This window comes from Mustela nigripes, chromosome 5 (genome assembly GCF_022355385.1).
Source record: "Mustela nigripes isolate SB6536 chromosome 5, MUSNIG.SB6536, whole genome shotgun sequence".
Classification (NCBI taxonomy): domain Eukaryota; kingdom Metazoa; phylum Chordata; class Mammalia; order Carnivora; family Mustelidae; genus Mustela; species Mustela nigripes.
In genome coordinates this window covers 140,787,285-141,040,465 of record NC_081561.1, presented here as the reverse complement: position 1 = coordinate 141,040,465, position 253,181 = coordinate 140,787,285, and the positions used below count along the sequence as shown (strand labels likewise).

General features: G+C 44.0%; 1 protein-coding gene across 3 annotated transcripts; it reads right to left on the bottom strand.

Annotated features, from left to right (window-relative positions):
* Positions 1-10,224: 10,224 nt before the first annotated feature.
* Positions 10,225-235,092, bottom strand: TULP4 (TUB like protein 4). 3 transcript variants are annotated; one of them, XM_059401351.1, is made up of 15 exons: positions 235,003-235,092; positions 173,916-176,079; positions 87,856-87,984; positions 74,524-74,685; positions 48,144-48,324; positions 45,593-45,727; positions 38,520-38,686; positions 30,877-31,101; positions 29,720-29,954; positions 26,712-26,856; positions 23,503-23,647; positions 22,134-22,227; positions 19,035-19,178; positions 13,913-16,428; positions 10,225-12,310 (listed from the first exon to the last, which is right to left on the bottom strand). In XM_059401351.1, exons 2-15 carry the CDS (start codon positions 174,165-174,167, stop codon positions 12,194-12,196), a joined length of 4,647 nt encoding a protein of 1,548 aa, XP_059257334.1. In that variant the 5' UTR covers positions 174,168-176,079; positions 235,003-235,092; the 3' UTR covers positions 10,225-12,193. The 3 variants fall into 3 exon arrangements, with proteins under 3 accessions (XP_059257334.1, XP_059257335.1, XP_059257336.1); XM_059401352.1 differs by lacking the exon at positions 235,003-235,092 and having other exon boundaries at positions 173,916-175,422; positions 175,532-176,079; XM_059401353.1 differs by lacking the exon at positions 235,003-235,092 and having other exon boundaries at positions 173,916-175,422; positions 175,537-176,079.
* Positions 235,093-253,181: the final 18,089 nt, after the last annotated feature.

Below are 253,181 nucleotides of genomic sequence, written 5' to 3'. Positions count from 1 at the left end.
GGGGGGGAGTGTGATTTCCCTCGGCTGAGCTCTACCGGTGAAGAAAATCGTTGTTCCAACTCTGCTACAGAAATTTTTGAAGCTTCCAAGAACCCACCGAGAGCACTGCGGGCAGTTTTTGTGTTTCTTGGAGGCGAACGCAGGCAGGAAAATTAAAATGGGGTTTGTGATAAAATGTTAATGTAGCTGGAGTACGGTCTACAGAGGCTTTCCTCATTATCTTTCCTACAGTATCCCTGGCGGTTCCTCCCTGGTTTCCCCTTACTGGTGTAGTTCACGGTGCCTTTTCCATGTCTGCAAACTCAAATGGTGCCAGATGCACCATTTCTGGGCAGCATGGGCTACTCTCTGTGTATTCAGAAGTAGAATTATGCCGTAAGCCATTCTTACTAATGTTGATTAATTCATTGTTCATTAGGTGTAGGTTCGTTTCATTCTTAGGACGATAAAATTCAAGAAAATTAGAAACAGAGAGACTGAATAGGTAAATGGACAATGGCCAGACCATATATAAAAACTTACTTGCAACCTACGGAAACCATCCCAGGAGGCCAGCTTGCTTGGACTCAGACTGCTGCCCCGGCAATGACTCAGGATACAAACAATAACCTCTGTAACAATTGGCTCCAGAGGGTCAGGACTTGAGTCACAATGAACAGCTCTAACATTTATCCCTACTTCCAGTTTAGGAGCAACGAGGAAAAGCCAGAAATGCCCCCGGAAGCCATCACACGGAGCCTCCAGCTGCCCCGTGCCCACAGTCTCCTGCAGCGCTCGCCTGAAGCCGCTCCCTTCTTTCCTAAGAAGTCTTCCGGCCTGTCTTTGAGTCTCTGCCAAGGCAGCAGGCTCCCCGCGACAGCGAGTGTGGAATCACTAGCCTTCGCTTGTCCTCATATGGTTGATCTTTATTTCCACAAAAGTGAAAAAACCACCTCCAGATCATCGTGAGACCACCCTGACCCCCGGGGCTGTCTCCTCGGTGCCGAGGCGCACACTGTGATATCTCTCTGGTGGCATTTTTTGGGCCCCTCAGCACCAGGCCTGTCCCAGGGGGGCCCTCACCAGGGCTTGAGAGCCTCCCAGGAAAACACAGGGAGGCCCCTTCCATGTAGGCAGTCTCCTAGCTGGCTGCCAGCTTTAGGGACTCCCCGGGGACCTCATTTGCTATCTGACTTTAAGGTCAGATGAATATTCTCAGCCCTTGGATCTCCTTATTTCTGGCAACTAAAATGACAAGAAGCCTTTTTGGGGGGGGGGGGGGCGGACCAAGACGTCAGAAGAGACAGTTACTTTTGTAAATCACCTACCCAACCAGTTGTTTTATTTACGGCATTTCTGTATGTGAACTGACTGCTGGAGGGCCCAGACCTCAGCACGGTGCCCAGCGCAATCCACTGTCTTTAACCCAGATGAATGTCTGGGGGCCGTAAATGGTCCTTTTGTCTAAACTGAGTGAAAGATGCTTAGGACCACCAATTAAATGGGAAGCAGAACCTCAAAGTATTAGTTAGGAACATAAAATATGCTAGGTCAGAGTGAGTCTGGTGTCCCTGTCTATTGTTTTAAGAAGACTGTATTTACAGAAGTTAGAACTACAAATCGAACAAGATAAATGTTTACATTTTGGTTGGTTGTGGTGGATGAGAGTTCATTTGTGTTCAGTTAGCTTGGCTTGGGGAGAAAGTACACTGTGAAAACAAAACACAATTCTACACCTTTGCAATTCAGCAAACATAACTTCAGACTCAAGCAAGGGTCTTGTTACTCTTACCTACTTGAGCAGAAGCAGCAAAGTAGCTCTTTTATTCTAACAGAGGACGGAGGAAAGAAATCTGCTTTAAGTTTTCCATAAAATTCACAGACACACAGAATTCTGACGTTGGGAAGAATTTGGAGAGCATAGTCCAATTTCACAAAGCCTGTTTCCTCCTTGGGCCACTGGTCCTCTAAGATGCTCCTTTAACATAGGATTCCCAGGGCAGAAAAGTTTGGGAAGCAGTGCACTGCATTTTTTCCCCTTGGTGGTCATTACGCACAGCACATCGGCACGTGGAAGTAAAGGAAGCCTGTTCTACTTCATCAGTGTGCGCGATGACTGCGGAAACGTGGACTATGCCTTGGGAATTATTTATTTAGTCCAATCTCATTTTTTAGTTAAGCAAAGTGAAGTCCAGAGCTGAGTGGCCCGCCAAGGTTGCACACTCTTGGTGACGGACTCTGGACATGCTCCCTGACCTCCTGGCTTTCTTCATACCCCAACCTGCCTCTCCGTGCTCCCTGGGCCCTTGACTCGCCCATCCATCAAGGTACTCTCACCGATCTAAAGTCCCTTTCACATGGTTCGAGGAGTGTTACCATTACTCAACGCAAGTGAGACCTCTGACGCAGCCTTTCCCATGGGCTTTCCATTCAAGCCTTGTCTCGGTTCGAACGCTCCCCTCCAAGGGCACACAATAGGCAGATTGTGTGTACAGCACTGTTCGTTAAGGAGATAAATACTTCGGAAGTTTTCAATAAAATTGAAACCATTTCCAGTCCTGCTGGTTTGCCCCTAATTCTTTACTGGTAACCGAGGCACTGGGGCTGAGGGGGTCAGAAGAATTTGGGAGGCCAGTGCCCCCCACCCCTCGGCAGACTTTTACCACTCCCGTGGGGAGCGGGAGCAGGAGGAGGAAGTCTGGCCAACTCACAGCAGAGCGGCCTCCAGGAGACCCCCGTGCAGGATTGGGGTCTGTCCCCTCTCTCTGGCAGCTCTCTGCTCTGCCCCTGGGGGAGGTTCGACGAAACTCTCTCCTTCCCTCAGGAGCGTGGCTGGTGTGGAAAATTCTGAGAATACTGTTCCTCCTAGTTCTGCTCTTCGACCAGATCCCTTTTCACCCACTCTGTCGATGACCCTCCTGTCCCCTATGTCATTTTCCTCTAAGTTCCGGCAGGTGTTTCTTGCTGGCACCTCAGGTTCCCTGAGGAAAAAGTCAGCTTAACTGGAGAGTTGGCCTCTCTTCTTTTAACTTTGACCTAGTTTCTCTTTGCTTCCTCTCCGATGACCTGATATGCAAGCCAGGGGTCTGGCCAAGAACATGTTTGGATCACCATATCCCTCCCAGAAGACGGACCTCAAAGGATGAAGGTTGCTGAAGGCAGCCATCCTGGACAACGTGCAGCCCTGCCCTGGGCGGGAACAGCATCTGTTTTCCTGGAAGGGCAGGTTTCCACACCAGACACTGGCTTCCACTCACCGCGACTCAGTATGTTCTGTCCTCTATAAAAGCTCACAGGAGGCCTTTCCAAGAGGAGCTGTGGTTTGACTGCTTCTGAGTTTTGCTCCTGGCTCTCTTTCAATCCTGCCTGGCTTCAAGCATTTTCTACCTGGGATTTCCCCACCTCTTAACTGGGACCAAACCCACCCACAAAGGGTTGAAGAAGAGGGAATTATGACATCACAAGGGTGTACTTTATCACTGTGGCTTGCAGAACTTGTTAAAGCGGAGTTGGGTTGTTGGTGTCGTTTTTACCTTTGCTTTATTTTGGGTCACGTGTAGCCACGCGTTCTGGTGTTGTGCCGTGTAGCTAGAAGACTTCAGCTGATTCAATTATTTTCAGTGTACCGAAAACATAAAAAAAGTACCAGACTCCCTATAATAGTGTCTTGGGGTGCCTGGGTGGCTCAGTGGGTTAAAGCCTCTGCCTTCGGCTCAGTTCATGATCCCAGGGTCCTGGGATAGAGTCCCGCATCAGGCTCTCTGCTCAGTGGGGAGCCTGCTTCCAGTCCTCTCTCTCTGCCTGCCTTTCTGCCTGCTTGTGATCTCTGTCTTTCAAATAAATAAATTTTAAAAAAAGAAAAAAGAAAAAAATAGTCTTGGGATAGATGTGCTCACCTGTGCTAATCCGGCTGGTTTTTAGAAGTTCAGTTTTTGAATAGAAGCTTACTGGTTCTTTATTCCAGAATGATGAATCGCATGTTTCAAGCACAGTCTTGAGAGATCCGCACCGTGAAAACTACAATACTCAGACCCGAGATTGTTGGGATAGTGGCGCCAGCACCCTGTGTTGCTGTCTCTGCCCTCGAGGGAGGCAGGGTGGCCGCGGAGTTTCGCCTTCACTGGTCCGGCCATTGACAGGCAAAATCCACCAAGTGAGCCACACAGGAACTGAGCAGGTTGTTGGAATATGGTCTGGTCCAGTGGTTTCCTGGGGACAGTCTGGGAATGGTTTTTTGGAGAAATTTGGCAGATCCCTTCCAAAGTCTGTTGCACCCAGTTCTCCTCAGTCTCCCAGGAGTTCAGCACCTGCCGGGAAGTGGGGGTTGGAAAACAGGGGTTTCTGATCTCATCCCCTGGGTGGGAAGCCCTGAAAGCAGTGGTGAGACCCACTGGGGTGTCGCTGATGAAACAGAAAGAAGGCTAACCCCACATGGCCTAAGAGGGGACAGAGACCCCAAGAGCTCAGTCAATTGAACGCTGGGCAACTCTTAGAACAAACTCCCTTCCTAGCTGGCTTGGGCTTGAGGGTCAGCAAATGAACCAAGCGGTGCCAGAAAGCCTTCCATGCTGCTGGACGTGAAGACGTGGTCGGGGTTGGTCATTCCGGTGGGATGGGTGGAGACGGTCTCTTCCTGTTAGAGGAACGTTTTCAAAAATCTCAAGATTTGAAGAAGTTAAACCTCATACCAGTAAGAAACCCCAATCCTGTTGTAGTCTCACAGGTACTCGAGGGAAGCAGGGCTCCAAGGAGGCTCAAGCCCAGAAAGAAATGAGTTCCCAACGACTATCCTTCCCTTACAGGAGTCCGTCACACGTTCTCATCTCAAGTACAGTGATGTCTGGACTGCTAGCCTTTTTGCTGGCAAAAGAAAACGTAATATTGGCAGAGTCCTGGTTCCGTGATACCAGGCATGGAAAGAACAGAGATGAAAGGATTTCTCCCTTTAATGACAGGGACTGTACCCCTACTGGGTGAGGTACAAGATGTTGACAGGTGGCTCAGAGAAGACCCTCACGATGACACCGGGGGAGGAAGGAGATGCTGAGTTAATTTGTGAGAGATGAGAAACCACAGACCATTTGAATGAGTTGGAGGCCAAACCTAAAGGAGACATGGTGACCCTCGGTTCCCTGCACATGGTGGGAAATGGAGTCAGCACTAGCCATCCTCTATTTTGGAGAAAAGTGGAAAGAGAAAGTATGGGGTTCTCTCCACATCCTTGTGGTTGGAGTGGCTGCCGCGCCTGAGAAGGCAAGCTCAGCAGTAGTTTGAGATACTGTACGGGGTCAGGCTTCATGATCCAAGCTCCCCCAATCCTGTCTGGGGGTGAAGAGTTGCGGTCATGCACACACGGAAAACGCTGCACAGCCACTGTGCTCAGAAACGGTCCGGAACAGGGCAGAAGCCAAGTGGCAAATAGGACATCTGAAATGCTGATTCCATCCCTTTGGGAAAAAGAATGTATTTCGTACGGCAGGAAGTGCTTCTCAAAGTATTTGCACAGCACCCTAAGTGGTCGAAGTTTAACAGATTCATTAAGTTGGGAATACGTTTTGAAATGGCACTGATGGCTCTTGTGAGTCGAGGCAGGTGGCTTAGACGCCCCATAAAGCACAGAGAACTGACTCCTGCCAGAGTGAGGGGATGGAAAAGCTGGAGATCCAGAAAGAGGAAATAGAAGGGATGAGTCCTGCTTTGACCCCGAGCACTCTCTATTATTCGAAGCTACCAATCGAACAGGAGCTTCATATGAAACGACCCTGTTCTTCACGTGGATGGTGGTTTCATATCCTTTAGTGCACTGAGCAGAATGTTTCCAAGATAGCATAGGAGCAAATCCACACAGACCTGCTCCTTTGTGACCACAACCCCCACCCCCCAACTCACCCCGTGAGCGGTGAGAGCCTAGAGCTATATGTGCGACATTGACAGCTCAGAAAAGAGCTTTCGCTTCTGGCTGCTGGGAGGATGAGCTCACGGCCTGATGGGTGAGGGCAGCCCCCTGAGCTGCCTGCTTCTGCAGAAGACTGTGTTGGCAGCTCACAGCTCATCACAGGCAAATTAGCATAAAACACCAGAGCGGAAGCAGGGCATAAACTAGGTCTGTTCATTAATGTGACCCAGAAATCTTAGATTCTATTTCATAATTGATTTTGTCTATGGAATCCAGAAGTCATTTCAGGTTTTGAACGTTTCTACTTTCTTCTGAAAGGAAGGCAGAAGACATCCACTTCGGAATGGAATTTAGGGACTTAGCTCGGTGTTCTTGGAACAGTGGGATGCGATCTCTAGGAGGCAGTCCTTTCTTTGCAATGAGTTTTTGGGGCTTGGGTAGGAGAGCTAAGCCAATCCCCTCTTTCGAGATTTTTTAAGATCCCCGTTCTTTTAATGGTGCCAGGAATAGGACACTGAATGTGGGGATAAACAAAGAATGTATATTTTCCAAAATAAGTTGAAGGGATTTACTACATTTTCTTACCAGAGCTTTAAAAGTCAATCACTCTGGAGACATTGATTCACTCTGAATGGCCCCAAAGCTGACACGGGGCTGCTGGAGAAGGCAATCCTACATGTGCGTCTTTAGCACTGACCCAGGTACAGCCTGGCTGTCAGGGTTTGGGTCCCTTGTTTTTGTGAAGGGAGGGAAAGAGGGAGTTCATTTTTATTATTTTTTTATTTTTTAAGATTTTATTGATTTATTTGACAGACAGAGATCACAAGTAGGCAGAGAGGGGGGGGGCGGGAACAGGCTCCCTGCTGAGCAGAGAGCCCGATGCGGGGCTCTATCCCAGGATCCTGGGATTGTGACCCGAACCAAAGGCAGAGGCTTTAACCCACTGAGCCACCCAGGTGCCCCGAGAGAGTTCATTTTTTTTCAGGTCTCCCTGCTACCTGAGTTAAGTAATGAAGGCAGAATGAGTATTAATTTGAAGCTCACAAACTTTCATAATACTATTGGAAAACTATTTTGGTTCTTAGATAGTTCCTTAGATAGTGCATTACCGTTGTAGGACTCCTGCTATGTAAATCGCAAATTTATAGTCCTATTTTAAAACTTCACACATAGGAATTGACCATGGTTTTGGTTGTCTCCTAAAGCCTGGGCGATCGCATCTACTTCTATCTCTGAAAAAACCCGAAGGGGTGCTGTGGAAATGTGCATGGGAACACTTGCACACATAGGTGCACTAGCACCCTATGGCCAGAGGTCATATGATCAGAGAGGTCAGAGGGAACTCCAGGGCAGAGCAAAGAAGTGCACTAAGACTCATCAGTAAAAACAACAATTAACAGTTACAAATTAGAATGGAGAGCAGGGTTGCTCAAAATCTGGTTTTACTGTTTCCTATGAAGTAACAAAGAAGGTGTCAGGTTATCTAACGTCTCTGGTCTTGTAGGTGCGAAGGCAGATGCATCCTGAATTGGGTCCTCTTAGGGAAACAAGACAAAGAACTCATCAGAAAGACAGCACAAGCTCTGACCTCTCAAAAACAGAACAATGGTAAGGATCTCAGGGTGTCCAGGTAGTGCGCGGGCAGTAACCCAGGGACTGGAGACACAGCTGGGAGCATGGCAGGCCATGCCAGTGCACATTGGGACACCTTCTCAGAGGACTCAAGACCCACCCCGGAATGCTGCACACAAGTAATTTTTTTTTTGATCTGGAAAATTTTATTAAGCAATAGCTGGACAACTTTTACAACTTCAAATCATCAATAAAAAAAAAAAAGAAGAGATTAATCCATCTCAATAATAAAGACAGAAAATAATTTGGATCAACCACGTCATTTTGAATGCAAACCATGAATGCCTTCTAGAATACCTCCCACACAATCTAATACACAAAGTACATCAGCAGAGAGCCAAATAAGGGTGAGCTCATTAGAGTGCAAGTGGGACTCTCAGCAGATCTTGCTTGGAAAGTCAAACAAAGCAGGATGCTGGAATTGAGAAACAAAGTAACACGAGTGGGACTGAGGCGCACACAGCAGCCCGCTATCCCCAAGGTTTGGCTAAGAACATGCTGGTGGTCTGGTTTGGTCAGGGACCTGTGCACCTGCACCGTGCACTTACAGTTTAAAAAAAAAAAAGAAAAGAAAAGAAAAAGAAAAAGGAAATGCCAGTAGTAATAAACTCGGAAATTATGTTCAAACTTACAGTACCAAAATAATGCATTTATAAACAAATGCGAAAACAATACCCCTTTGGTAAATAATACAGTGCCTTTTTCAGTCAAACGCATAACCCCATGCTTCTCTACAACATGAAAAAAAATTTATCTACAACAAACAACAGGATCTTAGAAACCTACCCCCTCCCCTTTAAAAGAACTTGTAAACAGGAAATATTGGTACAAGTTACAAGAAAATTGCACAAAGCCAAAGAAATGAAAATAAAATTAGCCACAACTTTTCAGAGTTTCCATCAACCGGAGTGAAGGGAATACACAGATGGTGATGAGATCGGAGTCCTGTGTGATGATGAAATCCCAGGAACTCAAAGAACAGTTTTGACACATTTTGTCTCAACTAACTTTGTTCACAACTACTGACCTGGCCAAGGGATAGATGGCCCACACAGGGACATGATGGGTTCCTTTCAAAAAATCTTTTCAACTTGCAGATAGCGAACACTGCAGAAGTAACTCGAGGATTCACACCTGCCTGGGCACAGCCCCCTTGGTTCTTTTCTCAACCCGCTCTACTGTTTGCGGGGGTATATGGGGACTTATTCGGGGGCCGTTTTCCAGGGAATCCACTGAGCAGGGCACACACATGTGGGGGCTCCTGTGTCTTACCTGACTGAAACCGGTGCTTTTGTGTGATTTTTAGGAGAACAATCACCATTCCAAAAGCATCTGTTTCTAGAGATGAACCTGCTAAGGCTTATTTTAAATGCACGGGTTCATACTCACAGGAGAGCTCATTAATGCTGGAAAAGCAATGTTCCTCTGTAAAAAGGCAATGATTTTGAAACATACCTTCCAAGTTCGTACAGTGGCATGAGGAGACGGTCCCACTTTGAGCCCTCAGGCTGTTAGAGCTGGACAGGAATGGAGAATTTTGTCCAGGCCAGGTTGTCCCCGTCATGTTACAGATGGACAAATGGAAGCCCGAAGTCACCCTCCAACTTGGTGGCAGAGCGGGCTTGACCCCAGGTTCAAGAGGATTACAAGATGAAAGTACAGGTTTTTGCCTGTCCTTATGGGACACTCCACCGGGGAGCGACGGACACGGGGGAAAAAGACTAACCTGCAAAGTCCCGACTTCCGCTGCCCTCAGAGCCTTGGCATTTTCCTGCTTCCGTGGCATCGGTTTTTCTTAGGATATGCATTCAGTGGATACGCCGTCCACAAATCTGCGCCTTTGGTTTGATGAGGTTAGAGTTGAAACAAACTTAAAATCGGTTTTTATGTTTGTTAATACACAGCTTTCTTCAAAAAGGTAAGGATTCTTTAAGTAGTTGATGGGGCTGATGGTTTTAAATTTAGAGATTCAATGAGGTATCTCAATATTCATAAGTTGCTATTAATAAACATGAAGTATGTAGAATTCTGCTGTTTAAAGTACTACTTTAGTAGTATTTAATAAATTGAGACTGAATAAAGATGACTTTTAAAGTAAGTGAAGCCATCGCCATCAACTTGAAAGATACCATATCACGAGTGCGCAGACCCGTGGAAGTATGAGGCGCGTGGGCCCGTTTTCCTCCTTTGGGCCAGAGCACAGGGCTGGGCAGCCGCTGCCCCTCAGGTATGCAGACCTCCCGGACCAGGCCTCTGCCTCCACGTATGGAAGAGGCCTTTTGGGGAATGAGCTCAGAATTTAGAAAGTTGAATTATTTGCTACAAATACTCACTTTCTTTTCACAGTTTTTATTCCAAGGATTTCCCCCTCTACTTGCTCTTAGTAATAAGAAAAACTCTAAAACGTATTTTTTCATGGTCTCTGTATCTTAAGAACCAATCTGAGAATCTGGAAAGCGGACACTTACTGACAATAGTGCCTTCCTTTGCTGCTCTCATTCCTCTTTACATTTCGTAGCACCTTTTATTTTTAACTAAAAATAAAATGTTCAAAAGAGGGGGCACTATTATTTTAGGATGTGTGGTCTCAAAGGAATCGACTCTTCTGTATATAATCAATACCAAAGAATGCAAAAAAAAAAAAAAATTGCCTTTAAAGGATTAATAGGAATTTTTTCCCAATTAGAAAAGTTACAATTTGTCCAGCAGAAAAAACCTTCTATCATATCCTCTTTATTTCTCGCAGCAAAATACGCTGCTACCAAATAACTCATTACAAACACACTATTTTTCTAAATAAATAAAATGGGCATAACTCACCAGTACATAGTAACAAAAGAATTCCTAAGAACACTATTAAAGCAAGATAAATAATCTCTTGGACAACAAAACAGGGGAACTGCATTTAAATTATTTTAGAAATAGGTCATAACCATTATTGCACAACTAATAAGCATTGAAACATCTTACCAAGCTACAGAAACTCCTATAAAAGAATTATATAATTCTGAATACACTGCTAAATTCTTTCTCAAAGAATTGACCCACAAAAAATCAGGTTCAATATTTTAAAATACAAGCTGGAAAACTCGGACGTTAGCTGGGAGCTGTCCTCATGTGTGTTTCTTCAGGGTTTGGAGAGAATGGTGAGTGATGCTGTCTTGCTGTGGGGAAGGAATGGGCCGGTGCCTTTTCTAGTTTTTAAACCAAAACAAGGAATGTAAAAATACATACTTTCAAAAGACTTCTCTACAGTGTCTCTCATTTGTCTGCTCCAAACCAAATGCACACGGAGGACTCCCTGCAAGTAGACAGTCCCATGCTCCTGCCCTAAACACATGACATGTTGGAGTAAGTGACAACTGTGAACCGGGTTTGTTACCGGGGCTCAGTGCTGCCCGCGGCGTCCCCTAAGGAGGAGGTGGAGGGAAAAGATCATCTCAGATTTTTCTTTCTTTTTTGTAATTAACCAGCTGTCTTAAGTACTATAATTTTAATAATGTGTTCCCAGTGGTTCATCTCCTCAGTAAACAGTCTGTACAATTAATAAAGAACTTTTTTTTTCCCTCCCAGTACAACTGTGAGACTTGTCTCAAAGAGATTACTATATCTCTTTAAACACCCTGGCAAATGCCTACGGTTTTGTTACATTTCTAACCGATCAGGAAACATCTCTAGTCAACTGGGTTTTAACGTGGCTGAGAAGAAAGGCGCACTTTCAGACCAATGTCTCAGCATCTCCAGAAAGAGAAAGCGCAGCAGCTTATCTAGTGGGAAGGAGAACGTCTCCGGCCACACTTTCCAGACTAAACAACAGAGGGGTGGAGGGGACTAAGGTGGCTTTTCAGCAGGTGAGTACCTAGTGGTCGCCCAAGGTGCTAGATGACCAGGCAGCTACCCCACGACACGCCAGGACCGATCCGTTTTGTCCCTCCCTTCTCCGGAAGGCAAACCTCCCTGAACCAGTGGGATGCTGCCACGCTCTAAGATGACACGGGTGGGGTCTCTCATGTGAACAGCCTCTGAGAGGAGCCGAGCCTGAGTACCATTCCCGGCGCCTCCGGCTGGGCCCCTCGCGGACGCCCCCTCCGCGCTTACCCCTGCTAAGGGCAGCGCCGCACAGCCCACTCCTGGGAGCCCCACCGCACGGCCTCCGTAACCCCCAACAGCCACCAAGTCGCCCCTGGGGAAGTAACAGGACGGGTGTGGATTCAACGCCCCCTCCAAGAACCTGGACCCCCAGGCTTTTGGTTCTTTTTACAAAGCATTTTGTTTCCAGACAAGTGGTTATGGTACGAAGGCGTCACAAAGCGAGACGCGTGGAGCGCGGAGATCCGCGGGCGGGCGGGGTCCCTTCCTCCCGGGGCCCCCCTGCCCCGGCGGCGCGGACAGAAGCAAAGGCAGCAGGACATCCCCACAGCAACTGTGTTTCCTAAAGACACCAGGTGCCTCACCCCCTCTGCTTGCAAATCCCACTCTTCCTGTATTCTTTTTGTTTGAAAAGAAAGAGAAACAATAAAGGATTATAAAAGGCCAAACAAACGACAACAATGAAAGGTCAGTCCCTTCTCCTGGGCCTGACAGATTCTTCCAGTTTTGCTCGTCTTCTGGTCCCAGACACCGGGGCCCCGGGCGACATCTCGGGCGCCTCGAGGAGGCCTCTCCGTCTGCCCCACACCAGTGTCCTTACTTCAGGCGCTGAGTCACATTGGCCAGGGCCACGGCGAAGGCCTGCACAGCGGAGAAGGGGTACTGGAAGTCCAGAATGTACGCGTTGCCGTCAATCCTTCCAAACTGCATCACCTGGAGTCGGGTGGAGAGGGCAGAGAAGCAGAGACATGAAGAGAGCACGAGGCCGCTCCCGAGGGAAGGGGACGGCCAGGCTGGGAGGCCGGTGTGCCGACCGGAGACGCTGACCAAGCTTCTCGATCTCACTGCGAGTTTGTCAGAAATAAAGCGGGCGAGGGAACATGTCAAACGTGCAAGTGGGAAGATAATGAGAAAAATTCGGAGCGTGGAAAGCTCCACAGCTCAAAGAGCGGTTTCCTCACCAAGGAAGCAGAAAGGAGAACGGACAAGTTGAGGGAAGAATCTATAGGCTAGTAAAGGGTTAAGAGACACATCCACTGCTCAGAGAGGGATAAAACAGTCCCCTCCCTCCCCTGGTGCTCCTCTCTCCTTTGTCCTTTCAGTGCTTACGGAGCCTATGGTCTTTCTTCCACTAGGCTCCACTCCAGGAGCACAGGGACTTTCCGTTTTCCCCAGGGCTCTAGCTTCAGCGCCTGGAGCAAGCCCAGAAAGCTCTCTGTGAAGGGCTCATGATGAGGGTTTTAGGCTTTGTGGGTCACAGGGTCTTTGCCACAGCTCTAACCCTGCCGCAGGACGAAAACAGCCTCAGCCAATGTTCAGCGGACGCCCACGGCTGCGTTCCAATAAAACTTTATTTAAAAAGGCAGCAGGATGGACTGGTCTGTGGGCCCCCAATTGCTGACTCCTGGCTCAGAGGACTACCAGGCAGACGCTCACTAAATATTTGTTGAGTGAATTAATGAACATGAGATTTAAACATGCAGGGTGACGGCAACTGCCAGGACGGTAAGAAGGTGTGTGTGCAGAACGACAGCGACACGGCACAGTGAGTGCTACCGTTTCAGGCTGCAGCAGGAACCAGTGACAAGTCACCCCGTGTGTCATGTACCTTACGCCAGAGAATCAGGGAAGGACTCAGTCATAAATACACTGGAAGAGGCAAACCCACACTGGCTAATTATTATGTCTAGGGAAAGAAAAACTGTACAGGAAAAAGGAAATATAAATAAGCCATCATCTGTGGCTCAGCTGTAAATCGTGTATGCGGGCATAATGAACACCCAGTGAGTACACTGAGTAAGAACAGGGGAAGTTCATGTGTGCGTATAAGGCAGTGGGGTGATCCAAACCAACCCTCCTACCCCTCAGGAACAAGTCGATACATGATGTGAAAAACTGAAAAATCAATAAACACAAGTGGGAACATGTTGTCAACTACCAGAAGCAATGGAGCTGGAGGAATGTGTGTCCCGGAGGAGAGCGGCGTTTGGGAGGGGGCCGTGCACTGGGCAGGGAGGGGCCTGCTAGTTTTCCTCCTGGTTCTGGCAGAATCATCTGACTTTGAAAAATCAGTACATGTGCTGCTTTGACAATAAGTTAAAAAAAAAAAAAAAAAAAAAGCCAGCAATGGCACCGGGTAAAGTACAACCACGATCGGCCCCACTTGAGAGCCACAGTTGTATTCTGCATTTCTCCCGGGGCTCCTGCAGGCGGAAGCAGGGCCATCCTTCAGCAGGTTTTCAGCCCCCGCCTCACCCGACTGGTCAAGACCAGAATGCAGTGGAACCGGCCATGGCCCAAGACACGTTTGCTTACCTGCCGCCCCTCCAGCTCGATCTGGAAGTTCTTGGCCGACTCTTGGGTCACCCGTCCCCCGAAGTCCAGCTGGTACACCTGTGTGGCTTCGTTCCACAGAGGCTGCTTGTTGGCCATGACATACACGAAGCCCTGGCTGCCCAGCCGCCCGTCCTCCTTCTCGCTGGCTTTCCGGCACTTGAACTCTTCCAGCTCGCTGGCCGTCCTCAGGCTCCGCTTGCTTTTCCAGCCCTTCTTGCTGCCCTGGCTTTGGTTCATCAGCTCATCCCCGCTGATGAACAGCTCGGGCTCGCTCTCTGAGCTGTCCTGGAACTCATTCGTCTTGTTCAACTTCTTGGACTTCAGTTGGTCTTTCTGACTCTTCACTTTCTTCTTTTCCCTCCCCAGGCGGGGGCTGGAGATGAGGGAATTAAAGTCACTCAGAGCCCGCGCCTCCTTCTTCACTTTGCCCTCCGTGATGGCCTGAACGTTTCCTTCCTCCGCTCGGCTGTCCAGGCGCTTCCGGTTCTTCTTCCCGAATTTCTCTGTCCGCTGGGGCACCGGGCTCTCTGTCAGGGAGAGGACTTCTTGGAAGTTGTCTGTGGTCTCTACCATCACCTCGGTACCCAAGTGGCTTTGGAGGTCAGTGGGCGGTGGGGACACGAGGGGCTTCTCTATCACCAGGTGTGCCTTGGGGGGCAGAGTGCCCTGGGGGTTTTGCACAGGCGGGCAAGGGCTATAGGAACTCCAGGGGTGCAAGGCGATAGGTGGCAGCTGTAAACTCGAGCAGGTGCTGCTTCCCGGATACATGGGGGGCAGGGTGCAGTAGGAGAGGCTGGGTGGGTAGGTGGGTTGCAGAACCACTGCCGACTCCTGTGGTGCGAACGGCGTGGGGGACAGGGCATCTTTTGGGGAGCAGGGAGTCTGCACCCCCGGCAAAGGGGGTGTGTTATAGCTTCCTGGATACGGCATTCCCATCCCATAGCCTGTGTGGAAAGTGGCAGTAGGACTGGCGGGAGACTTGGGGGAGACAAAGGGCACTCGGGACACATCCAGGTGCTGGCTCTGACCTACAATCAGTGGGGGCAGTTTCAGGGGGTTGGGCACTGCAGTCTGTGCTGTCCTTTCCTGAGGAACCCAAATGTCCTCCCCCAGCACAGGGTCCCACTGGTAAGGTGGTGGCCGTTTTACGGCCACAGCAGCTTCGGGCAGCGCGGGGTGCCTCAGGGGCTTCTCCACCTGACAGTGCTGGGCCAGCGCCTCGTCCTCAGTGAAGGCCGAGTTAACATAGTCGGCGCGGTCGCGGGCCCCGTCTGGCGGGCTCAGGAGGCTGTAGGACGACTGGGAGGTCAGCGGGGAGGTGCTGGCGGCGTGTGCCAGGCCCGATCCCGGCTGCGCGCCCCCTGCACCCCCAGCGCCCGGCTCCGGCCGCCCAGCCGCACCCCCGCCGCTGCACTGGCTGCAGGTGTACAGGGCGGGCGGGGGCCTCGCCGGAAACTGCACGGCGCCCTTGGGCTTGGGCGGGTGCTGCGGTGGGGCCCTCGGGGGCTCGGCCAGCTGCGCCGCCTTGAGCGCCACCTCGCGGTTGTTCCTGCGCAGCGTGGCGTGGATGAGACTGTCGGGCCTCTGGGCAGCGCCCCTGCCGGGCAGGGGGCCGGCGATTTCGGGGTACGGGGGTGGGTCTCCGGTCGGGATGGAGTAGCGGGGGACCGTCAGGCGGTTCAGGGTCGCACTGGTGCAGGGCTGGGGGACCTTCTTCTCCGTGGCGGTGAGCCTCAGGGTGGCCGAGCTGCCCGGGCCGGGGAGGGTGTAGGTGTTCTGGGAGCAGAGCATCCGCGTCCGCGGCCGGCATACCTCTTCCACGTTGCCGCTGCTGTCGAAGGTGGTGATCCTCTCGTAGCCCAGGGGCGTCTGGTAATGGGCTGCTGTGGGGTACAGGGAGAAGTCGCCCTTCTTCAGGCACGTGTCCACCGGGGGCTGCGGGGGTGGCAGCGGGGGCGGCGGTGCTGCGGTGGTGGGGGCTGCGGGGATGGTTCCGGGGTAGGGGGGTGGTGGGTTCATCTTCGCCACCTGGACCTCCTGTGGGGCACTGAACACCACTGCGTCCCCTTCCGCGGCCAGCTGCGCCACAGGCCGCAGGGCCTTGGCGGACTTCTGCAGGTGGTCATGATCTCGGTCTCCATGGTCCACCACCGACAGCTGGATGGCTCCCTGGGTGGGCGGCGGCAGGGACAGCTGAGCAGGGCTGGGGATGATGCGGCCCATCTCCACACCTCCAAAGATCACCTGTCCGGGGCTGGAGTAGCGGTTGGAGACAGGGTACTGGGTGGCACTGTCACTTCCGTGCTCAGATGTCCCCACTGCCGTGGTCTGATTGGTCAGGACGTCCAGCTGCACATTCTGATTGGCCAGCAGGGACTGCACCAAGCCTATGCTCTGAGTAGGGGACATAGCCTGTGCCGAGCTGTGAATGGGCGCAATAGGGATGTTCACCGTGCAAGGCGGGTTGCTCTCGGGCACACCAGACGCTCCTGTCACTGGGAGGAAAAGCGAACAAATGAACTGCTTACAAAACAGTGCTGTGAAACTGGATCAGAATAAGTAATACAACAACTAATCAACTCATCCAGTCCTTCTGCATACAAAATACAATTGCTACGGACGGAGAGAAGTTTGCTTGGGGAAAAGCTAGACCTTTCACACAAGTTCTACAGTTTCTCTAAGGTTTCTGGAAGGACACACGCAAAGATTTCCAATGAATATACTTTTGAACCTTCTGAATTTGGTACCTAAATGGTACTAGGGCACATACTTAACTTTTTAAAAAATTTTATTTTATTTTTTAATACTTAACTGTTCAAAAAGATGCTTTTTACTCATGAATTCATAAAATGGCCCATTCTTTTATGCAAGAAGAGAATTATGATATGTAGCATGACACTCCACGGGGCACTTATACTGCCTAGGGTCCTGGGTAGGTTTATCCACAATTACAGACTGGTTAATATGGGAAAGTGTTAAGAGCAGATGTAATGTGAAATTTGTACACAAATTAAGTTTCTGTAAATAGAACCATGTAAAAGGCAGTAGAGATACCAAAGAAAAGAATCTTCTAGCAAATAAGCATTATTTGGGGAGGATCATTTCCTAATTTATGTGCTGTTCAGCATTTCTAACAGTGTGTAAGGTACAGCCCCCCTTTGTAAAACCCTGTAACTATAGTCTCTTTGTACAGATAGGGAACTTAACAAAGCACAAATTTGAGCGATGCCCTACACACCACAGGCGGGGGCTCAGAACCACCGTTTAGACTGCCCTGCTTAAAGTACCATCAGGCACTGGCAAGTTTGCTTATTTGGGCCTTTAAGTTCTACGTGGCAACTAGTGTATGCGCAGCAAGCAAGATTTGACTAGCCAGCTGTAAAGGCTGTCTGACCTTTTACCACAGCTACAGAATGAGGGCAGCTAGCTCATCGAAAGCTAAGCCGGGGGCACCGGGGTGGCTCAGTTGGTTAAGCGTCTGCCTTCGGCTCAGGTCATGATCTCGGGGTCCTGGGATCGAACCTCACATTGGGCTCTCTGCTCAGTGGGGAGTCTGCTTCTCCCTCTCCCTCTGCCTGCTGCTCCCTACTCACGTTTTTTCTATCTCTCTAATAGATAAATAAATCTTAAAAAGAAAAAAAAAAAAAGCTAAGCCCACCCTTGGTTCCAATCAGATTCCCCCTTCCCTGGGGCCCACTAGTGAGATGCAACTATCTCCTGGCTGCGTGAGTCTGGGTCCGTCTCATTTTTTATTAATCCTGTTCAGACCCTCCTCCAGATGTTCACCCATCTGCACTGAGCGCCGGGCTCTTCCCTGATACAAAGAAGAGTCTCTCTGTCGTCAGCATTAAGTACGAGGCCTGAGAGAGAATGCTGCCCCGAATGGGAAGCCCAGACGGGAACAGCAGCAGGTGAGCGCGGAGCACTGGGGAGCAGCACCCGGGAGCCCCGGGAGGGCGTTATTCAGAAGGTGTGTCTGATGCTGCTTCAGATTCTGAAATGGCAGGGGACGTGCTGTATACGAAGCTCACGTGTGAGGCTTCACCAAACCGCAGATTGATGGGGCTGCAAAACCGTGCCCATTAGAACTTGGATGGTCTAGAACGCCTACTGCCCCTCTGAGGAGAGCTACAACCATGGGAAAACCAAAGTCGGCTCCTCTCCGAAAGTACTGTACGAATAATTTTACAGATAAAAACCTGTGAAAAAGGTAAACAACAACCCCCCCAAGTTCAGAGCCTGAGCTGGCCTGCGCGTCCTTCCCTGTTCCACGGCGAGAACCACAGCCCCTCTGTTCCAAACCCACCAGACACAGAAGTCAGTAGCCCGGGTAGGATTCCTCTGGCTCAAAAACCAGAGACATTCAGAACCTGCTTGGTTCTAAGTAGAGAAGTCCTCATATTTATAAAATTACAGGTAGGTATTTTTTTGAAACCACTTACATGGAAATAACTGGCAGATAACCTAGAAATCATTCTACTCTGTTAATCAAAATAGGATCCACACCCCCTAGAAAACCCTTAATTCAAGTGCTATAGATATTTGAAAACTTGTAAACTGGGATTTTAAAAGCTTGTGCCAGAATTCACCTTTAACTGAGCCCAGGCTTCTGTCCGCTGAGATGTGCGCTGCACAGCGGGAGAGAGTGGTCTGCAGGTAAAGGCTTTCTGTCCTGGAGACAGGGTGCGTTCGAGACCCTGGGCTCTGCGGGAGTCATGGGACCAGGGGAGTGACACTGCTCTCTAAGCGGGGGCTGACAAGAGGAAGGCTAGCCTAGGGCCGAGAGCCGGTTTCAGTTCTGATTTTGTGGAATTCTCATCAGTCCTGTTAACCTCTCTGACTGCGTGCATGACTGAGCACCTCTGTGAAGATGAAGCAAGACGGCAGAATATTCTGTGGAAATGAGGCGTCATGGTCACCCTCATCGTCCTTGCTCTAGTAGCTCCCCATCTCCCCAAAGCAGCCACAGTACAACCTTCAGCACACCCACCAACTGAGGAAGTTACACCTCTTCCAAACCAGGGCGGTGGGCACGGGTGGACATGCTGTAATCCTCTACTACTTAGCGCTCTGCCCCCATCATGATCCCCTACGAACACACCTGGTAAATCATCTTCATCCTCACTGAAAACATTCGGGTTGAAGACAGGCAAATTAACATAGTCCATGGAAATCTTCCGAACCTCTGGGAGATAGATGGTCATCTGCCGCGGCTGGAGGTGCAGGAGGCTGGTTTTATAGATTACTGCAGGGGTCGGGGTGGGGGGAAGGAGGAAAGCGCTGTTAACAGAGACGTGCACGAGGACAGCCAAGCACCGGCAGAGTCACGGGAAGAGAAATGGGACTGTGGAGTCCCTGCCATGAGAAAGCAGGGGAGAGTCCGAGAGCGGGTCTTTGTCTTCCTCCCACACGCCACTGGCCACCCAGCTGCGCCTTAGATTCCCTTACAGCAACTCCTCTGTCTAGCCCAGTCACTTTGCCAAGTGGTCTGTCTAGGGAACCCCACATTGCAAATGTCAAAAACATGTCCTAGACTTAAATGCTTTTCTGGAATGAGTTGGGATAGGACAAATACAATTTTTTAAAGCCTCACTTGAGATCGGAATTCTAATTTAATAAAAATAGTTGTGATAAGCAGAGTGCCAAGCTCAGGGGATCTCATGCAACCCAGGAGACGGGGTGACACGGGTCAGGTTGGAACTAAACACTGCCCTTACTCAGGACTGGATTCTCATCTTCCTGACTTTCAACTTCAACCTCATGATCAAGACAGAGATTTAGTGAACTTCCACACTGTTTCTTTCTTTCACAGGAGGTTAAAGTCAGGATCAACTTTCCTTTATGTTTAATACTCTTTCCTGTCAGGTAAGTACAAGTTCTTGAATTATTACTGTGATTCTCGTTTTGTTAGACCCAGCTCTGGCCCCACAGCTGCCCGCTAGCACCTGGTGGCTGACTGGCTCACATTCCTACAGCCCAGCAGGACCTCATTGATGAAAGGCCTCTATGAGGCTGACACTTGCACTGCTGTGGGCTAGGACGATTTTCCAGTAAGACACAGGCCTTATTCGTGTGTTCGTCTCTCTCACCCACAGAAGACAATTTTGGCTTAAAAATTCTGGACAATTCTCTACAGCTTAAAAATTAATGATGTAAAGGACTATTCTTTGTTGTTTAGATTGATAAAAGAAATAAAATTGTAAAATCTCAGGAGGGATTAGAAAAAAAGTTGCTTCCAAGGGGGAAAAGACTAAGTGGCTGGAGATAAAGACGAGATGGAGTTTTACTGAATACCACTTCAAATCTCTTGAATTTGGAATTTATTCTATATTTTTTAAATTGAGAAAGCAAAAAATCAGAAATAAAATTTCACGGGCCAGATAATTCAACTGAAGCAAACAAATTATCCAATATAAAATATATCCAACAGTACTCTACGTTTTGACATTAGAGTGCCAAAAATTATTTAAGAGGGTGCCACATGTAACTTACACATCTTTTAGAACCCAAGAGACAGAATCAAGTGGAAAATTTGCTTAGCTTGACAAATGAATAGTAATAGCTAAAATGCTCTTTTAAAAATGGTATGTGATCAGGACAGTGATTTCACAGTAGTCCTACAGGAAGTTCAATCCTGGGCACTTGAGTTCCTCACACTGGAGTACCGTGTACAGTAAGGGCACTAAGTGAGGGCACTTAGAGGTTCTCCCATATCAAGGTCCTTGACTTATGTGTGGATCTATTCAACATCCAGAAGGGAAAGATGCACTAAGACTCCATTTCTCTTTCCAGTGTATACGTACGGTAGGCAGATGGCTCAGTTCCCAGCTCATGGATGGGGACAACAGGACACTCACACTGTGGTGACAAGCATCGCCATGTGCACCAGTGGGGCATGGCTGCGTTACTGAAGAACATGCTTCCGTGGTTATCAGAGCCTTTCCTTTCTTGGCATTATGTGCAGGAACAGCCTATTGTTATTTTCTAAGTCCGTTTTATGTCTTACTTTTATTCCTCTTTTTCTTTGAGCTGAGAAGCCGCAAAAGGAAAAATCCGCATGCAGCACAATTTAGTCTCTTACCATGCATACATGGCACAGCTCTACTTAACACCTGCTTTGCAAAAATTATTTAATTGAAAGGATCTGTGTCTGAAACAAATCCAAAAGGCAGATTCAGAATTTTTCAAAAACCATTTTTAGCAGTAGGTTACACAGAGCCATTCAAGATGGGACCACCAGGGGCGCCTGGTGGCTCAGTGGGTTAAAGCCCCTGCCTTCGGCTCAGGTCATGTTCTCAGGGTCCTGGGATCGAGCCCCACATCAGGCTCTCTGCTCAGCAGGGAGCCTGCTTCCCCCCTCTCTCTCTGCCTGCCTCTCTGGTCTACTTGTGATCTCTGTCAAATAAATAAATAAAATCTTTAAAAAAAAAAAAAAAAAAAAAGATGGGCCCACCATCCATTGGCAAGCTTGGCCTTCCAGAGAGAGCTGTGTTTGCCAAATGATGAGGCAATCTAGCAAGGCTGTGGTGGAGGGGCGACAGCATGTGTCCGCAGCCCACCCAGGGATGTGCCTATTGGCACGAGGCTGCTTTGAAAAGGACCTTCTGTCATTTCATTCCTTCTCTGTCCCCAAGTAAACATGACACATTAGTACTACTCATTAGAGAAGAGTACAGAAAGAACGCAAATGTCAGGTTCTAGCCCAGCTTTTACTCCCATTCTTTTGTTTTCCTCAGTGTCTCAAACTTCTCATGGAGAGGGCACTTATCTGGGACTTCTAGGTGCCAGCTCTAAGGGTTTACCACACAGAAATGTATTAACAGTCCGCTTCTTATGGTCTTTAATGCCTTCTGAACCTCAACTGTCTTCTGACTCGAGAACCTAAAGATACTGGTACCTAAACCTGCCCATAATGAAAGGCCAGAAATCAGATAACCAGAACCCTATCAAACCTCTGTTAGACACTGCAGCTGGTTCTGTCTTTTCATAAGTCAGGATTACACAAAAAAATGAAAGCACGGCTGGTAAAAAGCAATGGAGTAATAATTCTAATTTTTGTGAAATCACAGTGGGTAGTGGCAAAGTTTGAAGGTGAATAAAGTACATGCTAATGTTTTGGTGCGATAAGAACTCATTTGAATGGTCTTTTTAGTCTCAGTTTCAACTGACAGAACGGGAAGAGAAGAGACATGGTTTTTACCTGCACCGAGGTTGGTTGGCAGGAAAGCAGCCAAGCCCACAATCTTAAACTTGGTTCCCCAGATATTAGACGTGACCTGAGCAAGATAGTTGTGCTGTAGGAAGAGGGGGGAAAGGAAAAAAAAAAATCACAATCTGTTTTCATATTTTCTATTGATGACTTAGGAACTACGAATGTTAACGTTTTTGCTTAGAAAGTCACAGAAAATGGTGGGCACTGCTGGAAATACTCATTCTCTTTATCATTCTACCCTTTTTAAGACCAGACGCTAACGAGAACATGTCAGGCACGTGTTTCTGAGCGGTGGCTCACGGAGCTGAGAGTCGCAGCTGGGGAGTGAGGGGATGTGTCCCAGTGTGTCCACACGTGCGCAGGTTAAAAAGTCCACAAGGGTGCTCTGGGCACATTTTTCTTCACCTTTTCTTTTCCTCCAGTCACTGAACTAGAGAGGGTATACCCAGCTCTGAGTCCATTTGTCCTAAAAATACCAGTTGCACTGAAAGCAGTATGTCCACAAACCAGCCAATTATCTGTTTCCTCATTCAATTAAGAAAGTTTTTAAAAATGATCAGTATGCTTCGGCCACGTGTGTATAATATGTGCGAAGAGTGATAACAGAGATGAATAAACTGTAGCTCCTCAAAGGGCTGATAACCCAGTGCAGGATGCAGGCTTAGAATTATGTGCAGACAAGGCAGGCACTGAGAAATGGTGTCAGGGAGGTACAGCAAGGTGCTTGGGGACTGCTGCGGCTGAGCCAGGGACGGACGCCTTTGTGACGGTTCTGCGTGGAAGCATGCCGGCAGAAGCAAGAAGGGAAGACAGAAGGGGGAGCCAGGGCACCCTGGTGACCCAGGCACATCGAAGGCACAAACGCAGAAGGCAGCCAGTCAACAGTGAGGCTGTGGCACCTGGAGGGCATTGAGGGGAACCAGGACGGAGGGACAGACAGCACCAGATGGGGGGGCCGCCAGCAGGGACTGGCTCCTGTGGACACCAAGAGTCACCGAAGGGTCAGACGTGGCTTGAGGGAGCAGAGGGGAGGAGTGTGGCTAGGTCTCAACCAGAGCTATCTGTGAAAAGACTCACATGGCAACAGAGGGGTGTCTGAGGTGGGAAGGAGGTCCTGGGGGACGTGAAGGTACTGGGGCCTGCCCGAGGGCAGGGGAGTAAGGAAGGCAAACAGGGCTCTGGTTCTCTATGCCCCGTGTCTGGAATGGCAGTGACAGGCACGGAGGCTGGGGTGGCGAGTGCAGGTGTGACGAGGGCCTGTGCCGAGGGCTCAGCCCCCATCAGGCACACACTGAGGACGGCAAGAAGAGCAGGAGAGCATCAGACACACGGAACCGCCCTGGAGCCCAGGAGCTACCTGAGTGATGTCTTCAAAGGGAAACTCTCTTCGTGTCAGGCTGGGCGAGCCAATGGAGGGCTTGCGCATCGGCAACCGGGGAGACCTGGACATCTCCTGAGCAGCCCGGGACAGCTTGGGAGACTTCCGGGCCTCAATGTTGATCCTGTGGAGACAAGGCCAGGAGGGTCAGGTCCCACAGGTGGGGGAGGCGCCCACTGCCATGGCCCTCTCCTCCGTGCTCTGGTGGCCACCATGGGTGCCATGTTCCAGGGGCCAGGTCCCTTTATCCAAGCCTTTCCCACCTGCTTTTGTTTCGTGAATGTGAAGAAAGAACAGAATTGCATACCATGTAATATATATTTGAAAATATGGTGAGATTAGGGAGTGCCTGGGTGGCTCAGTGGGTTAAGCGGCTGCCTTCGGCTCAAGTCATGATCTCAGGGTCCTAGATCAAGCCCCACAAAGGGCTCCCTGCTCAGCGGAGAGCCTGCTTCTCCTTCTCTCTGCTTGTGCTCTCTGTCATTATTTTTTTCTCTCAAATAAATAAATCTTAAAAAAATTTACGGTGAGATTAGACCAAGTGATTCATTTGTAAGGAACCTCAGAGAATTAAATGTAGTTGACTTCCTACTGACTAATAATTAAGTTTAGAAACGTCCACATGCCTTCTGCATGTGGGAAACTACCAAGTGGGAAGAGCCATTTTTCACCTTAAGGCCACAACGATTTTATAATTCCTACTACAATGTTAGGATTTCGACAGACTGATCTAGCCTTTCACCAGCTGTCATATTTTAAATCAAATCTGTGGGTCTACTTTTCCCTGCTGCCTTTTGATCCTACATTCTATCTCTGGTCTTCAGTTCTGTTTGTCACCGAGGGACACGGGTATTAATGCCAGTCTACCCACAGAGAGTGCTATAAAAATGAGTATGTTAAGGTCGACTGCAGTCAATGAGAGAAAAGCACTGAGCCTCATGAGTGTTGCTTGAGAGCTTGCTATGATAGCGGGGGCTCCCAAAGTTTGGGGAGACACAGGGACTGAGCTTGTGAAAACTCTGTGTGAGGACGGTTAGTCCGGCTGTGGCATGCAGGATGATTCAACACAGGGAAAGACAGAAGGAACGAGGACCAGCGCCAGAGACCGCCACATCCAGGAACTTTAAAAGGACATTTACAAGGTGAGGAGTTTGGTTGCTTATATGTTAAATGTTCTCCCTTAATTAATGGGAAAAGCTGAAACACTACAAAAGTGTAGGAAAGTTCATAATTTTATTTGTAATTTCAATATGCTTAGAATAAAGATGAAAAAAAATCAATCAAATTATCTGAGCAATTGGTATATACATGGAAAAACTCACACCATACACAAAAAGTAATCTGAGACTGAAGTATGAAAGCTAAAACTACAAAGTTTCTGGACAAGAACAGAAAAATGTCTTTATGACCAAAGAGTAGACGAAGATTTCTTAAATAGGACATGAAAAGCACTAATCATAAGAGAAGAAATTCATATTGTGTTAGACCACGTATGTGACACTGCGTATCTCCGCCCAAAGACTCAAAACTAGAATACATGAAGATTGACAACTTGATGTGAGAAAAACAACTCAGTAAAAAGTGGGCAAAAGGGGGCGCCTGGGTGGCTCGGTGGGTTAAGCCTCTGCCTTCGGCTCAAGTCATGATCCCAGGGGCCTGGGATCGAGTCCTGCGTTGGGCTCTCTGCTCAGCAGGGAGCCTGCTTCTCCTCATCTCTCCCTCTGTCTGTCTCTCTGCCTATTTGTGATCTCTCTCTCTGTCAAATAAATAAATAAAATCTTAAAAAAAAAAAAAAGTGGGCAAAAGACCCAACAGAGATCCAAATGGTCACTAAGCATATGAAAAACTGGCGATCACCAGAGACTGCCGACGCCCCCACCTGCCCAGCAGAAGGGATAAAACCATCTGCTCACAGTGACAGTGCAAACATGGGTGGGGACAGAAGCCTCAGAGGCCGCTGACAGGAACTCAGAACAGCGGGGCACCCTGGGATACTGGCTGGCAGTTTCTAATAAAGTTACAGGTGTGCCAGAACCCGGCAAGTCTCCTGCTAAGTGTATACCCGAGATAAATGAGTGCATGTGCCCCCAAGAAGTCTTGTGTAAGGATGCCTACAATGGGCTGATTCTTAACAGCCCCAAATTGGAAACTACCTAAGATCAACCTACTGGTGAAAGGAATAAACAAAGTGTAGAAACCACAGAGCAAAGAAAAAAAACCACTGACACATACCACACGAATGAGTCTTAGTCATTATGTTGAGCAAAAAATGTCAAATAAAAAAGGAGTATATATTGTTGATGCCATTTATATGAAATTCAAGAATAAGTCAAACTCATCTGTAGTGACAGAACTTAGAAGAGTGATTACCCTGGGGAGTGGGTATCGAATGAGAAGGGACATAAAGAACTTTACAGGATGATGGAAATGTTACCTTCAACTGGGTGATAAATATTCTGCTTTATCACCTGTACAGGAAATTAGGTCTTTGAGATCTGGGCAGGTATGTATCTGCACATAAATTAGATCTTAATTTTGCACAGCATCACAGAATTTCAGAGTTAAAGAGAGCTTAGTGAGGATCTGGCCCACCCTTTCCCTTCCACAGGTAAGGACACTGGCATCCGGGTCAGGGGTTCATTCAGGGTGACACCCTGAGCTCATACAGCCTTTGGGAGTGGAGCCAGGAGCGGACGGGGCTCTTACCTAGGACACAACAGGCCCTTCTACCTAATCTAAGCTTTTGGCCACTCTTTAGGACAAACCTTTGGCATATGAAATTTTTTTAGTATATGATTTATTTCCAATAACAGCATTATAAGGTATTAAACTGGGCATTCCGTTCAACACAGTACATTATACTTCCTGTAAAACCTTCTTCTTACTTTTCTCAAACTGGAAGAACAAATAAGTGAGCAGGGAGCTCTAGCCGCCCTGTGCCCCCACCATCAGTACTAACCCTGAGGAGTTCAGAGGCTCACAAACTTCCCGTGGATGGCTTTTTCTACCCAAAGGAGAGAAGAAAGGAAACCTATAATTATCGCTGGCAGACCCTCCTGATGAAAGGCAGGGATGCCCTCTTGCAGGGGCCCTTCCACTGTCGGCTTCAATGGGACACTGTTGCAGACAGGACACAGACATCCCCAGAGGTCCTAACAAGGGAGACCAGCCCTGGGGAGCGAGCTTACCTTGGGAGTTTGGGTGACTTGCTAGCTCGGGAGATTTTGGGGGATTTCTTGGCAGCCCAGTCGTCACTCAGTTCCACATCACTGGAGTCCGAGCAGTTGCAGCTGTCCAGCATGGCGGAGATCAGGCCATTTCCGTAGACTTCATCTGGTGAGACACAACCCACAGATGCCAAAAAGTGCGATCAGTTAGGCCCTAGTGAAGATGGTTAGCACAGGAAACTACAGGACATACCGACTCTTTGGGCCAGCAATCTAAGTTCAGAGTTGAAAGAGAAAGGACCAGAGTATGGCTTCCCTTTTCCGTTTTTATGCTGTAACATTTCCTAAGCAAAAGGAGGTAGTAACTTCTACTGTTATCAAAATGGGCCTGAATTTCAGCATCACTTGAAAGTACAAAATCGTCTGGCCGCGTTTACTGTGCCAAAAGCGGGAACCTCCCAGCACAACAAGCATCCGTCTGGGTTCATACGGGCTTGCAGGAACTGGAGGAGCCAGGCCAAGCAAGGGGCTTGCTTACTCACAGATGCCCCCAAGATCCTGCTTCTGAGCAGGGGCCTGCCAAGGCCCCTGTGGGTTCCAAGCCTGCTCTGGACTAGTGACCTGACAAGGTTGGGGCCGTGGCAGGGACTCCCAAACGTTTATGCTTTGAGCGATGGCTGGAATGCAGGCCTGGGCACCTGCATCATCGCCATCCTGGCCGTGCTGGGCTCTGCGGGGGTGCCTGAACAGAAGCTGCTGGAGTGTCACCGCTGGTCACCAGGCAGGAGGTTTGAGGGCCTGCGGCGGAGGACAGTGCCATCACGAAACTGTACTGCAGAGGAAGGTTGTGTCTGACCCCTCCTCGAAATCCCTTCTCCCACCCCTCACATCCCTTCAACTTCCCAACCCCGCTCTGCCCTCATGGTAGGAAGCCCATCTTCCAAATCACTTTTTTTTTTTTTTTTAAAGATTTTATTTATTTATCTGACAAGCAGAGATCACAAGTAGGCAGAGAGGCAGGCAGAGAGAGAGAAGAGGAAGCAGACTCCCTGCTGAGCAAAGAGCCCCATGTGGGACTCGATCACAGGACCCTGAGATCATGACCTGAGCCGAAGGCAGAGGCTTAACCCACTGAGTCACCCAGGTGCCCTCGAATCACTTTGTTTTGCTGACAAAAGCCTCATTCCTTCAAGGCTCCAAGAACCTTGCCAATTTATAAAAAAGCTGAACTGTTCAACTGCAATGAAACCATTTATGGAATTTAAGTGACTTTATCATTCAAAAGAGATGTTTATGTTTGAAAGGAGGAATTTGCTAAGGTAAACTCTAGTGTTTCTGAACATATGGAGGGGACATCTGTGAACAGGGACCTGTCTGAGGGCCCTGGAGGCCGAGAAGCTCCTGGGAAGCAGGCCAGCTGAGGCCCACATCACCCTCTTCTTAAACAACTTCCTTATCAGGAGGCGCGACCCATGAGGACAGTAAGCTGGGGTGATGAGCACCTGCGTTCGATCAAGTAAGAAGGTTTAATTCACATGCCCTGAGCGGCACTTTACATCACGTAACTGAGGAGTCACGTGGGGCAACGAGGCTTGGCCATGAATCACGCCAGCTGTGTGAACGCACAGAAAGCTTCTGTGGGCTTGTGAGCCCAGAGCCAGCTCACAGCCTGAGGAAACTCAGTACTGTGCTGTCCGCTCAGCTCCCGGCCAGTCTGCTAACCCAGGAATTCACAACTGCTCTAGGTCACACCATTTGCTTCTGTCTTTGACTCATGTCTTAATCCAGCTGGGCGGCTCTAACAAAATGCCACAGACTGGGTGGCTTCTGAGCAACAGAAACTTCCCTTTCAGCCCTGGAGGCTGGAGTCCGGGATCAGGTTCTGGCGATGACTCTCTTCCTGGCCAGCAGTCGACCCCTCTCCCTGGGTGCTCCCGGGCCCTCGCCTTAGTGGGTATGCAGAGACAGAGCCCTCCCGCTTTTCTGGCAAGGCCACCAATCCTACTGTCAAGTCAGGACTCTACCTGGACAGCCTCATTTCACCTGAATCACTCCCTAAAAGCCTGATCTCCAAATGCGGTAACACGGGAGGTGAGAGCTTTGATGCGCCAATGTCTGGGGGACACAGTTCCACTCACAGTAATAAGCTCTGACAAAGACTCCTCTTAAAAATTGGTGGGTTTTTACTTAACAAAACACGCTCTCATGTATGTTCTCGACTATAAAAAAACATACCGGTCATTCGGAGGAGGGGCATGGGGGCCTCAGCAGTCCCTGGCTTAGGAGACTGGGCAAGCACCAAGGGGCAAAGACAAAGAGCCAAGTCCCTTTGCTCAGGAGGCTCCCGGTCTTGGATGGCAGAGGCGAGCGAGAAGCGCGCACCCTGAGGTCAGGTGAGTAACGAAGACCGGTGTGGGAAAGAGTTCTTAGAAGGGCAGATTGAGTCATCATGCCAGATCTTTATGGATGAGCAAGGAATTTTCCTTGGTAATCAGCTAAAAAGCAACTCACGGTGGATTAGGGAGGAACAGAAGTAAGATTCTAGCAGGAGGCTGAGGAGTAGGCTGAAGCTCTGAGAATTTTAATTCTATCCCTCACTCTGGGAGGGCAGAGATGCACCTCACTGTGGTTTTCAGCTGGTCTCAACAGTGCAGTAAGGCCCTTGATGACACCTGATAAGTAACTGAAAGAAGACTCTACCATTCCCAGAAAGCCCACGCCCGCTTCCCCCGACAGAGAGCTGACATTTGCTCTATCCACCGCCCAGCCCCACAAAGCCTTGCAGATGGCTGTTAAAAACCCATCAGAAACAAACAAACAAACAAACAAAAACCCATCAGAAAGGACATTTTAAGAATCATTAACTTCAATACAATGTTGGAAGCGGGGTGTCTTCGAGGACCTTCCACGCTAGCCACAACACAGGCTCACGTTTCATACGTGGCATTGTCCTCGCATGGGCTGTCAGGAAACCTATTCCTCAACCTCCCTTGAGAATGAGGTCTCAGTGTCTCTGGCGTGGAGCCCACCTGATTTGCCATCCGTCCGGGGGTCCATGATGACGAACTCTGGCCGCAGCTTACTGACGCGCCGCCCCTTGAGGATGGGCACGAGCCCGCCCAGGTACTCCAGGTAGAGGGTGTAGCACGGACCGCCCACCTCCGGGTCGTCCTCCGTGCGCTTCATGGTACAGTGCAGGCGCTCGTTGCCGGCGGAGGGGTAGCTGACAAAGTCTCGCATGTTGTTGGGATCCGGAATTGGGGGCTAGAGGCAGGACATGGACAGAAAGGAGTACAGATGTCACCGAGAACTACAACAGAGCACTGGCTGCTAGTTCAGGGAGGCTTAACAACGTGATGTTGGACAGAGGTTCTCAACTCGGGGTGCATGGAAGAATCCTGTGGGACCTTTAAAAAAATACCTAGCTACGATCCCACCTCTAACAATGAAATCAGAGTCTCTGTGTATTTTCTAAAAACTCCCCATGGGTTTTAATATGTTGCCAGGGCGGAGAATCCCTGTACACAACCAAGACGGTAAAGCAGCTTGAAAAAGATCACAAGATTCTAAACTGATGTTTTAAGAAAAAAAGTCACCTTGAACAAGTGTACCTGACACGGGGAAGCAGAGACAGAACACAAAACAGAGAGCACAGGCAAGAATGTAAGGTGCGGAGGCCCCGGGGTTGGGGGGGGGGGCGGACACCTGACTGCACGTGAAGAGCCTCACCAAAACCGGACAAGTGTCGAGCCACAGTCCACATAAAGGCCAAGTGACAGCGAGTGCAGGGTGGGGGACACCCCAGGACGGTTCAGTCTGACTGCTCCCAGAACTAGCAGTGGAGCATGCTACTCCAACTTCTAGGAACAGGTTTCCCACTCTTCTGAAGCATCTGCCCGGCAGTGAGGGTTGAACACGGCAGAACGCTCTTCAGGAATCAGCCTCTCCCACTGCCTTTGCCAATAGGAAGCTCAGGCCCCTCACACAAGGCGAGTCTCTGGCACGACAGTGGGGCCAGGGACAGACAGCACTCCGAGGCGGTCATCGGCAGAATCCTCCCGTCGAGGAGCAGACACGACTTCTGCTCGCCTGCTCTGGGATGCCTGTTGGCCTTCTCGGACCCTGCCCTCCTCGGGCCAGCTGTCTGGGCAGGGGAGCCAGCAGGGAGAGGGTGGAGAGGTCTTACCTTGATGGTGGGGGTGAAGGCGGTGGAGAGGTAGGAGCAGAGGCGAGGGGGCAGGGTGAGCTTGCTGACGTCCTTGTCTTCCCGCAGGGCGCTGGCGATGGCCTCCTGGCACAGCAGCTGCAGGCTGGACACACGGTGCTCCACGCGCACCACGTACAGGGCTGGCCCCGAAGCCATCAGCAGCCGTGAGTCCCGGTGTCCCCAGCAGATGGAGACGATGGGGCGCTGCCGGGAAGTGAGGGAGGGGACACTTAGGCTCTACTCTTGTGGTAAAGCACAGATCATGCATGCGTGTGTCAAGCAAAACAAAGTGACCTAATAGTTTCCGAGAATATTGGTTTTAAAAAGTATAACACACCATGAAATACTACATCACAGAAATTCAATATTTTCATTGGGAAACAGATGCTCAGGCCAGAATGCAAAGCACGGGAATGGTTTTGTATAGTTTTTTAAATGTGTATTATCTCATTTGATCTGGTGCCATAAACCCTAACTTAGCTCTGTATGATGATGTTTCTACTGGAAAACGCTTTTAGCCTGGGGTACAGTAATCCACACCCCTTACTGAGCTCTGGCTATCTGGATCCCCGAGAAACCAGTGGCTGTTCCTGTGGCTTGGGGAGGTGGTGTGGAGGTGTGGAGGTAGACCAGACAGCCGGTCCCTTCAGTCGTAACAAGTTGCATTTTAGAGTGACATCGACACTGGTCTGGAGTCACATGCCGTGTGACCTAGGGACTACTCTACAGCCCTGGGATGTCTCCCATGTTCTCAGGAGTAGAATGGGAGCTGTGGGCATAAAAGGGAAGGGAAGATATCAAAGGTACTTCTGAGGTCTACCATAGGCTACAGCCCACAGACACTGCACTGCAGTCCTCCTTGGCCACCCCTTAGCTATGGACAGAGGAAGAAAGCAGAAAGCTCTCCAGGAAGAGGACAGTGGTGAGGGGACATAAAGCTCCTGTGGGGACTGCTCAAGGGGGCTGTGCCACCACTGCCTTGAAAAGGCAGGCCAAATCTAAATAGGCAAGTCAGAAACTAGCTGCCCGGACAAGACACCAAGGCTTGGGGGCGCTGGCTAAGAGAGATCCACACCAAGGAAGACAGGAGGAGGCAGAGGGATGTGACAGGGAAGCCGCAGAACTGGTTCCTTCCGGTCCAGCTGGATGGGGCTCTAATTTAGGGAGGTCTTAATGGGCTGCAAAGATCAGAAGTGGGGTGTCGAATCAATTATAGGAGTGACAGGAGCAGAATTTTCATAGCACTTTAGTAACAAACAACAAGATAAAAGGAACAGATGAAGACACTTGCTTAAAATAGCCTCCAGGGTCAGCTAATCCTGGTTTCAACTTCGAAACAAATGCCAGGCTGAAGATACTCCATCTTGTCTTTCCATCTCTGTGAGCCCCGGCAGTGCGGGTTGGGACCCGGGCACGACCTCTCGGAGGAGGACCACGGAGCGGGAACTCAAGTGTGTGGGCCTCCAGATGGGCCTCCTTACAAGAGGGTCCCACCAGTGGGGCAGATCCCCCAGAGTAAGCCATACTCATGACTGGAGACAAGGCAGATAACACACACAAAATACACGGAACACTCCTTTGCTGTCATCAACCCCCATAAGTGCAGGTCACATATTTATCCTCCTGTCCCCTCTGTCCTTCTGCTTTTCATAGTAACAGTTAAAATGTTTTGGGAGGATCTTACATAAAGTTATCATTCACAACCAATTACAGCGGCCCACCGAACCCTCTCAGTTCTGCCATGGGGAAGCACGATTCTCACTGACCTCACCAGGAGCCCGGGAACCTGTCGCTCAGAGAGGCTAAGAACAGCGAACACCTTAGGAAGCCACAGTTTTCACCGGCTTCCCTTCAACCCCACTGCTTGTGCTCCTTCCGCAGGGGCTCCCTCCTCTCCTGTCCGGACACCACACAACCGCCTGAAGAGGGCAGAATGTCCCATGAACCAACTGAACGGCCAGTCACAAGCAGAGTAAGAGGCCCCAATTGCCCCCTTAGTCCATTCGATCAAGGCACTTTCATTCAGAAACAAACTGGACATGTCTGCAGGAGAGGCAAACAGGAGGAGAAACAGGCTGCGTCATTAGCAAATGGACAATGACCAGAACGACTCTTTACAGCAGAAAAGAATCTGCAGGTCACGTGGGCACAAAAGCAGAAACAAATTAGCCCCGAAATACTATTAGGTGCACCAGAAAGCAAGAGGACAGTCCTGTCTGGAACGGGAGGGAGGATCGTGCTCCTGCTGGGTGCATGGCATCCACGAGGAAACAGACTTCTCCGCAGCGAGGGCGGAGAGGGTTGGAAAGAGTGAAAACCAGAACCCAGGACCCTCCTGAGGGTGGGAGGTATGCAGTAGCCTGAGGACATGATAGCCTGCGGGGTTCAGAGCAAGATTGCCAGCAAGTACTGAGAATACCACCAGGGATTGATAACCAGTGTTGGGGGTGAGCATCACCTACTTGTCTACGTCAGTGACAGTCTGTTTTAGTAAAGGGGGGAACACATGCTCATGTAAGTTATTTCTGCAGCACATACTCCATGTAAGATGATAAAGTAGCAGGGGCGCCTGGGTGGCTCAGTGGGTTGAGCCTCCGCCTTCGGCTCAGGTCATGATCTCAGGGTCTTGGGATCGAGTCCCATATTGGGCTCTGCTCAGCAGAAAGCCTGTTTCCCTCTCTCTCTGCCTGCCTCTGCCTACTTGTGATCTCTGTCAAATAAATAAATAAAATGTTAAAAAAAAAAAGATGACAAAGTAGCAAAACAAATACTGGTACCTTTCTATACTAAATTTTAAGGCTGTATCAGAGAAGCAAAGAAGAATTTACAGATAGTGAGAGCTGATGCTCTTGTCTGAAGGTTCTGTCTTCTCCCTGCCGTGGGGAAATTGATCACTGTTAATTCCCATTGAGTGGAGGAGGGCGGCAGTGGGGCCCTGACCTCAGGGTACCTTTAAATCCTGTAAGCCTGCAGAAAAGCTGTACCATGTATTTGAAAGTTGTTAAGAGAATGTATCTTAAATGTTTTTCCCACAAAAAAAGAAACGGCAATTATGTGTTGTGACGGAGGTGTTTGTGAACCTTATGATGCAATCCTACCGCAGTACATAAAGGCATCAAATCCATACTCGCATACTTGAAATTTACACAACCTTCATGTCAACGCAGCAGAGCTGGAAATAAATAAGAAACCACACAAGAAATCCTTTTATACCTTTCTAAATACTTTTATACTGTTTTTATATGTCATCTTACTTTTTTAAAGTCTCATTTCCTTTTGGTGCTGAGTTTCCTGTGCTGTTTATGGGTACTTAAGCCTACAAAGCCCTCCCTACAAATGTCCTGTTTTGGAATGAACCAGATTCAAAGTGGAGGTAAGCGCACATGCCTGCAGATATGAGGCGTGGGGTGTCTCAAGTCCGCTACCTCCCAATCCATGATTTCTGCCCTCCGTCCCCCAGGATCTGTGATGCGGGGAGAGCACGAAGCCACGGTCTGCCCGCCCACAGCCCTCACCCACAGAGCGCCATCCTCCCTAAGAACTGCCCGCCTGCCAGGCCTCGCTGCAGCAGGAGAGAAATGTACCGAATGTTTAATTCCAGTAAACCTGGAACAGATAAGGGTGCACACTAACGTAGCTCCCACAGATTAATGCTTTTGTTTGAACAGCTGCTGTCTGCTAGGGGAAAAACTCAGCTGTAAATCTGTGGGCTTACTCTCTCTCTCGAATCACACAAAATGACTATTTTTAGAACTGATGGCTAGAGCTGTGAAGTTGGTAACATTCAAATCTTAATTTGTGTAGGGAAGTTCACATACTTTGCATGTCTAAATCCAAGGCAAAAGGACAAGAAAATGAGCTACATTTCAGGGAGCGTTAGTGTGGAAGAAATCTAGTGCTTTGATGAGTCTGATGGAACAAGGAGAGGTATTAATCAGCTGGGGAGATGCTATTTGTATGAAGGTCTGGCGAGTGGTTGTCCCCTCAAGGACCTCCCGTCCCTCCGTCTGATGCTGAGCCATGTGAAGGAAGCAGGAAAGTCTGCTCCTCAGACTTCCTCGGCTACAGGGCACAGATCTATCAGTAAATGGCCAGTTTCAGCTCCTCTGGCACGTGGAGACACGCCACATCCCTCCCAGCCTCACCTCCTGCCGCTGGACAGTGTACCCCACACACTCAGCCAGTCACACGTCCAGGTAACTGTCTGGGAAATGCACACAGTGGGGAAGGGGAAGACACATCCTGAGTGTTGGGGACCGATACTGAGAGAAATTAATTCCCTGTCTTCACGGAATTGACACCCTGAGGTGGGAAAGGGAGAGAGATGCGGATCTTAGTCCCTCTGACCGGGACTACCGGACTACGTCAGGTGGTGAAGAAGGGCAGGACAAGGGGCTTGAGAAAGAAGGAGGACGTCGTTCGGACCGAGGGGAGCAGAGAAGGCTGTCCCAATGAGGGAGTTTCAACAGAGGCCTGACCGAGATGGGGGAGTTTGTTTATTTTAAAACATTCAAAGTTTCCTCACCGTATTGCTATATTTGCATCCGCAGTGAGTTGCATGGAGTCCTCTAAAAATTCAAGAGGAATAAAAAACAGTATGTTCTTTCCATATTAAAGATAAGCTGCTCAAGCAAAATAAAAGACAACAGACAAGAAAAGGGTCAAAGCCAGCTGTCCCAAAAGAAGGACTACGAGGCTGTCTGAACCCAGTTTCTGGCCGACGAGGGCCCTGGGCTGAGGACAGAGGATGTAGCCCACGGAGGTGTCCGGTCCTCTGGGTGTCGGGGGCCCCCTGGGCCTCCCAGGCTCTGCAGCTCCCCTAAGAAGGTGGCAAGATTCTGTCTTAGAGTTGAAATACACTTCAAACGTCTAATACTTGAAGGGGATGTCTAATGTTGGTACGAGTGTGTACAAAGGGAATGTCTACTGTTTGTACAAGTGTGTACAAAGAAGGAAAGCCTTCCAGAACAGTTCACTTTTAAAACAGACCAAGTTCAGGGGCACCCAACTGTGTCGGCCGGAGCCGTGGACAGCTCTGAATGTTACGCTCTGATGATTCGGCCACTGGGGCGCGGCGGGAAAAGCCAGCGCAGCATCTAGGCGCCCACCTCTCAGTTTTAAAAGGACACACCGTTCTCGCATTCTGAAGCAGACAAGCTCAGCAAGTACCTTCTCATCTATTTAGAGCAAACGGAGGAAAAAGCACTCCCGCGGCAGCTTCGTCAGCGCATGTACAGTGAGTCCTCAGTGAAGAGGCGGTGACACAGACCTCAGCTAATGGGACTCCTGGAGTACAGAGTTGATGACCACAGATGCAATCTCTCATTTCACTTTCTGTTTCCACACCACCTACCCCCTCTCCCTTCTCTCTTAATTTTTTATCCAGATATCTTATATTGACTACTGAACCTTACAGAATACACGTCGACTCCTCCAATATGCCTCTTAGGCAAAAAACATTCACGAAGCTAAGACAAAACCAACCAACCAACCAAAACCCCAGGCCCAAATAACTGCAGCTCATGGCGTCAGTGGGTAGAACTAACTCTAAGAACCGTCGTCAGAGTAGTAATCACATATAGCTGGTCACAGAAACAGCTAATGAGGTAAAATGCAGAATTTTACAACAGGTAGAAAGGAAAATAAATTGCAGTATATTTTCTTGTAAGAGCTTTAGCCATTAGCCTTGTTGTTATGAGTAAATCAGGAGAATCAATTTTAAAGCCAAGGCCACCACAAGTTAGTGCCCAGCAACGGCTTTGTACGCAATAGCCTACAATCTAATTAACTTAGAAATAAATTATCCAATCTAAATTGTATTTAGTTCTTTCTATAAACAGCCCAATAAATTTCCCAACTTCCTTCCTGCTATAAAAATGTCCCTGCCTTTGGACAATCTGAATAGCATAGCACAGATAACATGTGATTTTAGAATCATTACAGAAAAAGTTAGGTTGGTGCTACCTGTAATTAATGTTGTACTTGATTTTTAATAGCATCATTATTTAACTTTATGTTATTGAGGAAATTTTGTCAATGGTTCAAACAGATCCTCAAATGAAAAAAAAGAGTAATTTATTAAAATGCTGAGATACTATGTGATCATTTTTCCCCAAAGGAAGATCAGCTAAGCTCTCTTTTTATCCTTCAGGTCCAAACTGAAAAATTCAAGACCTATGTTAGTTTCACATTATAGTTGATGAAAACATCTGCAATGGTTGAGGCCACTGAGCCTCTACCATATTCTAGGCACAATGACAATCAGAGAAATGAAGAAAATGTGGTGTTGACTGAGAAGATAAGACAAGTAGACAGAAACGTATAGTAAGTATGAGAAATGTCAAACACCCCAAGGGGATGCTTCACAGAGAAGAGGGGTCACAATCATTGGCAGATTTACAAAAGGATGTGGCTGTGTTGGCATTAAGGATGATGGATTTCCCCAGGCTGAGATGGCAGGGAAGGACATTCCTCATAGAAGGAACAGAATGCCAGCAAGGAGGGGTGCCCTGAGTCAGAAAGAAGAGTGGACAATGCTGAATCTAGCTGGAGTGGGTTTTGGCACTCCAATTCACAAATATTCTAATAAATGCAGAAGCCTTATTAATTCAGGAAGAACTAGAAATTCCCGTCCTCTCCTACTCATCTTTCAGTTAGCTAGGAACAGAAAGTTAGCATGATATCTGACTGAGAAGTCACACAGCTTAATGGTTCAAACTATCAACAGAGAGATTTAAAGAAGCATATGTTGACAACTGTCTGCCCATCAGTCACACAAGCAAATATTTACTGAGCACCTACTATGTTCAAGACAATGCACTGGCAGTTTCAGTTCTGTAAGATGAAAAAAGTCTGGAGATTGATCAAATAATAATGTAATACAGTTCATGCTACTGAAATGTACACTTAAAAATGATTTAAAATGGTAAATTTTATGTCGTATATTTTTCCACAAATAAAAAAAGATATATTTAAATAATGAATGTTCTCATCTAATTACAAATTTCCCCAAATCTGGTATACCTACCTCTTAGAGCTGAATAAGGTTAGGATGTGAGTCTCTAATGTGTTATCACCCCTGTCAATCCTCAACTCCCTGTCAGACCTGTCTCCACTACACCCCACTGAGACTCTAGTCCCCCATGACAGTGATCCAGACCTGAAGTGAACTGGTCTAAAGATCTCTGGGAAATAAAACCAAACAGGAAAGGGCTACCTGTGCATGCTCCCCTAAAGATCTTTACGCTTTCTTACCTAATGTTTAATTATAATTTAGTTCAGGTATAAAAGTACATTATAGGCATTTAAAAAAAAATCAGAGCGAATCAATGAAGATGCAGCACACGCATCTTTAAGTTCCTAACTTCTGCCTGGGACTCACGATAAACACCAGTTCACTCTGCTCACTCACCGTCCACTCCGTTGAGTGGGGAAGGTAATGAAGTATTCTGGTTAAAGGCAAAAACTTGTTCCTCCCTGATTTTTTCTGGTTTATAATTTAATTAAGGTCAACTAGAGATTAAAATTTGTTGACGATAATTACAGTAAGCACAACCAAGTCTCGGTATCTCACAGAGCCCGGGAGCCTACTAACACAGTGAAGAGCTGACACACATCCTTACTTGCACAAGCGTGTCCAGAGTGAAGATGTGCTCCCCGCGGACATTGTAGAACTTGACCATGGCACTCTTCAGAAGAGGGCCGTTGGGGAGCTCACCAAGCTGGGTCTGCCGTTCCATCCCAGCGACGGCCAGGAGGTCTCCCTGGGTGCACCACTGGGCCACCACCTCTGAAATCACAAAGATGATGGTCAGCATGATAACATGACCCTCCCTGAACTTTCAGTGTTTAGAAAATAAAGCTGCTGAGCAAATACAAGGTGGCTCTTCTCCTTTTTCTCATGAAGACAACAGCTACCCACCTGTCTGAAGATAATAGACTCTATTTCAACAGGGGTCTGTTGCCTGGATGGGGAGTGCGGCTCCTCTGAGACACAACTCTGCCAGGTAAGAGCACAGCCGCCAAAGCCAGCACACTAAGTATCGAACCCTGAAACCAGCACGACTAAGAGCACAGGTAAGATGACCCAACCAAGGACTGTCCATCCATGGCTTGTGTCCCTGACCCCAGCAGTGACTCTAGAGTTTACAGATGCAGAAAGTAGGTCAAGAGCAAAGTCCAGATTTATATTCATTTGATTTCTGTGCACTAATGGGCAGATAAAGTTCAGATAAAGGATATTAACTGCCTACAAGGCCCCAATCTTCCACATTGGATGTTGTGGGGGCTTAGAAAGTAGATAAACACTTCTGTTGTATGGGAGAATTATTGGAAATTTTCACCCTGGAGATGTGACGCCTACCTATAAGCCGTTCTGTACCTCTGAGAAATGGCTGTGAAATGGTTTGTCTAATCCCAACATGAGCAATTTACTCACTCTGACCGCTCCAACAAGCTACTCGCACTAATAAGACTTACAGCACAGCTCTTCCCCCTCAAGACCCGAGGACCCCATCTGGCTCACACAGAGATGACTGAAATCCAGAGCTCAGAGGCCTCTCTGAGCAAGGATGGCTGGAGCCTACAGGAGCCCGGTCGTGACAGGACACGTGGCAGAGCCAGGTCTAGAAGCCAGCAGTGCCGGGCCTCCGGCAGGTCACACATGACCCTTCTCTTAGTCACATCACCTTCTGAGGTCACCAGGGCTGCCTGACTTCCTCAGAAGCCCGGACAGTGGTCCCCAGCACAAGGTGGCTCTCTGGACCCAGGGAAGCGAAAGCCTGCACAGCCAGAGAGCCGCCGCAGGAGCCGAGGCCGAGGGAGCAGAGGGCTGCGAGAAGGCATCTGCACACAACCGCGGAGCGCAACGACTCTGCCATCAGACAGAGGGAAAGCACCAATAAAGAGTTGTTTCCTTTTTCTTGCAAAAGGACACGAAGAAGGTTAAAGTACAAACCAGGAAATGAAAAGTCATGTCAAAGAATCAACTAAATATCCCGGTGAGGAAGATGGAAAACATGACGAGAGGAGGAAGCTGGAGGAAGTGAGCTTGGGAAGCCCACGGGGGCTCGGGGCTCTGCTGAAAAGACCTTCTCCGGGGGACAGGTTTCGGCAGCCCAAGAAGTCAACGAGAGCAGCAGCTTATGCTGACAGGTACAGACGACTGCGGCCCAGAGGCTGCCGTGGCTCAGGACCAAGCCGCACCGTGGCTCTGCGCAGCTGAAGAGGCCAGGCTCCCACTCTCGAGGCTCCTCTGCCAGGAGGCAGGGGGCAGTGACAGCCCTGTGACAGCTCTGCAGCACCCCTCTTGCTAATTACTTAGTTTAGTAAGATTCTTTGAATTTTGCCACTCTGTGGTTTTTCCCAACAGAAAAGTGGGCTGCTGCCCCTGCAGGCCTGGCCCAGACATGCAGTCCACTCAGAAACTGCTCGAAGAGCAAAGGCTCTGCCCCCTACGCCGGCACCCTCAGTCCCCGCTAAGCCTGAGTCCACATGTCCCCACGGAGTGCAGTTATCAAGTTCTAGGGAGACAGCAGGGGTCCCCACAGGCAAGCCGTTCTTCAAAAGAGCACAAATTCCACAGGAACAACTCCACTTCTTGTTCTGCTGACAACACAACCGTACCATCAAGGGCTGCGGCCCGTGACATGCAGCGTAAGCCAGTCCTGCTGCACACGAAGGGCACATGGTCACCAGGGGAAATAGGTTTACTTAGAAAACCCTGACACAAGGAACTCAGGAGTGGGCACTAGGATGCACCCCTGCAGACCGGTCAGTGTCAAGCAGGAGTGTGCGAGTACTTCCACGGGGGCTCAACTCCGACGGCAGGAGTTCCAAATCCTTATCAATTACTACAGAGTGAAAGGGAAATTGCATATTTATTCACTATCTATATTTTCCTAGGATAAAGAAATAAGAACATAGAAACGCAGATGTGGTCAGGACAGACCTTTCCTATCCTAGAAAGTTTTTGTAAGCTATAACCATCTTAGGTTAGACTAGAAAATAACCCAAATACCTTCGCCCAATCTTTTGGTAATAATTTTATAATTTTAAAACCTTTAAAAACTTGTTTTAAAATATAAGCCAGAAAAATGGGGCACCTGGGTGGCTCAGTCAGTTAAACGTCTGCCCTCAGCTCCAGTCATGATCCCAGGGTCCTGGGATTAAGTCCTGTGTCGTGTCGGGCTCCCTGCTCAGTGGGGAGCCTGCTTCTCCCTCTGCCTGCCACCCCTCCTGCTTGTGCTCCCTCTGTCATATAAATAAATAAAATCTTAGAAAAAAATTTAAGCCAGAAATAAAGAACTAATGCTTTATTTAGTAATGCTTTTTTTCACGTTTCCTGAAGTTTTTAGCACAGCATCTCTAGGGATATAGGGAGTTCCAAGGCACAAAAGAGGTCCATCCTCCTAAAGTACCCATTTTTTGGTGATTCTTTTTTTAAGGTAATCTCTACTCCCAACGTCATGGGGCTCAAACTCACACTTCCAAAGTCAAGAGTCACATCCTCGACACATTAAGCCAGCCAGGAGCCCCTTTCTTAATGACTTTGAGGTGTTTGTGGGATTTTGGTCTCTCAAACATTGCACACACACGAAAAGTAACACAGTCCCACTGTTCTACTTTAGCCAGATAACCTTATGGATCTTTTTGATAAAAGCCTGGAGGATCAAAATTTTACATGTATTAAGCAATGAGAAAATTCGGGGCTTTTGTGTAGTAACAAGAGCCCCTCAGGTGCTGTTAGTGCTGGGTCCAAAAGAGGCAGCCAAGGATTAGTGGAGAAAGAACAGTGCTCTGACCAAACACCACATGTACTTGAGCTGCTGGCTAGAAGTCTGAAGTTCACAGAGGCCTCCATCCCTTGGATGTCCATGTTGATGGTTTATCATTTTACTAAACGTTAGACATTGTGTACTTGCATTTGTGTACATGGAGTTTGGGTTGAGAGGGAGAAGGTAAGCACATGCACAAAGTAGGAAACTGTGTGATGGTAAAATAACACGTACTTTTTTTCTTTAATAACAGTGCTTCCGGTGAACATATTAAGGACAGAATATCAGCGTGTACTCAGGCTGATGGCTACAATGTCTACCAGCCTGAACTACAGGTGTAGACAGGACTGCTGACCAAAACCCCTCTACCTCAAAATCAAAACTCCCCTCTTGACCTTCTCAGTGTGTTCTATGAAGTGACAAAAAGAGGAAATTCTGTAAAACAAAGAAACAAAGCCTAGGGGTTTCAATTCTTTGATCTTAAGACACATATCGGATGAAATGAACAGTGCCTTTGAGAGCTTGCTTTACCACAAGAAAGGAACTGGTTAGGCCAGAGAATTTCTGAGTACATCACTCAACTGTTTTTCCTTGAAGGGTAGGAGAAAAGGACACTTCAAAATATGCCACACTGGGATAAAAACTATTTTGAGCTAAAGGCAACTGAGAAGCAGCAGATACAAAGAAAGTTCTCTCCGTCCTCCCTATCCGCCAAAATGCAGGATATAAATTTGGGAGGGCCCCACCTCCCACTGCACCCCCTGACCATAAAGGATAGAAGTTAATCACAGAGGACATCTCCAGACCCTTATCAGCCCACAGAGAGAATCAGGAGAATCTACATGACGAACTTCAGGAAGGAGCCCTTTCTCCCACCAGATTCCCATATGCTTACCTTCCCACAGTCTGCTGCCCTAGAAACGTTAAGCCTTTCCCTTTGTCTTGTCACTTCTCCAAAAAACACATTATTCTTTTGTTAACATGCTATAACAGCCCAAGTTCTACCCACCCCTTTGAGTTACTCATCTCTGAACACTTCCACAGGTAAATGTAATGCACGTGTTAATATACTTGTTTCTTTTTCTCTCGTCAATCTGTCTTTTGTCAGTCTAACTTCTAGGGCCCCAGTCAGAGAACCCAAGATTTCTAGAGGGAAAAGTCTTTCCTCCCCTACATTGTCAAGGAAGAGTATAGTAACAAAGGGCAACAATCCCCAACAAAGTGAACTAATTTATGGTTCAGTATGTGATAAACAGAAGTCCCCAAAGTTGGGATACTCTGCAGATTTTTCCTCAAGGCAGAATTTCCTCAGCAAATATCTGCAAAGCAAAACTACCCACCACCCTATGAATCTGCAAGGAAAAGTTTGACAGTTGTGGAGAAGAGGCTGGTCATGGGGACTGTGAGCTATTTGCCATTCTGTTATTTTGCAATGACATAAATTAAAGCATTGGTGATACATTAGAAAATATCATGAGTAATGTTAATTCACTAGAAAAGTTCTCTGATATTTCTTTTGAAATAGTAACAGACAAAGACTAGACCCTTTCAGTCCACTTTATATGACAAGCAACTGACTTGTCCATAATAGGATAGAATCCAGTGGATGGAGAAAGTTGCCACGGGGCCTCTTGGCAGCTTTCTGGCTACCTCTTCCCTGTATTTAGTAACATAACCCACAAAGTAGTGAACAAAAAAACAAATGAGTTAAAAAAAAATACTGCTGTTGATACTACAAGTAAGACCAAGTCCTTATAACATTCTGAAACCAAGACAAAGAGAAACTGCCTATACCCAGGCCCTATCACATGACATCGACTCACTTAAATTTCATCTAACTTCTTACAGTGAAGACTGGCCAAAAGCATGTCACTCATGAAAGTGTAAGGTTGAAAATATTTTCATGTTAAATTTAGATTTCTAGTCAGGCAATGAAAAGAATGCTAAATTTGACTGTTTTTAGGATAAAACTCAAGTCAAAAACTTGCACATTTGGGAAGGTCACCCCAGGTCACCTTCATAAGCCACCTCATATGTGTGAATCATCCAGTGCACACTTGGTGGGGGTGTGTTAAAAGTACTACTCTAATACAACTTAGTTTGAAAGACAGAAAACTAATGTGGCCAAGAAAGAAAAAAAAAGTTTCCATAAGGCAAGTAGGATAGCAAAGAATTGGAAAAATTTGCTATATAAAGAATACAGTGGAACTGAGTGGTAAATATGCTATTTTCAGTCCTGATCAGATACTCAGTAGGGAAAAAGGTCAGGACTCCAGATTAGAGACACGTTCTGATGAAATTAATCAACTTGGTTAAAGGTTTAAAAATAGTTTCTTTTTTTGTTTGTTTTTCAAGATTTTATTTATTTGAGAGAAGAGGGGCAGAGGGAGATGGAGAAGCAGGGAGCCCAACACAGGGCTGGATCCCAGGACCCCAAGATCACGACCTGAGCTGAAGGCAGACACTTAACTGACTGAGCCCCCCAGGCACCCCTGAAAACAGAATTTCTGATGAAGAAAAGAAGAGCTTGGATTACAAAATATATGTGAGAATTTCTGATGACCATCCCTGCATTTTAGCTCCACAAAGGTCACAACTTTCAGAAAAGAACACAGAAAAGAGCAAGGAATTTAAGATCATCATCATCACATGCAAAAAATACTTACTCAGCTTCTAAAGGAGCCCATTTGTGGAATAAAGAGGGACTTCTACATAGTTCATGTCCCTCAGGAGTTTATAGGGTAAATAATTCCTTATAATTACAGTTTTGAAACAGCTCCCATAAAAGGGAGCAGAACTTCTAAAAATATTCTATAGTTCTGAGGCGGCTGGGTGGCTCAGTTGGTTAAGTGTCTGCCTTTGGCTCAGGTCATGATCCCAAAGTCTTGGATTGAGCCCCACATTTGGCTCTCCCTCTGCCCCTCCTCCAACTCATGTTCTCTCTCTCTCTCTCTCTAATAAATAAAATCTTTTAAAAAATTCTATACTTTTAAAATAGAATTATTAAGTGCTTGGGTGTGTACGGACATGTATGATGCATTCCAGGCAATCAATAGTTAAGTATACGGACTTGAGTCTCCCTATCCCTGTGATTCATGAATAATTCAGACAAGAAGCACCTGACAGGTCTCTCTGGTCTGACGGCCAGTTCTGAATAACGGCAGGAAGCTGAACTGCAGGTTCTGGTTTGCCCTTTACCTCTCATTCAGATTAGAGTAGGCCCCTTTATTTTGAGACCAGAGGCAGTCCAGAAATTTCTACATTGCACCATTTAATCCTGAAGACAGAAAAACGTTTTCCCAAAGAACTCATCAGGGTCACAAAATGAGTAAATATTCTCAAGCTGCAAAATTTGGCAAACACCAAATGCCCGCAGACAGCGATTTTTCTCACGAGATAATAGATTTCATAACATCTGTCAGGAAAGTGTCAGTACTTGGTGGCTGATGTTTTACATCAGTGTCTCAGTCTGGCAAGTGTGGAAGCTCCAGTCTGCTGAGGTAACTTTACCACGCAACCACCAGATCCTTAATAAGCCTCAAAATAACAGCGGCCTCTGCAAAGCTGTGCTGCACATGGGCTGCCGCCTCAGGAACTGCAGGTGCTGAGGCCTGATGCTGTCCAGACAGAGAACATCAGCCAGAGGCAAACACCACACACCTGAGAAAGACCACTCTTGTCAGAGCAGGGAAAGAACAGAAAGCCAAAGACGAATCCCTCCTTGCAATAAGCCTGGGTATGGCCTTAGCAGGTAGGCAGAGGAGGTAAGAAAATGGCCTTCATTCACGGACTCCACGAAGCCTGGGAGAGGTCACTGCAGAGGGACGGGAATGGATAAGGACGAGACGTAGGACCCCCACTGGAAGGCAAAGGCACACAGGGCTGAGTGTGGGTCTGGGTTCCCATGCGGCCTTCTGTACCTTTCAGCCCTGAGCGAATGACAGTAGGAGACAAGTCATCGTAGTTGTTCATTAAGCTGATGTCCCCCGAGGTGAAGCTGACGGTGAGCAGTGGCTTGATGTTCTGCACCGGGATGGGATACGCTGCTGGTCCATCTGCCGGGACAAAAGTGCCGAGTGAAGAGGCGGCAGGCGCACAGGACCCCCATCTGGGCGCGGCTGCAGTCCTGCACACGACCTGCCACTGCAAACTGGACTCTGGGCCAGGCGGTCACCGAAGACGGCCGTGTTCTAGATCACTCAGAACCTACACAAGACCGTCAGAGGGCCGCTTGCCAGAGAAGTCTGGAATGAGAAGAAGGATGGTGACAGCTAGCCCTGGAGGCAGCAAGGGGGGTACCCTGGGCTCTGTTTTATGGTGGCAAGAATATGTGTGAAAAGATTATTAACTTGTGTGTTAATGTGTCATGTTTCTAATGATGTGTAAACACCAATTATTGTAATGTCATATAATGTGGAAGGATGGTCAAAGAGGGATGAAAATGATCTCTTAATTCTGGCCCAATGAATAAAGAAAAGTTGCTTTTCAACACCAATGTTCTTTCACTGAACATTTTAGGAAATGAGGAACCATAGCAGTCACTCTGAGTCCTTTATTCAGTTTTTATCATAACAGACCCCAAATGTGGAGAAAGGCCAGGGCTGGATGTGGCTCATAACGAATTCTGCTACATCTGCAGTGCACAGCCAGTATAAAGAAAATACAGCCTTGGAAGTTCGAGGAGTACTCATGGATGTTAAGGAAATGCCGTGATGGGTCATGTTCTGGATTTTTTCACGTTATTTCAAAAGTAAAAGTTAGTCCCTCCCACAGGCCAGAATAAATCATGGTTCCTGGAGGCCTCACACCCATGCTGGGTTCACCCCCCACAGCCATCCATCCAGAGTGGAAGGGCCTGACATCCCCAGGTTCGCCCCCAACTCAGCCCCGCCTGTGGATGACCCTCAGTTGTTACTTTCCTTTGCTTCACTTTAAGATGCTGTAGGTACCCACCTCTAAGCTCAAATTCCCTGGGCCACCAAGAAAAACTATTCTCTAGGTGAAAGGCAAACCCTAGCCACTTCCAAACATGGCTCGTGTTAGAGTAGCAGCCAGGGACTAAATTCTATTCTTGGACTTATTCTGAACCTGCTTCACAAACTTGGCCTCTGGTTCTTGTTTCTTCCCATAATACATGTAACTGAGTAAACCTGCTTTCCCTCTAGTGAAGTTCTGTTTTAAAAGTATGCTGAAAAGTATCCAATGTTGTAAGACACTAGCTTTATTAATAGGAGGCTGGAGAAATGATCAACACTTCCCCCAGGGTTATGGTCCTAGTAGGAAAGGGTATGATGACTTCTCAAACGGAAGTCCTCTTTCTCTGCCCCCCCCCAGTCCCACTCATCCTGAAACAGCACCCCCATCTACAGTTTCTCTCCTGTACAAACATCGTCTTCTCTCTACACGATTGACTGAACAAGCATGTGTCTGTCTCTGGGAAGTATCACGTACTGGGTCACATCTGGGATAGGAGACAAAATGGGAGCACTCCAAGTACCAATGGAGGCAGATGCTGTTGGGGGACAAAATAAAGCATAGTCTCGAGACCAGCCCCTCACAGGATGAATATGCCCCCGGTCACAGGAAAGGGAGAAACTGTCCCGGCCATCATGGGCGCTCAGCAAGCAGCGTGGACGCGGCTGTCCAGGCTGAGGGTGAAGTCCTGGAGGAGTCTGGCCACGTCTAGTCTGCCACAATTCATAATATATTTTACCTTAAAAAAAGAGGGCGGAGTCCTGGGGAAGAGCCAAATCTGCAAGTAGGCCAGTGCTGAATGCTACTGTAGATGATGGCCAGCCTGGACGCTAACAGCTTCTTCTGCTTTTGTGTGGATGTGTGTGTTGGCGTGTGTTGGGGGGAGCTCTTACACATTTGAGGGATAAAAGACACTGCAAAGGCGAAGGAGGCTGGATTCTGAAATTACCCCAAAGGCCTAAAACGTTTCCCTGCCGCTCCAGATTAAAAAACTGGATGCCAATGGGTCCGGTCTAACTCCACTGTGAGGTTTATGAGGGGAAGACAAGTTCTTCCAAGCTGAGAAAAGGAAGTTTCCCCCAAAATAAAAAAGACGGGACACAGAGAGCAGCCCAGCATCCTGGTCTGCATCCCGGCAGAACTAATCCTTCCTTGCACAGCTGAAGCTGTGGGCTTTAAGGACACTGGGACGTGGGACACCACAGACAAAGCTGCAGTAACAGCACAGCAGTTCTCATCCCAGCTCTCTGGCGTCCCGCTGAGCAGCAAAGCCGCACAACACCCTAGGGACAGGGGCAGGGTCACGGCACGTCTAGTGAAACCTAAGCCCATGGAGTCTCCTCAGCCTGCGCAGAGACTCGGGGGAAAAGGGAAGGCAGAGGGGAGGCCGCCAAGTCAAGGCCCAGATGCTCCCCACATGTGCTGCGCGACCCCAGAGCCCTTCCCAGAGGTGAGGGTGCTGTGCGTGTGCTCCCCCGCCCCGGCCCCCGCGGCTACCTTGGGGCGGGGAGTAGTCGTCCGAGTCGGTGTCGCTCTCGCTGCTGTCCTCCACCAGGAAGGCGGGGTAGTTCCAGGACATGCTGAGGATGCCGTCAGACTCGTGCAGGAGGACGTGGGCCAGCATCCTGCCATGGCAGTCCATGACGATCACCTGCCCGTCAGCCGTGCCGAACAGCACCTGCAAGCAAGGACCGGCACCCCTGACGGACGCGCAGATGGGCTGCGGTCCTGGCAAACCTCGTCACCCCAACTTGTTCAGAAGGACAAAATGTATTTGGGACTGAGATAACCGAGCAGTTCACCAGAAACTTAGCTGGTTATTATTGCAAGAATTTTAGTCTTCTAGCACTTTAATGTGACTGATGGCAAAAGAAACACATCTGTCATACTGTGGGGACATGTACAAACAAAAGCAGCAAAATCACTGCCTCACTGCTTGTGGGTTGTTTTTGTTTGCATGCTTGGGTTTTCTGGTTGGAGAACAAGGGTTAAGAAGATGGTATTTATTTTTCTTGGGGAAAAAAAAAAAAGCAGCAGCAAAGGTTCGGAAAGGATTTCCCAAATTTAGAAGAAACACTTCAGCTTTCAGTCTGACAAAAGAGAAAATAAATTTGGTTACATAAGCAGCTGATCTAACCACACTTGGAAAGATGATACTCCTGAAATCGTTTGTCTAATGTTCTATTTAACTAAGAATAATATCAGTTTTAATGTATTAATTAGTAATTAATGTTATAATGTACTAACAGTATTAACGCAGTCACTGAGTGTTCACTTCATGCTTAGCACTACACTAAGGGCTTTACCTTGTGTATTGTCAAAACAGTTCTGGGAGTTAAGTTCTAGCACTGTCGATATGGAGCTCAGCTAGGCTGACACCTCAGTGTGCGGAGTGCTGCCACCCAGAATTCCCCTCACTTCACCTGGCCCTGGAGCACATGCTCAGAAACATGCCGTGGCCAGAGTTAAAGCAGAGGCAGGGCCAAGAAAGGGTTACCCCCAGCCCCCCATCAGGTCAGCAGAGGAGCGCCTCACAGCTTCTAGAAGCCCCCGACAGGAGTTGTGTCCTCTTGCTGGTTCATGCACGGATGACATTAACGGGATGAACCAAGGGGAACCTTGGCAACATGGCAAGCAGGATCTTGTAGAGAATACACCATGTTCTCTTCTGCCTTGGGTGGTGGGCTCTGTAGCTTCTGTACCCGTTGGCATTTAAAACGTTACATCTTTTGTGTTTCCTGAGATCTGCGCATCTGTCAGCAATGACTGTCAAAGGCATGCAAATCCTCTCCATTTTACAGATGCAGAAACAGCCTGAGCAGTCAGGGCAGCTGACAAGGCCGTTAAGTGGGCTATCCTACTGCAAAGACCAGGATTTACACACAGGGAAAGGGGCTTGTTAGGTCCCTGCCCCTTTTTGCTGTTAACATTTTGTCACTAAGCTCTTTGGAGGCAAAGACTGTCTACGGCTGTCCCCCTGGTACCTAACAGCTTTGGACACAGAGACCACTTAACAGTACTTCTTGTTAAATGAAGTAAAGTCAGTGACCATCAAAAGGCATTTTTTTAGGACATAAATCCTGATGATTAAGACAGATCAACTGCAACGGAAGTTATATTTAAGTAGTAAAAAGCTCACAGAATTCACTGAACTGTTTTAGAATACACTGTCCATCAAATATTTCTTTAAACAGGTCTACATTTCAATGACTGAAAACTAAAAAAACAAAAACAAAAAAGACTAAATCCGTTTTCTGCAGAGGCAGTGAGGAATCTGTTACTACACTCATCTTAAAGAAACACACAAACCACAAACTACTAGGAACACAATGGAACCTTTTAGAAGACGATCAATCTCTGGCTGCCAGTGGAGAAAGGAAGCAATGGCCAGCATGTCACAGAGACCTCCCAAGGCACTGACACAGAGGGACGGGGCACCGGGGCTGCGGGTCCGGTGTGCTAAAGCAGGAGGTGGCGCTGAATGAGCTCACCAGGAGGTTTTCACTGGGGATAAAAACGGGCCAGGACTTCTCGTAACTTCAACCAAAATGTACAATGTATACATTTTTTTTTTAAAGATATTATTTATTTATTTGAGAGGTGGCAGGGCGGAGAGCAGCATCCCGGCTGAGCAGGGAGCCCGATGCGGGACTCAGTCCCAGGACCCTGAGATCATGCCCTGAGCCAAAGGCCGACGCTTCACTGACTGAGGCCCCCAGGTGCCCCTAATTTATACATTTCAGAAGGAAAAGACATGTGGCAGCCTCTCTCTAAGGCCAGTGTCACGGGTGATGTCCCCAGGAAGCAGGCTGTTTCTGTCCCTCTTCCCACATTCTCCCTCATTGCTCAAGTGTGTTTTGAAGAGCAGTCATGTACCTTCGTGCTGGGTGAAGGGGTTATTTTATCATTTACAATGGCCATTTCCTATAAAGACAGCACACGAGCAGGCCACAGCCGACAGTTACTCTTCCCAAGTACTCCGGATTGATGGTATGTATCAATCCCAAACCACTTCCAACCCCTCCTGCTACAGGGCCACACTACTCTACAGTCTTCCACCGGTGCGATCCCCACCGTTCTCGTACTTCACTGTGCCATCATTTGGTTTCTGTCTGACTTCTCCGCTAGCCTGTAACCTTTTTGGGACATGGCCTATACATGGCCTATGTGCGCTCCGCTCACTACTACCTCCCCGGGGCCTATCCCAGTCGATGGCACGTGGCGGTAACAATCTATGAAGGGAGGGAAGAAATGCTTCTGTATGGAACTATCTGTTGAGTAACGCTCATATTTTTCCATTTTAGAGAAGAACGGATACCAGACAATAGAACAGACAGCTAATTTCTGGATAAAGGATGGGTGATTTAGTGAGGCATCAGGGTTCAACATTACACGAAAGCCAGCCCCCAAATTCTCCACCATGAATCAATCCCAGCTACAGCTCTCCTGGGAAGATAATGCATTATTAAGATCAGGAGGAAGGAAAAAAGCAGCACCAGCAGTCTAGCTGTCAAGCAATGATGGAGGAAGTTACTCTGTTTGGGAACAAGTATGTCACAGATAACTGAAGTACACTGATACAACATGAAATCAGATTTAAAAAAATCTCCTCTGTTCCAAGTTCTTTTCCTGCCTAATCACTTCCAATGAGACAAAGCCTATGCACACAAAGGACTTTAAGAGAACAAGAAAGAAAAGTCTAATAATAATGATACACAAATAGGCACATGCATCAATCTCTGCTTCTACTCCCGCATTCTGGAGCTCCCGAAGGGCTGGTGCCGGCTCCTCCTTCCCAGCTCTGTCTCTTCTAAGCTTGGCCCTCGGCTGTCTCTCTGCTCAGGTCTCTTCCCTACGCTCCAGACTCCCACATCGGATATTTCTTACCTGTCATCTACCCCTGGATGTGCCAAAGGCCCTTCAGAATCAACATGTTCCCAGATGAAACTCAGGACTTTATCGTTTCCCCAGCAACACCCCCCACCCCCCTCCCTGCCCACACACAGAACCAGGTCTTCTTACAGCAAAGCAAAACTGTGCCTTGTGTTTTATCTCCAATGTCCAGTACGGTGTCTGGTACAGAAAGGGGCTCAGACATCATGCATGAAGGCTTTGGGGACCCACCATACAGAATTATCCTCACATTTTTGGGGGGGGGGATTATTCTCACTTTAACCTGAGCTCCTCGCTACTCTCAACTTTGCTGTGTTTTCACACACCTATCTTTCCCATTAATCTGCGAGCTTCTCAAGGGCAGGCCTGCACCCCAAGTTGTCACATGCTGCCTGTCACAAGCAGATCCTTAGGGACTACTAGTAAATGTATTTGTGCCCAAACTTCAGCCTTTGTCCTAAGTCTTCCTGCAAATGAAGCAAAAGCTTCTTTCTTTTTTAAACTATAAACCAATGTCCAAATCTTCCTATAAAACTGGCCTCCAAAATACTTCCAATAATGGATGAAGTAAATTTCTGTCTCCTATTTTTCCTGCTGTCTTCTCTATTGGATTGCAGGCTTCACATGGGGCTGAGACAACACGCCCTCTGTCCTGCATACACTGAGAACCAAACAGGCTGGTGGAAAGCTGCGGGCCCTCAGGCCACCCATTCAATGACTGTCCCTCATTGCAGGCAGCGTTCAATATCAGTGTACTCCATTCTAAACAATTTTTAGATGTAATTATTTAAAAATGTAACAGAATTAATACCAGTAATTTAAAATGAGCCAAACCATGAGCCAAAGGTGGTATAAGAAGAAAATGTAAAATCGTTCAGAACATTTACGTTTGGAACCAGTGATAGTATCTCACCAGTACTTTTATTTTTGAAGACTAGTATTCATCTACATTTTTGAATACAGACAGACCATATTGGGAAATTCCAACTATAAAAATACATGCTTCTATAAATCTTCACCTTTTTTGTAGTAGAGTTTAACTATCAGCCATGGGGACTAGTTCCAGAAGGAGCTAACGTTTTTGTCTATGTATTTTGCTTTTGTCTTTTCAGCTAGGGGAGCAGATAACAAAGTGATTATATGCTCCTCCTAGTAACCTCAGCCCCACTGCTGGCAAATGTCTAAAGATGCCATGATGTAGAGAGGAACAAACATACCATGATGTCCCTTTGCTCTCTAGAAGGATCTTCTGTTCAGAGATGCCAATGAAGTAGAACTTTATTTTTGAAAGACCTCTCTGTTGGGAGTTTCAGAGCACTAGTTTTCAAATGCTTTAAAGGCTAGATTTGAATATTTTTAAACTAAAGACACACAGAGTCACTGAAATCAAACTGTTGTAAATGACAGAATTCATCAACCGGTTAACAGAGTATTTCCTGGTTTAAATAAAAAGGATGAAATGTAATTTCACAGCTGACTATAGCAATCATTTTTTTTTTAAAGGGGGAAGTGGGAGAGAGTTGGTGGGGAGGGGCAAAGAGAGAGGGAGAGTAAGAATCTTAAGCAGATTCTATGCCCAACACAGGGCTGGACACCAGGCTTGATTCCACAACCCTGAGCTCATGACCCAAGCCAGAATCAGGAGTGGGACGCTAAACCAACTGAGCCACCCAGGCGCCCCAGTCATCATTTGTAAAACACACTTATTCTGATAAACATGGGAAAGAAATCTCACCAAAAATATCTACAATAAAAAATTTGTATCCTTGCGCTAAACATGTAATTTTGGTTATTTCATGGTTTCACTGGAGAATAACCACTTACAAATTACCTCATAAAGATGACACACTATCCTGTTTAAAGAGTTTCAGAGAAGGAAATACTTGGTCTCAGGGATCAATTTTAATGTTAAATAACTCTTGTTGCTAGAACATTCTTCCCCATTATCTTTCAGACTCCCTTTTTAAGTTTATTCACTCTTCTAAGATGCCCACACGTGGTTTCTGGTGGTGGAAGGGAACAGTCTGAGTGTAAGACTAATTAAAACACACGTTTAACTAGGATATCTCCAGAGGGATACATAGTAAATAGAGAAGCCAGTACCTCTGGGGAACAGAACTGGGTGGCCTGGGGATAGTAGAGGAAAGGGGATTTTCATCAGATAACCTTTTGAACATTTATAACTTTCAACTACGTGAATATACTATTAAAATATATTTCTAAGGGATGCCTGGGTGGCTCAGTTGGTTAAGTGTCTGCCTTCAGCTCGGGTTATGAGCCCAGGGTCCTTGGGTTGAGCCCTGCATTAGGCTCCATGCTCAGCGGAGAGCCTGCTTCTCCCTCTGCCCCTCACCCCTCTTGTGCTCTATCTCTCTTAAGCAAATAAATAAAATCTTAAATATATGTATATATATAGGGGCGCCTGGGTGGCTCAGTGGGTTAAAGCCTCTGCCTTCGGCTCAGGTCATGATCCCAGGGTCCTGGGATCGAGTCCCGCATCAGGCTCTCTGCTCAGCAGGGGGCCTGCTTCCTCCTCTCTCTCTCTGCCTGCCTCTCTGCCTACTTGTGATCTCTGCCTGTCAAATAAACAAATAAAATCTTTAAAAAAAAAAAAAAAATATATATATATATATATATTTAAGTATGCACTGAATGAGGTAGAAAAAATGTTCCAGGAATACAGCTCTATAGCAGATCTTTAGAGTAGGTGAAAATGCCTACTGCAGGCACTCACCATCACACGGTCCTTGGCGGGTAAATATGTACCTTTAATTTGGGAAGGAGATGCTAAGTGACACTGGTATCTGCTTAGCCCTGTTTGGTTAGACAGTCTGACTCTGTTGGGGGAAACATGCTTTCATTTGCAAAGGACTCAGTACTGGGAGTCAGCTGGCCAGGTATCTGGTTTTATTTTCATCCCGAACTACTTATGTAACTTTGAATTCATCATTTACCTCCCTGAATGCTGGTTTCCTCTGTCAGCTAAAAAAGTTTTATTAAATGGGCTCTCAGATCCTTTCCTGTTTTAAAATGTTCCAAGCTTAAAAAAAAAAAAAAAAACCCTAAATATATTTCTTAGTACATGAAAACAGTAATTTCTTCCCGTGGCTACTAATAAACTTCTTCAACAGGAGAGCTAAGATGAAGTGACTTCTGAAATGACTCTGAGGAGAGTAAGTGTCTCTGGCTCACCCGTAGCCGCTTGGGGTACACGGTGACAGGAGCTGACCTAACAGCGCCTGTTACTGGTGTCAAAGCTAAACAAAACTAGAAACTAAGGAGGTAAGAACAGATTTTAACCAGTAGGAACTACTGCCATAAGGAAGAGAGTCCATCGTGAACTGAACTCAACTTCTATCAAGACAGGGGTGACGGCATTTTAAAGCAAGAATGAGGGCCGGCAGGGGGTGCTGTTGAGCGGAATCAGAAGCAGAAACAGAGACGTGGAAGGAGGGGTTGGTTTGTCAGTGTGACTGGGCCACCTGGGCTCGCTACCTGGTGCTTCCTGAAGTTAGGGTCCTACACACCCACAGAGTCTGGGTTATAGGGGCACTAGTGTCAGGTGCTATCTGGAACAAACAGGAGATTCTTTTTAACGGGGCTGGAGTTGTCGTCTTCAGTGACATAGTTTGTGTTGACAGAAACTATGCTAGTGTTTGTTCAAGTCCCTTAGACTGTGTGTGTGCATGTGTGTGTGTATGAAATAATTTGTGATGAGAATCCAGTTTCACAGGCCAAGGTTGAGGCCTAGTTAAGGAGAGGGCTCAGTGGGGCCTGCCTAGAATGTAATCAGGAGAACACCACTGCTAACGGCACACACATCACCTCTCCTCAACATGACAGAAGGATATACTCAATGCCAAGGGTAGGGTTGTCCGGAGCCGCAATGGATTTGTGGTTCAGGAGTGCTACAGGGAACCCTGGGAAGCTTAATTCTGAAGTTCAGCCATCTGAACAGACACTGGCATTCATACAGGGGCTCTGCATCAAACCACAGCCACCAACGGGCTATGGTATTAATAAGGGCTTATGAAGAAGTTATAACAGTACATGAACAAGAAACTGACTTGAAAATAAATTTAGACCCTCAATATATTACAGTGGTAAGAAAACTTAACATGAGATGTATACCATTAACTTTTTAAGTTTACAATACAGTATTGTTAAGTACAGGCTCAATGTTACCCCGCAAACCTCTAGAACTTGATCACCTTGCGTAACTAAAACTTTACACCCACTGAACAGCAACTTCCTGTTTTCCCCTCCCCCGCCAGCCCTAGGCAACCATCATTCTACTCCTGCTTCTTTGAGTCTATTTTAGATACCTCATTTAAGTGAGGTCATGAGGTATTTGCCCTTCAGTGACTGGAATATTCACTTTGCATAATGACCTCAAGGTTTATCCAAGTATTATTCAGCCCTTCTTTTAACGGATGAATAATATTCCATTGTCTGTATATATGTGTATGTATACATATATGTGCATGTGTGTGTGTCAAACACATTTTCTTTATCCTTTCATTCACTGATGGACATTTAGGCTGTTTCCCCATTTTGGCTACTCTGAATAATGCTTCCCAATAAAGTTTCCCAATGCTTTCTTCTAGGAGTTTTACAGTTTCAGATCTTGAGTTTAAATCTTTATCCATTCTGAGTTTTGTATATGCTTTAAGACAAGGATTCAATTTCATTCTTTTGCATATGAATATAGTCATTCTAGAGCCATATGTTGACAACTATCATTTCCTTATTGTATATTCTTGGCAGCCTTGATGGAACACAGTTGACAATATATGCATTGGTTCATCTCTGGGTTCTTTATTCTGTTCCACTGGTCTCAATGCTTGTATTTATGCCAATACCACACAGTTTTGTTCATGTAGGTCCATACTGTATTTTGAAATTGGGAAGTGTGACTACTCCAGCCTTGGTCTTCTCAAAACTCTTTTGGCTATTCCAGGTTCCTTTTGGTTCCTTTTGAATTTTAGGATTGTTTTTTCTATCTCTGTAAAAAATTCCACTGGGATTTTTGTATGCACTGAATCTGTGGATCGTTTCATGTAGTATAGACATTTTAACAATATTAAGTCTTCAGTCCATGAACATGGTATGTTTCCCATTTATTTGTGTCTTCTTTAATTTCTTTCATTAGTGTTTAGTTTTCACTATACAAGCCTTTCACCTCCTTGGTTAGATTTATTCATTTATTCTTCTAATGCTATTGCACATAGGGATTGTTTTCCTCATTTTATTTTCAAACAGTTCATTGCCAGTATATAAAAATGCAACTGATTTCTGTGTATTGATTTTGATCTTGCAACTTTATTGCGTTTATTATTTTTTTAAGATTTTGTTTATTTATTTTGACAGAGAGAAAGGCAGCAAGAGAGGGAACACAAGCGGGGAGAGTGGGAGAGGGAGAAGCAGGCTTCCTGCTGAGCAGGGAGCCCGATGTGGGGCTTGATCCCCGGACCCTGAGATCATGACCTGAGCCAAAGGCAGATGCTTGAGCAACCCAGGTGCCCATATTGAATTTGTTTATTCTAATGGGTTGTGTGTGGGTGGGTGTGTACTCTTCAAGGGTTTCTATCTATAAGATTGTATTATCTGTAAAGAGTTTTACTTTTTCCTTTCCTATTTAAATGTCTTTTATTTCTTCTTCTTGCCCAATTGCTCTAAAATTCCTAGTACTATGCTGAATAGAGATGGAGAGTGGTCATCCTTGTCTTGTTCTTGATCCCAGAGCTAAAACTGGTATTAACTGTGGGACCTTCATATATGCCTTTATTATGTTAAAGTAGTTTCCTTCTATTCCTAGTTTGTTTAGGTTTTTTTCTTTACACAAGGCGTTAAATTTTGTCAAATGTTTTTTTCTGCATCTTTGAGGGGGATCATATGATTCTTATCCTATGTTCTGTTATTATGGTGTATCACATTAGTTGGTTTTCATATGTTGATCATGCTTGCCTACCAGGAATAAATCCCACTTGATTAGTGCATATGATCCTTTTAACTTGCTGCTTAATTCAGTTTACTAGTATTCTGTTGAGGATTTTTGCATCTACATTCATCAGGGATATTGGTCTGTAATTTTCTTTTCTTATGGTGTCTTTGTCAAGCTTTGGTATCAGGGTAATGCTAGCCACTTAAAATAAGTTTGGAAGTGTTCCCTGCTCTTCAAGTTTTTGGAAGAGAGAGAAAGAATGGTGTTAATTCTTTAAATGTTTGGCAGAATTCACCAATTAAGCCATCTGGTCCTGGCATTTTCTTTCTTGTGAGATTTTTGATTACTGATTCAATCTTATTGCTAGTTAGAAGTCTGCTCAGATTTTCTATTTCTTCATGATTCAGTCTTGATAAGTTGTATGTTTCCAGGAATTTATACATCTCTTCTAGGTTATCCAATTTGTTGGCATGGAATTGTTCTTAGTAGTCCCTAACGATCCTTTTTTATTTCTGTGACATTATTTGCAACATCTCCTCTTTCTTCTTCCTTTTGTAAAGTTTTCGTTTTTAAGGAATCTCTATACCTAATGTGTGGCTCGAACTTAAAACCCAGAGATCAAGGGTCGTATGTTCTACTGACTGACCCAGCCAAATAATTTCTGATTTTACTTGAGTCATCTTTTTTTTTTTTTACTTAATTTTGTCAATTTTGTTGGTCTTCAAAAAAAGAAATCAACTCTTAGTTTCATTTTTTCTATTGCTTTTCTATTTTCCATTTCATTTTATCTTTGCTCTAAATCTTAGTATCCCTTTCCTTCTGCTAACTTGAGCTAAGTTTGTTCTCCTTTTTCTAGTTCCTTGAGGTATAAAGTTAGATTGTTTGAGATCTTCCTTCTTAGTCAATATTTATTACTATAAACTATTTGTTTCTATAAACTTCCCTCTTTGTACAACTTTTGCTACATCCTGCAAGTTCTGGCATGTTGTGTTTTTATTTTCATTAGTTTCAAGGTATTTTCTAATTTCCCTTTTGATTTCTTCATTGGCTCATTTGGTTAATCAAGGGTGTATTCTTTTTTTTTTTTTTAATTTTTTTAAAGATTTTATTTATCAGAGAGAGAGAGAGGGAGAGAGCGAGCACCGGCAGACAGAATGGCAGGCAGAGGCAAAGGGAGAAGCAGGCTCCCAGCCGAGCAAGGAGCCCGATGTGGGACTCGATCCTAGGATGCTGGGATCATGACCTGAGCCCAAGGCAGCTGCTTAACCAACTGAGCCACCCAGGTGTCCCTCAAGGGTGTATTCTTAAATTTTCACTTATTTGTGAATTTTCCAGGATTACTTCTATTCATTTCTAGTTTCATTCCACTGTGACTTGAAAGGATACTTGATGCAATTTCAGTTTTCTTAAATTTGTTAAGACTCATTTTGTGATCTGACCCCTGAACTATCCTGGAGAATGTTTCTTGTGTTCTTCAGAAGAAAGTATATTCTGCTTCTATGGGGTAATATGTTCTATGTAGATATTAGGCCCACTTGGTTTATAGTGTTGTTGAAGTCCACTGCTTCTTTACAGATTTTCTGTCTGGATATACTAACTGGTACTACAAGTGGAATAGTGAAGTCTCCTACCATTACTATGTATATTGCAGTTCATTTCTCTTTTCACAGTTCTATCAATGTTTGCTTTACATATTCAGGGTTTTATGTATTTAGGTTTTCTGATTTGACATGCACATATATTTATAATTGTTCTATCTTCCAGGCAAACTGACCTTTTTCCCATTATATAATGTCTTTCTTTGTCCCTTGTGACAGTTTCTGACTTAAAGTCCATTTTGTGTGCTATAAATACGGTCACCCCTGCTCTCTTTTGGCTAACATTTGCATGGAGTTATCTTTTTCCATCCTTTTACTTTTAGCATACATCTGACCTTAAATCTAAAGAGCATCCTGTAGGCAACATAGGGTTGGACCTTGTTTTTTTGTTAATCCATTCAACTACTTCTACTTCATGTCCTTTTACTGGGGAGTTTAATCCATTTACATTTAAAGTAATTATTGATAGGAAAGAATTTATTATTGTAATCTTGTTAATTGTATTATGCCAGTATCATAGTCCTTTTGTCTTTATTTTCCTCTCTTGTTCACTCTGCACTGGATGAGGGGGAGGGACTCTTGTGAGTACTGCCTCACTAATTCAAATCACTATCTTAGTTCTCAGTGGCCCCCACGCATCCTGTTAGCCCTCTGAGGTGGGTGAGACAGAAGCCAGTGCTTCAGCCATGCCCAGAAAAAAATCACAATGTTAGACATATGATTCAGTTCTTTCCTTTTCTTCCTGGGGAGAAGCTGGGGGCTGGGGGTTATCTTCCGATCAAATTGCATTTTGCCAGGGGTAGTGATTATGGCAAGATGGTATTTTGAATTTTCCTACCAGCTTTGCCGTGGCTGGTTTCACACTCACCTTGGGGGCGCAGGAGCCTTTCAACTAGTTTTTGGATTTCTCACAAAGGGAATTGGTTGGTGTATTCTTGATTTGTTGTGTCTGTTTGGGGAAGGAGGGTCCAGGGCTGCTATTCAAACCCATTACTGATGTTGCTCCTGCCCAACATACTCTTTCAGAAGACACACTTAATAATCCATGTATATGAATAATTGCTTCCCATCTTTCACTTTTTTTTTTAAGATTTTATTTATTTGTTGGAGAGAGAGTGCACAAGCAGGGGAAATGGCAGGCAAAGGGACAAACAGGCTCCCTGCTAAGCAGGGAGCCCAATGCCGGACTTGATCTCAGGACCCCAGGATCATGACCTGAGCTGAAGTCAGACACTTTACTGACTGAGCCACCCAGACATCCCTCCATCTTTCATTCTTAAACTAAACTGTTCAATGTAAATTTCAAGAAAAATTTTATTTAATGTATTTTATAATTTGTCTATACTGAGTATTCTATATAGCGATTCATCAATGATCCAAGCCTAGAGATAATAAAGAACAATTTAATTGTTAAGCAGCTTAATTACCGTTGTCAAATAAAACAGCATTGACAAAAAAAGTATAAACATAGTATCTGCACCTGTTTTTGATAAAGAAAGATTTCTCTATTTTCTCCTATGAAGAGCTCAACAGAACTTCCAGCATAAGAAAAAAGAAACATCTAAAAAAAACTAAACAGTGTCAACAGTGAGTTGCATTAAGATAGCCACAAAGGGTGGGAGGCTGTCTCCTGACTTCTCTTCTTAAGTATGTTTCTATTATTTTCTTTGTTGTTCACATCCTCCCTGCCTATTTTGGCAAAAACCATTCCTATATATGTTCCGTTTAAGGCTTAAAATAAAATGGGCTTCCCTTTTGCAGTACACACACTACCGAAAAGTCATGAGAAAATCTAATGGGGAAGCAAGGAAGAAAATCACTTTTTCCAACGGTTTCATCTAAATCTGACTTCAAAGTTGTTCCCACAAACTGCTAGATAGGAGCTCTATTCCACAGGTCCTTTAACCTACTTACAGTTCTCTCATGACTGTGGGTCTTTAGCATTGGAATGGATCACTGAGGGGTCATTCTAGTGAGTTGGTGGATATTAAAAATGATGAATAATTTGAGTAAAAGAGCTTATGTGAGAAAGCTCTGCACATTTCTTTTTTGTTGGGCTGTGTTGAGCACAATGGCTTTCAAGTCTTTCCAGTGAAGCTAAAACTGATAGCGGCACTTATAATTACTATATATTACTTATGATACCATATATTATTTATAATTACATGATACTATAATATATAGTATATGATATACTACATATAGTAATATATGTAAGAGAGAGAGATATATATACAGTAATGTAATGTAATACTACTATATGTTTAGTAATACTATATATTACTTAGAATTACTTATACTTACCACCTTAAAAGACCAGACTAAAAACCAGGGGGCAGTCAGTCAGAGGAGTCACTCCAAACACCAGCACTTGATGAGCCAGCAAAGGTAAATATTTTCTCAAGTGAATAAAAAACTCCTTGTAAAGAGTATACTGTGATTCTTTTAAATTTGGTTTTGCTAGGTTTTATTCTGTCAAAGAGTTGCCCTCATCTATGAGGTAGTCATTACATGTTTTGTCAAATATCAGCCATTTACTTTTTATTTAAAAAAACTGTGGTGGCAACACTACTTTTTCAGCTGAGAAACAAAGATTTACATGACTTTGGAAAGTTTCCTCTGTAAGCTGTTTCCGTGTTACAGTGTAAGATGAAGAAAAGCTTCAGAACAAACTCCATCTCCTCGGATGCAGCAGATGTCCTCCTCTACAGCCAAGGGCTAATCTAAGTACCAGACAAGTTATTTGCTTCAATCTGACAAGAGCCTTCTTTGAAGTAAACAGGCGGTGTCAGCACAGCCTGTAGAGTTATGAAAGGAAATGCCACGTTCCGAAGAGGTTTATAATGAAATAAGCCATGCTACTGGGGATTTACTTTACGTATAGCAAATTTAAACAAAGAATAAAAGGCTAAAAAGGCAAATGTGGCAATTTGGGTTGGTTCCTTATTTATTTTTATGGGTTCCTTATTTATTTTTTAAGGGGATATTTTGTGGGTTCCTTATTTATTTTTGATGTGCTACTGATCTTTTAATAATCACAGTTTAAAAATTATCTAATTAAAAAACCCTCCAGAATTATTTATCACTTAAATACTTCTGGAGAGTTAGCAAATCTCCTTGAGTTCTAGGCTGATACTTCAATCATAACCTTATACTTAAACAGTAAATCAATAATTACTTTTTGTAACTGATTAATGTGTTCAAGCTTTAGATGTATATTAGTATCTAAGATAGTCTCTTTTTCAGCAATAGCTCTGAAAAGATGTGTAGAAACGATGTAAAATTTTTAGTTTTTAAATTATTTGAACTAAGTAAATTAAAAAGACTGCACTGGAATCTCCCTTCTAATGACTCTGCTCCTAAACACTCAAGTCCTGACTTGACTCCACTCCAAATGGGAAATACACGTTCTATTTTTTGCAAGGTATGTACATAAAGCCAGCTTTCCTTTCATAGATGCCGCAAAGGTGTGACAGGTATTTGCAGTGATTTTTCTCACTGCTGTCCCTGTCCCGGCACCAGCAGGATTTAAAGGTGGCGCACAAACACTGCGGGACTCAGGGTCATTGGTCACAGCAGCGGATGCCACATGTCAGCTAAGGAGGGACTACGCTTTGTGAAAAACCTCCTTCCTGCTGCAGAGAAGAGCCTCGGGACCTACACTTTGAGCCCCAAAGGAAAAAGAGTACACCTTCCCTCTTCCTAGGTCAAAGAACACAAAAACAACAAAGCAGTAACACAGCAGAACAGAGGCTGGAGGAGAAGATGTCGCCCCACTTATACCTGTAGGTGCTAAACTGGAAAAACGGAAACTCTTACCTTGGGCTTGTTTAAGATGCACTGACCCAGACTTCTACTTAATTTGAAATCATGGTTTAAAGTGCCTCAGGAAGTATTAGGTCTATTTAATTACTTAAGACCTTTTTTTTTTTTTTTAAAGATTTATTTGAGAGCGAGCGGTATCATGAGCCCGAGCTCGGGGAGGGGCAGAGGGACAGAATCTCCAGCAGACTGCCTGCCAAGTGTGGGGCCTGACGTGGAGCTCATCTCATGACCTCGAGATCATGACTGGAACCAAAATGAAGAGTCGGAAGCTTAGCTGGTTGTGCCACCCAGGTACCCCAAGACCTCCTTCTTTTAAAAAGTTTTAGTGTTTATAAACAAATATTACCTCTAGTCCTGGAAAACTAAGTCTGGACATTTAGCAAAAAAACCATACTAGGTGAAGAATTCTCATTTCTCACCAAACAGCCACCTGTTTTTTTTTTATTATTAAAGATTTTTATTTATTAATTCATTCGGCAGAGAGATCACAAGCAGGCAGAGAGGCAGGTGGAGAGAGAGAGGAGGAAGCAGGCTCCCTGCCAAGCAGAGAGCCCGATGTGGAGCTCGATCCCAGGACCCTGAGATCATAACCTGAGCCAAAGGCAGAGGCTTAACCCACTGAGCCACTCAGGTGCCCCCCAAACAACAGCCTTCTAAGCAAGGAGAATTTCTACTGAACAGTCTTTAAACTTTTTTTTTTTTTTTTTTTTAGATTTTATTTATTTGCGAAAGAGAGAGCACAAGCAGGGGGAGTAGCAGAGGGAGGAGAAGCAGGCTCCTCGCTGAGCAGGGTGCCAGAAGCCAGGCTCATCCCAGGACTCTGGAATTATGACCTGAGCCGAAGGCAGATGCTTAACCCACTGAGCCAACCAGGAACCTCCTGAATATTCTTTTAAATAGGGAAGATTCCTTGACATGGATATTAAAATATAATCATAATTCCAAAAATTCTGTTCACTTACATCTTAGAATCTACTACATAAGGTATACAGGAGTATACCTGTATTTCATTAGGACTAAGAACACCTGCAGCAAATACTTAAAATATTCCAACCATGTGATGAATATCTTTTTCCTAACAGAACATTCCGAAGGAGAAACTGCTGGTTCTTTATTGTAACTGAAGGTCAGGTATAGTATGTATCTGTTGAAATCATAGTTTTCCCTTATAGATTGTGCCTTACTGATCTTCCTTGACTTATGATGGGGTTAGATCTCCATGAACCCATCATAAGTTGAAAATACCCTAACCTGGAAATGCCTACGATACACTTAAGCTACTGACTGTCACAGCTCAGCCCATGATGGTCTGCCCCTACAGCTGAGCAAAATCATCCAACACAAAGCTTAATTTACAATGAAGTGTTGAATCTCTCCTGAAATTTATTCAATGCTGTACTGAAAGGGAAAACCAGACTGGTTGTCTGAGGCCAGAAGGATACTGGCTGCTCACCCCCATGACTGCACAGAGGACTGGGAGCTGCAGCTTCTGCCCAGCACCACAAGAGTGCCACGCTAGCCGGGGAGGAGATTCAAATTCAAAATTCAAAATGTGAAGGATGGTTTCTACTTAAATGCATTCCGCCTTTGCACCAGCATAATGTCAAAGTATCATAAGTCAAACCACTGTTAAGAGGGGGCCATCTACATAGTGGGGGAAGAAAATGTATTTTTAAAAGTCTAGTTCTCTTTCCTTTACTGTATGAGATTGTGTTCTTGATATCTTTTCTAAGTTCATAATCATCAGACAACATCTCTGCTGTATAATTTCATCACGGCATGCATCTCTCATCATCTGGATAAACTCTGTGAAGTAATTATCAGTACTTCCAAAGCTGATGAACAATAAGCATTCGCCTTTATGATTTTTTAAAAAATACTGACTTGTGTCCTCATTAAAGGAAGTGAGGCTTAAAGTTTCCTTCTTGGGTAAATCCAGGATGTTCATCATGAATCTGTGTCACAGGCACACTGGATAAAGAGTAGCATTTCACAATCGTAACGCGAAAAAGTCTGTTGGCTCAGGATAAATAAAAATTGTCATTTCTATAGAGTAAAGAACTGTTGGAGAGAGGTAAAGAGAGGACAGATATGACGCAGGAAGAACAGGTGAAAACAAGTCTTAGGGTAGGTGGTCTGTGAAGATGTCATCAATTCTATCCTGCTGTCCTCAGGCAGCACTGCAGGGGCCCTGTGCCAAGAAACAGGAACATGTCATCTTGCAAAGGCTTTCATCCAAGGAGCTCACGTGTATTTTCTTGGCAGGGTATCCTAATATCTAATAATTCTCACTGAGCTGGATTTTCTATACCATGGGTTAGGGTTAAACTGACAATGATTCACATTCAGAAACTGCTTTTGGATTTGAGCAGGAAGAATTCAGACATTAGGATCCCCATTCAAACTGCCTTCTAAAGGAGCAATAACCATATAGTCTGAAAAATGAAAACAAAACAAAAAGTACCTGAATCTAATCAGTCACAACTAATGAAATCTCCATACCGATACTAGCAGATATGGAAAACTCCCCAAATTTAGATTTTTCTGCATTAAATAGTATTTTCTGTATAAAACAGAATGAATGAAAATCTAACGCTGGGTTCTCCCAGGACAGGGTATGCAGAGTAAACCAGGCATCTCTCTTATGTACGTGTGTGTGTGCGTGTGTGCGTGTGGTACTTGGGGATGGGTAGGGAATATGGCAATTCCTGAGGCGAGGCCATGGACTTGGTCTCCAGGCACGGAGAGGAGGGAAGCTGGCCCTTCCAAGGAAAGCATTCTTCCTTCACTCACTGCATGCCTACACTACTGCCCCAAGGAGTCCCAGCTACAGGGAGGAATGAGGCGTGGTGCCTGCCCTCACATATGGGAAGAAAGAAAACACACAGCCACAGTTACAACACAATGTGGAAAATGTTACGAAATGTGTTCGTGGTACCCAGGAGGCGCTCCTGGAACACCAGTACCAGAGAGCCAGACTCACTGTAACTCTGCCCGGGTGTGGAGATGGGAGGGCAGCAGACTGTACAGAGGTGACGTTTGGGTTGAGTCTTTAAGGACAGGTGGAACTTCCCTGGTCAGACAATGGACAAGGGCAGGAGGAATAGCATGTGCAAAGGTAGGAGAGAAATATGGATATAGGAAACAAGGCAGTCCACTGTGGCTAGTGTGTAGGAGAGCGGAAGAGAGAGCAGGAAGAATTCTTCTTCCCCTTCCGCTCTCTTCCACTCTCCTACACACTACACTCTCTCTTCCCAGAGAAGAGGCTAGAAAGTGATGGAGAGTCACTAGAAAGTGATAGCCTGGACACCTTCCCAAACTCTCAGTTAACAGTAATGTGCAGGAAACTCTAACAGAGACCTGGAGAGAGGAAGCCAGCAGACAGAGAAGCCAACATCTGGAAACTGGAAAGCAATAGATGCATGGTAAGTGGCCAAACAGACCCGAGCAAACTGAAGCCCAAACCTACAGCAAGGAGGAAGACAGGGAGTATGTTGATGTCTGCCACAAAAGCCAAAGACCTTTCTAAAGTGGACGTGAGGGTGGGGAGAAGACAGGAGGATTGGGTGGAAGTCCTGAAAATGAACAGGCAAACCCCCATACATCCTCTCCTGTGCACGCGGACAGGTGTGCATCTGTCTGACCTGCTCGAGTTGCTGAACAGAAGCCCAGGACGGGGGACGGACACAGACACAGCTCAGGGGTCTATGGGGAAAGCTTGGCAACTGGGTGCCGGAAACGAGCCCACCTCAGTCACCAGATGAGGGACATGTGGAAGGACAGGTCCAGTGGCCGCCCTACAGCGAAGCCCCATCCGTTAAGAATGCCACCACCGGGGGCGCCTGGGTGGCTCAGTGGGTTAAGCCTCTGCCTTCGGCTCAGGTCATGATCTCAGGTTTCTGGGATCGAGCCCTACATCGGGCTCTCTGCTCAGCAGGGAGCCTGCTTCCTTCTCTCTCTCTCTGACTGCCTCTCTGCCTACTTTGATCTCTCTCTGTCAAATAAATAAAATCTTAAAAAAAAAAAAGAATGCCACCACTGCCCAGTGTCCAGGTCATTTTTTGGTCTCCATCTCTTAAATATGAGCAGATGACCAGTGCCCACAAGACAGCTGATAAAAGCATCTAATATGAAGAAAAGAAGCCAAAACAAAGCCAGAAAGAATCTGAAGGAAAAAGACAATGAAAAATACAGAAAGATACTACAAAAATTCCAATTAATATCTTCATGTTGTTTCATCCTCCACAAATAATGTTGTTTTTTTTAAAGCACAATCAGAAAACAAAAAAGAGTTCTTAAAAATTAAAAATAGTGCTAATTTTTAAAGTCAAAGAATTTGGAAGATATAGCTTAGAATATTGCCCAGAAAATAGGATAAGCAAGCAAAGCAAAGAAACTGGGAGAGAAAGGATATTAAAATCAGATCATCAATCTAGAAGGGCAACATCTAAGTAATAAGATTTTCAGAAAGAGAAAAGAAAATACCAAAGAGCTGAAAGCACAGGTTGCAAAGGGGTTGCGGTGTCCCAGCTAAAAATACAACCATCTTGAAATTTCCAACACCTGGAAGAAATGTTCCACCATGATAAGAGTTCCACCAGACCACAAAATCAAGGTGATTGCAGAAATCGGGGAGGATTCCACACCAGGGGAAAGAAGGGAACCAAGGCACAGGGAGTCAGCATGGCTGGGGCAGGGAGCCAAGGGCCCTGGGAAAACCAGTGCCAGAAAATCACCTCCCAAGTGATGAAACTCATTCAGAGGAGATTTCTAATATTTTTCTGTGGGGGGGGGGGTAGGAATTAACCTGTGATCGATATACAGACAATTAAGCAACAGGTAAGGCAACATTACTAACTGTGGCCAAAGCCAACAGTGCACGAAGCAGGTAATGCAACCCTATCTAGTGTGTCTGTCCGTCATCTGTGAATCACACTTTGAGCACAGAATGACCAGCTGTGCAGCCAGGAGCACGCTGAGGGGCTCGTATAGAAAGGGGCATTCCAAGAGAGCCAGCTTCTCGTTTTCCAGGTAGGAAGTTAGTAGAGAATACTGGAGTCCAAAAAATCGAGATCTGACCAAACAAGCCCATCATTCAAAATATGGAGAGGAACGCAGAGAATTAAAAGTGGTTGCTACAGAAAGCAGGAATCAGGGAGTGGGAGGGATGGTACCAGGAATGAAAGGTGTCTATGTTTTGTTTGCTTTGTAAATTTTTCATCATAAGCCTAGTAGTAGTAGTACTATTGGACTTTTAAGAACTATTGTTTTAAAACTTAATAAACAGGAAACATAACCAGACTCATGTCTCTGTTATAGATTTTCCCTCAAAAACAAAATGCAAGACATATTCCAATTTCCTACCTAAAACAGAAGTGGAGGTGCCTGGGGCTCTGGTCGGGTGCTCCTGGCCCCTCCTCCCCGCAGCTCCCTCCATTGCCTGCCCTACGAAGGCAGCTCCACGGAACTCTGCGAGGAGCAGTTTGCAGGCTGTGGCAGCAGGCAAAGGGAGATCTTGAAATAACTTCAAAGATTTGAAAAGTCACTCATTCCCTCACTGCTCAGGAAGCAAGAAAGGGGCAGCTCACGGAGCCAGAAGCAGCCACTGACAAAGAGCAGGAACCAGCCAGGGAACCACGCTGCAGCGGAGGAGCGACAAGGAGAAGCTGCCGGTCCCGCAGCCCTGTTACAGGATGCAAGGGGCGTGAGAGCAGACGCCCTTTCATTCAAGCTGGGCTACACGTAACCATCTTGAGCCTTTGAACATAAATAAATAATCCCTGACACACAAAGATTTAAGAAGTGGAATCCCTAGGCCCTAGTGACTAAGCGGAAGGTGAAGACCAGGAAGAGGGCAAGGTCAGGGGCACCCCCCCCCCCCCCCGCTGGGTGCAAGTGACCAGCAACAGAGAGGCCGGGACAGGGCGGGGGACTGACGAGCTGAGCTGGGACCGAGCTGGATCTGAGCAGGGTCCGGGTATGGAGTGCTTAGCAGGAGGGACAAGAGGGACAGATGGCTCACAAAGCTCGCAGCCTGGGCAGCCTGCACGCTCAGGTGGGGGCTGGCGAGCGGTGGCAGTGGGAGAAATCACCCCGAGGACAGAAGAAAGGGGAAACGCCCACCACTGGCCAGCTAGGGAAGTGGACCAGGTACGAACGAGGGGCGAGTGCCGGAGCCGCGCAGGCTGGGTCAGCAAAGCCGGCGGCCGGGAGGGTTTCCAGGAGCGGGCTGTGCGGGGCAGTACTGGGAAAAGGAAAGACAAGGACGGAAAGACATGACCGGACTTGGCCATCGAGGCCTCGCTGCCGGCTGGGAGAGCAGTGTCCGGAAAGCAGGAGGCCTGGATACGCAGCCTGGGATCACAGAGAACGCAGTCGGCCTGTTCGGGGGGCTGGGCAGTGCAGGGGGGACGACGTGAAGCCCGGGCTGCCTGGAGAACGGGCGTCACATGAGGAAAGAGCTCCGCAGCTCTGGGAGCCTCAGGAGAGAGGTCTGCCCGAGGAGAACACAGGATCAGCTGCAAAGCAAGGCCAACAGGCGAGGACTGAGATCCCTGTAAAGGACCCGAGTCAGGGAGGAAGTGGTGAGGCCGGGTTGAACCACATGACGTCTGTGTGTCACCCCTGCGCACAGGCCAAGCTAATCTCTGTATTATTCCAACTGTAGTGAAGGTGCTGTTGAAGCGAGCGCCGGAGGAGCCGCCTGGCTTCTGACCTGGGGCTGCGCTGTGTGTGACAACAGCTGTTGCTACCTCCCTGAAGTGTACACAGCTTTGGCGCCTCCAGATCCCCATAAAATTAATTCAAGCAGTTCAGGCACCCAAACTCCGCATGTGCCGCCCTCCAGGAGCATGGTAGATGAGGGCACCGGGAAGAGGAGACAAAGCACCAGCCGGAGAAGCAGTTCTTGGCAGAACTCCTGTGCCCAGGGCAGAAGGGGCTTCCTGGGAGCCTGCTTCTTGCAAGGTGTTCTCCCAAGAAGGGCGGGACTGGGATTTTCTTCCTGCACGGGTGCAGGTGCACTCCTTCTTCCTCTTCTGACCTCAGTTCCTCAGATGTGAGTCAGGCTTTTTCCTTCTGTCCTATCTTCCCGGGACACAGGTCCACCAGCCAGTGGCTGTTCTAGGAGAGTCACGGTGGTGTCTACACATGTGACTTATGCGCTGGCCTCTCTGACTTCCTGATGGAAACGCATCTCACGTTCTCAGCAACCTTCTCTGGTTCAAAGGCTCTCAGAGGGAGCGATGCTCACATAAGACTCGGAGAACGCTAGATGGTCATGTGTAAATGCAGGCGTCTCAGAGCACTTTCCTGTAGCCAGAGGCATGGTGTTCTCCCAGAGCCCTGGAGACCGTAGAGGGAACTCTGCATTCTCCCCCTACATACTGTGCTATGACGCTGGGTGTTTCCTAGAAATGGCAAAAGCTTCACTGCTGCATGACTCCTGATCAACTTGGGACCTACAGAAATTTTTTCCCCAGTCATATTTGTATTTATTTCTGACATTTTCTATTTATATCATTTGTTTTTTCTTCCAAGCCCTACAAAGACTGTTCCATTTATAATACATCTCAAGTTTATCAAGCTAAATTTATATAAGTGTCTTCTCTGAGAATTTTCTATTCTTCAAAATATTTCTTGAAGACTCATATTTTTTACAAGGCTGTTATGGACTGGATGTTTGTATCCCCCTCAAAATTTATACACTGTAGCCCTAAGCCCTAATGTGACTGTACTTGGAGATGGAGCCTATAAAGAGGTAATGAAGGTTAGATGAGATTGAAAGGATAGGGCCCGAAACCAACAGAATTGGTGTCCTTATATGAAAAAGAAGCTATACTGGGGATGAGCTCACAGAGGAAAGGCCATGTGAGGACACAGGAAGATGGGGGCCACCTGCCAGCCAAGGAGAGAGGCTTCAAGAGCAACCAAGCCTGCCAATGCCTGATCCTGGGCTTCCATCCTCCAGACCTGTGAGAGATAAATGCCTGATGTCTAAGGCCTCCAGCCTGTAGAATTCTCTACGGCAGCCCAAGGACATTAAGTCACATTCCCTTCTTGCAATTTAATGGAAGACAAGTTTTAACCTGACTTAAAACACATCGCTTGAAAAAATCCGCTATATGTACAGATGAAATTAGTAAGTTTTGAAAAGTAGTTTTGCTTTTACGAAGGTTCCATCAGACTCTCCTCTCCTCTTGTGATCCTCATAGTGGGATCACAAGACATTATACGCCTTTTAATGTGGCTCCGTGTGAATGACCATCCTCACCCGAACTGTTTAGTCCAAACCTGATCTCAGCCTAACTTCCAGATGATAAAAAATAGAGGCTAGTAGAAGTTAAGTAATACTATGGATAAACAATGGTACAAGCCTAGACTGCGGACTATTCTACAAAGTTACTGCATTACACTTGTGAGAAAGGTAATGTCAAAAAATAAACAAAAAGTTAATTTTTCTAGACAGAAGATATAATAAACAGTTGCTGTACATAACCTGGATCCCAGTTCTAAATAACAAAAAAAAAAAAAAAAAAAAGAAAGAAAGAAAAGCTTACAAAACACATTCTTGTAACAATTAGGGAGCTACGAGCAAACAGTGCTAATTTCTTGGGGGCGATAATGTAGGAGAAGAATTTTATTCTTACAACAAACATGTTGAAATATTTCAAAGTGATGCACACGATGTCCACAACTTATTTCCAAAAATAATCCTGCAAAAATGTGTGCGTGTATGAAAGGAAAGAGAAGGAGAAGCGGGGCAGGAAGGGGAGAGGAGGAGGGCGGGAGGGCGCGCACAAATACAGGAAACAATTAGGTGGTGGATTTAAGGCATGTACATTCTTTCAGCTTTTCTGCAATGTTTGAATACATGCGTACCAGAAAGTTGCGGAAGATGACCCCAAGTATCACTCTAGACTGTCTAGATCAGGAATCTGAAGGGGGAGTGTTCGTGCATGGAATCCTACGGGCTCCCAGCATCCTGTGCGAAGTGATGGATACAAACATGTATGTACGTGTGCACATTTTTCCAGGAAAAGGGTTCCCAATTTCCACCCGATACTTAAAGTAGTCTACAATCCCCCAAAGGGTACAGAAAACACCACTCTAAACTGAAGAAAATATATGACAAATAGGAAAAGAGCTAGACTCTCAAACTCACTTGTAAAATAGTACTGCTTACATTTTAAAAAGTTAGGAAACAACCTGAAGTCCTGTAGGATCAGGAGTATCTCAAGATGGGAAGCGGCGGCTTCATCTGAATGACGGTTTACTCTGCCAAGTGCAGGGGATCCTCCGGGGCAAGGGAAGAGGAGGAGGTACAGCTTTGAACATCAGCTCCCATTGTAAAGAGCTCAGGGCATTACATTTTGAATTGTCTTCATACTTTTTTCTCATTAATCATTTTCGAACCAAGCAAGAGGTATGAAAGAGTGACAGACAAGGAGGAAGGACTATTGTTTTTCCATGTCTCGGTTCAAGTATGACTGATGGGAGTATCCTGTCCATCCCTTCTCTACGTTAAATTCTTGGAAGGACCCTCATTGCTTCAGGGGTCTGCAACCTTTCTTAAAGGCAGTGAGTGCAGCACCTTCCCTGAATGACACCCTAGCTGCTAGCCCCAAATACAGAACCAGTAAAAGCAGTCTTTTAGACAGAGTTTGTGGGCCAGGAGACCAACAACCAGCCAGGATCACTCTCTGATCCTGCAGACAGGTCTACAGAGCCAAGCCCAAGTGCCTCTGCCTGGCTTTAAAGCTGTAGCCCATCTGCACTCCCTCGTGCCCACCACTCCACGGTGTCTGCTACCGCAGCAACGTTGCCGGATGCAGTGAGGGACGTTTGTGGTCCCCCAGCACAACAAAGGCAGGTGCCAAGTCTTGCCCACTGTGCCCCTGGCATGTCTGGGTCCTGTGCCTGTCACTCTTCAAGTATGTCCAGCAGGCGTAGCTTATCAGGACACTGGGACATGAGCCTCCCACGTTCCATCCCTCGAGGCAAGGGAAGAATGTGAAGCCAAGACTTCCACTTCCACATGTGTAAGTGCTTTCACATCTGTTCGCTCATCTGATTACAAAAGCCAGGGGGAAAGAGCAGGAAATAATTCACACCCCCACCACAGAGAAGGAAACGTGCAGAGAGGTGTGTGGGCAAGGCCACTGAATGGGCCGCAGCTGACTTCTCAGAGCGACTCTAGGGGCAGTAAACACCTGAAAACACACATATGCGTGGGGTACCTAGGAGCCTCGGAGCCGTGGAAGAAACTTGGACTTGCAACTGTTTCTTTGCAGCTCTCATAGTAGTAATTTTGAGAAGAAAGAGAAAAAATACTGACCACTTGTATTTGAAAAAAAAAAAAAAGAAGAATTAAAAGAAAAAAGATTAAAAAATGAAAGTTATGGTTCCCTTTATATGGCTTGCTTTTACCAATAATGAACTAAAATCTCTGCTATGAAATGTCCTGGCATTTTATGGATTTTGTTGTGCTTGGAAAACACAAGCTTCATATTTATAAAGGTTTTACCTGGCCAACCTTTTTATTTAAAAAATGAATTATCAATATGTAATTTTATTAGGCTATATATTATTTTATCATGAAAGTAAAATAGATAAAGAATATTTTAAAATTGGGTTTTAGAAAATGACCCAAAAGCTCATCACTGTAAAACAACCTACCTGTGGCATTTTGTCTCCTTCCAGGTCTTTCCAGCTCGTGGATAGGTTTCTTTTGGTTGCAGTTCGACATGGTAATCATACCACATACACTGTCTCATATTCCTGATTTTTTTGGTCAACATTATACCATAAGAGCTCTTCCAGATTATTATACCGCCTTCATAAACACAACTCACAACTTTCTGAACTACTTATTATATAATTCTTTCCATGGTAATACCACAGTTACTTAACCACTCTATTTTTAGACAAGTTAGGCTGCTGCTGAATTTTTACTATCCTAAGTAATGCTTTAATAACTATAACTTTTATTTTCTTCCTTTTTATTTCATTTAGATACATTCTTAAAGTATATTAACAGGTCAAAGTGAACAACAATTTTTAAGACTTTTGACATATTCTGCCCAAACTGCTTCCCCATACGTTCAGTACACATTATTACCAGCAATGAGTAAGAATCCTTTGATTGAACCTTATCATTAACGAGTATATCATCTGTATCATTTTATTTTCTTTGCTAATAAGTGAAACCATATCCTATGTGATTTTGTATCTGTCTCCTGAAAATGCATACTTTTCTACCATATGAATACTGACTAGCTGAACTTCCTTGGTGAAACATTATGGCCATTATCCATTTATCAACTATTTATGAAGATTAAAAAGTATATTTGCATGAATATTTTCTAAAATGCCAACCCAGTGTTTCCCATACTGATGGGAAATACTATTTCTCCACTCTATGGTTCACTTAAAAGTTTTGTTTCAATTTTTACCTGGACATAGTTGTTGTTCTGCACTTTTAAGATTCATTTAGAGGCTTCTGAGCCGCCTTCCCCCTCCCTTACCCCTTCCCCTTCCCTGTGTGACTGTATGCAATTCACTTCCTCTTCAGCTCAGATGGTTTTAACATTACACACCTGTATTCAAGAGGCTTTACCTGTTGGTCATCAGGAGTCCATATGCCACATGTGATTTGACTTTCCAAGTTGATCTCGGATGACCAGTGTCTTTGTCCGCTGACAGAACCAACCAGGACAAACCCGTCTCGATATGAAATGAGTGCTTGAGTCCCATCATGGCTCCACGTGAAATCACTCACCTTTGAGACACACATAGACAAAAGGTGTCAATTGTAATTAGAAAGGGAAAGCACTTTTATCAAAGGCTACAGTCATTAACTTAGTCTTTGGCTAAGAGTCAGATGGCCTTAAAGAGAACATTATGTAAAATATATGTATTATAACACCAATATATAATATAAAAGATTAAAAAAATAATATAAAAGATATCATTTGAAAAGCAAGTGTCAGTGCAGTGCTAAGTGCTTCACATATGTTAATTCTTTAAGCCTTGTTCAAGGGAGGTGTTATCATGTCCATTTTATGGAGAAAAAAGACACGGGGTAGGGGGGTGGTGGTGGTAAGTAACTTATTCACACACGTCTGGTGAACGGCCTCACCAAAAACCATTCAGTGTCCCTGCTTTCTGCCTCCCACCCACAGTAATAGATTCTCCATTAGTGTCTCTGGGTCACTTATCAAAATAGGAAAGTTCTCAGTCTCTTATTACATGACTTTCCCAATCTTGCTAACAATATTCCCTTAATCAAAATGAAAAAAAAAATGTAACTGGAAAATCACACAAACTTATCAAATGAACTTATTGCATTTATTCAATAACCACATTTTTAAAATCTTTTATTCTATTAGTGTAGTCAATTACTTCTACAGATTTCCTCAAATTATACTACCCTTGCATGCCTAGAAGCAGCCCAGCTTGGAGGTGAAGTACTGTCTTTTATAGATACAGCTGAAGTTGGTATACTAATGAATTTAGAACTTCTACAGCTGTATTCATGAGTAAAATAAACTTCTGATTTCCTTTATTGTAATGCGTTTGTCTGGATTTCTCAAGGTTATGTTGACCTCTCAGAATGAGCCGGACAGTTCTTCCTCTTGTTCCACTGCCTGGAAGAATCTGTATAAACTGGGATACCTATTGCTTGAAAGTTTGATGTAACGTGCCTATAAAACTATCTGGCTCTAAATTATTTTGTAGAAATAATTTTAACCACTGCTTTAATTTACTTAATAGTTTTAGTACTAATGAAACTTTATAGCTTTTTCTTCTTGTTGAGTCAGTTTTATTGAATTATTTAAAAATTCTTCCAGTTTATGTACGTTTTCCAAACTGCTGGCAAGTAGTTGCTTATAGTATTTATCTTTTTAAAAATCAATTTTACTGAGGTATAATTTATATACAATAAAATAAAGTTCCCCCTCAGAAGTCAATTCCCTACCCTCACCCTTGGTCCAAGGCAAGAGTGATCTAATTTCTCTCACGGGCTGCTTATTCTTGAATTGCACACGAATGGAACCGTGTATCTAATATGCTCACTTTGTGTATGGCTGCTTTTACTCACTACTATGGTTTGGGAGTATTCTAAATTCGTGTGTGCGTCAGCAGTTCATTCCTCTTCACGGATGAGTAGTATTCCGTTGTATCAATAGACCACAGTTTATTTATCCACCCAAATTGCCAGGCTTTTAGGTTATTTTCACTGTTTGGCTATTATAAAATTGCTATCAACATTCATGTGCAAAACTCTTTGTAGACACATAGTTTCATTTCCCTTAAGTAAATAAATACCTAAGAGTAGAATTAATTGCTGGACCGTATGGTAAGTGTTAAGTTTAACTGCATATGAAATTACCAAACTATTTTCCGAAGTGGTTAGGCCATGCTATACTCCCAGCAGTGCGTGAGAGTACCAGCACGTCCAAGTCTCACTGACACTTGGTACTTCAGTCTCTTTCGTGTTAGCTGTTCCAGTACGTACGTGGTAACAGAACACTGTGCTCTTAATTTGCATTTCTCCAATGCAGCCACACTGAACATTTCACATACCTCCTGATCATTTGCACATCATCTCTTGGGACATGTCTGTTCAAATCCCTTGCTATAGGTATCTATTCATTTATTCATATATATGTGTTATGTGTATGAATATTCATACAGATGTATATATTATGTCTGTGTATATATGAATATATGAGTTTTCCACCTTATTGTATTATAAAAATCCCAGATATAATCCTTTGTCAGATATGTATGCTGCAAATAATTTCTCTTACTCTGTGGCTTGCCTTTGCATTTTCTTAGTGGTATCTTTCAAAAAGCCTTAAATTTTGATGCAGTCCAGTATCAGTTCTTTTTCTTTTATGGTTCATGCTTTTTATGTCCAATCCCACTGAATGTTTACCTAATCCAAGGTTGCAAACTCAGGGTTTCCAGAATAGTTTAGTTTTTACATTTACATCCGCGATTTATTTTGAATTAATTTTTGTACAGAGGATAATGTCAGAATCAAGGCTTGTTGTTTTTTAAATATTTATTTATTTGAAAGACAGAGTGAGCACAAGTAGGGAGCTCCCCCACCCCCCACCATGGGTCACTGAGATCATGACCTGAGCTGAAGGCAGGTGCTTAGCTGACTGAGCCACCCAGGTGCCCCAAGGGCTTTTTTGTTTTTAAATATAGACATTCAGTTGTTTCAGCACCATGTCAAAAAATTCCTTGGATGTTACCTAGAGTTATTATGGTGATCCTTTTATGATACGGTTGACCTCTGAACAACACAGGGCATTGGAGGGCTGAACCCTATGCAGCTGAAAATCCACATGAACTTTTGACTCCCCCCCAAACTACTATTAATAGCCTGCTGTTGACCTGAAGCCTTATGAAGAGCAAAAAACCAGTCAATTAATATATATTTTGTATATTATAGCTATTATATACTGTATTCTTACACTCTCCTGAGCTAGAGAAAAGAAAATGTTATTAAGCAAATCATAAGGAAAATACATTTACAGTATTAATCTGTATTTTTAAGTTATTTAAATTCTAGTTAGTTAACACAATGTAATATTAGTTTCAGGTGTAGAATTTAGTGAGTCATCAGTCAGATACAACACCCAGTGCTCATCACAAGTGCCTTCCTTCCTGCCCACCTCCCCTCCAGCAACCCTCAGTTTGTTCTCTATGGTTAAGTCTGTTTTCTGGCTTGTTACTTTTTTTTTTTTTTTTAATTTTCTTCTATTTCATCTGTTTTATTTCTTAAATTCCACGAGTGAAATCGTACAGTATTTTTCTTTCTCTGACTGACTTATTTTGCATAGCATAATACTCTCTAGCTCCACCTATATCATCACAAATGGCAAGATTTCATTCTTTTTTGCTGGCTGAGTAGTATTCCACTGTGTGTGTGTAATGCATATCACATCTTCTTTATCCATTCATCAGTCGAGGGCTACTGTTGATAATGTTGCTATAAACATCGGGGTGCATGTATCCCTTCAAATCAATATTTTTGTATCCTTCGGGTAAATACCTAGTAGTGCAACTGCTAGATTGTAGGGTGGCTCTATTTCTAACTTTTTGAGGAAACTCCATACTGTTTTCCAGGGGTCTGTATCAGTTTGCTTTCCTGCCATCTTTGCAAAAGGTTTCCCCTTTCTGTCTCCCCGCCAACATCTGTTGTTTCCTGTGTTAACTGTAGCCATTTTGACAGGTGTGGGGTGATATCTCATTGTAGTTTTGATTTGTATTTCCCTGATGATGAGTGATGTTGAGCATCTTTTCATGTGTCTGTCAGCTATCTGTATGTCTTCTTCGGGAAAGTATTCATATCTTCTGTCTCTTTTAAAACTAAATTATTTGGTTTTGGGGTGTTGAGTTTTATAAGTTCTTTATAGATTCTGGATACTAACATTTTATCAGATATATCATTGGCAAATTATCTTCTCCCATTCTGAAGGATGCCTTTTGGTTTTGTTGTTTCCTTTGCTGTGCAGAAGTCTTTTATCTTGATGAAGTTCCAACAGTTCATTTTTGCTTTTGTTTCCCTTGCCTCAACAGATAGATAACAAGTTTCTGTGGCCAGTGTCATAGAAGTCACTGCTTATATTCTCCTCTAGGATTTGGAAGGTTTCCTGTCTCACATTTAGGTCTCTCATCCATTTTAAATTTATTTTGGTGTGTGGTGTAAGACAGTGGTACAGTTTCATTCTTTTGCATGTAGCTGTCCAGTTTTCCCAACACCATTTGTCAAAGAGATTGTCTTTTTTTCCACTGGATATTCTTTCCTGCTTCATCAAAGATTAGTTAACCATATAGTTGTGGGTTCATTTCTGGGATTTTTATTCTGTTCCACTGATCTACATGTCTGTTTTTGTGCTAGTGCCATACTGTCTTAAGCTTTATGATATAACTTGAAGTGCTACCTCCAGCTTTGCTCTTCTTTTTCAACATTGCTTTGGCTGTTCAGGGTCTTCTGTGGTTCCATATAAATTTCAGGATTGTTTGTTCTAGCTCTGTGGAAAAATGCTGGTGGTATTTTGATAGGGATTGCATTAAATGTGTAGATTGCTCTGGGTAATATAGACATTTTAACAATACTTATTCTTCTGATCCATGAGCATGGAATGTTTTCCATTTCTTTGTGTCATCTTCACTTTCTTTCATTGGTGTTTTATAATTTTCAGAGGACAGACCTTTTACCTCTTTGGTTAACTTTATTCCCAGGTATGTTATGGTTTTTGGTGCAATTATAAATGGGATTGATTCCTTGACTTCTCTTTCTGCTGATTCATTACTAGAGTATAGAAACGCACCAGGTTTCCATATGTTGATTTTGTATCCTGTGGCTTTACTGAATTCAGTTATCAGTTCTAACAATTTTTTGGTGGAGTCCTTCAGGTTTTCTATATAGAGTAGCATGTTGTTTGCAACTAGTGAAGGCTTAACTTCCTCCTTGCCAGTTTGGATGTCTTTTATTGCTTTTTGTTATCTGATTACTGCAGCTAGGACTTCCATACTCTGTGAAATAACTGGAGAGAGTGGACATCCCTCTCTTGACTGCAGAGGAAATGCTCTGTTTCTCCTCACTGAGGAAGATATTAGCTGTAGGTTTTTTGTACATGGCCTTCATGAGATTGAGGTATGTTCCCTCGATCCCTACTTTGTTGAGGGTTTGTTCTTATGAATGGGTATTGTACTTTGCCTAATGCTTTTTCTACATTTCTTGAGAGGATCCTAAGGTCCTTATTCTTTCTTTTGTTGATGTGGTATATCACGTTGTTTGATTTGCAAGCACTGAACCACCCTTGCAGCCTAGGAATAAATTCTACTTGATTTTGATGAAATAACTCTTTAAGTGTATACCTTTTGATTCAATTTGCTAGTAATTTGCTAGAATTTTTGCATTGTGTTCATTAGGGATAAGGGCTTGTGGTTCATGTTTTTAGTGGTTTGGTTTTAGAATCAGGGTAATACTGGCCTCACAGAAGGAGTTTGGGAGTTTTCCTTCTGTTTCTATTTTCTGAAATAGTTTGAGAAGAATAGGTATTAACACTTCTTTAAATGTTTGGTACAATTCCCCTGTGATGCCATCTGGCCCTGGACTTTAGTTTGTTGAGAGGTTTTTGATTACAGATTCTATTTCTTTGCTGGTTATCAGTCTGTTTAAGTTTCCTATTTTTCTTCCTGTTTCAGTTTTGGTAGTTTATATGTTTCTGGAAATTCATCCATTTCTTCCAAACTGTCCAATTTATTGGCATATAATTTTTCTTAATCTTCTCTTATAGTTGTATTTCTGTGGTGTTAGTTTTTATTTGTCTTCTCTCATTTGTCATTTGATTTATTTGGGTCCTTTCTCTTTTCTTTTTGAGAAGTCTGACTAGTGGTTTATCAATTTCATTAATTTTTTTCAAAGAGTAAGCTCCTGGTTTCATTGCTTTATTCCACAGTTTTCTGATACCATTTATTTGGTATCATTTATTTCTGCTCTGATCTTCATTATTTCCTTTCTGATGGCTTTAGGCTTCATTTGTTCTTTTTCTTGCTCCTTTAGGTGTAAGGTTAGGTTGTTTATTTGAAAAATTTCTTGCTTCTTGAGGTAGGACTATCTTGCTATACAGTTCCCTTTTAGGACTGCTTTTGCTGTAGCCCAGAGGTTTTGAACCACCATGTTTTCATTTGTTTCTATGTATTTTTTAAATTTCTTCTTTAATTTCCTGGTTGACTGATTTATTCTTTAGTAGCATGTTGTTCAACCCCCATGTATTTGTGATCTTTCCAAAGTTTTTCTTGTGGCTGACTTCAAATTTCATAGCATTGTAGTCAGAAAATATGCCTGGTATGTTTTCAATCCTTTTGTACCTGCTGAGGCCTGATCTACACTGGAGGATATCCCATGTACACTTGAAAAGAATGTATATTCTGCTGCTTTAGGATGAAATGTTCTGAAAATATCTGTTAAGCCCATCTCATCCAGTGTGTCATTCCAAGTCATTGCTTCTTTGTTTTTCTGCTTAGATGATCTGTCCATTGATAGGTTGTTAAAGTCTCCTACTATTATTGTATTATTATCGGTGAGTTCCTTCATGTTTGTTACTGTTTTATGTTTTGGATGCTTCCAAGGTGGGGGCATAAATTTATAAATTTATTGCATAACACTTGCAATAAATATTTGCAAGTGTTAGATCTTCTTGTTGGATAGTCCCTTTTATTGTGATATAGTGCCCTTCTTCATCTCTTTTTACAGTCTTTGGTTTAAAATCTATTTGTCTGATAGAAGTATTGCTACTCTGGCTTTGACTCCTATTTGCATGATAAGTATATCCCCATCCCCTCACTTTCAACCTCCAAGTATCTTTAGGTCTAAAATGAATCTCTTGTAGGCAGCATATAGATGGGTCTTACTTTTTTATGCACTATGACACCCTATGCCTTTGGATTGGAGCATTTAGTCCACTTACAATCAGCATAATTATCAACAGATATGTATTTAGTGCTATTTTATTACCTGTTTTGTGGTTGTTTCTAAGATTTTTCTCTGGTCCTTTCTAGTCTTTGTCACTTATGGTCTTTCTTTCCCACTAAGAGATCTGGTGCTAAACTTATGGGCCTTTCCTTGACAGTTAGGGACTTCTTTTGTCTTGCTGCTTTTAGGATTTTTTTTCTTTATCACTATATTTTGCAAATTTAACTACAATACGTCTGGTGTTGGCCTGTTTTTATCGATTTTGATGGGAGTTCTCTATGCCTCCTGGATTTGGACATCTGTTTCCTTCTCCAGATTAAGTTTTCAGCTATGATTTCCTCAAATAAACATTCTGCACCCTTTTCTCTCTCTTCTTCTTCTTCAGGACTCAGGGACTATGACATCAATGTTATTAGGTTAGATGGAATCACTATGTTTCCAGCCTACTCTTACACTCCATAATTTTTCTTTTGTTCAGCTTCATTATTTTCCATAATTCTACCTTCTGGATCACTTAATTGTTCCTCTACTTTTTCTATCTTTGTGGTCATGACATCCAGTTGGTTTAGAATCTCAGATCCTGCATTTTTCATTTCTGTTTTTTAGCTCTTTTATCTCTGTGGTAAGGGTCTCCCTGAGGTCTTTTCTCAAGCCCAGTGAGCACCTTTATGACTGTTGCTTTAAATTCTGCACATTACTTAAATCTGTTTTGATTAGATCTCTGGCCATGACATTTTCTTATTCTTTCTTTTGAGATGAATTCCTTCGTCCTGGCATTTTGTCTGGGTCTCTGTCTTCTTCTCTGTGTTAGAAAATCCTGTCATATTTCCAACTCCTGAGAGTAATGGATTTATGAAGAAGAGGTCATGTAATGTCCAGGGCCTGCTGCTTCAGGAAATGCCCCTGGTGTGTGCTGTATGCACTCTGCTGCTGTGTTTTGGCTGCTCTATCCCTCAGATCAGTCATTTACAGAGGCTCTTCCTTGTCTGCAATGGACAGTGTTTAGACCCTGGCCAGCGTGTGGTGAGTTTTAAGTAGGTGTACTTTGGTCTGCTTGTTAAATGAGACCAGATGCGACTTCCACTAGAAAAGAAGCCTTGCAGAACTCTCTGGTTGACAGAAATGGTGTATATGTGTGGGCGGGGAGGGTTCCGATGGTCTTCTGGTGAAGGAACCCACTGAGCTGTCATTAGGCACACCTGGGAGAGACAACCAGAACCAGCAGAGCACAGGGGGGCAGGGCTTGGCGTCTGCAGGTTAGCCAGCCAGGGTCTGCGCTGTACTGTTTACTGAGGTTGGTTTATGCAGAGGGGCAGGGGAGGGGAATGGCACCAGCCAGCTCCTTTGTCCTGGGAGCGTGGAGCCCGTGCTTGCTGCTCTCAGGGAAGCCCTCCCAGAAGAGCAATTAATTTTCCTTCATGCGTCCATGTGTTTTTCATATCGCTGTTCTGACACTGTCTCTGGGTTGCTTGTCTGCCGGGAGCAGCGCAGTGCACTTTGGGCGCGATCCCAGCCAAGCTGGCTGACTTTCAAAACTCCAAACTTTAGGGACCTGATGTGATGGGGACCCGCACTGGTCTTCTGGTAGAGGGTCTCACTGTGCTGGGATGATCCAAGTTTGACCCAGAAAGGGTGTCACGCCAGAGCAGAGGGGCATGGGATCTGGAGCAAGGCAGGCCAAAGAGCCAGTGTCCACATTAGCCTCCTTTAGCAGGTGTCCCTTAGCCTATGCTGAGGGCAGGGGACGGAAATGGCAACGACCGGCTCTTCTGTCCCGAGAGGCGACGCCGCCTCTCACAGAGGCGCGCTAGGAAAGAGGAACAGTCTCTCTCTGTGACTTAGGTCAGCCTCAGATTCTGCCATCTGCCTCAGACTCCCTGTCTGCCTTCTCTCCAGGAGTAGGGCAGTGCCCTCAAGGCTCTATCCCAGCCTTGCCAAGACCTCTATGACTCCAGTCTTTGAGGCCCACTGGTTGCACAAAATCATGAAAATCAGCCTCTCTCATTTCCCCAACCAGTGGCTTTGGGGAAGTGTTCTCCTTGGATGACCCCACGCACTCTTCTCTCTCCCACCGTTCTTCAACCAGGGCTCCCTCTCCTCCGCAGGACCTGCGATCAGTTTCTCCTGTAAACCACATCTCTACACTCCCTGCCTTCCTTGGTGTGGCCTCTTTTCTCCCTCTAGCTGTACAGTTTGTCCTGTCAGCAATCAGATTGATTTCTTGGGTATTCAGAATTATTTGATTGATAATTATTTAGTTGTGTTCAAGGGACGAGGCAAGCCTAGGGTCCTCCTACTACGCCACCATCTTAGCTTGACCCCCTCCCCCCAATCTGTACTATGTTTGTCGGAAAAAACCTACATGTAATGGACCTATGCCATTCAAACTGCAGTTGTTCAAGGGTCAACTGTATGTACAAATATCAAATTGTTATGCTGTATACCTGAAACTAATATAACGTTATATGTCAATTACATCTCAAGAGAAAAAAAATAAAGACTATTGTTTCCCCTACTGAATTACCTTTTAATTGCCTTTGATTACCTGGTAATCTCTATAGTTATGCCTACCTTTCATTCATAAAACTGTTCCTGGGAAATGTATAACTTCCTTTAAAATTGGTGACATTACTGGATATATCACATTTTAGATAAAATATACTAAACGGACACCAAAAAAACATGAACACTTGCTATTTTCCCAGCAGGGGTTACAGGTTACAGTGGTTAGCGTGTCCACACTGTGACAATGGATGGGTTTGTGAAACAGCCCTTCAACAGCTGGTGTGAGGTTACTGAAAAAAGTTGTTTCCTTAGTAGGGTAAACTCAAAACCTTGGTTTCACTGATCCTATGTTTTAGCTAACCACACTATTTCGTTTTTTCTTAAGAAAAATAAAAATATATTTTAGAGATAATTTAAAGGCTTTTCGTTTTGCAAAAGCAATGCTACTTATTTATATGGATTCTAACTCATTTACCTTGGTAGAGATTTGTACTAAAAAGAAAAACATCCTACTAGGGGGTGGAAGGGGATGGCCAGTGAAAAGAAGGTTCCCCAAGACTCCACCAGTCATGCAGTCGGAGAAAATGATAAGAAAGGATGTCTCCATGAACTCACTGGGTTTACTAAATTAGGTCAGCATAGAGTGACAGGAATATACCACGAATGGAAAAACAAGAAGAAGGGAACTGATACCCAGTGCTGTGAAGAAAATAAGCAGGAAGCCCCCCTCCTTCTGGCTGCCCAGTGAGCATGGCATCCGACGTGGATTAGCTGTGTCTGAGCACGAGCCTTGTCAGACCTCGGCCCGAGGCAGCTTTCATCACAACGGCCCATGCCTGTGCAGGGCACAGCCATCCTTGGTGACTAATCCTACACAACAATGCATGCACTGCTCTAAACCTGCTGCTGAAATAAAGGACTCATAATCGTTTCCTGAAAAAGAAACCATTAAGGCATCACTTAGCTTTGCCCAAGTGTTTCATTCCTTCGGGACAGTGCAAGTCACACTGTGGAACACGGATCCCCTGTCACTTCCTCTAAAATGAATTATTTTCCTCTGAGCAGATTTCAAGGATCCTTTTCCTCCAAGCACAGAACTGTCCTTCTTCCCAGCAGGTGCCATTTCAGGGGCACAGACAGCCACTGTTTCTTCAACCAGTGAGTCATCAGCCCCAGGGCGTGATGTTTCTTTACTCAGGTAAGTTCTGATGCCGACTCAATTTAAAGCAACCAAAACTTCCTGGGCAGTAAGTGTTCACTGCTGACAACTGTTCAGTGGGTTTCGAGGTTTGCAGAATCAGGATTCCAAACAAGAAAAATTCTATAAAAATCCGGATCAGGTCACAGATGCAGCGGGTACGCTCCGCGCGTGGCACGGACAGGTATCCATGAGAGTCCGGGGGCTTCCGGCTCCTCTACGGTCCGTGTAAGTTCATTCACCTCCAGCTCTGAATTCATCCTCCCTTTCTCATTTCTGAAGCACTTTTTTTGTGCCAGATTCTCAATGAAAAGAAAAGCTGAGGGATGTGGTGGTAGTGGAAACCACACAGCTGCTCTACGGGGATGACAGAAGGTCCCATCCTTCGAGAGACTGCCGCCAGGATAAAACAGTGTGGCACCAGCAATGCTTGGTGGAGGGGCTGGACTCTCGACGGTAGTGAAGTCTGAGCTCTTTCAGATACTGTGAATACATGCATTTCTGCTAAAAGAGAAAAAAGCGTCTTGCCTGGGAGGAAGACAGTGTGACAGAGTGTTCTGGACTCAGACCTGGCCTCAGATTCTGCTTTACCACCCAAGAAGTTCCCCAGGCAGCTTACTCAACCTCCCTGACCAGGGTTTGTTCCTTCCATTAACTGAAAATGGCATCTGCCCAGGAGGAGTCCTGTGGAGACCGAGAGACAACACGTGAAAACGACGAGCAGTCGGAGTCTGTCCTAGCTTCTCTTTGTGGCTTTTCTCAGAGCAATGCGTTAGAGACCTTTAGTTGTCCAAAGTCTGAAGGCACGTCAGACTCGACCACTGGACCTAAGGAAAAGAGTTCACGCTCTGGTGGGTGGGGGAATGAGAGTGTTTTAGAGACCCTTACACATGAAGTCAGAGACGTCTCCTCTTCACAGAAAGCCACAAAGTGCTGCTGCCTCAAGGCCTGAAGACAGTCTTGGTGATGACAGTATGACTATTTTTTTTTCAAGATTTTAATTTATTTATCTATCTATTTGAGAGAGAGAGAGAGAGCGAGCGCGCATGCGCGTGCGAGTTGGGGGAAGAGCAGAGAGAGAGAATCTCTCAAAGAACCCTCATGAGCACAGAGCCCAGTGCGTGACCCAGCTTCCCGACCCCAAGATCATGACCTGAGCCAAAACCAAGGGTCAGAGGCTCAACCAACTGAGCCACCCAGGCGCCCCCGACATTTTGGCTGCTATTTAAGGGCAGGTACCTTCTGCGGTCAGGGGTACGAGGTCGCAGTGCCTCCTAATACTATAGGCACTAGAGCAGTAAGCAGTGACAACTGTCATGTACAGTGCCCAAAGTACTTTCTACATTTCATCTTACTTAATCCTTCTAGCGATCCTCTGAGGCAGGTAGCATTAGAGTCGCTATGCTACAGATGAGAAGACTGAGGCACCGAGAAGAAGTATCCCCTACTGAGAAATCACAGAGTGAGACTCTTGGTCTTGCTGTCTGACTCCAGAGCCCACCTCCTTGACCACAATGTCTACTGTCTGGGTGGCATGAACTTCTCATGGCCACAGAGATTTCCACATCTGTGGCTCTATTTCACAGTGGCTGGTTAGCAGTCACAGGGCAGGTTCTGTGTCTTTCTTTTTTCACTCCATGGAGGTACACAGGAGACTGGTGCAGCCTTTTGAGTCAGTCAAAATGGTCACATTTACACATTTACAAATACATGAATTCACTCAAAAAGAATGTTCTCTTTTACCTAAGGGTAGATTTGTCTTCCGTGATGACAACTTACATTGTTAGAACATTAGCAACTGCTAATGGATCTTTGCTCCTTGCAATTTTGCGTCACCTCATTAGTCGTATCTTTAAACGTGGGGAGCTCGTAGCTTATTTAAGCAACAGATGGGAGAAAAGAGGGTGAGAATCCACTTCCTCAGAAATGTAAAGAAAGGCAGTCCCAGGGAAACCATCCCCGGATCAGGAAAAACAGTCTAAGACAGCCCTCATGGAGAAAGGTTCCTTGAGGACTGGATTCTGAAGCCAGAGTTCTGTCAAATCCCGGGGATGAGACCTGTGTCCCTAAGAACACAAGACAAGACGCGGAGCTCCATACGGCCCATCCTCACAGGGGGAAGAGGGAAGAGCCAGATCTGTACCAGAAACCAGAAGAATCTCTGGAGCAGGTTTAAAAATAGCATCACTCAGCAGGGAGTCCCTAGAGTGCCTGTTTTCCTCAGAGCAGAGACAAATTTGTATCAGAAAGGAAGAGCTGAGGGGTGACAACAGGTGGCCACGCTAATTGAAACCTGACAGAAGAGAGTGTTAAAAACTCAGCTTGACGAGGAGGTTGTGAGAACAGTTCCGTGTGGAGCTCCCTGCAAGAAAACTATGAAGATTACAACACAGGGAAAGTACCTTTCAAAGGGAGCAGAAAAGTGATATGCCATAAGCACTTCAGAGGATCCAAATTTAACATGTAATCACAACAATGAATGGTAAAAAATGATTTCACAGATTTAATTAAAGCTTAAAACTTGGAGAGTTCTCACAACAACAGAATAGTTGAATAGAGAAGAATGATCGTTCTCTTTTTATCAAGTGATACACTTGAGAGGAATGAAAAGCAGGATTCTACTATTAACTTCTATTTACTTCTACTCCACCTATTTCTGGAAGGAGCTCCCATTTGCCCTGGAATACGTGCTCTGCATTCTCTCTCCAGCAATGTCTCACTGGAAGAGACTCCTGCCCACTCACCTGAGCCCCTCGATCGTTGACCAATTCCACAGACCACCTCCCTTCATACTGAATCCACACAAATATCCCTCCATCTGCGTCACACGTGGCCAGCTTCTGGTATGGCTCATTCCATCTCACCAGCACAACCTAGAAAATAACCAAGAAGGTATTTACCACAGGGAATGAAGCGGTGGGCCAGGAGCAGGTCTCTAAAGAGAGGAGACCAGAACTGAAGAGAAGGCATCGTCAAAGGTAATGAATGGCTGAGGGAAGCTGTGGGGATCAGCAGGGGTACAGGGCACAGCCACAGGAGGCAGAATCACAGGGAACTAGACGCCCATGACAAGGCTTCCTGACAAACGACAGACACCTGGGCAAACAATAAGCTGTGGCACAAAACTGCCCATTGCCAGAAAACAGAGAGGAAGCCCTGCCTCTGACAAGTGCAAGAACAGTTCAGAATTGAAACAACTTAGAAAAAAATACAGTTGGCATGTCTAAGTATTTCATACTTACCAGAGAGGAAATACAAAGAATTAAAAGCTTCAAAACCTATGAGTTATAACAACTTAATTTTTTAATTTGAAAAATTCTGATCCTGGAAAAATCACTCTCATCTTCCTCAACTATCACTCCTTCATCCCAAAGGTGGCCTCTCTGGTGGGTGGTCTGTGTGATCAGGGGAATGCCCAAGGAGTCTGAGGGCAGGGCTCACAGAGCCCAGTAAAACCCGTCAGTACACATGGCTATGAGGTGGGCCCGGGAGCCCACGAACTACAAAACAATACCCTGCCTTCACTGTGGGAAACGTTTCCCAGGTGTCACCCCACTGGCCTATGCTGGTGATCGTGAGGATCCCATTCGTTCAGTCAGACGTCTGGTCTGCACTTACTACGTTCACAATGTGTGACGCTATGTGACCAATGCCCCGACAGAGAGCACCCGGCCCCACACACGAAGGTAAAAGTCCATCTGAGAGTCAGGACATCCACGGATGCACAGACATACACGAATGTGTGTCTGTCACACGAGCACTGTCGTTAACCAGCCCGAGCACAGCCACTGCTCATAAGAAAAGATCTGAACCCCATCTCCCCCCAGGACCTCACTTCATGACCCTGAGGAACAGGCAGCACCAGTGTAAATGATCTCCAATTGTAAAACAGCAAACAAGTAAGGCCAAGGACAGGCTGTCAGGGACCTCTGTAATGGCCTGACCCCTCCTCAACCCCCCAGCCCCCACTGCGTCCAAACCAGACTCACACGAAAGTCCTGTTGCTTCTCAAACCTGTGCCAAGGGCACACCTGATTTTAGGTCTTTCAGTTGGTTTTCAGGGACCAGAGAGCTGTAGAGGCCCCCAGCCTTGGTTTGCCACACTTGGTGGCATCAGCGCTGGTTGCAAGATGCATAAAAAAAATGCAAGAGGAAATTATTACCCCCTTAAAACGTAAGGACACTGCAGTTCTTTTTTAAAACTCTGCAAAAAAATAAAAAAATAAAAAACAGCCGTGAGACTGCAATCCTTTGAGACCTGGCAATCACAAGACAAATCTCACCTAGTTGATGGCTTCCCTGCCAAAGCCAGCTTGCACGGACGCAGACGCCAACCACGCCCTCGGCAGCCGCATCCCGCTCTCTCCCCGCTGGACCCACCGCCTCCCTCTGGCACAGCTCTGCAAGCGCGGCATGGCCACCATCCTCACTGACCGCTGGTTTACACGCTCGCCTCCCCGCTGAGCTGGGCGTCCGAGGAAAGGGACAGAGGCCGGCTCATCTCTGAATACTGACACACAGTAATTCAGAGTGTGCTGGGCCAAAAAGTAATACATAATTAGAAGTCATGATCCTTATTCAATTATATCTTTGAACTGTAAAAGGTTATTGACAACGACATCCAGAAGGTGATTTTCAATGTCCAAAGGCATTTTAATGACAGCCAACAGCGCCAGCCTGCCTCCCTACGACAGTCTGTAGGTGCTGAGGGAAGAGATTAAGACATCTTTGCACTCGCGGAGTTCAGGTCACTCAACAGACCAATATAGTGAGTGCTCTAATACAGGCAGGGACTGAGTTGTGAACATACACGGGAAGAGGCCTCAACCCAGGTGGACTGCAGGAGGGAGAAACAAACCCAGATTCATTTTTTAAGTCCAGTTTTTTAAACTTTCTATTTAAAAAATAAACAAAAATAAAATTCTCTATATAAATTACTGATCTAGTTAAGAAAAATCCAGTAACATCATCATCAACAGAAGTCTTTAGAGGACAATGAATGTGTCATGAAGTTTGGAATTTCCAAACAATCAAGGCCAGCTTCATAGACTTCTCTCAGCCCCACGACGACTTGGCCTGAGCACTGCAATCCACAGGCGTGCGTGTAGCTCCAATTTGGGCCTTCGAGACTCACAGGCACTGCTGAAGCCCACGGTCATGACTGTACTTCAGAATGGCCACCGTAAGATGGAGTATGACAAATAAGAGCATGATATTCACAACTGAGCAGTTTTTAAATTATTTCCTCAAGTTAACACAGAGCCCATTCGTTTGCCCCGCCCTTCCCTGTAGATAACATTTGATGACAAGGTGTCTTATTTTAGAAAAGAAAGGTTGGTCACATTTTCTGTACTTTTGCTTTTCTGCCTTGATCATCCATTGCCAGGTTTGGCTGAATGTTAAGTTAACATCAGTAACAAAAGCCTCTTCTTCATGAAAACCGCCATGGAGTCACAGCACGACACAGACACAAGAGAGCAAAGACCAAAAATATTTTGGTTATTTTTCACTTTAAAGATTTCTTGGCTTTGTGACAACACAGTAGTAGTTGTTGAATAAATAAAGGGTACACAAACTTAGTTTCATCTTTTTGTAATTCTGGATCCGCGCAGGAGCAACAGGGAACGGGAACGCAGACTCGGTCCACACATCTCTGCTGTGGGTTCTAACAAGTGTAGCTGGTTTCTCTAAATTAGAGAAAAAAATCTTTCCAATGATTCTTTGTTATAATGATAAGTGTATCTAAAATTCATATCATTTCTAAAACTCATTTTGTTTCACTAAATGTATGCAAACTTAAGCTGTTTCCCTGGATTAGAATTCTCATTTCCTCTCTCTACAATTCACGGCTGCCGCCTTATCTCCCAGTAGCTTATTTCCTGTTCTCCAAATCCTTCCAGTCTAGCCGGCAAAGCCAGGACATACCAGAGTGCTGAGAAACTACCAGCTAGGGGTCCAGTGGCCCGCATTACGTGGCAGGATGCTCAGCCTCTGCCCAGAGATGCGAAGGCAGAGCTCCCCTTCTCTCGGTCAAGGAAAAGGGGCTCCAGCTTACTCTGGGCACTAAAAAAGTTGGGCATTGAGGGCACTAGCTGAAGGGTGTGTTCTACTAAAAAGTCAGAAGATAAGCTAAATACTGATACAGGTCTTCAATTATTCAAAAAAAAGTGCCAACCTGTCGCTCTCTCCAATGTTAGACGAACATTCTATCATTTTATAGTTATTGTTATTAATAAATATTTATTGATAACTATTAAAAGTATAGAAATCTACATTAAAAATACAGAGCAGATCTGCTGAAAGTCTACTTGGGATATAAGGTAAGGCTCTCATTTCCTACACCCCATCTATTTTTAGGGAGAACAAACAAGTATCAGTTAACCCATCTCAAAGATGTTTATCTTTTCAGGCAGAAACTTTTTAAATGGTGTTGGGAGACACAAATATTATATTTTATAGAAATATATAGGAAACCATTTCAGTGAATGACCAGTATCACCAACATTTGGAAGTATTTCCCTCAACCTAAAAAGAATGTAACTTGAACAAGTACTAAACACAAACAGCTCGGGTAATAAATCCCTGTGATTATCACCATTCCGTTTTTCTTATCCTGTGATTTTTGTTCAGTGAAACAGAAGTAAGTTCAATTGTGCCAGCTTAAGTTTACATATATTTAGTGAAACAAAATGAGTTTTAGAAGTGATATGAATTTTAGATACACTTATCATTATAACAAAGAACCAAAAGCATCTTGAAATGGAAGCTGGAAAAAAGTGAACTTGCAGAGTGGTTTTCTAGACGGATGCCCACCAGCACCCGGGCCTGAAATGCTCTAGGGGGCGTGCAGGCTCTGGACCTGGGTCCTGGCGGGGGAACTCACCAGACTTGGCCAATTCACTGACTGGCCTGGGGTTCTCTCCTGAGCATGGGGCAGCAGCAGCACATCCTTCTGTTGTGTATGAGGAACACGTTGAGAAAGAACTTTGTACAGTTCCAGGCACATAGCAAACAGCCCATCAGTGAGAGCTCTGTTTCTCAAGTGTGAGCTAAAACTTCCAGAATATAGAGACTTGCTAGCACAGTATTTACATGTACAGTTTCCTCTTCTCTGATAGAAGATAAACGGTTGGGAAGTCAGTCCCTCTTCCCAGGCCCACTCCCCACCCAATTCTGTACCTAAAAAATCACTACCACCACCTACTTCTTAGCACCTTTGGCCTAAAATACCCCTCTGCCCTTTGACACTGTGGTAACGCCTTCCCTGACATTGCTATAGCTCCCTCTTGCCACTTCCACAGTTCCTTCCACAGTGTTCATACCCTGCATTTGCTCCCTCAAACATCCCGGCTCCTCACTGCCTGAGAACGTATTGCTTTCCTGGTCCTGGAGCCCAGCACTGTGCCAGGCACTCAGTGGATATTCCACAAATCTTTCTAAACTGAACTACTCCTGAATGATGATTAACCATATTTCTGTAGAATTTTATAATATTCTCTCTCAACAATAAGATTAGTTAAGATTAGTTCAAATGAGGGGCACCTGGGTGCCTCAGTTGGTTAAGCATCTGTCTTCAGCTCAGGTCATGATCTCAGGATCTTGGGGTGGAGCTCAGCATGGGGCTCCCTGCTTCTCCCTCTCCCCGCCCCACCCCGCTCCTGCTCTCTCTTGTTCTCTGTCTCACACAAATAAATACAACCATTTAAAAAAAAAAAAAAAACAAGATTAGTTCAAATAAGATTTTTTGGGGGAGGTACCAGCTTGTGACAAAATTCATATACCATATAATTCACCCACTTAAAATGTACAATTTAATGGTTTTACTGTATCTACAGAGCTATGCAACTATCACAGTAAATTTTAGAACATTTTCATCAACCCCCCAATAATCTCCCCACTAGCCCTAGGCAACCACTAATTTTCTTTCTGTCTGTACTCATTTGCCTATTCTGGACATTTCACACAAATGGAATCATACAACATGTGGCCTTCTGTGGCTGGCTTCTTTCACTCTGCATAATGTTTTCAAGGCTTATCCATGTTGTCAGCATGGAACAGGACTAACTTCCTTTCCATGGCCACATACTATCCCATTGTGTGGATACATCACACTGTGTCCATCCACTCAGCTGATAAACATCCGGGTTATTTCCATTGTTTGGCTATTATGAATAATATTCCTAGGAACATTTCTGTACAAGTCTTTGTATGGACACGTTTTTCTTGGGTATATGCCTGGGAGTGGAGGTGCTGGGTCAAATGACAATTCTGTGTTTACCATCTGGAGGAACTGTTTTCAAAAGTGGCCGCACCAACTCACATTCCCAGCACCAGCACCACCGGGTGGTAAAGGTTCCAGTTTCTCCACCTTTCTTTCCAAACTTGCTATTATGTCTTTCTTAGTACAGCCATCCTAGTGGGTGCCCAGTGGTTGTGATTTGCACTTTACTGACAGCTAATAATGTTGAGCATCTTTTCAAGTGTTTATTGGGATTTATATATCTTGGCTGAAGAAGTGTCTATTCAGATCCCTTGCACCCCCTTTTTTTTTTTAAAGGATTTTATTTACCTATTTGACAGACAGAGACATAGCGAGAGAGGGAACACAAGCAGGGGGAGTGGGAGAGGGAGAAGCAGGCTTCCCGCAGAGCAGGGAGCCCAATGTGGGACTTGATCCCAGGACCCTGGGATCATGACCTGAGCCGAAGGCAGATGCTTAATGACTGAGCCACCCTCCCTTGCACCTTTTTAATTCAGTTATCTTTTTTCTTACTGAGTGGGAGAAGTTCTTTCTAAGCCCACTGAAACACTGACCGTATCTGGAAAAATAAAACAAAAAACAAAAAACAACAACTTCAGCTTTTATTCCCATCTAGTCTTATTTCCCTCACTTAAATGTCGATAAATCCAGTCCTCATTCATGCATTCATCTAGTTCGAGTTGTTGATGAAGAACTCCAAGAAGGCAATGACCAGAGACAATAAAGGAATTCAGAGAACACAGGTCAGCGGCCAGAGCCTAGAATCCAGGGACCACAGGGCCTCTGAATACTTCTGAATGGGAATGCACTGGGGGATGCCCTTCTCAGACACAGCTTCTCTAGGACTCTTCACAGGAAACTCACAGCTACACATTCCATCCTGCACTGACTGAGGTTTCAAAGCCCCTTACCATGAGGAACTTGCTAGTTGTTTCCAGCATCATTTCCCACTTATTCTCAGAAATCTGTATAGGGTGTAGACAGTAGTATTGGCCTTGGCCAATTTAGAGCTCACACAGCCATTCAGACTCACCAGGAGGAAAGGGAAGCTAATGGGGTGGAGAGGCCTGCCTGAGGTCACACAGCAGGTTCCAGGTGGGTCAGGGTCCGGGCCAGAGCCGCAGTCTCCTTGCCTATTCTGGGCACTTGTCTCCATTCCACCAGACTGGCCCGTAGCCATCTGTCACTCAGCGTCACCTAGGTGCTCATAGGGACACCCTCAGACGGAATAGAGGCTTTGCCCTCAAGCAGCACGTGACACAACACCCGGAGAAGCTCCTCCACTTTTCCTTTCTTATTAGTAAGCATGCAGTCCTGCTATCTATCCTACCTCTGGGATGCATACATTTCTGAAAAACAACTTTTATCAACAAATTCTGTTCTGATAGAAGAAAACAAAAATCACATTAAGAAGAAATAAACTAAAATGTTAGCATTAGTAGATTATAATTTTTATCAGAATTTTTCCCAAAATGAACATATTTCAGCTTTCCGTAACCCCTTGACAGGAAACTTGAACAATTTCTTTTAGCAGTAATAATGATAATCAATAGTTTGCACACATTAGCTTATTTTGTCTTTGCAAGTGTCTTAGAAGGAGGTATTACCATTACTATAACCTTCCCATTTTATACATCAAAAAGGCAGAGCTGAGAGAAGGTGCAAATCTCCCCAGACTTTTTTTTTTTTTTTAAAGATTTTATTTATTTATTTGACAGAGAGAAATCACAAGTAGGCAGAGAGGCAGGCAGAGAGAGAGAGAGGAGGAAGCAGGCTCCCTGCTGAGCAGAGAGCCCGATGCGGGACTCAATCCCAGGACCCTGAGATCATGACCTGAGCCAAAGGCAGCGGCTCAACCACTGAGCCACCCAGCCGCCCTCCCCAGACTTTTTAAAAAAACATTTTAAAAACTAGGCAATATTTATGACATATATAAAAGAGTGAATTTAAAAAAAAAACAACAACAACTTTTATCTCCTCAAAGCACTTTCCCCATTCAGCTTAGGAAAATACCAGCAGGGCAATCTTAAAGCCCCTGTGTGTTCTTCCCACACCTCAGCCTTCCTCCTCTAAGGAAAAAATGCTTTCCTGGGTAGTTCATGTTTTCAATTCACATGCATTTTCGTACTTACATATTGTATGAATATATCGTCACTTAAATATTCTCTTTTAAAATCTTAAATATTACAGAAAAATTTTAACATACACCAAAGAAATGTAACTAGGATAATAACCTTCCATGTGCCCATCACCCAGCTTTTAAAATGTACATCTCTGCATGTTTTCAAGCTTTAAGAAACTATGTGTTCTACAACTCGGTGTCGTATTGTGAAGTTCACTCCGATAGACAGCTCTAACTCATTCATGTTCACCGTGTGAATATACCACAATTTATTTATTCGTTCTCTTGCTGATAAGCATCCAGGCTGCCTCCTTCTTCCTTCCTGCTTCTCCTAACAATCCTGCTCAAGGACATTCCCCTACAAGCGTCCCTGTGAACGAGTGCTGTTCGGGGTAAGTGGACTAAAGGCCCATGCAGACCTTTACAGACCTCACCAGCTTCCCTTCCAGAGAGACCAGAGCAGCCGATGCCCTATCAGCACCTTACCTTTGCCTTGTTTCCTACCTGATGACGCCAGACTCTTCAGTTTCTTCCAGTCTGACAGGTATAAAATCATGTATCTTGTTTCTGGTTTTTATTTATCTCCAGACTTAGAGTCTCTCCAGCTTGGAAGGTCTTAGTGCTCTCATGCTCTGATAAGACATGTCAAGGTTTTTTCCTTCTCCCCAGTCTCCTCCACTGGGCTTAGGGAACAGAATAACTCCGTCCCACACCATGCTCTCCACCAACTACACCTGGCTCCCTGATCGCCGCCAAGAAGAAACCGAGTCTCGGGGATGCACAAGTTGTTACTAGGCACCTGCTACACACACAAGGCCTTGTGAGGGCTGAGAAGAGAGAAGGCACAGCCGTGCCTCTGAGAAGCACAGACCGCAGCCCCAGAAGAACGGGGGTAGATGGGGAAGGTGGCAGATTCTGGCTGGCCACAGTTGTGATCAGTTTTGAGTAGATTCACATAATTCCTGTGTCTTCATTCCTCTTTGGCCACTTGCTCCGGCCTGAACAGTGAACGGTGCAGGGCCTGCCTGGAGAGCCCCTGAGACGGGAGGCCGAGGAGGGGCAGCTGTGGCTTTGGGTGGATCAGAAGAGAGGCTGTAAAACCCAGAGCTGAGCCCGCCAGAGCTAACCACAGGGCTTCTTCCCCACCCAGCACAAGGAAAGCCTCAAAGTTGGTGCAGGAGTTCCTTCAACGTGCAGGCAAGTGTCACTGCCTCTGTGACAACTAAGAGCCCCCTCCTTCGTGCCGCGCAGGCCCTCTGCTGGTCTCTCGCCCCGCTGTGCTCTCATCACATCCCTGAGCCCCGCACTAGAGGCAGCCTCCTCCTGTCTGATGTGGCCCAGGTTCAGGACCCTTACCCAGTGGAGCCGGGACTGGGGACAGGAAGAGCATCCCCGCTGTGGGAAGAACACCCACCATGAGGGAGCCCCAGGCGGTCAGGAAAGGGGAGGACAGCGAGCTACCACTTACTACGGTGCTTTCCTCATTCCTCAACAAACCCTCCATGCGTGGCGTCTTTAGTTAGAGCCTGAGAAAGGGATCCTTGTGCATGTAATGGTTTACCGTGGTTTCTCCAGAGTGCTCCCAGGAAGGGGTGTTGGCTGGGGAGCAGCTGACTCAACCTGATCTCAGCAGAGCTCCAGGCTGTGATTTGCACCACAGATGCTCCCACTTTGAGGCAAGGGACAGCTTCTGTACCCCTCTGGGGGTCAGTCCTTGGCTGCTGGCTGCTGGGTGGGATGGGCTGTTGGGACATCCAGTTATTCCAGAAGGATGTGAGCCAAAGCATCCGGCACTCATAGTGGCCACCACCTGTGGTTTCCACTACTCTTTCCAGCCTTCTCTCTGCTAGCTCTTCCTCCTCCATCCTCTGCTGGGGAGCAACAGGGCTCCGTCCCGACCCTCCTCTCCTCTTCCTATCTGATTTCCTAGTGATCTAGTCTCATCTTTAAACCCAAACATCGATGATCTCCAAATTCTTCCTTCAATTCCTTACTCTACATCCTATTCAAGATCTCTACCTGGATGCCTAACCGACAACACAAACTTAACACGTCCCTAATGGTTCTCTGGACTGATTTTCCTATCAGGCTGCTCCTCCTCGGTGTTCTCCGGTCCCATGAAGGGCCCCATCTGCTTCCTGCGTCACAGACAGCAAAGCAGACTCCCTTCCCTGCCTCTCAGTGTCACCAGCTGGGACGGTGGCGGGGAGGCATCTGGGCAGAGACATAGTGCTGATCCCCAGGCTCAGGCAAGGCTTCCCGCAGTGCTCACGTCCCTCCGTGCTGGTGAAGTAATCGGCTGAAGAAAAGCAGCCAGTGCAAAAGAGATCACTCTTCGCTTGATCTTTACCATTGCAGTTGTTTGAACAGTGGTACTAGGTCCTACATGCTTTTTAGATATGAGTTTAATGCTCACAAAAAAAGAATTCCCTTGGGGCGCCTGGGTGGCTCAGTGGGTTAAGCCGCTGCCTTCGGCTCAGGTCATGATCTCAGGGTCCTGGGATCAAGTCCCGCATCGGGCTCTCTGCTCAGCAGAGAGCCTGCTTCCTTCTCTCTCTCTCTGCCTGCCCCTCAGTGTACTTGTAATTTCTCTCTGTTAAATAAATAAATAAGAAAGAAAATGGGTTAAGAAATTAAAAAAAAAAAAAAAAGAATTCCCTTGCCTAACTAGGAACTAGGAAGGAACTCAAAGAAAGGAACTGTAAATGCGTTTGAAGACACTGATACACTATATAAGAGGGGCTCTTGAAGCTACTGCCAAAGGGTAAACAACTCTTTAGAGTTCCAAATAAACTTTAAATTTTAGAAGAGTTTTAGATTTACGGAATAATCACCAAGATAGTACAAAGGTTCCACATGCCCCACAGCTAGTCCCCATTATTAACATGCTACATTACAATAGTGTAGTTGTCACTATTCATTGGCCAATATGAATATATTATTACAGACTGAAGTTCATACTGTTTTCATTAGTTTTAATCTGGTGTCTTTTATCTGTTCCTGGATCCCATGAAGAATACTGCAATTCACTGCCATGCCTCCCTAGGCTCCTCTTGACTATGACACTTTTTCTGACATTCCTTGTTTTTGGCGACCTTGACAGTTTTAAGGAGGACTCATGAGATATTTTGTTAATACCTGAGATTTGTCTGATGTTTTCCCATTCTAGGCTGAAGGTAAGGGTTTAAGAAGGATGACCAGAGGTGAAGTGCCCTTCCAGTCACATCACATCATTGGGTGTATACTCTCAATGTCACTTATCAATGTTATTACCTTCACGCACCTGCCGGAAGTAGCGTTTGTCGGGTTTCTTCACTGACATGTTACTCTTTCTCCCCCCTTTCCACACCATGCTCTCTGGACGGGAGTGACCACAGGCAGCCTACACTTACGGGGTAGTGGATTATGCTCCACCTCCTGGAGGGGGGTATCTACATAAGTTAGTCATAATTTCTCTGCCTGGGAGATTTGCCTATTCTTCTCCATTTGTTTAGTTATTTTATCAGTATGGACACCTGGATATGTACTTTACAGTTTGGGTTATAATCCAATACTATTCTATTATTTCATTGCTCCAATTTTTCCAGCTTTGGCCACTAGGAGCTCTTTTGGTTAGCTCCCATGTCCCTCTGACATATGCCCATCACTGCGTGGTTTTGTTTTGTTTTTTGAGCAGCACGTTACTTTCTGACACTACACAATGCTCCAGATTTATTATGTATATTTCCTGTTTCAGTTCTTGAATTACACATTTCTCCACAGAGTGTGGTTTCTTTTATTAGAAAATGGTATGACGAACCAAGATCTGAGTGCTAGACCTAAAAAAACAAGATCTACGTGTGCTCACTGTTGCTAGAATGGTAAATAGCTTTTGATACCAAAAAAAAAAAAAAAAAAAACCATCAACATGTTATAAACCTGGGACATCTAGTTATTCCAGAAGGCAAGGCAAATACAAAAAGGCCTCTAGAACTTGAGGCACTTGGGTGGCTCAGTTGGTTAAGTGTCCAACTCTTCATTTTGGCTCAAGTCATAATCTCAGGATTGTGGGATCAGGCCCTGCACTGGGCTCTATGCTGGGTATATAACCTCCTTACAATTCTCTCTCTTCCTCTGCCCCTCCCCACAAAGAAGAGACAAAGTTCTCTAGGACCAACCTGAAGGGGTTTCCACTGACCAAGAGCATCAAATTTGAGCATCAAAAAGAATTAGTACAAGGCACTGAAACAAGAATGCTAAAATTCACGTATGCTAAAGCCCATGCGTTCATGATGATCTCAAAAAGCAAAACAATTCTCACTGTTAACCTTTAAAGAATGGTATAAAATGTAGTACTCTGAAAACTGGTAAGCAAAGGGAAAAAAACCAAACCCACACTTAGCCTGCCATCACTTGAAATCAGTAGCCCAGAACAAATAACTGACAAGGCAAAATTTTTCTCAGTGTAAGTATTCTAGTTAATAAATAAAGAAGAAATGACAAAATTAAGATAGCACCATTTTTCAAGTACTAAGGAAACAGTGGGTCTAGGCAATGACAGTCAATGTTGCTAAAATCGTTAGGTGGAAGGTTGACAGGACTATAGTTGGAATGATCCAAATGTCGACCCTTAACAAACTGATCAATTTTAATATCACAAAAAGGCAGATAATCATACATTATATACCTCCTGATGGTAGGCATGACATTCCCCATAAATTAGTACCAAAAAAAAAAAAAAAAAACAACAAATTTGAAGTTTCTTGACCTACACAACTAGTTTACAAAAAATACAGAACACAGAAAAACATATCAAACAACCACCTGTGGGACGCCTGGGTGGCTCAGTTGGTTAAGCAGCTGCCTTCGGCTCAGGTCATGATCCCAGCGTCCTGGGGTCGAGTCCCACATTGTGCTCCTTGCTCGGCAGGGAGCCTGCTTCTTCCTCTGACTCTGCCTGCCACTCTGTCTGCCTGTGCCCGCTCTCGTGCTCTCTCTCTCTGACAAATAAATAAATAAAATCTTAAACAAACAAACAAACAAACAAAACCAACCACCTGGGGGGGTAATCATTGGGAAAATCCATTTACGCTATAGAATTTCTCATGTTCTGGATTTTCCTAATGCAAGGAAAACAATAAAGAGATGAGGAATCTACAGATTAAAAAAATTTTTTAAGATTTTATTTATTTATTTGAAGGACAGAGATCACAAGTAGTCAAAGAGGCAGGCAGAAAGAGAGAGAGATGGGAAAGCAGGCTCCCCGCTGAGCACAGAGCCTGATGCGGCACTCGATCCCAGCACCCTGAGATCATGACCTGAGCCAAAGGCAGAGGATTAACCCACTGAGCCACCCAGGTGCCCCTAAAATATTTTTTTAAAACGTATTAACCTAATGCATGTAATGGATGTTGTTTAGATCTGACTCTTACAATTCAAAAATAAGGACAACCAGTCTTTTCTAAAAGGTGTAAGAGCTGGGGTACCAGGGTGGCTCAGCCGGTTAAGCATCTGACTCTTGATCTCAGCTCAGGTCTTAATCTCAGGGTTGTGAGTTCAGGCCCCATGTTAGGCTTCACACTGGGCAAGGAGCCTACTTAAATTTAAAAAAAAAAAAAAAAAAAAGAGGTACAAGAGTTGAACAGACCTTTCACCAAAGAAAATACACAAGTGTCATATGAAAAGATGCTCAACATCATTGGTCACTAGGAAATACTAAGAGCACAGTGAATAACTCTACACTTATTAGAAGGCCTAACATTAACTTCTGAGAATACTCAGTACTTTTGTGTTCAAATCCCAACTTTCCTTGGCTGATCCTTGTACTCCTCTGATATAAACAAAGGAAATATAATACCTGTTCCCCTGCTGTAATTTTTTTTTTTTTAAGAGAGGACACATGCAAATGGGGAGGAAGGGGGCGGGAGGGATAAGCAGTCTCTGCGCAGAGCCTGCATGGGGCTCTATCCCTGGACGGGGATCGCGCCCTGAGCCAAAATCAAGAGTCAGATGCTCCACCAACTGAGCCACTCAGGCGCCCACCCCTCCACCTACCTTGGGTGTAAATTTCCCAAGTATTAAGTCAGGTCCAATAGTGTTTTCCAAAGAAATTCTATGGTCTTGGACTTTCTTCTGTTGGTAATGCAGTCACTTAAGGCTATTATTCTTTTTAAAATACGTGTACTTTTTATAGATATCAGATCGTTGTCATACATATACAAAGAGAACTAAAAGCATTCTTTTTGGGGCTTAAGGCTGTATTTTAGTTAGTATCCATTCAATCCTACAGTAACACGCTAGGCCGTGCATCTCAACAAGGGAATGGAGAATATACCAGAATCATAAGATTTAGAGGCGGGGGGTAAATGGGGGGATGTGAAAAGCATATCAAATCTAATTGTTCTGATTTGCTTTCAAAAAATGTTACTGAAACACAATACACATGCTTTAATAGATTTTTAGTCCTTTCCTTCCAAAGTTCAAATAATATTAAAGGAGGATGTAAGGGTTTTATCAAAAAAGGATATGAGGTTTAAGAACACTGGTTATCATACAGAATTAAGTCTTACATGGGACACCTGGGTGGCTCAGTTGGTTAAGCATCTTCCTTTGGCTTATTAGGTCATGATCCCTGAGTCCTGGGATCGAGTCCCGCAGGGATGGAGTCCCACATTAGGTTCCCTGCTCAGCGGGCAGCCTGCTCCTCCCTCTCCCTCTCCCTCTGCCTCTCACCCTGCTGTCTTCTCACTCTTTCTATCAAATAAATAAATAAAATCTTAAAAAAAGAAAAACGAAGCTTTACTTGTAAAACAGTATTTCCCACATATACACAGAAAGCTCAAAACTAGCGTCACAAGCACCAATTTCAATTAAAACACTGTATCACTATTTCCTTTTAGTCATATTTATTACTTTCCAAAAACAACTGTGAAACAATCTCATTGCATACCTTGGATTAATTCCTCAATAAGCAACGCACTTTCATTTGGTGAGATAGACAGTGTTTGAAAAATACTGAAAATGGAAAAGAGCATGCAAAAATAAATTCTAACAGGTGTAGCGTTATCTGTGACTTTACATTAGTATTCTGAATAAAAAGCAATAATCCCATAAAAATTAGCAAGTCATTAATTTCTTAAAGTCACTATTGTCTATTAGCAAATGAAACTCCCCCCTCATGGCACTTAGACTGGATTCTAATTTGTAGCAGGGATCCCAACTCAAATCAAGATCTTCACACAGACCTGGACTAGATGTATGCAGTGTTAATTTAAGACGGCAAATCTGGTACCATGTTATAACTCATATATTTTATTTATTCTTGAATTTCTTTAAGACTCTTCTCAGCCTCTATAATAAATACAGAAAAGCATAAACTAAACTGTCAACCCACATATTCATGGAGTTTCAAGACATGCCAAAAATCATCATCTGTTCTTTTCAGCATACCTTGTGTAATCTAAGTTCCTGCTAAGTCGTATTTATGATTCAAAATGTTCCATTCCAAAACAAGAGAGTGAACATCCTATACTTGGAAGAAAATGGATAGAATACAAAAGGATCTGATTCTCAAAATGACCCCATGGAAATGGGACCTGGAGCAGACATTATCATCTTTACTTTGCCAAAAAAGGAAACTGAGGTTTAGAGGGATGAGTTGGCCAGAAGTCCCCCAACAGCAAGGAGCAGAGCAGGGGCCAGGAACCAGGTATTTCCATTCTGGCCCGGAGTTGCCTCCCTTTGCTAAAAATAAAGGAAGGCAGAATCATTTGACAATCCCGTTATTTGGGAACACCTATTCATTCTGGGAAAATGACTATTTGTGAGGAATGCTCAAACTGTTTAAATTAGAAAGCTGAAATTTCTGGTAGAACTTTTGATCATCCAAAATGAGCTATAAAAAATATTCTGAGAAAACCAGAAAAAACCTCAGGGCAGAACTAGGAGATGTCAGCACAAATTAAAGCAGCACAATGTTTACTACGGAAGAGAACTTACTCACAAGGAGTGCTGTCCCTTAATGGAAGGGGCTGTCTCCAGCAGGAACCAGGGCACACTGGACGGGGTTGAAGTAGGGGCCTGAGAACATTGCCGAGGATGCCTGGAGGCAACTCACCAAGGGGGTGTGTGGGGGGGTGCTGGATTCTAACTGGAGGACCTACCTGCATGTCACCACCCAGCTCCAAGACCACAACATTAACAGTGCTCTTGACATCAGTAACGGTATGGCCTCCCCCGCACCAAAAAAAAAATTTTTTTTTTAAACATGCCCAACCTCCACTAAATTTGCTAAAGGGAAATTCAATTATACTTTTAAATATTTTATTTATTTATTTAAGAGAGAAAGAGAGAGAGTACACGCACACATGCGCCAGGAGGAAGGGGGCAGAGGAAGAAGGAGAAGCAGACCCAATTCAGGACTTGATCCCAGGACCCCAATTACCATACCTGAGCCAAAAGCAGATGCTTAACTGACTGAGCCACCCAGGCACCCCAAGGGAAATTCAATTATTATAGTTAAATTCAATTAACTTGGCTACTTTGGTTAAAAATTTATATTTTAAATATTGTAATAATCTTGTCAACCAGGTGTATACTGTAGTCATCATTTACATTTAATCTACTATATTAATTTTCAAGATGTTCAATTCTCAGAGCAGTAAGACAGCAGGATTTTCAACATCCTGATCTTTAAAATCCCTCCCTTTCAGCCCAGTGCATCCAGCATTTGGTCAGGAAATGGCACTGCTCCAAACACACTGCTGCCACCCTGGATCCGTAGCCAAGTTCGCTTGGCTGGCAGCTGAAGAAGGAACCTGAGCTCATCTTCTGACAGCCCAACTATCAACACAGTCCCAAGCATGCCTCTCAACTCCAAGTGAGCAGAGCCAAGCCAGAAGAGAGAACCTGTTCTCAGCTGACGACAGAAAATCTGAGTGCTAGTCTGAACTTTAACCTCTGTTTCTTCCAGTTGTTTGAAATATCAAGATGGCTGACATAATTTCTAAGGAATCTTCTAGATCTGGTATTTTGATACATCAGCTTCTATTTGGTCAAGTACTAAGCAAATATAACATACCTGTTTCTAAGTGCAATATCCTACAACTATTAAATATTCACCACCTAAGAAAAGAATCTGGCACAGAGATCAGGCCATATGCTGGTGGGAGGTGGGTGAGCAGAGGACGGCGGAGGGGCGAGCTCAGTGAATACTGGAGTAATATTTCAGTTCAAAGTTGTTATGTGACCTGTTAAATAATGAGTTCAAGAGTTACATATAAATTGAGTTTCTATGCATCGTACCACATTGCCTGGGATGGTTAATTTTATGTGTCAGTTTGATGGGGCCCCTTTGGATTTTGGAAGCAACATAGTTTTCATTTGGGTCTGGTAATCTGGACTATTTACCTAGTGACCCCAAAACCTACTAGTTTTGAGCGGGACCCAGAACAAGAGAGAGCTTCCCAGCAGGTCCAGGCCGCCAACACAGGCTGCTCTGCTCCCAGGCTGGGGCCATGGGATCCAGCACCGCCAGTGGCACCTGGAATGTCAGAGCAGTCAGGGATGCCATCTGGAGCCTTTGGCAGGGCCCTAGAGGTGAGTAATAAAGAAAGCACTTAGGATTTTGGAGCCAAGCCTTGCTATTAACCCCACCCACCCAGATAATGATTCCCCTTGTGAGAAACAGCTCTGGGTTTGCTACTGGGCCTCAGTAGAGACTGAACGCCTACCCATGGGCCCCCCAAGCTACCCATCGCGACTGGAGCTGCCATCGTGAACTGGGTGCTATCTGTCCCATCGGGCCATGAAGTTGGGCACACAGGGCAGCACCCCATCAGCAAAGGGAAGTGGAGCGTATGTGAACAGGCCCTGTGGGGACGAGTGGCCCACAGGCCCACGGTCCGCACTCTGCTACACCATCCTCCTCTCCCGGCCTGACCTGTGGCTGCCTGGGGAGTTGCCGAAGGTCAGCCAAGGGACGAAGCGAAGCCTCAGGCCTGGTTTACAGATGGTTCTGCACAGGATGTAGACGCCACTTGAAAGCAGACAGCTACGGCACCATCTTCCCGGGACACCCCTGAAGCACACGGTGAAGGGACAGCCTCCCCGTGGCCAGAACTTCGAGCAGTGCGCCCGGCTGCTCACGCAGCTTGGAAGGACAGATGGCCTCATGGGCGACTGATTCCCTGTCCATTCTTGGGCTGTGGCCATGGTCGGGCTGATGGATGGCAGATACCTGAAAGGAACAGGACTGGACAACTGGTGAGAAAGACATTTGGGGAAGAGGAATGTGGACAGACCTGTCCTCAAAAAAGTGAAGATCTCTGCATCCCAAAAATGCCTGTAAAAGATGGCCTCAGCAGAGGAGGATTTTAATCTTCAAATGGCTAGGATGACCCAGTCTGTGGACACCAGTAAACCATGTTCCCCAGCTGCCCTGGTCACGTCCCAGTGGGCTCCTGAACAAAGTGCCACGGTGGCAGGGACCGAGGTTATGTGTAGGCTTGGCAACGTCCACTTCACTCACCAAGGTGGACGCGGCCATGGCCACTGCTGAGTGCCCAATCAGCCAGTGGCAGAGTGGCAGTACCGTGCCACTGCCCCAGGGGGATCTGCCAACTACCTGCTATCTGTCTGTCTGCGGCCCTCGTGGAAGGGGAAGCATTTTGGTCTTAACCGAAATAGACATTCTGAATATAGATTTGTCTTCCCTGCACACTATGCTTGAGCAAAAGTGACCAACCACGATTTGTAGCATACCCTGTCCACCACCATGGTATTCCACATTGCGCTATTCCTAATCAAGAAATGCACTTCACAGTAAAAACAGTATGGCAGTGGGCCTGTAATTACTGAATTCACCGTCTTACCCATGTTCCATGCCACCTACTAAAGCAGATCCTATTAAACCAGAAGTTAAGACTGCCATCCAGCCAGCTTGGGCTCCTCACGCTAGCCATCAGCTGGGAGAGAAGGGAGCTGCTGTGCCAGCTGGGGGCTGATCGTGACGACCCGGGGAGGGGGGGGCTGTTGCTCCATGGTGGGGGGAAGAAGAATGCATTCTACTGGCTGACCCCGGAAAACCCTGACCACTACACGGCCTAACCTGAGAATCACAAACACACTTTGTTCTGAATTTCTGACTGCTCCCCATCTGGCTCAGTATTTACGCTTCAGTTAAAAATACCTTAAAATTTTTGTCAAATATTTATTATAATTTCCCCTTTTAATTTTTTTTCCCCTATGAACGTAGTCAATTTACAGTAAGCAAAATTCAGACTACACAGGAAAAAAAAGAAAAAGAAAAAAATAGAAAATGCCTTGAAATTCAGTACTTCCAACACAACTATCTTAACGTATTTGACACATTCCTCCCGATTCCTATTTTCTGTCTCCCCCTGGCCCCGCCCCTGTTGAATGGGTGTACATGACACCTTAGTCCAAATAAATGGGCACTCATCCTCCTCGAAGTGGTAAGTTCCTCATATCCCCCCACCAGTGACCACATTCCCTGTCAACCTCTGTGCACACATTAAGAAGTCTTCAAATGATTTCCCATTTCTGTATTTTATATTTAAGCTAACCCACAAACTCATGGGCAGAGAGACCACTCTCCCCAGACTTCTCCCCACTTCACAGGGCCCTGGTGCTAGGCAGAAGTGGCTCCCTTAGTAAAAGTTCTTATGAACCAACTAGGACATCCTGGCAGAAACGGACAGGAGCCCTCCCTCAGTGATACCACCAAGTGATATTCCCCAGAGTCCTGGGACAGCTTTTCTAAAGGGCTGTCTCCACTGAGAGCTCCTTGGCACTCCTGGAACTGGCAGGGCCTCCAGTCAGACGAGGAGCCTAAGGAGGAGCTGCCCGGCTTTCTCAGCTGGCAGCAGCATGAAGGCCCGAGCCAGTTGGTACTGGGCCGCAGTCTGGGGAGCAGAGGTGAAAGTATACACAGAGGACCAACTTCCATGGGCCAGCTACAGCTGACTTGACCTCCCACAGCAGGCTTTTCTTGCCTCCATGTCCCACTTCGCAGCTACCCTCCAACTCAGCTGCGTTCCCATGCGCACCACACTGTGCCGTGACCATCGGCGCTGCCGGGACCTGGAGGAGTCCTCCCCCAGGGCCAGTGCTCAGCAGTTGAAATGGAATTGAAGTGGAAAAGACCATGAGCGTACGATGCAGTCATGGATCAGTTTTTTCTTTTATTCAGTGAGCAGAGAGTGCTGACCATGGTTACTGTTATAAAATTACTTGTAGCACAAAAATAAGGATAATGAAGAATGGATGTCGGTGAGAAAACAGGAATGAAGATGCGGCAGTCCCACACAGGAAGTCGTGGTCACCAAAATTAACTGAAATCTCCTTCACTTCCTAGTTAAAGGGGGGAAGAGGGGTAAGACTTCAGTATTTAAGTATTATTGCTGGATTCTCCTTGATGCCTTAAGAACAGCATTTCAGTTTTTTAAAGGCATGGTTATTAAGAAGACAATGCCATATGGAAGACATGAATCATCTACAGGAGGTCAACTCAGAACTAGGTTTTGCTTCTGAAGCTCAAAGTAGCTCAAAAGAATTTCATTTAACTTGTCCTCATAATATCCATGGGAACCTTCATAATGTTCTCATCAGTCAGAGAGCATTTGCATATAAGACAAAATACACACAAGTGATACCGAAGACCCTTCCCTGCTTTCTGCAGAGCCAGCACTAAGATTCAGGCTCCTGAGTATCATTCCAGAACACCGCACTGCTCCTGAGTGATTAATTTCAACCACAGTGAAATGCACATGGGGACAGAGGCATTTATAAAAACCGGTCGGTCACTCAGAATTACAAAGAAGTTGTGTCCATCTGAAAGAATGAAACAAACAAAAAGAACAGAGTGTGGACGTGTAGCCCCCACCTCCCAAGGCATTTCTGAGGTGCAGTACGAGTTAGAAGACAGCACTTGAAGGGCAGCACGTGAGGTGGCCTGGCTCAGGCAGCTACAAACCCGAGGATGAGTGGCCAAGCCCACGAGAGCTGCTGGTCAGGCAGGATGCTGGGGAGGCCGCGCACACCTGAGGCCAGGGCGTCACTCCACAGGGACACCTCCCAGTGAAGGAGGCCCCTGCAGCTCCATCTGTCACTCACCCGTCTGACACTTGCTTTTTACTTCTTGGGTTGTGGGACACCTTACACTTAGATCCAGAACAAGGGCAGCAGACAAAAGTTGGACCATGCCCGCACACACATGCACCATGCTTTCTGCAGTCCTGGCTCCTTTCCAGGAACAAATGGTTGGCTCACAACTATCCGTAGCTCTTCCCAATCCAGAGGCTTTCCTGAGGCCTTCCTGAGGCCTTGGTTTCTGCTTACTTCTAAACACAGCTGAGAACACCGTACTGCTCCATCATGGCTCTGTATGAAGAGCTGAAATGTCATCATTCTTTTTCAGTTCCACAACACACAGAAATACACAAGATAAATATGAGCTAGGAGGGAAAAAACCCAGCTGTGCTTCGTGTCAGATTCAAATAGGAGTCTTTCTGATTTCAAAAGGCTCGGAATGAAACTGCATTGCCGAAACGATAACCAGGATGATGCAAGTCATTCCAACGCAATTCTTTACAAGTATGGGCCTGGTGAGACCACAGAATTAATATGCAAGTGATACTGGCTACACCGCAATTAAAAGGTATGAGGGGGCGCCTGGGTGGCCCGGTCCGTGAATCGGCCAACTCGTGGTTTCAGCTCAGGTCATGATCTCAGGGTCCTGGGATCCAGTCCTGTGTTAGGTCCGCACTCAGCAGGGGAGTCTGCTTGAGGGTTCTCTCCCTCCCTCTCCCATCCCCCCCACCTCCTCCACTCGCGCGCGTGCTCTCTCTCTCTCTCAAATTAATACACAAATCTTAAAATATAAAATGTATAAAAGGTCCTGGAGGACCCCGAGGGAATTCTTACATTTACAGAGCACTCACATACATCTGACACCGTGTTGGAGCCAGAGATCTAGCTGAGTATCACCCTGGGCTCACACACCTGAAGTGCTCTGAGCAGGGAGACAAGTTGGTAAGTCACTACCCAGCAGTGAGCTCTGTAGGCGATGCTAGGATATGTGCAGGGAGCTAAGGAGCGGCACACAGAGGACCGGTGGGGACGCCTCCCTTGTCACATGTCTCCAAACACCCAAGTCAGGGGACTTCAGCACTCCCTGCTAAAACCTAATCGTCTGGAATTCCTTAAACAAGCAAGCGACTCCTCTCCTGCCCAGTGCTCCCTTGTAGAGTGGAAACTGGAGTGGACTTGTGACCAGCTGCAAACAGAACATTTTTACATGTTCCCTAACATATTTAACACTTAGGGTCCCCCCTCCCTTAAAATATGTCTTAGTGTTGAATTTTTGGTATCATGTGCTTCTGTAGTGTAACTTAACATGGGCTCCTGGTCAATATCTGAATTACCTGATACATACCCTGAATTCTTTTTTAACCTAAATTCCATCTTAGCAACTCTGTATTTGCATTCAGTTACGTGTTACTGTTTATTAAAGCCTCACTTTTTTCCATTATTCCGTACATATCTGTAGCCTGTTGACAGATATGAACATAAACTCTTTTTGAAGGGAATTATCAAAGGCAGCTTGGATGGTCAAAGAATTCAGCCACCTCTAAATGAAAAACAAGAGTCAACTGTATTCCATCATGAGCACTGATAATCAAAAAAGACACACATGACTTGCCAGGGGAGTGTGGCTATGGGTGAGTTGTGTCACCTCCCTGAGCCTCAGTTCCTGCATCTGTAGAACAGACGCACCCACACCTAACAGACAGGACTGCTGCGAAGAGTAAAACTGCTACAGAGAATAATAAACAGCACTCATTCTGGACTTACCAAGACTGGGCACTTGGCACATCATCTCATTTAATCCCCATGCAAAACTGCTAAGGGTCATTAGGACCATGCCCATTGTAAAACTAAGGGAACGGTCGTTGGAAGTATTCATGAATTTGCCCCAAATCTCTAAGCAAGTGGGATGGAGCCAGGGAGGACCGTGATCAGTCAGATTCCAAAGCCCACCCTACACCACACACAAAAATTAACTCAAAGTGGATTAAAGACTTGAATTTAAGACCTGAAACCATAAAACTCTTAGAACCAAACATAGGCAGTAAGCTTGTTCACATCAGTCTTGGTGGTGATTTTTTGGATGTGGCTCAAAAAACCAGGGCCAAAGTAAAAACAAGTAAGTGAGACTATATCAAACTAAAAATAGCTTTTGCTCACCAAAGGAGATGATCAGGGTTAATATCCAAAATACATAAACTCCAGCAACTCAACAGCAAAAAACCAGACACTGGATCAAAAAATAGGCAGGGGATCTGAACAGACATTTTTCCAAAGAAGAGATACAGATGGCCAGTGGAGCCAGTGCTCCACATCACTAATCATCAGAGAAACACAAATCAAAACCACACTGAGATGTCACCATGTACATGTTAGAATGGCTCAACTCAAAAAGACAAGAAATAACAAGTACTGACGAGGATTTAGAGAAAAGGGAACCCTTGGGCACTGTTGGTGGGAATAAGAACCAGTACAGACACTACGGGAAATAGTATGGAGGTTCCTCAAAAAATTAAAGATAGAATTATCATATGATTCAGCAATTGCACTTCTGGGTAGTTATTTGCAGAAAAAGAGAACACTAATTTAGAAAGAAAAATGCACTTCTATGGTTATCGCAGCATTATTAATAGTAGCCAAGATACAGAAATAGGCTAAGTGCCCATCGACGGATGAACAGGTAAAGAAGATGGGCACATACACACAGTGGAATACTCTTCAGGCCCTCAACCTCTGAGAGTAGAATCTTGCCTTTTTTGACAACAGGGATGAACCCTGACAGTATCATACTAAGTGAAATAGGTAAGAGAAAGACAAATATCATATGACCTGACTTACACATGGAATTAAAACAACAATGGTAACATACAGGCTCTACAGAGTTGCCACACATCGGTGGTGACTAATGCTGCGGGTCGCCAGGTGGGCGAAACAGGTGAAGGGGGTCCACAGTACACAAACTTGCAGCTACAAAATAAATCACGAGTTTGCGATGGACAGTGTGGGGACCACAGTTAATGATACTGCGCTGTGTATCTGAGAGCTGAGAAGAGAGTAGATATGGAAAGTCCTGGTCAAACACACAAACTTCTTCCGTAACTCCGCGTGGTGACAGATATTAACTGGACTTGTGGTGGTGATCAGTTCACAATATACATGCAAAACGGAGTCATTATGATGTACATACGAAACTAGGATGTCCATTGTACCTCAATAAAAAAATCTTTACATTAATTCACTTTAGTAACCTCAGAAAGGTCTCTTAAATAAAATTCTTTAATCCGATAAACTTTATCAAAATGGTAATTCTCAATAAACTGGCATAGTTAAATGTTGCTTGGTGAACCCCTCCTGGGTTAACCGCGGTCCGCGTTCTTCACGTGAGGCTGCCAGCCCGCCGAGCGAGAGCGAGCCGAGGCCAGGCCGCGCTTGCTCCAGGCCCAGGGCCGGGAAGCCTGGTGAGAATCCCCCCAGGGTCGCGGCTGACCGGCAAGCCAGAGACAGACAGAAGATAAAAACTCTCAACCCCTTCTGGAGTATCCTTTTATCAAAATTCACAGAACTGTTAAGGAGCTCGGAGCGGACGCGCGGCGGCGGGACAAAGCTGGGAGAGCTCGCTAACGTGCGCTGGCCCCTCCGCACGGAGAGAGGGCCTGAGGAGTCCATGCTGAAGAGCAAGCGGCACCGGCCAGAGCAGAGGAGCGCCCCTCTCTCCGGAGAAGGAGGGGGAGAGAGGGTCGGAGCACACGGGCCTCGCCACGTTCCCCCGTTCCCCAGCGAACTGCTCTGCGCCCGCGGCCGCCACTCTCGGCGCTTCCTCGAACGGCGCCTCCACACACACAGGTTCTGCCCCTTCCCTTCTTCGGAACGTGTTTCCTCAGGAAGACTCTCGCGCCACGTAAGACACACGGTAAAAACACGCGCGCTCCCCTCTTGTTCATCGGCGCTCTGTTAGGGGTCCGGCTGGGGACCTCGCGTGGGTAGAGGAGAGGTGGCTTTGGTCTCCGCCATCCGCCGGACCGTGGGAGTCGGAGGGGTAAGGCCCAGCCGGATGCCAACGGCATCTGGGCCACGATCTGCCCCCGCCGCCCTCCATAAGGTCTGTGTCTTTCGGACTTGCAGACCGCGGACTTCCAAGTTCGCATGATAAATGGAAAAACGGGATTTTGCAGGATTCACTGCAAAAACGAATAATGCTGCACCTCTCCCGGGCCTGGAAGGGCACAGGGTGATTCCCCCACCACGCTTCACACTCGAGTGTGAGCTGGGGGCTCGTGGCACACTGTCTTCACGCGGGGACCCCATCGCCAACGCAGGGCGGGGGAGAAGGGGGCGTGGGAAATCAGCAGAGCTTCTCCAGGCTCCGCATGAGATTCCCTGCATATGGCAAGCTAACCGAAAACACCGAACCCCAAGGGAAGTAGAAGGGCGATCCTGTCGTGTCCTGGTCGGGGGAGAACTGATGGATGATACACCAGCGCAGCAGTTTCCCGTCGACCAGATTCCAGAAGGCACTTTGGACTCTGGCCTGGGCTGAGCCGCGCCCCTCAGGGCGACCCTGAGACACACGTGCCCCAACTCAAGCCAGTGTCCATGAAGTCTGTCCCCTGAACAGCACCCCTGCTGCAGGGGTTCCTCCAGGACCATTTCCCAGGATGCCCTCTGGTTCCTCACCTCGAGGTTGTCAGTTTCCACCTAAAATTCATCTTATTGTTGAAAATATTTCTCCCGCTGAGCAAACACATTCTTGCTTTTCATAATTACCTCAGCTATTCAATCCCATCAGGATCCACTTTCTTCAACTCCGAGTCAATGTGGTATAAAAATGAAGCAGCCTGAAGCCATACTACCTCCCACTGTGCTCCCATCAGAGTATGGACAGAAAGCAGGCTCCACCAGTTCCTCCAGCCTTCTGAATGTCTGTGCCCAAAAAATGGGTCTGTATTTCTTGTAGGGAATTAAAACAATTAAGTTTTTTTTTAAAGGAAAAAAAAACCCTCTAAACCTCTCCTACTTGTGACTATTTAACTGAATTAAATGATACCACAATATATGTGTATGTTTGTATACAAAAGCAGTCTGCAAGGAGATACTCCAATGTAAACAATGCTTATCTCCAGAAGATGGGACTCTAAAAGGCTTTCATATTCTTCTTGGTATGCATTTTTTTTTAACGAAATAAATATATGACTTATATAACTTCATACATGTGATTACATGAAAACTAGAAAAGCTATATTAAAAATTTGGTTCCTTTAGTGTATTTTCAAAGATCTATTTCATAATAATTAATTCTTCTTCCATATTCAGTTGACCCTTGAAAAACATGGGGATTAAGGAAACTAACCTCCTGCAAAGTCAAAAATCCATGTGTAACTTTTGAGTCCCCCCAAAACGTAACTGTTATTAATAGTTAATTGTTGACTAGAACACTTACTGATAACATATTTGATTAACATTATTTTGTATATGTATTACGTACCATATTCCTACAATAAAGAAAACATTAAGAAAACCACAGAACTTACTTGATTCGTAAAAAATGCACCTCTGTCTCCAAAGAGGCACACACAGAATTAAGCTTTTTGTAAATGTTTCTTAGTCATCTGACTGAACTGCCGAAAAGCAAGGATATTCTTGCCAAGAACACGCAAGTGATAAAGTCAGCATGAGAACAAGACAAAAGGGAAGAGAGAAACAGGGCTCCACTCTTCCCATGACAGAAGTGACCCGACAGGGTAGAGGAGAGGGGATGCCAGAGGAGGCAGCACTAACAGCAGCAGCTGAGCACACTGGGTCAGCAGTGGGCCGGCACTCTGCTGGGCTCTCGGGTGATGGGATCGCGTCCATGTTCTCATTTACGCTGGAGGATTACTCTACTAGTAAGAACCACTATTATCCCTACAATGGGAATATGGAGGCACAGAAAGATTCCATAATGTGCCTGAGGTCTCCCAGCTGCCGTGGCTCAGAGCCGTGAGGCGAAGTCAGCAATCTCACCCACATCACATTTCAGGTCAACTCCAGGAGGACTGAGCATAGTAGAGAAATATCAAACCACAGCATAGCTAGTATAAAATAGAGTTGTGCAGATATGACATCTTTAAACACTGACAATTACCAAGCTTCGAGGCAACAGCAGAAAATCAAAGAAAAACAGGAGACCGGCTATAGAGAAACATATGTACGCTCCTGTTCAGATCCCCATTGGACACCCCTGCTTCTCTGTGTCTAGCACTCCTGGTTTCCAGAAGGGAGGGAGCAACTCCTCACCCACCCACGTGTGTATGCCAACATACCACGTCCCTGTGCCTCCCGGCCAGCTGGCAACAGGGAGGACCCTCACGTACCCCAACCAGGCCTTCCACCCAGATGCTCACGGTGACTACACCAGCCTTGGGGGACAGCATGTCTACCTTCTACCTGGCTCTATGAGCTATTGGGGTCACAGAAGTTTGGGGCTATCAAAAACACCTACTGTGACTCTTCAACAAATGGTGCTGGGAAAACTAGACAGCTACATGCGAAAGAATGAAACTGGATCACTTTCTTATACCATACACAAAAGAAATTCAAAATGGATTAAAGACCTAAATGTAGGATATGATACCATTTAAATCCTAGAGGAGAACACATCCAGTAACTTTTCTGTCATTGGCCATAGCAACTTCTTTCAAACTATGCCCGTTGGAAGCAAGGAAAATAAGCTACCAGGACTTCAACAATCAAGATAAAAAGCTTCCGCATGGCAAAGGAAAACAATCAACAAAACTAAAAGGCAATCTAGAGAATGGGAGAAGATATTCGAAAATGACTTATCTGATCAAGGGCTAGTATCCAAAAAATATAAAGAACTTCAAAAACTCAACACCCAAGAAACAGATAACCCAATTTAAAAATGGGCAGAAGACATGAACAGACATTTCTCTGAAGAAGACATACAGACAGCTAACAGGCACATGAAAAGATGCTGAACATCACTCATCATTAGGGAAATGCAAATCAAAACTACAAGACCACCTCACACTTGTCAGAATGGCTAAAATCAACAACACAAAAAACTATAAATGTTGGCAAAGTGTTCCCTTTTTTCTCCAAAAAGGGAACCCTTGTGCACTGTCAGTGGGAATGCAAACTGGTGTGGCCACTGGAAAATAGTATGGAGGTTCTTCCAAAAGTTAAAAATAAAACTACTTAACAATCCGGCAATTTCACTACTAGGTATTTACCCAAAGAACACAAGAACAATAATTCAAAGGGCTACATGCACCCCTATGTTTATAGAAGTATTATTTACAATAGCCAAGATATGGAAGCACCCCAAGTGTCCATCAACTGATGAATGGATAAAGTTGATGTGGTATAGATATGCAATGGAATATTACTCAGCCATAAAAAAGAATGAAACCTTGCCATTTGCAATGACGTGGGTGGCACCAGAGTATAATGGTAAGTGAAATAAGTCACAGAGAGACAAATGCCGTATGATTTCACTCATATGTGGAATTTAGGAAACAAAACAAACAAGTAAAGACGGAAAAAATGAGAGAGAGAAAGAGAGCAAGAAACAAGCTCTTAAGTATAGAGAACAAACTGAGGGTTACCAGAGGGGAGGAGCGTGGGGGTGGGGAAATAGGGATGGGGATTAAGGAAGGCACTTGCTGTGATGAGCACAGGGTGTTGTAGAGAAGTGTTGAATTACTGTATTTTACACCTGAAACTAATATAACACAGTACGTGAACTAACTGGATTTAAATTTAAAAAATCAAAAAGCAGCAAAAAAGAACTAAAAAAATGCACTGCAATGAAAAATAAAACAGATACTTTGGAAGAACCTATGAAAGAGAATATAGTCAACACATGTAGAAAGCAGAGCAGAAGATGCCCCCTAAGTGCATAAACCCCAGGGGAATTTCAGTCACAACAGGCAATAATCTTCTAATTTGGTTAAGTTAAAGTCAGATTTATGTAACTCACAACCAAAATAGATATAACTAATGCTAACTGAAACTGCTAAATCAGTAAACTTAAAAATTAAAATGAACTGGAAAAAGTGTCTACCAAATACAAAGAAAAATGAAGAGAAAATGCTAAATAATAAATTAGGGGAAATGCTAATTTTCCTAGTGAGCAAAGAAATACCCATCGTGCTCCCAACACCCCCTGCCCCCGCAGTCAGGACTGGCCAATGTGATGTGAGCAGGTATCTGCCGAAGCCACCCCATCCTGCTTTCTCCTGCCATTACCTCTCGAGAGATGGAGTGAGCTGCAGCAGCCAGCTTGTGGTCATGAGGCAAAGGCCAAGAGAACTGCAGAAATGTTGCCTCAGGTTTCTGAAAAATGGCAGAAGCCCATTTGCCTCTGGGCTTCCTGTAATGTGACTCAGATTCCTACTCTGTGTCAGTTACACTTGGGCAGATACTGTTACTTCACTCAACAGCATTACTGAGTGCCTGCCACATTCCCGGCACTATTCCAGGCTCTAGGAATACAGAGTGAGCAAAGGAGAAAAGCCCACCCTTGCAGAGCTTCCTTCACCCCCAGGGAAAGCAGGGCAGGTAACAGAAACTGTCTATTCCTAAGCCACAATAACGACAAGGGGTCATTGTAAGACACCACACCCAGCGCTGGCAAAGACACAGTGAACACCGCTGCCTTCACGTAACCATGTACGCCAGAAAACAAGCAGAGCAGCCTGCTGCCGCCTCTACTGCAGGCTCCCTGATTCCTGACCCAGGAATTTCAGGTCCTTCGCCCCACATATGGAAATACATCTGGAAGCCCCTGCCATCAGTATTTCTGGTCTGTTTTAAATATTATCTTAAGGAAAAAAACATGGTGTTGCCAAGAGAAAAATACATTGTAAAGTATCCACCAAATTTGCCTTGTATGTTTAAATGTCCTGAGAGAGACCTCATCAATTACAACTGATTCTAAACAATGGCTACTGACTGTTTGGTTTAAATCGCAACTCCTTAATCCTTGTCTGGGGCATGCGGCTCTTTACACTTGGGATTATAAAAAGGAAACACAGAATGACAGCTAATGACCTTGCTGTATACAAGGCCATAGTACTCCATTTCATAATAAAATACTTTAGGGGCGCCTGGGTGGCTCAGTGGGTTGGGCCTCTGCCTTAGTCTCAAGTCATGATCTCAGAGTCCTGGCATCAAGCCCCACATCCGGCTCTCTGCTCAGCAGGGGGCCTGCTTCCACCCTCCCTCACCTCTCTGCCTACTTGTGATCTCTCTCTGTCAAATAAATAAATAAAATCTTTAAAAATAAATAAAATAAAATACTTTATAGTTTTTACTTTACATTTTACAGAAAGAAAGAAAGAAAGAAAGAAACAATAAACAAATAACTAAATAAGCAATACTCTGCCTCCCAAACATCAATATACAAATACCACACACTAAGAAATCCTTACTACATTCAAGTGCCCATGCCATTTCTTATTACAAATATTTGTTTTACTCCTATATCAAACATAGTACCCACGCAAAATAAAATAAATGTACTGAGTTGAGTGAAATTCTACAGCCTTGAGTTTTCAATTTCCACAAAACCATAAATGGTGTGCTTTTCTCCTCTTGATCATCTGACTTTCCAATTGCTTGGTACACAGGCTGTGATCTTAGCGTGTTGTCAGCTCCTTTTCCTGCTGTGATCTGATTTTCCATCTGCTGGGTAGAGGAATGACTTTTCCTTATCTAGGAAACTGCCATATAAACTCCATCCTATAGATGGTCTCTGACGACACTTCCACTTACAAATGTATTTGATGAAATGAAGTATAAAGACTAACAGTTAGGCCCAATTTACCCTAGGGGCCAACCTTGTTAAATTATGTATTAACACTCTGCTGCATAAAGTCAGCTTTTGGAAGAGGTCAACAGTGCAAGTAACACAGTTATTTGTAGATACTGCTCCCTAGCCAGGAGCACATTGCCATACGACAGAATTGACAGAATTCGGAGAATCAGATTGGAATTCACGTTCTTACTTTTTTTTTGGAGATGCTAACAAGCCAGTACAGACAAAACAGTCACCAGTACATGGCTGAATAATTACTTAATGGTACACCCATTCATTTGAATAACAATCCTTTTCTCTTTTTTTCTTCTTTCTCTTTTTCTTTTTTTTTTTTTAAACGTACTGACAGAAGAAGTTCACATATAGTTAATGCACAGAAAAACAAACAAACCAACAAACGAACAAGCTGCTGATTAGGTATACCATGATTCAGTCTGTGTTACAAAAAGCTGCATTCCTTTCTATGCACTGCATGTGTCTTTTGGCCCGTTCTTGTGTGTAGGGAAAAGCTTGCAAAGACTACCGCGCCGCCAGCAATGGTTGCTTCTCCAGATACTAGAGAGGACATTTCACTTCACATACTTCTTTATTTCTCACTGTGCACAGGTGACTTATGTAATTAAACATGTTTTAACACTATTAAAACTAAACACAACTACTTAGCCTAACTGCTAACTTCTTTTTTTAAAGATTTTATTTATTTATTTGACAGAGAGAGATCACAAGTAGGCAGAAAGGCAGGCAGAGAGAGAGGGGAAGCAGGCTCCCCACTGAGCAGAGAGCCCGATGCGGGGCCTGATCCCAGGACCCTGAGACCATGACCCAAGCTGAAGACAGAGGCTCAATCCACTGAGCCACCCGGGCACCCCAACTTCTGTTCAACAAACCTGAACCGGGCTATATTCTCCCCCAGATACTCTAACCTCAAACCAAAGGGCCTTTCCGATACATGAGGCGTCAGGGGTACCCATGGGCTCTGGCAATCTTTTGGACAAATCCATACTGACAAACAGAAGTCATATCAGAAGCACTGTTTGCCAGCTTCCAGGAAAAAAGTGCACACCACACGAATCATATGCACCTTTACAGAGTTTTGCAATTAATTATTTTAATTAAAGCCTAAGAAATAATTTATACAACAATATCTTGTTTGTTGGAAGTATCCAACAAAAAAATGTACCACAGTGGGCAAAATTATGACATTGCTTACTCTGGCTCCATGATATCTCTTTGAAACTATGAATTAGCAAGCCCCATCTTCTTGAGCTGGGACATTCCTTTTTGAAAGCTCAGATAAGGGATGAGAGATACTGAACACTGGACAGAGTGACACAGGCCTGTGTTCTCCAAAGGAAGTCCTGGTGTCCACTAGGGTGACTGCCTGGGGCGGGAAGTATCACCTTTGCTGTCACCAGAGAACTCAGTGCAGTTGAGTCTGTGCTATATAGTTTGTAGTAAGATTTGCATGATAACACTGACCTTTAGTTAGAGTCGATTTACTGTGAGGACTTCAGAAACCTATTTTTTTTAAAACAGATTTTAGTTTTGGGTGACTGTTTTGTTAAACAAAAACTATCCATACTTGCCCAGAAAACCACACCTGTGATGAGGACTTTGTTTGATTCATTAGAAAATAAGGATACTATTTTTCTCTAAGCACTTTATATGATGGATAAAACCAATTTTATTACCACTCTTCTATAGAAACAAAATCTCAGGGTTAATTATTTGCTAGTTAAGCACAGAAATCACTAAGTCCTGTGCTGTATGAGTTCCATGGGATTTGGATTTGCTAGGAAAATGGAAAAGAGATCATTATTTAACCATTTTAGATACTTGAATCTCCTAAAGCAGTTAGTTCTCTCCAAGTAACTATGCAAACAAATCCTAGATAAGACAGCCAAACCGACTAACTACAGGATTCATTCTTTGGGGGAGTGAGTTTGAGGTATTCACAGGCACATTCATGAATATGAATTTTACCATGAAACCTAAGTTAAATTTGCAAAGAATAAATAAAGGCAGGTCACTAAAAAAGATTTCAGTTGAATTAAGTGAGGGTGATACAACTCTCAAAAATCAGAGAAAATAATCTAGGGAGAGGGTGCACACCGTTGGCTTTCCTGTCCCAGCGGCTTTAGAATCCTACTCATAATAAATAGTTGTAACCATTAGATTATACATGGAAATGTCAAATAGGGGAGTTTTATGGTATGTGAATTATATCTCAGTAAAACTTCTAAAAAAAAAAAAAAAAGTGTGTGTGCATGTGCATTTGTGTGTAAGAAAGACAAGTTGCGATCCCATCAGAGCCTCTCCCAAGTAAAATACCGGCAGTGCTGTGTTTCACATCGAGTAGCACATGCCCTGGGCAAGGGGAAAACATCACAGGATCCAGGCAGTGAACAGATGGGAAAACTGTTTAGTGATTAATATGCTACTCAGAAATTATGCTTTAAGTAAAATCTTTAAGGTGCCTATGCGTCAGTTTTTAATGATTCCCTATTTGAAGCAACCTTTCTCTCTTCCCTTTGTGTGTGTGTGTGTGTGTGTGTGTGTGTGTGTGTTAATCAACTACCTGCCAGTCTCGCTCAATCCCTTCCAATAAGGACACCTATTTGGTAAGTACTTCGTGAAGCTTTAAGACATATGTGGAACAGACGGGTGGTCATTCCTATATAAAGCATATAGAAATTCTGATACTCTAGACGAGACATGGGCTTCAAATTTGGGTTTGCACTGCGGTGTGGTACAATGAACTTGCACAAGAGCGTTAACGGACAGAACTATAAAAAGAGCTCCACACTGATTATGCGGTGACATGACTTCCTCTCCTCTCTAGCCCCTACACGCTCAACCCACTCTGCCAACTGCGCTGCATGCCATTTCTGCCTGATTTTATCCTCTGCTCTTACATTTTTCCATTTGACTTTTTCCCCAAAATCTGTCTATTCCTACAGTCATTTTGAGATCAAAGAAATTAACAAATTCTTCCTCAATTTTCAAAGTTTTAGAAACAGCTAACACACACGTGCTAGACATAATTCTAAGTGCTTTCCAGGTATTAACTCAATTAATCCTCTCAACAGCCCTAAGAGACAGAAATTATTACTGTCCTGATTTTGCACAAGAATATAGAAAACAAAGAGGTTTAGGAACTTGCCCAAGGTGGTTCAGCTAACAAATGGCCAATGCAGATTCTAACCCCGGTGGTTTGGCTTTCATTTGGCACTTAGCCACCGCAGTATGTACCGCCTTTCCGAGTGAGGAATGTCCCATCTGAACTTTGCAACTCTGTCAAACTACAGTCATAGTCAAGGAGTTAAGGGTTCCTTCTCATACACGAAATAAATTACATTTATAAATGTACTTTATAATTTATAAATTTATAATTATATACAAATTATAATTGTTATATTATATATAACATATATATATATTATAAATTTATAATTTATAATGTAACTTATAATTTATAAATGCATTATTTTGTTTGAAAAATGTATTTTTAATATATACTAAAGTAGTAAGTAGTAAAAAGAAACTGTACTACACTGTTTCTATTAGAACCTATAGACATTTTATGCAAATACTACTCTTCTGAAACAGGACTAGGAGTATATATCTACTAGTACTTGACTAACAAATGCCATTTTGTCACCACAAAAGACTGGATGTCCTCCAAACTATTTCTAATTGAAAAGGTTTTATTTGTTAAATTCGGAGAATTCACTGCTTTATTAAGGTCTGAGCTCTGGAATTCCCCATTTATTATTCTAATTCAGAAACCAAGCTTACCTGCTATGTAATTTATAATGAAACTATTAATAGGGACAGTGATCTGACAATTGTGGCTAGGCTTAAATAAAATAAGATTTGGGGTAAATATTTCAGCTAAACAACTGCAATCTTACAATCAAGATATTATACAACTATTATATTATTATTACATTATATTATGAATTTCTGACTGACAGAAGCCAATCCCCATGTCGGCCCCATGTCTGATGGCATGACTAGTGAGGAAGGGAGAATAAAAATTAACCTTAAATAAGGAACTTTACATTATGTGTATGTAATTATATATGTATATATGTCTTATTATACATATACATATTAGTTCAATCATCACAGCAATTTGAAGCAGGTGGTATCACCATTTCAGAGAAAAATCTGAGGTTCCAAGAGTAGCCTGCTCAAGGTGACATATTATTACTAAACTGCAAGATAGGATCCTAAGCCAGAGTCTGCTGACTCCAGAGGCCATGCACTTTCTGCCACAATGTGTTCCTTGTTTTGACCAAAACCCTCCTGTCAGCTACCATCGATTGCACAGCCTAATTAAAGGGGGCACCGAGTTGGAAGCCCTGAATGCAGAGAGGTGACACATCCTGGGAGCCAGATGCACCAAAAGTCGGCAAGAAGGGTCTTAGAACATTCTGCCTGTAATGAACGGTCATCACAAGCCCTTGGTGTCTTTACCAAGATGATAACTGGGGTAGGGGTGAGAGGCCAGGAGGTGATCAGGCACTGTTTATATTTTTTCTTGGTAATTACGGAGTGCTAAACTCAGAACCGACATTCACACCAGCAACCCACTGAGACAGGTGAGAGCAACCGCTTTCCAGATCAAAGCATCTCTTTATTTTAGTCAACCAACTCTTAACCCAAATAAAAGCCTGACTTTGGGGCTGGGTACTGGGAGATACCATCTAGAATTAATTTTAGAATTTCTAAGGCTACCTCTGGTAAGTTTACCAAGCAGATAGTTTTTTTGCAGTCTCTTCACATGAAACATTCTAGACATTTATGAGGTGCGCCCTTGACTGTGCTCTAAACCAACAAGCCCCTCGGCGCACACCCCAGAATATCTTGCTGCCAGAATCCATCGGCCACAAAGAGCAAGGACAAGTTCACGTCTGACACCTCAGACAGGTGCACAGTCAGCTGCTCATTCTAGTTAGGGTGATAATGTTGCCTCAAACCAATTCAGACAGCTGTCTAATGACCTGTCAAGCAAATTAAAACACTTGGACTGAGGAAAGGACCAACTACTGCTAATTAATAAGGAAACAGGAAAGTTAAAAAAAAAAAAAAAAAAAAAAGGAAGGTGGGGTGTGGGCGCCTGGGTGTTTAGCCATTTAAGTGTCGCACTCTTGATTTCAGCTCAGGTCATGGTTTTAAGGTTGGGAGATCAAGCCCACTGGGCTCTGTATTGAGCATGGAGCCTGCTTAAGAGTCTCTCTCCCCCGCTTTTCCTGTCCCCTCCCACGCCTCGCCCTCCCCACACTCTCTCAAAAAAAAAAAAGAAGAAGAAGAAAAAGATGATGACAGGAAAGTTAATGTTAAACAAGTATACAGTTCTTATACTAAAAGTCAAATTTCAAAATAAATTACTCCGTCATAACATGTACTGTGCTCAGGGAATAAATCAGTTTTAGGGGCACTTGGGTGGCTCAGTAAGTTAAACACCTGCCTTCAGCTCAGGTCATGATGTCTGAGTCCAGGTCCTCAGCAAGGCATCTGCTCTTCCCTCTGCCCCTCCCCCACTCAGCCCCCCCACCTCAAATAAAAAAAATTTAAAAAAAAAAAAAAAGAAAGAAAGAATTGGCTTTAGATGTTAGAAAGCACTTGTGTTCAGAATCTTGGAGACGACACATTTTAAAGAAACAGAGTATTACAGTCCAGGCAGCCCCTGCTGGACCCACCTCCGGCACCCACAGTCTCATGGTAAGATCTCATTCTGCAGCACGGATCCTCACTCACTTACTCCCTGCCAAATCCAGCTCCTTTTTTATTCTCCTTTTCTACCAAAGCCTTTTGTAAGCCACATTCAACTCCTAGAAGAGTGAGAGTCACCTACTTTGGAACTCTTTAATGGGGTTCACCAAGTGTGCCTATCCAGTTGGCCCTGCTGAAAGTTACCATTTAATCCCAAAGATCACGACTGCAGTGAGCACATCAGGCCAGTGCTATCGTACGGTGCCGTGTGCCCTGAGGAGCCATTCCCAGGTCTGTTTTTTTTTTTTTTTTTTAAGATTTTATTTATTTATTTGACAGAGATCACTTGTAATCAAATAATCAAGGGATTACAAGATCACCTGCAAGAGATCACTTACAAAATAAAGCAGAGAGGCAGGGGGCCGGGGGTGGATAGGGGGTGGGGGGGTACGGTAGAAGCAGGCTCCCTACTGAGCAGAGAGCCCGGATGCAGGGCTCAATCCCAGGACCCTGGGATCATGACCTGAGCAGAAAGCAGAGGCTTTAACCCCCTGAGCCACCCAGGCGCCCCATCTCCAGGTTTCTACTCTGGCTGCGCCCGCAGATTCAGAAAGGCCTGCCTCTGCCCGCCTGCATCCCTCAGACCTTTCAAGTCTAGCTTAAAGCACAGTTCACAGTTACTGTGTCCTCACCTGCCAGCCCCATCCCAGGTGTGGGTTAGTTATCTGTTCCTCCTGTAATCCTCATGGCGCATTTCTATTCACTTTTATAAAAGCTTCACCTCCAAATTAGTTATCCATGACCTTAAAAACAGGTACTACTCTAATTCAAACAATGTAAATCCACACCTTGATAATGAGACCTAAAACAGCTGTAAAATTGTGTGTGTCCCTTTGACTTAAACCATTCCATTGTAATCCTCACAGAAGTACGATAAAAGTAGATGTAAATATCCCCATGTTACAGGCAGGGAAACAGGACACAAGATGTCACAGAATTCACAAAGTAAAGTTTTATCATCACTGACACCTATCAAACATACGCTGGGTAGGTGGTGGTATTCTACGAGAGGGTAAGGTGGCAGGAAGCACCTCAGATCTGAGGTTGCAAGACTGAGTTTGAATCTAGCTTCTACACCAGAACGATGATGGGACTTTGAGGCAGGTGCTGAGCAGAACAGTCTACCACAGGATGGGCTGCACTTAGTCCCAGCTTCAGCAAAATCTGCCACATGGCTCTTGCAAATGCTTATGATCCACTGGTTGCTAAATTGGCTGTGACCTTGATCCTTGACCCCAAGTTCTCATTCCATTTTGAGCACTGCTCTCTTTGCTTCTTGGGGCTTCCTTTTCAACTTCCCAAGATTAATGGTATTTATTATGGTACTTGACTTGCTTACGTGAAAAGGACATTGCTCTAATTAATATGTCAATCCTTGCTGTAATGACATATCAACTTCCCAGATAAATGCCAGACTTAGCTATCCACAAGTCTCCTGGCGCACAAAGAGACAGTCAGTGGTCAAAGGAGGCTGTCATTGTTCCATGCTTACTGGGTGGCATGTCCTGCACCACATTATTGAAAGTACCTAATTTCATCTCTGTTGCAGACCCATGACCTAGAACTTATCTATTAATCATTATTTCAGAAATGAAAACCTAGCTCAGAGATTTAAGGTAGTTTTAACAAAAAGTAACTAGTAAGGAATGGCAGACCAAGGACTCAAACCCTAGTCTGCTGGGCTCCAAAGTTCTTTCTTGTCCACTCGGCTGCTCAGAGGAACCTGGCAAACGAAGAAGAAAGGAGGGATTCCATTATTCTCTTAGAGGGGGAGACCTACAGTGTTGGAAGGTTTGTCTTCCCATTCAGCTATAAGAGAAAGTCCCCAGAACTTCACAGGGCATGGAAACCAACTTCCTGCCTTCCACTTCTCAAGGATTAGCAGGTACAAGAGACCCTGGGCAGAGCCCAGTACTAATCAGACAGAGAGAGGTATATGTAAATTTTCCCCAACCCCAGAGCAGTCACCTAGGCAGACGACTTCCTAGAAACCTATTTCTTAAAGTCTGCCTGTGAGAGTTTAGTACAAGAGAGCACACCACCACCTCTGGAAGTTTCTGATAAACATGGGAGACTGGCGTCTAAGCATCAAGCTGCAGCTACATCCCTACTCGTCTTCCTATTCCTGCCTTTCCTACACACGTGTGCAGGCAGACGGGTCTCCTATGCGAGGCGCCAGCACGTCACCAACCTGAAAAGAGCTTCCTGCCTACTAAGAGACACCGGCAGGCAAACAAATAAGCTGGCAAGTCATTCTGCCTGAAGTTTCATAAAGAGAAATTTGGATAGGGGCCCCTGGGTGTCTGAGTCTGCCTTCGGCTCAGGTTACTCCAACTCCTGGGATTGAGCCCAAATGGGGCTTCCTGCTTGGCAGGAAACTTGATTCTCCCTCTCCCACTCCCCTGCTTATGTTCCCTTTCTCGCTGACTCTCTGTCAAATAAATAAATAAACAAAGTCTTTAAAAAGAGAGAGAGAGAGAATTTAAATACTCATAATTTGAGCTTTTAGACAGACAAATGAAACTATATTATCCTTCCTTAAGAACAAACACACCTGCGGTGCCTGGGTGGCTCAGTGGGTTAAAGCCTCTGCCTTCGGCTCAGGTCATGATCCCAGGGTCCTGGGATCAAGCCCCACAACCTGCTCTCTGCTCAGCAGGGAGCCTGTTTCCCTCTCTCTCTGCCTGCCCCTCTGCCTACTTGTGATCTCTGTCTGTCAAATAAATAAATAAAATCTTAAAAAAAAAAAAGAACAAACACGCCTGAGTCTTTGGATAGCGACTGGCTTCGACAGCTCAGAACGCACAGTTCACCCCGCACAGGAAGCCACAGGTTCAGTCCCTTCACTCCGCATCCTAAAGCGTCCCCCACAACACTCGGGACCATCAAGCCCGTGAAAGGAGAAGAAAATAAAACACGGAATCCTACACTTGGAACAGAGGTCCACCGTCAGTTGGCCACAATTCTGAATTCTCAAAATCTCTGAAAATCTATTACTTCTCACTAACTCATCTGATGACAAAACCTGAGCGGACTTCTTTGGCTACAAAAATCTGTTGTGAACTGGCCCAGGGCTCTAGGAAGCCTTTACTCGCACCACTCGGTGAGCGCGGCTGCAGCATGATGTTTGATCACGAGGTGATGCTCCCGCCCCGTGAGGAGGCCTCCATGCTCCGTGCTGTGTGCATCTCGTACCTTCTACACTCCCAACGTCAGAACATCGGTCTCAGATAAAATGATAGCATGGTGTTTCCTTTCCGGAGGCACAGAGCATGTCAGAAATCAAAGAGACACTACTTTGAAAGAGAGGACTCTGTCTGTGCAACCATGAGGCGTCTGCCCCCCCCCCCCCCCCCAGCAGTTCTGCCCACACCCCGAGACCCAGGGCCAGAGCCCCTGCCCGAAGGGCTCTCCGGCACTGACGCGTGTCACGCGGGGTTCTGCCCGGCTTTCCTCCTGGCCGACCCACCGTGCGGCCACGCTGGCCACGGCCACAGCCACGGCTATGGCTGACTTCTCACCAGGGGAAGAGCCTCAGGGCAAGCACGTTGTCAACCTGTTTCTGTCTGGACCCTGGGTTCTTATCAAATAAAAAATCATCTGTGTAGCCCCCAAGCCCTACTCAGCCAGTCCAACTTCCCATACAAACAACCTAACCAGACTGCCCTTGCCTTCCGAGCAACGTGGACTAAAGCCTGGGTCAGGAGCATTTCTTCCAGAACTGTGTTTTGCTTGAAAGTTGTGAGACAGAACCGAGTGAGCTATTAAAGGCCTGGTTGCTAAACATAGAAAGGCCACTTCAGGGCTGAGAAATATTTGTTCAGCAAAATTGCTTCCTAACACTGCGGTACTGCCAGAGCGCAGGGGACGGTGTGCTTCGGGCGCCCGCGAGGGGCTCCGCAGAGAGTGTGACAACCCCCTGCGGAGGGCCCCTCTGGAGCCCCAGGCCAAGTGATCACACCTGCTGCCTGGAAACAAAGATGAAAGTAATAAACTGTCTGCTGACAAGACCTTAAAGTAAACAAAACCAAGAAGCTTCTCTACTCTTATCTTCACACTCCTCCTGAGATCCAGGAGATACCTGTAAAGCCTCCTTTTTCTTAGCGTCTTAAATTGTATCCATCACCAAGCCCTGTTCATTTTTAAGTAATTCTTGCATTTCCCACTTTCTGTTCCTATTGCCACCACCCTGAATCCAGCCCCGATTGCATCCTGACAGCACCCCTAGGTGATCTCATCCAATCTAGTGGCTTTTGCTTAAGTGGTGTTAAGTATCAGGGACACACGGACAATCCCAAATTTTCATCTCCATCTCAGTTCCTCCCTGAGCTCCAGAATGCTGTGTCAATGCCCCCAACACGGCACTCGCTCATCCCGGCCTCGTACGCCTCCTCCAGCTGATCGGCCCAGAAAGCTCTAAGTCCTCTCTTTCTCTTTCACTTCTCAGATGGTAAATCCTGTCATCTCTACCAATATATATATATATATATATATATTATATATTATATATTATATATTATATATATATATATATAAATATATATATATATTTTTTTTTTTTTTTAAATTTGAGAGAGGGAGAGAGCTGGAGGGAGAGGAAGAGAGAATCCACAGCAGACCCCGGCCTGAGGGTGAAGCCCTGAGATCATGACCCAAGGTGGATACCCAACCAACTAAGCCATCTAGGAGCTCCTCTGCCTTCAAAATATGTCCCAAATATAGCCATTCCAACTGTCCTCACAGGTGCCACGAGCCTTGTCTCTCTCCCGGGTGACTCCAAAGCCCCCACCTGGTCCCCCTGTTCCAGCCTGGCCCTCCCAAGGCCAGTTTACTGCCAAGAGCAGTGAAGATTTCCTCTCTCCTCCCTCAAAGACCGAAATGGTTCCAACTTCTCACTCTTGAACCCTGACTTCGCCAGGTCCAAATTTCCAATTAAATACAAGTTCTGTCTACTTGGATAACCCAGTCACCTCTAATTCGACATTTCCAAACTGAACTTACCTCCCCGCTAAAGCTGCCCCACCATCCCAGTCACCCAAGTTCTGTGCCTGGTATCACCACACCCCCCCAGACAGAAACCCTGGAGACTGTCCTGTGAGTCCCGGTGCACTGGCACACATTTCTACTGTACTGCTTGAGACAGACTGCAGAATGGTCGGTCACAATTCACCTCTTCCCCTTTGCCATGTGACCCTGCACAGTCACTCCCCTCAGGAGGGAAAGCCTATTTACCTACCCCTTGATTCTGGGCTTGCCCTGTGACTGTGGCCAACAGAACACCACCCAAAAGAGGGTGTGCCCGTCCCAAGCCTTAGGTACAAGAGATCCTGAACACTTTGGCCTCTCTCAGGTTCCAGCACGTTGCGGTGAAAACAATCCCAGCCTAGCGTGCGGGATGAGGACACGTGGCCTGTCTGCCCCTGTCTCGCCAAATGACAGCCTGCCAGGTCACAGAGTAGAGCATCCTCACTCCCTGCAGCTGACCACAGATACCCAGTTGGGTCTAGATAAGCCCAGAAGAACCACCTTGCTCGGCCGGCCCAACCGCTCACCAACAGCATCCTGAGCTACAACTGGTGTTCCAGGTACTAAGTTCAGGAATGGTAAATTCCCATCGTAAGATTTACCTCCATGTAAAATGTCCTAGTTCACAGAAGGCCCTCAGTAAATGCTGCGCCACTCCAAATGCAATTCTGGAGAACGCAGCCCCCCGCTGGATTGGCTCCTCAGAAGCCGAGCTCCCATGGTGCTCGTTCCACGCTGTCGACCCCAGCAGCGGCGGCAGCACAAAGGCAGGGGCTTGGATGTGAGCTAAAGGACTGTCAAGTGAGGGTCAGAAAACTCTACTTATAGGGCAAATTCTTCTTATACTAGAAACAGCAGCATAAACTTAAAATTAAACTTCAGCGGTTACTTAACTTTTCTAAGCATCTGTTTCTTCGTCTATTAAAAATATGCGTAACTTCTTCATTATTTCCGACTTTGACTCGATAAATCATGTAACATCTGAGCTTAATACCCAGCACACGAAGAGAGGCAGTATACATATGTCTATTATTATTACCCATTTGCTTTTCTCTTTTCGGGTAAATTTTAAGTTACTCAGCAACAGTCATGTTATTTGGAGCTTTTTTTATCCCCCTTACACATAACATAGTGCTAGGCATGCAGCAAACTCGCGAGAAATATTTCATTAACAGACTGATTTCACACTCTATACAAGAAGCTCAAGTGGCTTCCCACTGCCCATTAAAATTTCATGTAGTAAAAATTGAAAAAAATCTTACCAACTCACCTATGCCATATTATGTAATATCATGTACTATCTCCATAGAAAGTCTTCAGGTATAGGCCACAGAAATCTGAGAGACAGTATCTCAGACAAAGAAGAGTTTTTCCTTTCCACCATGTGCAGTGTGACCATGGGTAGCTGGCAGTCTGTGACCTGGAAGAGGGCCGCGACCAGAACATGACCGTGCTGGCACCCTGAGCTCAAACATCCAGCCTTCAAAATGATGCGAAATAAATTGCTATTGTTTAAAAGCCATTCAGACCATGGTCCTTTGTTACGGCAGCTTGAGCCAACTATGAGCCTGCCAAAGCCAGCCCCTCTGACTCCTCTGGCCTTTTCCTCAGGGCCACAAGATGGCTGCCACAGCTCCTGGCATAACAGCCATTTTCAGTAGGGTAAGCATGAGGGGGTCACAGCCATGGCTACTCCTGCTATGTGGAAAATAAAAGTTTTCCCAGGGCTGCCAGCCAACTCCTCCTTGTGTCTCACTGACATCCCTTTAGAGAGCCGAGAAAGCAAGCTGCTGGCTCTTCCAGACTCTGAGGCTGTGACAGGTTTTATTTCCTGAAGGCGGCCATCTAATATATCTTTTTCTACATGCTTTTACACAATGACACTGAAACTCCCCCACTACAGGCCCTTCCTCTTGAATTTGGGCAGGCTTCTGACAACAGCAGAGGGGACGCAGGTGAATTCCATGTGACTTTCAAGACTAGGTCAGAAAAGGTGATGCAGCTTCCACCTGTATTCGTCCAGGACATGATGTATGCCTCTGGAGCCCTGAGGTTCCAAGTAAAGAGTCCGGCTATGCTGAGGAGACCAGGTAGGCAGACCACAGTGAGACAGAGAGGCCCAAGGAGGGCTCTCCCAGCTTGGGCACCGGACATGCAAATGAAGAGCCTTCCAGACGGCCCCAACCCTAGTCCTCACCATCCGACTGTGGCTCCATGTTAGACCCTAAGCGAGAATAGTCCAACGAAGTTGTTCCTGAGTCCTGAATTCACAGAAACCATGAGAGATCACAAAAATAAATGTTGTTTTAAGCCACTAAGTTCTGGGTAGACTTCCAAGGCAGCAACAGATAAGCAGTGGAAAGGTGGCAAGAGAGAGGGGCCTGGGGAGGGGCTGCCCATCCCATGCTGTCCTCACCTTCCCCAGACACTAAGTGCTCCCTGTGGCCCTCATGCCTCCGTTCTCCCTCACCTGGAACCGCGGCCCCAGCCAGCGCCAAGTATAGATGCCTCCAGGCAGAGCCCAGCCACCTCACCTCCACTAAATCACAACCAGCTCACTCATCTCTGCCCATACCAGTTTAAAATTTATATTCACTCACATTATTCTTTGTCCCCATTATTCTGGATTCTTAGACTGAGTTCTAGTGCATGGACATCTCGACATATTCCTGCATTTTATATACTGGTTTAGTCTTTGCCAGGTAAGGAAAGCAAGGGAGTAAGTACTTGCCCAGTGGAATGAACATCTGTCTGTGCTTTCTGCTATGCTCAATGTCTCTTGAAAACTCCTTTTTCACCATAAAGCTAGGCTTCCCTTCACCACTTGGTGATGGTCTGTCTCTGTCCACTTCAAAAGTCAGACCAAATCCAACTTCTCTGTAAATTTTGCCCTGGTTGACGCCACCCATCCTCCGCGAGAACGGCTCTCTCCTGTCGCCGAGTTCCTTAGCGTCCTCATATCCTTCTCTTCTGGTCCACTATATGGGACTTGTGTGCGCCTGTCTCCTCACCAAACCACTGCATTACTGAGGGAAGGACCATATTTTGTTCAGCTTTCTGTTCCCAGCACCAAATGCTGATACACATGAGGTATGCAGCAAAGGTCTGACGAGTGAAGGACATAGAACACATCCTGAATTGCCAACAAGTAATGAAAAAGAAAATCCCAAATTTAAAAACAAAAAACAAAAAAACACCTCCCATCTAATTGTTTAAATTATGCTTGAGGACCTGACTTCTTTAACTTTTACTGAGTTTAGGCAAGTATAGCAAGGCCACAGTTTTAAAGATAAAAATAATAACTTGACAACTACATAAACACTCCGAGAAATATCCTTAATAAGCTACTATAGGAGGATATTACATTTCAGACCTGTTTTATCGTGACTCCTAGGAGGTAACACTCATGAACAAATTCACTGCTGAAAGGCTGAAACCAGAAACTCTCACATTACGCGAGCTGGTAGTGTAGAGTCTAATCTGTGCTCACTGCAGCAGTGTTGTTGGGAAGAGTAACGTGCTTACAGGCAACCCTGTCTGGCTACTTCTAAGATCTCAGGAGTAAGACAGGGAGTACTTGAGAAGACATGAGGAACTAAGGGCGGGAGCGCCGCCTCAGTAGCAGCAGGCGGACGGCAACTTCCTGACCGGCTCCCAGTTCCAAACTGGGGAGCCAATCCTAAAAAACTCATGAAGTACGTTATCTTCTTTGAATTTCAAAACTCATCCCCAATTTCTTTCCATTTTTGGAAAATCAATGTAGCCCACAAACTACTCATATCCGCAGTACGTCCGCCGAACCACTTTCCTTCTGGCAAAGCTCTGCAAGTTGCCTCCAGGAGCACCGGCAGCCGTGCAGGCCCTGGCGGTCCTGTTACAGGCAGTACCCTAACGGCACCACCAAAACAATGAACTCCAGGGACAGTGTGTGCGGTCAAGGTTCCCAAAGAGCAGGACGTGTCCACACAGGTTCAGCCTCCTCGTCTGACGTAACCTTCTAGAATCGAGGAAAAAAGCCTTCCTCACACTCCCCTCTGAACTACACTTGTTGCTCACATTTAGATCTTCTGTCTCTCGGCCTGTGTGGAACCTGCTTGGTCATCAAGGGCCACTTGGGTCCAAAATCCCATCCCCAATGATGAGAAGACAGGAGGGCCTCAGCAACATCTGCTGAACGGGTCAACATGAAAAAAACTAAAATCATAGGTTACGAGGCAGTGGGTAAACAGCTATTAGGAACAAATCCTAAGGAAAACTCCGTGTGCACTGAGGAGGAGAAAGGGAGCTTCTTAGAGGAAGCAACCATTCACGTACCGCGGGGGTCGCTCTAACCCGTTTAATCCAAATGTCCTTTCCTCGGGAAGCACTCCGGTCACTCAGACAGTATTATCATGTAGAGACCAACTCGGAAACTGTAAGCGGAACGGAACAAAATGTTTTTCAAGACTCTCCTACCCTGTCAAGCCTGGCCTGGCCTCCCGGCATGCTCCAACTGCAAAAAGCCCTCAGGGATGATGGCGAGAAAGCTGTGCCTGGAGCTGGATCAAGTTCATGCTACGCTCTCGCAACTGACGCGGTCTCTGCCGCAGCAGCGCGCCTGGGCTCTCTCACCCAGGACTCACTGGCTCACCGAGAATGCTCCACCAGGAAGGCAGGACAGGTGGGAACAGCGCACTAGCTTTCTCCCTCCATACTTGCGAACTGCTGGGTGAGTCACCTCAGCATCCCGAGCCTCAGCTTCCCACAGGACTGGGCGGCAGCTACAACACCTGCGCCGTCTGAAGGCTGCTGGGAGTACTCAGTAGTCCAGTTCACCAAGGGTGCTTAACATAGTGCTGGGACCACAGGGGCAGCTGTGTCAGAGCTACATTAAGTACAAACAATTATTGTAGCAATTCCTCTTACCACCATTATTAGACTACGTTTTCCATATAAAGACTACATTTTCTCTGTAAGAACTAACCTCACGTTTATTTACAGCCAAGCTCTGCACTCTGTGCACTACCTGTTTTAATCTTCAGGGTCCTTCAGTCTAAGCAGCGCCAAGCTGGCCAGACCTTGGTTCATTATTAGTAATTCATGTTGATGCCGAATGCAACCCGGTTTGCATTATTACCGCCTGGAAATAATCTAAATATCCGCTTGATTTCCCAGTTCTTGGCTATTTGTACCTAATGTTTTCTAATTTGCTATAGTGTGTGCTCCTGTTTCAGAATGTGAAAGTAACGAAGCAGCAAAAACAAAAACAAAACCAAACATTGCATATTATACTTGTGGGTAATAAAAAAGACACTCTGGAAATACAGTGTCTGGGATGAGATAATCATATAAAGTCCTAAGGGGAAAAAATGTCAAGATTATTGTAGATGGGGGCTATGAGTTCCACATGCATTAGAAACACTTTTATCTTAAAAATCAGGTTAGCTAGACTGTATAAAATGCTTGTGTTTGAGAGCTCATTTCTGTTATTGAGAACAATGATACTCAACCATTACCAAAGCACTCCAGGGCCTTCCCAATTATCTCACGACTCAGATTTTCAAAATACAAATTGATGTTTAATTCAGTTGAATCTTTAATAAGTATGCCACATCGCACTTTTAGGAGAGTGTTGCAATGTCAGAAAACAATGATACTTCTGCTACTGTGTAATACAGTGGGTTCTGGGGTTCAATGTTAACAGCTTAAAAATAAAAGTTCCATCTCTATAGTTGCCTGTTCTAATTTTTCTGCCTTGGTGGAGCTGGAGAAGAAGCAAGGGAGTCAAAATCCTCATGCAGTGGCGTCCTCTGAAGGGCTGATCAGTCTCTACCTATTTCACAACTATAGAATTCCTGAGGGGGTTTGTTTTATTATTCTATTTTATTTTATTTTATTTTTTATTTAAGTTACCCTACACAGCTTTTTTTTTTCTTTTCTTTATTTTTTAATTAGCAGATAGAATGGAATTGTGGGGTTTTTTTTTTTTTTTTGAAATTAGAAAACAATAGGAGACTCATTCAACTTGGAAACTAAGCAGAGCTACTGCTTCCTGGCTGTAACATATCAAAGGGACTTTCATTTTATCTTAAAGTATTTGGCCTTGAATAGAAGTATATTTGTGCCAGGCTAAGTAACTAAATAAACAGTTATTATCTTTCTTGTAGCCTCTACTTCACCTTAGAGCAGATTAATAACATGAGATGGACTTCTTAGTAAAATGTGAGATGGATGTCTAACCAGATATTCTAAAAATTACCACTGAGTGCTTTCTATGTGCTAGTCACTGCACTTTTTAGATAAATGCCATTTAATTATCCGTAACCGTGAAATTTAATTGTTATTACTCTATACCACCTGGGCTTTTGTCTTCTGACATACATGACAAGAGGGACTAACTAAAGCCAGTAAGTGTGTTTCTTAGCTCATGTAAGTGGGGAATCCAGCCACGGGCCAGGAGCAGAATGAGTTTTTGATGTCACCGGTTCCACGGTCTCCCCCATGTCGGCTTTTTCTCCAGCTCCAAACCTCACACACTCTTCTCACTCATGTCAAGTGAGAAAGAAAAAGAATTTTGTTCTCAGATGCACTACCAGAAGTCAGAATACCCCATTCCTGAGTCAACTGCTGTTGGCGAGGAACTCCAAAGCCTAGGCCTGGGTCATCAGACCACCCATGGCCACCAAGCTGCGCAGGAGCCTGGTGGAAACAGGTATGTCTGGCATGAAGACTAGATGGAGACTAGATGTCAAACACATCCGATATCTACCCACGTTCCTCATTTTTTAAAAGAGAAAAAAAACAAGACTTAGAGACTTTAAATAAATTGCCTATGCTTAGGGATGCCTGAGTGGCTCAGTAGGTTAAGTATCTCCCTTTAGCTCGGGTCACAATTCCAGGGTTCTGGGTTCAAGTTCCACATCAGGCTTCTGGCTCAACAGGGAGTTTGCTTCCCCCTCTGCCCGTCACTCCCCCTGCTTATGCTCGCTCTCTGACAAATAAATAAAATCTTAAAAAAAAAAAAATGCCTATGTTTAGATATCCTATCTGACTCCACCAACATCTTGTTACCACTATGTAACTGACCACAACCAGAGGCAACCAACAGTTACCATTTGCTTGTGCATCCTTCTGGAGGCAGTTGATGTATATACAGATGCATACATATATGGTTTACCAACACCAGATGACAGCATCATCTGCTTTGCACCTTGCTTTTAAAAACATACTAGAAACCCCATAAGCTCCCACCTTTAAAAGTCTCAAGTGAAGACATCCTGATATGATATACAATGAAGTTACTCACCCAGAGGGACACCCTAAGTCTCAGGGTCCCCTTCTTGCCCTGGCCTCTTCACATGGCCAAGGCTAACTCACATTCAATTTCTCTCCCTTGTACAATGACAGTCATCACAAAGCCACTGTAACAAAATAGAAGCTGCACAAAAATAAGAGCTATCTTAAGGTTAAAATCATGGTCTTTCAGTAAAAATCAATTTATATTTTTTTTAACTGATTCAAATAAGATATAAAAGAAGATGCTTCTTGAAATGTGGCACCGTATCTTCTACCATGGCTCTTTGGCACTATAAAATAACTCTAACAAGTACCTTCCAAAGAGATAAAACTACATCACAGCACATTTTCCTGCAAAGTTACAGTCACTGAGAGATCTAGAACCCCATGGTAAGGATTCTTTGTACTACAGTGATGAAGAAAAATCTCCTGAACACTACAAATCCTGTAAAGATAAAAAATTTATTTAAAATTGAACTCTTTGCCTGTCCCATACCAGGGGCAACTACATAATTTTTATGTGTTTTGGAAAACAGTATGTGTGTGCTGAATGACAGAGGTACTGATGCACATGTCATGCCCAAGTCATGCATCCTGAAACTGTTTGTGCAGTAACAACATGAGGATCCCTTCCCTTCTGGAACCAAGGCTCTGTGTTCAGAGAACTGAAAGCAATGAGCTGGCCATCTCAGAGGCTGCAGCCGTACTGCCCTCTCACTGGCAGGGAGCTGTAACCAACTGGGCCATCCGCCCCATTGACAAATACCATCGAAGACTATCAGGAATGGGTTCCTGATGTGCTTTAAACGTAAGACAAAAGACATATCAGATGTGTTCCAAAGAGCTAAGAACATTACACCGAAACAAGCAGTTAAATTGAAGAGAACAACTCAAATCTGTAATAAACTATCTCAGCATTAACAATCATAATACATCATGCAAAAATTCTACTCATTTTATAAACAGTCCTTTATTCTAAAGACAAACCAATATAGAGGCAACAGAACCAACAAGAACAAATTTATGGACAGCTCAAATTCTGTGAGACTTGATACATCACTCTGTCGGGCCCGCTTTGGGGGGCCCAATGTTCTACAGCTCTGGGAGCACGTGTGCATGCCAGAGTTCAAGCGTGACAGAGTGCAGGCCCAGGCATTTGGTCCCAGCAGCACCACCTCCTCCCCGTGAGTCACTAAGGAGCTCGTCATCCTCCTCCTCCTCCGCTATCACCTACTTCTTGCTTTCCTTCCTAATGCCGGGCCCTCATTCCCTCATCTCTAGTAGCAGCCGATTCCCTACAATTGTAGTCACCTGCAACTTCTTCTTCTACTGAGAAGCTCAATAATAAGAGAATCCCTGAGAATCATCACACTGGAATCAAACTCATATTTCCTCAGAATTTCTGCCCACCAAATTTAATATACTATTTCTAGTAGTTTTAGACTAATTTTAAAATTTAACCAGAAATGGCTAAATACCATTTTTATTAAAGTGGAAAGAGTGATTCCCTTTGTGTTCAGCCTTTCTGTGGGTCTTTTTTTTTTTTTTTTAAGATTTTACTTATTTATTTGACACAGAGAGAGAGAGAGAGAGAGAGAGAGAGATCAAAAGTAGGCAGAGAGACAGGCAGAGAGAGAGAGAGAGGGAAGCAGGCTCCCCGCTGAGCAGAGAGCCCGATTTGGGGCTCGATCCCAGGACCCTGGGATCATGACCTGATCATGACTTGAGATGAAGGCAGAGGCTTAACCTACTGTGAACCACCCAGGCACCCCTCTGTAGGTCTATTTTTTAAAACAAACTGTACCTCCAGTTTTAAATAGACACCCCTTGGCTACTTCCTAAGGTATTTATTTTTCAAAAAACGTTAACTGCAATTTTGGCAGTTCTACATTAAACATGATTTGTAAAACATAAACAGCTCTAGTGATCATCCACAAAGAGAACTCAGAAGCTTGTAGAAAAGTAAATTCCGCCTCCTTCTAACAATGACCCCTCCTTCTGGAGTCCCCTTTGGGCCATGCTGGAATAATCAGATTGCTAGAAAAATCTATTACTTCCCAGTAGAAAATGAAAACAAGTCCCAAATCTTAAGTTGTTTCTGGAAGTACCCAGGTCTCTGAAGTCACGCCAGAGGCAAGGAGATATACGTGGGGAGACGCAAAAGATAGGGGGCCAGCTCCATTCCCACAGCTATGCAATCCCAGGGCCAGTGAGAACCAAGACATTACTCTTCTGGTTTGGAGAAGTCTGGTGTTTGTGTGAAAAAACTAACTGGGAAGGCAAATAATGGCTGGAAGGGCTTCTGCAGAGGCCTCCCCACTTTAGACCTCTTCTGAGATCACTAATTCACGAGCTTGTGTCGCCCGGATCAGTAGAGTGACTGGGACCGCAGAGTGACTGGGTTGCCCGCGATGCGTCAAACCCGAGACTCCACAGGTAACTCCTCTCCTGGCCCTGAGAACCTCTGGGCAAGATCCAGTTTGGGGAGCGGGGAGGGACCTTCAAGATTACTCAGGAAAGAGGAAGAAACTAAGATGTAGAATTTCCAGGCAGGATGCCCTGTGAATTCAGGTTTTAAATACTACTCCCTACTCCAAATGACAGCAGTAATAAATAAAACGTCTTTAGGAGGAAAGGAAGCGGGGGAGGCGCGGAGGAAGGAAGTCAGTCGTGTTTACAAACAGAGACACAAGACCGTGGAGCAGAAGCGGCTGGGAGAGGACCGGAGCAAAGGGTTCAGAGCCAGATGCAGCCTCGGGAAGGAACCACCCGCTGCCTGGGGAGAGAAAGGGAAGAGGCTTCCGGACCACGGCTGCGGGAAGCCAAGGCCCGGGCCGGCTGCGGGGAGCAGAGCACCTGTCACCGACACCGGGCCGGGGCCGAGACCGGCCTTGGCCTGAGCAGCGAGGACGGAGCCCGGACCTCCCGTGAAGACCGGGTGCTGAGCAGGGGCCTGGGCTGAGGTGGACACAACACAGACAGACGTGAGGGCAGCGGGAGGGACAAAGATTCCCACTCACGAAGCTTCTGAACAAAGAAAGCCCAACACGGGGTGGGGCGGGACGAACTTCAAGGACGACTGACACCTGCTCAACAGGCAGAGGCAGGCGGCCACCTGGAAAGGACTGTCAACATCCATGTGCAACACCTTCAGGGAGACCAGAGAAATATCCCCACTCACCCCCCATTTTTTTTTTTTTTTTGGACACAAAATCAGCCTAATGGCGAATCAAGAGGTAAATTTGAAAACAAAAGTTCACTTGAAATCCCGAAATGAGAAATGCGGTCCCTGATTAAAAACTCCATAGACGGGAGGAACTCCAGAACAGGAACAAAGGGAAGACTAGTAAACTAAGTCTTACTTAGATTATAAAAAGGAGCTAAAAGACTCCCAGACAGGGAAGGAATGTAACAGGTAAACGGAGAATAAACATCCATCTAATAGCACCTCTGGAAACAAAGCTAGAAGGAATGGTGGGAAACAACATCAGAAGGAATGCTGAACATTTCCAGAACTGAAGATGTGACTCTTGATGCTGAAAGCTCACAGTGATGTGGGAAACAGAGGCAGAAGAAAAGTCATTAAATTTCCTTACTGTCTAGAGCCCACTGATGAGTCCTTGACACCAGAGTGACGCTCCTCAGGGACTCAACTGCCTCCACCCTAATACTTCGCTAGGGGCAAAAGGCAATCCTAGCCTGACTGCTCCCCATCACCAACCGGGATCCCGTAGGTCTACTTTAACATATAAAAATTACTTTGGAAACTCCCTTTATCTCTAAACCCTCCAAGATACATGCTGGCAATCATCCCAAGCATACAGCCCACCAATATACATCTGAAGGGTCTCAGGACTAAGGTCTTATTAGACAGCAATAAATGACCTTTTCCCAACAACAGCTAGCCCCTCAATGTCCTGGAAATCTTGCTTCTAAAACTTCTTAGAGACTTAGCCATCCCTGACCCCCTCCCAACTTGCAAGCATGTAACGGACCACTGCTCACCACCCCAGGGTAGCAGCTCTTTCTGCCCAGGCGTCCTGTCCCTGTGCTTTAATAAACCACCATTCTGCACCAAAGACATCTCAAAAATTCTTCCTTGGTCATGGGCTCCAGACCTCACCATTTCAAATCTCACTTATATTCTAAAACTTCTTCGACAGTGAGTGCTAAGGAGACCAAACAAAAATCCGTCTCCTCCTAGGCGGGCTGCAATGAGGCTGGAAAACACCAAGGAGAAGGAGGAAATGTTGAAGCTCAGGAGAAAGTGGAAAAATGGGTTCAAAGGGAATGATAATGAAGCTGGCAGCAAACTTTTCTTGACAGCAACAAGGAATACCAGAAGGCAATGAAATCATATACTCAAAGTTCTGAGGGAAAAGCTCTGTGGATCTAGCATTCCACACCCGAGAAGAGTGAGGAGAAAACATAAAGACTGGGTTTACCTTCCACAGACAGTTACGAGAACGACTGAAGGGATGCAGAGTTCAACGAAAGTCATTTTAAAAACCCAAAGGGAAGGAAGGGGACCCAAGATGCCAAGACAGAGAATGAAAAGACTTCTTTCAGGTTTCATAAGTAATAAGTGACTCAGACAGATTAGAATCCTGTGTGATTTGAGTTCAGTATACTTTCCTCTAAACTAACTTTGTGCCTCTTAATTTTTCAGTTGTACGTTGTTATTTCTAACTTCCAGCCAGATATAAAACCACGAGTTGACAGCTCCTACTATTTTTCATGACATTCAGATCCTTATCTCTCCTTTCTAAATTTAAAAGCTTCCCTGCAGGGTGATTATAATGAGGAAGAATGCCTAAAGAAGTTATTTACTAGTCATTTCACGTACTGTGCGTTTCCTTTGTCAGTTGGGCAGTATGTTCCATTTCCTCCATACTTAACAAAAATTCATGATTCTTTTCACCCATTTTAAAAGGTGAAATTATAATTCCTAATTGTCTTTGATTTGCACCTAAATGAAGAGAAATTCTGTGCCTTTCTAAACAAAGTTGTGATTTTCCTTTAATGTGATATTATTTCACTATTCGAATATGCATTCATTAAAGTAAGATTTTGCAAATACCAATTTGGTACTGACTTAATAAAAATGAAAACATCTGTGACTATCCTATGTTTAACTGAAATGGAAATAGAGATTGAAATGCCAATAGATAAAAATCTAGCTAGCACTCCAATGAACAAAAAGAATTGGGTGTCTTCAAAGACATAAGAGCGACTCATATACAAACAGTTGGTTCCCTTACACAATCTGCAATACATTAACATGTTCCCTTAAAAAGTCATCTCAGAATCTCCACATCTGGATCCCAGAGCAATCATCTGCCTGTTTTTAGGCTCTGTAAGTGATCTATAACCTTGTACATTTAGCCAGCAAGAGGAGGGTCTACAGTTTCTCATGTGATATAACAGGCAATAAAGAGGGTATTAATTTCAAACAGCATGTAGCTGGAAAACACATGCTGACCCTAAACCAGACACTGTGACCTTGTACCTGACTTTCTTCAAGTCAGATTTACTGCACGGCACTTTTCTGTGTATGGGTGAAGCGCAGATAGAGACAATCTGCACTCCCAGGCACCGAAGACCTCAGAGAAGCAGAAATGCAATTATGAAAATCGCCTCAGTGCTGGGAGCTCCGATCTGGACAGACACCAAACGCAGTCTGTCTGTTGTATTGTCAGCAACTACAATATCAGACTTCACTGGGATAGGCTTGGTGTTTTCTATAAAAGCTCACTTGGCAGGACATGCTGGAAGCCAGTCTGTGGTCAGAGTCAGTATAAATTACCACGAGTGCGGGTTCATATCCCTGGGCAAGAGCTGATGCTACTCAGCTGTTATTTTTAGACACAGGACAGTTATGCAACAGAGCTATTTCAATGATGCTATGGGACCTTCTGTGTAGAATCCAATAAAAGTAATCTAAGCGAGTTTTTCAACTACCAGGGAAATTTTCAAAGCTGCAGAGCTTGAATATTCTTGAGGCAAAATGAATAAGCCCCCTAAAATGTTTATGTCGATGACTGTAAGATGTTCTAAGCCATAGGGAAAATGAGATGGAACAGGCAGAGACTCATCTGTTAAGTTAAACCTCAAAAATCAGGAGGAAGTTGGAAGAATTTGGAGGAGTACCTGCTCTTTATTAGAAAGAAAAGACGCACTACACGTGAAAGTGGTAACAGAGCTCAGGTCTTTATGAGAAGCCTACTTTCAAACAGTGAAAAACATTCTACTTATCATTTTTTTAAAATTTTTATGAAAACTACAGTTAAATATAACTCTATTCAAATAATCAGTAGATGTATTGTCAATAGCAACGCAAAGCTTCTCTTGATCCTCTGCTTAAAAATCTCCAACAGTCCAAAAAACAAAACAACACAACAAAACAAAACCACCCTCCAACAATCCTAATCTCAAGAGTAAAAAGCACCATCCCACGGCCAGGGCGACCTGGCGGGGGAAAGGAGGTCAGTCAAGCTGTGCTGTTGCAGGGCTCCTGTATTTGAGCAGGGGTGAGTCAGTGTTAAAGCATAATGTGCTAAGTCCAAGATGAATGCTATAATCCTGAGAACGATCACTAAAAAAATACAGCAAAAAAACAGAAGTGAAAAACCAACAGAAAGATTAAAAAGATACGTGAAAAAAAGTCCTGGTTCACTCAAAAGAAGGCAGGAGATTCTCAGGAACCAAAAAATAGGTAGTTAAATAGAAAACAGCAAAATGGCAGGCTTAAGTCCAACCACATCAATAATTATGTGTTAATTCTGTCAAGAGCATATAAATGCAGTAACAAGCTGATTTCTGGTGGGGGTGAGGGGACAACATGGCTGAACTTCTTGCTAGACTTCTTGGGTTTCATTTACTAAAGCCTATTTACCTGCTCAGAGCCTGTGAGATACTATTCTTCTAATCTTCCATGTCTTGCAGCATTTAGTAAGCATATGAGCAACAAAATCTCCCAAATAAATATTCATTTCTTTCTTCCCCTTCTATCCAATTTTCTAGTTATTGCTGCCCACTCACACTTCTGTAACACAACCCAATTCTTCATAAATGCAATACTCCAGCTGCTGCTGTTGCATGCCGACAATATTCTTTTGAATTTAATCTTCCACATGACTCAGAAAACAGCTATCAACCTGGAAACCCGAAGGTACATGACATATAGGAATACATCCTCCTGGGCGGACACCGGTACTCTCATGAGACTGCATGCCCAGAAGCAGGTGAGTTGAGGGTCTGTTGGCTCTTAGAGGTCTCTGCTTCCACTGGACCCCAGCAAACACTCCCGGAGGGGCAGGAGGACACCGAGAATCAGAGCGGGACCAACAGGAGCAGAGCTGGGTGGAAGCAGCCCCCAGGCACCTCGTATCAGAGCACAGTCTGTAACGCCTGTCACATCCGGCTCCACAGCCTCACTTGTGAGGAGCGAAATGTGGAGGGCAGGGGGACGCACAACGACTTCAATTCCTTTAACAAAATAAAAACATTAGCTTTGACCCTTGGTCCAACACTGCCTAAGAATCACCAAGTCCCCCAGGCCAGGGGAAATGAACAAGGAAAGGGCAAAAGCGGAATGACACACCAAAAGCTAATCCGTAGGGCCCAAACCCACAGAGTAGCTCATCACGTAATTAGACAAAAATGTCAATCTTTTATGCCAAGGTCCATTTAACTGAGAAGAGGAAATATATTCTGGGTTTTAAGACATTTAGTTCAAAAAAAAAAGAAAGAAAGAAAGAAAAGAAATTTAGCTTACAGGTTAGAGCTATTATCTACCTTTGCTATAACTAGGAAGGAATAAAGCAATAATTACCTATCTTCCTATGAAAAGCTATCTTACAACAAGATACCAGAAAATCTGTACTGAAGAGAAACGTGCATACAACGAATGACCTTTGTTTACTGCATAAAAAGATCCCACAGCTTGGATTAGCACTTTCTTCCGGACCTGGCCCAACTTGTCTCCAACCCATCTCCAACCCCAGCCCTCCCCAGGCCCCTACCCAACACCAGCTGCTGGTTTCCACATCCCCCCGACCAGTGCCTGGGATGGCATGACTTAGTTTCCATTCTTCAGTGAGGGAACAATCACCTGTCAACATCCAATTCAAATGTACTGCTTCTGGAGGGTTCTCTGACATTGTCAGAGATATCGAAGTTATCACAGTGCTTTTAGTCTTCCAGTACTCTGGAATTTCTCATGATTTGTAGATTACTGGCCTACAGATGTGTCACCCACCCACAAGTAAGAGCCCTGTGAGTACAGAACCATTTCTCATTAAGTCTTTTTATACTCCATGCTAAGGAAATGACTAGCCTACAGAAGACACTTCATTTACTTCAAGAACCAATAAATTCATTTGTTATCTCGTGTTACCCATAATGATACTGAGAAATGCTTCACCTTGAAGTTCTCCACAAACCAGGTGCTAACTGCCCAAGCAAGGCATAAATTCACGTGAGTCAATTTTTCCCAACTGGACCGATTCAATTAAAGTTCTCCCTCGCCTTCTCCCCCCAACCTCATAAAACACCACATACTACCAAGGACTGATGGGTTTGTTTAAATAAATAAAATACCTTAGCAGATCAAGGGTAGAGCATTCTGAGCTCCATAAAGAAAAAGCACACTTAAAAAAACACGCACAATCACTTTTGCCTCTAAGTAGAGTTTATACATCTGTATCATTACCTTAATTTAAACAAGTCTAGTTCAAAAAAACTTAACAGTTTCTTGGGTCCCATCACTGCCCATCCCCCACACCCTCAGTATGGTTTTACAGAAAGGATGTTGAGAAACACATCTTTGGGTGGCATGGGAAGGGCTGAAAAGACTGAAAATCAGGGTCTTCTCTGGACTTGTAACAATAATAAAGACAACTAACATTAGTGCGGTGCTTTAAACTTTTTGAACTGTTTTGGTTAGGCTCTCTTGTTTAATGCCTAGGGCATGCCAGTGTTGTACGTAGGACAGACATAGTCATAATCTAGCTTCCGGAAGTGAACACTAGGTGCGAAGGGTAAGTGATACAACACCTCATTTCTTAAGTAAGTGGTGTACCTGGGACTTCAACCCCAAAAGGTCTTCAGAAACCCATGCATGAAGCTGAGGTCCTGAGTTTTACAAACAAATCAGGAGGTCAGAGAGTCCAGTAAGCAGCAAAGAGGGACACGAAAGCTTTCTGCCTGGCTTAGCCCAACAATCCAGCAACTGGGAAACGTCAGACACGCAGGAATTCCTGGTAAAATGGCCTGATGCCGCACTCACTGCAGGGCAGGGCCAGGCCTCAAACCAGAGAAACATTTTAGGTTCCAGGAGACATTTCCTTTTCTGGGCACAGGATCACAGCAAAAGGTGTAGCTCTCTGGCCAGTAAAAACAACAGCAAAAACCACATCTTTCTCCACTAATCTGTTCGAATTGCTGGTGTCTGGGGTCCTATGCGCTTACTGCGGTCACAGTTAATGTAGGATCCCAGATGTGCTTTACGTGCCAGTATGGATTCCTAGGAAAGACAGGGTTCTCAGGGTGGTCCTTGGACCAGAAGCGAAGATTTACATTTCAAATCCTGTTAAAAGACAGACCACAAACAAATGACTCTGGCCTAATGGCTCAGATTTAAGCCGACATAAGCCCTGTGCCCAGCTCCACTGGGCAACACCAACTGCGAACCCTTCCACGTGTTTTCGTTATGAAAAGCACATGCTCAGGGGAAGATGGGGGAAGGGAGTCAAAAGGTACAAACTTCCCGTCATCAGGAGGATGGTTCTGGGGCTGCACACAGAGGCATAGTTAATGCTTTACTGGGTAGCTGAAGGGAGCTAAGTTCTAGAAAGTTCTCACCACCAAAAAAGCCCTGTAACTGTGAGGTGACAAATATGATCACTAACCTTACTGTGGGTACTAGTCATTTTGCAACACTCACATGTATGAAATCATTCCATTCTACACCCTAAATTTACACAACTTATTTGTCAATTACATCTCAATAAAGCTGGGAATAAAAAAGAACACATATCCTCTTCAAGCAAAAGGCTCTAATTTCTAGCCGAACAACTCTTTACCGGGGGAGTCACAAAGTCAGTCACCTATACTACCCCTATCAATCTTCCCTCCAGTGTGTGTGGGTCACAGATGGGAGGGCCAGAGGGCCCATGACTCCCACCCTCCTAGACAATGCTCAGTATTCCCTGGGAACAGGGGCTACGAATGGATAATCTTGTGGCATGTAAAGTAATGCTTCTTGGTAACCGGATTAAAGACAATATTAATCTGATGACCTAGCATTTTGTACGTTAGTGACAGAAACCTGCCTTTCTGAAACACTGGGCACACTGAGAGACCACAGCCTGCAGTCAGCCACTGCCCTGTGGCTTCTGGTCTCAAGGCTTACCTCTGCCCAGCTGTCCTTCATTCAGCCTTGGCCAGGCCCCCTTCCTGCTTCCAGGAGGCCATGTCAAGGTTTCACCATGTTCTGGAAGCCACTGGTCGGCCCCATCCCCCGCCTTCCATCCCCACACGGACTTCCTACTTGGGCATCACACCTGACACCTCTATCCCTCCGCTTTTAGAGAAATGGGAAACGGCTCTTCTCCTTGGGTCAAAGCCTGACCACCAGTATCCTCAGAGGACGTGCACACCAATGCCTTGACCTAAAACCTGGCCTTTGCCACAAGAGCCTCTCAACCTACCAAAAAAAAAAAAAAAAAAAAAGATAAGAGGATCTTGAAGTTGTTAAGAATTAGACCCTGACTCCCCCAACCTCTTGCCACTTCTCCAGGTCCATTCCTAGCCAAAGTCCCAGCAAGAACTCCCAGCCTGCGCCTTCATTTGTCTCCCACACCGTCACCCTTCTCACTTCAACAAACAACTGTGATGTCATCGAAAAACAGTGACCTCTGAACTGCTAACTCTTAGAGTCCCAACCTGACACCTTTGCAGCAAGCAGAACCTCAGGCCCCTCCATCCATGGAATTCTATTTCTAGGATTCATGTCACTGACCTCTGGTTCATCTCCACCCCTAACCATTAGCCTTTTCTCCAAAGGTTCCTCTTCCTTCCCCTGTCCCTCAAGGTTGGTTTCCCCGACCTTTTTCTCTGGCCCTCTTTTCCTCCTCATACTTGACAAGGATAATCTCACCAACCCCTGGAATTTCAACCACAACATAAGCCCTACTAACCTTACCCCAACATTTACTTATCTTTGGCCCAGACCTCCCTCTCGAACCCGAATTTTTAAAAATCAATTTTATTGAGGTATAACTTACATACAATAAAATGCACACATTAAAGTGTGCCTTTCAACGAATTTTGACCACAATCAAGATTCCATCACCCCAAATAGGGTATCCTAAAGCACCCCAAACCACGCTACCCACCAGACAACCACTGGTCTGCTTTTGGACACCAGAAATTAGATTTGTCTCTTCTAGAGTTTCACTGAAATGGAATCACGCACTTTGCCTGGAGTTGTCTGTGTCTATCCCCCTCACTCAGCATGATGTTCCTGAGTCTTATCCGTGTTGCTGTGTATGTAAATTTGCCTGAACCTTTAACAGACACCGTATCTGATCCTCAAATGCAACTAACCAGTTCCAAAATGAAGTCTCCATCAGCGATCTCAGTCACATCTGTTCACAGATTTAGGAGTTCAAATTCGGAGTCGCTCCTTGCTTGCCGTCCCCATCACACCTGTCAGCAGTCCCACAATTTGACCTCCTCTGTCTCTATCAAATTTGCCCTCTTTATTCCCAACACTACAGCCCGAGCAAACATGTGCCAGGATTCCTGCAAAGGCCTGGAGCCCTGGTTCCCAGTCCCTCTTCTCTTTCAATTCAGAACCTACGCTACACACACGGAGCTTCAGTAAATGCGTTTTACAGAAATGCCTTCAGCTGCTGTCATGGGATAATGTTATCCCATAAATGGGAATAACATTATCCCTTCCTTGGTACACATGGCCCCACTTACTCCACAATATGCTCACCCTTGAACAAACAAGTCTCCACAAACTTCTATTTACCCTTCGAAATCACTTATAACCCAGCCACTCTGAACCGTCCCCTGAAGAATTCTATCACATTCTCCTCACTGCTTCCAAAACACCATGTACACATACCACCAGCCAACTACGCTCTCACTGTATGGCAATTTTATTTATACCCGACAACAACCACTCTTTATTCGCATTTGCCACCAAGTTGCACCAGCAAGTATTTTGGTGGTTTTTTGGGGTTTTTTTAGTGAAGAAAGAGGAGAAAATGGACACTTGGCTGAGTCTACCTATTACACACATTCCAAGTCTGTCCCAGAAGACGGACTTCTGTAGTTGCTCATGGTGACACTGACCTGCAAATGTGCTAACACAGAATAGAAAAGGCTGGCCTAGTCACACTAGAATGTGCACTTCGCCGGCTCAGTAATGATATCATGCAGCTGGACGCTCTCCAAACACCTCAGAGACAAACCAAAAGAAGTTAAAACACAGAAAAGTTACTCACACTTTTGCTTCTATCTTTACTAATTCACTCATTCTTTCTGTCAACTAACCATTATTAAATACTCTTCTCCAAGAAGAAATGGAAATATTGGGGAAAATAATCCTCTAGTAAAATCCCTAAGGTATAGATAGTGGTTAAAACATAACTGCGAGGGTTCCAGGGGTGCTCCGAAAAACAGCAGTGGTGAAGAACCTCCTCTTCAGGGCAAGGACGCGCCATCTCCAGGGTCCATGGGAGGATGCCCTGAAGATTCCGGAGCCAGCTGCACCAGCAACCACTGCGGCTACTTCCGAGAGGATACTGTTCTCTGACATTCTTAACAAGTGCCCACGTAAAACCACTTCAGAGCATCTCAGAATCAAAGGCTCTATTTAGAAGAGTTTTATTGTTCAAGAATTCACATATTCAATATCCAGAAAAAACTACATATTAGTGCTTATAGAGACTTTAAGAATGCTCTATTCTTGGGGTACCTGGGTGGCTCAGTTTGGTGATCCAAAAACTCCCGGTTTTTGGCTCAGGCCCTGATCTCAGGGTCATGAGCTCAAGCCCTGAGACAGGCTCCATGCCCAGGGGAGAGCCTGCTTATGGATTCTCTCTCTCCCTCTGCTCCTCCCCCTGCTTGCTTGCTCTCTAAAATAAACAGGCAAATCTCAAAAAAAAAAAAAAAAAAAAAGATCTAGTCTCGGGGATCTAAAATGAAAACAGAAAATACTAATATCACTGTATCTGAACATGTCTTAACACACAATTGTCCTTCTATGTCTCTCAACCAAGAGCAGCGCTCCAAAAAGAGATGTCTGGGGGCACCTGGGTGGCTCAGTGGGTTGGGCCTCTGCCTTCGGCTCAGGTCATCATCTCAGGGTCCTGGGATCAGGCCCCGCATCAGGCTCTCTGCTCGGAGGGGAGCCTGCTTCCCCCCTCTCTCTCTCTGCCTCTCTGCCTACTTGTGATCTCTCTCTGTCAAATAAATAAATAAAATCTTAAAAAAAAAAAAGGAGATGTCTGAATTAGAGAAGCTGTAGCTTGAAGGTAGAAAGGTATTTTCATGTAGAGTAGAAAAGAGAACATACTGTACATTTTACTAAGCACACAACTTTCAAGTTACAAAGAGTAGTGAAATATACATATATACTAGGTATGTTTACTCCTCTGGCTTCAAAATTTTAAGAAATTAATAGAGATCTATATGATCTGGAAGTGAAATTGTAAAGCAATCATATCTTCAATAAGCGTAGTTTGGGGGAATTAAAGTAGGATATAAGCAATCTATTTAAAGAAAATTATAAAGACCTAATGACAGATAAAGAAAGACAAATGGAGAAAGACATTAGGAGTCTATCTGGGATACTAAATATAGTAACAGAGGCATGAGTCCAGTGAATATGCAGGTTTGAAGCATTATCAAACTCCCCACAGACAATTATTGGCAAAGCCACAGTGGGTGGGGATGGGAGAAGCAGACGAATGACCGGAGCCGGGCAGTCTGGGAGGCAGATGGACCACACGCCACAGGTCAACATCAACCCTGTGGGAGCATTTCTAGCTGGCTCACCCTTATCTGGGGCCCAAATGTTTTTCAGAACTAGAACCTGCTTTCTGCAGTCCTGGCTAATAGGAATTAAAAAAAGATATTAAAGTTTATCAGAAAGAAGCAAGTAGTCATAAATACCAAAGAATATTCTGAAAGGGAAAACCTTGTTTGCCCTTCCCCGTCCTGTTTAAATCGTAATAAGAATTTAGAACAGAGACATTTACGTATTTATTTTAACTATAAAATCAAGCTAAATGTGGTTGTTAGAGATACAGAGGGTGTGATTAAAGGTAAAAGAGGTTGTTGATTTTTTTTTAAGTACCCAATATTTTAATGGGTGGAGAAAACAATTTTAAGTGTAACATATAAAAATTTGCTATATCCCCAAAGTTAATCAGGATCAGTCTACACAGATGACAAAATATTATTTCTAAGACTTCAACCTAATTAATAAATGAAGAAATAAAAACTAAAACTGTAATATACTACTTTAAGCCCCTTAATTAGCTGCAAAAAAAAAAAATTAAGACTCCATATGAGCTAGAACTTCTAGACTCCAGAAGTCTTCAAAATACCTGGTGTTAGTCATTTTGCCAAGCCTTCTGGAAATATACAACAAACATTTAAATTACTCAAGTTGGTAATCCTATTAAATCCCACTTTTGAGAATGGAGCTCTAAAACATAATCCCAACGGAATTTATAAAAAGAGAGTAGCCCTATTTACTCTTAGGAAAACCTGAAAATACTTTTTAAATGCCCTCAGTGAGTGAATGTTTAAATCAAGAATGGTATGGCTCTATGACAAGATGCTACTCAATCGTGATACACTGAGCTTTAGCGATGCAGACAACCCTGATTTGCACAAGGCAGCTAGTCGGTGAGTCCGTGGCACCACAATGGCTCACGGTTATAAAAGGGAGCACTACCACCCAAGACTTCTTCCCAGGAAATGACACCAGTGTTTCTTCGTCTCTTAAGAACACAACCTGTGGGGTGCCTGGGCAGCTCAGTGGGTTAAAACCTCTGCCTTTGGCTCAGGTCATGATCCCAGGGTCCTGGGATCAAGCCCCGCATCGGGCTCTCTGCTCAGCCAGGAGCCTGCTTCCCCTTCTCTCTCTGCCTGCGTCTCTGCCTACTAGTGATCTCTGTCAAATAAATAAATAAAATCTTTTAAAAAAAGAAAAAAAGAACACAACCCATGTAACCATTAAGTGTAAATGAAACAACACCATTTTAAGTTAATAGCAAGGCTTACTTTCACTGTTGCTAATTTGTATAAGCAGGGAGCTGGGCCTACTCTGCTCAGGAAGTCAAATTAAGTCTTGCTCAGCCTCTGCCTCAAGAACTCAAGAACAGACCTGACACAGGGCTGGAGAAGCAAAAATGCAACCATCACCACAAGAACCACTCACCTTGGTCCACAGGCTGAGCAAGGGACTGTAGCAGGCCATGACGGAGAACAGCTTAACCAAGTACCTTCATCTTATTCTGGTTTTTAATCAAGGAGCTTAAGTGAGTGTCAGCATGTGTGGCTCGGTACCACACAACTCAGGACCATCTGATGTACGCGAAAATACAAGTACAAAATACCAAAGGACAGGTACATACCCACTTAAGCTCTGTAAAAGCATACACAAACACAGAGAAAGACCCTAACATAAAACCATGCATGTAGTCAGCATTTGGTATTTATGACATTATATACCTAAATAATAAAAATAAATAGGTTATTTATGACACTATCAAGTGACCCAACTGTTAGAAGCATCTCAGCAAGGGAAGGGACTCTAAGTACACTGTATAAAACATAAATGTTCACATGACACAGTAAGTCAAGAAAGAAATACAACTAGGAGAGTTCGCATTTGATACCAATTTAGAAAACCCTTCTAGATTTTTAATCTCAAAGGTAATGGAATCCAAATTTGATTTTAAGGAACAAAATCTAATTGTGATAGGCAAGAAAGCTGGAGAAGGGATAACTTGTGGCTTGGTCAGGGAAAGCCCCTCGGAGGAATCAACCTTAAATAACAGGGCATCTAAGGGAGAAAAGGCACCAACTGGGCAGAAGGGCTGTGAAACTTGGGCCTTGCCCATCAGAGCACAGAAGGTGGTCAATGCGCAGACTGCACTTCAGGGGGGAAAGGAGGAAGTCAGAGGAAAGGGCAGGTCAGGAGCTACCTGAGTCAGAGAGGTAAGGGATATCCTAATGCTTGGAAATGATATTCTGGCCACAGTGTGGATTAAAGGAAACTCCAGAGAACCAGACGACCAGCTAGATGACCAGTGCGGTAATCCAAACCAAAGATCATGGTGGCTCAACCAGGCTTAGCAATAGAATGGGAAGAAGTGATTAGACTAAGAGTGTATACATATATTTTATATGTCCATATTTATAATTATGTATATACATTTATAAGTATATATGTGTGTGCATATATGTAAGTATATATATACACATATATGTTTATGGATCATGTACCACTTTTTAAATAAGAAAGTTCTTGGGGTGCCTGGGTGGCTCAGTCAGGTAAGTGTCTGACCCCTGGTTTTAGCTCAGGTCATGATCTCAGGGTCGTGGGATCAAGCCCTGAGTTGGGGGGTCTGCACTCAGCAGGGAGTTTGCTTGAGATTCTATCTCTGACCCCCACACCCCACTGTGCGCTCTCTCTCAAGTAAATAAATATATCCAAAAAAGTTCTTGTGTATATGAAATATGGAGAGCTCCACTTTTCGATTAATTATCATGCAATAACATTTAATGAACAAAAATACTACACTCAAAATAACCCTGCTATAATGGTTAAGATGGCACTCTGGAACACTGTAATGCCTTAGGATCACACTATTCATGCCAATTACCCTTGCAGTGTAGGACTGTAAGGCTTCCAATCTATCGAAAGCTACATAACCATATTTTACTGTAATGATTTATTTTAGGGGGAAAGTGCAACAAAAAATTATTTTCTAGGAAAAAAAACCTACCTAAAATTTCCATTATGGGATTTTATAACCGAACTTTATCTTGTAGTCTGCTACAGATGTGATCGTACTTTTTATCCAAGTTTTGAAGAAAAAAAAAATGCACATACATTAAAGTGCAATGCCAAATTAGCTGGTAGCAAAGATCAAAGAATTGTGGGATCATAATTATTCCTGTCATAAAGTAAGGGAAGAAATGTAAGCTTGTTTGTATTTTAGAAAAAAAAGGAAAGGAGTGGCTCAAGGGGTTTTGTTCCAGCCAAAGCTGAAAGTCTAGACCAGTCTTAAATCATTAAAGTAAATACTTTGCCTAAGTGAGTCTTCAAAATTGAAAATATTGGACCTTTTAGCACTAAAAAGAAACCCACATAGATCCTTTTTATATCTGATAAGCTAGGCAGAGTGATAGGAATAGTATATATACTTTAAAGTATAAATACTTTATTAGTATTTTCATTTTAAGTGAAACTGTTTGTCCTGTCAGATTAAAACAAAATAAAACAAAAAGGCAGTAAAGAGCCTTTAGTCTTTTCATCATGGCCCCCTCCCAGCATTAACTTGTGTTTTGTTTGGTTAGAAACACACAAAAAGTAAAAGCATACCAATGGTGACTCAACCAGCCAAAGTCTGGAGAAGCTAAATCACAACATTGTTTTGGACTCCGTTTCAACCAGCATGAGCTCTGTTCTCACTTAGCTCTATGATAGGAATTGGAGCAACAATTTGTAGACAAAGCACAAAGCCCAGACTCGCTCACAAGCAGTTCCAAGTTAAGCACACCCAAGGAGCACAATTTGTGCACAACTCCTACCCCTTCCAGAGTCTACTAACTGTGAGCTTTGGCCAACCTCAACATGCCACCTCCTTGAAACCCCATTTCCCTCTGCTTCTGATGCTGCAGTGGGTCTGCTTTCCCCCACCCCTTGGGGCCGGTCCTGGTGGTACAGCCCTTGGGTCGGGGGGCAGGTTCCACAGATCCGCACAGCAAACCACTATTCTGCTGATTATAAGTGTGAAGCAGTATGCCCGAATTTAAAGGTTTGGGCCCGAGGCATACTGTTCATTTTAATCTCTCTGTCCTACAGAAAGTCTAGGAGTTATCTGTTGAGCAGCTTCTCAGGGTCAAACACCATTCCAGATATCTTCTGCTGGAAGTAAATACGCATTATCCCATTTGGTCCTCATGATAGCCCTACAGGATTTTATAATCCTTGCTTCATAGCTAAGATACCGTGATGAAGACAATACAATCATTAAGTAGTAAAACCCGGAAGTGCTGCGAGGTCCATCTAACTCCAAATCCTGCGTCCTTCATATGACGGTGTCTGTCATCTACCCTTTCAAAAGATCAGTAATATGGGCAATGCCACATGGTCTTACACTTTCACTTGGAAATGTCAAATATAAAATCCCAAACACGTATTATAGAATGAGTTCCTCCGTTGTTCAAGGAAGCCAACATGCCCAGGATACCTACCAGGTTAGCTGTGCACTTACCTCCCCAAATGTCTCAGCCATATGGAGACACTGTCCCTCCACAGACGACCCAGGCTACATAAGCGAAACACTAGTTTTCAGGATTCGGGTCTAAAGTGTATGCGAATGAACAACAAAGTTCAGACGCTTCTCATGTTGATAAATAATACATGCTTATGTAAATTAATCTTTTTAAGTGCAGCAGTTTAAGCAGACTTTCAAAAGAGGGGCAGCCTTAAAATTCATTAATTCTTCAGTCTCACTTCACCCGTGCCATTTCCAGCAGCTCAGCAGTCCTTCAAAGGCTCTAACTCAAACAGCATAAACCAGATGATGTACACGTCCCCAAACATCGCAGAAGGCAAAAGGTTTTCTGTGCAGCGAGCGGTACAAGCAACGAGTGCCAAGTGGGAGACAGGGGCTGAAGTGGGAGGCAGGGCACTCTGGGAAAAGGCAGGACGAAACAGGAGTCCAGAAAACTGAACCATTTCTCCCTGGTGATGTCAGAGCGAAGGGAACTCCCCTCGGGAAGGTGAGAGGTGGGACTGGGACAGCACAGTCAGAAAGCCCAGGGCCAATGTGCTTGTGGTGACGGTTCTGGGACCAAGTCTGGGCTCCTCTGCGGGACCACCTCTTCCTCCGACAGAGATAATCCCACCAGATTCGTATGTGTGCGCTTGTGTGCCCCCTACCCTGCCCTCGCTACCCGCCCCAAGGCATGCATACACACAGGAGGGATGCACACACAGCAGAAGGCAGTGGGGAAGGAAACTCACCTAGTGACTCGGGGACAAACTTAAGAAAATAAATCTAAATTAATGGGGACCTAATCAGTAAACACGATTTGTGCTCAATAGTTACCAGTGGCCAAAAACTGAATGTGTACACTATGCTTGAGGTTTGCTAAATCTAGTGGCTACATAAATATAAAACAATTCTGATAAACTTTCCCCAGAAAAACACATTTTCACTGGTCACCAAATTACCAAGGTTAGAGTATGCTCCACTATAAAATGACAGCTCTCTATGTCTACTAGTGGCTACTGCAGTTCCAACAGCGTTGAAGGTCAACAGTGTTGGAGGTCACCACCAAAGGACAAGCAGCTGTCCTCAAGGTCCCGGTCAGACTACACTCCTGCTTCTGTCCTCACAGCAAGCACCATTCATCACGCAGGAGCAGATCATCCTCAACTAAGCTCACTTGGCCACTGGATGAATGTTCCCTGAGCTCTGTGATCCCTCTGAGAACAGTCCTCACTGTTGAGCATGGAGAAGGCCCGACCAGAAGGGATTACATTCACATGAGAAGAGGGGTCCTCAGGGACTCCCAGGAGGGGAGACTGCAGACGAAGTAAGGCAAAGCTCCCACAGTCAAGAACAAACTCTGTCACAGTCAAGGCATATCTCAAAACCATGCTGGAAATGTTCTGTGATCACCCTTTCACCTCCAAAGTCCCCTCTTCCATATCTGCTCCCTCCGTGGTCCTGGCTCTGCCTCGGGGCAGTGATTCAAGTTCCAAAGCAAATGTCACCTTGCAGCCCACTAGCCGGCTCCCTCACAGAAAGTACAACAGAAGGTGGTGTAGAAGGCTCCACAGGACCCGGAGCTCTGCCTTGGGGCAGTCACAGGTCAGCAGCTCTCCTGCAGCTCTGACCTGCACCAGAGAGAGCTCACAGGTACAGAGTCAATAGGCTTGCTGCCCCCAAATGTCCAAAACAAGGTTAATTTCCATGGGCCTTCACCAAATTATGTTTCCTTGAAGCATGTTATCTTAAGTGTCCATTTTTCATTGTTGTTACTCTTTACACTTTTCAGCTAGGTTTGTATTGAAATCTCCTGCCAGGTGCTCCTGCAGCAGCCTGGATTTTCTCCATCATGACGGTGCCGCTGCAGCCACCACGGCCACCACTGCCACCACCACAGAGGTTGGAAGGCGATACTGGCTACTGCTGACTCCATTCATTCTCTGCTCCTAGGGTAGAGCCTTGATCTTCCCCTACGACCACCATGCCCTGTTTTCAGTCTACTTGCTAATAAAGGGATGACTCCATCCACCCTTGGCTCAGGCTTGGCCCATCAGAGCACTGTCTACCTTTGTCCACAATGTCTGGTTCAGGTTTAGGCCTATGACTAGCTCCACATAATAAGAGTCAAGCCCAGCACTTTCACTGGGGAAGAGCAGTCTCTCTTTTTCAATACAGTAAGAACTGGGAGACTGTTTGCCTGAGGAATGAGCCTGTCTATGAAGCCATCACTGACAGAAACAGAGAGATGGAGAGACACCAGGTCCCAAGGACCCCAGCCATGACTCAAACCTAATATTCCTTGAGTGTTCTTAGTTTCACAAGTCAAAAACACTTCTTTTACTAAATGCTCAAATCAGTATGATTGAGTTTTGTACTTGTAATCAAATACATCATAATTAATTAAAATCTGTATTCATCTTATTTATCCCTATAATCACAGCACTTGGGACACGTGGGTGACTCAGTCAGTTAAGCATCTGCCTTTGGCTTAGGTCATGATCCCAGGGTCCTGGGATCGAGTCCCACATTAGGCTCCTTGCTCAGCAGGGAGCCTGTTTCTCCTTCTGCCTGTTGCTCTCCCTGCTTGTGCTGGCTCTCTCTCTGACAAATAAATAAATAAAATCTTTAAAAACAAACAAATAAGCAAAAACCCACAGCTCTTGGCATGGTAGCTAGCACAAAGAAGAGGCTTAGTGTTTTTCAAATGAGTTGAATGAAAACTTAAATCAAATATTTGAGATATTTTAATTTTTTAAAATATCAACAGTAAAACAATTGCCACAATTCAACATCACTAAGGAAAAATTATGAGGGGGCGCCTGGGTGGCTCAGCCATTAAGCATCTGCCTTTGGCTCAGGTCATGATCCCAGGATCCGGGGACTGAGCCCCACATCAGGCTCCCTGCTCAGAAAGGAAGCCTGCTTCTCCCTCTCCCACTCCCCCTGCTTCTGTTCACTCTCTTGCTGTCTCTCTCTTTTGTCAAATAAATAAATAAAATCTTTAAAAAATATATATCAGAAGTTGACTTTCCAGGTATAAATCTATTCTAGAAAAGCAGCTTTCCGGGGCATCTGGGTGGCTCAGTGGGTTAAGCCGCTGCCTTCAGCTCAGGTCATGATCCCAGGCTCCTGGGATCAAGCTCCGCATCGGGCTCTATGCTCAGCAGGGAGCCTGCTTCCTCCTCTCTCTGCCTGCCTCTCTGCCTGCTTGTCATCGCTCTCTGACAAATAAATAAATAAATAATCTTTTTTTTTTTTTTTTAAAAAAAGGCAGCTTTCCATTTATAGACGTTATTGTAAATCCACAGAACTTCAGTAAATTTCACACTGCATGAAAAGTCTTGGCCTTTCCTTCTACATTAAGCTAAATTTATGACAATCATTGGCTGTTATGTGGCAACATGAATTATTTTATACTTTTGATCATTAAAAAAAGGGATGTGGGCTACTTCAAGAGAACATCTGGCTCTGGGTCACATCTTTGAAAATTTAATTGGCTCTTATTCCACATAAGAAAAATAAGATAGCTGCTCAAGAGCAGGGCCAAATGTTCCTAATAAATGTCATCCCAACTGAGAATGGATTCTCTTTTAATAATTAAATTATCCATTTCTCAGACATGAAGGAAATCCCATTATACAAATGAAACAGCAGAACATAAAGCTAGGTTGGGGGAGGGAAGGTTTGAGGGTTTTAATATGAATTCATTACCATATTTTGAATTGTTTTTCAAGTTGCCTGGATGGGTCTGTAAGGATCAAGCTACACTATCACCTAATTCCTTCTGCAACAATGCATTTTCATGACCTCTGGCCATAGTTACCGATGGGTATAATTCAGGGCCATGAAACAAAGTCAAGTTACTGGGGTCTATATGGTAATAAACCTGAATCATTAAGGCCTACCTCAATGTCACTAAGACCCTAGAATTGATTTTCCCTTCTAAAACAAAGCCACACTAAGAAGAAATACATTACTTACCATTTATTTTAAGGTGCCAAAGGCAACTCCCAGCTCCCATGGAATTTACACACAAACAAATGACAAAATATCAAGTTATCTATCAACTTATCTGAAGACTAAGACTTAGTCTTAAGACTAAGAATTTTCAGAAGAAGGTGAATATTTGGTTTAAAAAAAAAAGAGGGGGTGGCAAAGACTTAAGTACTTAGCAGTTGGGGAATGGAACAATTAAAAGTGTTAAAAGTAGGAAATAAAAGAAACTCGAAGAATTTGGAACCTTGGAGCTAGACAAGTTCTTAAAGACTGCATGATTTTTAAGGACAAACAAAATTAAAGGTCAGAAAGTAGCTGGCCCATGGTCACGGATGCAAAGACTATCAGAACTGGACCAGAACCCCAGGCTCCTTCCTGCTTATTTGGGTCCATCATCACATGGGGAGTTTCAAAGAGATGACGATGGCTCAGTGTCAAGTGACTGCTCCCTGGCACCATCTTCGTCTCTGCCTGTGTGAAAATGATTCACCACATTATTTGTAATTACTCAGTAAGAAAAGGCAACTTGCTCCCTCCCAGCCTCTGGACTGCTGTGAGCTCATTAGCAGAGGGGGCCTTTCACATAAGTCTCACAGAGAAAGGAGGTGAGGACCTATTGCTTAGTACCCGCCTGTCCCAATCAGCCATCCTAAGTCTCACTCTCCTCAGTGAGGGTCACAGGCAACAAGCGAAGAAATATCACGGCCTATAAAACCTCTCTCCCGAAAACCACTGCCCTGAGGTCAGACAGACGGAGCTCTAAGATGCTGATGAGACTGAGCCAAATGCTCCATTGAATCGGGGAGATACCACCTTAAACAAAGGACCAATAAACAGACAAGAATCTCAGGAAGAGTGGCCTGGTCTTAAGGATAACTCAAAACGGACAAATCAGAGGAATGAATTATATTCTTAACGCGCCTGGGTGGCACAGTCAGTTCAGCGTCTGTCTTCAGATCAGGTCATGATCCTGGGATCTTGGGACTGAGGCCTGCATGGAGCTCCCTGCTCGGCAGGAGGTCTGCTTCTCCCTTCTCCCCTGCTTGTGCTCTCTCTCTCCCAAGTAAATAAATGAAATCTTTTAAAAAATAGAACCAACCATATTCTCAATACTATGACTGACTAAAATTCAAACTTTACCTGGAGGGTGACCGCTCTGTTCTTTAGATTATATCCATTCGCATGAATTTAAAAGCAAACTGCCTAGCAGGTCCAACTAAACTAACCAATTACCATTGGTCTTATTATAAGAAAGCCAGGCATGAGAGATTCCATAACAAGTACAAAGTATACATTGCTTTTCTTACTAGCAATAATCTGTTATGAGTCTTTTCCTGAACCTAAAGAAAATGAGTAAATTCACCTATAACTGAGGTATAGAAAGGGGTTTTCTAATTATGACTTAATAATAAAAGATGTAATAAAAGACTGATAAATTTAACAAAATAAGAAGTTTTCAGAACTTTGGCAGGCCATAAATAAATAAATAAATAATAAGCAAAGTGGAAAGATAAATAAAAGAGAGAAAACATACATATCACAAATAAAAAACTAATGTCCCCAACTAAGAACTTTTAAAATATGAAGATGGCAAAGTGATTAAAAATCCTTTAGAAAGACAGACAAAGGATGTGACTACATAAGATAACAAAAATGGCCCTTAAGTATTTGAGAACTTGTTCAAGTGCACTTGTAATAAAAGAGAGTCAAATTAGAACTATACTGAGGTGCCATTTCTTATCTAGCAAATTGGCAAAAGCTTAAAAGCTTGATAATACACTCTGTCGGTGAAGCTGTGGGAGAAAAGGTATTTTCATACATTGCTGGTAGGAATGCAAAATAGTTGTACCATTACGGAAGGGAGTTTGGCAATATATAACAAAACCACATATGCTTTCACATTTGACTCAGCAATCCTACATCTAAGAACTTACCCTGAAGACACATCTCCAATAATATGAAAATACATATGCACAAGTGATTCACTGCAGCATTATTTATAATTACAAACTACAGGAAATTCCCTACATACTCGAACTTGAGGCTGCTGAATTGATCCTGGCACATACACACAGCAGAGCACCGTGGGCTGGAAGGGGCTGTGGGCGATCTGCACGAGTGGACATGAAGTCACCTCCAGATGTTAAGTGGAAAAGCAAAGTGTAAGAAAGCATTTGTGTGTATATAACACACAACACACACACACCCCTAAAACTAATACAATGTTATATGTAAAATTCTATCTCAATAAAACAGGCAAAAAACACACATATATATGTATACACACACACACACAGACACACACACACATAAAAAGTGCTCTTGTCAACGAAAGAAGAGGAAGGAAGAAAACATTATAAATCATAGAAACACTTTTATAGAAGGCAAACAAATATCATAAGGTAACAAGAGAATTTATCAGGTGGGTGGAAAGGGTAGAAGAGGTAAGGGAAGGAATGTCAGTTCTCCAAGAATACCTTTGTGTGTTTTTTTAGTTTTCAATGGATGTTAATGTTCTACATATGCAAAACAAAATAAAATCAACAAGAACGGATAGAGGGGAAAATCCAAAAATGAAAATGAAATTGAAACAAATAAACCCAACTGTGTTTCAGATGAATTACTTAACTAAACTAAAGAAAAAGTAGAGAGGAACTAATCCAAGTCATTTAAGAATATCAGTTGTTGCCTAGTTGTCCCCAGTGTGGGGGGAGGTGGCGTGCAGGGACACCCTGCCAGCAGACTCTGAGATCTTCTCTCTTAGCTCAGTGGCTAATATATAATACCAGGGACTGAATGGCTTAAACAACCAAAATTTTATCTCTCACAATTCTAGAAGCTGAAAATCCAGGTTCAAAGTGACCGACAAAGTAGGTTTCATAACAAGGCATCTTCTGTGGCTTGTAGACGGCCAGCATCCCACTGTGCGTTCACCTGACCTCTTCTTTGCACACTAACGGGCGAGCGAGCAAGCTCTCCGGTGTCTCGTCTTACAAGGGAGCGAATTCCATCACAGGAGCCTCACTCCATGGCCTCCTCTAACCCAAACCACCTCCCTAAGGCTCCATCTCCAAATACTATCCCATTGGCAGACTGGGCTTCAAAATATGAATCTTGGGGAGACATTCAGTCTGTAATATCTTATTACGTAGGTGTGTTTCTGTATTAGGAAGGGAGACTCTGAGACTATTTCAGATGTATTATGAGATTGAGCAAACTATGGAAGGAAAAATACAAATATCAAATGAAGGAAGCCATGGGGGCGGTATGGAATTGGAAATATTGGCGTAAACTCAGGACTCCTAAATACACACATGTGCTATACACGTGTGTGTCAGTTTATCACCTCTCAGCTCCAAATGCACCTTTCCATGTCTGCACTGGTAAGACAATGGAATTCTCTTAAGCGTTTCTCCTTTAATGTGAGCATGATGTTCAACTTTTTCAGTTCAGGGCACTGGAGGGACACCATTGGGGAGTGAGAATTCCCAAGGGCCATGGGGGTGGGGGGATGCTGGGTGGGTGTGAGGAAATCCAGTAGAAACTGCCACAGCCACTGGCTCAGAAGAGTCTCTCTTGTGACCCCCTGGCCTTTGGCAAGTAAGTAACATTTCTGCAGTCCCCTCACCACAGAAACCAGAGCCCCTGCCACCTGTTCTCCCAGCTGTCCATGGCCTGGAAGGCTGCACACTGAGTGGTCACTCCTTCCGTGAGCCCCCTTCCTCCAAGCTCCAGTGTGGCCCACTCACTCTGAGAACCTTCTACCCACAGACCGCCCCTGCATCCCACACCACCAGCTGGTGATCACTCGCTCCTCTGACTACTCTCCAAAGAGCTGTTTACTGCTCGCCTTCGGACTGCTCCAGTCTCGCTCAGCCAACAAACTCCTCTGCTATCTGCTGGGATGAACCACACCTTTGCCAGAGAGATCTGAACCTCCTTCCAAGCGTGTCTTTTCCTTAGGTCCTCACCCCCAGTCCTAGGGTCCCATACAGTTTCTTTGTATTTACTGTATCGCTTTTATCAGTTAATAATTTCTCTGTTAAACTTTCCCTGTTTAACCTACAATGGGGTTTCTGTCTCCTAACTGACCCAGACCTCCACGGTACGTATATTTGCAGATATACATCCACTGAGAGCCCAATGGCAAGGAACACCCAGAAGCAATGGTCACATCTAGAGGCCAGATCTTGGTTTCTAATACCACCATATCCCTCCATACCCCGACAAAAGCAGAATTTCTCCTCAGAGAAATTATATATGAGATGAGGCTGGGACATCTTGCCATGTCCCAAAGAGGCATATATATATATACATATATATATATGTATATATATGTGTGTATATATATGTATATTTTAAACTCCAGTCCTCCCTGCATATATATATATATATACACACATATGTATACATATGTTTAAAATCAGCGTTTTGCAACCATCACAGTAAAGACTGGTTCAAGCAAGAATCAATGGATGGTCAATCCACATAGGAACAGGAAATGTGCATTGTTTTAAAGTATCCTCCCACTGCCTGCCTGTAAATACAAGGGGAAAACACATTAACTACACAGCCAGAACACTGGATCAAAATTAACATCAGCAACGAGGAGCAGACAGATGCCGTGTGCCTCCATATGTGATACCCTAAGACCCAACATCCAATATAACTCATGGAGGACTCAGCTGGGGATGATTCACCTGAATTTAATAATAATAAAAATCAGACACACTCCAAATGCAGAACATTCTATTAAAGGGGGAGGAGTATTCTTTCAAAATGCCAATGTCATAAAAGACGAAAAACAAAACCAAAACCCTAAAGAACTGTCCCAAAGTAAAGGGGCTTAAAGATACATAGTAACTAAATGCAATATGTGATCCTAACCTAGATCCTGTACTAGAGAAAAAAGTTCACAAAAGTGGAATATGGACAAAAATATATTAGAGTACTTACCCTACAACCCAGCAATCGCACTACTGAGTATTTACCCTGAGGATACAAATGTAGTGATCCGAAGGGGCACGTGCACCTGAATGTTTATAGCAGCAATGTCCACAATAGCCAAACTATGGAAGGACCTAGATGTCCATCAACAGATGAATGGATAAAGGAGATGTGGTATATATCTACAATGGAATACTATGCAGCCATCAAAAGAAATGAAATCTCGCCATTTGCGATGATGTGGAGGGAACTAGAGGGTATTATGCTTAGCAAAATAAGTCGAATGGAGAAAGACAATTATCTTATGATCTCCCTGATATGAGGAAGTGGAGATGCAATGTGGGAGGTTTGGGGGTAGGAAAAGACTTAATGAAACAAGATGGGATCGGGAGGGAGACAAACCATAAGAGACTCTTAATCTCACAAAACAAACTGAGGGTTGCTGGGGGGTGGAAGGGTAGGGAAAGGGTAGGGAGGTTATGGACACTGGGGAGGGTATGTGCTATGCAGAGTGCTGTGAAGTGTGTAAACCTGGTGATTCACAGACCTGTACCCCTGGGGCTAATAATACATTATGTGCTAGTAAAAATTTTTTAAAATTAAATATATATATACATTAAAGTACTAAATTAATGCTGTATTTGCTTAAGTTGGTAACTGTACTATATTGGTTATATGACAGAATGTCCTTATTCTTAGGAAATATACACTGAAATACTTCAGGATAAAGATCAAGATAAATATTCTCAAATGATTTGGGAGGGACACACACACACACAGGGCATGGAAGGGAGGGCTCAAGAGAAGGAGGGAGCACATAAAACAAATGAGTGTAGGTTAACAAGAGGTGATTTTGAGTAAAAACTCAGTGTTCTTTTTACTTCCTGGCAACTTTGGTGTAAATTTGAAACTATTTCCCAATAAAAACATTTTAAAAATGCCTTTCATCCAAGGTTCTAAGACATACATTAAAAATCTCTCTGGAGGGCGCCTGGGTGGCTCAGTGGGTTAAGCCGCTGCCTTCGGCCCAGGTCATGATCTCAGGGTCCTGGGATCGAGTCCCACATCGGGCTCTCTGCTCAGCAGGGGGCCTGCTTCCCTTCCTCTCTCTCTGTGATCTCTTCCCTTCCTCTCTCCTACTGTGATCTCTCTGTCAAATAAATAAATAAAATCTTAAAAAAAAAAAAAAAAAATCTCTCTGGAGTAGGCATGCAGCTCTGCCACAATACTCAAAACAGTGCTGTCCAAAACTACATTGTCCAAACGAGCCACAGGTGGCAACTGAGATATGGCTAATTTGAAATGATATAGACCCAATATAGACCAGATTTCAAAGGTTTAATATGAAAAAAAGAACATAATAGTTTTTATATCAATTACAAGTTGAAATATTTAGATATATTGAGTTATATAAGCATTAATATTAATTTCATTTGTTACTTTTTATTTTAATGTAGCTACTAAAAACTTTCAAATTATATATGAGGCTCATATCATGTTTCTGTTGCACAATGCTGATCTAAAATACAGTAAATTTTTTTTTTTAAGAAGGTATTTTATCTCGGGCTCCTGGGTGTCTCAGTCAGCTAAGTGTCTGCCTTTGTCTCAGGTCATGATCTCGGGGTCAAGCCCTGCATTGGGCTCCCTGCTCAGCAGGGAGTCTGCTTCTCCCTCCTCTTCTGCCCCTCCCTCCTGCTCATGTGCACATGTGCTCTCTCAAATAAATAAACAAAATCTCTTTAAAAAATAAATAAAAAGGTATTCATCAATTAAACAAGTATGTCATTACTAGGGAAAAATGTCAATTGACGTTACAGATCCTAACTACCTTAAAATAATTTCAATCTTGGAACTAAGGTAGATAATTGGGCTTTTTGAAGGCATAATTAAGGTTAAAGAAAATTTCAAAGGCCCAGAACACAGGAAAGAGCTCTTCAGTCGTATTGTTTAGGTAAGTCCCTAATTAGTCACAAATGCCATCTATAGCAAATTTCCTGAAGAGGGGAAAAATAAAATCCAAGATCACGAAAACATCAAGTAAATGGAGAGACAATAGCCGGTTTTTCACATTTTTGTTTTCAAACTCTGAGTAAAATGAATAAGATCAACTTCCCAAGCCCTCAACATTAACTTACAGCATCTTATCAACAAAGCCATTAAACATTTATTTCTTCTACAAAGGAGTTAATAAAATAGACCTTACAACCATGTTATTTCCAATGTTATTTATTTATCTTAAGGCTCTGATTAATGACCATGTCCTTAAACTCTACAACCTAAGAAGCAAGGAAAGAGAAGAGCGGTAAGACAGACAAAATTGGCTTCTGTCTCGAGCACCGTTAGGGGGTCACAAGCAGCAGAAGAGGTTAGAGGTGAGCTTGAACAGGAGGGTCACTCCAGGACAAAGAAAGGCCCCTGGGACGGAGACAATCTCCTCTGTATTTAGTAGACCAAATCTAAGTAGGCCAAGTGGAAAAACAACAAATGCCAGTAAAGATTCCATAAAACAGCAACAATGAGGAAGAGAAACCAAATGTAGGCTGCCAGAAGGTACAACAAAAACACCCAGCGGTGTAATCATGGGCAAAACACACAGGCATGTTTGTTTTGGAAGTTCAGAGTCCAGCATGTGGGCGGACCCAATTAGAAATACCCAACTGTGGCACAGTACAGATGCTCCCTTCTCGCTCCCTTCCCGCACTCTCCAGGCCTGGCCCAGACCACATCCCAGAGAGACAACGTTGCTCAACTTCAGCCACAAACCTCCCGTTAGAGCATGACACCCACTGCCCCGAGTGCCACACACCCACTGCTGCATCATGCCTGCCGGGGGATAGACAGACGGCTCCCCCACACCTGAGGGCATGAGGCAGGTGCGGTGAGCTCAGATGGAAGTAGGCGGGATGAATGAGCCCTGCTTAAAATGAAGTCAGGAATGCCTTATAGGTAAGGAAGCAATACTCATGAGGTGACCAATGTTCCAGAATCCCAAACCTATAATAAAACTACTGGCACGAGCCCAGCCCCACTCCTAGCAAGAACACCTCCAATCTGCTCCTAATACCTCACCTGCCTCCCACCTCACATTCCACTCCCATATTTTGCAAACATGAGGCTACTCCTCAGCAGAGAGGCCACGGTTCCACTGTTTTAGCCTTGAAAGGAAAAGCAAATGGGTACAATACCCAAGGATGACAGTGAGTCTAACAGTAATCAAGAAAGAACAAAGACTTATGAGCTCTTTCGTGTATATCATCTGTGGATTCCAACTTCGGTCACCAGCACTGCAGGAGGCAGGTGTCATCATCCTTTACGGATAATACAACCACAGCACAGAGGCAGTCAGGTCCAAGAACCCATGGGCTCACCTATTAATAAATCATGAACACAGATTCTATACTGGGAGAAATACTTATTTGCCCAGAACTTTCAGTAATAATCTCACTCACTCTCATTTTGACATGATGTAGCTTGAAGCTGCTTCCCTAGGAGGCTATTACCAAAAAAATTATTGCCTTGTGTCCACATTCCTCTCTCATTCTCTCTAGCAGAAATACACCCAAAAGACCGTGTTTTCCTACACTGAAGTTACTTGCAGACATGATTATTTATTTCTGCTAGGAGAAAAAAAATTTTACACAAACTGCTAAGGGAAAAAAAAATTAATGCCATCATTTCAACAAATTCTAGCTTTTTAACAAAATAGAATTCTATTATATTCTGGCTTTGGTTTAGGGGGAAAAATCTATATTTAATGCTTTTAAGAACCTTCAAAAATATCTTAACAGGAGATTTTGGATTTAAGGTTTCAAACTAAAGATGGTCCTAATCCTTCTCCCAGAAATCACTTCAGAGGAGCGCCTGGGTGGCTCAGTAGGTTAAGTGACCAGCTCTTGGTTTGCACTCAGGTCATGATCTCCTAATGGGGAGATCAGGCCAGCTCAGTGGGGAGTCTGCTTCCCCTCTGCCCCTGCCCCCATAGTGCACTTTCTTTCTCTTTCTCTCTTACCCTCGGTTGCTCGTGAAAAATAAAGAGAAAGAAAGAAAGAAAGAGATGAAAACAAACACAAAGGCCATATTCCACAACGCCCAGATCACAGCAAATGAAGACAGAAAATGGATAAGGAGTGGCAAGTAGAGTCCCAGAATAGTACAAAGCTAAACTGAGTGCCTCCAGAGAGATGCCAGCAGCAGAAAGCCTGGAAAGATTTAGGCATGAGCCCAGGTGCCAGGAGAAAAGCCACACACGAGTCAGCACGGCACAGGGCAGCAGCGGATGCTCCTTCCCTCAGAGCACTCCTGATGGAAGCAGGCAGGCTTGTCCCTCACAGTGTCAGATGATGACAGCTCATTCTCCGGGCACCACAAACCAAAGACAACAGCCTTGGGTCCTGGCACCATGAAGATGGTAGAGGGACTGAACCCTGGGTGATTTTCTGAGAGGTTAAGAGGATGAATCTATGGAGCTCCTGGTTCAGTCTCAACTCTGTCAATGAGAGAGATATGTCACCTTGGGCAAGCTGTTTAGCCCCTCCCTCTGTACCTCAGTTTCCTCCGCTATAAAATATGATAAAAACGGGTTCAAAATCGGAGAGTTGATGAGTTAAAGCTCTTAGAATGGCGTCTAACACAGAGTGCACAAGATAATACCAGCTGCTTCACCTCTTCCTATCGCCTCCTCTTCCCCAGCACACACACACACACACACACACACACACACACCCCTTAGCTCTCTAATGCTGGCAGCAGAAGTAAATTCACAGGCATGTGACTGGAAGGGCCTTATCTAGAGAAACTGAACAACCCCAGAGAAATATGCCTGGATGCTGACATTTGGCAGTTAGCAAAGAAACTGCCGGTTCTCCCCCAGATTATTCCACAGTAAAATCCACCAGCTGAAACGCCCTCCCATGCACACATACACAGAGATGCCAAAGAGCTTTATGGTATATTACTTTTAAACATCATCATGAAATTCCAGAAAATCTACGTTAAAGAGCAGTTGCCAAAACTTGCAGATTTTTTTTAACAGATCACATATAGAGGATTTAGAATAATAACAGTCAATTTATAAAGCCCCCATGATGTACCAGGCACTGTTCTAAATGCTTCACCTACAGTTACTCACTTAATCCTTACAACAAATCTACATGAGAAAAGTACAATTTGTAAACCATTTCACAAATGAGAAGATTAACAGTAAAGAGATATTAAATAATATACTTAAATTTAGGATTTGGAGTCTAGCTTCAGAGTCTGAACTACTGTGCTTCCCAATAATAGCTCTCCAAGTCTGAAGACTATGGAAAGATGCTGTCAAAATGTGGAAGAAACCAACCTAGAAAGCTATACCCAGACAAACTATCAATCAACAGTAAAGGAAGAATTAAGACATTTTCAGACATACGTCTTGAAATTCATGACTTACAAATTTTTTCTTAGGAAAATACTGGTGATTATGTTCCAGCGAAAAAATGAGGTAAACCAAGAAAGAGAAAGATACAAAGTCAAAGAACCAAAAGATATAGCAAAAGTAAGAGGCAAAGGAAATTATCAAGGTGATGAAAAGGGGAAGTTCAGTAAGTGAGCTGGACAGCAAGTCCTCCAAAGAGTAGCGGGAGGACAAAGGACTCCCAGATGGAGGTCCCCAGGGAAAAAACCAAAAACAGAAAGAACAAATAAATCATCTTACTGGTCTGAACATGTAGAAAAATACTGAAAATGCTGGAAGATTTGCAACAGATAAAGAAACCAAACCACTAGGAAAAATAAAACCTTTTTTTTTTTTTTAGGAAAAAAAAATATTTATTTATTTATTTATTTGTCAGAGAGAGTGAGTAAGCACATGAGCACAAGCACAGGGAGCAACAAGCAGAGGGAGAAGCAGGCTCCCCACTAAGTAAGGAGCCCGATGTGGGACTCAATCCCAGGACCCAGGGATCATCACCTGAGCCAACAGCAGCCACTTAACCAACTGAGCCACCCAGGGATCCTGCAAAGTAAGACTACTTTCCTCGCAAAGGAAAAAATTCCTGAACAGTAAAGGAAATATAATCATAGTATCCTACTTGACTTGCCTGGGCACAATACTGACATGGCTTAAATAACATAAACACTGAATAATGAGTTATCCAATTACGACAGAGCAATACCAGGATGACTGGCTTGCAGGGCAAGGCTGGGCTGAGCGACTAAGGAAGGGAGAGCCGCATCACCTGCCAAGATAGGAAAGAAGCCAACATACAAAATCCCAACACTGATTAATCAAACAGGTAATAAAGAAGCTTTCAGTGAACAGCCTGAACAGGAGGCAGGGGCAGGAAACAGAAGTGAGAACACCGCTATTTTTCATTATTAGCATTTATCTGTGTGTACGTGTTCCTATGATAAAGATGAACTCACACTCCTGAGCTCTGGCATAAAAATAGGTAAGCCAGGTTAGGTAAAACAAAACTCTGATCTCAATATAGAGAAACAGTCTTATTTCTGCTTCTTCGCTAAAACAGTTCCCTGTTCAAAATAACAATTCGTCAGGGTGCCTGGGTGCTCAGTGGGTTAAGCCTCTGCCTTCGGCTCAGGTCGTGATCTCGGGGTTCTGGGATCGAGCCCCACATCGGGCTCTCTGCTCAGCAGGGGAGCCTGCTTCTTCCTTTCTCTCTCTCTCTCTCTCTCTCTCTCTCTGCCTACCTCTCTGCCTACTTGTGATCTCTGTCTGTCAAATAAATAAATAAAATCTTTAAAAAACAAACAAAACAAAATAGTGATTTGTAAGACACATTTAAAAGAGCTGTTTCTCACATACATCTTCCACCTATAATACCTGGTTAAACTCTGACTCAAGAGTCTTCCTGAAGCCATCCATACACTATCATAGCATCAGGATGACAGGTTTAGATGTTACTTCTTGAAGACTATTATTTTTATAATAAACTATCTTAAAATTATAAATATATAAATACAATAATATAAGTTAAAGAACATAATAAATATTAAAATAATCAAATAAATTCCATAATAAATTAAGTCAATGCTATTAATTCAACTTTCTACATTGGTGGATCAAATAAAAAAGAAGATCTATCCCTCACCAGGAAAATTAAATTAACTATGGCAACAATTGGGAAATTTAAAAATAAAAATTTTTAAAGATTTTATTTATTTATTTTTTGACAGTGAGAGACAGAGATCACAAGTAGGCAGAGCAGCAGGCAGAGAGAGTTGGGGAAGCAGGCTTCCCGCTGAGCAGAGAGCCAGATGAGGAGGTTCCATCCCAGGACCCTAAGATGTGACCTGAGCCGAAGGCAGAAGCCTAACCCACTGAGCCACCCAGGCACCCCAAAAATAAAATTTTTAAACATACATTTACTTCATTCATATATTGCTCCACCCTTCCAGCCTCACTATGAAGATCCTCTTATCCCATTTTCCCCACTCAGAAAAGCTTTAATCCTAACGCTGGAAAATAAAAATGGATCAACTTAGTAGTACCCTTTAGTTTTAAATTCCCTTCCAGCATATAAAATTAGGTAAGTTCCCACTGTTTGTTTCATTGTTATTATGTACAAGTTTACCTGAAAAACTGTTAAGAAAGGCTGAGGGACTGTGGTTTTGCAATTCGTATCTTTAATTATCTGCATATAATTAAACTTTCAAATCTCCTATGCACACCAGCAAAGCCCCCAATTCCACCTGGCAGCCGTGAGCTCCTTCTGCCCCCACTGCACCAGCAGGGTGACCCTACAGAGAGCCTCCCCCATCGATTACAACAAAGAACAGTGGCTTCTGGTTCATGCTCTCTGAATGGGATTCACCTACATGGTGAGCACTTAGAAGGCCTACCGGGAAGGAGACAAGACAGACATGGTCACCTAGCATACTCAAATATGCTCCAATAAACAGAGCTCATTGCTTGACCAGAAGAGCCACCCAAAGTGAGTCACTAACAAATTATATTTATTTAACTCAGGTCGTGAAGACGAGCATGTCAATTTTCAAACTTGACTGCAACTGCATGCTGATAGATTAAGCCCAGAAACAGCTACATCTGAGCACTGTGTAAATCAGATAGATTATTAAGGCAGCACCTTGCTTAAACCTTCTGCCCTGGATTAACTGGCATACAGAATGCCCTGATATGAGTAAAATCCCCATTACAAACCAGGGTATACCTGTACACAGTAAACATTTCATAGTTCAGCGGGAAGAGCTAAGCATGTCAACCTCCTATCGACTATGGTGGATTTGTCCCAGGGATGGCAAAATATACATACAGGTCCCATCCTTGTCCAGCCAGACTCCAAATGCATCTTCCCGGGGGTACACCTGGTGTGATAAGGTGAATACAGACATGTGCTTAGGTTGGAGCCAAAGGAAACCCAGCACCTCATGTCACACAGAAGAGAGAAACTGCTTCTCTGAGGCCAGAATGTAGCTTAATCTTCTTGTATCTTCCGGGGAGCGGGGGGAACCTATCCAAATTCTATTTCTCAAGACCTCGCAGAAAGGTCCTCTTCATAACAAAATCTGTGTAAACTTCAGCCTTAGTTCTTTCAATGACCTAGATCTTTCTTTCCATACTTGGCTGAAACACACACAGCGAAAGAGATATCCAGGTGCACACATTGCCTTTACTGCCAGATGGTGGACTCCCAGCAGGCACAATCCATAATTCATCTCGGCCCGTGGTGGCGAGTCCACACAGCACCCAGCACTCGGCAGAGATGCCATGAACACCTACCGACTGCATATGTGTTTTCAACTCTTAACTGTGAACCAAAAATCAAAAAACACTGTTCCTGGCCTCACAAGTCAGACTAGTAAGGAAATGGAAGGGTACTGAGTAGCATGCAAGGGCTGGACAGCAAGAATACAGTTAAGTAAGTCAGCGTACGAGGCACACAATGTCGTCATCCACACGCCCAGCGCCTGCCGCTTTCAAAGCCCTCGCAAAACCATATTCTCACAGATCCTTACAACAACTCTGAAAGAAAGGAATTATTATTTCAGTTTAACCATGAGTGATCTAATGACTTGAATGACTCGCGCAGGACCACACCAGCTAGTTAAATGGTGGAGCTAGAACTTCTTATAACAAGCAAATGGGGACAAAAGGAACAGAAATGGGAGAGGACCACACCCCCGGAAATACAGCCCAGTCCTCTCCTGCAGCCATCACTAGGATACCACAATGGGTGAACACAAATCCACCAACTCACCTTTTTGTGAAGAATTCATAAGGAAGAGAAAAAAGATTTGCAATGATTTTTCATTGGCTTTCACCCCAAATTAGTCATATTTTCTCACTAGTGTTAGTGCACAGATCCTTAACTGTGTTGAGTATGCAGATAGAGCACAATCTCAATGTCATACACCCAACAGATAGGAAAATCAATGGCTCTTGTCCAGTGGATTAGTGTCACCTCTGCCCAATTAACTCCTTCGTTCTTGCACCTCCAAGTACAAGAAATACATGGCAGGTGTTAAACCATCACCCAGAGCAAGGCGGCTGTTAACCGTTGAAGGTGAAAAGGACACCACCACCCTCCTGTTGACAGCACCAGCCTCACACAGGGGCAGTTAACTCTGTTACACAGAAAGAGTGACTAAAAAGGCCGAGAGCACGACACGCTGGTTAGAGCATCTAACCAAACCTCCCAGCCTGGGCAGAGCCGCCCTGGTGCCCGTGCCCGTGCCCGTGCCGGCGTGTAGCACGCTGCCAGGAGAGGAGAGTGAGGGCGCCCAAGAGAACAGACACGCTCGGGGAGGGACACAGGCTACTGGGAACCGTGTCCACCTTAACGCATTCCCACTGGGACACGGGAGACAGAATTCACAGTTTGAATAGTGTCCCTTGGCAGCAAGCGGAGAAAATGACAAAGCGAGCTCTGAACCCACGGGGAGCAGGCTCAAGACCACAGACAATGAGACAGAAAGTGCAACGAGCCCCAGCTCACCTCGCTGTTGTGGCCCCGCAGGTTGAAGTTTATTCTCTGCGGTGTGTTTCTGTCCCGGCGGCAATGGCTCGAGGTAAAGGTCACCCCGACGACGCCACGGCCGTTACCCGTGGCCAGCCAGCCCTCCTCATAGTAGCGCCTCCGGCACACCGGCTTCTCCTTCTCACTCTTGGGAACACGCCCCTTCCAGGATAGGCAGAGGATGTTGGAGTCACTGCAAAGGACAGGCCCATGTTCCACTGCTGCATACATACTTTTTCTCAGTGAACCGTTTTATTTAAAAAGTAATGCTGAATGCCAAAAAACTCAAACTAATTCTTTTCATGGATCAACTGACTGATGTGATTTTGTGGTTGGCTTGCGCTGTTTTCCCCGACCCCTTTTAATGAAGACCGACCTGGATCTAATTACAAGGTATTTTATAAAGATCCACCCAAATGCATAGTGAAAAAATCCCTCTAGAAAAGATGATGGCAGTCTGCTAGGAAAAGGTAATGCTTAAAAACAACACGTGTCCATTTTTATTTTCAAGTCCTTAGAGGAAGAGCCACATTACCACGTGCTGATCAAGAAACGGGGTTTTCTTCTTTTCACTCAACTTGGTTATTCTCATTCAGCCTGAGATTCCAGTTTAGTGTAATATGATTCCAGAGACAAAGGGTTGCAAATACATAGATTTCAAGTAACTTAAGGCTTTAAAGAATCCCTCGAGCTGGAATTTTCTCTTCAAAAGTTCAGATGCAGAGACAGAACACATGGGATCATCTTCCTTCTGAAGCCACCCTCTGGCACGTTTTCTCGACTAGACCAATTTCTGTTGCTGAAGCTGAAAAAGATTGCATAAAGGGGAAAAAAGGCACACAAACCGTGCAAAACAGACCAGAGTTTGTGCAGACAGCAGTCCAAGTTCAGGAAGGAAAAAAGACTCTCCCCACTGTCCTGAACCAGAAACGTCCCCCCTCAGGGCCCAGCCTGGCTTCCCGGCAGGCAGGTTGCTGTGTCCTCGCAGAGAGCTGGGCTCCATCTGACCGGCCCGCCACAGACCGGTGCGCTCCTCGGTGCCATAAAGGTGGAGAGAGAAAACCACTTCACTCGGAGCCAGAAGGTTCTAAAGCTCTTGAGTGTTCGCTTTGGGTGAATCCTAAATCTTCTGGTTGACAAAACCGAGAGTCACTACAGGATTCTGTCTCTTTACCCCGTCTCCTTCCTCCCTCCCCTTCTGGCTTCTCCCCTTTCCGCTCCTAAAGATCACCTATTTCTCCAGCTTGAAAAAAAAGACTCATCTCAGAATTAAGTCCATCAAGTAGAGAAAGCGCAGACAAGAGTCAAGGTCTCCCACTAGATCCCTAGAGAGTCAGCCTGTCCCGCTGACGGGCGCTCTCAGGCTCACATTCAGAGATGCGTGCAAACGCCACGGGTGCAGTCCAAGGAAAAGAAGCTTTGCTTGGATGTTCCTGGATACTTACTTTGTAAATACTGGTTTCAGTTGCTACTTTAAAATATTATCCTATAGATACGGGAAAGGAAAAGGAAAATAATAAATTAAAACTTCGAGAACACAGTTAACTGAAAAAGGCAAAGGAACCAGTTCATCGTTCAGATTTGTCCCATCATACCTGACCTTGCTTTCCTGAAGTCACACACAGCCAGAATTACTTCTCAGTCCAGAGTTTTGAAGTCTGTCCAAATTACCAAAAACACTGGAAAATAAAGTGCAAAGCCCACTGCATGACGCTGCCTGCGCCGCTCGACACCACACTTCTCCCCCAGCCACCTTCTCACTTAGTTCCTTCTTTAAGCTGCAGAGGTATTTTTGAGGCTTGAACCGTGAAAGTTTTTTTTTCTTCTTTTTGCAAACTTTCTTTACCCGTGAAGACCATGTGGAAAACTGACCATCAGTAACATATTTTTCTCCCCGGGCTCCTGGGCCCAGTAGTGTCAAGTTGATCCATCTGATTCTTAAATTAATTTTCATCAGTTGTAAAACTCTTCAAGTGTGCACAAGAATGAGCCTGTCTTCTGGTGTAAGTGTGTGTGTGTACAAAGAAGGTTTCAGATATACACAGACATATGCTCTTCGATGGGCACCAAAGCGTCCGCCTTCCCAGTCATTTCAGGAACCATCTGAGTAATCACAGCTTGAAGGCCCTGGAGCCTCACGAATCTGTAAAACAAAATACGATATAAAAAAAAGAACTTCAACACCCTGATGAAGAAAGGTTCTAACTGAATAACTGCTGTAACTGAAACTGGGGGACCCCATCTTTACACTCAGACACACACACTCACCAAACAGAGCTACTGATTGCTCAAATTCAAATAGGAAAGTGGTGCACCTAGCCCACTCAGAGCCAATGGACAACAAAGGGAGTCTGAATGCCATGTAGCACTTATTCAATCTGCCAGCAGCGGGACATATCTGAATAAAATCATCCCCCCCACTCTCCCAGACCGTGCCATCCTTTCTAAGACTCGTCCCGCATGTGTCAACTCTGTCCCTCTGGAGGCCATCATCCTAATTAAGTGGGCAACCTCGAAAAGGAGACTCAAGAGGCTCAGGCAAGTTACCTGACTGGCTTTTTCATTATAGGTAAAAGCTGTTGCCTGAAGACACAAGAAGCAAGGGCCTTTAAGAATGCCTCCATCCCTGAGTGCTGGCACATCAGAGCAAAGAAGAGCTATTTTCATAGCTTATAAGCTGTCTACTAGTGATAAAGTCCTGGAGAATCTACCTCCAGCAAATCCTCGCTCTCTCTTCCTTCCTACTGCCATCAGTCCAGGCCTGCATCCCACCCACAAAAACACTGGACAATGCCACACCATCCCACACTATCCCACCTTCCAGAGGGCCCTCAGGGTGACCTTTCTAAGTTTCAAGGCTACTTGAAGAACCTACACTGTTCTCCCCTGGCCCGGGAAGTCCCCTAGAGGGCAGTTAAACAGTCTCGCTCCACCAAAAACACCCGCCACTGAAAGTCTATGCATTTCTGACCAGTTCCATGGAGATGTTGATGCTACTGGTCTGGGGACCAGGTTTTGAGAACCTCCAGTCTATGGGATCAAACCCCAGCAAGACCCTTCTCCTCTTCTCTGGCCACAGCCTCTGGGTCCAGCCCTGCCTGTGTCACACTGTTGCATCTGGACATTCCCTGCCCTGGAAAGTACTGTGTCGTTCCTCTCTTTCATGTCTCCACTCCCTGCCAAGCCCCCACACACTTCCTTTAAGAGCCGTCTGCAATAACAACTGCTCGGCAAAGCCTCGCAGAGCACCTGAGACTACCTTCCATAATAGCACTCAATCCCTGCATTCGAACACTCTTCTCTAGGCTCCTAGGGGCGGGGAACCTGTCTTTCTCATTGCTGGCGTAGAATTCAGTGTAAAGTAGGTATTCAAGTCCAAGTTTACAGGAGGCGGGCAGGAGCAAGGCAGCAGCTACATGTAGTTTCCCTGAGATACTCTAACTCAGATGAGTCATGGTATATATGTTTTGTATGAGCCTATAAATCAAAACCACTAAATTCTCTCAGGAATTCTCTCAAGGAAGCACTTGTACCTGTGGGAGGGGGAGTAAAAACAAATGCTATAAAATTCAAAGTCACACCACGTTCTTCTTTCTCAAATGCTGATACCACTGTATAACATAGCCTTAGTCCCTATTCTGACTTGGGGCAGCCACAGATGGGAAAAGCAGACACAACTTCTCAAGACCCAGCTATATACACACAGGTTTTAAACTATTTAATAGGAGAATCCATGATTATTAAAGCATCCACATTATGTATGACAGGGTAAACTGTCCATTCCGCTGAAATCCTCCCAGGGGATCCATAATGTCAAAAATATTTTCATAATAACACTAAGACATTATTTGCCTTCTTCATTGTACTGACAGTTGTATCAATGGTGCGAAAGCAACAGTGGGTCAGACTCAGCTCGTTAGTGCCAGGGAAGGCACTGGTACCAAAAGGTACCAGTACTCACGGGGTTTTGTAAAAATGTCAGTTTCACTTCACAATATTCTTGATGCAGGGGCACTTGGGTGGTTAAGTCAGTTAAGTGACCAAATCTTGATTTTGGCTCAGGTCACGATTTCAGGGTCCTGCGATCAAGCCCCAAGCAGGGCTCTGTGCTCAACCGGGAGTCTGCTTGAGAGTCTCTCCCTCACTCCCTCTACCCCTCCCTCTTGTGCTTTCTCTCTCTCTAAAATAAATAAATAAATCCTTTTTTTTTGAAAGAAAGAGAAAATAAATCTTTTTTAAAAAAGAATATTATTGATGCAGTACATATTATTAATTTTATTAAGTCTCAACCATTAGCACATGGTTGGTTAATAGTCTGTGTTTCAAACCACCCAGCACACAGGACGCATCCCTGCTCACTCGTGAAGTGCAAGGGTGACCCGGGAGAAGCACCTGTGCTGTCGTGCAAATTACAAGCTGAGCTGAGGTTTGTTCCATGTTTACTGAGAAGAATGAATGACAAATTAGGGTAATCCAGGCTTGGGTCTTCGGCAGACATTTTCTCGAACATGAACAAAGGGAGCATGTCCTTTTAAGGAAAAAACTGACAGGATTTGCTACCTATTAACAAAAGTTGAGTGCTCAAGTTAAAACCAGAACTTTGGGAAAACCAGTGTCTATCACCATGAGCTTGACAGCTCCCTAAGATTTAAAGATATTCTGCATGCAACTGAAGGTAAACATTAACAAATGTGCATTTTTTAATATTACATGTCATATCTCATAGTGTGTATCTGGAAGATACACATAACTTGGTGGACCAATATTTTCCAAGTGACCAATCCGTAAGGCTACAAGTTACACTTGAGTAAAAGGGCCACTGAGGTGCAAGAAAGACAAAAAAATTTTGATCTAACCAAGTATGAAAAACTCACCAATAACATTTAAAATTCCCTATTGCTACTAACCTTTAAGAAAATGTCACTTGTTAAGTTTTAATATAGTATAAAAAATCCATGATTATCTGAAAAGATTATTAGAATACTTCTTCCTTTTCCAACTACATATCTGTGTGATCAGATTTTCTTCATATATTTTAGCACAAACAGCATGCTGCCACAGCCTGTGGAAGCAGATCCGAGGGGCCGGCTATCTTTTACTAAGTCAGATGTTAAAGTTATTTTGTAAAGATGTAAAATAATGCCAATCTTCTTGGTTTTAATGTTTTTAGTGAGAAAATGTGTTTTTTTTCCCCATAGGAAACATATTTAAAAGGTTTAGTGGGCTTATTATTTTTAACTGAATCAATAACTGTTAAAAATTTTTGTTTTATTCCTAGTACAGTAAATATCAACAGCTAACATGCACATCAGCCAAAGCCCTGTGGGTCTTCTACAGTTTTAGGACTATGAAGGGTCCCTGAGACCAAAAAATTTGAAAACCACTGATATATGCTAACTCTCCAAAATGTAAGCCTTCAATAACTATTATACTAAAGTATGTAGGATAAATTCCTATAGTAAAAGCATAGACAAAAGTGTTTCATTTTTTATATGTGGCTATGGTTTTTAACCCAACTTTTAAAATTATAAAGCACTATATAGGCTAAACAAGTAAGGCAGGTATATTAAGAAAAAATGACATATGGGCGCCTGGGTGGCTCAGTGGGTTAAGGCCTCTGCCATGGGCTCACGTCATGGTCCCAGGGTCCTGGGATCGAGCCCCACATCGGGCTCTCTGTTCAGCAGGGAGCCTGCTTCCCTTCCTCTCTCTCTGCCTACTTGTGATCTCTGTCTGCTAAATAAATAAATAAAAATCTTTAAATAAAAAATTTAAAAATTTTAAAAAGAAAAAGAAAAAATGACATAGTACTTTATGATGACTCAGATGAATAATGGATACAGAAGTCAGCAACAAAATACCAGTATCCCGGGCACTGAAAGGCTGGCCCCTATTCTAGCGTGACCATGGACAGCAATCAGTGACATGGCACACTTCCCTTCCTTCAGCTCCGTGTACTCAGGAGGATGAGAAACTGAAGATATAACTGATCGGCTTCGGAGAGCAGTTCACTATCAGCGCAACACTCCTAAGTAAAAGGGTTCTGGTATAGAAAAGTTAAAAAGCAACTATACACCTGAAAGCAGGGACTTCAACAGTATTTTATACCCACGTTCATGGCAGCATTATTCACAACAGGCCAAAGGTGGAGGCCACCCCAGTGTCGACAGCCAGATGGAAAGTGTAAGTGAAATGTGGTCTACACATACAGGGGACTCTGACTCAGCCTTCAGAACAAAGAACCTACAGGCACCTGGGTGCCGCTGTCGGTTAAGCGTCCGACTCTCGGTTTCAGCTCAGGTCATGATCAGCGTCCTGGACTGAGGCCCTCACAAGATTCTCTCCTTTTGCCCCTCCCCACCCCTCACATGTGCACATGCTCTCTTAAAAAACAAAACAAAATGAACAAACAAAACAAAACCCAAGAAGAAGAAAAAACATTCTGTTGGACACGTGCTACAACAGGGATGAACCGTAAAGACATTCTGCTCAATGAAATCACAAGGCAGTCACATAATGACAAATCTTGTAAGCTCACTTTTATGAAGCACCTGGAAGAGTTAAATTCAGAGACTGAAAGTAGAATGGTAGCTGCCAGGGGCTGGGGGTGAGCGGCCTAGGGAGCTGTTATTTCATGGGGACAGCATTCCAGTCTGGGATGATGAAAACATTTTTGGAGATGGGCAGTGGCAATGGCTGTAAAATAATGTGAGTATTCTTAAGGCCATTGGGTTGCCTATTCTAAAAGTGATTAAAATGGTAAGTTTTGTTATGTATATTTCACCTTAATTTTTTTTTTAAGATTTTATTTATTTATTTGAGAGAGAGAGAGCATGAGAGTAGAGAGGTCAGCAGAAGAAGCAGACTCCCTGCTAAGCAGGGAGCCCGATGTGGGACTCAATCCCGGGACTCCAGGATCATGACCTGTACCGAAGGCAGTTGCTCAACCAACTGAGCCACCCAGGCGTCCCTCACCTTAATTTTAAAATCGAGTAAATTAAGAAAAGCAATTATGCCTAAAAAAAGTCTTTCAATAATGGACTGAAAGTAAATACTCATAAATCTGACATTATGGTATTTTTTACCCTAAACACTATAATACAGGCCCAGGCCTGTTTTTGGTAATTAGAGCTTATTTTCAGACTATTCTTATAAACCACTGAAAAAGCAAGCCCTGCTTTTTGGAGATTATGGTCTTACATAGTAGGTGGGTCTGACTGACTTCATAACCTGACAGGGGTGAAAGAGTCAGTAAACTTTTAAGATGTTTCCCAATCTGACTCTCCATACCACCCAGTTCTTGATGGCAAATCAGGAGCCCCAGATTCGGGAAAGTACAATGTAGGGACAGGATGGTACACTGTTCAGAAGAGGAAACCTTGCAGAACTAGACACTCCCAGATTAACCAACCAACAAATCTTAACTAAGTAGTAGGCAAAAGGCCCCTGTGCTGCATTCTCTGCCTCCCTTGTCCGTAATTAGATACTTTATTTTCTAATTAGAATTATTTCACTATATTTTGTTCTGATTCCTACTTTCCACCAACATGCATAAAATTCACTAGTGGGAGACGTGGGGAGAAAAATACATCTTTGGTTTATTTTTAATCACTTGAATTAATATTAGAGATCAGAGATAAAATAAATTAGGAAAGATTTTTTTCATTTCCACGATTAATAGAAATACATTCACTGAAAGTTGTAAGAATGCAACCACTTTGGGATAGTAGCTAGGACCACCACAGATATGAGTACCCCGCGACCAGGTAGCCCACTCTGGAATGTGTGCACCAGACACAGGGCTGGGCTCCCTGGGACTCCCTGCTGGAGGTGTGGCATCCTGTACAAGAGCCAAAACAATGACCCCAACCTGAATGGAGCGAGTGCCTCAGATTCAAACAGCAGAATTGTATACAGCACTGTAATGAACACAATACAGAATATGATTTTACAGAATTTTACAGATTTTACAGAATTTCACAAAAATAATGTTGAGCAAAGGGATCCCATGAAAAAATACCTACAATATGAATCCATAAAGTTCAAAATAGGCCAAACTAATTTTACCAGTTAAGACTGCAGACAAAGACAAGCGGAGAAGGACAACTATCATATGATCTCCCTGATATGAGGAAGTGGTGATGCAACATGGGGGCTTAAGTGGGTACGAGAAGAATAAATGAAAGAAGATGGGATTGGGAGGGAGACAAACCATAAGTGACTCTTAATCTCACAAAACAAATTGAGGGTTGCTGGGGGGAGGGGGTTTGGGAGAAGAGAGTGGGATTATGGACATTGGGGAGGGTATGTGCTTTGGTGAGTGCTGTGAAGTGTGTAAACCTGGTGATTCCCAGACCTGTACCCCTGGGGATAAAAATATATGTTTATAAAAAATAAAAAATTATACTTAAAATAAATTAAAAAAAAAAAAAGACTGCAGACAAAGATAATAAAACTAGAATTTTAAAGGCAAGGAAAAGATAACACAAAGGAGCACAGTGGTGACCTTGGGCTGCAGACTATGAATGGGAAGGGGCACACACACGCGGTGTTGCCGGGGTACTGGCAATACCCCATGTTCTCATCTGGGTGGTGATTACAGGGTGCTAACTCTCTGACTATACTTTACTACCTATATGTCAAACATATTCAACATGTATGATATCTCAAAATAAACAGGTTTAATAAACTATGAAACTAAATTATGCCCCAATCCTTTGGGATTTTTAGAAAACTTAAATCAACTAGTAAGAATTTTAAAAATTATTATATCCAACCTTAACAAGTACTCTCCTAATCTAGAAAATCCCAATAAAGTTCCAAAGACACAAAACTAAGGAGGCATCCACAAAGAAAATGCATGTAAAGAGTAATGAATGGAGATGGAATTTTAGAATAAAGCTCTTTTCTTTCTAAAGAATAAAAATTTAATAGAATGGTTAAGCAGAAGACTGAGATGAGAAGCAGTCAATTTCAGGAAAAAAATATACAGATGTTAAATGAATACAAAGCAGAGAGAGAAAAAAAAAAAAACCACCATAGAAACTTTTGAATAAAAATGTTCCAAACACCCTCAAGTTGTCTGGAGGTGGAGTGAAGCAAAGGAAAGGAAAATGAGTATTATCCGACCTGGTGATGGGAATAAACCCACCCCAATTTCCCCCTTTTTGCTGTCCCTCATCTACTGTGTGGGACTCAGCTCTTCGGCCAGGCAGCTCTCCCCATGCCCAAGCCTCCCCTGACTGCCCCCTTCCACAGCTGGCAACAGACCCTGAACTCTACATTTCTTCTTAACTAAAGTAACTACAACAACCTGCCTCTAATTACAGTCACTCTGTTCCCTGGGGAATTTTCCACAACCCACAAATACCCACCTAGCCCAAAGCAGTTCTAACTGGTTCCTAATTAGTTTCAATAGCTGCCTAGAGGCTAGCTCAAATTTGCCATGCAAGACTGCCTTTTAAGGCAGGGGTACTCCGAGTAGGGACTTGTCCTTCAGCTACCTACAGACGAACAACCATACACGTGAAAACACAACACCCCTGCAAGGATAGCGGAGTTCAGTCATGATCTAATGCATTTACTGTGTTCTCATTCACCAGCCCGGAATTCTTAAAGCGTGCTAGTGAGATAATGAAGCTGTGTGTGCGTGATTATGCCCAGGCTTATGCAAAAGATGTGTGCTTACTACAAGCATGTTCATATCCAATCATTTTCCCATTGACTTGCGCCGTCAATTTCAGAGACGCATTCCTCAGAGGGCTTCAGTCTCTCTCTGAACGACACCATCTCCTGCACATGTAGTGCAGACACCAAAGCGCTATGCAGACTCGCATGGCAAGGCTCTTTTCTGCCTGTGGTAGAGCTATCTTTCTGTGTCAGTCATCAGATCTACTAAAAAACAAACTCCCACACTCCAACTTTTATCCAGTACCCACCAGCACTGCATTCAAGTAAATGTTCAATAAGGTACTTCATATGCTACAGAGCCTCAGTTTTCTAAGAAAAAGGGAAGTAAATGCTAACTGATGAAGTTCTCTGTACAGACCCTGGTTCTCTGCACCAGCCACTCGGAATCTGGGTCTTCTGAAAGCCTACGGCAGACAGGCACCAAAGTACATGTGAGTAAGGGAGGAAGCTGGGGGCCCACTGCTGTGTTCAGAGTACAGCAAAGAGGTACATTTCCAGTGAAAGCTACTCCCTATTTATTTTCTATGCCTGATTTCACCAGCTAGTACTAAGAATATGAACATCTATCTATATATAGATAAAGAAGGATAAGAAGGCTGTAAGACAAACCTCTTGACTAACAGTTCCAGTGAGAGTGGGGGTGAGACATTTCTAAAAACAAATGTGTACCTGAAACCTGGCTGTCGAAATACGGTGGTACCGTACATTGGGCTCACTAGTATCTAAGATCATGTCCCTTATTTAACAAAGGAGAGCATTTTATTATTTCTCAAAGTGATAAAGACTAAAAGATATGATAATTCCCAGTGTCATACAAGGTGTAAAGAAATGGGAAACCAATTTGGCAATATGATTCAAAAGATTTAAAATGCTGCATACCTTTCGATTCAGCAATTCTACTTCTGGAAATTTATCATAAGGAAATAATGTTGAACTGTGCAAAGATTTAGCTGTAAGGATTTTCACTACAGCATTTTTCATAATATTGATTCAGTAAGTGTTGGTACAGACATAAAACGCAATCCTATGCAACCCCTAATAATTATACTGTAGAAGACTATGGAGTAACATGGAAACACGTTCTCAATAACTTATGTAAAAAGTAAAATTACAGGTTATACTTCCAGGATGCTCTGAAGAGCTTGCCCACTACTATATCACTAGATCTTGGGTAAATTATAACAGACATAATTTTTTGCTGGACTTGTAGGGAAGTATGAGAAATCTCCAGGGAAGCCACATACACACAAACATAAGAGAAAGCCAGGGTTATCTGGCAAATGCACATGTAAGATGCATATATGTCCAGAATTATCTGGAAAAATGCAGATATAAACCCTGGAATCAGAATTAGAATGCCTCATCATCCCGGTTTGCCCAGAACTGTCCCAGTTTTACCCTGGAAGTCCCATATTCCAGGCAATCCCAACCAGACAGTTGGTCACCCTATCAGATATCCAAAATTTGGTCCAACCTCAGGGTGGAGAAACTGAATCATACATATCCTACAGGGGCCACAGAGGTAGCGAAAACTATCTCAGATTCCTAGCACCCCATGGTTCTGGACTGGAGCAAATGCAAATCTTGTCCTTGTGAAAATATTCCCAATTTAGGACCTAATGATTCCCACAGATGAGGTTGAACCAAAAATCAGTTACCAATCAAAAATTACCAAACATACAAAGAAAAGGCGGCATCACAAGCTGTCAGTAGAAACAACAAATTTAGATCCACTGGATTTCAGAAAGTGAAATGAACATAAACAGAATTTAAAATAATTTAAGTTTAGAATTTAGGTTTGGATTTCTGGGTTCCAGTCTTCCATAAAAGAAGCTCAGAAATCATCACTCTGTCCTAATAAGAAGTAAAAAGCTAAACAAACAGAAAAATCAACTCTTCTCAGATCTGTAAGAAAAGTAAGTCACCCACTGTATCTAAAACTGGGAAGTCCAAAAGGCTCTTACAAAGAACTACACTGATGAGAGCAGAAACCAGTGTGCTAAAACCCCTGTGCACACCAGCCCCGGGGTAAGCAAACCCAGATTGTAATGGATGGACTGCTGGAGGTTCAGTGTGGCCGAGTTTGAGAAAGAAAAACGTCAGGGGATCCAGCCATCGGGCCCCTAGACTCTTGTTTTACTTTCAGGAGCTCATTAGATCCTCACAGTAAGTATCAGAGGAAAATCCCCCTGTGCTTCCAGCTGGGGATGAGGAAAAGGAATCATTTTGAAAGATACCAGAGCATTCTGTTCTTTTTTAAAAAGTCTGTCTTCAGGAAAAACAATTTAACCAAGGTATAACCAATCAGGATTTTATCAGAACCTAACCGACCGGAGGGGGAAAAAATACCCAACTGCAGCCCATTCTGGCCTTCCTGTCCCACCTAAGAGGGATGGGGGAAACAGAAAAATATATGAAGCCTGTCCAAGGAAAAAGCCCACAAAAAGGTGGAGACCCAGAGTTCTGGGGATACACAGCATGGTAAGTATAGTTAATGGCGGGGCGCCTGGGTGGCTAAGCGGGTTAAGCCGCTGCCTTCGGCTCAGGTCATGATCTCAGGGTCCTGGGATCGAGTCCCGCCTCGGGCTCTCTGCTCAGCAGGGAGCTTGCTTCCCTTCCTCTCTCTCTCTCTGCCTGCCTCTCTGTCGACTTGTGATCTCTCTCTATCAAATAAATAAATAAAATCTTTAAAAAAAAAAAAAAGTATAGTTTAACGGCATTATGTTAGATATTTGACAGCTGTTGAAAGTAAATCTTAAATGTCCTCACCATGAAAAAGAAATGGTAGTTACGTGAGGCGGTGCAGGCATTAACTAACCCACTGCGGTGGTCATTTTTTGTAAGACAGGAGTGTATCATATCATTGTGAATACACCTTAAACTTCCACAATGTTATATGTCAATTATATCTCAATAACACAGGGAGGAAAAATACTCAGAAGGAAAGGGGAGGAAGCAACACAGAGAAATCTTGGGGAGTGAGGGACCGGTTCCATATTTTTGATGCGGTGGTGGTTATACAACTGTCTATTTGTCAAAAATGCACAGAACTATGGCGGTGCCTGGCCGGCTTCAGGCAGTAGAGCATGTGACTCTTAATCTCGGGGTCAGGAGTTCAAGCCCCATGCTGGGCGTGGAGCCTACCATAAAAAAGTGCATAGCACTACACATTAAAAAGGGTACTCTACATATTTTTTTTAAGATTTATTTATTTGAGAGAGAGAGCATGTGAGCAGGGGGAGCAGCAGAGGGAGAGAGGACATCCTTAAGCAGACTCCCTGCTGAGTGTGAGCCCGATGCACGGCTCAGTCCCAGGACCCTGAGATCAGACTGAGCCAAAAATCAAGAGTCTGATGCTCAAACAACTAAGCCACCAAGGCACCCCAGATACTTTACATATTTTTAAAAATAGTATCCACCACACAGTAAATGCTACACAGTACAAACGATTATTAATGATGTTGTTGTTATATATCAGACATTAAGTTGGGTGCTGAAAAGACAATTTTAAGTAAATACAGATATGGTCCTACCTTGAAGGAGCTTACAGTCCACTGATGGAGATTAGGCATTAATCGTGTAATTATGACAAATCGTGTAACTATGACAAATGCCACAAGGAAGAGTTATGGTGTTCTGAAGGCTTCGATCGAAAGGAAGAGTGGATGCTAGACCCTGGAAGAAGAGGTGGAGGAGGCAAGAGGAGATACTCTGTGCAAATGGGATAGACGTCCAAAGCCCATGGCAGAAGAGAAAACGGCATTTTTGAAGAAACTCTGAAGAACGTCAGTAGGACATCTATTCACACACATACCTATGACGAGGCATCACGTCACACTAATTAGGATGGTTAGTACACACACAAAAAAAGTGTTGGCAAGGATCTAAAGAAACTGCTGCTGGCAGGACTGCAAAATGGTAGAACCGCTATGGAAAACAGTACGGAAGCTCCTCAGCAAGGTCCTGTAAGATGCAGCAACTCCACTTCTAGATATACTAGGTACACGAGTATCCAGCTGTATATATACCCAGATACACTCCCAAAGGAGTGTACCTCTGTACCCCCCATGTCCACAGAAACATTACGTACAATAGCCACAAGGCAGACGCAATCCCAGGGGTCCATCAGATGAACGGATAAATAAAATGTGGTATACACATATAAAGGCATATTACTTGGCCTTAAAAAGGTTAGGAAATTCTGACACAGGCTACAATATGGATGAACCCTGAGGACATCATGCTAAGTAAAATAAGTTATTCACAAAAAGACAAGTAAATTATTCCATTTATATAAGGTACCTAGAATAGTCAAATTCACAGAAACAGAAAGTAGGATGCTGATTGCCAGGAGCTGGGGGAGGGAGGAAAGGGAGGCTGTTGTCTAATGGGTACAGTTTCAGTTTTACAAGATGAAACGAGTCTGGAAACTGCTTGCTCAACAACGTGAATATACTTAACACTACTGAACTACACACTCTAGACATGGTTGACATGGTATATTTTATGGTATGCATTTTTTACAATTAAAAAAAAATAACACCTGGGCGCCTGGGTGGCTCAGTGGGTTAAGCCGCTGCCTTCGGCTCAGGTCATGATCTCAGAGTCCTGGGATCGAGTCCCACATCGGGCTCTCTGCTCAGCAGGGAGCCTGCTTCTCTCTCTCTCTCTCTCTCTCTCTGCCTGCCTCTCCGTCTACTTGTGATTTCTCTCTGTCAAATTAATAAATAAAAAATCTTTCAAAAAAATAAATAAATAAATAAAAAATAAAAAATAAAAAAAATAACACCTTTTCACACACCCCCACACACAGACTGAGATGCAGTCATATGACTATAGAATGCTTCTCCTCCCCTCACACCTCACCACCTATTTACGACAGTTCCTTTTAACGAGTACATTATATCCCCTTTTCAAGGAAAAGTTACAAGACATATCCAGCAACAGAAAACAAATTTGAAGAGGCAGAGCAAGCATCATAACCAGACTCAGAAATGGCAGAGATGCCGGAATGATCAGACCAGAAAGTAAAAACAACAACGATTCACATGTAAGGGCTCTAAAGGATAAAGTAGACAGCATATAAGAACAGATAAGCAATATAAGCAAAGACATGGAAATTCTTTAAAAAAAAAAAAAAAGGAAAGAAAAGAAAAGAAATACAAAACAAAAAAAGAAATGCTGCAATCAAAAAAGCCACGGAGAAACAAACACTGTAACAGAAATGAAGAACGCCTTTGATGGGCTTATCAGAAGACTAGACACAGCAGAGGAAAGAATCTCTTTACATGAGGATTTCTCAATAGAAACCATCAAAACTCAAAAGCAAACAGAAAAAAGACTGGTGGGGGGGGGGGACCACCATAGCCAAGAACAGTGGAAAAGCTACAAAAGTTGTGACATGCACATAACAGGAATGCTAGAAAGAGAAGACTGAGAGCAGGGAAGAGAGGAACATCTGAAACAGTAATGCCAGGTTTATACACCAAATTGATGTCAGATACCAAAGCACAGATTCGGGAAGCTCAGAGAATACCACACAGGGAAAATGCCCCCAAAGCCATACCTAGGAATCACTTTCAACTACATAAAATCAAATATAAAGGAAAAAAATCCTGAAGGAAACCAGAGGCAGCAAAAACACTTCATCTATAGAGAAAGAAAGACAAAACTATACCCAATTACTCCTCAGAAACCACACAAGCAAGAAGAAAGTTAAATATTTAAAAACTTGAGAAAGACCCACCAGCCTAGAATTCTGTGTCCTGTGAACTTACCTGCCAAAAATGAAAGACAAAGACTTTCTCAGGCAAACAAAATTGAGGAAATCTGTCAACAGTAGAGACACCTATAAGAAATATTAAAAGAAGTTCTTCAGAGAGAAAGAAAATGATAAAGGTCAGCAACTCAAACCCATACAAAGAAAGAGAATCAAAGAAGCAACAAGTAAAGGTAAAATAAAAACTTTAATTTTTCTTATTCTTGGGTTGCCTGGGTGGTTCAGTCGGTTAAGCATCTGTCTTCAGCTCACATCACAATCCCAGGGTCCTATGATCGAGCCCAATATCAGGCTCCCTGTGTGGTGGTCTCTCTCTCTCTCTCAATAAATAAATAAATAAATGAAATCCTTAAAAATTTGAGTGCCTTAAAAAAATTGACTGCCCTTAATTAGCCAGGCTAATTAAAAAAGGGAGAGGACACAAATTGCTAATATTAGAAGTAAAAAAGGGAACATCACTACAGATCCCACGGACATTAAAAGAATAATCAAGGAATACAATCAAGAACTCCACACCCACAAATTAGAAAATCCAGACGAAATACACTAATTCCTTGAAAGGCATAATCTGTGAAAACTTAAACAAGAAGAAACAGACAATCTGACTAGTCCTATATCTATTAAAGAAATGGAATCAGGGGACACCTGGGTGGCTCAGTGGGTTAAAGCCTCTGCCTTCAGCTCAGGTCATGATCCCAGGGTCCTGGGACTGAGCCCCACATTGGGCTCTCCACTCAGCGGGGAGCCTGCTTCCCCCTTCTCTCTGCCTACTTGTGATCTCTGTCTGTCAAATAAATAAATAAAATTTAAAAAAAAAAAGAAGAAGAAATGGAATCAGTAATTAAGAACATTATAAAACCAAAAGCACCAGGCCTAGGTGGGTTCACTGGTGAATTCTACCAAACATTTAAATAAGAAATTATACCAGTTTTCTGTGATCTCTTTCATCAGAAGGCAGAATCAAAGAGAATACTTCCTAACTCATTCTAAAAAGCCAGAATTAACCTAATACAAAAAGCAGGCAAAAACAATACAAAAAAAAAGAAAACTACAGACCAATATCTCTCAAGGACACTGATACAATAATCTTCAACAATGTACTAGCAAACTGAATCAAACAATGTATAAAGAGAATTAAATACCACAACTATGGGGGATTTATTCTAAGTACACAAAGTTGGTTCAGCATTCAAAAACCAACTAATGTAATCAATCACATCAACAGGCTAAAGAAAAACCACACAGTCATATCAATCAATAAGCACACACACGAAAAAAGCATTTGAGAAAATCCAACACCCATTCACGACAAAAACTCTCAGTAAACTAGGAACAGAGGGGAACTTCCTCACATTGATAAAGGCTATCTACAAAAAACATTCAGCTACTTAATGGTGAGAAACTCAAAGCTTTCCCAATAAGGTGGAGAACAACACAAGGCTGTCCCCTCTCACTGCAGCTTTTCAACATTGTACAGGAAGTCCTTGCTAATGTAGTAAGACAAGGAAATAAACAGTGTACAGATTGGGAAGGAAGAAATAAAGTAGCTGAAATGTTTAAAGGAATGAAAAAGGAAGCAATGAGACATGATCTAAAATAACCAGAGAGATCGAATAAAACGTTCAGAAAAGGAAGACCTAATCATTAAAACTGCATACAGTAATATGAGCACAACATCAGCCAAAAAAAGGAGTTAATGAACTGGATCTAATAGCTCAAGAACTCTGTGAAATCTTTTGTAGCACAGAGAGACCTGGAGATATAAAGGAGAAATTAAGAGAAATGGAGGATAGATTGAGGAGGACCAGTTTAATTGGAATTCCAAAAAGATAAGAGAAAATGGAAAAGATCTGAAGACATATTGACAGATTTTGCCAGAACTGATAGAAGATCCACAGATATAAGAAGCATAATATATTCCAAGCAGGATAAGTAAAAAAAGAAACCCACACCTGGGCACATTTTAGTAAAACAGAGAAGGGAGTTGAACAGCAGCCAAAAACAAGACAGGTACTTCCAAAGGAACAACGATCAGACTGATGGCAGGAGTCTCACAGCTACCATGGTGTCAGATATCAATGAACTAATATATTTAAAGTACTGGAAGAAAAATACAGAATTAGATTCCAGACATCCAACACAGAATTATACATCCAGAAAAACCATCTTTTAAGAATTAATGTTGAATATGGCATTTTAAAAAGAACAAAACCTAAATTTTAAAACTAACTGACATCAAAAAACAACTTCTAAAGGATACTGATCAAATTAAGTGGAAAATGACTCAGAAGGAAGGTCTAAGACAGAAGAAACAATGAAAAAAACACAAAAATACAAGTAAAATAAATTATGTCTTTTCAAAAAAAGAACAGCAATGACATCAAACACTTTTACAGTACTTGTTAACTGCTAGGTTAAATGCTTTTAGGCACTGCATTTCTCATTTAAAAGCCTTAGCCTTATGACAAGGTCCTTTTACTGTCTGCACTTACAGATGAGGAAATGGAGGTATGGGAAAGGAAGCACCTTGCCCACCATTACTCATCCGCTAGAAGCAGAGCTGGGATTCAAACCAGACTGCCAGATTCCAGCCCATGGTTTAAACCACAAGCTGTGTCTGTCTTTTGGGGGGAGGAAAGAAAAAATTTAGGGAAGGAAAAAAAAAATGTTTTATCGGAAGGATGACCAGAGCTGAAGTACTGTAAAATACTGATAAAACTTCATACTTGATTAGTTCAGGTAAGCATGGTGAAATTTCAAGAGCAATCACTAAAAGACGAGAAACAAAGGTAGGAAGAGGTCAAGGCAAGACACTATACCTCAAATCAGTCCCCCAATAAGAGAAAAAAGAAAAGGTGAAATAAAATAAAAGAGATGGTAGAAATGCAAATATATCAGCAATCACAACAGGTCAATGATTTAAAAATCTATTTTTGACAGTTAAAGTATCAGATTACACAAGAAAAAATTACAGTAAACCCCCCAATGCAGTCAAAAATCCACATAAAACTTTTGACTCCCCAAAAACTTAACTATTAATAGCCTACCATTAATTGGAAGATTTACTGATAACATAAACAATTAACACATATTTTGTTATACTTATTATATACTATATTCTTATAATAAAATAAGCTAGAGTAAGGAAAATGTTATTAAGGAAAAGAAAATACATTTATAGCACTGTACTGTATTTATCAAAAAAAAAATCCACATTATCATCTGCTCCCTCAATTACAAGCTAAAAAAAAAAAAAAAAGTAAACATTTAGAAGATGCGAACATCATAATTAACAAACTTGGTCAAGGGGCATCTGCTTGGCTCAGTCGTGGCTGGGCATCAGACTCTAGCTTTTGGCTCAGGTCATGATCTCAGGAGTCCTGAGATCAAGCCCCACATCCACTGCACTCTGCACTCAGTTGGGAGTCTGCCTCTCTCTTCCTCTCCCTCTGAACCACGCCCCCCCCCCCCCCCCCCCGGCTCATGCACACTCTCTCTCTAAAAAAATAAATAAAATCTTTAAACAAACAAACTTGGTCAAAATGAACACATATAGAACCCTGCATCCAATTGAGAGGATGCACATTCTTTTCAAGCACATCAACATTAACAAGAACTTGCCACATAAAGTCAGTCGCAACATATTTCTAAGAATAAGTGTCACAGAGACTTCTTATGTGACTTAAAACTATTAAGTGCCCCCCAAAACAATTAAGTTAAAGGCGATTATAAAAATATAAATTATAAAACCATATGTTGGAAATTCTTAAACTTAAGAAAGACATTTCTAGGGGTGCCTGGGTGGCTTAGTCAGTTAAGCGTCTGCCTTCAGCTTGGGTCATGATCCCAGGGTCCTGGGATCGATCCCCATGTTGGGCTCCTCGCTCAGGGGAAAGCCTGCTTCTCCCTCTTCCTCTGCCTGCTGCTCCCCTTGCTGTGCGCTCTCTCTCTAATAAATAAATAAAATCTTAAAAAAAATTTTTTTAAAGAAACACATTTCTAAATATTATGAGACAGGAAAATCATAATGGAAGGTTTAAAATACTGAATATTAATTAATATATGCCAAAACATGTCTGCTACAGAAAAAGCATACTTTGTGGAAAATGTATTTCTTTAAGTGCTTATAACATTAAAAAAAAAAAAAAAGAACTGTTGCAAATTGAGGAGCTAAATGTTCAATTAAAAACTACAGCATAAACCAAGACGGTAAGTGAAAGAGATGATAAAAACAGAAACTCATAAAATAGAAAAGGTAACATTAGAGAGGCTAACCCAAGCCAAATGTTGACTCTTCAAAAAAAGTAATCAGAGACACAAACCTCCGACAAGATAAAGGAGAAGCAGCACAAATCAGCAATGCTGTCAAAAGAAAAGGGGTATAATTGTAGCTACAGTGAAGATTAAGGAGATCAAAGAATATCATGAACAATTTAATGCTAAAAAAATCTGATAACACATGAAACAGACAAATTCCTAGGCAACATAATTTAACAAAACTACCTCAAGAAGGAGAGATGAAGTCTAAACCACTCCATACCATTACAACAGGAACTCAGTAGTTTAAAATCAGCCCATAAAGAAAACACCAGTTCCAGATATTCTATAGGTAAGTTCCACCACCACTCAAAGAACAGACCACAACAGTACTACAGAAATCCCTCCAGAGAACAGAAGTTGTAACACCCACAACTAATCATAGGAGGCTACTGTACCTTGATACCAAATCAGATATGGGGAGTGCAAGAATGGACAATTAAAGACAATATCACTCATGAGTAAGACCTAAACTAAGCGTTAGTAAATCAAATGGCATATAAACAAAACTGTGATCAAACTGGGTTCATCACAGGAACAGCATTCATCATAGCACTGGATCTCATTTCTACCTAAGGACACCCTCCTCAGTCTGTCATTCAGGGCTCTTCACAGAAGAGACCCACACCTATCTTTTCAGCCTATCTTCCATCCTGACCTCTAAAAATTATGCTCCTTTCAAAGTATACTTTCTGCTTATTCACCAAGCCCTGAACTTACCCTGCTGATTGCAAAGCTCATTCCAAATCCCCCAATTTTAGCCATCTTTCCAGATGTATCTTCAAAAATATCCACTCCACACATCCTTGCCAGCATCTCCCTACAGGGCATGGACTTCTCCTCTTTAATCTTCACAGTATACTTTTCTATCTTTCTTGAGTTGTTCATTTAGTTCTCCACCACACTGCAGGAATCTGGGCCCCTGTATTCCCCACTGGCCTGGGCATTACTTAAGGGTAAGGACTTCTGGATGCCTGTTGGTCAAGACATCTTTTACTGTATACAGTAAGTAATCAACAAATGTGCATTCAATTGAATAAAAGTGCTTTTATTTATATGTGGTGTTAAAAAAAGGTTTTCCCCTAGGAACAAATGATCCTATAAAGCAATAAAAATGCTTTCTCAAGGATGTTATTATAAATTATATTTTTTCATAGGCCAGTAAACTTTGCGAAATCTTTCCCAATGCCACATGCAGAGATAAACAGACTCATGCACGCACCACTCCGGTGACGCAAATGCCTCACAGAGTTTAATACATTTCATTCACCCTGTAATTTGAATCCAGATCTGTCTGGATCCCAAACATATATACCCCCAGCCTGCCTTCCTAAGACTTTTGTCCTGGTCAGTCTTCTGAGAGAGGGAAATACGTCTTCTCTCCGATCTCCAGACCAACACAAGAACTCAGTATTGCTAAGGGAATGACGGTTAAATGTAGGAAGAGCCCAACATGCAAACCCTTCCAAGAACAACAGTCTGTGTCCTCACAAAATAATCAACTGAAAGCCCTAAATGATAAATCACAGGTTCTATTATATTCATTATCCTCTGATTAAAAAGGGAATTACTTATTTTAGAAATGTTTCCATTAAAAAAGCTAAAAATCTGGGGGATCTTAAAAGGCTAAGTTCCACTCATCTCAACACCATAGTCTTGGATGACGTAAATACGTCAAATATAATTACATAACAAGTAAAACTGGTCTTGAAATACCAACCATTATTATTGTTAGTGAGAGGGTGTGCGGGTGCATGGGGGTAGGGGGGAGGGCAGAGGGAAAGAATCTCAAGCAGAACCCCTGCTGAGTGGGGAGCCCAGCTCTAAGCTCCATCTCGGGACCCTGAGATCATGACCCAAGACAAAATCAAGAGTCGGATGCTCCTCTGACTGTGCCACCCAGGCGCCCTCATAAATACTATCATAATACAAACTTCAGTGTAGATAAAAATGTCCCCAGCTCCTGCCAGTGACCCTTGGGCAGTGTTCAGGCCATACCACCACAATGACGTTGACCGGGAACACCAGCCACACAGGACCTTTCCCCCAGCTGCAAGGCAACGCAGGCCAGTCAAGCCAGTTATGGCCGAGCGCGTTCTCCAGAGCAAACAAGTTCAGGTGTAGTGAAGAAACCACACTCCCGGTCACAGAGCAAACACAAAATACAAACAACTCCCTTTGTAAAAAAGAAGAAACATAAAAATAAATGCCAGAGAAAAATAAAGGATGTGGCCATACAACTGTACATTAGTTCCCCTACCACATTCTAGTTCCTGGAAACTACTGTATCTACACAAAACAGGTACAAATGATTATAACAGACCTGAATATTAATATGTCTCATGGATTCTCAAAATTTTTTCAGCATATTGCAATACTAACATAAACTTCAGTAAAATCTTTAACTTACAACTTGAAGTTCTTTCCAAAGAAACTGAATTGGATTATAATAGATAATCGCAATTTGTTATTTTTCTTAATTTTTACAGCCAAATATTTTCATGAATACCTATTTATTGTTAAACAAAAATAAAAACAAAGCACCAATTTACATCATGATGAGTAAATCTGTTTTCACATCTGCTGCCATCTTTTTAGCTTGCAAAAATAATCCCCTGGCACTTTCATGTTTTTCATATAGAAAGGGCTCAAATGGATGGCTGAAACGCAGCCAGCCACTGCACAGAGAACAGAGTCCTGGCTCTGGCCCAGCCTCAGATGGGTTCTACGGGAGGGATCACGTCCAAGTGATTCCTCCCTGCTTCCAATGGTAAGCAGGAGTGCCTGACCCTCAGCCAACAGATGGACAGCGCAGACACAGAAAGCAGGCCCGACCGTTCTTCGAGGCCTGGCACTGGGGCAGAGGGCGGGGCGGACAGCAAGGAGGCAAGGGACCAGAGCTAAGTGATGACCCTATGCCCATATAAATGGACACATCTGCAGTTGCAAACATGTGCTTGGGGCTACAGAAGCAGTTGTGGGGTATCTGTAAGTGTTAGCACCCAGAAAGAGCCCCAGCCCAATGAGCAGCACTGATGACCATCCCTGGCGCCGAATGAATGGGCAGTCCTGCATCGTAATGAAAACTACAGCAGAATACCATGTGGGCATGATCTCCGCTATCAGGGACAGAGAGAGCAGAATACAGATGTCTACTTCATAGGTGGCCAGCAAAAGCATTTTTTTGTTTTGCCAAAACTCTCACATAAGGACCACAGTGACTTCTCTGGACAGAAGTATTTTTATTTCCTCATAACAATGGCATTACGTGCTTAATCAAGTCACAATAAATGAGTACCATAAAACACCTACCAAGTAACCAAACCAAGACTAAATTATATACATATAAATACACAATATATATATATATAACACAAAATCTGGTCCCTGGACTTTTTAAGGTTCAAAGTTTAAAGTTTAAAGTTTTTAAAGTTGTAGTTCACAACCTACCCATGGCAGCAAAATTAATAAACATGAAATGATCATAGAACAATTAATAGTGAAAATGTGGGACTCTGTATGGGCTTGGACAAATAAAGATCTCGTGGAGTCAAGCAGCAAAAGAAAAGCATCTGGGCTGAATATCAGGAGGACTGAGTCTCTGTGCTATTTGAGACTATCTGAGGGATGGAGAAGGAAGACTAGGCCTACTTGTGGTAGATGATATGCTAGTTATACTCTCACGGTCATAGCTCCATTTTGGGGTAGATACTACCCCCATTCTACAGACAAAGGAACTGAGGTTCCTTTTGGGCAGATTACCAGACCACTGTGGTCTCGGTCTTTTCATTTGTAAAATAAAGGTATTAACATAAATCAATAGTTTTCAACCTGGGACCAGCCAAACACCAGAGTTTTCTGGCAGTGACTCAGAGCCCTCAAGAGGGCAGGGCCCTGAGCCAAATGTAGTGAATCCTCAGGTCAAGACCCAACTCCCATTCCCCAGGGGAAAAACTTTGGTGAGAACAGTACCCAGTATATAACGAATGATGCATAAAAACTTGAAGAATTAATGGATGGAACAAATGGCAAACGACGATCAACTTTAAGGTGACCCTCATTCGTGGAGGCTCATTTCCTTCTATGGTTAGTAATGTTTCGTTTGCTCGTACTCCAGAGCTCTTCATCAGTGGGTTGAGAGCATCGTTCTTCCAGAGCGAATCTGTGTTTACTTCTGCCAAGCCCTCAGATGCTTCCAACCCAGAAGTACTCAGATGAGTTTCTCAGCCTGGGGTTTTCTAGACCACATAGGTAACATAGATAGATAACATAAATTTAAAAACCCAACAAATTCAAAAAAAAAAAAAAAAAAAAAAAGTTTGGGTTTTTTGTTGTTGTTGTTTTTTCTTTTTAAAAAAGCCTCCTCCCGGGACGCCTGGGTGGCTCAGTTGGTTAAGCAGCTGCCTTCGGCTCGGGTCATGATCCCAGCGTCCTGGGATCGAGTCCCACATCGGGCTCCTTGCTCTGCAGAGAACCTGCTTCTGCCTCTGACTCTGCCTGCCACTCTGCCTGTGCTCGCTCTTGCTCTCTCTCTCTGACAAATAAATAAATAAAATATTTAAAAAATAAATAAATAAAATAAAATAGAATAAAAAAGCCTCCTCCCTTTGCTAATGGGTGTTCTCTCCAGACCCTCAGCCCAGCCTCACCCTTCAGAGAGGTTCTCATTAAACTCCATATCCCTGGACACCAGGAGCCCACTATCAGCAGAGCAGAATGCTCACTCCTCATTCTCTTTTTCCCCACTTGCGAGTTTCTTGCTTTCTTGTAATAAAGATTATAAAAGGGTGTTTATCTTCTCCAGTATTTCTACCGGAAGGGTTTACAGCAAAAAGCTTTCCTTCTTTCCACAATACGCAGTCAGCCGCATTTCCAGGAGCGGAGGCCGTATTCTACGACCTTTCACCTTCACGTCTAGGTTTAGGAATCGTCCCCAACGTGAGCAAGAGCTGAGACCAGGTAAGCAATCAAAGTAGGAGATGCCTAGCGTAGGTGAGGGAAACACAAGAAGTCAACAGGAGAGCGAGGCTAGGATTGGCTAGAAAGGAGGCCAGCCCTGGCGTGGCAAGACAAGAGCGGCAGGGGCAGAAGACAAAAGGCAGCTGACGTCCGAATGAGAGGAGACCACCCTCAACTTAGGAAAGAAGTTCTGAAGGATGATTGGACAGCAAACAACACAGTGCTTATATTTACTGCACCGTCCACCAATTAAAGAGGATAATTCAGGAATACAGTACTATCTCTGTATGCAGAACTTACCAAAAAAAAAAAAAAAAAAAATGACAAGCACACAGATCCAGAGTTAGATCAAATTCAGGTAGGAGGTGTGGCAGAGAACAGGAGAAAAGTAGGAGATAAAGCAGTGGAAACAATGTACATAAAATGAGATGAAGTAGATGTTCCATCATCGGAAACAAGTTACTAGTTGTGCGATGCTACCAGGAGACTCCGAGCACAGGCCAGATCATGTCCCATACAGCATCACGGAGCTGCTTCACACAGAAATTTGGTTATTCACATTGGAGAAGAAGTGGACCATCACCAAAGGCTTGGCCTCATTAAAGGCATAATGCTTCAAGATTTTTAATTAGTATTTCCTTTTATTTTAACAGTAACTAAAGAGTTACCAGTTGGCAAAATAAAGTTCAAGGAAGCTGAATAAGGACCCATAGTCACACTGCTACATCTTCGCACTTACAGACACATATCTCCATAGATGTGCAAGTAATACAACATTCTGCATATGAAACAGTTATAAGATTTCAAAACAGAAATGGTTGCTATGAAATGGGTTCATCAAGAAAGATGTCTGCGTCCCTGCAGGTTCCAGCTGCCTGCAGCCCACAGGTATGGTTATAATAACATCAACAAGAAAGAAAAGTGGAAGGGAAAATTCAGTACATTTGTAGTACTGTTGAGTAGGGATGCAAATAAAACATAAGAAAATGTACAAGGAATTTAAATCTCCACTGTGCTTCCACCTGATCAGTAGAGTAACACTCTTCCCCAGGAAACAGTGTTACTTCAACTAAAAGAGCAGACACTGAGTAGCAGGGAACAGGATAATGATCCAAATCTTCCCTTAAACCACATTTCAATTAAGGGCTATAATCATAGCTGGAGATAATGAACATGAGTTTTGTGTTCAGGCAATGATTTATATCACCCAAGTTCTCAGAGGGATTCATAATCATTTATCAAAAGCTTAGCTTTCGGAAGAAAGAGATCAGCTCTATTTCCTTCAAGTTCTTTCACCATAATCTTAAGATCTTAAATATAATAGTACGTGAACACATACATTTGGAGATACTGAACAAGGCCAAGAAGAAATAAGAAAGAAAAACTGGGGTGGCTGGGGGCTCAGTTGGTTGAGCACCTGACTCTTGATCTCGGCTCGTATCTTGATCTAGGGGTTGTGAGCTCAAGCCCTGTGGGAGCCTACGTAAAAAAAAAAAAGAAAAGAAAAGAAAAACTGACCAGAATTAGCAGGGAAAAACCTTGTAGTACCAACAAGCATAAACTCAAAATGAGTATTTAATGACTAATGAATATGTAGTTTGTTTTAATGAATCTATAAAAAACATGACTCCAGAAAAAAAAAAAGCACTTTATAAAAAGCACATACAAAATAAGATTATCATCTTATAAAACAGAATTTTAAAAGGAGAAACAGTTAAGAAAATGGAGACAGTAAAAATGTTAATGCTATGCACAAAAAACTTGGCCTTCGGTATGCCTGCCATCAAAGCAAAAGGAGACTCAGGATGGCTGACAAAACTCTTATTAACAGGGTGCCTGGGTGGCTCAGTGGGTTAAGCCTCTACCTTCGGCTCATGTCATAATCTCAGGGTCCTGGGATCGAGCCCCACATCAGGCTCTCTGCTTGGCGGGGAGCCTGCCTCCCTCTCTCTCTGCCTGCCTCTTTGCCTACTTGTGATCTCTGTCAAATAAATAAAATCTTAAAAAAAAAAAAACACGTTATTATCAGAAATGAAGAAACAGGAAAGACAGCTTTTCTTTAGTACTGAAAGCTGAAGGAAAAGTAAGCCACTGTTAAAGCAGCACAGAAGAGCCACCGGAGGATGAAAAGGATGATGTCTAAACAACCCCACACAAAAGCACGACGGGATTTGTAATTATTTCCCACAGCAGGTATGAATAAAGGTTCGACACCAATGGTAATTCTGAAAAAGCAACTGTTTGAGGGCTAGGATAATATGGTCCAAAATGGACTATAGATCGAACAGACACAGAACACGCCCTTCCCATCGTTCCTAAAAAGGAAGACTCTCAATCAACCTAGTTAATGAACAAGATTAATGGCTCTAAGGTATGTACTCCAACTCCCTGCCTCCCTGTTTACCCATGAAATGTTGCCGCCTGTCCCCGTCATCTCTTTGGACTGATGAAAGAATAAAAATCAGGATGGGGAAAGACAGACTTCAGGGTTTAAGCTGGTTCTATAAATCAGGAAGTTAAGGCAGGGACTTCAGTCTGGGAGCCCAAAATCTGAATTAACTCTCTCAGATACTAGTAAAATGAATGGAGACAAAGGAGATTCTATTTCTTTCTCCTTCTGCCTTTCTGAATATCCTTCCCAGAACATTCCCAAGCTGCGGCAGCTCCACCTGGCCCCATGTGATGGTCCACTTCCCTCCCAGGTATGTGCCCAACGAACTGGGAGCTGGAGGGACTCAAAGTGGCTTTTTCTCAGATTTTACATAAGATATCTGTTGCTGTTTATTTTTAAATAAAATATTTTTAAATTAAAACTAAGTAAACTCATCTACCCTTCCATCTGTCCATCTATTCATTCACTGAACACTTGACCGCCCTACATCCCAGCTTCTGTGCTAAGTAGTGCAGAAACTATGAATAAAACACAGCCTTGACCTTCTAATTTAGGTGACAAATGACAGTGTTTCTCCCAATTTGAACAACTAAAATGTGTACTGCACGATAAGAATGCACCTTTAAATACCATTAGAATGTAAGACTGTCTCCTGCCAACCTGAAGATGGCTCAGGGCTTCAAATACAAAATCACATCTTCTATTAATCACCTGACTTTAGCCACCCTCCTAAGGAGAGCAGGGCTTTGAGCTCTGTTCCCAGGGACTGAGCCAACAGTTTTCACAGCTACAGAGGCACCGAGGGCCACCATTTAAGTGTGAAATCAAACTGTGCAGTGGGTTCTTTTAACCATGGTTTTCTCCTTTGGTGTGAAGTGGTTTTTAATTTCAGTGAAGAATTTCTTTAAGAACTCAGTCCTCGTAATAAAAATAAAATCTACAGTTAGGCTGCCACTTATTCCAAAATGTCAAGAAAACGGTACTCCTGATGAAGAAAACAAAGAAAAGATGACTTTAAAAAACAAGGGAGGAGGGACGCCTGGGTGGCTCAGTTGGTTGGGCGGCTGCCTTTGGCTCGGGTCATGATCCCGGCCTTCTGGAATCGAGTCCCACATCGGGCTCCTTGCTTGGCAGGGAGCCTGCTTCTCCCTCTGCCTCTGCCTGCCATTCTGTCTGCCTGTGCTCGCTCTCGCTCCTCTCCCTCTGAAAAATAAATAAATAAAATCTTTAAAAAAAAAAAAAACAAAAACAAGGGAGGATAAGGTAATAAATAACCAGTGCTAAAAATATCAAAAATAAAAACACCCAGCACCAGGGTGGCTCAGTCAGTTGAACATCTACCTCTTGGTTTCAGCTCAGGTCATGATCTCAGGTCGTGAGATTGAGCCCCAGGTTGCATCAGGCTTGGTGCCCAGTGGGGAGTCTACTTGGGATTCTCTCTCTCCCTCCCCCCCACGTTTGCATACTCTTTCTATCCCCCATAAAATAAATAGATCTTCCAAAAAAAAAAATCCTCCCCCCAAAATACAATGGCATAAAAAGCATATTCATTCAATCATTTTATAATATCTCAGGTTTCCTTTCGTTAAATGTATTCATATTAGTCTTGCCACAAGACGAATGTCATACTCCAGTTCTAATTAAAATTAACACCGAGGCTTACCTTTCAACAACATTCAAGCTGATAAATAAGAAAAAGAAAAAAGAATATAAAAAGAAAAATATGCCATTCTCCTACTTACTGAATTGTCAATTTTGTCTCCTCAGTTACTGAGAAAATGAGTCTTCCCTCCACCACGATGCATCTCCTGCCCATCCTAGTTAATGCCACACTTTGGCTTGGTCCTAAAGAGGCACCACCTGACAACAGCATTCTGAAATAACAGCCATATGATCTAGAGAATGACCTTCTAGGCAGAGGTCAAGAAGCTCACATGCTAAATTCCAAGCCAAGCCAAGTACCGACTGTGCCTGAAAGCTCTAGGAAGAGAAGCACCAGGTCTGCTGTATGTCTCAGTAAGAACAAAAGGGAGGGCAGGGGAAGGAGACAGGCCAAGGATGCTGTCCCAGTTAAACCAGTATCAAATGACTGGGCTGGGAGAGGGAGACAAGCCATTTTCTTCTCTTTTTTGTTGTAATTATCCGAAGTTAAACACCGATGAAGTCATTTGAAACTACTTTTTTGCACAGTTTAAATACGCCACATGTTGAGGACTCCTCATGCACACAGAGAGTGTATAGTATATAATATAGATACATTACTATCAAGCTGTATATTATAATCTTCCCCCGACATTAAGGTCATAATATAACAGAGAAAGGAAAGATCACATCTTTCTATCAGGCCTGAGCTAAATCATTGGAAAAATCTTAAGGCAGTTTATATGTTAAATTTAATGGCATCTTCTAAAGGTTTCAACTAGATGGTAGAAAACATATCCAAACAAGATAAATAAATATATTTTTCCTTTATATTTTGTCTCCCTCTCGGGATCAGGAAGGAGACAAACCATAAGAGACTCTTAATCTCTCAAACAAACTAAAGGTTGCTGGGGGGTGGGAGGGTAAGGAGAGGGGGTGGGGTTATGGACACCGCAGAGGGTAAGTGCGATGGTGAGTGCTGTGAAATGAAATGTGTAAGCCTGATGATTCACAGACCTGTAGCCCTGGGGCAAATAATACATTATATGTTAATAAAAATAACTTAAGGAAAAAAAAAAAGAAAACATATCCAAGATTTAAATTCTTCACAATCACTAATTGTTCTACATTATCAAAAACCATGTCCAGTCCTCTGAATACCAACCCTCCAGACTCCCGTGTAAAGGAAGGATGACCTCATTCACACAACTCCATAACACAGAAACTGTGATTTATGTCTGAATCTCCTAACACAGTGCCTCGCAGAGAGTGGGGCCTCCAGAAGTATTTGTTCAATTAGATGTTTAAAAGGGGGAAAAAAATCAGGATCAAACAAATACTCATTGACATCTATTACAAACAAAATAGAGTAATAAAATAGGTAAAATGATCAAGAAGAAAAACCTCTCACTGGCAGAGCAACTGTTCTTCTAAACCCGTAACATAAAAATTTCCTCATATTAAGCCAGGCAAAAGGTATTATCAAAGTAACATCTCACTTTTTCCTAGGAAAGATCAAAGCATAGGTCTTTCAAATTAAGCACTTCAAATCAACACAAGCAAGAAGACCATCTTGAGTTCTAATAACAAAAACATTTTTGGAAAGTACTGGATCATTTATATTCAAAATAAAGAGTCAAAAAAATCTATTTTATTCTTCAATTCCCCTCTAAACACTGCAAAATATACTGTACCAAAACAACTAAAGGGAAAGGTGCGGTGCTGACCTTGGTTCCTGCCTCACAGAGCTGTAGGACTGTCAATACCGCTCACCGTATCATACGCCGAGACAGGACACCTCTGGGTCTCCAAGGAGCTGTGAAAACATTCCCCCAGCGCCGCATCTCAAGTGAATACAGTGCAGCCCACTTGACTGACAACCAACAGATTGAAGATCCCTTAAAAGCTCTGTCACTCCCGCTGGGGATGTTAAATTTAGCACTAAAGGAAGGGAGCCCACACCTGCCTCCACCCCTTGCCCAAAAGGCCCAACATGAAGTCGGGCTCCAGTATCAAGTGGGGAAGAGAGTCAGGAATCAGGTGACAGAGGTAACAGGACAGTCTGTGAGTGAAGAAAGCAGAATTCAAGCTTGAGATGGCCCAGAAAGCCCACAAAGACGACTGCTTTCAGAAAAAGAAAAGAAAAAAGAATATTCCCGGTGCCCCCACACCTGAGACTCTTGCAGGAAGGAGCAAGCACATTCAGGCTCTCCGCATTGCAGAAGTGTCCTCTGCACGGCCTGCGAATCATCCTAAGGTGTCTTGGCAGAAGGTCTGATATTCAGGTGCAGAGTGACAGCTTCCACATAAAAGCCACCAGGAAGTCAGAGTGGGCAGGCTTAGTGCGACACTGGAAACAGATCCTACGCGGCCCACACTGAGCCCTCCCACAGAGGACAGCTGGAGGCTAGCTGTTGCTCTTGCCACAGCAGCCAAGGCCTATCCTTGCTTCTGGGGGTCCCAGCACAAACTTCCCCAGCTACCCCACACGCTAGCAGGTTAAAGTCTGTTTGTCAATGGATTCCTCAGAACTCTAGGTAATTCTAAAGAAGTAATGTCTTTTTTTTTTTTTTTTTTTTAAAGAAGTAATGTCTTAAGCACCATCGCTGCTAGGCAGGTTCGTCCACGAGAGTCACTATAACCCACAACGTACTGGGCTGTCACACCAGCAGTACTTTCCCCAGTCATACTCTTCGCTGTCTGTGAGGACTCTCATTTCCCTGACCTCCCAAACTGAGGGGCTGTTAAAGGTGACATTCGGCACCAGGGAAAGACAGGCGAACCAACAAGTGAAGATTCTGGTAACTTGGGCCTTGCCTATTGGCATAACACAAACACCTCTGTACGTTTGCAGAGGAGAAAACGCTGCTTTACCCCCATCACTTCCCAGTCAGTCCAAATTTAAGAAGAGCAAACGCTGGGAAAGGGTATCGTGGGACGTGATTGCCACCAGGCTGGGACCATCGCGCTAGCTGGCTATTACCTGTCTACACCATGAGGTTTGGACCAGAGACAGCTGAAGTAGTCAGTAACTAAGGTCACGTTTACCCTTCCATTGTCAACTAAGAACATATTGTTTTTGTTGCTTTAGAAGAAAGGTCTCCCTGGTTCATTACAGTCATTACTTGCGGTCAGTAAGAGATAACGCGCTCCGACGCTGCAAGGAGGTGTGCACGGCTCACGCCTACGCCTCCTAATAGGGGCTCATCCGCACTAAGTACTTCCACAGACACAGAATGACAATTCTCTGGAAGTCACAGGGTCTTAAATAAGCTGATAATTTACTGTCCTCCACAACAGAACTACAAACAAGATCTTAATTAATTTGCTAACAGTTACTGCCTTTTTACTAAAATTAGCCTAAATTCCTTTTTGCTTACCCCAGGGATGTGCATAAGACACATTTTCTTGGACCCCATCCTGAGAGAATTAGTACTGAGCAAAGTAAACTTGCCATTAAAGTACTTGTATAGCTAAGGTGGTTCCAGAAGAGCTCTAGAGACAGCGGCACAGAGCTGCAGAGGAACAGGGCGAGCACCAAGCGAGAGCTAAAACAAGTTGTGCCTGTGGCCATCCAAATGTCTCAACTTGGCCTTCGATCTGTAGACCAATGCCAGAAGAAACAGAGCTGATCGCAGTTGCACTGGGACCTTAAAGGTCACCTAATCCGATGGTTATTCCCTGGTAGGGACAGAGCCAAACACTCGGATGCTCAGCCTCTCACCGTCGGGGAGAGCACCCCTGCCCGGCTTCCTTCCGCTGCCTACAAAAGCGCCAGCAGGATCATGCCAGGCAGCAGTGGTCTCCCTAGGGTCAAGTTCTGTGGTGCGTGAGGCAAATGGATAGGGCTGAAAGTGAAGTAATGGAAAACGCAGGTGTAAACGTCCCGGGACTCTTGTAGACCGGAAGCGGTTCCCCAGAAGCGGCAGGACTGGACAAGCACTTACAACAGAGCGAAGCGTTGTGTTCCTGTCTATAGAAGATTCAGCCCTTTTGGAACTTAGAACACATTTTCTGAAAGAAGGAAAAATTTAGGTTTCTAGTGCAGCCTAAAATTTAACCTATATTTACTCTTTCAACAAATATTTATTGAGCTCTAGCCATCCAGGAACTTACATTCTTTTTTTTTTTTTTTTTTTTAAGATTTCATTTATTTATTTGACAGACAGAGATCACAAGTAGGCAGAAAGGCAGGCAGAGAGAGAGGAAGAGAAGCAGGCTCCCCGCTGAGCAGAGAGCCCAACGTAGGGCTCGATCCCAGGACCCCGAGATCATGACCTGAGCCGAAGGCAGAGGCCTCAACCCACCGAGCCACCCAGGTGCCCCCAGGAACTTACATTCTAATGAGGGATGAACAGCCAAAGGGAAGAGACAAACACAGAAGGTTCTTGCCCTTGGCAGTGAGGGCGCACAAAGGAGAAAGCAGGGCCCTCCGCGGGGCGGGGAGGGAAGGTCCTCTGAGAAGGGACCGCAACACAGACCAGAGAAGCGATGCAGCCAGGGTACCGTGGGGCGGAGAGGCAGGGAAGACTGGCACACACAAGGATGTGAAAAAAGACCGAGGGTGGGGAGGCCCTGAGCAGAAAACCAGGGGACAGGATAAGGGTTAGGAGGGGCCTCGTCGACTGCAGAAGGGAGCTCACTCTAATTCTGACAGCAGCAGGAAGCCTCTGCCCGGTGCTGAGCAGCAGACTGAAATGTTCCGGCTCTCACGTGGGGACCAGCACCACGGGCCGGGCCCGGAGTCGAAGTGGAAGGATGCAGGAGGCTGCCGTGATCCAGAGGCGAAGTGATGGGGCCGACTTGAAGCTACTCACTGGTCAGAGGGAGAAGAGAGCAACCTAGACCCTGTTCTGCGGAGCCAGATCCAGGCGAGGAAACAGAGGAGTGGCCACCTTGTGTGTGCACAGGGGAGACTCACACTAAAACGCAGGGCTGGCGTGGCACACGCTCAGTCTCTGCCGAGGCCGTACTCCCAGCCACACCACCTACTGCCTGAGGGACCCTGAGTGCTGTGGGCAGGAACTTCGTCCCTCCGTGCTTCAGTATCTGACACCAATCAGAGAGTGTCACAGATCTACCTCCCGGACGGGCTGTGAGACTTCAGTGACGTGGCACTTACACTTGCAATGGTGCCTGGTTCGTGGGAGCTGCGTGATCTACTCTTTTACTATTACTTGGTGCTGGTATTAGGACTAAAGAGACTGAGTGAATTCACATAATGCCTTTAAGGAAATGCCCGGCACATAACACGCAGTAAATGTCAGCCCTTACTGCTACCATCATGAATGATTCCCAGGTGGTGGCAACAACTGAGGTGAAGAACAGAATGGAGAGGGGGCTACTGTGGAAAGGTCCAGAGGGCCTATGGAAGGGGATGCAGTTGGTGTGTTAAGTCTGCAGTATCCACGAGGCATCCAAGTGCCAAGGTCAAGAAAGCTGGACATATGAATCTGAACCTCAGAGGAAAAGTCTGGACTAGAGATATTAACTTAAGAGTCATCCACACAAAGATGAGTTAACTACAGAAAATGGTTAGCTTGACGAGATAGAAGATTAAGGTGGAGGAGAGATGGTCTAGTGGTGAGCCCTATGGAACCCCAATACCCCAGGTCAGGCCAAGGTGGAAGAGGCAGCAGAGGAAACTGACAAAGAACATTGCAGAGGAGAAGAAAAGTCAACAGGGAGTGGGGTCCTAACAGTCCTAACTTCTGAAAGGTCAAGTTGGATGTATACGCCGGAAGTAGCCACATGGAGGTCATCCGTAATCTTGACGGGAGTGTTTTTAACTTCCATTTACAACACCGTGAAAGAGCATGCATTTCCGAGAGCAATGTGCAGTGGGGGAAACTCTGACCTCTGAGTCAAGAAACCAAAGTCCAGTTCCAGTGAGGTCTTAGGTAAGATCCTCAACAAAAAGGGCATCCATTCCTCCACAGGTAAAACGACAAGGCTGGACCAGATTCCCAAACACAGGTCAGGGGCTCCCTATGTCTCTAAAACCACTAATCAAAGTCCACAACTATTTTTCAATATTTAAGACATGTACTGATCACTCCTGAACCTTTTGGCTAAAATCAAGTAAAATGTGCCACGACTACACACCTGCCTCAGGGGAAGTTACACAAAAAAACTGTGACATTTGTTTCTGGTTGAAATTGTAACTGAGTGTGGTAACACCTGTAAAGATGGGAAGCAGTGAGGGGCGCCTGGGTGAGTCAGTTGGTTAAGCGACTGCCTTCAGCTCAGGTCATGATCCTGGAATCCCATGATTGAGCCCCACATCAGGCTCCTGCTCAGCAGAGAGCCTGCTTCTCCCTCTGCCTCCTGCTCTGCCTACTTGTGCTATGTCTCTGTCAAATAAAAATAAATTTTTAAAAAAATTGATAAGCAGCCACAGTTAAGAACAGAGCCTCTGGAGTCTAAATGCCTGATTTCAAACCCTGGTTCTATCACCTACCACACCACTGCCAGAGCACAGCTATGCTGTTCAACCACACAAAGTCTCAGTTTCTGCATCTGTGAAATGGAGATTATGAGAGTACCTATCTCACAGAGTAGAGGAAGGTTTTAAATACATTGGTCTTTGAAAGATCTCAGCAGGAACTCTCCAGTTGGGCTTCCTCCTCCCTCCCAACTGTTCTTTGTTAATCTCCTCTCCTGGCTCCTCCACCCCACTGGACAGGGCTGCAGGGGCTCCCCAGGGCTCACCACCAGACCCTCTTCTCCATCCCCATCCTCTCCCTCACTAGGCTCATCACAAAGCATATAATTATGTACTGAACAAACAGGAGCTATTAAAGCCATGATCTTATACTAAACCAAAGACCTTCACTATTAGTAAGATCACTCTTCTGGGGGCAATGAGAGAAGAGGATCTATATAGAAAATAATAAGAAGAACAGAATGGTGAAAATGCGGGGGATCACTGGTAATTCCAAACTCAAAAAATTCTTTTTCTAGATGCCTGAAACACATCTGCCACTCGACTGCATGAAACTCAGCACCTTAATATAGACGATAAGGCTTTGTTCCCTACTAGAGGATATAACTTTCCTGAGGGCAGCACACAGACAGCCTATAGTCAGGGGTAGTAAATAAATCCTTTAGCACTCACCCTCCTGAATTTCTAAATTCCACTCCCAAATTTCTCATTTAGAAATTAAAGATTCTAAAATTTTATCTGCAAATACTTTTAAAGGTCTCCCTGCATGAGTGCCCTATGAAGGTTTCCAAGGCCCTCCATCACCTGCCCCTCCACACCCCATGTCTTCCCTCAAGCAAAATTCTACAGATTTGCACATGTAACCTTCCGCAAAGTTTCCCCAGCAGATTCATTCTCAGTGCTTTCAAACTTTAAAACCCAAGTTTTCAGAACATTTTATTTTACTTTGGGAGGATAGTTACACCTGAATCAAAGCAACACTTTCAAAATTTCTAAAGGGCAAAAAACCAAACAAACAATAAAAACCCCACAAACTCTGAACTACAAGAGACAAAGCATATTTGAGACATTTCAATGCCCTTCCTCCTCTTAAAGGACTCGGCACACAACCCTTAGGAAACTGGACCGAAATAGCTACCCACCTAACTAAAATTCCAGTGTTTTCCTGATTACCACGTGATAACCAACAATTGATAACAGAACAAAATAGAACAGAGCAGAGACTGAAAAACTGCTTATACTAAACAAACCAATCACTGGGGCGCCCGGGTGGCTCAGTTGGTTAAACAGGTGCCTTCGGCTCAGGTCATGATCTCCGGGTCTTGGGATGGAGCCCTATGTCAGGCTCCTTGCTCAGCGGGGAGTCTGCTTCTCCCTCTTCTTCTGTCACCCCTCCCTGCTTGTGCTCTGCCCTTCTCTCTCTCAAATAATAAATAAAATCTTTAAATAAACCAATTATAGTCTGTGTTTACAAGAAGCTGGTATATAAACTCTGAGAGAAAAGTACAAAAGTGAAGGCAGCCCTAAAAGCTGCCACACGTAAGCACCATGAAGGCGGGGCTAAATTAACTCTAATTCATGAGACTTCATCAGTGAAGGATCCAGAATTTCAGGAAGAAATTTTTAAAGCTTGGGAAGACTTTAAAAAAAAAAGGCAAGCACCAAATCCAAAGATGATGTATGTTCATTTTAGCTGCAGGAGTCAGAAGTGAACTGCGAGATAAGGGAAGCAGCCAAGAAACACTCCTGCAAGAGCTGTCCACCAAGTGCCCCGCACAGTCCCAGGCACAGAGCTAGGGACTAGTGCTTTGGAGCTCCCTGCTGAGTGGGAGAAGATGGAGGAAAGAGATAAACTTCAATACCACCAGATAAATTCTCTAACCATGGCCAACAAGGTGCTCTCAGGCAGTTCTAAGAGAATCCCGACTGAATGACTAGTCCTTGGCAACATAAAGGCAGTGAAGGATCTACACGACTATCCAACAGCAAAGCAAAAAACAAGAGTTCAAACTTGGGACATAAACAAGAAGAATTTATTGACAAAAACTATATTGACAATAATATCCAATAATGACACGGAAGCACCCAAATGTCTTATCAAACAAGCACAATGTGTGTGCATACACGCGTGCACACAACACACACACATACACAGAGGAATATTATTCAGCCTTAAGGAATGAAACTCTGACCCATGCAACAATACAGATAAACCGTGGAGGGCATTGTGTTAAATGAAATAAGCCAGTCACAAAAAGACAAATACTGGGGCACCTGGGTGACTCAGTCAGTTAAGCCTCTGCCTTCAGCTCAGGTCAGGATACCAGAGTCCGGGGACTGAGCCCCACACTGGGCTCCCTGCTCAGTGGGGGGTTTGCTTCTCCCTCTCCTTCTGTCCCTCCCCTTACCTGTGTTCTCTCTCACTCTGCTCTCTCTCAAATAAATCTTTAAAAAACAATTATAATAAAGAACTCAAGCATTAAAAAATAACTATTCTTTAAACAAATGATTAAGATGGGGGTGCCTGGGTGGCTCAGTGGGTTAAAGCCTCTGCCTTTGGCTCAGGTCATGATCCCAGGGTCCTGGGATGGAGTCCCGCATCGGGCTCTCTGCTCGGCAGGGAGCCTGCTTCCCCCTCTCTCTCTGCCTGCCTCTCTGCCTACTTGTGATCTCTGTCAAATAAATAAATAAAATATTTTTTAAAAGATGATCAAGATGGTAAATTCCATGTTATATACATTTTACAATAAAAAAGTTTTTTAACATCCCAATAATGAAGATTTTATAACAATCTAGGACAAAGTTAAACCAGGGTTCTACAGATATAGTAGAAGGTTCAGATCTGGGTGGCAGTTTCAAGAGGGAATAAATGAAATTATACTGCCAAGATAAGGAAAAAGTTGTAATGATACAGATTAGAATTAAAGTATTCAATAAATACGAATGCTCTATATTTAAGACTTGCTATCTAACTTCATAATTTATTAGCTTTTCCAAAAGCCCAGATTTATTTTTTCTACCTATGTCTCTCCACATATAAACAAGAGAATGGGCTTAGGAAGCCACAATAAAGACGACAAGCCCTTCAAGCCCCGATGGCCATGCCGTGGCCAAAGTCAGGCCCTTAGGTGTGCAGGCTGGGTCACACTCCTGAGCCAGGTGACTTTTCATGCAAGTTTCCTATGGAGCAGAATTGTTGGCAGGATTAAATAAATATATGAAAAGTACCTTAAACAGCTGCCTGCCACATATTATAACTGCTCAATAAACATTAGACACTCTTGTTATAATTTTATTTATATTCTGCCCATTAAACAACATTTAAAATCTAACATAAACTATTAAAAGAATACGTAAAAAAAATCACCCTAATTCAACTTAAAAATTAAAAGACAAAGAATTATTGGGGAGGTAAACTTATCTGTAATTAAAATTAAAGTCTACCAAACCTTTGACAATTGCTGCAGAACGGCCCAACTGTGTTGATGAACCACTGGGGAGAGGAAGAAGCATGGGGCAAAAACTGAGGACTTCTGCGCTACTAAGGACCCACTTTACATCTCTCTCCACTTTCACGGCCTCCCTGTGAGATACTAAAATCCCCATTTTACAAACGATTAAACCAAGGCTCAAAGAGTTTAAGTTAAGCTTATCAAAATTCCCCAGGCTGTTAGTGACAGAGCTAAGATTTGATATCTGACTCCAAGCCCACACTTTTTCCACCAAACTGTGTTGCTAGGATTAACAGTAATTTCCATTCTACGCCCGTGTTGCTTTGGAACAGGGAGGGAAAGTTACGTATAATTATTTGATGAGAACCAAACAATGTATGAAACTAGGCCAACTCTAACCATTCTCATGGACTCCAGAATTTCTAGAGGAAATAACAAATGACCAAACCCAAATTTGATGTAAAAATGTAAGAACCACGGATCAGGCAGAGCCTTCCCAATGCCCAGGTCACTGAGCACTGGAGGAAGTGGATAACGCACACAGTCCAGCTCCAGCCCAGCTTCCCAGAAAGCAGTCTGGCAATGGGCAGAAAGGAAGTAAAGCCGACAGGGCTAAACGCGGTCTGGCTAAGGGGAGGATTGAGCCCGAGATGTTCACCAACAAGTGCATTAGGACAGGAAAAAAAGGAAGAACTCACATAAAAATGGAAAGAACCAAAATCACCCTTATTTGTAAATATTTTTTCATCTGGAAAACCCAAAAGAATTGAATGAAATTAGGACTATTAAGAGAATCCAGTACAATGGGAAAAAATAATACACGAGAATAAGTTACACAAAAACAATGTGCAGAAAACAGAGACAGGTACACTGACAGGCTACTGAGGAATTTCTGACAGACACGGAGCAGACGGGACGGGACTGACAGCAAAGTACCAGAGAGCCTTCATCCCGCCAGGCCAAGGCAAACACGGCATCCCCGCTGCAGAGACCAAGGCAACGGCTGTCGGCACCGGGCCCGCGGGGGGAGTGGGCGTTGGCCCCGGTGGGCCTGCCTGCATGGCCTCCGCGGGCCGGACGGCCACTGGGGTGCCACTGGGGTGCCACTGGAGCGCCACAGCAACGGGTGACCGGCAGAGGAGCGAGATTCCCCAGTGATCTGGAAGACTCCCGAGCAGATGGCCACGACCCATGCACAGAGGGCTACGGCAGGAGCCGGCGCCGGAGCCCGAACTGAACTCTCCTCCGGCCTCTCGGGGCCTACGCGCCCCTCCGTCTAACGACGGGCCAAATAAAAAGCAGCGAAGGCTGCCTTCCCTCTGGGTAAAGCCAGGCTGGATCCTCGGCTCACTGTGGCTTTGCTCTTCTGTGTGACATGCTGGCATGCCAACCAGGAAGCGCGACCTTTGAGGGCCAGACGCACCTGTCATTGTAGCTCTGCGCTCCCAGACGAGCCGGTGACCGGCAACCGCGAGACCAGGAAGCCAGAGCGATTCTTCCCCAGCACGACCGCCGGGTCCTGCGACTATGACGGTCTCGGCGTTGCACGTGCATCACTCCTGAAGACTGGTGAGATCGCCTCGCCAGCCCACAGACACCTGTGAACCGTCCTGACATGGGTTCAGCTCAGCTTGGGAAATGGCGGTCACTTCTGACATCTGCGGCCACTGCACTCTGCTCTGGCTGAGGTGACACCCCGAGGGAGGGAGGAATTCTCCGGATGGTCCTTCCTCCCTCAACTAAGGTGTGTTCACGTAAACTGCAGAGTAAAGCATTCTGTTTAGCATACACCGAAATTCTCTTCAGCTCAAAGTTTAGCCTGAACTTGAACTGAGTAGAGAGCAAACAACACCGAGCATGAGTGCTAGCATAACCCAGTCAAAAGAAACAACCCAGGAGGATCAAAAAGTAGGATGATATTTATCACACCTTTTAAAAAAAAAAAACAGTCCCAAATTAGAAGCAATCCAAATACCCCATAACAGCCAAATACTGAAGTTTAATTTCTGTGCTTGATGGAAAACTACAGTCTTCAAAAAAGTATAATTACCCAAATGTCCATCGACAGATGAACAAATAAACAAAGTGTGGCATATATATCCCACGAACTATCAGTCAACCTTAAAAAAAGGAAGGAAGCGCCGGCACATGCTCCAACATGCATGAACCCTGAAGACCCGTTGAGTGAAGGAAGCCTGTCACAAGCACCCTGTAAGACATCGGCGGACGACCTCACTTATGTGAGGAATCTACAGTAGTCAGACTCAGAGGGACAGAAAGCAAAAGAGTGGCTGCCAGGGGCTGGACCGGGAGTGGGGGGGGGGGGGGGGGATTACTGTTTAATGGACACGGAGCTCCAGCTCTGGAAGACAAAGAAAGTTCTGGGAGATGGATGGGGGTGATGGTGGCTACAAACAATGCACATGTCCTTAAGCCACTAAACTGTACACTTTAAAACAGTTAAAATAATACATTTCATTTTATATATATTTTATCACAATAACCGTATAATTATGAAGAACATATAGAAACATGAAAAATATTTATGCCATGTTAAATATTTAAAAGCACTCAAAGGTGTTTGTAGGCGTTTTTTTTTTTTTTTAAATGGAGCGAGTACACATATACAAGCAGGAAGGGCGGAGGGAGAGGGAGAGAGAATCTCATGCAGGTCCCCCCCAACCCCAGCCGAGCACAGAGCCCGACATGGGGCTTGATCTCATGACCCTGAGATTACAACCTGAGCTGAAACCAAGAGCCGGTCGCTCAATCAAATGTGCCACCAAGGCATCCCTAAGGTATTTCTGGGTCTTGATTAAAACTATGAAAAAATGTGTATGAGAAAAGGATTAAAAATAAAGGTCTGGTGAAGAGTTGCAATACTGGTGGAGACCAGATGATCTTGCTCCATTTTATAAATGTACTATAATATTTTGCTGCTTTTTATGCTTCAACTTATAAAAACATCAAAAATTAGCAAGCCAGATGTAATATCAAGACAGCAAAGCCACGGTATCTGCAAACACAGAGTTCCCTCATCTGTTTACTCCTTTCCCCATTCATCCAATCCTAAATTCGGGACAAAACAAAAAGTTTTTATATAATGCCTAATATTTGCAGGCTGGGCAATGACCTAAGATCTGGTTGGTAGCTCTGGGTGTACAGCGAAGATTTAATTTTCATCAAATGAACAGTTTCCCTCTGATCCCCATTTTAAAGTGTAAGAAGAAAGCCCGTATCTCCCTTTCTTAAGCCAAAATTTTCTATCAACACAACTTTCTTTTCAGTCATTACTTTTAAGCTACCTCAACTCTCTTGTGGGAGAAACCCAGGGTCTAAATAAGTAAATTAAGTTTTCATCAAATATAAATCCTCTTGCCTTTTTTTTTAAGATTTTATTTATTTATTTATTTATTCATGATAGACAGAGAGAGGGAAGAAGAGGCAGAGAGAGAAGCAGGCTCCCCACTGAGCAGGGAGCCCAACGTGGGACTCAATCCAAGGACTTGGGATCATGACCCAAGCCGAAGGCAGACACTTAACCAACTGGGACCCCCCAAGGCACCCCCAAATACAAATTCTCTTAAGCTGGACAGGCAAGGAAGTGAGCAGGGAAAGAACAGACCAGGAAGCAGAAGAAAGGATCTGGGCAGCTCCACTGGCTAGTGGCTGGGAGCCTTGAGCGTCACGCAGCTTCTCCAAACTCAGTTTCCCATCCATAAGTGTACAGACTATATACTCCACACTTTATCAACAAATAAGAATCAAAAGTGACATTCATAAAAAATGCTCTGAAGAATGTAACATATGTTTAAACTAAAAGGTGATGCCTTGTCAAATTCACAATACTAGCTTGATCGTTTTCTATGCTGCCATGAGGTAGCACATGAAATTAGTCTTTTCCTATATGCTTTTCTGTTTTTACATTATTACTTCTAACTTGTCACTTTGAAGACACTGAGTCTCCCCAGTCCTCAGAACTCCCCGGCCTCTGCATTTTTGATGAGAGAAGCAGGGCTCAAGGCTTTCTATTTAAGACCTGACATTTCAGGGGCATCCCCCAGGGTCTGTGGAAAGAAGCCCACAGAAGAGAAAGGTCAGGTGGGATAAAGGGCTTTTCATGACCTACATGCAACACTCCCAATTTTTATTCAACAGCAGGGCTCTTCCAGCACTAATTTAGAATACCACTTGGTTTTTAAATCCTTTAAAGCAGTAAGAAATGTTCCCTACCCTTCTGAAGGCAGGAAAGCTAGCAGAGTAAGGGGCATTTTCCAGCAGCCATCCAGAGGGTGTCCTCCACTGCAGCCACACTTATTCAGGTGCGGTCCACGCCCTTCCCCTCAGCTCTGGTAACCCGGCATACTTCACACAACCCACATGGTCAAAGGAGGGACAACTGGTTGAGTTTTAACTTGAAATATACTAAAACTCAAATGGGTAAAAAAAACAAAACAACAACAACAAAAAAAAACACCTTTACAACTGACGTGCAAACAAAGTAGATCATGATTTGGGAAGATGACAAACCAACACGTTTATAAATTCCTAAATTCTCAAGGGGCACTAATTTCCAAAATTATCAGGCCACTCTTCTTCAGCTTGCGGTCACTGAGTGATGCTGTCAAATGTCCTTGGGTAATTGCATATAGGTTCACAACTCACACGGAGTACTGAATCCCAATTTAATTCCAGCTCACAGAGGGTTCTCAAATTCACACAGGGCATCTATGTGTGCACCCAAACCACTAAAAATAGGAACAGCTCTTCCTCATAACCTCGGAAATCAGTGGAGTCCATGACCTGCCAATGAAACGACCTGGAGACCCGAACGATATAATGACTGCAAGGATGGCCAATCCACAGATACACCGTTTTTATGGTTTTTTGTTTTTTAAATTTCTTTTAATTCCAGTGTAGTTACCATACAGTGTTATATTAGTTTCAGGTGTACAATATAGTGATTCAACATGATTCAATACTTCCATACGTTACCCTCATACATCTTGAATTAAGTGACCGTGATGCAGGAAGATTCAAATTTACAAACTAGCCAATTTTAGAAAAAAAAAAATTACAGATGGACTTCTGCTAGCAAGCTCTCCCTATGCATTTAAAATATTTTATTCACACTCAAGTTTTTAAGAATATGTCTCCCACATCAAGCTATCCTGCTTGATTAAACTTTGATCACAATTTCTCTGAACTCAATGCGGATAAGAAAATAAGCTATAATTCATTCTACTAAAAAAGACACTTAATTTTAGAAAACGTAATTCCAGAATATATTTAGTAGGTTCATCTCCTGAACTTACAGGATTTTTTAGTAATGGGAGCATCTTTCTGATGGTAGCGTCTTGATTTAGTTTTTAGCTTTACTGTTTCATTTTGCTTTAAATTTTAATGCAAAGCTGAGGTGCTTTTATACTCTGGGTCCTTTCATAACTGTTAACACATTTTGCAAACTGTAGCAGAGAAGTCCTTTCTCTAAACCTCAGTGACCTCGTCAACTGCCCTGTGCCCTCCCACAGCGCACCACAAGTGTCACCATTTTCCAGGACCACTCTCAGTTTTTCCCAGAAATTATGGAACACAGAAAAACCAGTCTCTCTCTAGACACTTGGTTCATAATATGGAAAACCTGAGTGATGGTGGCCATGTCTGCCATAGGAAATAAGGAATAGAGAATGCTGGTCTGTGACAAAAAAAAGAGTAAGTCAAAGGCAGTGAGGGAAGCTAAGAGGGGGAGAGAGAGAAGGAATGAGCCAATAGGACCATATGTGGAACATCCCAGTCTCTGGGTCCTGATCTGAGACCCCCCTGCATCCCTGCTAATACTGCAGTACACAGCTCAGAACACTTTCACTAAGTTCCCTTTTTTGCATAAGTTCACTTAGGTCTCTTCGACTTGTAACCAAGAAACCCCTGATAGAGGGCTCTATCATCCTTTCTGTTGACTGTTTCAAAAAAGGCAAGATAGAAACCTCCAGGTGGGACCCAGAAGGCTCCGAGCCAGGAGGTGACAGGCACTATCCCAGACCCTGCTTCTCCGGCAGGGGTTAAAAACAGGGTTAACTCCAACTGCCCACAATCTCACCAGGCCCCCACAGTTCAGTTCCTGTAGCTAACACAGCAAGTGATGCTGGGTTCAAGGAGAAGTGAGTTGTTCTCTATTCCATATCCTTGCTTTAAAGTATCCATCAGGAGACACAGCGGCTTTTCCGACACCACTGAAAACCACTGTGCCTGGCCGGTAGGGTCTCCCAGGGCAAGGTAGCAAACCAAACCCAGAGACGTGGGCACAGCACCTCTATCCTACCAAGCCAGCTTCCATATGGAAAGGAAGCATATTCCAGCTTAAAATCCAAAGGGACATCACATTAGACAGAGCGTGCTCATTATTTTTTATATACATTTGATACACGGAAAAGAAGAGTTCACAATTTTTTAAGTATGTCAAAGTATTTGCTAAAATTATCACGATGGTCGCACAACAGTAAGAAGGTACTTAATGCCACTGAACGGTACACGTTATAAATGATTAAAATCATAAATTATGTTAACTGTATCTCACTAGAATTTAAACAACAAAATAACGTGACACATTTAAAGAGGTACGGAGACAAACTGAACCCCTCGGCGGCAAAGAGCACGCACAATATTACACGTGAGCAGTGTGAGCAGGGTGTTGCCTTACCATGGGAAATTCAGTGCCGAACTGAGCCCGACTGGACTGGTCAGCCTGGGTGGGCAGAAAAGAGCTGTGGGTCTTCAGGGGCTGGGGGTGGAGACTATTCGACCCAAGTAATAATGAAAAATTGCTACATACAGTCTTATTTTCCCCCACCTCTTAATACCTGATCAGCATGGTCTTAACATTACTAATTCCTAAGTATTTCAACATAAACTCCTCGGAAGCCACTGCTGGTTTCCATCAGCCACAAACAGATGGCAACTCAGAAGAGTCCTGTCCCCATTATGCCAACTTGGCGGGAGGCTCACCTGCCACTACCTGAAACACGGATCCCTCCCACTTGTACACAGAAGGCTCCCAAACACTACTAAAATCCTGCCCGGATGCCCACTGATCAGCATCCTTAAAAGCACGGGGTGGGGGGAAGTCTCATTACAACTCCTCTAATTAATAAACATGGGAGGGACGACATCACATCCTAACATCATTACAGGCACACTGCAGCTTTCCCTGCACTTCCACTCTCCGGTTCAGGCTGCTTCCCCGCCTGCTTACCCTGGGATGGAATCCAGTTTTGCTAATATATCCATATGTATGAGATACAGAGCAGATCCTATTATATCGAACCTGGAGAAAAACCTTCAGAGATGCTAAAAGTTCAATTTCAGATACATTAATGCATCCTTAAAATTTTATTTACGATGAAACCATCTATACTGTTTCCGTAAGCCCAACACAGATTTCTTGGCTGCAATTTTTTAACTTTAATGATTCAAACCCTAAGAGAAGGACATTCATTCACAAATTATGCTTAAATTAAAACACATGAAAGCTGCCTCTCTCTCTCTCTCTCTCTCTCTCTCTCTCTGTGTGTGTGTGTGTGTGTGTGTGTGTATACTGGGAAAGAGGAAGAAAAGAATCTGGATTATTTATTTCTAGGAGATCCCAAGCTGAGACGCTCTTCTGTGCTTTCTGGATGCACCTGCTAATCACCAGGGCCTTAACCACTGACCACTCCTTGCCTCCTCTAATCAAACTTGACCCTTTGGAATGTTAAGCAAAGATTTTCTTCAGCAGGAGCGGCCTAACTTAACTATAGCTCACTGCCCTCCTGCCATATCCTTCAATGTATTTAAACCCTTCAATGGCTCTGCTTTTGCAATAAAATTCAAAATCCTTAAACATGGGATACAAGGCCCAGCATGAAAAGGAAATCTCCCTCACCAAGGCCTCTGCCATTTCCTCAGGGAAGCCATCTCTGACCCTCTGACTAGATCAAATTCTACCTTCATATCCTGTACTTCTCCTTCATGCATAAATGAATCAAGCAAGCAAGCAACCCATCAACCTGGTAGCTACTGCATAAATTAGCATGTCGTTAGGTTCAAGTAACCAATAATCCCAATTCAAATTGCCTTAATCAACAAGGAAACTTAGTTTGCATAACAAGTCAAAAGCAGGATGGTGATAGGCTCTGAGGAGTTTTCTATGCTGTTTTATTGGCTCTGTCCTCTCCAGTACACTGGCTTCATGTTCAAATTGCAGCAAAATGACTGTAACAGTTGTAGGCATCACATCTACACAGTTTTTAGAGGAAAGGGACTAGCTGGTGTTGCCATTTTATGGTTGAAAATTTTCCAGAACCTCCTGGCAGACTTCTCTCACATCTCATTGGCCAGGACCCGACAGATCTCTTGCTCACCCCTCCAGCAATCACCTGGCAGCAAATGGGACCAGCAGGAGGGGCTGAAATACATCAGGATTTATCCTGATAGATCACTTTCTCAGCAGTCACCTGGGGAGAGGGAGGAGGTCTAAACAAAACCCAATCCCATTATGAAGGAAAAAGGGAAGAAAAGTGGTAGACATGCACTCAACAGGTCTGCTGATTTTCCATCTGGCATATATGCTCTGTCCCCAATAGTATGTAAGACTGGCCAACAGCAAACCCCCACCAGCCTGGCCTGCGGCGCACCTTCAAGCTGACAGGACCAGCTCGGAGGGGAGGCCACAGGGCGAGGAAGGGGGTACAGGAAGGGAGGGGTACAGGACTTTCAATCAGCTGGTCTGGTTCAAGCCCCAAGACTTCTGCTTAACAGCTATATGATGACAGGCAAAGCCCTTGGCCTCAGTTTCCTCATAAAATAAGAAAATATGTGCTTGACATAATGTACAAGGTTGCTGTGAAGACCAAATAAAATGGCACAGGGGGACAAGTGCTTTGTGAACTACGTGCTAAGCATATGTGAACGATTATTACTACTTGCAATGTTTGTTTCACAAAACATTGAGAAAATCTCCAGGAAAAAAAAAAGGCTGACTCCTACTTGGCCAAACAGAAGCCAGTACATCCACCAAAGGACATTCTGCTTTAAAAATTATATTCCTATTGGTTACCTGTGGCTTGGCTGGAGGCTTTCCAGTATCATCAACTGATTCTACCAGTTGGGATGGAGTAGAGCAACACCACAGAAACTGGCTACAGAAATCCAAGGTTTATAGAAAACCAAAGCCAATGCCTTCTTTGCTCCTTCACTGATCTCTCCTCCTAAAGCACGCACAGCCGTCATGTTCTCACCGTTTCCTAGATGGACGAGCAGGGCAGGGCAGAAGTGTCTTCCAAGTCAGGAAAAGTTAAGAAAATGTAAGTGTTTTCAGCTAGAAGAAAGGAGACTGACTTGAACGCACAAGCAGAAGCTACTCATTACCCATGAGAAAGCTCAGCCCAACTCACAGGAACCCGCTAGAGCTGCGAAGCCTACAGACAGTACGTGCGAAGGCATGTAAGGCCTCCCCAGCTGAAGCTACTTCTATCAAGCAGAGCAGGCACGAAGCCACCCAGCACGGCTTCCTCCACCTAATCCCAGGCCTGCCCTCTCCACCCCTTACTTCTTTTTTTTTTTTTTTAAGATTTTATTTATATATTTGACAGAGAGAGATCACAAGTAGGCAGAGAGTCAGACGGTGGCGGGGGGGGGGGGGGCAGGCTCCCCGTTGAGCAGAGAGCCCAATGTGAGGCTCGATCCCAGAACTCTGAGATCTAGCCCGAGCTGAAGGCAGAGGCTTAACGACTGAGCCACCAGGGGCCCCATCCTCCCCTTACTTCTGTTCATCTGTCTCCACTTAAGGCCAGGGAAGAGATGGGCAAAGAAGCCACAGAGATTGTCAGAGCTTTCAAAGGAGTTAGACATGCATTTATCTGTGTCAACCACACTGTTCCCATTAGGTACAACACACTTCCTCCAGGCAGTACATCAGAAGACCGGCCGTACCTAGCACCAAGATTCTGAAGGGTGAAAGCAGTGAAATTCTGGGTTTACCTTGATGTCTAGAATATAAAAAAACCTCTTCACCGTAGAGGTGCCTTCCTCTCCTAGACTCATAAATCAGTAACGTATCATGATGTTCACACTCTGGTCCAGGCAAAAGAAGAATGAGGTGACAGGGTGGGAGCAAAGACACCTGAGGGAGTCACCAGGAAGGAGAAAGGGAAGCAGCACAGTCAGTGTGGATAACCGGAGAGGCATCTCCAGGCCCCAGTTCCGTCCGGTCCCACACACTCAACAGTGCCGTGGCCAGGGCGTCTGCTCCCCAGGGCACAGATGTCTCACAAGGCCAGCAATCAAAGATATTCTCCATCTAAATCCCGTCTGTGTGAAAGAACTGGAAACATTCCGCACAAACGTGCTGTGGGCACAGCTACTGCGTGCAGCACCCCACCATTCAGAGCCGCCTCTTTAAAACCCACCCTGCTACATCAGCACGGTGCCCTAGGAGAGGACACTTGCAAAAAAACTGATGAACTCTAAAAGAAGTTGAAAGTTTAGTAAATGATGCACGAGTACCTTAGTTTTGACAAACGTTCTGTAGTTACACAGGATATTAACATTGGAGGAAGCTGGGGGAAAGGCATACAGGAACTCTTCGTACTACCTTTGTACCTTTTCTGTATATCCAAAATCATCCCAAAATAAAAAGCTTATTTTTAAAAGTTATAAATACTTGTCTGCTTAAAAAAAGAGAGAAAAAATAATCTATGGAAAACTTCCTAAGCAAACCATCAAAGTCAAAGCATGGAAAAAAGACCGGTAGACCTGAATACATGGTGAACTTACACTTCTATACATCAAAATACGTCATGAACAGGGAAAGAGTTGAACGGCAACCAACCAACTGGGAAAAGATAACACACACAAAGGAAAGGGGGTTCAGTATCCATAACATAGTAAACTTTTTTAAAAAGATTTTTTTAGGGCCTCCTGGGTGGCTCAGTTGGTTAAGTATCTGCCTTTGGCTCAGGTCATGATCCCAGAGTTCTAAGATCGAGCTAGAGTACATCAGGCTCTCTGCTTCTCCCTCTGCCCGCTGCAACCCCTGCGTGTATGTGTGCGTGCGTGTGCATTTTTTCTCTCTCTCTCTCACTCTCTCTCTGTCAAATAAAATCTTTTAAAAAATAAAAAATAAAAAGATTTATTTATTTTAGAGAGGGCTTGCTGTGCAAGGAGGGGAGGAGCAGAGGCAGAGGGAAGGAGAGAATCTCAAGCTGACTCCGGCTGAGGAGCGCAGAGACCCAGGTTCGATCCTACACAAAGACCATGACCTGAGCTAAGATCAAGAGTGGGAAGCTTAACCAACTGAGCCACCAACACACCCCAGTAAATTTTTTATTTAAAGGAAAAAAAAAATCTACATGCGTAGGTCCTCTATCTGCCACTATTATCTGCACACACACTTCAGGTCTATGACATATCCAAACTCAAACTCAGGGCCTCCATAAACCATAAACCGTATCTCTTCCCACTCTGCCCACCGGCTCCGATTGCCCTGGCCTGGGAGTTCCACTAGAGAAAGCAGAGCTTCCGAGCAGCGTTCCCCAGAGGCAGCTACCTTCTGGTTAATTCATTCAACCAGTCCTAACCAAAGTCTCCTTCTAGAATCCAAAACTCTTTTCCTCTTTATGTGCGGAGTCATGTCAAACTTAGCTACTTGGTGCCCACAGTCATGAAAACAGGTTAAACCACAACCAGAAGTGGGAGCCCTGAACCAACACAAAGGAATACAAAGACCCTACAAGGCAAACCAGACTCAAAACTTCTATCCCAGCCAATCAGGTAGACAGAAAAAGGGAAGCAGGAAAGCCTTTGCCACAGGCGAGCAGTCACTCCCACTTAGATCCTCATGTACTTGAATTTCTAGAGAGATTCGGTCAAAGAAAAAGCATAAATAACTATTCTAAATAACATACAGTTATAATTCTAAATAACACAGTTACATCGAGGGCCACCTGGATGGCTCAGTCCGTGGAATGTCTGACTCTTGATTCCAGCTCAGGTCATGATCTCAGGGTTGCGGGACCAAGCCCACATCAGGCTCCGTGCTGGCCATGGGGCCTGTTTAGGATTCTTTCCCCATCTCCTCTGCCCTTCCCTGCACTCTCCCATTTCTCTCTTTGGAAAAAAAAAAAAAAAAAATCCATTTACAAGTAACTCAGAAGTTTATATTCAAACCAAACTATCTTAGTAATTTACAGGTTGTTCTTTTGTTTTTAAATTTATCAGGGGACTGAGAATTCGAAGAGAGAATAGATAGAATATATACATTCTCAAGGATACATACCCAATCCCCTCAGTGGATGCCTGAAACCACACATAGTTCTGAACCCTATCTATGTTTTGTTTTTCCTGTATACTTACCTGTGATAAAGTTTAATTTATAAATCAGGCACAATAAGAAATCAACATTAATGGTAAAATAGAACAATTGTAACAATGTACTCTAACAAAGTTATATGAATATGATCTCTCTCCCTCTCTCTGGAAATACCCGCTGCTACTCTCCCGCTGCCTGTTGCGATGATGTGAGAGGATCCAGTGCCTACGTGAGGGCGCGAATGACGCCGGCCCTGCGCAGAGCTCTTGGCCACAGTGACCTTCTGGGACTATGTCAGGAGGAGGACCATCTATCTCCAGACTGCAGCTAATGGGGGTAAGAGGAACCACAGAAAGCAAACCCATGCACAAAAGAGGACTACTGTGCTTCTTTCTAGATGTCCCAATACATATGTCATGTATGTTAAGTCAGAGTGAGACTACTAACAATATTAGCCATGTTATTATACTGAAAATTAAGTAAGCAGATAAATCTCAAGCAATGCTGAAGTTCCACATATAAAACAATATAGAGGCCAAGAAACAAAATATTTTTCACACAGAAGAGTGTGACTGTGATTAAAACCACTGGATTAAACATTCAGTGGTTAAAAGTCCGCATCCCAGCGGACTATCTTCACCCAATACCCGCAGGCAGATCTCGACCTCTGTTACCCTTCTTGCATGGAGTTTCCCACTCGATGAGACAGTTCACTTCTCAAAATCATAGTATGTGGTAACAACAGGTAGACACAAAATGAAGAGGAAGGGGTCACACCAAATCCTAACTTCTGGAAGCTTATCCATGATCTAATTTGTGAGTAAGTCCAGTCTCCCCAGCATGCCTCCTTCTCCAGACATTTCACCTTAGGTCCAACTTTCCCACTCATCAGCATCAGAGAGGTCCAATTCAAACCAATTTTGCTAGTCATTAGCAATCCAGTAAAAGGTTTGATAATAACAATAAAATTTAAAAGTTGAAGGAATTGATTTCAATTGACCTCCACACATTAGCAGCATCTCTCACAGGACAGCACTTATCCTACTCCCACAAAAAGTTCTGGCTGTCTCATTGCACCAGAGAAACAAACGGATTCCCCCAAACCAAGCACATGCCATCTTTCTGTGTCACGTGAAAGACAGAGAACTCCACCATCTGAACATGGGCGAAGGACAGCCCGAGAGATGGCACCACTATGACCATAAGTCTGCCGAGCGGACCAGTTACGTGCAACACACAGAAAGCTAAGAAAGGGAAGGCACTGTGACATCCCTGGGCTCTCAGAATTAAAAAAAGATACACCATTCCTGAACCATACAATCAACCCCACGACCCCTCTATTTACTTACAGTAAACTTATTACATTAAATTCATAGAAAGCTGATTTCAAAGCACCTTCCAAACACTATTGCTTCTGTATATGCCTCTGCACGGGAAAGCATTTTTAGGCTAGGAAGGACCCCCGATGGTACTTAATGCTTCTCTAGCACATTCCTTGCACATAAATATACATAAGACACAAATATTATTCACTGTATTTTCATAAAATTTTTCAAAACAACATTAATTTTAATTGATGAAAAACTTAAATCTATTTCACAGAGCAATGAAATTGTGAGGCTTGTTAATGGCAGTAATTACTTAAAATTAAAGGTTGACATAATTAGATAAAACTGAATTATGGTGATAATGTGTGGACTGCATATATCAGCACTTGGCTCTCCCCTGACAACACAGTCCTCGCTGTCACAGCCATTACAATGGTGAGGTGGAGGGAGGTGCAAAAATCAAACACAAACAGGACGCCATAAATCCAAAAAGGCTGGGAACTGATGCTCTAGTAAGCTAGAACAGATAGATTCTGGGCAGCACCCCAATCCCATACTATTTAATTTATTCCCAAGTCCCTTAGAATCAAAGCTGGGGAAGGAGACAAAACAATATGCATGCCACTTTCCTTCTCACTTGTCCCAGTATTCAAAATTATTACTAATGGAATAAGATGCGCAAACTGGGAGGTATCTTCTGCTAAGAATTGTGTTTTTATCCAAGCATTTCAAATTACAGATATCAGAAAATGAGTCCAGAAAAGTTAACTTCCTAGACAGGAAACACAAGACAGGGTTTCTCATTTCACAGGAGAAGAACACCGGAAAAATGAAAAAGATTCAAATTATTTGTAAAGGCTGGAAAAACTCAGTGACTGGAGCTCAAACCACATTCATCTACCTGGTTATGCCCATAATTCAACCTCTTTCAACTCATTCCTCTAAATTAAACATGGGTATCGTTTTTTTGAAGACATTCCTCTCTAATTTGACAAACTTTGACACATAGTTAAATTTTCCGATTATTTAACAATTCCCAACAGTAATAAGTCTGGCTGCCTAAAAATGTCAGCTTTGGTTGACCAGGGTTTTCATTCACAGCATAAGCCTAACTTCTCATGATGCATGTTTTGATATCTAACCGTTGGAGCTCAATCTGTCCATCTGGCTTTATGGCTAAGCGGGTTGTCTGAAGCTTAAGAAGCAGATTATGTGCAAAGATAATCCTGAATATTCTCAGCATATGCTAACATCGCCACTGACCAACTTTCTAGGAATAAGAGAACAGTCGCAGGACTAAGCTCGGCCTGCTGCTCACAGAGCACCTCTGTCACTGTTCAGTCACGATGCTCAGTCCTCAAGTCATGCGTTCCCCCAGGGGAGGTACCATGTGCGCTTAGTAGCTGCACAGGAAGGAAGAGAAGACAGGGAACGACAAATGAGGAACGCAAGGGTCTTCTGCACAAGACTCCTGACGTCCCTGGCGAGAGACGGAAAATTACACACACACACGAATCAGGAGCAACTGCCTCAGAAGTTTAAACGAACCTTCCCTTTGGCACTTGCCAGAAACTGGTAACGGAAACATCCAGCAGGATGAAAGAGCGCAGTGACATCCGTCCGTAACACTTAAGTGGAATCTGAAAACACCGAGGGAACGTTTTTGAAAGTAGATACAAAAGAGCGTTTAGAACCCAATGTTCCAACCATTAACTAGCTGGATCCACAGCTGAGACTTAAAAGTAAAGGTGGAGACTTTTGTCATAAAAATTATTCAATAAAAAAGCCAACTTCAGGGCACCTGGGTGCCTTAGTCCGTAGAGCATGCGACTCTTGATCTGAGTTATGAGTTTGAGTCCCACACTGGGTATAGAGAGCACTTAAAATCTTAAAAAAAAAAAAAAGGCCAATGGCCAACTTCTGGGACTCCCAGGTGGCCAGTAGTCATGATCCCAGAGTCCAGCCCCATGTCAGGCTCCTTGCTCAGCGGGGAGCCCACTTCTCCCTCTCCCTTCACCCCTCCCCCTGCTCCTCTCACTTTCTCTCTCTCTCCCAGATAAATAAATAAAATCTAAAAACAAAACAAAAAAGGCCAACTACTTAGCCTTAACTAGACATGAAAAAGCCAGTACAACAAAAACTCTGAACCTGTGGCTCAAGCCCATTCCAAGCTGGGAGGAGATACCTACGTGTCAAGACTACCAAAAAGAGAGCAGAAATAACCCTAACGACAGACCACCTTATACTATGCATTTCCAAACCTATCACACCCACTAATCTTCATTTTGCAAAAGTAAGAAATTAGTATCTTTTTTTAAAGATTTTATTTATTTATTTGACAGAGCTCACAAGCAGGCAGAGAGGCAGGCAGAGAGAGGTGGAGACAGGCTCCCTGCTGAGCAGAGAGCTGGATTCGGATTCCGGGCTCGATCCCAGGACCCTGAGATCATGACCTGAGCCGAAGGCAGAGGCTTTAACCCACTGAGCCACCCAGGCGCCCCAAGAAATTAATATCTTAAATCGTAGTGTGTGCTTTCTCAGAGCTTTCACACCCATACTGACTCTAATTGTGCTTTTGATTGAAAATAAGTGAGAAAGTTGTTCAAATAAGTCTATATTATCTGCACAGCACCTCTGCACACCTAAAGAATAATTCATTACTCACTACAACCTACCACACCATTACTATTGGAGGCTGTCCATAAATATTACTTTTCTTTTCTTTTTATTTTATTTTATTTTATTTTATTTTCTCAGTGCTTCAAGAGAAACACAACTTTTCAATTCTATTCTTAAAATTCTCTTTTAAGGGTGGGTATCACTGACACCACACACATGCAAGACTTCTATTCCTACTCACTGACATTGGAGAAATATATGTGATCTTGATTTAATCACATTTAAAGGGAAAAACAGCAACAGCCTGTTGCCCCCTGTCCCAGGTATTCCCAACAGCATAACTTTTAAAACCCATAAATAACCAAAAATTTTAATTTCAACCCAATGTTCTCCATGAAAGCAAGAAACCAAACAGAACTGACCCACTGGTATAGGTTCTATCATGCCAAAATGGGATGGTAAAGGGAAAAGAAAGACCAAGTTTATCAGAGTTTGCAGTAATTTATGGAAATGTGGTAATGAATTCAACATTTTTCAGCAAAGACTTTATTTAATGTTAACTAAATATGTACTGGCATTTATCTCCTGTCTTCCTAGAATGTCTTTTCCTTTCTTTAGCTAAAAGCACCCCAACTCTCCTTGTGACTCCTCCTGCATGCCATAAGGTCTTTGTGAAACAACTGAGAACAACCATTCATACACACACACACACACACAAAACAAATTACCCCAACTAGGCCAATCATATGCCCTCTCTCCAGGAAAACTGAATCTTATTATACAAGAATGAAACCAGTTGGGAGAGCCTTAAGACATGGCGACCAACCAGACCATCCAATAGGTGGTTCCCTAAGCGTAGGTCCTCACAGGCCTGGTTCTCAGCATCCAAAGCCTAGTTGTTCAGCACTTTTTAATGCCTATATTTTACGGAAGTGCTATGCTTACAGTCCTGTAACCTGCCTTTTTAAATCAATAATATGTCACACACAGCTTTCCAGACTGAAAACAGTACAGATCCATATCATTGTTCTCAATGGCTCCATGGAACAAAAGTACCACAATCTGTTCAATCAATTCTTTACTCAAAGTCATTTACTATGTAACTGCATACAGTAAGTAGTTCTTTATTATGTATATATATCCTGTGCTAACTTTTTCTACTATATAGTTCTTTAGGATGAATTCCTAATATGGACTTGCTGGACTAAAAGCTATGCAAGGTTTCCATTTCGATACATACCAGCTAGCTATTCAGAATGAGGGCATCAGTTTACATCTCCACTAAAACAGAGCACACGTTTCCCTTCACCTCCCCCAGCACTGGAAATTCCTATCTGCCTTATTCCCCTTCCAGACTAAGACGCCCAAATATTGAGACTACCAAGAGAGGTTACAAAAGAATCTTATTAATATAATACTTTACATATATTACGCTTTACCAAATCATATCACATTTAGTGATAACACGAATAACACTGCCAATACAGGGGTGCCTGGGTGGCTCAGTCCCTGAAGCATCTGCCTTCGGCTCAGGTCACAATCCCAGAGTCCTGGGATCCAGTCTGCTCAGCAAGGGGCCTACTTCTCCCTCTCCCTCTGCCCTTCCAACTCACACTCACTCTCTGTCTCTCTCTAATAAATAAATAAAATCTTTAAAAAAAAAAAGGTATTCCCAATACATTAAAAATGGTGTCTTAGTTCGCTCAGGCTGTCATAACAAAATACCACAGACTGATTGGCTTAAACAACAGAAATTTATTTCACACAGTTCTGAAAACTTGAAGGCCAAGATTTAAATGCCAGCAAGTAGGCTTCATTCTTGAGGCCTCTCCTTCAGTTTGGAGGTAGTTGCCATCTGGCCATGTCTCACATGACCTCGACTTTGGGCCTGACTGGGACAGGGGGCAACAGGCTGTTGCTGTCTCTTCCTACGCATTAATCCTATCATGAGAGCTCCACCCTCGTGACCTCACCTAACTAGCCTACTTCTCAAAGGCAGCATCTCCAAATACCATTACACTGCAGGACAGGGCTTCAACACAGGAATCTGGGGAGGGCACATTCAGTTCATAACAAATGGCATCTTATCACTGCTTTGAATTTCATTTTTTTAATTACTAGTGAAACTGCATATTTTAATATGTTTATTGGTCATTTATTTTTCCTTTTTCCCCTTTGAAAATGGTCTGTTCTGATTCCAAAGCTGGAATAGGAAGGGTACAAGATGAGCCTGGAACATCTCGTGACAGCAGAAGGCAAAGGCGCTACTATACATTATTAGAGGCATGTCTGTCATAAGGATTTGGAGCCAACCTGACTAAGCCTTAGTCACAGATAGGGCAATTTGAGCATCAAAAGGAAGCTAACTGAAATGGACTGAAATGTATCATAAATGCTAAAACAGAGGTGTTCCTAAAGATAACTCCAAAAAAAGAGAGAGAGAGAGAAACCCTCATCTGTCACCACTGGAGGATGCTAGGGAAGTAACACATGATTCTGTTAAGTGGTAAATAAAGGGAAACAGACACTTTCCCCACCCCTCCTATACAATCTATACCTCAGGGTGCGCCCTATACATCCTTCCATGCAGCAAAATATGCCACATTACAACATCAGCTGGGAAATAGAAACATCATCTGCGTCAACCGCAGATTTGAAAAAGGCGTGCCCTATGTCACAATCCACATGCAAGGGGAACCACAGGACCCCGCAAGGTCATAACATACATATTAGCTTTCCCCTTCATAATCTTTTATTTTTTAAAGGTACTGCGCACTAAATAACCAACTTTTCTGTTTTAACACAGGTATCTACAATTGCCAGTGACAAGATCCCGATAATCATGAGGTTACCATGATTATTAACATTCAGTATAAGATTTAGAATGTTTATAAACAAAATGTGGTGTACACATGTGTATGTGGCACATACATACACTAATGGAACATTTATTAATCAGCCTTAAAAGGGACAGAAATTCTGACACAAGCTACAGGATAAATGAACCCTGAAGACATGCTAAGTGAGGTAAGCCAGTCACGGAAGGACGAATACTGTATGACTGCACTTATCTGAGGGGCCCAAAGTAGCTGAACTCCTAAAAAAGTGGAAAAGAAAAGTGATTGCCAGGGCAGAGGCAGGAGGGAATGAGAACCCTCATTTGTTTAACAGGTACGAAGTTTCAGTGCAGGAAGACGAAAAGTTCTGGCCGTGGATGGCAGGGACAGGGGCACAGCAATGGGAAAGTACTAATGCCACCAAACTGTTAAGATGATAAATTTATTATTTTTTTTAAGACTTTATTTGACAGAGAGAGAGGGAGCGCACAAGCAGGGGGAGTGTAAGGCAGAGGAAGAAGCAGTCTCTCCAGAGCCCCAAGCGGGGCTCGATCCCAGGACCCCCAGATCATGGCCTGAGCCGAAGACAGACGCTTAATCCACTGAGCCACGCAGGTGTCCCAAAAGGATAAATTTCATATGTATATTTTGCCACAGAAAAAAACAGTACATTTGGTATGTTAAAATTTAGTAACCGCATTAACATTATCCCAGCCAAATTAAAAGCAATTTTACATTCTAATTACATATTCCCTGCTGTCTCAGCAGTCTTACTAAGTGCAAGTGAACAACTTCAGGAAGGTAATACCGAAACCGCTTCACAGAGTCCTAAACAGAAGCCAATGCAATAACTAAATCAAAGTATTTCGTAACAGAAGTTTTACTCAATTTTTAATGAATTTTTAGGAATCACATGCATCACTGGCCCACTCAATCTCTCTTCAATCTCCACACGCAGAAAAGAACAGGGAGCCTCCAACTGACACTGTAAATGCAGTGGAACAGATGAAAAACGATGTCCTAGCGCATGTGGTAGGCACTCAGTCAACATTCCTGACTTCCGGTATTCAGTGAATCTGCAGTAAAACCGAAAAGAAAACCTGGGCTTCCCCTTAAGCTAGCTAGTGAGAAGGCGAACATTCCATGGGAAGGAAGGCTGCTGTCTCTTTACCAGTCTTCCATTACTTGGGATCTCGGCATTAAGGCTGAATCAAGTTTCACGTACCATGTATCTTTCCATAGGTCAAAGTTTTTCTGTTGTTGTTGCTGTTTTTCAATTCAGAGTTTTGGTGGGAAAAGTGTGTGAATAACTAAATTGCCATACTTACAGCTCCATATGAAAACAGAAAGTTCAATATGACACACACATCCTCTCTAAATGAGAAAACACATTATTATTCTTTCTCAGGCCCAGAAAGCCATGCTGGCTTTCCACTCTTGTCCCCTGCCTGAGAGCTCCACTGTGTTAGAAATTTTCCCTGAATGAGTCTATCTAACTCAGGTCTACATACTTTTTTTTTTTTTTTTTTAGGTCTACATACTTCTAACTCTAGAGGTCAACCACATGAAGATCCTGCTACTTTCACCGCCCTTACTAAAACAGAGCACTTAAAACTCTTAAAATTTCCATCTTCAAATAACTCTTTCCTACAAATTAAGTATTGTTCTTGAAATTGAGGAACTAAACACTGGATTTGGCTTTTCACATTTGATTCACAGGTTCACTTCCACGACAGTAAACAAGACGCAAGGGGGACGCCTGAGGTCCTCCCAGTCTGAATGTGGCTATCATTACACAATGTTGAGATCAGCTTCCAAAATGCCCCACCAGGCAGCTAGGACGCTGGGCGGCTGCTCCCTGGATCGCAGTGTGGCTCTGTGCAAGGTGCCCTGTCACCACGCATCCATCACAACCTCAAACCCCAGCTATCTGATGCTGCCGGGCCTGCTGAGGAGCCCTCTCCAGGACCACAGCACTGTTCCCAGTGGCCCTGAGGGCAACAGCTCAAGTCCAGCGAACAAGAAACGGAAACCCAAGACAGAGGCAGAAAGAAAGAAACCCCCGCAAAGGTAGATTTTTACATTCTTCGAAACCTTAGATATGATTTTTCTCTGCACTTTTTCAAAAACCTGCCTAGTAGGCGTCCTTAGGGCGCTGCCGAACTGCAAAATACAAACAGGAGAGCCCCCAAACCCAGAAATCTAGGAAACAGCTCCCTGCAAGGGAAGCTGATTGTCCCCAAGAAGAGAAGTGTTAGAAGACTTTCTGATCACCACAGCAATTTAGCAGGTAAGTCACATCCATCCCCGGTGGGACTGTGTCACCCTCATTTCCTTCCACAAAGCTAGATGGCCCTCACCTTTCCAACCTTGAAGTGGTGTGACAGGAGAAAGCAGACACCTCTCCCCGCCAATTGCCCAAGCGGGTCAAACTTTGGAACCAGCATCATACACTTTGTTTTTAAGCGCAGGGAAAAGAGGAAGGGTTGGTATTCTGAGCGGAATCTCCGTGATTTGCCAGAGGAAAAAGCACAGACCAGACAGCAGAAGCGCCAGCATTTCCATGCAGCTGCCACGACAGGTGACCGGGCCGCTTTGCAGACACCCCGCTCGCTCGGGGGGTTTCACCGAGGTGGAGCGGGAAGGAGAAGGAGGGAGGGAGACAGACTGGAGGACGAGAAGGTGGGCAGAGGCAGGGAGGGAAATCCACTCCATCCCGACGTTGGGGAGGAAGAGGAGGAGCACAGCCCCGGTCTCCCCGGGGAAACCGTGTTAAGGGATTTTCTCTCTCCACAATTAAGAAAAAAAAAATGGCTCCAAGCCAAACGCCTCCTGATTTACACACACACACACGCACACCAAGCTCTATTTCGCCCCATTTTCTTGTACGCTGAAACAAAAGGCTAAAACAGCAGAACAGCAGCCAGCGCCGCCCGGAGCCCGGGCTCCGCCACCCTCGCCCACCGCGCCCTCGGGAGAGCCCACCCAAGGCGGCCCGCCCGCCCCCCGCCCGGGGACCGGCCCTCCCGCCGAGCCCCCGCGCTGCCGCCCTCCCGGCCCGGCGCCGCCCGCCGCGCCCCCCGCCCGCGCGTGCACAGGGGCCTGGCCGGAGCCGGGGGCCCGGCGCCCACCTCGAGGGACCGGCGCCCGGCCGGGGCTCGGGAGGGCGCTCCCGGCGGCGCCGGGGCCCGCCGCCTCCCCGCCCGGGAGGGCGGCAGCGCCCGGCCCCGGACGCCCGTGACAGCGGCTCCGCGCCCGCCTCACCTCCTAGCGCCCGTGGCGGCGGCCCCGCGCTCCTCCGCGCCTCTCCGCCTCCGCCTCCAGCAGCCCCGCGCCGCCGCCACAGCCGCCGCCTCCGCCGCCGCCCCCCGGCCCCCCCCCCCCCCCCCCCGCCGCGTCTCGGCCGAGTCTCCGCCTCCCTCGGCCGTCGCCGCCGCTGGGCCCGGCTCCGCGCCACGTGACCGCGCCACGTGACCCGGCGCGGCTGGCAGGCGCCTCCCCAGCCGGCCTCGAGCCCTCTCGCGCTGGGGACCCGCGCCCCAGCGGTTGACGCCCGACCCCGCCCCCCGGGCCGGGCTGGGCACCCTCCCCACCCCCACCCTGCCGCCCTCACCTGGCGCTCTGCCCCCCAGCCCGAGCCGCCGCCTCGCCGGCCACCTGCTCGCACTCACGAAACCGCCAACTCCACAGACCCGCCGGCCCGGCGCGCTCACACGAGCACACACTCACGCGTGCACACACGCACACGGGCACACACCGGCTCTCACAAGCGCGCGCACTCACGGGCACACACCATACTCACGCGCGTGCACACGCACAACTCGCAGCCCTCGCCTTGCAGGGTTACTTCCCAGCCTGTGACAACCATGAAAATGGTTGAAGTAGTCCAGCCTGGGAACACCGAACTTGAGCAGTCCTTCCCACGGGTCCTGTCAGGATGTGCGCGCGGGCCCAACTTCATTTGAGCCGGAAGTGGACATCACATTTTGTCGTAAGCCGAAAGCCGCGAGACAGCGCAGATTTGCTCGGGCTGTGAATCAGGGCAGCGAGCTTCCCATGAAGACAGTCATTCAAGTGTCTGTGATGGTGATCTCAGACCTCGGTGTCTCTCTCTCTGTTGGTCTCCTAGAGAAAAGCCTGGGGTCCGTCGTTTTACCATCAGAGAAAAAGAATTCACAGTTTTGCTCCCCTATTAAATTGATGTCCTGCTAGGAACGGAAACTTTATGCATCCATCCTTCCTTTTCCGTATATACGAAGAAATAACAACGCTGATTGTGATTATTCACATACCTGCACTTTAAAAAAAGAATAGACAAGATCAGGGGCGGCTGGGTGGCTCAGTTGGTGAAGCCTGCCACACTTGATCTCGGTTCACGTCTTGATCTCGGTTCACGTCTCCATCTCAGCATCGTGAGTTCAGTCCCCCTGTTGGGCTCCAGGCTGGGCTGGGCTTGGAGCCTGCTCAAAATAATAATAATTATTATTATTATTATTATTAATTTTAAAAATATGATCGGCATCCTTTCTAGCTGAAGGCATAAATGTCCTATGTAGTTAAGTACAGCAGCCACTCTTTGCATGTGTTCTGCACTTTCTTCTATTTTGCCTATTTGCCAAATCTTTGAGTCAGCTTCAGTTTTAAGAATTCCTGCTTCTGTGAATTTCTGATTCAGAAAAAAAGGGGAGGGGGGAGTCGGACAAGGCGTCCTGAAATTCCATGCCTATGATTTTGCAAATGTTGGAAAGTGCTACCTAGACTACTTCTAATTTTATAAAAGTTAATTTTTAAATGATAATATTTGCCTCCATGTATGTGCATAATATAAAACATTTAATAGAAGTATCAGCATTATTGGGTAATATTTTATAAGCAGTCTTATTTAGGTCTTAGAGTACCTTAAACATAAAAGATAGCCTTCACTCAAGGTAATGACCATTATGCTTCAAATGACAATTCAATATTACACCTAACATTGTGGAAAAACTAAAGGAATTATCTAGGATGGTCCTTCCCACAAAATAATCAACTTCTAAATAGAATTACTTTAAAACATATACATAACGTGTTTTTTAAAGTCTCTTTTTCTCTCTCACACACACACACTAATGGGATCAGCAAGCAGGGCCTGGAACAAATCATGAAAAATCTGATCCTTACTGTCAGACTTGTAAAAGTTAGCAGCAGAAGGAATTAAAGATGAAAATATGCAGTTGAAGAACTTCCTTGACCTAACGAACGCCATCTACAAAACAGTATAAATATGATGTAATGGGTACCGTCAGGAGGCAGCAGTACTTTCTTCAGCAAAATGAAAAAGCATTAACCTTGAATCCACTCTCCCAAAACCATGGTTTTCCCTAGGGCCCACATGTATAAACTCTTTTATCCAAGCTCTGTTGGGCATGTGTACAGCCAACTCTCTGCAAAACTGTAAAAGCCCTCAAGTTTATTTTCTGACACTGTGGGCTTCCCACAGTGTCCGGGGCTACATGAATGGTCTTGGGAGCAAGGGTCTTCATTGAAGTCTTGCTTCTACTGCTTATGAACAAGTGACAACCAGAACAACATGTCTGACGCTATTTCCTTAACCATACGTCCAAACAAGAATTTCTACCTCACAGGGCTGTTGGAAGAATTAAATGGAACAATTTATGTAAAGTGCTTAACATAGTGCTGTATGCATAAGAGGTACCCAATCAAAAATAGATCAGGTTTATTAAATGCTTACCACAGGACAAATGCTGGGCACTTGTGCAGGCGAGGAGTGGCAGAGGGAGAGGGAGAAGCAGGCTCCCCGCTGAGTGGGGAGCCTGATTCAGGAGCTCCATGTGGGTCCTGATGCAGGGCTTGATCCCAGGACACGCTATCGTGACCTGAGCCAAAGGCAGACACTTAATCAACTGAGCCACCCAAGCATCCCTGCATTTTGAGCTTTTTAAAAAAAGTTTTAAATTATGAAACGAAAGTGATTGCTTCTTGTTTAGAAACCTGAGGCAACTGGGAACCATTTGAAAGGAGATTGGTGATAAGAACCCTTCTACCTGGGATGCCTGGGTGGCTCACTTGGTTAAGCCTCTACCTTTGGCTCAGGTCACAGTCCCAGGGTCCCGGGATTGAGCCCTGCATTGGGCTCCTTGCTCAGGGGGAAACTTGCTTCTCCCTCTACCACTCTCCCTGCTTGTGTTCCCTCTCTTGCTGTGTCTCTGTCAAATAAATAAATAAAACCATTAAAAAAAAAAAAAAAAAGAACCCTTCCACTAGTCTTTGAGATCCCGCTGGGTCAACAATTCCCATTTTGTTGTGTTTCTTGTGTGTTTCATTGTGTTTGTATTTGTTGTGTTTAAATAGTAGAAGGTATTCATGATTTGACTCTGTTAACTGCTGTCCTTTACCTCTAGGTTCGAGCTTGAGAAAAACTTCTTACTACCCTGCTCAAGCTTCCAAAAGTTCTGAGAAATACACCAAAAGTTCTGAGAAATACATGACCTTTCTTTAAAAGTTCTGCGATCCTTACATCTGCCTTGGGTCACGCGATAAGCTCCAATGCTATCTGAGAAGCATCTCTCTAACATTATGACAACCTCGTTGTGACATAAATATTTTACACTCAAAATTCAGCTGTGCACCTATGAAGGAGAGTGGGGCTAGCACAGCCTCTGAGCCCCACTGGGCTACTATAAGCAGAGCCCGAAAGTCACAACCGGGGGCCTGGGTTGGTCTCTGCCCTTCTCTGCACGCCTCCTGCAAAGACATTCAGATACTGACAATCCCAAACTCTTCTCATTAGAGACCTCTTTCCTGCCCTCTTTCCTGCCTCCCTATCCCCCAGAATCTGGTCACATTTTCCCTCCCTCCCTCCGGGCCACAACATAATTCATAAGTTTCTACTGGCTCAAGCCCTTCAACCACCAAGACACTCGGCACAGGGATTAGGAAAGTGGATCCTGGATACAGAGAGCCAGAAAGTGTCCATGGCAAAGGAGCTAGAACCTTCAGAGAATAAGATCAAGCCTTTTGTCTTCTAATATATCCTGAGAACCAAAAATGCCAGAGGCAGTTAGGCTTCATTATGGAAACACAGCGGTCAGAATAAGGAAGGAAGTGCCCGTGGTGCCCACTCTAGTTAGGATAGCTAACCGCATCCAGACCGTTTCCCTCAGGTCTAGTGACTACCACTGTCACGTTTTAAGAAGGACATTGATAAGTTGCAGCTAACCTGTGAAGGGTGACAACCATGGGGGGCGAGGGGACCCTAGAAGCTCTATTATGATGTTACCCAGTTTTATAAATAGCTGTTGAAGAAAATAAGAAAGTTTAACCTGAAGAAAACAAAACAAAGCAAAACAAAACCCCCAGAAGACGATGCTGGTGAACTTTGTATGTTTTTAAATTCCTTTTAAAATTTTTATTAAGCTCCTTACTTTGGACTAAACACATTCCAAATCAAGAGCTAGCGTGTGTGGGTTTACAGGAGGGGGATTTGGTTTGGATAAGGGAGGGCCTTGTCCTAGGGTGGTCCTTCGGGGGAGTGGTAGCCTTGTAAAGTGGCTTTGAGCGCCCGGGGCCTCTCTGTTCATCTGGTGAGCCTCGCTGGACACAAGGAAGTGACTGCGCCGGCCCCCTCCCTGCGGAGGAGAACCTCTCCTCAGCTACTGCTGTCCTCGCCCCCCTCAGGCCACGTGCCTCCTGGGCAAAGGTAACCCCAGGGCCACTGTCTAGGACCAAAAGTATTTCTCTACTCACTCTGCAAAAGAATAAAGGGAAACCTGCTCCTCCTATCTCGGTTTTGGTTTTGGTTTCTTTGCTTCAACCACCGCGTGGAAGACCAGAGTAAGAACTTCCAAAGATCACACGAGCTCCCTGGGGCTGGGTGTATGGTTTGGAGCACCTCTTGGTGCCTGGGGGGGCGTGGGGCCCCCTCCATCTCCCGCCTCCTTTCCTCCCACTCTACAGCGCAGAGCGGGTGTTGTCACTGATGGTCCTTTTCACCTCCCAAATTCTCTTAGTTCTTTGAGTGAAATCCACTGCTAGGAATAGAAAGGGCCCTTTCCCTGCGCTTCTCTATAGTTTGGAATATTGGTAGCGACCTCGATAAGTCACCTAACAGGACCAGTGTTGAGGTGTTTCTCTATTTTGGAGGAATCTACCATGAATTTTCTGAGAATGTAAGGACAGCCAACGCCGTTGGTTGTACCAACAGCCTTCTCCCCTTTTGTGTGTTACCGAACCCCAATTTGTTAAGCTATCCCTGCCCTCCACATCCCAGCGTGTTCCGGGAAGCCTGGGCATCCCCCCCTTACCTCCCTGACTGGTCCAAGTCCGGGTCTCACAACAGGAGCCCTACGGTGACAAGCAGCAGCACCCCTACAAGGGAATTGCTAGAAATGCACATTCTTAGGTTCCACCCCCAAATTCTCGAATCACAAACCCTGGTGTTGGGAGCTTAGCGATCTGTTTTAACAGATTCTGATGCACACGAAAGAATCCTTGGCATAAGCCAGTCCTGCCCATTTGATTCTCTTCCCTTAGAAATAGGCAAGTGATCCCGCGCTGGTTAATTCATCACAAGGGGGAAGTTGGGGGGGGGGGGGGCCTTTGGGGAACAGCTTCTTAGCTCTTAAAAAAAATATAAGGACCCCCCATTTTCAGGGAACCTGTGGGATCTGTTTTCATAATAATACCAAGATGTCATTTGCATGTGCACCCACATTACCCTGGTCTTTTCCAGAGGTTGCACATCGTGGGGTATCCCCACCGATGGCGTGCAGAAGCAGATATGAGAACCCACCTGCTCTCTGTTGAGCCAGACATTACAGAGCCTTATAACATATGTAAAACAATTCCACTCTTCTCACTACATTTGTTTTAGATAACAGTGTTCTTGTTTTTTTTTTTTTCATAAAAATGGTGATTTATGTTAACACATAAAGGTTTATTTGTATTATAAATAAATTGATAAATATGCTTCCATTTTCTCAGTTCTAATTTATAAAATTGGTAAACATCAATACAACCCACATTAAAAAAAAAAAAAAAAGACAAACTTTCTGAGGTCCTTTAAGTTTTAAGAGTGTTAAGGGAAGAAGTCCTAAGGAAGTCTGAGCGGGGCTTCTCCCCAGGACACGGTGGCAGCTGGGGCTTGTTGCTGCCATCTTGTGACCATGGGAGGTACCACCCACACAGCCAGGAGGGTGGGGCCCGGAGAACCAGTTTCTGAGGTCCCTCTGACCCTCTGAAGACCCAACCTTGGCGTGAATCCTACGCACCTTCACTGTTTGGAAGCTTCGTATTCTCTGAGATGAGAAGTCCTCTTTCCGCTTCAGCAGTGTCAAGTCGAGTTTCTTCTTAGAAGCTGAAAAATCTTCCCAACCATTGTAATTTACATTTAGCTCTGAGCGACTTTTTACATTTGTTTGGTTTGTTTCCATAAAAAAGATTTGAGATTCAGGTAAAGGAAGTTAACAGAAATCATCAGCTCTCTAAAAACAGAGACCAAAACCCAGGAAAAACATAATGAAAATATATTGGAACCAACAAACATTTAGGAAAGTAAACCTTTGATTAAGACTGTGCTTAGGGTCACCTGGGTGGCTCAGTGAGTTAAAGCCTCTGCCTTTGGCTCAGGTCATGATCTTGGGGTCCTGGGATTGAGCCCTGCATCAGGCTCTCTGCTCAGGAGGGAGTCTGCATCCCCCTCTCTCTCTCTGCCTGCCTCTCTGCCTACTTGTGATCTCTGTCTATCAAATAAATAAATAAATCTTAAAAAAAAAAAAAAGACTGTGTGCTTAAATTTTGGAATTCCTATTTCCTTTAAGATTTTATTGAGAGAGAGAGCACGTGTTGGGGGAGGTTAGAGGGAGAAAGAGAGAATCTCAAGCAGACTCCACCCGGAGCACAAAGCCCAACGCAGGGCTTGATGTCACAACCCTGAGATCATGACCTGAGCCAAAATCAAGAGTAGAAAGCTTAACTGACAGAGCCACCCATGGACCCCTATAATTCCAATTTTGTGCACAAGTTAATTTTATGCTAATTTCTATGTAATGTTAATGCTAGCCATTTTTAGTTTAACTCAGTAAAAAGCTTAGATTTTTTTAGCTGCAAGTTCTGAGAATCACAGCCTGATGAAAGTGATGTTTACCAGTAGGACCAACCAGGACAGTAGGACCAGCATTGCTCCAAAGAGAATCACTGTTTAGAAACTTAGTAACTTTTGTTACATATATTTAAAAAAATAAATAAATAAAAAACCAACAGGTAGAGGGAGACCATCTCTGGAAGACTTAAGTATTAAGCACTATTTAAGAATAGGACTACAGGGGTGTCTTCGGCTGTAGGGTGAAGGGTGGCTGTAGGGTGGCTTCGGCTGGGACAATGTTTCCTAGCCTCCTCCCCTCCTTGCTCCAATGCTCACCAGCAGCACAAGAGAAGTCACAAGGGCTGCTTCTGGTCAAGGCATTTAAATGAATGTGCTTTGCCATCCTCTGTGGGCTAGAGGCAAAGAGCCCGGGGCCGCAGGAAACAAAGCCACCAGACTTAAAGGGCCTGGATTTCTGAATCAGTCCTGATGGGGAGCTGACTGCCAGACAGAAATGCCTCCGTGAGGCTGCTAAAGGCTACAAAACGAGTTTCATCCTGGTAAACCTCCGAAAAATGCAGCTCATGTGAACTTAGATGCTAAGCTATTTTAAAGCGTTGAAGCTCTAAGGAGGCATCAGAAAAGTTTTTGACCTTAGGAGAAAAAAAAGAACAACCTCATGTTTACTATTGTATCTCCATCTCTAGAGTCTAGAACAGTGGCAGGTAGTGGTTAATTTGCGATGACTAAATGAATGAATGAATAAATCAACTAATAGATAATATAAATGAATTAGGGATTCATATGAAAGCTATAATACTTTAAAATAAAATAATACTGAATTTTTATGGAAAATATTTGTCCCAAATATTTGTGGGAAAAGTTCGTATGTTATCTAGTTTTTATTTCTGGCAATTACTTGGTGAGAGTATGACATATGATTGAGAAAATTTAGCTTGGAAAGATAATTGGACTAATTTTGTCTTGATATTCTCTGATCTATTAAATAAAGTGATTAGATATACTAATTAAGTATTCTATATTCAGCTATTTTAATAATGGGTACATTTTTAAATTCTTATTTTAAGAAGTAAAAATAGATGACATAAGAAACCCATAACTCTAAATGGTTTTCAGATTACACACCAAAGTAATCATTCTAAATTAAGTACATATAATTAGAGGCAAGGTACCCTACAGGACCTTATCAACTTCGAGAATTCTGACCTTGCAACCCTAAATGCATACAGTGATAATAATGATTATCAGTTGGTAAGACAGTAAGAAAAATATTTGGTTTTGATATTAATTTTAAGAAAAACTTAGATCCTATACAAAAAACTTCAGGGAATGAGAGAGAAAATATACGGTTGACATTCGTTCATTTCCCTAAACTAGAATTCTAAATATTAATTTTACTTGTCTTAATAAGACTAAAAGATGGAGTAGGGAGTTTCCTTGGAAAAATAAGACAACACAAATTCTGCAGTTTAAACAGTTTTCCTAGAAATAGTTCTTTTTAAAACATACAAATATGGGCCACCTGGGTGGCTCAGTAGGACAAGAATGTGACTCTTGGTTTTGGCTCAGGTTGTGATCTCAGGGTGGTGGGATGGAGCCCCCCATCTCGTGCTGAGCCTGGAGCCTGCCTGAGATTCTCTCTCTCCTTCTCCCTCTGGCCCTCCCCACGCATGCTCTCTCTCTCTCCAAAAAAACAAGACAACAAAAACAAAACAAAACAAAAATCCCAAAAGTTAAAATATACAAACACAAGTACACATTTGTGATATGTAAATGAACATATATGTATGTATTGTTCTTAAATGGTACAGGTTTTCTGCTAACTCTCCCCAATCTCCTGGGGAACAGAACAGACACTACCCAGTAGACTAGTTGCCTAGCAACCTGAAATTAGTAAGACATGTCCCTTTTCATGGACTTGATTTTAAATCAAGCTCTTCAAGGGCAACTATGAGATGAACGACAAAAATATAAAATTCATAATGCTAGCGCCATGCAGTAAGCCTTAGGAACAAGGCTGTATATGTAGTCCACATGCTAGGATATTGAGATTGGTTTGGGAAATAGTAATTTTAGTTGGAATATTCTATCTTTTCCCTGTATCGATTAAACTTACTTAAAATGGCTCCTACCAGGGTGCTTGGCAGGCTCCGTTAGAAAAGCACGTGATTCTTGATCTCAGGGTCATAAGTCGGAGCCCCGATGGGTATAGAGATTACTAAAAAAAATAATAAACTTTTAAAAATTAATAAAGTAATAAATGTGTCCTACAAAGTGGCAAATATTTGAAGAGATGGATAGGTGACTTAGCTCTAATGTGATTACTGTATATATAGACATCAAATTGTACATCTTAAATATACATAATTCTTAATTGTCAAATATACCTCAATAAAAACAAAAGCCCTGCATTTCTAGGGATGACACAGGTAAAAAGCAAGTCAAAAGAAAATTGGTAAAATGTTTTGAATTTAATAAAATTAAAACATGACAACAAAGAATGGCTCTTGGTGATGAAGACATGTTTCTCCAGAGTCTCTGTGGTAGGGGGAGGCAGGGTTCTTCTTCTTCCTTTTTTTTTTTTTTTTTTTTAAGATTTTATTTATTTATTTGACAGAGAGATCACAAGTAAGCAAAGAGGCAGGCAGAGAGAGGGGGAGAAGCAGGCTCCCCACTGAACAGAGAGCCCAATGTGGGGCTCGATCCCAGGACCCTGAGGTCATGACCTGAGCCAAAGGCAGGAGCTTAACCCACTGAGCCACCCAGGCGCCCCTTCTTCTTTTTTTTTTTTAAATTATAAAGGGAGTATGGAAGCGAAAGGGTAAATTTGAAGTCTCGGGCCAAGAAAGTCTTTGTAAAACCTTCTGTACAGTGGTCTCCAAAGAAGGAAAAAATAGCAAAGATGCCATTGTAATCCCCAAATTTAGATATTTATAAAGTAGGAAACTATACTTTTTTGCCAATGAAAGATAAATACATTCTTTCTCTGGTAGAAATTAAGTCTGAAATCCAAATCAAGTTCATTTATTACAATAGACTGCGCTTAAGGAGAAAAAAATATATTTTGTAGCAATACTTTATTTCACTCACATGACACAAGGAAGCAAAGGGAGGACAAATTCTAGGGCACGGACAGTCTGGATCCCAAAAGCGGAGACAGAAGCTTGTGTCTGTGCTTTTAAAATGCTTGGTCAGAGCTCCCCCTACTGGAAAAACTTATTCAGTACCATCATACTCCTGGTCAAGATCCACACTTTGCACAGATTTAACACAGAGTTGCATAATCAATAAATCACATATTCCTTATTTGTGGAACGGGAAAGACTTCTCATTGTGAGAAGACAACTTGTCACATGTCACATGACAACATGTCACAACTTCCATTTACCTTACAACTGATATGTACATTGAGGTTTTGATTACTATCTACAAAGAACTTACGACCTGCCTGGCAGAACTCTTAAGTATTCATTCATTTAACCTTCACAACCACTATATGAGAGAAGGATCGCCATCATCTTGATTTCATGGATGAGGAAACAGAGATACCTGTATAGATCTATTTTTTATATTTAATAATTTATTTAATGTTATAATATTTATATATTATATAAATATATATTTATATATTATATATCATATAATTTATATTATATATAAATATAATATATTATATTATTATTTATTTATGATATAATATAATATTTGATGATATAAATATTTATTTAATGATATAATAGCATTTTTAATGCTAATATAAATGGCATTTCTAAAATTTCATTTTTTAATTTTTATTTTTCTATATGAGGTAAAATGCTAATTTATATATATAATTGATTTTTGTTTATTGATGTAGTATCCTAGGACTTTTCTAAATTCAATGATCAGTTGTCTTTCTTTTTTTTTTTTTTTTTTTAAAGATTTTATTTATTTATTTGACAGAGAGAAATCACAAGTAGATGGAGAGGCAGGCAGAGAGAGAGAGAGAGGGAAGCAGGCTCCCTGCCGAGCAGAGAGCCCGATGCGGGACTCGATCCCAGGACTCTGAGATCATGACCTGAGCCGAAGGCAGCGGCTTAACCCACTGAGCCACCCAGGCGCCCATCAGTTGTCTTTCTTTTTAAGATTTCATGAGGCTTCCAACACACACAATTATGCAGTCTGCAAATACCACAGTTTTACATCCTCCTTTGCAATCTGCATACGCGTCATTTCTTGTTCTTGACTTAGAGCACTGGCTAGGACTTCCAGCACAACGTTGAATAGAAACAGTAAAAGCAGATACTATTTTTTAAAAGATTTTATTTATTTATTTGAGAGAGAGAGAGAGTGCACACTGGTGGGGGGTAGGTAGGGGCAGAGAGAGAGGTAGAAGCAGGCTCCTTGATGTGGAGCTTGATCCCAGGACCCTGGGATCATGACCTGAGCTGAAGGCAGACACTTAACTGACTGAGCCACCCAGGTGCCCCAAAGCACATATTCTTGCCTTGTTTCTAATTTTTAGGCAGAAACACAGAGTCTTTTATCATTGTATATTAATTGTTATTATTCCAATAGATGCAATTATCAGATTGAGGAGATTTGTGGAGATTTTTTTAAAAATCATGAATGTTAAATCTCATCAAACACTTTTTCAGTCCATATTTGATGATCATATCGTTTTTCTCCTCTATTCTCTTAACGTAGCGAGTTATGAGTTACACTGATTGATTTTTGATTATTGAACAAACCTTGTTCAATTGGTCATATATTATCCTTATTGTATAATTCAGATTTTATATCTGTCTATATCTGTGTCTATGTCCCCTTATTATATGTCACTAGATTCCACTGAATAATATTTTGTAAGTATATTTGTATCTATCGTCATGAGAGACCTTACTTGATCATCTTTCTTATAATATTAGCTCAGATTTGCTGTCAGGTTGATCTCATAAAATGAGCTGGGAGGTGTTTTCTCTTCTACTATTTTCTTAAAGAGTTTAAGAAAGGTATTATTTCTTCTTTAAATGTGTGATGGAATTTCAATTGGGCCTGGACTTTTATTTGTGGGAATATCTTTGATTAAATAATTTCTTTAATAGTAAAAGGGCGCTCAGCTTTCCTATCTTATCTTGCGTCCGTTTTGGATAAATTATATTTTTTCAAGGAATCTGTGCATGACCTCTAAGTTTTCAAATTGATTGGCACAAAGTTCTTTGTAATTTTCTTCATTAACCTATTAATGTTGGTAAACTCTATAATGATATTTGCTCTTCCATCCTTGATATTTCTAATTTGTGTTTTCTTTCTACCCTTTCAAACTTATCAAAACTTGTTTTAGGTGAATGTGTATCCTCTATTTTGGTGACTGTTGCACATGCCCTTGAAAAGAATGTACGTGCACACTTCATTGTAGTGTGCTTTGCTCTATTTATTTATTGCTTTGCAGATGTTGCATTTTATTTTATTTTATTTTACAAACTGAAGGATTATGGCAAACCAGCATCAGTGCCATTTTTTGAACAGCATTTGCTCAGACGTTTTGCTAACTCTTGTAATATTTCAGACTTTCCATTATCATTTTATCTGTTACGGTGATCTGAAATCAGTGATCTTTGATGTTGTTATCGTGACTGTTTTGGAGTACTACAAATCGTGCCTGTATAAGATGGCAAACTTAACTCGTAAGCGTTGTGTGTGTTCTGACCACACCACCAACAGGACATTCCGCCATCTCTCTTCCTCTCCTCGGGCCTCCCTATCTCCTGGGACAGAGTAATATCAAATTTAGATCAGTTATTGATCATGCAATAGCCTTTAAGTGTTCAAGTGACAGGAAGAGTTGCACTCACTTCAAATAAAAAGCTAGTGATTGGGGGCGCCTGGGTGGCTCGGTTGGTTAAGCGCTTGCCTTTGGCTCAGGTCGTGATCATCCTGGGATCGAGTCCTGCATCTGGCTCCCTGCTTAGAGGGAAGTCAGCTTTTGCCCCTGCCCCTCCCCTCCACTCGTGCTCTCTGTCTCTCTCTCCCTCTCTTTCTCTCAAATAAATAAATAAATAAATAAATCTAAAAAAGAAAAAAAAATACATCTACGGATGAATCATGTTGAAAGCAGAGATAGGCCAAAATGCTAGGCCTCTTGTGAAAAACTCTTAACCAAGTAGTGATTGCAAAGGAAAAGTTCTTTAAGGAAAAAAGCCTACTCCAGTGAACACAGGAAGATGAAGTGAAACAACCTCATTGCTGATATCGGGAAAGGTTTAGTGGTCTGGGTACAAGATCAAACCAGCCACAATATTCCTTTGAGCCAAAGGCTGACCCAGAGCAAGGGCCTCTCATTGCTCCTGTGAAGGCTGAGAGGAGTGAGGAAGCTGGGGGGGAAAGGCTGAAGCTGGCACAGGTGGGTTCACATGGTTTAAGGAAGGAAGCCGTCTCCATGATGTACAAGTGCAGGGTGAAGCTCAAGTTACTCAGAAGATCGAGCTAACATAGTTCATCAATGTGGCTACACTCAACGGTTCATTTTCAATGTAGACAAAACAGCCTTCTCTTGGAAGAAGAGTCCATCCAGGACTTTCATAGCTGGAGAGGAGAAGTCAATGCCTGGCTTCAAAGCTTCAAAGAACAGGCTGATTCTCTTGCTAGGGGCTGATGCAGCTGTTGACTTCAAGTTGAAGCCAATGCTCTCCTACTCTTCCGAAAGTTCTAGAGCCCTTAAGAATTAAATCTACTTTGCCTGTGCTCTATAAATGGAAAAACAAAGCCTGGATGATATCACATCTGTTCACAACATGGTTTACTGAATATTTTAAGCCCACTGTTGGACCTTCTGCTCAGGGGAAAAAAAAAAAAAAGATTCCCTTCAAAATACTGTTGTTCATTGACAATGCACCTAGTCACCCACAAGGTTTGATGGAGACATACAATGAAATTACTGTTGTTTCTATGCTTGCTAACACAACATTCACTCTGTAACCCATGGCTCTAGGAGTAATTTTGACTTTCAAGTCTTATTATTGAAGAAATACATTTCCTAAATCTACAGCTGCCGAGATAGTAATTTCTGATGGATCTGGGCAAAGCAAATTGAAAACCTCCTAGAAAGGGTTCACCTTTCTAGGGTTCTAGATGCTACTCAAAACATTGGTTATTCATGGAAACACCAATGTTTTGAGTAGCATCTAAAGAAGTTCAAAATACCAACATTAACAGGAGTTTGGAAGAAGTTGATTCTAATCCTCACAGATGACTTGGAAGGGTTCACAACTTTACTGCAGTTGTGGTGAAAATAGCAAGAGAACTAGTAGTAGAAGTGGAGCCTGAGGATGAAGACTGACTTGCTGCCTCTGATGAAACTTGGATGGATGAGAGGTTGCTTCTGAGAGGTGAGCAGAGAAAGTGGTTTCTTGAGATGGAATCTACCTGGTGAAGATGTTATGAAGATTATTGAAATGACAACAAAGGACTTAGAGTATGATATAAACTTAGTTAATAAAGGAATGGCAGGGTTAGATTTTTTTTTAAATGGTCTACTGTGGGTAAAATGCTATTAACTAGCATCACACACTACAGAGAAATTGCGAAAGGAAGAGTCAACTGATGCAGCAAAATTCATTGCTGTGTTATTTTAAGAAACTGCCACAGCCACCCCACCCTTCAGCAACCAGCACCCATATCAGTCAACAACCACCACCGTGCAGAAAAGACCCTCCACCAACAAAAGAATTCTGACTCACAAAAGCTCAGATGATGGTTAACATGTTTTAGCAATAAAGTATTTTTAAATTGATGGCAGCCACATGCACAAGAATGAAACTACACCACACACAAAAATAGACTCAAAATGGATGAAAAACCTCAGTGTGAGAAAGGAATACATCAAACTCCTTGAGGAGAACACAGGCAGCAACCTCTTTGACCTCAGCAGCAGCAACTTCTTCCTGGAAACATTGCCAAAGGCAGGGGAAGCAAAGGCAAAAACGAACTATTGGGATTTCATCAAGATCAAAAGCTTTTGCACAGCAAAGGAAACAGTCAACAAAACCAAAAAGACAATGGACAGAATGGGAGAAAATATTCACAAATGACATATCAGATAAAGGGCTAGTATCCAAAGTCTATAAAGAACTTACCAAACTCAGCACCCAAGGAACAAATAATCCAATCAAGAAATGGGCAGAAGACATAAACAGACATTTCTTCTTTTTTTTTTTTTTAAAGATTTTATTTATTTATTTGACAGAGAGAGATCACAAGTAGGCAGAGAGGCAGGCAGAGAGAGAGAGAGAGAGGAGGAAGCAGGTTCCCTGCTGAGCACAGAGAGCCCGATGCGGGACTCCATCCCAGGACCCTGAGATCATGACCTGAGCCGAAGGCAGCGGCTTAACCCACTGAGCCATCCAGGCGCCCCTAAACAGACAATTCTGCAAAGACATCCACATGGCCAACAGACACATGAAAATGTGCTCATCATCCCTCGGGATGAGAGAAATACAAATCAAAACCACAGTGAGATACCATCTCACACTGGTCAAAAAGGCTAAAATTAACAAGTCAGGAAACAACAGATGTTGGCGAGGATGTAGAGAAAGGGGAACCCTCCTACACTGTTGGTGAGAATGCAAGCTGGTGCAGCCACTACGGGAAACAGCATGGAGGTTTCTCAAAAAGTTAAAAATAGAGCTACCCTAAGACCCAGCTATTATGCTATTGGGTATTTACCCCAAAGATACAAGTGTAGTGACCCGAAAGGGCATGTGCACCTGAATATTTATAGCAGCAATGTCCTCAATAGCCAGACTACAGGAAGAGCCCAAATGTGTTTTGACAGATGACAGATAAAGATGTCTATATGTGTGTGTGTGTGTGTGTATTATACAAACACGTGCATGCGTGCACATACACACACACAAACACACACACATATGGAATATTATGCAGCCATCAAAAATGAAATTTTGGGGGTATAGCTCAGTGGTAGAGCATTTGACTGCAAAAATGAAATCTTGCCATTTGCAATGATGTGGATGGAATTACAGGGTATTATTCTAAGTGAAATAAATCAATCAGAGAAAGATAATTATCATATGATCTCATTGATATGTGGAATTTGAGAAACAAGGCAGAGGATCATAGGGAAAGGGAGGGAAAAAAATGAAACAGGAAGAAACTGGAGAGGGAGATAAACCATAAGAGACTCTTAATCTCAGGAAACAAACTGAAGGTTGCCAGAGTTGGGGGTAGGTGGCAGGGATGGGGTGGTGGGGTGGTGGACACTGGAGAGCATATGTGCTATGGTGAACTCTGTGAGTTGTGTAAGATAGATGAATCACAGATCTGCGCCCCTGAAACAAATAATATATTAGATGTTAATAATAATTTTTTAAAAAGGAGAATTCAAAATAAAATTTAAAGTAAACAAATAAATAAAGTCTTTAAAAAGTAATTTTATATTAATGACATTGTTTTTTAGACATAATGTTATTGCACTCTTAATAGACAACATTATAAGGCAAATGTAACTTTTGGATGCATTGTGAAAACAAAAAGTTCACTTGACCCACTGTATTGCAATATCGGCTTTATTGTGGTGATCTGGAACCGAATTTGCCATATCTCTAAGTTATAACTTGTATTCTGCATTTGTCAGGTGAACTATTCTGTAAATACCAAATAGGTGAAGAGTGTTGTCCAAATGTTCTATATCTTTACTCATCTTATACTTTTTGTGCTCTGATTTGAATTGGCCATTTCTCCAAAGAACTTCTTCTTTTTAGTAGAGGATAGCATTTGAACCCAATATTGGGTGCTTTTGCAATGAGGCTGTCATTGCTTCCTAGACCCTTTCTGGAGACAGAGGCAGGAAATTTTGTAAACACATCTACAACTATTTTTAGAAGTATCTGGGTATAAAATTTATATTATGAAATTTATAAATAAAATAAATATATGTATGTAGGTTTGTATATATATTAGTGAATGTATATCATTTCTTTTTTTATTCATTTATTTGACGGGGGGCTTGGGGGGCAAGGGCAGAAGGAGAGGGAGAGAGAATCTCAAGGAGACTTCCAGCTGAGCTCAGAGCCCCACTCATGGTTTCATCCCATGACCCTGAGATCAGGGCCTGAGCCGAAACCAAGAATCTGACGCCTAACTGACTAAGCCACCCAGGTGCTCTGAGTTTATATCATTTCTAATTCCAGTTCAACATTCCTATGTTCTTTCTAGCCTTCCCCCTTTCTATGTTTGTAAGTATCTTCTCAGATAGTGAGAAACCTGGCCCCTAGTATCCCCAGTATATTTACTTCTTTGCTCAACCAATTGATTTTTGGGCTCAACGTAGCCAATCTCCCAACCACTGTCTCCAGTGCCTCCCGCTAACTACCTCTACACCCTCCCTCCACTGCTCACTTTGTTCTTCCTCTGCATGACATCCCTCCCTCGAGCCTCCATGTCCCCCACCACCAGGGCATCAGTTACTATCTCTGTATGACACCCTATCCCTCCATGACCCTTCTTCCAGAACTCTGGGGCATTCGGTGCTGTAGGCTCCATGCAGCACTCCCTCTCCCTCATTGCCTTACTTCCTCCAAGGCCAGTTTCTGTGCCAGGAGGGATGGGAAAAAGAGGATGGGAAGGGAAACAAGAGAAGAAAGAGAATTTTAAGATCTTTTATATTTGTCCATGTATCAACTCTCTCTGGTGTCCATTCTTACCAGCAGATCTGGGCTTTCTTCAAGCATCATTTCCCATCAGCCTGAAGAGCATATCTTAGGATATCTTGAAATACAGGTCTGCTGATGACAGGTCTCTTTGCTTTTGTCTGTCTGAAAATGTCTTTATTTTGACCTCAGGTTTTTATTTGTTTATTTGTTTGTTTTTGTTTTTTAGGAGAGGGCAGAGAGGCGGGACAGAGGGAGATATCAATCCACAGATGTAAGAAGATAGATCTGCGTCTATGTCTAAGAAGATAGATCTGTAGATTGATATCCTTCATCAATTTTTGAAAAATTCAGTCATTCTCCCTTCAAATATTTCTTCTGCCCAATCCCGTCTCTCTTCCCCTTAACATATGTTAAATCATATAATTGTGTTTCACAGATCTTGGGAGTTCTTTCCTTTTTTTCTTTTAAAATTCTTTTTCTCTTACTATCTCAGCCTAAATATATTCCATAACATATTTTCAAGTTCATTGATCTTTCCTTCTGTTGTATTTAGTTTTTTCTGTCAAGGCCATTGAATTTTAATTTCTGATGTACTTTTAAAAATTATTTTTAGCCTTTCCATTTGGTCTTTTTTAGTTTCTATCTCTTGCTTGAATATCCCCATTTGTTCATGCGTATTGCCCACCTTTTCG

Coding starts and splice junctions, on each gene's coding strand:
- TULP4 (XM_059401351.1), bottom strand. CDS start 174,167: ATGTATGCAGCAGTGGAACATGGGCCTGTCCTTTGCAGTGACTCCAAC. Junction 31,102..38,519: donor CTCTGGACACGCTTGTGCAA/GTAAGGATGTGT, acceptor ACTTCCCGGCAG/CGCCCCATCGTCTCCATCTG. Junction 19,179..22,133: donor GCCAACCAACCTCGGTGCAG/GTAAAAACCATG, acceptor CGACCCCTGCAG/TAATCTATAAAACCAGCCTC.